This window comes from Streptopelia decaocto, assembly GCF_964273445.1.
Source record: "Streptopelia decaocto genome assembly, chromosome: 7".
NCBI classification, from domain to species: Eukaryota; Metazoa; Chordata; class Aves; order Columbiformes; family Columbidae; genus Streptopelia; species Streptopelia decaocto.
The window spans coordinates 6,685,371-6,972,251 of NC_138661.1; the positions used below are offsets into that span (position 1 = coordinate 6,685,371).

General features: G+C 45.0%; 3 protein-coding genes across 3 annotated transcripts; all 3 read left to right on the forward strand.

The window, feature by feature from the left end:
• Positions 1-1,497: 1,497 nt before the first annotated feature.
• On the forward strand, positions 1,498-123,117 carry PRKCH (protein kinase C eta). Its single transcript, XM_082059466.1, has 14 exons — positions 1,498-1,995; positions 28,101-28,164; positions 50,412-50,562; positions 51,378-51,412; positions 52,861-52,949; positions 54,625-54,754; positions 55,668-55,795; positions 57,965-58,108; positions 58,823-58,996; positions 73,766-73,920; positions 100,913-101,051; positions 101,991-102,179; positions 120,502-120,645; positions 122,119-123,117. The coding sequence occupies exons 1-14, from the start codon at positions 1,636-1,638 to the stop codon at positions 122,263-122,265; spliced, it is 2,049 nt and encodes a 682-aa protein (XP_081915592.1). The 5' UTR covers positions 1,498-1,635; the 3' UTR covers positions 122,266-123,117.
• Positions 123,118-170,830: 47,713 nt separating this feature from the next.
• HIF1A (hypoxia inducible factor 1 subunit alpha) lies at positions 170,831-204,863 on the forward strand. The gene is made up of 15 exons (XM_082059465.1): positions 170,831-171,066; positions 185,757-185,947; positions 186,898-187,043; positions 187,145-187,229; positions 189,910-190,022; positions 190,900-191,102; positions 192,476-192,582; positions 192,739-192,886; positions 193,763-193,983; positions 194,169-194,449; positions 194,979-195,101; positions 195,333-195,727; positions 196,560-196,668; positions 199,448-199,574; positions 199,737-204,863. The coding sequence occupies exons 1-15, from the start codon at positions 171,032-171,034 to the stop codon at positions 199,886-199,888; spliced, it is 2,436 nt and encodes an 811-aa protein (XP_081915591.1). The 5' UTR covers positions 170,831-171,031; the 3' UTR covers positions 199,889-204,863.
• Positions 204,864-208,503: 3,640 nt separating this feature from the next.
• On the forward strand, positions 208,504-219,936 carry SNAPC1 (small nuclear RNA activating complex polypeptide 1). Its single transcript, XM_082059125.1, has 10 exons — positions 208,504-208,673; positions 209,285-209,444; positions 210,902-211,042; positions 211,501-211,605; positions 212,606-212,764; positions 213,213-213,287; positions 213,949-214,011; positions 214,974-215,109; positions 217,477-217,560; positions 219,428-219,936. The coding sequence occupies exons 1-10, from the start codon at positions 208,510-208,512 to the stop codon at positions 219,460-219,462; spliced, it is 1,122 nt and encodes a 373-aa protein (XP_081915251.1). The 5' UTR covers positions 208,504-208,509; the 3' UTR covers positions 219,463-219,936.
• Positions 219,937-286,881: the final 66,945 nt, after the last annotated feature.

Genomic DNA, 286,881 nt, shown 5'->3' on the forward strand with positions numbered 1-286,881 from the left:
AAAGACCTGGAGCTGGTCGCTTCCGGAGACTCTGTGGTAGCTGGATTTCATGCAGTTTAGCGACTTCTGAGATTAAGCCTGTGTTCCTTCCCAGGACAAACTGTCCTAACCAAACTAAAAAAAGTTCTTAAACACTTGTTTTCTCCAGCTAATAGTGACAGATCAAGGAACTTAAAAGGCTTGCAAGGATACCTGTCTAAAGTTTGATTTAAGGGTCTAAGAGTTTTTCTGGCAGAACTGTTGCTTCCATGTGAGGAATGATCACATTATGGAACCTGTTCCACCGGCTCTCTCTGAGGAGGCAATAGGAGCCCTGCTCTGTCTGGCTTGGTGCTCCTGCAAAATGTGGAGTGCCCAGAAGGAGAAGAGGGTTTGGGGAGGAGGGCAAGGAGGAAAAAGGGTGGGAAACCAGAGGCAGTCTGCTAGGGAATGGGCAGAATGTGAACGATGAAGGGCTGAAGGGAGAGGAATAGGCTGGAAAAGTAAAAGAAAAGAAAAAAGATGAAAGGAACACACACACAAAAAAGAGGCCGCAGTCTCTCAGCCAGCCTTGGCACCATCCAGCTGTCGCTGGGACTTTCAAACAACTGCATCTTCTTCCGCTGCAGGGATTGCAAGCTAATTCAGGGAATGTAGGCCAAACAGCATCACCAGGAAAGCAGGATTTCATTGTTCCCCTGCCCAGTCCACACCAATTTGACGTGAAGTTTGGAAATCCATTAAAAGTATTTCAATTCTGACTTCATTAAGTGCAATGAAAACCCCAAAGAAATCCACCCCAAAACAAACCCCGCGCACAGAGTGCCAAGAATGTTAATCACATACAATTAATCCCAAGATGCAGAGTTGTAACATTAAGCTTTTCAACAGTAAAAACAACTTATCTTTCCATTATCTCTACAGGTTGCTACAGTTAAATGCGCTGCTTCGGTGCTGCACAAAACAAAGTCCAAAGCAGCTGAGATGACACCGGGCTGTGTCACCGCCCTCCCGGTGCAGCTGTGCCGGCGATTACACCGCAGGTGCGACCAGGGGCAGCCTCGGGAGGTGTGAACCGGGCCAGGAAGGGACTGCGGCAGCCGGGGGGTGTGCGGGAGACCCGGGGGGTCCGCGCCCCGTGTGTGCGGGGCAGGGAAATGTGTTTGCCCGGCAGGCTCCGCGCCCCGCACTGTCACTGTTCGCCCCGCCGCGCTTCTCCTGGCTCCCTCGGCGGGGCTCCCGGCCGCACCTGTGCTATCAGCGGGGGGAGCCGCCGAGGCCGGGCCGGACCGTGCCGTGCCGTAGGAGCGCCCGTCCCGCCCGCTCCCCACCCCGTGCCCGCCCTCGCAAGGCGGGTTGGCAGCTCCTCCCCGCCCGGCGCCGTCCCACGCCCCAGGTGTCCCGAGCCGCGCCGCTGCCCCACGGCAGGAGAGGCCCGGGCCGGGCACTGCGGCGGTGCTGGGCGGCGGAGCGGCTGCCCGGGGCCGCGGGAGGTGGGCGGTGCGCGGGGGGCGGCGGTTCCGGGGCCCCGGCATGGCCCGGGGGCGGGTGCGCCGCCGCCGCCCGGCCCCCTGAAGAGACGCGGCGGGGCTGGCGACCGGCCCGGCTCCGCGGGAGAGGGGTCTGGCTCTCCGCCGGGCTCCCGGCGGGGCGGCCATGTCCGGAGCTATGAAGTTCAACGGGTACCTGAAGGTGCGTATCGGGGAGGCGGTGGGTCTGCAGCCCACCCGCTGGTCCCTCCGGCACTCGCTGTTCCGCAAGGGCTACCAGCTCTTGGACCCCTATGTCACCATCAGCGTGGACCAGGTGCGCGTCGGGCAGACCAGCACCAAGCAGAAGACCAACAAGCCCACCTACAACGAGGAGTTCTCTGCCACGGTTACCGATGGCCATCAGATCGAGCTGTCCGTCTTCCACGACACCCCCATCGGCTACGACGACTTTGTGGCCAACTGCACCTTGCACTTCCAGGACCTCCTGCGCTCCGCGGGCCCCAGCGACAGCTTCGAAGGCTGGGTAAGTAGCCACCTCAAGGAGAAGCTGGAGTCAGGCTCCTCTCTGAATGAATGAAGGCGCTCGAAGGGTATTTGCAGAGCAGGGGCTTGTCCTTGCACGCCTGTACTGCAGATGCAGGCAGCTCAGTGTGCGTCTGCATTTACACAGGTGTACCTTCGTGCATGTCTTTGTGCCCTTGTGCTTTAGATTTGCTCATCAGTCTGCTCTTTCAGCTGATGCATTTGGAGCAAAAAGTCTCAGCTGTCATAGTTTGAGGGTCAAGACCCTGTAGCTGAGGGCTGTGAGCTCTCTCCTCTTGGTAGATATAGCAGAGAGGAGACTTGTATATCACTGTCACAGTCCACCTGCAGACTCTCACAGTCACATACCTTCCTTTTCCTGCTTAGCACACAGAGACAGGCTTGGGAACTTGCATACCTGGGGTTGGATGTATTTCTGCTCAGATCTACACATGCTTGCACAACTGTTTGATGTGTGCGTGCGAATTTCTTTGACTTCTTAACAGAATGGCAGGACTGGCCTTGTGTCTATGATGTACACCACTGCGCTGGGTGAACACAGTTTCACTTGCAGCTAATTCTAGGTTATTTCCAAGTAGATGTCACTTGCATCTGGCCCAGAGAACCTCAGTTATGTCTTAGTCCTAGTAGTAAGTGAAAGGAATAGTACAGGCTCTGAAGTTGTTGCTTTGCTTTCAGTACTGTATTGCTCCAGACAGTAGTTTGCTTTTAAGTGTTAGATTAAAAAAGAAGGTTAAAAAACAAAAGACATTTCTTCTCGGTGGAGACCGTGCAGAAGAGCTGAGAATTTCCGAGGTTAATACAGGTATTAACTTTTTGAGGCCAGGAAGTTCAGCACGTGTGGTCAGGTAACCACCACAATAAAATCAGACACGGAGGAAGGAGAGCTGACATGTAGAGAACAGATAGGCATCTCGATCGTATCGCTGGGGAGGAGGATGGTACTTTCTGTTCTCAGCTGGTGTCTGTGACTGAGGTGTGATGCTACACCTCTGGGGTGATTACAGGGGAATACCAGCCACAGAACTGGTTCATAGGTGTATATTGGTACTTTTTCTTTTTCTTAATTCTTATTGTGTACCCTATGGATAGTCTTGAGGTTTGTGCATTAAAGATAGTCACTCTTAGGCTAGTGGTGCCACTGGAGAGAAACTGCTCCAGGGACTTGTCCTAGAACACTTTTAAATACAGAGCAGACCTCTGTGGGCCAGGGCAAAGGAGTGAGCTCAGGACAGAGAAATGTGGTTTTGAGGGGTTTCTTTGTGTTTGATTTTTTGGGGTGTTTCCTCTTTGCTGTTGAGAGAGGCCCCATCCTCTTGAGAGGCCGTAGTCCTGGTCGCACTGGTTCTGGTTACATGTGGGATGGGGCTGGTCTGTTGGAAAGCTGGTGGCCTTATTCACATTACTAAAACATCTATAATAATATTGCCGCTGGTGTGGATGGATTTGTGTCCAGGGGCCCACTGATTCTTTCATTTCATCCATCCTGCAGTACAGATTTTTAGGGCAGATGTAGTCTGTGCCCTGAAATGCTTGTTTGGTCTTTGGTGATGGAAAAGTTTCTTATCCCTGCTGGATAGGCGCATGTTTTATAAACTCCTGTGAGTTGATGGGTGTGATGGGATGGGAAATCTGCAACATTTTTTAACCAGACTGATGTAAACTGATGTTATTTCTGGGCATGTAGACAGAGGCTGAGAGCTGCTACTCTCCTTTCTAGTTAATGGCTATAAATTACAGCTGGGGTGGATTTAGTGGGGAGTGAGCAAGTGTTCATCTTCTGTTCCCTTTCTCCTCTCTCCCTGCTTTTGACTTGCTTCGTTTCCATCTCACGTAGCGTGCAGCCAGGATCACATGATGACAGGGAACAGCATCTTGCTCTGATAATCTAATATGTCTTGATAAATCTAGCAAGGCTGTCACGGGGTTTTGTGTAATCAGAAGAGTAGGAAATGCTGGTTTGTACTAACGCCAGGTCCAGGAACTGCTGGCACGATACAAGACCTCACAAAGGATTTGTAGATGATTTGCATCACCTCCACTTCAAAATCCTTCATGCTGCCCTCTTTCCATCCCCAAAGCAAAAGCACATACAGGCAAGGAAGGAGTGAATGGAGTGAGGGGAAAATTGGTGAATCCTCAAAGTTTAACCTGGTTTACACTTAATTGTCTGCACACAATGTTTCGTTTTGATTTGAAATAGAATTTTCCCGTTCACTTACCAGGTAAACTCCACATGCTCCTTGGATTGCTAAGAGCCGGGCAGGGCAGCTGGCTGCCTCCGCGCCCTGAGCATTCCTCCGGATTGCCGGGGATTACCTGGGACGTTCCCTCAGCTCACGTGCTGGCCTGAAAGTTTTGGCCTGAGCTCTCGGGCTCATGCTGCCCTGTTTATAAATGTGGATTTTCTCCTGCTATTTAAGAAAAAAAAAAAAGGGGGGGGGGGGGATTAGTTGTAACATTGGTCACTACCTCTGGTGAGAACTGTAGAACTGTCAGCGAGAGGCAGGTAGGAGCAGTCAGTGTGGAAGCGTTGGTGCTTCCCGCATGACTTGCAGGTACATCACTGCAATTATGACCCCAAACACTTACGCACATGAGTAAGTGTATGGACGTGAGCTGTCTCATCAGTAATGCTTCTACACCTGAGTCATCCCACCGAGTACTGGGACAGAGTTCTCCATTCAAGGTTTGCATTAAAATCCATGTTCCAGAGGCTCTTCAAAACTGATCCTTTTCCTCCTAACTGTTTTGATTGTTGTCTGAAGTCTTTCTAGCAAACACGTTGGCACAGTCTGGATATTTTTTAATTTGCCTGTAAGTTGTTAAACACATTTGACCAATTTTACACAGATGAAATCTGTAAGAGCTCATTAACTTCAAGATCCTTCTGTTTCCCATTTCTTATATTTACTCATCAAGTTGCAAAGCACTAGTTTTTATTAATATTGTCAATTAAATGCCATCTTGCCTTCAGCATGCTTTAATGTAGTTAAAACCGGGAGCGATCTCTCCGGTACCTTGTTCTTTCTGGTAGGCATTTTCCTGTGTGGGTGTGAAATTGTGCAAACCTGAATGGCAGCATTTTACACAGGTGCGCATGACCCTGCCAGGTGCAGCGCAGCGGAGGATTAAGCTGGCTGCTGTCCGAAAGCTGCTATGTTATGATTTACGTCAGGGTTGAAACTTGTCTTTTTAAAGCGTTTAATTTTGCACTAGCATGTGCTAAACTCTTTTTACTCAGCATATGCATCTTTAAAAGGTACTATCCCCTCTTTAACTGTCTCTGAGTGCAGTATAAGAAGCAGTGATATGTCAGTGAAACAACACAAATAATTTGGAGTACTGTCTTGTAACTGAAAGGGGAGATGTTTACCATACACAGGATTATTCCTCTGAGTTTTATATAGTAGCCGAAGTAAATTTCAAGCTTGGGGAAGCACTATTTACAGATACTGAATTGCGTTGTTACTAAGGAATTATTTGATTACGATTGTAAAAATTGTTAGTCCCTGGGTAGAGATGTCATAATTTAACAAGGAGTTAAAATTAAACCTTGATCTTGAAGTAGCGAATTATCAGATTATACCAAAGGAAATTAGATAACAGATGGACTGTAAGATTAATGAGCCAATCGCAATTTCCTGATGAGTTTGTTACCATTTGCTCATGTGTGCAGGAAGAGATTAAGACAAATAATTCTAATGAATTCCTTAACTTGAGCTTTTTCGCCTGTATCCTTTTCTAGGAGTTTTTTCTTTCTGAAGGCAAAAAGAACTGTGTTTTACCCATGTTTATATGCAATTTTATTTATTGAACCTTCAACTGAAGAGTTAAAGGAGAATGCAACTTCTTCCCCAGAGCAACACGACCTTGGCAGAGAACAAGGGTGCTGCAGGTCAAATACGATACGGTTGCTTCTTGTTTTAACGCTCCTTTTGCTGCAGAGTGTTCTCCAGGTGGGCAAAGCTTGCATCAGGAAGCCAAAAATGCCTTATAACTGTTGACAGAGGACTTCGCGGTGCAGTATTTTGTGTCTGCATCAGCCTGTGCCCACCTATACAGGTGGGCTGCAGCTTGTAGAGCAGCAGTAAATGGAGTCTCCTTCCACAGGCAGTAGCAGGCTGAGGTGAAGAGCAATAACAATCTGTCCATATGACTTTGTTTCCATGCACATGACATGTACATGGAACTCTGATCTATGTCAAAGTCACGCTACGCATTAATTGCAAACTGGCCTTGAGTAAACTAAGCTGGTTCCCTGTTTCTTGATAAGTTTTAAGTTGTTTCTGTAATTATTATCACTGATGTGGAGTTATTATGTTGAATGGGAATAGTGGAGAGAAACACCTGCTGCAGGAGGTAAGAAAAAAGTTTTTGAAAGCTACCAGAATTTCAGCTTCTGTTTCTTTCCTTTAGCATACAGCTGTGCTTTGGCCCTGCGATCAAACCCTTCAAAATACAAGCGGAGTCCCGTGCACCGAGGCTACGCTGCAGCCTAAAATAAAGGCTGTAATAAACAGAGGAAAGAATGTTGCTCTTTGTCAGGTATTAAATAAACCTGGGGAGGGCTGAAGCTAATAACAGTTCTACTGATCAAGGTGGATAAGAGTAAAGCTGAGCGTGTCACGAGGAGCTGCACGCTTACTGCCTGGTTTCAGCATCAGAAGCTGAGCTGGATAGGAATCCTATTTCTCACTCATCCATGAACTCCTCGCCAATAAACGGCCTGTGTTTATTGCACAGGCAATAAATGCAACTGTGAGCATTCTTGGAGAACACGTGTTTTACCTGAAAGTGTGTTAGGCTGGACAGGTTTGATCTAAGTGTGAGAAGAGCCTGTTTGCGGTGGTCAGAGCCACTGGGATGCCAGTGGGGGTCTGTGGGATTGGAATTTGTGCCCTGGCTTTGAACTTGGGGTATGAGTCTGGCTTGCCTTGATACAGCTGAGTGCCCAGTCCTGTTGTGGTACCAGCTTTCTAGTGAGTTGCTTAGTCTGATTTTCCATAACTTTGTCTTGAAAAGACTTGCTTTGATGCTGTTGGAGTTGGGAAGGGCTCTGGGTACATCAGAGAGGTGTGCAGGAGAGGTGCACAGTTTCCTACACAGTGTAGTTTGGCTGGGACAGGCTGTGCGAGTGTCACCACATGACTTTCCCCAGTTGTGAGGAGCCACTGAGCCAAAACCTCAACTCAAACCCTACTGAAAGGTACCCAGGCTCTCTGGCTCGGCAGCATGGTGGGCACTCCAGTTTCCAGCCATAGCCCAGTGCCCCCCATCAGCTGGGAGAGTCCCCAGAGGGGACAGGCCAAGGGCTGACGCTTGGGTCTCCTCCAGCAGCATTGGTCATGGCAGAAGCAGCCCTGAGGGTGTCTGCAGCCCCGTGTCCCCAGCCTGGGGTTGCTCTTTTCAGAGAGGATGTGTGTGGAGGACGAGGAGGAGGAGGGGGCCGGGGCCAGCGGGGCGACCGCAGCACGAATGAGCCCAGCACCCCAGGAAGCTCCGTCCCCAGCCCGCTGTCTGCCACCGCCAGCCTCGCCTCGCTCTGTTCGTGTTTTATATTTAGCTTTCACCACTGGCCTTTCTGTAAAAAATGCATTTCATCCAGGCCATCTGAGGCTTTCTGTTTGGAGTATTTTCTGAGTAATGATTTGGTTTCTGGCCATTTTGAGCTTATAGGCAATAAACTCCGCAGAAAAGATTGTCAAGGGGACCATTTAAGCTATTGAAATGCCATTAGAAAGTCTACTGATTTACAGTGTAATTCAATATAAAAGCATATCCCTTACTGAAGTGAATAAGACTCCCACCCTTTCTTTGTAAACTATTAAAGCTCCTTTGATGTTTTAGGCTTGATTGTAACTATTGTGCTTTGCTAATACAATCAAGAAATCAGGGACCTTTTGAGTAACCATGGAGAAAAAGACACGGAGAAGAGTTATCAAGTGAAACGAGTTGCTGGCAGCTTTTGTAAAGGATTCTGGATCAGGCATCGTGCCTTCTTGCCTCCCAAATCTCAGCCTAGGTAGGCACGCAGTTAATATATGTCAAACCATGCTGCAGATTTAATTTATTCTGAATGCAGTGAGCAATCTTTGTTCTGATCGCTTATTCTGCCCCTGTGTTATTAGTGGGGCCGTGGAGTGAACCAGCCTGAGTCCCTGGCCACTGACCTGGCGCCGTGTCCTGATGGAGCTCACCAGGTGGCTGTTGCTCTCCCAAGCTGTGCCCTCAGTTGCGCTGGTACAAGAAGTTCTGGCTGGTTGCGAGGGAGAGACTTGCTTTATATAATTACATCAAAGATAGCAAATGTATGTCTAAAATAAAGTGCATCCTGAAGCTTCCAATTAAAGTTGCTAAGCCACTTAGGGTAGGCCAGACAAATGAGTTAAATTTCTGCAATGCCAATGACATTTTTTAATTCTTTGAGATCATGAGATGTTCTCGTTGCTCAGGGAAGTCAATCACTGAGGAAACCATCCTGTTTTATTTTGAAAGCCAGCGCCATGAACAGATGTAAGCTGGGCTTTGTTCTGTTAGCACGACGCTGTGTGAGAGCAAGCCTTCCTGAGCAATTCTGGTGCTACCGATATTCAGCGCTAAAATCTGGGCATCGGTGCTGGACCCAAGGTGATGGAAAAAATTGCTTTTTCACTGCCCCTGTGAGGCCTTGTGCGCCCTCGTTACACTAGACCAGAGGCATCTAATCGATGGCCAGATCTATCCCAGAGGCTGCCAGAGCAGTTTTACCGGCTGATGTCCCGCTGCCTGCTTTGCTTTGTCCTGGGGCTGCTCAGATGTGGGGCAGGTGGAAGAATTCATCTGGCAGCCTCCAGCTTGTTTTCAGCCACTATTTTCCTAACTGCATCTCCAGAAAGCCTCGTGCTCTCTAGCCCACCAGTGATCCATGTCCTGTTGGAGGGATTTAGCCTTCAAGACAAAGAGGTGCATCCACCACACATGGAGGATATCTGCATCTTGTCTGTGTGACAGATGGATGTCACATCCAGGGTCATCTCCTCTCAGTGTCACCTCGCAAAGCGATGAAGCCCAGCCTGGGAAGGCTAGCAGCTCTGCCGCTCTGGGTCTTCAGGTCTGGAATACGATTTCAGCTTGTCTGCTGGCTCTCCGTGACCCTGAGTGGGGATTTCTGCTCTCCATGATGCAGCGTGGACCTGCCCTTTGGGTCAACACAGCTCGTCAGAGCATCCTCAGTTCCAGAAGGACAGGGAACTGCTGGAGAGAGTCCAGTGCAGAGCCACGAAGATGATGGAGTAGAGCATCTCCTTTATGAGGCAAGGCTGAGGGAGCTGGGGCTCTGGAGCTTGGAGAAGAGGAGACTGAGGGGTGACCTCATTAATGTTTATAAATATATAAATAGTGAGTGTCAGGAGGAGGGAGCCAGGCTCTTCTTGGTGACAACCAGTGATAGGACAAGGGGCAATGGGTACAAACTGGAACACAAGAGGTTCCACTTAAATATGAGAAGAAACTTCTTCATGGTGAGGATAACAGAGCCTGGCCCAGGCTGCCCAGGGAGGTTGTGGAGTCTCCTTCTCTGCAGACATTCCAACCCGCCTGGACACCTTCCTGTGTAACCTCATCTGGGTTTTCCTGCTCCATGGGGGGATTGCACTGGATGAGCTTTCGAGGTCCCTTCCAGTCCCTGACATTCTGTGATTCTGATCCTGCTGTGACTGTTGTCACCCACGAGCTTCGCCAGCACAAAAAAATACGTCCACGCAAGACATACTTCTAAATGTGTGACTGAGTGTATGAGTATTGTATGTCTGCTGGGCATTAAACAAAATAAATTGATGAAGTAATTTGCAGTGTGAAATCACTTGACAGATCAGCAGAGCCCTGTAACCTCTCAGATGGGTGCAGGTGAGGAGGAGGATGTGAGGAACAGGCTGTGTATCTATGCTGTCTCAGGACATTACACCTAATAGTAAGAATTATAGTAACAATCTGACAATGTGCATCTAGGGCTGAGGAGAGGTTTGAGATGGTTGTTCCATATCCGAACACTAGAGATGTTTTTCCTGCCGTTGTCTCATACATTTAGCATCAGCCGTCCTCAGAGGGAGGATTTAAACGGGTCAGCTGGTCTGATTTGGTCTGAAAAAGCAGCTCATACCTCCCTACAGCACGTCTGGTTTCTAGCTCTCTCTGGCCTGCTCTGTGGTTTCTGCTTTTCCTTTAGTCGTTTCTTTTTTTTTTTTTTCTTACGTCTTTGTCATTAGTCTCCATTTTAGCATAGTACTGTATTTTATGTTTTTCATTTGAGTAAATTTAATTTTACTTTGTCATGTAAGCAAGATGTCACTGCAAATTAAGTTCTTCATACACATCTCCACTTGCTTTAGTATCTTAAACCTCCTAGAGTAGCAATGGAGTCTTAGTTTGGGTATCCTTTTATTACTTTTTGGATAGAAAATACACGTTCACAGTTTTATAGATGCTGTAGCAGATTCAGGCAGGGATCGGTCGTAACTGCGCCGAGTGCTGTGGGTGTGAGTCAGAGAGAGACACGTGCTGTCAGCGAGATCACTTGGGGTTGTGTCATTTCCCTGGGTCTGGATGGGAAAGAGGGGGACAGTTTTGCTGTGACGCTAAAAATCAGCATGGCATGTCTGTACTCCTAAGTGCCTTTATCTGACAAAACAGTTGCAAATAAATGCTGTCCCCGATAGCATTGGAGCTGGTCTGTCTACATGTGAGTTGGTCTCTAGAGTGTTTTTCTCCACCTAGGCTGGTCAGTGTGTTCATCTTGTACTAAATGTATTCAATTCTGGGCTAAGTTCCTTCAGAATAATGAAGGTGGTTTAGATCAAGAACAACTAATGAAAAACTAGCTTATCCTGTTTGAATTCCTGCTTTGTCCTGAATGTATTTTCCTTGGTAAACAAGACTATGTAACTTGTTTGTTTTTTTTCGCAGGAGTGAAGAGCAGAGGAAAAATATGTTGCTCTGAGTTGTGAAATCTGGGGATTGATTTACTGAATATTTTCTTCTATCTCATATTGTTCAATTCCTTTACATTTTAAATGCTTTAAATCTGAAGAAGAGAGGGAGAAACCCTTTCAGGCAGTAGGGCCCAATTCTTATCCTCCCCTCACATGTAAACTCTGGCACATTGCATGAGAAGATGCTCTCCCTACCTCACTTCTTTTTGGCGTATATTTTTAATAACATTAATGTGAAAGTCGTCTTTTTCCTTTCTTACTTGTTGTAAAATGTCACTCTATAAAAAGTTTGCTTGTGTCTTCTGTGAGATTTCAGCAAAATAGGAGCCCGGTGCTTGCCTCTGCTTTTGCTTGCAAGGTTTACATGGGTGGGTTCCCAAAGGCATCAATGGAGTTATGCTGCCAGCTTTGCACTGGTCTAATTCAGTGAAGAACTGGACATTTCTTTCTTCCTCCTTGTATGCAACAAGGGTTTATAATGATGTCTGGATTGTACATTATTTATTGAGGACAGTGAGTGCTCATGGAGCTCTGAGAAGGAGGAAGGAATTGGCTTCCGTGCAATGAGTTTATTTTCTGGGTCATTCACAGACTGAGGCATCTAACATTAATATATTCAATGCAAATTTATTCTGTAAGGCAGTTTGCTGCTTAGCCTGGAAGAAAATGTAACCATGTGAGGAAAATGTTCCTATGCAGCCCAAATCCATGGTGGGATTTTGTGTCAAAGCCACTCAGTTGGAACACACTAATGCAAAAGCTACACTGGTGTCAAACGTGTAGGGTGATCCTCCATCTCCTAATAGATCTTTGTGAGAGTATTGCTGCTGATAATCAGTTTGTGAGATGGAGCCCCACACCTAGCACTTTATTAGCTGTTTACTTAATAACGTGTAGGAGCTAAGCGAGGAGCTAAGCAAAGCTCCAGTGTAGGAGCTTTGGGTGCTCCTGCAAGAATGGCTCAGACTGGCTTGCGAGGGAGGGCGACTGAGCGGCGATGGTTGGAAATGACACGTGGTTTCCTTTCTTAATAGTTCAGCCTCTTGTCTCTGCAAGGGACTCATGAAGTGGTAGCTTACAGACCTACGCGAAGGGAAAAAAAAAAGCGAGTTTATTAATTATTCATTATTTATTATTATTGCTTAACATAGTGGGACATAATTGGGGTGGCTTATTAGCTACTATACAAACAACAAAGCTGTTCTTGGTTTGGTGTGTAGCAAAACTGGCTAGAAACCCTGCTGTGCCTAGCATGAGCCATCTTCCTTCCAAAAATTAGCCCCATCAGTACTTAGCAACTCATTTTGACCCCATTTTCAAATAATTAGCTCAAGTAATATTTTACCTGTTTTGCCAATAAAGATGATAAAATCTTTCCCCATCTTCTTGATTCTAGGAAGGAATATCTTTGACTTTACTTGGCAAAATCTTGCTAAGGGGTTTTGACATAAGAGTAGAATAACATCAAGTTCATTGTGCTCTTGTCCGAGAAAGGAGCAAGTTCTAGAGCTGCGCTAGTGAGCCCAGACAGCAGGGCCTTATTCTTTCCCTTTGAAGGCCAAAAGCGCTGTGATGCAGACCAAAGAAGTGGGCAATAATGTTAGAGAAGTAGAAATTATTTCTCTTGCATGTTCCAGATCTCTGTAGGTTGAGGCTAAGACTTCTAGCTCTACCTGAAGGATGGGGGGGACTGGGTTTACTGCTAAGGGGCTGTCTCTGCGGGCAAGGACTCACTGTACCCTAATCCTTAAGGCTTATTGGAGTGACAGTCTTGAAACAGAGAGTAAACTCTTGGATTCTGAAGCATCTGACTGGCTCAGGAATAAAGCATCAAAAATTCAGGCTATGCTGCACAACCTCACAGAATGGTTTTCAGTCCCTTGTAGTCAAAATATGTTCATGTGCTATTCCTTTAGGTGAATGCTTACAAAATCATCCAGACTAAGAATGGGGTTTGTGTTTAATCAGGAAGAAGCGCTTTTTCGGTAGAGTTGTGAGCTCTGGTGGTTGGTATGGGGCAGACCCAGGAGGACACCCAGCAGGTTTTTGTCCCCCCTCTGCCCCATGGGCAGTCTCAGTGTGGCGCTTCCTGCTCACATCTCTGCTTCTCGCCTACCCCGTTTCACAGCCGAGCTCGCTAAAGAAAATATCAGTCGAGGGCAGGATGAGTTAATGTGGTGGGCTGTGAGCTGTGGTTTCCGAGACATGCGAAAGCGGCGTCCATTCTGCTGCCTTTGCAGAGGAGTGGTGACGCCCAGAAGAAAAGGGGGGGGGGAAGATTTGGGGGGGACTGGGGGCAGTAATCTCCTTTTAATCAAAGTTTGATACTGAGATGGCATTTCCCTTTGCCTTGTGTCTACTGAAGAGCTTGATTAATGATTAATCAGTTCATCATCAACCCTATGTTCTTCCCAGCAGTTAAGCACAACTGCTGTTGGACGTGTACAAAACCACACTGGGATTTTCCCTGAGCCCCACCGGAGCTGGTGGAAGCCGTGTCTCAGAGCTTGTTGTGGATGAGCAGCTGCTGCGTGGGGCTGCACATCTGCAGGAGTGCAGATGTTCATGCTGGACGTGTAGAAATGCTCATAGAGATGTGCGTGTTGAGCGGCAGACGGGACACAACGCACACTCATTTCAGTCCTCGCTTAGCGCTGCGTGTAACGAGGTGAAATCCCTTTGACCGGTTGTGTTGCCTCTGGTTACCACTTTGTTGGGTAAAGCTCTTAGACATGAGAACTTCAAAACTCCAGGAATTGATAACTTTAGAATGAAGGACTAAAGCTAAATCCAAAATCAACAGGTGGTTCATTTAAGAATTGCATTCTTCTGATTTTTGTCAAGAACAAAATTGTAGGGTCTGGGTGGTTTTCTTCAAAGAGGAGGAATGATAATTGAGGTCATCACATGTTTTGGCTGATGTGGATGCGATCTCAGAAGGTTTCTGATGTGTCCTTGCAAGTTTTTAATTTCCCTTTGTCATAGAGAAAGGCGTGTTTGTGATTAATATGAGGTCAGTGGACTTATTTTTACATATAAATAAACTTAGTGCGAAGAGACTTGCCTCAGCAATGGATATGCAGTACTCATTGTTTTTAAGCAATGCTACTTCTTATTTTAGTAACATTTCAGAAGCGCCTGTTCCTGTTTTGAACATGAACATTAGGTGAGAAGAGAGTAACTGAGTCTTGCTGGTTTTAAACATCCTTCAGTGGCTCCCGAAAGATTGTTCTGAAAGAATCCTCCTGACCTCAAAAAAAACTCATCGACATTTTCTCAGTTTAAGTTTTGCGGTTCATTTCTGGGTTAACTAAACCATCTCCTTCTGTTAATAGTCCTGGGCATATGGAATTTTATTTGCAGAAAAATGTGGGTTTGTTGTGTGTGTTTTGGTTTTTTGTGTTTTGTTAATTACTTCAGCTGCACAAAAATACTTTTTATCTGTGCCTGATAATTGTTTTTAATATCAACAATAGGAATAGGACCTTTTTTTTAAAAAAAAAAATACACATATAGGCACTAAATGGGTAGCTGCAAAATTCTGTACACCTACAGTATTTATTCTCACTCCACGTCTAACAATATTAAGCAACTGTTTCCACAGGAACAGTGCTCTTTACAATAGAGGGTGTTGTGGCTTGCTTCAAAGCCGCAGTCAGAACGCACAGGGGTTTGAAGGGTACCAGATCTTTCCATCTATCGCTATAAATTTTCCAGTGGGTCATTACTTGTTCAGACTTTCTATCTCAGTATCCGAAACCACCCCAGTGCTTCGTATTACTGTGTGTGGTGATGTCCCAGAAGCCTTTCGAGGGCTGCTGGGCTGCAAGAGGAATCTTTAACATTCATAAAAAGCTGAAACTAAGGGTGCAGCAGTGGTGGGGATCTAGTCAGCAGCTCCAGCTCAGCTAGGTCCAGCTCATCACTTCTGTACTCTTATCTAGGGCTATTTCAATATCATGCACATTAGGAATTGTACAGCATTAGGTGTTTTAGTCCATTTCTTAAGGGATTGCATTTGTAACGGTTAGTGTCATTGGATATATGGCAGTTGTTAGGGTGACTGTATCTCTTTCATTTTCTACCCCCACAAGGTCGTTACTGGGCATCCTGCTTGTACAGAGGAACTGTTTGGCTGGCTTCTTCACTTTGTATTGCAGGGCTTGGTAAACCTTAAAGAAGGGAAGTTATTTGATTTTATTTTGAACGAAGATAAATGCTGTCCAAGAGATTTCTCCCCTGAGCTGGTGAAAGCTCTCTGGTTAAGGTTATAAGACTGAAATTGATGGGACTTGTCCTGCAGTGAATAAATTTTTGCTTTGGTTAATTCCCAAAGCAAAATTTTATTCACTCCAGGAAAAGGTAGCCTGTCCCCTCTCAGCAAGAGACGTTTGTCAACAGAAAGAGGAGCATAATGTCCACGTTAGCAGTGCCACCCAGGTAGGGAAGTACTTTTCTCCAGAAGGGAATTTATACTTTGAAACAAATTAGTTAGTGGGCTGGAGTTAAAGGCATGTTTGTTTGTAATATGAAGGACATGCAACACTGGCTGTAGCACAGATAACATGCCAGGCCTTCAGTGCACAAAGAAACTGAATATTTATTGGAGAGGGAACATGGCAGCAGTTGTCCCAAATATGATGGCTGTGTAATGGAGCTTGTCCTGCTCTTGGCTTACTCAGGATTGCCACGTGCTTGGACTTTCAGCGATCCCCAGCAAAAGCTCTGTTTGAAGAGAACATTATGTGCAGCTTTGCAGGTGATGTTCAGCTCTGGGTGGGAAATGTGGTCAGCATCAGGTTGTGTTCTTGATTAACATGAGCAAAACCACTCCAACCCTGTTCTGACCTTTCCCTGTACAAACCCTTTCTGGGTTCTCCCCCACCACTCCTTTCTTAATTTTCTTCTTTAATCCAAGGTACCTCTCTGTTGCGTTGTTTGAGAAGTGCTTCCTCATGTTGAAACCACGCTTTGGAAAGGGAAAAAGAAATATTAAAAAGGAGAAATACGTGACAATGTGCTGTTGGGAGATGCCAGCAAGCTGTCCATCAGCTTGCAGTCACACGAAAGCCCCAGAAGAGCCTCGTCCTTCCCATGGGGGCAGATGGCTGGGTCAGCTGAACAGCACATCCCAGTGACACAGCACCTCGTCACCCGTCCGGCAGCCTGGACGAGGCTGGAGGCCGATGCTTTTCAGTTCCTTCCCATTTCAGCTCAATTGCTGGAGTCACAGCTATGACTCTCTGGTCATAAGTGCGTGGTGAGATCATCTGTCTCATGAGGTAGATGAGGAAAACTGTAATCACAGACTTGATGGGACTAAAAATTGCTTGGTCTTGGACAGTCTGCCTGTTATTGCAGTGCTTGGCTTCAGGATTTCAGGACTTCTTTTTTTTTTCTTTCCCCTTTCTCATCATCCTTGCAGTACAAATGTACAATCCAGGGTCCTTTACTATGAAGAACCTCATCTATGTAGCCTTTTATTAACTGCTGTTAAGAAATGTTTATTGTACTCTTCTCCTCTTTTCTTCCCCAAAAGAAAACCAAGCAGAAAAACAAACCACAAACAAAAATCGCTATACAAATAGGATATGATCTAACTTGGCAAAGCAAATGCTGGCAATGGTGTGTCCTTTCTGGGTGTTGTCGGCCGTGTACTGGATCCCAACCTACATTCTTTTTGCTGCGTGAAGACTTGACTGTGACTCCCGGTGCTGAACCTCATGGGATTAGAGCGTAGACATGAGCAGGAACATCTGGAGAGCAGGAGCAACAGTCATACCTTCAGGAATGCCGGGGGAGTGTATGCCTTGGCACTCCTTTTTTTGTACCTTTAGAAACATCTAATTGGCTATGTGGCCAGAAACTGCTACTGCTTTCGCATGGTGTTCTGGGATGTGTGTACCAGGGATATTAAACAATCCCATAAACAGTTGGCAGGGAATGGGAGAGGCGTTAGTGTGTGGGCTGAAGTACTTTTAACCTTCCTCTCCATCTTTCCCTGTGTCTTAAGCAGATTCTCTCCTGTGAGACGCCACCTGTATCTGATAGTTTGTTTCATCCTTCCGTCTCAAATCACTGGACAGATCATCTCGCAAGATGGAGTGTGAAAGGAGATGTGGTGTATTGATACTAGCTGGATATAAATGTTAGTCCTTTATAGTTTCTGGGTTAAGAAACTGCCAGGTGAGGAAGTGAGAGGAGGAAGAAAGAAGTCGCTGTGATTAATTCAAGATCTGGAAAAAATGGTCAAAGCATAGGTGTTTAGGCTTCTCAATGGTGTTACAGTCCGTGCCAGGATCCAAGTTTCATAAGTTGCTGGAATTAATCCCTCCTTTTCATATCCTCACTGAGTAGTGCAGTTATGGCTCTAGATGGGGATATCTGTGATGGGAGCTGTAGTTCTGAAGACTGGCATGCTGCTGAGATGTGTCATTTGAAACCACACTTTTTATCACTAATATTGCTGATAATTTGATTTTGCACATAAATGAATTCATTGGTTTACTGACAGAGGTGGTGGTGGTGGTGTTGTCCCATACGCTCCCCCCATAATGCACTTAGACCAACACATTATAGTCACTGAGAAGAGCGACGGATTCTGGTGCCGTGGAGCAGTTGACTCTTGCTGACGTCTGGACTGGTGTGCAATCTGGGCACACCGTGCTTTCAGGGGTACTGCAGAGTCCTCCTTGCGCTTTTCACAGTGGTGTGTCTGCCCTGCAGTGTGGTTGGCCAGGCTTTTGAAGACCACAAGTACTGTTTCTAACGTTGCTCCTGCCATCCCCATATATTGCTTTGCTTATCTATAAAATTGGTGGTGTAAAGATTCCCCCAGCACTCCAAGGGGCTTTGCAGTCTTTGGTTGAAAAGGTGCAGATGTGTATGATTTCATGTATGCAGTTCCATGTATCACGTTGGCTTTAGGAGACAGCAACACTGCTGTAGGAATGTGGTACCCGGGTTGCCACAAGGAGATGGCAGCCTGTGGGGGAAGCTTCGCTGGGTGAAAGCAATCACTGTGGGCCTACCTGGTATGGAGGTTCCCTTAGCCCTACCATCCATGTTTTGGGGTTCCAGCTATCCCAGTGCAGTGCTACAGCATCTCTGGAAGTTGGGCTGAGGTAGGTGAGCCATGATCAGGGCAGATAGCTGTTGACCCCTCATACAGCACACAAAACATCTGCCAACCACACAGCATAGCGTGGGTGTTCCAAGGCCCTCTGTTAAGTACGGATCTCTTCGACACTTGGTGCCGAAGGGAAGAAGAGGGTATGTGCCTGCAAACCAAGCTCTGTGCAGAGTTTTTGGTTTGCATTTGCATCTCTGTATCGCGGAACCCCAGCTTCCTGCCATCAAGCTGCAGGCATCAAGATGCTTATCTCACTCTGGGATCCTTGTTTGATTTTACAGCACCCATTAGTAGTGATCAAGCACCATAAATAGCTGGACTGTTCCAGCAGATTGCCTTTTGCTATACCACCAGGACTTAACTTTTTAACTGTTGTTAATAATATGGGTCTTGGTCCTTCAAATGTGAGTCTGACAGAAATGGTTGGAGTAGCAGAAAGATGTGACCTTTCCCCTTTCTACCTGGGGTGTTGAGAAACTTGATGGATTATATCTAGAGGACTTATGGATTTTAATGGCTCATGATCTCATGAGCTGTGGCCTGGTTATGGAAAGAAGAAAAAGCTATTGGACAAAAATGGAAAAGCAGCAGTACACCAAATGAATTATATGTAGTAGGAAGATATTTTATGAACAGTGACACACCTAACAGAGACTTGAATGAGAAGAATTTCAGAGAAGTTTAAGATTATGTAATGAAACCAATGAGTAACAAAATATTTTCCAGCACTGAATACTGGAGAACAATACAAGATGTAAAGAAGCAAGGTGGTGGGGAGACAGCTGCAAAGGGGTACTTTGCAGAGTGTTGCAGCTGGTTTGGGGGACCACAATTCCTAGGGCTGGATCCACAAACAGGATATTGAGGCAGTGTCTGACACTGTACAATCCAGTGATTTCCCCCAAGTTACACAGCGCTCTCCTCCTGTAGCTGTGTGGTGACGTTCCTTGTGCAACCATCAAGAGTGCCTTGAACAGAGAACCTCAGACCGTGATGCAGACTTTGCTGCTTAATGTAAAGTCATAAATGATTCATAAGCCTGCCTAGATTTGTTAATAAGGTTAATTAAAACTGCAGGTGAATGCTGTGCCTTGGAAAATTTCCCCTTGAGACCAAGAGCCTTGTTATTGCTTCTTTGCTCAATCTTTTTGTTTACTCTCCTCTATTTCCATCTGGTTCTTGTTCTGTTTGCCCCTGGGCAAAACCCAGGTCTCTGGTATGCGCTGGCTGGTGTGTGGGCTACCTGGGCTCGCTCCATCACTAGCCCTCACCTACCCTTGCCTTCCTGGGGGCTGTTGTATCAGTGCTAAGCTCAGCTATGTCAGTGTTTTACTCTGAGGAAACTCCACTCACCAACTCATTGCTCTTGGCCCTTGGAGCATTTCCAAATGGGAAATGCCACCAACTCGTCTGCTCAGCACCCATCAGTGAATTATTTCTTTCTTACTGTAAATAGCAAAACTGGCACAACTTCCTGTTTTTTCTGCCAAGTTATACCAAGCTAACATATGTGGTGCAAAATACGTTTCTTGATCATCTCCAGAACCTGGAGACAGAAAATGGTATTTTCTACAAGGTGAGAGACCTAAAACGTGAGGTATGTCATCATCCCTTCGCAACTCCTGTCCAGAGCGTAATAGCTAAAGTGGTGTCCCAGTGGCTCTATAGGTGTTGAAAGATTTTTGTTTTGTTGGTAATAACTGATTGTTGAGGCTTATTGACCTGTTGTTAGTGTTTGTTGAATGGAAAGAGAAGATCGTGTGTGTGTTAGTTTTTCAAAGCTCTTAAGTCCTCTCAAGAGCAGAGACCCTGTCCCACTTTCAGCCTCTTTTACCTGCAATTGCATATATAGGCTTTTGCAGGCAGATTTCCATACATTGCTTATGCAAAGCCAATAGCTTGATAACAGCTACTGAATGTTTTATGGGTTTATTTGCTGTAATCAGGTGTTCAGACAACTGAAAATGAAGCCCTGCGTTTGCAATCCTTTAATTTAGTGGTCCTGCATTGATGTTGGTATCTGCCTGTTAGGAAATGAAAGTAATCTGTGATTCTGCTCCCCACTGCCCGCCTCCATTCCTTAAATAACTAAAAATAGCTGTAGGAGGAAGGCAGGAGGGGCTGGGAGGAAAAAATCCGGAGATGGACAGAAAATGGGCTGTGGCGTTACAAAGCAAAATCTGCGTTTAATAATTTGTGTGCAGTGGAGCTAAAGCTCTACTTGTACACGCAGGTGGTGGGGAAAGGCAGAACGTGTCCTGCCCACAGGACTGTGGTTTCACAGGGGCCGTGGCTGTGGGAGGGAGCCGGGGGAGGCGGCACGAAGGTGTTGAGAAGCGGTGACCTGCAGCCAGCGGGGGTGCAGAGGCTGTTTGGGGAGGCACAGAGCAGCCTCTGCTCCCTGCCTGACACCTTCCCAGGCCGCCGTGTCCAGCTGCTGGAGCAAACAAGATGCTGTTTGTTGGGCAGGTGGGAAAATGTAGCAGAGCCACCTGCCGCTTGCTGCCGCTTCGCTCCTCTCCGTTCCCCAAGGCTTCACCCAAAAGGGAAGACATCCTTCCAGGCTCTGTGTCTCAGGGGTGTTGCTCCACCAGCTCGCTGCACGGGAGCTCTGCGGCTGCTCGCTGCCGGAGCCATGGGGACGGGAGGCCCTGTGCTGCGGCCTGGCTGTGCCCGGCCATGGCAGAGCCACCCACGGTGATGTGAGGCTGCAGGAGGTGCTGATGGTGACCTGTCAGCGGTGTCTGAGACCACTGTCCTCCCTGCGCGTGGCTGGGCTGAGAACAAACCGCCCAGGTGAATTGAGAGAGGAAGGCTCCGAGACGGGAGTTTCAGCACCTGCTTTGCTGTCTGTGGGTGGTTTGCAGAGTCGTCCCAGGCTTGGCATGTTCTATGCCCTCAGAAATGAGACCCTCACTGCCAGGTTCTGGTTGTCTTTTGTGGTTTCTCAGCTTGTTTACCACCCAAGTAATTTCTGACCCTGTGGTTGTGGATCATAGAATCATAGAATGTCCTGAGTTGGAATGGACCCACAAGGCTCATCGAGTCCAGCTCCTGTCCCTGCACAGGACAACCCCACAGTTCACACCGTGTGTCTGAGGGTGTTGTCCAGTCTCTTCTTGAACACTGTCAGGCTTGGGGCCGTGACACCTCCCTGGGGAGCCTGTTCCAGTGCCCAGCACCCTCTGGGTGAAGAACCTTTTCCTAATGTCCAACCTGAACCTCCCCTGGCACATCTTCCTGCCATTCCCTTGGGTCCTGTCTCTGGTCACCAGAGAGGAGAGTTCAGGGCCTGCCCCCACTCCTCCCTTTGTGAGGAAACTGTGACCGCCATGAGGTCTCCTCTAAGCTGAACAAACCAAGTGAGATGAAAGTGGATGGAAGCCCTCCTCTGTGGTAGACTGCACTGTGTGCATGCAACTGTTAGACTCTCTCCATCCTCTATTTCATTTTGTGTTTGACTTAAAATTTGGAAGAAGTGGGTTCTTGCTCAGCAGTGGTACTGCTGGGATCAGTGCCTGGTCTTTGAGAAACTTCAGTACTGCAGGACTGATAAACAGGCAACTGGCTTCCTGCCCACCTCCACAAAACTCAAGAGAAACAGATCAGACATCCCTCCAGAGACTAGGTTGTTTTTTTTTGTGTTTGTTGGTTTTGTTTGTTTTGAATATAGGGAAAACAAAAACATAATAGCCCCTGAACTAGTTGTCTCTCTTTTCAACTTATAATGTTACTTTTTTTCAAATATACTAAAGATCAGCCACCTGCAACTATTACTCGTAAATCATTCATCATTTTAGAGGTGGGATTTTTCAAAAGCAACATAAGTTTGTGTAACTCCAGTGGGAGCAGGATTTGGGTCATGCTTTTGAAAGTTTACTTTTTTTTTTTTTTTTTAAGATTGGAAACCTCCTTTTTTATCCATATTTTATTTGTAGCCCATCAAGCAGGTTTTCTCAGGAGGAATTTTCATGGGACAGGATAAGTCTTGTTGCAGCCCTTGCTATTCCTACCTGAGCAAATCTCCCGTTGAGCTGGGTAATCTCTTAAATGAAACCAGACTAAAATTGATCAAAGAGTCCAGGATTGGCTAAGAGTCATTAGTTATGCATGGTTGTTCATGGCTGGCACACAGCTTATAATTATGCAACTTGACTGAAAACAAAAGTAATATTTTAAACAGCTGTCCTGGAACAAAAAATTAGAATGTCAATATTACAGTAATAGCTGGAATAACTGGTTATAGGAGTTACAAGAGAGACTAACTCTCCACCTATTTGTGGGTTTACCTCCAGAGTGTTAAACATATGGTGGTAGTAGTCATTGGAAAGGCTTATTTTTCCCAGTGAAACTTTGATATTTAACATCATTTGCAGGAGATGAAAGTTTTGAGTCTTCATCCCCTATGAGGGGGGAAAAATGCTTTAAATCTGCTGTTGTTCTGGAAATGCCCTATGGATTTCTCTAAGGTGCTTGACTTGATAGACAGGTGGCTGTCAGGCTCCAAACATTCAAGAGGGACTGATTAATCCAGACACCGTGTATTTGGCTGAGAAAGTTGCTACTTGACCTGTCCAACAAAGGCACGCTCAGGTGGAGGTGCTACCTTATTAAAATACAGAAAGATCTGACATTCCATAAGCATGATCTGTTAGGAGGTTAAACAAGAAAAATTAAAAGGAATAACTAGAGGCATGTGAAAAAAACAGCTTTAGACCAACCCAGACTTTCAGCTCTTTTGACTGAACAGAGCCTTGGGAATTGCCTCTACAAATGACTGATTATATATGCAGTTCTGTTAATTAAATTTTAAAATTGTGTAGGAAGTCAAAAGATATAGCTACTTGTTTAATTAAGCTAATTAAGTCCCCAGGTAGCTTTTATATTTGCTTTCTTCACTGCAAGTGTCTGACTTGTTCTATTTTTGAAGCCACGTCAGCATTGACATGGCTTAGGAAAAGGTTGTACTTCTAGGTTTCTTAATAATTGTGCCTGTGGGGAAGACAGGACGGAGCAGCAATGGGATAAAGCATGTTCTGGGCTCCAGGGTAAACACTGTCATTTCTTGTGTCTGATCCAAAGCCAATAAAAAGATTCCCACTGATTTCAGTGTAGTTCAGATCAGTCTTCCCAGACGGGGCTGTTTGTGGTGGGGAGAGGAAGAAAAATGTATTCTTAATCTTGTGTTTGCAAGAATTAATGTTCATGCCAGATGCAGTACTGAAGACGCCCCTTCATCCTGGCGGTCCACCTGGTCTCCATTTTGGAGGGCGAGCGACTCGCAAGTAGCAGCCACCCTTCAGATCTGCCTTTTCCCATCCGCAGCCAGTTTTACAGGCGAGCACGTCAGGCTCTCTCAGAGGCCGACTGACTATACCTGCTCTTCGAGTTCAGCGGATGCTTCAGCTGGGTGTTGATATGTTGCCTGAGCGATTACCCTCCTTCTGAATTTGTTTTCCAAACCTCTTCCATTGATGAATCATGCACGACCAGTTTTTATTATATGCATGAAAGCATGTGATTAAGGAGTCCTGTTTCAGTCTCCTTCCATCTGTTTGCTCCCAAACTAGCTTTATTTTTTTGTAATGCAGAGAAAAGGAGTAAATAACACCTGGATAGTTGTTGGGAATAACATTAGTACAACCCTTTTCTGGAGAAGGTGTGTGAGTTGGTTGACTGGGGCCCCTCCTTGTGGGAAACCGATCCCTTGCAGCTCCCTTTGAAGTCACGCGGAGCTGCAAGATCTCAGCAAGTTCAGGCATGGGGCACCGTGTGAGTGGTTTGAATTAGGAGTGAAGATCTCCTCAGTCCTGCATTCAACCTCAGTGCCAAGATGTTGTGTCTCACCATGGAAGCGTAATGAAACCGCGGCTGAACTCATCAGTCCTTACCTGCTCATTTCCAGCTCACTTGCCAAAATCCTCCAGTGTTTGTTTTTTATTAGGTATGGCTGTGAAGTTCAACAGAAGTTAAGTGTTTGCTTAGCTCTGGGCCAAAATTCTGTGGTGTTCTTATAGATACAAAGAATGTTCCTGAGCAACAACAGTCAATATTACCCACCCTCTGTGCTACGGAGGAAGGTGCTGTCTTCCAGTCCCTTGAACTAGAAGAGAGTGGCAATTGAAGACTTTGCTACACTGATAAGCACACTTTCCTCTCCTAGTTAGCCAAAACTTGGCCAAGTTACCTCTAAACCAGCCAGAAAGTCAATGTTTTTCCCCCTGTTGTTCTTGGGGTGACCAGGCTGAGGATGAAGGCACCAGAGAGGGGAGGGTGGTTACGGTTTACAGCTATGCGTGGCGATGGTGTGATGCTGCGCCGTGCGGGCTCTTCATCCCACTGCACGCCACCAGCTTAGTTTGATTTATTCCAAGATCAGTGTATCTCGTAGCATTCACAATATCATGCATGCATGAAAATTCAGATTTCTCCTTTGCTTGTCCCAATACAGCAGGACCTTCTCATTGCAGTGTATCTCCAGTGCTGATACTAAACCATCCAGGCAGTATTCTACTATTCCCTAAAAGAAGTTATCCTGTACCAAATAGATCTTGGCATTAGGAAACTTTTCTGTGTACTTCTTACTCTTTGAATGTTGTCAAATACCTACAGATGGTTACATTCCTGTATCACTTGTCTGCTATATTTTGATATGGGAGCCCCCCCTTAGCATCATCTCTGCTGCCTTCAGGCTGTTGAGTTTCTCTGAGCCTCTCCTGCTTCCTTTGAGAAAGAAGATCAGCATCAGCTGCATTGTTGACCCAAACTGATTGCATGGTCTGCTTCAGGCTTTAATAATTCTGTCAAGAATAATACTGTGGCCCCTGCTTCTCTTTAAAAACATAATTTTTGCCTTTAAGCACCGATGGTTAATGCTAGGAAGAAAAGAGATGAGAAGCAAAACTTGGCGTAAGTGTGGCACTTGGCGTTACACCCGCACTGCTGTTGTGAGGTTGTATCTCAAGGGTGTTTGCTGGTGCTGGGAGGTACCGATGTTGCCAGAGCTATGTCAGAGCTTGGGCCGCCAGCCAGCCGTGTCTAGGTAGGGTTATCCCTTCCGTGGCTGGAGGGCCAGGCCTTTGGCAGCTGCTTCCTTTTGAAGAGCTCAAATCTTATTAAATAACAGCATAGTGAGAAGTCCTCTCAGTCTGTGAAAGTAGGTGCTAGTGACAGACGTTCTTTAGTGCCTGAAGAGACTGAACAAGGGCTTATATAATATATAATGTAATAAAATATGTAATATTTGGGGGCAGAAGTCAGGGTACCACACTCCTCATTTGTGGGCATCTGGTTTCAGATGGTTACGAGCATGTTTCTGCGTGCCCAAACGCGGCTTGCTGGGTCGGTGAAGCTATCCCACAGCATGTGAGCTTCCTGTAGCTGCGATGGAAAGGGCGAAGGCAGAAATGAAAGTGTAGAGCAGGGGTGGGAACACGGGGAGTTGTGCTGCAAGCATGGCAGAGGTCAACCGCACAGCCTGGGCTCGGCTTGCTGTGAGCATCGCTGTGGCTGCACCGGCATCCCGGCTGTGGCCAGCAAGTGTGAGGAGCTCGCAGGACAAACCGCCACCAGCACGAGTCCCTCCGCGTTGTGTGGCCGTGGGACGGGGGGTCCATGTGATGGCGAAAGGAAGCACGTCCTGTCAGGCGGGTATTGCTGTCTGGGAGCTGCTCGGTCGTCTGATCTCGGGCAGGTCTGTGGTCAGACATTTTCCTTTCAGTTTTCTAGGTCAGAGATGATTTTCCATTTCAGGCACTTTCCGCATATCTGGGGGTTGATCTCAGATACTGCATTGGCTGCTATTTAGCTGGTCAAATTTCATCTTTAAAGGAGATCACAGCAGATCCAAAAGCCAGGTTTTTATCAGTGGTCTCTTAATTTTAGTTATTTAATTTCTTTGTATCTTATCTTTTATTGTTCCTATCAATTTAAAACCAGAGAGACTATTAAGACTGTCTGGGTTAATGTCTTGCATAACACGAGATTTTACCATCGGTCCTGCATCCAGCGAGATGCCAGTGTGCCAGAGATGTTCTGCTTCTTCAGCTTCTGGCATACTGGGACTTCAGCCCTTATTCTGGAGCCTTTCAGCTGTAGTATTTCATTACATCCTGCTAATGTGTGCCATTAAATGATCTTGAGTGTAGCTAGATCCTCTTTTTTGAGGCTGTTTGGCTCCTCCCTTAAATATATGGAGTTCAACTTTCTTTTTTACCTGTATCTTAATGATACTCCCTTGAAAGGAGTGGTTGGTGCATGGCAGGGTTTGGCATGCCGCGGGCAAACATTGTCTGGATTAGTGGTGGTCCCTACATCATTGTTCTGAGAGTTTAGATTTATGGTTAGAGGTTTGTTTGAATGCTGTGGTATGTGTTCACACTGGAGAGAAATCAACGTGCTGACAGGATACATCGTGTGTTAGCCAAGGCAAAAGAAGGAGCCAGGGCTCATCCTCCTTTCTTGCAGGACTGGGAAGATTTTTTCTACATACTGAGGTGTATTAAATTCTGACCATCTCCGTGATGAAACTTGGTGCTGCTGACGTAGAAGACTTTGCTTCTATTTCTGCCAGACCAAGGAGAGGTGGCTGTACGAGAGCAGAGAGGGTCTGAACGATCATGTTCAGTCATTCCTCCAGAGAGCTCTATTTTTAGAATTTCTGTTCTGCACAGATTATCGTTATCACGAGGTATGAAGCTCCTCTTTACTAATTCTAACCTTGCAATTCGGAGGTGTGTGGGGGTTTGCCTTTTTGGTTTTTCAAGTGAGATTTCTGTGTGACAGTCTGACTTGAACCTCAGGGATTCTTAGCTGTGATTTTTTGCTAAAAACTAGCTGATGAGCAAAAAGCCAAAAGCAAGACCTTAATTAAGAATGTAAATAAAAATGAAAAAGCTGCTCACCGAAAAATAAATACCTTATTTCAAGGATGGGTTGACAGACACTGGGGTTGAATCTCTGATCTGTAAAATGTTATTCTGTATCTCTAATTTGGAAAATGACAACAGGTCTTTACATAACAGCACTAACAGTTCCCTATTTTCTATGGTTTAAGGCCAAAAGGTGATTTATGTAAGAAATTAGAGTTTACCCCAGCACTGATGGTACTTTGAGAGACTGACATGATTTAGGGCAACGAAGATGCTGAAGGGAGTGGAGCATCTCCCCTGTGAGGAAAGGCTGAGGGAGCTGGGGCTCTGGAGCTTGGAGAAGAGGAGACTGAGGGGTGACCTCATTAATGTTTACAGATATATAAAGGGTGAGTGTCAGGAGGATGGAGCCAGGCTCTTCTCAGTGACAACCAATGATAAGACAAGGGGCAATGGGTGCAAACTGGAACACAAAAGGTTCCACTTAAATTTGAGAAGAAACTTCTCAGTGAGAGTGACAGAGCCTGGACCAGGCTGCCCAGGGGGGTTGTGGAGTCTCTTACTCTGGAGACATTCAAACCTGCCTGGACACCTTCCTGTGTAACCTCATCTGGGTGTTCCTGCTCCGGCAGGGGAATTGCACTGTATGAGCTTTCAAGGTCCCTTCGAATAATCCCTAACATTCTGTGATTCTGTGATTCAAGGGAATGACAAATAATAGGGAGAAAAATATGCATATAATTCACCAGAGAATTGTGCATGTTTAATGTTACTTTTGTGGGTTTTGTTGTTGTTGTTTTGTTTTTGGTTTTTAATTTTTACGTAGAATCTTTATTTCCTCTAGCAAATTTGAGATCGTTCAGCATTCAGGCTCCATAAAAAATAAGGAACTTGATCCATAAAAAATAAGTAGTGCGATTCCTTCCTTTTCCTAGGAGTAATGAACAATTAGAGCCATGAATGCTTGATTTTTAAAATTTTTTTCTTTTTGTAAAATTAAGGGCATGCATGCGAATATATATAGATCTTCAAATATTATCAAGCGTTGGCAGGATTTCTCCTGCAAAATCCTGCCTTGAAAAACAGTCTTCTAATATTTCCTTTACTTTTTCAGGTGGATCTGGAGCCAGAAGGCAAAGTGTTTGTCGTCATAACTCTTACAGGCAGCTTCACAGAAGGTAAGGGAATTATTTTGGCCTGTTTGTGTTAAGAGCTGGACTCTGGTATGTATTCTTGCCATCAGTTACCAAGTGAACGGCGTTATTTACACGGGCCACGTGCTGTTGTTCGTCGGAGATTTCTTGAGAGAGGTGGGAGTTCTGGAAAGGGCCGTTCATACCGGCTGGCGCTGTGTGTGCCCAGGGACCCGATTCCTGCTTTATCTCGTTTATTTATCTGAAATTGTCCTTCAAACGGATTGTTTTTGTCACTTGTACTTTTCACCTGGGTGCCTCTTGAAGGGCAAGCTGAGGACGGTGTTTAAAATAGAACATGTTTAAAACATCTGGAGGATTTTATTCCGTGTTTCCCATCTACTTCACGTGCGTTTGTTTCCTGAGTTCACTTTGCACAGGAAACTTAGAAGTTTTTAGTGTGACAGCTGCCCTGAAAAAGTATCTGGGCAGATTTTCTTTTTCTCTAACTATATTTTATAGCGTGATGTTTTTAATTTCCCTCTTTTTTGTTGTGATACCAGCTACAAGCATGGATGTGAGCTGTGCTGGAGGAACCCAGGAAACCTGGGATGGAGCTCAGAGAAAGGCTATTTTCTTCAAACCTACACCATGGTTCTTCCTTGTTTTAGCTGTGGTCTCAAACTGCATTTGTTGGGGGTGTTTTCTGTACAGAGACCAAGAATCGAGGCAGGATCTGCTCCACTATCGCTTATCTGCAGCCTGAGCTGGATTTTTAATGCTTTCTCTTATCCTGCCCTAAAAACTGGTTGCTTGGCACAAAGATTGTGCTGGGGGCTTCAGAGGTGACAGGGAGCTCTGCTCTCCCACCTCACAGCTCCCCTGGCTCCCACCTTGTGCCAGGTGCCCAGGCCTGTCAGTCCCCCTGCTTTTGTTTTTCAAGTGCAGGTTTAAATATGATACAAGCTTGTGTTTTACTTGGATGTTTTTGGGGAGCTGTCTCGCTGTTCCTGAGCCGGCAGCCTGGTGTGTGCTGGGCCCCAGGCAGATGCCGGATGGGGAGCTGCTGCTTCAGAGGAGCTGGCGATGCTTTTGGTTTCCTTTTGGGCGGTTTGCACCCCAAAGATCTTTGCTCCTGGTGGGATGGCTGTGGCCTTTTAATGCATTTGAGCCCAATCCAGTCTGTAATCAGCTGAGCCACACTTGAGGGTCCAGCAAGGGTTTGCAGGGAAACGGTGTCCGTGTTCTCCATCTTCTCCTTTTCCTCCTCCTCTTCCTCCTCTGCAGCATCCCCAGCCCTGTGGTGTGGAAGCAGTGGCAGGATTTGCAGACATCTTTCCCTGTATGCATCTAGGAACCACAGACAGGGCGTAATCCTGCTTGCGGGAAGGATGTTAGGAGGGAGACATGAACAGAAAGCCTGGCTGACTTTGACTTCTAAGGAAATGTGAGGTCTTGGAGTGATGGAGAAGATGCGGAGTGTCACACCCTGGCACTACAGCAAGGCAGAGAGAAGCAGAATTATCTTTTCCAGTGAAGTTCACTTTCCAAGTAAAGCTGAGCAGACCACAAAGCATCACTGCAACTTTTAGTTCTTTATCTGTCAAGTAGGAATGTGTGTTTTTCTCTGCCCAGGTGGTAACTCTGGGGTCTGGGAGCTACTCTCACATTTATCCATGTGTTAAAATGTTAACAGATCATTTACCCTTTCTTCTCTAGGGAGATGCTCCCTACAACTGTGCTTTGACAGGGAGACATAAGGATTACTTTTTCAAGCTATAATTTGGGAGGAGCTTTCTATTTGTAAGCAGAGAACAGGAAGAGTGCAAAAAAGTTCTAGGGAGGCATGGAGGACATTTTTGCAGGTCCAAAGCAATGGCTCTTAGGGAGCAATAGGTGTCAAAAGAACACTAGAAATTGGCTTTAGTTGCCTACGATACAGCTGATGATGGAAGAGAGTTCAAGAAACTAGAGAATCAAGCAGCTAGAGGGCTCTTACTGACCAGCGTGGCAGTTTGTATCCACATGCACTGTGTCACGCTTGGCTGTTTAAGGTAGGGCTGAGCAGGGATGATGGGCTTGAGCATAAATCCAAGGAGTGGTTCAAACTCATGCTGGTGTCCAAGCATTAAGGCACGTTGCTAACAAGGTCTCAGAGACAAGAGATGGAGAACTCAAATGTTTGTACTGCTACTGCTTTCTGAGGAAAATGGGAAATGTTGGAAATAGTTTACTTCTCTTTCCCTTGTCCTCTTTCTTCTGAAAAACAGTGAGGTCTCTTTCATAACATCATATTTTATTCTATGTTTCTGTCTCTCTTTTTTTTTGTTCTGGAAATGTGGATGCTCAGAATTGTATTTGAAATGGAGGTTTTTTTTGGAAAGAAGTCTGAGAATAACTCACAGCTTGAAAGCACAAGAAGTGGCTTTCTCACTTGTTTGCCCTAATCTGGGGGGCAACAGCTACCACGTCCTCCCTGTTAGTGACAGCTAACATGGCAGAGACCACTCGAAGGCTGCATGTGCCTATGGGTATGCAGAAAACCCAACTGTCTGGGTTAGTAGTTTGCGTTAGACCCCAACAGGATATCACGTAGACCCACGTGGAGTTTCAAGCAACATGATGTTTAGGACTTTTGATCATTTTTTTATGACTTATAAATGGTTAAGTGTGTAACCCCAGTGCATTTCCTGCTCTGAAAAGGTTCCAGCAATGGTGACGTGGTACTGCAAAAAAAGCCAGGCTCCAGCAGGTAAAAAGAGCAATGTGGCTGTGTCTGTAGACTGATTCTTTGAGACACCAACATGCTTTTTTTAGCAGCTCTTGCCTTGCTGCTTTCAGGAGATCAAGGGAATAGAAGGATAACGTAATGGAGTCAGTCTGAGCTGTGGGGAGCATCTTCCTCTGAAAAGCTTCTGACAGCTCCACTGAGCAAAGGTGGAGGGTCTGTGCCTGCTGCTGGTCCTCACGCCACGGACACATTATTCCTTTCAGAGAGGTTTTATGCCAAGCTTGTTGTTTTGTTTATGGAAACAGCCAAATTCACAGGGTCTCAACCACCATCATCTAACTCCAGCTAAGTAAAAGATCAAAAAGTGTCTGGAGAGAGGGAAGATAACAATTAAAAAAAAAAAAAAAAAAAAAAAAATTAAAAGGGCAAAAAACCCCCAACAAACAAACAAGCCTGAGGTGTTTGGTCCACCTGAGACTGAATAATTTTGTTGTCCTAGAAAGCTTACCTAAAATAGACAGTCCCAGTGGTGCTGGCAGCCTGTACTTTTTTTAGCTTCAGAAATAGTGGGTTTTTTTTGTTTGATCAAAAGTTTAATTTGGTTCTGCTTACTTATGGTGGGAATGGGGGATAGGGTGGCCCTTCAGCAAGGGATGCAGTGTGTTCGACATAAGCATTTGTGTACCATTGGGATGAGGGCAGTATAGAAAACATAGAGCTGGGAAGAGGTTAGTTCTTTGTACGTTCCCATAGGGCTCTTCTGTCCATCCGTGTTAACCTGCTGTTTTGAGGCAGGGAAATAAGCCTGTTTCACGTGTTAAAAATACGTGTAATTTTTCAGGAAGAGAAATGAAAGGAGCTATAGGAAGCAAGGAAGGTCTAGCAAAATTATCCCTGCCTATCTTTATTTTCTCTGCTGGATGTATTTGTTGCTGTGCTAAGCTATACCTGATTATATTAACTCCCCTTATTCAGCTGACATTTCCTGTGTAAAGCAACCAGTGCAAAATTAAATGAAAATCTCCTTACCTCGGGAGGAGGTGACCTCTCCAAGCGTGACCGTGTCTCTGCTGGTGGTGCTGGGTCTCGATGGCCCCGCTGGGGTGGAGGGAAGCACCCACTCCTCCTGCCATCTCCCACATTGCCCCAGGCGCTGTTCCACTCCAGGCTGCTTTCTGGAGAAGATGAGGACTGACTTCTGCCTGCCAGACTGCAGGTATTGCTAGGGGATTGATTTCCCCCCACTATCTCCCTCAGAGGATTTTTTTCAGTCTTTCTTAGATTTTACTTATTTAACCTTGCCTGCTAATGGGATTTTTTCTCCAAGTCATCAAAAATCATGATTTCTCTTTAAATTTCCTTATTCTTCTTAATCTGGATATTATCATGTTTTTGTTGGTGGCGGTGCCTTTAGCATTTCTTACCTCTCTCTCTTTCTTTGTGTCTCCTTGCCTCTTTCTCCTTTTAAGAAAACAAATGTGGCTCCTCTGAGAGATCTGTCTTTGTGGTGGATGTGCCTCATCTGAGAATGTGCTGGGGATGAGAGTGGGGTGCAGCGTGCTGTGTGTGGGACCAAGCAAAGCTGTAGCTGTCCGAAGGATGTTCAGCTCTGCCCATCCCTGGGGACCACAGACGCTGTGGTTTAACTGAAGTGCTAGTGTCCTCTCTCCCTCCCTGTGACGACCCCTGTGTGTACCAGGTTTTTTGAGATAATCCACAAGATCTCTGCCCTAATGAGGCTGCATCTGGAGTTCTGAGTCCAGTTCTGGGCTCCCCAGTTTAACAAGGACAAGGAGTTACTGGAAGGAGTCCAGTGGTGGGCTATGAAGATGACGAGGGGCCTGGAGCATCTTTCTGATGAGGAGAGACTGAGAGAGCTGGGTCTGTTCAGCCTGGAGAAGAGAAGCTGAGAGGGGATCTCATCAATATTTATAAGTATCTCAAGGGTGAGCGTCAAGAGGATGGACCAGACTCCTTTCAGTGGTGCCAAGTGACAGGATGAAGGGACAGACTGAAGCACAGTAGGTTCCATCTGAATATGAGGAGAAACTTCTTTACTTTGAGGGTGCCAGAGCCCTGGAACAGGCTGCTCAGAGAGGTTGCGGATTCTCCTTCTCTGGAGATATTCAAGCCTGCCTGGACACGATTGTGTGTGATCTGCTCTGGTGAACCTGCTTTCGCAGGTGGGTTGGACTAGATGATCTCCAGAGGTCCCTTCCAACCCAAATCATTCTGTGATTCTGTGTTCTCAACTTCATTTAAGGGAGAGTTTCTGTTTTACTGGTCTCTAGAATAGGTAGTGCTGCGTGGGGTGTCAAGTTTCCTAATGTTGTTCCTCTTCTCCTCACCTTGGCCATAACCATTTCCAGGTGGGCAGCTTCTGAGTAGGGTTGTCTTCCTCGCCACTCCTGGAAAGCACCTGGGAGCGTCCTCTCAGGAATACACCAGTGACCGGGAGCCATAGTGGTTCTCCAGCGTGGTGTGCCTGAGGGTGTCATCTAGGTTCTCCTGACTCCGGTTGAACGTGACCTGGTGCCTCTGAAGAGACTCTGTCTTTGGGGCTCGTGTTTCTAGCAAGTGACTCTGATGCTATCAGGGTGCTCCCTCACCTGGTTGCACAGCTGGTGATGGTGGCAGGAACTCAGACCTGCTCTACACAACTTGTCTTTCTTTGCTACTGAATACTAGTCTCATTTGCAAAAGGACAAGCCATGAATTACCTTCTTCTTGGGCAGGGGGTGATTGATTTGAAATAAAATGCCTTGCTATGAGTGTGGGTGAATTGCATGTCTTCTTGGTGCTTCTGGACACCTGTGAGAAGTTAGCAGAGATACTGAAGAGCGGGTCAAGGTGGATGGGTCAGGGTGTTTCATCACAGCAAAGCCAAACTGGGCACCAAGAGGCCCCAGGATGGCGTGAACCTCTGTCCATTGCAGTACAGGAGTCCTGGAGCAAGCAGAGTCCTCTCGCAGCTTGGCCTGCAGCGTGCGTTGCTGTGCCCTCAGTTTTGCTATTTGCCGTTCTTAATTTTGAGCACAGATAATTAAATTAATACAAAGAAATTATTTGACAGAATTAATGAATGAAGCAAGCCTTGTAGGAAGTAAAGCGCTTCTATTTTAGTGCTTTGAGCACTTGCAGTTTTCCTTTTTTTTAATGTTGTCACTCAAAGTGGTAATTCTGGCTTGAATTTCAGTTTTCATTTCATCGTTGTGAGGTAAGTAGTGGTTGTTTCTTTTCTTTCAATGTCAGGAAAGACAAAGACAAATTTGAGTTCTGGGCAAGAAATAGAACAATGAGAATATTGAAAAGCCAAGTGACATGCTAGAAGAGCAGATATAGAACCCTTTGCTAAATATTTAATGTCGGTAGGCTTTCCAGCAGCAAAGGAGCCTGAACCTGACTCTAGAGCAAGGAAATGCTCCTTTAGTTAGCCACTGTCACATCTGTGTTTGGGGTGGTTTGTTCTCAAGCATGAAGACTCTTAGTCTTTTGGTGTTGTTTTTCTTAGAATACATTTTTTAAGGTGAAGTGGTTTTTGTCTTGAGAAACAGCACATAATCACACAGGCACCAGTAAAGATCTGCAGCCTTGAAGTCTCAACGAGTACAAAAGATTTGTGCTAAGAAGGATTTTAGTTAAGGGAATAATTATTGGAAACTAGGAACCAGGAATGAAAAATGCCCTGTTTTCATCCCCTGGCTAGTTGGCCCACTCTGTTTTGGGTTACTAGCCCAAGCAAAATTTTGAGGCATGTAGGAGACACCATCCAGAGAACCTCCTGATCTAAATAGGCAACATCAGTGCAGAATAGGATAGAGAAAGTTTTGCTCTGCTTGGTTCGCAATCTGAGAACATGGAAATCTTCAATGTCTAGCCCATAGTCTTACGTGGCAGAGAGCAGCAGGAGACATGTTTTTCTACAACCTGTATTTTTTTCCAATGCTTACACCTTTTCCAGTGCTTTACACTTGTCACGTATGTGCACACCAGGCAGGGGATTTCCACATGCACTCCATGGTGGTTCAACTCTGCATTTCCAGATGGAAATGGGTCAGAACAATGTTTAGTCCCATGGGAGAGAAAATACACCGTAAATGCACCTTGGAGAAGACTCAGCCCTTGCAGAGACCAGGAATGTCGTCCATAGATGCTGTGAACTTCAGTGCATCCTCAGCCTTGCTGGAAGATGTCCATCAGGTTAAAAAGTAAAAGGCAATTCCAGAAGCTGATCGGGATGTCCTGAGCAGGTGCTGCTCTCCTGGGGGTCAGACCATGCAAACCTGCACCCCAAAGGACCTGTGTCAGCCAAGCCAGCGGGAGCAAGAGCGGCTCTATCCATGTCACGAAGCCCCCACAAGTTAAATACAAGGATGTTAAAGTTTCTCAGCAATGCTGAAGGTCTCAGGAGAGAGTTTTAAAGCCAGAGAGACCATGAAGAACCTCTTGGAGATATTTTTCAGAGGGAAGAGCCTTTAGACATTCTGAGAAACGTCCTGTGGGCTATGAGATGCCATTAGGAGAAGTGGCTGTAGTGCATTTTCCCAAGCACTGCCTTTCCGTTGCCCTGTTAAAGCTGACAGTAGCATGAGGAGAGGTCACTGTAATGAGACAGCCCAGCCTTGGAAGATAGACAAGATGGACAGATGTGGGGCTAATGAATTGTTATTACTGTTTGTGGTGGGAGGATAGTGTGAGTAATTTTTTCTAAGGCGAAGCCTTCAAAATTTACATTTGCATTTCACATTTAAATATTGCAGAGAGAAGCCAAGTATTTTTGGACCCTGGCACTCTTATATCTCACATATGCCTCTCCTCCTTTAAAAATAAGAAAAAAAGAGAGAGAGAAACAAGTTGGGTAAAGTCTGAATTTTCACAGGAAAAAAGTTTTTCAACTGGGAGAAAAACAACATCCCTGAACTGTTTATTTCTGATTGCTGAAAGATCTAGGTCCTGGTAAATAACGTGCTTTGCTTAGTGTTACAGAGGGACTCTAATGCAGAGCCAGGAGGTGAGCAGCACCCTGGCATGCTGCATATCCACAAGACCACCTTTATTTCTTGGAAAATGATCCATTTGAGCTCCACAGCTATTGCAACATGTCTAATGCTGAGAGGTTTTTGGCAGTAATTCAGGACTTGCCACGATCTGCCAACTGCTTAGATATCCAGAGGCTGTAAAAATGCAACAAACAGCAATATCAGGGTTAACTTCACTTCCTCAGTGGGCTGTGTTTTGTCTGGGCTCTGAAACCTAGATATAAATATGCAAGCTTGCAATCTGCTCTGGGATTTCAGTGTTTCTGGCTGTAAGGAGGAACAGGGATTTATTTATTTTGCTTTATTTTTAATGTGATTCCTGGAAAAGTGACACTGATTCCCAGAGGAGCTTAAATCTCTCTACTTGTCCTTGGAGGACAGTGCTGTGCTGGGGCGGGTGTTTGTGCTGCAGCAAAGCAGGATGGCAAATGTGGGCTGAAAGGATCAGACCATGAAGCTCTTGGAGGTCGGGACCATGATCCAGGGATGACGACAGGAGCCCTGTCCCCTGCTGCTGCACCCTGTGCTGGGGGATGCTGCTTCTTGGGCATCTCCCTCTGCACCCATTGTGCTCAAGGGCACCTGGATGGTGCTGTGGACTGGGGTCAAGTGCTGCACCTGAATTTCCCTAGACAACAATTTAGGAGGTACCTGACTGATTAAATAGGTGAATGGCCATTCAAAAGCCCCAGTATTTTACCTAGGAGTCACTGTGTAAATCTGTAGGAGAAGGTGAAGGAAAAAAAGAAAACAACAAAACCACACTTTTGTTTATTTTTTAACCTCACCTCAGCTGACTGCTAAATTAGGCTGTGTCCCATTTAATCCGTTTGATATCCAGGACTGTCAACTTTGGCTGCTGGAGGATAGCGTGAGCAATTTAGGTGGTAATTTAGGTGGTAGCACCACAGGCAAGTGTTTTCCTTCTGTCTGGGTGTCTGACAGCCCAGTCTGTCAGGTGTCCCAAAGTCCCTGTCACCTGGATGGGACAGCACTGGACTCAGTTCATGAGTGGATCTGCTGGGCCTGTCGGCACGAGAGGATGGGCAAGGTAACAAGATACTGTTGTGCCACACTGCTTGATTACCTCAGTTTACCTGGAAGGTATTAATGCATCATTTAATTGCTTGCGGGAGGACCAGCAGCATCAGTCGGCTGTGTGTTGAGGATGTTGTGGCAATTAATTCCCTCACCTCACTTAAGTGGGGTAAAATCTCAATAACAGCCAAGCAGAACAGGGTCTTCAGTCTTAGGTGAGCTGGCGTGGAGCTGTAGGAAGCAGAACTTGTCTTCTAGCGGTACTTCTGGAGGCAAATACTCATGCTTGCAAATTATACACCCTTGTTTTGGGTTCTTCCTGAGTGTGGCCAGCATAAAATGCTGAGGTTCCTGCTATTCAGTGCCAGCTGTTTTTTGTTTTCTGGAGCACTTCATTGTTTCCAAGAGAGATGCTGCATCAAAATAGAGCTTTGAGTGAAGAGATCCTGATGTTGTTTTGCCAGGGCAACCTCAAGCTTGGCAGAGGAGAGTGTGGGAGGGCTGAGAGCCTCTGCCATCCCCATCTGCCTTCTGCTGTCTTTGGGAAAAATCTACCCATTTGTGATCTTCTGGGAGAAACTGCATGAGATCAGCGTGGCTTCAAGGGCTGTGCACATCACCTGCATCGAGTAGGTTCCCACCTCAGTGATTGTTCCTTCTGGCAACGCTGACACTGCTGGTAGTTGCTGGTATGAGACTGAGGCGGTTTCATAATTGAGGGTAAATCTGTCTGTCTGAAAAGGATGCTCTTGGGTTTCCCTTGGGCTGGCCTTGCATGGGACCAGTTCTGCACTGGCTGGCTGGACTGGGAAGCTGAGCAAATATGGAGCAGGGTTGTGGGTTGGTTTTTGGGTCAGATCTGTCCTCTGGTTGTGTTCAGCGCTGGCCTGCAATGCTGCGGTGGGGCGGGAGGGGGGTACTTGGTGGTGCACAGAGGAGAGAGGAAGGCAGGAGGTCTGGATGAGCTGATGTTCTGCTCTCCATATCCTGTCTGCTGGGGTGTGAGGCAATGACAGTGAATGGTGGAAACAATGGGAAAAGTCACTTGGAGAACGAATAGAGGCATAAGAGTCTGGAGGAAGCACAGAGAAGAAATATAAGGAGACAGAGAAGGAAACAGGAGACTGTTCTATGGAATGGTGGTAGGTGGGTATGGGCAGGAGGTATAAGAAAGAAGAAGCTTAAAGAAGCTCAAAGGGTTAAAGAAGGTGGGAGGAGGAGAATATGGACAGATGGATGGTTGAGGAGCTGCAGAGGATGATGAAAGGCTGCAGGAGAAGGGTTGTGACCAGCAAAGCCTGTTTCTTGCTAGAATCTGGAATCAAGCTCTTAATCCCAGAATCTCAGCTCTTTTCTGCCGTCTAGCTGTCAGACTTGCTGAGCAGGTGTGTGTGTCCGTCGCTAGTGCTGGATCTGTGCAGCAGAGCACAAGCCTGTTGAGTGAAGTGTTCCCTGTTGGTGCTGTCCCCCCTTCCTGGAGCTGCGTGTTTGAGACACAACAGTGCTGGTGAACCACGACCATGGAAGGGAGACACTGCTCCAATTCCAATGGGCAAACTTATTTCCAATGGTAGTTTTTGTTACGAAAATTTAGGAAATAATCTTAAAACCTTCTTTTGTTACAGAATCAAACTCTCAGAAGTCAGGGACCACTGAATTTTTTTTGCCTAAAATTTGTCCTTTCTATGTGTTCACGGTACAGACTTGCAGATCAGCAGGAGCAACAGCAGAAAGATGTTTCTTCTCCAGCTTGCCCAGCTCAGAGTACTTAAGTGGTGGGTGAAGGAATCTGGGGTCTCAGTCTGGTCACACACATTTTTACCTGCATTGTCTCTGGTCTTGTATTTCACCTGTAAATGTGGGGTAAGGCACAAAAAGCCCTTCAGAGAGAAGCTCCAGTGTTGTTGTCCAAAAGGGCTCATGGCAACTTGCACATCAGGGCCATCGCTCACCTCAGCCACAGAGGTGTCCTGTGTTCCTGCAGCACAGATGGCTTTGGGCTGTGCTCTGAGGAGGAGCCCAGAACCTGGATGGCAGGGACACGCTGAAATCTCTGTAAGAGCTGTTGTGAGCATCAAACCGCAGGCTGGCTGTCACCTCCTGTCACTTCAGCCTAAACAAAGTCCCTCCCCATTGAGGGACTGGGGAAAAAGAAAAGATGAAAAGAGGTGCAAGCTTTAGGTGTTTTCACAAGCTGTAGGAGAAAGTGACTTTATTCCCACTCACCCACCTCTGCTTGCTTGTTAACTGGGAGGAGTGAGATGGGAGAGCCTGCGGGAAGGCAGAATATGTACCTATTACTGCTGCTCTTACACTGGGTGGAAAGGGCCACCCCTTTGCGAGACTAGAATTGGTTGGTGGTGCTGGTGGCCATTATGGAGCTGGTGAAACTGGTAGGGTCCTTTGCTCTCTCTAGGTATAAAGAGATCCTGAGCCAAGGCAAACAATGCCCTCTCCATGTGGCACTCAGCACTTTTAAAGCTGTATTTGTGTGGATTTGGGACATCTGCTTTTGAAGTCTCAGAAATGGAGAAATATGTATTGTAAGGTGAAAACCCTGTTGGGGAGGAGATGGGGAAGGGGGTGGATCAGGTCTGGCTGTGTTAGCTGCAGGGGAAGCTGTCGCGGACAGCTGTGTTTTCTGAACGTGCCGCTCCTCCTGGCCTGCAGCCCTTGGGAAATCCCTCTGGGACAATATAATAATAATAATAATAATAATAATAATAATAATAATAATAATAATAATAATAATAAATAACTTACCAGCACTAGGAGGGGTGCAGTGCATAGCAGAGCAGTGATGGCCCCTGCCATCGGTGCAAGTGTTTTAGGAGACGGGCTCTGCAATGAAGCCAAGTGCGATTGGTAGCCCGAGCACCAAGTATTTCCTTGTGGCATTACCAAGGTGGGGATTGTTCTGATGAGAAGAGGTGCTGCTTTTTTGGTGGATATCTTCACCATACAAGAGGCTGAATTTGGGTTTTTTTTTTGACAGATGCTTTGCTGCTGCAGCGTCTGGCGCAGCCCGTGGTGCGTGGGAAGGCGTGTGGGAGAGCAACATGATAAACAACCTGCTTTTTAAGGCTGTTGCAATTAGAGAACTTATTAGCAAGCTGCCACATGGAAATTTCAAGAGTACCAGGAATCGGCTGTGTAATCAGAGCTGAGTGTGCGGCTGGACGACTTGGGCTGGGTCTGGGCAACTGCTGGGTGACCAGTCGACCAGGAGAATCCAGGTGTTGCAAGGTGGTGATTCAGATGTTGGTCATCCTCCCAGGGGAGCACGGGGCCTGTGCACGACCAGGGAAGGGCTGGGGCATCGCTCAACAGCAGTCAGAGGCCCCGACAGCAGAAAAAGGGGAGTGCTTAGCTTGTCCTACTTCATTAGCTTTCTCAGTTAATTTGTTCTTGACTAGAGACCAGTTGTGCTTTGGGTTACAATTTGCTTTCCCACTGAGAGGTGCAGTTCCCCTGGTGAAGGAAGGCTTGAGGTTTTGTTGCTGCTCTGTTGAGGAATGTTCTTGCCGTTTGTAGAATTGCTACAAAACCTTGGATCCTTCTGGACGCAACTTTCTGGATGCTTGATACTCCCATTTCAACTGGCTTTGTGTTGATACTGTTTTCTTTGTGTGTTTTGTGTTACATAGAGAATGTTTTCCTGGTCATCCTTCTTTGAAACAGATGTTCAGCCCACATCTCTGGAAAACTGCAGTGCCTAAGCATAGTTAAACAGACTTCGTTGAGTGTAAAAAGCTTGTGTGGACACTCTTGTTCTAATACCAAAGTGGCCGATTTTGAAGCTGGCCACAGAGCCCGAAAGAAGGATGTCCCCAGAGCATCTACTTAAAAATAGCTTTAACCTGCATCTGGTTAAAAATAGGTTTAACTTGGAGCTTGTGCTCCCCTGTGTGGGTAGGGCCTTATAATGGCCATTGTGATACCACCTCCGAGCATGTGAGTTGCTGATGGTTACAACACGCACGAGCCCCAAGGCATCAGGAGCAGGGAAGGGTTCAGGTTCTCTCTGCTCTTTGCCCAACCTGCCATTTCTGCTTTTCTCCAGGATTTTGCATGAATGATGGTAACGTTGACCCATAAATGCTGTCACTCTGTTATTCCTACTTCTGTACTGTGGCCGGTGTAGTTTGAAGTCTTCTAAAACTTATGGTGCAGAGCGCATGAATTAATCATGGAAAAGATCAAAGTTACTTTGTTAGTTTTATTTTCCCTTTTTTAATGAATAATTTTTAAATAGTTTCCTTCCCTAACAAATCACATCTCAACATTTTTCTCTTGAGTTTAATAGTTGAGAAGGACTAACAGGAAGTTTTACAATGGAAATTCACTTGCCTAAGCACAAGGAAATAATAATGATTTTAGTTGGTGAGGGGAGGAGGAAGAGGAATAGATTTGTTAAGGTTTTAATGAGCAATGCAGTAAGAAGCACGAGTTATTAGTATTATTTGCACATCTTAAAGTAAGGATGAATATTGTCCCCATCTTATGATAAAATTGAGACTGCAAGCAGATGTGCCTTTCTGCCTAAAGCTGAGGAGGGAAGACAGTTGTTACTGCCAGTTTCACACTGTTTGTGTGAGTCAACTTTAAAATTTTAATAATATGGGTTTTCTTTTTTATTTGCTGCCCGCTCATACCCCAGATCAATGTGACAGGACTGGTGTATGGAGTGCTTGCAGATGGAGTCATGCTGGCAGGTCTGAGATGGTGAGGAGGGAGCAATAGGACGGGCATGTCCTTTTGGACCTCTACTGCTGCTGCAAGATGACCATGACTACAACCAGAGGGAAGCGTGTTATCTGTCATCCCACTGGATACAACCTGCCTAATTCATCTTGCTTTTCCAAGCCTCATGGGTACTGTGTGGCCTTCCAGTTATGGTGCCTATCTGGGACTCTGAAGGGCTCAGTTCAGTGTTTGGGTTTCTGCTGTTTCTCTCAAGTCCCTCCTCTAATTTAAAATAAAATCCTTCTCTCCTGGCATCTCCTCTTTGTGCAAGCCGAGGCAGTTCTTCTCCGCTATTATCACTCCAAGCCGATCTCTTCCACAAACAGAAGTATCATAAGGTTAACATCTCCAAATTAATGCAAAAAACTTGCAGAGATGGAATGATAAAATGAAGTGCAGGTAAAATGTTTCTTGCCTTTGGCACAGAAGCAATGGCAGGGTGAAAACCGGGGCTGTCCCCTTCCTTGTCTCACAGTGGTGTGGCTGTAAAGAAAAGTGGTTATCCCCTTCAAACATCCTCTGTGGCAGCCAGTGGCTTTTCTACAGCCTGTGCCCTGGAAAGCACCAATGATCTCTGAGAACCTCATCTCTTATGGTACGGGGTGGCTCATGTTCACCGAAATCTTTTATTAACCTTCAGCAGTCCCAATTGCTCGGTTCCCTGTTACTCACTGCAGAAATTAATGGAAAGGCTTTTCCATTCATATTTTTCAGCCTTGCACAATATGCTGCAGTGCCTTGCTTTCATACTCTGTTTCCCCAAAAATAAAACAGGGTCTTATATTATTTTTTGCTCCAAAACTTATTACTTGTTTACATGTGTAGCTGCCTGGACACTATGTAAATTGACTTTTTTTGTGAACTGTGACTATGGCTTATTTTTGGAGTAGGGCTTATATTTTAAGCATCCTGAAAAATCATGCTAGGGCTTATTTTTGAGGTAGGTCTTATTTTCGGTGAAATAGGGTACCTGTTAACACCTGTTAAGCAGACATCTAAAAAAATTTTCCCAGACATAACTTATAAGCACAGATGTGGAAAATAGTATTTTTGAGCTGCCCTGTGCATGTCTGAAAACCTGTGCAGCAATCACAATTAAAACTCTATGCAAAATAACCTGTATGGTATTCATAACTGGTTGGTAGACTTGAAGTGGCAGCAGAATACTTGTTTTAAGAGTTTCTCAAGCTGCCTCCTTCCTCCTCTATCATGTTCTCACAGACATTATGCAAACAGATATAAAGCAGTTATTCCTCCTTCAGCCCCAGCACCGGGCTCTGCCGACTGCTTTGCATCCCTGTCCTCTCCTGCCCATGTGGGTGGCTGCCTGACAGCCACGTCCCGGTCACTCCAGCTCTGCAGAGCTGTCCCATTGTCCCTGGCACTGCTGCAGCCAAGTGCAAGAGACTGTGAGTAAACCAAACTGAACCCCCCATAAAGGTCCTGGACCCTGTTTTTCACCAGTGACGGATGGAGCAAGGCTGTAGCTGGTAAGCCTGGGAAATGTGGAGACGTTTCCAATTGGCTTTGTGGTCTCTTCCTCACCAGAGCTTTGGCATCACCGTGTAATTCTAGCAATAAGCCTGCAATGGGCTTTTGTAGCAATAGCTGAGAACTGTCATGTTTGCTAAAATTGTTGGGTGAACTTCATTGATCCTGTTCTTACTGCTGCCACACTGAAATATCATCGTTAAGCCTCAGTACTCAAATGCTGCTAATTGCTGAGAGCTGAGATGAATTTATGTCCTAGACCTGGCTGGAAAACAAGATGGATCTGCTCCAAGTCAGCACTTGGATGAGAAACAGAGACCTTCCCTCAACTGCTAAGTTCTGTGTAATTCGATACAGGGATAATTACATGTTTTTGCATTGTCAAGACTACTGATAATGCTGTTTCTTACTCGTGAGTGGGAAAACTTTATTTTTTTGGATTCGGAGCATCATTGTTTCTTTTCATTCTTTCAGACAGTATTGATGGGTTGGGATCTTCAAAGATGAACAGCACATGGGTTTCCTGGAAAGTACTAGAAGACAACCTAGTGGTGCCAGCACTAGCTGGCTCTTTGTCTGGTCTTCATACAAAACTTTATCCAGTTTCAGAGGGGAAAACAGCAGCTGGATCAAACAGAAGTCCCAGCCTGTGCTTGGTGTGCCACATGTTCACTTTGCAATGAGCCTCTCCTGGGATTTGGACCGCCCTGGTTTCATGCACAGGCTGGCAAAAGCAGGAGGAGGACAGAATCTTCAACGGATGTGAAGTGGGAAGGAAACCCGGTGTGGTTAACGTGATCTCTGCGGATGTGGCTGTTTTCCAGTTGGCCGATTCGTGCATCCAGCTGACTTTTGAGAGGAACTGAAGAAAAAACTTTGCAGTAATTATGAAAGGCAAGGCTTTCACTTTGCAGCACTAATACCAGGGAGTCAGAACAGTCAGCAATGGAAATACCACTTTGGGTTGTAGCCTTTAAATCCTTTTCCCTTTTCAGATTCAGGCTGTCAGCCACTTCTTCAACAATGTGTTGTGTTCATAATGTTTTCATTATCAAGGCTTCCTGTGATTTTGACCATCCATGGGATTATGATGGTAGAACTCTTGGTTAAAAGATACCAAGCCTTTGTAAGGGTTTCTTGTCATAACATACATGTTTTCCAGCTTGGAAAATAAACATCTTGGTTTAGCCTCTGTTTATATTCAGTAGATGTGAGGAAGCTGGCTGTTAGGTAAATATTGAGAGAACACCTCCATACTGATGGCTGGAGGGGTAGGTGTGTGTATTCATTCCCCACCATTGACTTGATTTTGTTTTATATACTCTTTTCCTAAAACACCCACTACTACTCGCCATTAAGGCATAGGCTATATGTGCATTTAGCCTGATCTGAAATCATTGTTCAGTGCCGTGGTGCTTGCGAGAGGTCAGGGCTCTGTCAATCCGCTGTCTTGCTTTCTACAGTCTAATAAGTTCAGTGGTTGGTCTCTGCTTCCCACTTGTGTATCACTCAGTGCAATGGGATCTTGCTTGCAGTGCTCCCAGGGGAGCATTGGGAAACCTGTTTACTGTTACTACTGTAAGTAAAAAAAGGCTTAATTAAGCTTTGATCTATTAACATTATTGCTTTTTTGAATATCTTTCTTTCAAATTAAAAACTCATTGATGCATATGGCAATATAGCACTAGAAATTGTCATGTATGGGGATATATCCAAATGACCCTTGTACTCAGCAATGATGAGGCCACATCTCGAACACTCTGTTCAGTGTTGGATCCCTCACTACAAGAAAGATATTGAGGTGCTGGAGAGAGTTCAGAGAAGGGCAATGGAGCTGGTGAAGGGTTTGGAGCACAAGTCTGATCAGGAGTAGCTGAGGGACATGGGGGGTTCAGCCTGGAGAACAGGAGCTGAGGGGAGACCTTATCACTGTCTACAACTACCTGAAAGGAGGTTGGAGCGTGGAGGGTGTTGGTCTCTTGTCCCAAGGAACAAGGGACAGGATGAGAAGAAATGGCCTCAAGTTGCACCAGGGGAGGTTTAGATTGGATATTAGGACAAATTTCTTCACAGGAAGGGTTGTCAGGCATTGGAACAGGCTGCCCAGGGCAGTGGTGGAGTCACCATCCCTGGAGGGGTTTAAAAGGCAGGTAGATGTGGTGCTTAGGGACATGGTTTAGTGATGGACTTGGCAGTGTTAGGTTATGGTGGGACTCTATGATCTTAAAGGTCTTTTCCAACCTAAATGATTGTATGACCTTTGCCGTGCCAGCGTTTTAGCAGCAGTTGATAGTGCGACAGTGAGATTGATTTCCAATAGATGAGACCTTGACCGTCTTTAACTCAAATAGTTACACGCACAACACTTCATCCTGGAGCTCTCCCTCTTGTCTCACTGTTGTAGGTATATCACCACTGTAACAATTTACCTGAAATTACCCTGTGGATTAGAAAATGGGGTGAAGAGAAAGTGGGGATGTGTGGCTGGGAAGGGCAGGATCAGAGAAGCTCAGGGGCAGGTGGGGCGGTGCGATGAGGCTGCTGGGGGGTGAGCCATGTGCTAGTTTTATCAGATGTCCTCAGATGACTTGGTGGGTTATTTATTCTCCTCTCCGCCGCATGCATAATTTCCACTGCCATAAACATGTGTTAGGCATGAGAGGAGAGGAAGGAAGGGGGAAGAGGATTTTTAGTATTTAACTTTGTAGTTACTTTTACACAAAGCCAGGCACGGTAAATACCCCATAGTTACAGATGTCCAAATTTAACTGTGGATGTGGACAACTCCCTTCACTCAGCAATTACATGCTTGTTTTTATAGCAGTATTTGGACATTTGAACCATTCATAGTGGTCGTTGTTTTACCACAAATTAGAGGCTTTTTGAAGTCTGTGTCTCCTAAAGTGGTCTAGAGCTGCATTGTTTTGTAAAACACTCTCCTCATGCAGAGGAAAAGTATGTATTCTATAGGAAACTGTCCAGAACGCAGAATATGAGTGGAGAAAATGTCTGTGATGACTTTACATCCTCTGATACTAAAGGTGAGAGGCACAAGGGGCTGGAACATTGGCCACCCTGTCCACAAACAGACTGCAGTGCTGTGTGGGTGGTTTCTGCACCTAAGCCCTCGCCCAGTGGCAGATGTGAAGGATGTGAGATGAGGAATTGCCATCTAGGAGTCTGGGAGGAAGGTGGTTTTGGTAGTGATATGTCCCACCGTTTCAAAATCACTCGCACCTTGTTGGAGGGTTAAACTTGGCCTGTTTCATGGCATGGTGTGTGGGATGGGTAAGCGCCCAGGCCTTCTGAAAGAGCAGTTTATTCTGCAGGGTGTGGTTGCATGTGTAGATCCACTAGATCATGTGGCGGATGGTCTCCTGCAGCCCGAGGTGTGGCTGAAGTTGTGCTGTGCTCTCCCTCTCTTTTTCGCTAGAGATGGCATCAGGAAATAGGAAGAGCAGTACCTGAAAGAGCAGATTGCCAATGAAAAGTAATCCAGGCCTTGCTGAAGTCAGTCTCAAGCTTATTAATACTATAATTTAAGGAGAGATGAATATAAGCATGAACGAGGATCACCTGGAAGATGTGCAGCATCTGGAGAAATTAGTAGCCAAGTGGTGTGGGAAAATGTGAAATTTGAGGAACATTTAAAATCTGAATGGTGCTTTAAAAAGTAAAAAAAATGGACAAAAACTTTGTGGCATGTGTCTTAATGAAAGGTAGGTCTGTAAGATGGAAGCTCTTGCTCTGCATATGAGATATTGGTGGCTGGAGAACAGGAGATGGAGGCCAAGAGGGCTCAGAGAAGAAAGCTCAAGACTGGCTATGGATGTGATCCACCAGTGCAGGCAGCATGGAGACTGCCCCACCACCCAAGAAAAAGCAAGTGCTTGTCATTTTTTGGTCTTCCTGAACCACTTCAAGCTTACACTCTCTCCGAAGGCAGGCAAACCACAGGGACACACGGCAGTGTCCCTCTCGATGGTTATACAGGTCACCTTTGAGTGTCCCCTGCTCCTCTGCAAAGGGCTGGTCTGTTCCTGGCTGCGTGTGGGCTGCTCACTGCGTGGGAGACCGCCAGGGGACAATTACCCCGTGCTGATCCTCAAGGGGAGCCGCAACAAAGCCAGAAACCATGTGAGCTAAATTGGGAACATATTCTCTTAAACTCTGGCAGATGTGAGTGAGTGAACTTAAAGAGCGTCAGCTGCTGGGCTTCTAATGGAGCAGCTGGTGTAAAGCAACTGGATTGCTTCTTTAGGTGATTTACTTACGTGCTCAGCACCTACTCACAAGCCCTGCTCTTCCTTTTCCATGCCTTGGAAGTTTGGACTAGATGATCTTTCGAGGTCCCTTCCAATCCCTAGCATTCTATGAATCTATGATTCTCTTGTACGTACGCCAAGATAAGATACTTTGCCAATAGAGGCTTTTGGCCCTGATCCAGGAAAACACTTAAGCATATGCTTAAACCTAGATCAAGGAGATGTTCTCTTGAATTTAAAGGTGGGCAAATTCTGTAATACTGTAAGGATATATATTATTTATTTTTTTTAATTCTCACATGAAGCTGCAGGAAGCTTGGGCTCAGTGAAGGAACTGGCTCTTGATCTTTTTCTTTTGGGGAAGAGACACGAACTGGTTGACCTCTCCAAGTTCATCTCAGCCACGTTTCCTACACTGGATAATGAGGCTATTGAAATTGTGCAATGATGATTGAATGCTTGGAAGGGATATTAAACCACCGCACATCAGCTCTCACTTCTGGACATGGAAATGACATCTTGTGTGTGTGTAAGAGGCAAATTATCCTCCAGCTGCAGGGTTCCTCCATCTTGCTGTCATGTGCTTCTGGTTGCCCACTGACAGAGGCAGAATGCTAAACAAGATGGACCGATGTTCTCATTCAGCCTGGCAATTCCTGTGGTCCCTGGAGTTCTGTTGACTTCAGTGAGAATTAAACACATGTTCAAGCTCTTCCTTAGAAAGGCAGGCTTTTCTGCACCGGTCTCTGCCCAGCTGTTTGAAACTCTACAGTGAAGAACACAAGTTTCTCTTAAGTGCTTGGATCAGCCCTATCACATCCTTTTTTGTGTTTTAATGCAAAAATCTTAATTTATAGTGTGCAGTTCCATTTAAAAAATAAATGCAAGTTGTCTTAAAGTCAAGAGTGCTCCATGTTGCAGTTTTGCCATCAGGTGGGAGGTTTCTGTTAGTGCCTGTGGAGGGGGCACATACACAAATGGCTGGGGGAACACAACAGAAAGAAAAAAAGCCCTTGAGCTTTATGGCCAGCTTTGCTTCTAAACTTGTGTCGCAAGAGTACTGAGAGGAATACGTCGTGTGGCTTGCAGCCTTTTGAAGTGGCTGGGTTCAGTACTGACAGGATGGCTTCCCTTATCTGCACTCCTACAAAGAGGACCAGGAAATAGGCCTGTGATGTGGGACTCTTACGTTTCAAGCCTTGATCAGGTTGACAGCTTGTTCCTTTTTTGTTTTCCCCCAGCGGTTAATCAACAAAGCCAGTTGAAAGCAGGGAAATGCTCTGCCCCCTTTTGAGGGGTAGATGAAGTGGGAGGGTAGCAGCTGTGTTTGGGTACCGATGCACCGCTCCGGGATGATCAGATGGGTGGGAAGTTTAGACTGCCCGTCCCTTCCTGTGTCATTATATCGTACAGAGGGTTTGGCAATAGCTGGCATTTTATCTTGCATCCAGCCCATGCTCAAAACAAGAATCCTGAGTACAAACAGACATACATCGGTGCACAACCACCTCTAGCAGGCTGTATGTGTTCCCAAAATGCACTTGTTAGCAGGCCATTTCTTTGCAAAGCAACTAACTAGAAAACTGAATGTTTCACGTTTGTCTTCTGAGGCGAGTGTGCCCCAGATGAGGCTTTGATCTGGGAAGCTCAGCTGAGCCTGACCTGGGCTCGGTGAGGATCCTGGAGACCAGCTGGCTGTGATTTGCAAGTCAGATGGCTGCTGCTGCAGGGGAATGGCTTTCTTGATCTAGAGCTCAGTTCTGCCTTTTAAGAGTGACTTGTTTTGGGTAAATGGAGCTTTGCTAGGAAATTGTATATGGCTGAACTAAATTAAATTTTGGAACAATTCAGATTTGAGCCTCTGCAGTTCCTGGGTCCCTGCTTTCCAGAACTATAAAATATTATCTACCCTTTGGAAAACGAGCCCTTTAAAGAAAACAGAGTGGTGCATATCAAACAACTAACAGTCCTCCTTGAAAAATTAGGCTGTGCCTAAAAAAATGTGGACAGGCTGGAGAGGATCCAGAGAAGGGCCACAAAGATGATGAAAGGACTGGGAAGGCTGACGTAAGAGGCAAGGCTGAAAGAACGGGGCTTGTTCAGCCTTGAGAAAAGAAGGTTTAGGGGAGACCTCGTCACCATGTTCCAGTATTTAAAGGGTGGCTACAAAGATGGAAACTCCCTTTTTACAAGGAGTCCCATGGGAAAGACAAGGGGTAATGGGTACAAGTTACTCCTGGGGAGATTCTGGCTGGATACAATAGGGGAATTTTTCACCATGAGAACAATCAGCCATTGGAATAATCTCCCCAGGACAGTGGTGGATTCCCCAACGCTGGACACTTCTAAGATGCATCTGGACAGGGTGCTGGGCCGTCTTGTCTAGACTGTGCTTTTGCCAAGAAAGATTGGACCAGATGATCCTTGTGGCCCCTTCCAACCTGGTATTCTATGATTCTGTGATTGTTATACAATACAAATGATGATCCTGAAGCATAACATGAGAACAGCAGGTGTGGATAAATGCTGTTCACCAAGCAAGGCCCTGCTTTGGCTCAGCATGTGAGGTGCTGCCATCTGGGGCTGGTCAATCAGTTGTACACAGTCATGTTTTCAGGAGTTATTTCCCCAAAAGCTGTTTGTTATAATAACTCATTAGCCTTGAGCATCTGGTCTGTTTACAGCTTGTGAATGAATGCATTACTATATGTCTCAACATGGGGGAGGAGCAAGAGGAAGATGAGGAGAGCCAGTTATTTCTGGATGGAGAATGTAATTTTGAGCTAAAAGGGCCTTTGCAATTGGCTTCCTCTGTTGCCTTTCCCAGATGTTCTCCTTGTTCTATAGTGTGGTCCCCTGACTTCTAAACCAGCGATGTAATTGTGGCCTTTGAAAGTAGTTTGTGCCACAGCAAAAACAGGAGGAATAACTGTGCATGATCATGTAAATGGTTTGTGTTTTTTTTTTCTTTTGTCTTCACAGGGACCCTCCAGAGGGATCGAATTTTTAAGAACCTCACTCGGAAACGCCAGCGGGCGATGCGAAGGCGAGTGCATCAGGTGAACGGGCACAAATTCATGGCTACCTACCTGAGACAGCCAACGTACTGCTCACACTGCAGGGAGTTCATCTGGTAAGAATGGCTCCAACACGGTGGTGTGGAGCTTCCCATCCCTTTGTGTTTTGGGGACCAACATGCCACCCCTGATCCTGAATCTGTTACCCAGCACTTTACTAAGGGCCACCAATGTGACTTTCCCTGACCATCAGGTTTAGCAGGTTACGTATATGCTCCAAACCAGAGTCTACTGTGGAGAACCTGGAGGTCATGTTTATCTTAGATGCTGGAAACAAACTGAGAGAGTGTAGGGATAGGGAAATATTTTTCACTTGTGAACGTAGATATTATTTCAGGGTGTAAAAAAGTAACCCAAGCAATCTGAAGAAAGACCCAAGGTATTAACTTGAGTGGAGCTTTGAGATTACACTGAGAAAAACAGTTGCTTGAAAGACTAGAGAAAGTGCCTGAGAACAGAAAAGCGATCAGAGGTGTGAGGTGGGGTGATGCATATGGGGGAGTGGGTAGAGCAGGGAGAAAAACTTAGATATGTCTCAAAAGAGCATGGAGTGGGAGAGATAATAACAGGGTGTGGGCTGCTGGCATCAGTCGAATAAGTGTGGTGTGTGTTGTAATAAAGTGAGGTGTTTCAGAAACTAGAGTGAGGGGGAATAGGGGAATAAAAGGCATGTTGACAGCCTGCCTTGTAAGCTGTGGCCCTTGCAATGCGTTTTTACCCTTTCACACCCCTGTGCTGAATTACACCAGTAGTGCTGGGAATTTTTACCTTAGGGATCTGGTCATTTGGGGTCCTCTTGCATTTTGACTCTTGATCTGCAAGAAGACTGGCTTTCCGATGTTAGATTATGTTCACGTTTTGTTTTGAACAGGGGCGTGTTTGGGAAGCAGGGATACCAGTGCCAAGGTAAGGTGCTCTGCCCCTGCACAGGGTGTGTGTGTGTGGGTTGTGCTGTCCTGGGAGAGCTTCCCCGTCCTGCTGGGTCATCCTGCGGTTACAAGCTTCTATGAAGTCACCACTCCTCTTCCTCCCCAGCCAAAAATGTACATTTGAGCAGCTGTCAGGCTGACGCCTTGCACGCATGCAGCATCTACCACTTACTATTCTACATTCATGCAAAAACCCAGGGGTCCCTTTGCTGTTTCATCCTGTGCAGATCCACTGAGCTGTGGAGTACGTGCAGCACCCAGCTAAGCTTGAGACATCCATGGCCAGTGTTCAGCTGGTACTGGGACACAAAGTACCCTACTGGAATGGCCACCCTCTTCCTTTCTCTCCCTGTGAAGTTCAAAAAAACCAAAATCAGGAATGTGACTTCAAAGGGCAGCCTCGCGGGCTGGCACAGAACTTTAGTCTGAATGCATGCTTTGGCTAAATGGCTGTATAGTTGTATGTGGTGCTTATTGTTCTTCCTTTCCCTTTTTCTGTGGTAAGATGACAGAATTACTTGCTTCACAGGTGCTTGGTCATTCAGCACAGCCTTCTAACGCAGCCTGTTTCTTGTGCAATATAATAGGGCAGTGGTGTCCTCATATGAAAGGAAGCTGCACGTAAACAAAATGTGTCTGGAGTGCAAGTGAATGTTTTTATGGACGCTCATGGGTGCAAGCTTGAGCTGGCAACAACTGGAATAGTGTGGGACCCTGCAACACATCCCTGAGTTCAGTTTCCAGTACAAACATATTGCACAGGCAGTAGCTGTGGCCCCTAGTGGTGTTCAAAGTGCCCGCTGGGCTCTGGAGTAGAGGAATCCAAGTTCATTCCAGCCAAGCCAGCTTTAGACCTGGAGAGAGCCCACGTTTAGGGCTGATTAGCCCTCTTGATGGGGACTAGCTAATTAGCCTAGTCACAGCACGGTTCTGCTGCAGTTACCAGCTTCCCAGAGCCAAGCTTTGCAGTGAGCCTCAGGGACAGACTAGCCTGGGCAGGACTCACCGGGATATCCAGCGTAGGAAGCACTTTGTCACTGTAGATGTAGGGATGGCTTTGGGTATCTCAGACCTGTGTTCTCTAATGTTCTTTGTGTGAAATCCTCTCCACTGAATAATTATTTCAACGGCTTTTTTTTTTTAGTTCATTTAAGAAGTTGCACTGTCATTTCTGTGTTCGTATTTTATATAAGCAGCTGTTTTCTAGGCTGTGTGAATGTTCCATTGCAGAATTTCTCTTGCAGTGGGTTGGAGATGCATCTCCAGATCTGTTACGAGATTTTGAACGTTCCAAGCCACCTGATTATTTTTCACATTTTCACTGTGTCCTGATGAAACAGCTGGGCCTTAAAGAACCCAGATGGTGGTTGGATGTGTTCTGAGTCTTTCAAGAGCTCTTTTCAGCATGCCTCTTTTATTTCCTAGTATGCACCTGTGTTGTACACAAGCGCTGCCATCACCTAATTGTTACAGCTTGCACGTGCCAAAACAATACTAACAAGACCGATCTCAAGGTAAAGTCACGTTGGTTATTTCGGGTCATCATATTTTTTAAATATTCAGGGTTGCCTGGGTTGCTGGGGGTTGTCCTATAACAGAATTTACTCTGTGTTATCTTTATTTATGGATTTAAAAGTGGGAAAGAGTGATAGAGACATGCATAAAGGCCATGCGGTATCATATGGCTGTTCTGTTAATGCCAATAGCTGGCTGGACTAGCACACAGTTTAGGAAGGCAGGCTGTCTTCATTGGAAGACATCACAAAACAGCAAATGCACTGTTTACCTTCATTGTTTTCTTGCATGATTAACTGTATTGTCATCAAAATTTGGTGCCCAGTTCTTATTGTGGATTTCTCTGGCTTTAAAATCCAACCACTGGTCTTTGTTATGCCTCTTTTTTCTTTTCTGGCAAGTCAAAGAGCCCATTTAGTCATTGCTCCACACCTTTACTCCACGAAATTATTTATGTGGTAATAAAGAACCCTTGCATAACTTGTGCTTCTGAAGGTTTTCTTTCTTGCTAGTTTTGGCTGTATTTGACAGGAGTAGCATCCCCACCCAAAACTGCCCCTTGCTTGCATTGCATGTCTCATTTCTGTACCTGGAAATTGTTTAATAACTGTGCAAGGAAAATTCAATTGAAATATTTTTAATTGGGAGGTAGCTCTGTATGGTATTCCATGCAGAAACCTTTCCAGTGCAGATAAACCATTGCCTTTGCTCATTATTTCTTGCCTCTGAACTGCTGAGCTAGACTTCTTACAACGACCCCTTGCCAAACCAGATGAAAATAAGTTAAAACGCTTAAGGCTAGTTAAATGGTGAGTCTCCTCACCCCGCTTTTAGGATTGTGAAGGGTTTATAACACCTCCAAGCTACTCTTAAAAAAAAAATACAAAGGTGAGGAGCCACCACTTGCTTTGAAGTCATTGTTTTGGTCCCATCTCTGACTTTTCTTTGTGAAGTGGTGGGTCCCCCCTCAGTCTTCCAGGATCTGCAAGTTGAGACACAAAATGGAAAGTAATGAGTAGGCTCAATGGGGATGGGTTCCTTCAGCCGCTCTAATGTTTTTCAAAGGTGTCTTTGAGATCTGAATGACTCACATTTGGAAAAGAACAAGGTTAAAAAGGGGATAAGAGCAAGAGATAAAGCAAAATGTGGGCCTGAAATGAAAGACTATTAATAACAAGGAGGGTGAGAAGAGGAATGAGAATTTTAGGAGGAGCTGGGAAAATCAATCTATGTTGAATTTAATAAAATCAACAGTTTGACCTAAGGTTACATGTTTGCACATAGTCAATAATTTGAAAACTGCTTAGTTACAAAATACCATAGCTAACTTGATTTGTATGTGGCACTTCAGTGTGATAGGTTCGTGATGAGGTAATCCACACTTCTAATTCTACTTGCTTTTAAGAATTTAAAATTGGCTAGACAGCCCTTTTTTAAATCTGCTTTATTAGGTAGTTGAGCCTGGCCGGCACGGACACCAGAGCAGCTCTCAGCAGGTGAGGTTGGTCACTCAATGTCCACTCACAATAAACCTCAGTGAGGTGGTGGATTGGGTCATTTCCCGAGCTGGAATTGTTTTCATAGCTTTGCACTTAAATGCCCGTATGTAAATGAACATCAGCTTATATCTATGTGTTTGAATTTTAAGTCTGTGCTTTTCTTTTGGTGCCTCAGGTGACTGAACAAAGGTTTGGAATCAACATTCCTCATAAGTTCAGCATCCACAACTACAAAGTCCCAACTTTCTGTGACCACTGTGGTTCCTTGCTCTGGGGAATCATGCGACAGGGCCTACAGTGTAAAAGTGAGTGGCTTCTTACCACAGCCTTTTCACAAAAATACATATATTTTTAGACTCTTCATGTACAGCGTGGGCTTGATTTGTGCGACCTACAAGAGAAAGCCAAGCAATGAATATTAATCTTTGCAAGAGTTAAAAAAGCACTGATCTACTTTTTAATCTCTGGCTTCCAGAAGGACTCTGCTTTGCCCTCTCAGCACAGCTTTGTTTAACTGGTACTACTGAAAATATTATTGGGTATCACTGCTTCCTGCATTCATTTTTCCCTTTACATGAAAGTTTTTCTTCAACCAATGAGATAAGGCAATGAAAAGACATCTGAGGGGAAAAAAGGGTCATTAAGTTGACTGCCCTGTCTGTCACGCTGTTAATTGATGACAAAGCATGTCCTGATGTTACGTTTTTGTTTCGGTGATCCAGACTGTAAAAACTTAGCAGTCTCCATTTGCCTTCGTCTCCCACAAGAGGGGGTGTGTGTGTCTATGAGTGAGAGCAAGAAAGATTTTAGTTTCCCACTGAACAGTCTTTAAAATTAGATACCTGCAAATACTGGGGAAGGTTTTTGCAAATTCTGTGACATTATAAATACTAATTTTGTCTGCAGGCATAGATGCAATGGTATTTATATACCTGATGAACGTGTGCTTATGAATAGCTGCAGGCAATGTGGAATCCTACTTGGAGAGTTTGGGCTATATTCCTGATTTTCAGGAGTTTATTCTCTTATGAGAATCCTGGTTTTATTCCTGCTGAGATCAGTGGCAAAAATCCCTTTAGTTTAAAACCATGGAGTAGCTCCAGATGGGTGTATTTTCTGAGGCAGAATTGCTAGATAATTTCTCAGCAGTAAATCCCTCCAAGACATTTTAATTGTTCCTTTTCTTTTCCTTTCCATCCCTACCATCGCCCCTGTCAGTCTGTAAAATGAACGTCCACATCCGATGCCAAGCGAACGTTGCTCCGAACTGTGGGGTGAACTCAGCAGAGCTTGCGAAAACCTTGGCGTGCATGGGTCTGCAGCCAGGAAGCATCTCCCCAAATTCTGTGAGTCTTTTTATTTTATTTTATTTTTTTCCCCTCCTCTATTTAAAACATTTACAAGTGGGTCTTTATATGGGTGCAGGAGAAGTTGGAGACATCCGTTGTAGCAGATGGTGTTGGGCGCTGGACTGCATGAGGAGGTTGTTACTGTCTGTGGCTCGTGGCAAAGACTCCACCTGGGAAATGGGTTTCTTATATCCAGGTTTACCCTGACAGAGGCTTTAGTCTAGAGGTGTTGCTTTGTTGCCTGCTTATGCTTCACACTGGTGTGACTCCATTAACTCTTGTCCGTTTGGTATGAATGAGAGGAGAATAAGACCCAAAACTAATTAATAGTCAATGTAATTCATGCCATATCTTTTTAAACTTTCAGCCAGGCACAGATGCTCTGTCTGCTTATGTGGATTGGAGTAGAGCGTAAGAAGAGCTCAGCAGGAGGCCTAGGTTTTCTACTCTGGTTTTTCACTGTTTTTCTGAGTGATTTTGAAGAAACCATTTCACTTTTCATTACAGTTTCCCCAGCTAAAACCTGTGGTCCCTGGCAACACAACATCCTCCCTGGCCTTTTCTGTCTGAGACAAAGTCCCAGTGAGATTGCTGCCAGGGTTGGCACATACGTGTACCATTTCTCCTTGGCAGTACTTAAGGCATCCTAAAAATCCAGCTGTTGCATATCTGAATCTATTCAGAGAGTTTAAAACACACTGCGAGAACTTGAGTGAAGATGACAATATACAGTAATAGAAATCAGAGCTGTAATTTGATAACAAATCAGTTTTCATCATGCTTCCTTTGCGAGCAGTTTTGAAAAGTGAGTTTGCTTGAGACCACAATAACCCATAAAATGTTGGTCTATTTATTTTTATTTGACCAAAAAGAAAGTAGTAAAACCAAAACGTAATTGCCAAGTATGGTAAATCTTGTCATACAGTTAACCAGCGACATCGATCAACGACACGATGCTGTACCAACCCAGCCTGCTCCTTAGGCTGTGCTGCCTCTTTTGATTTCAGTTAGTTCATAGCAGACTGTCTTACCTTTGCTCTTCGTGCTGTGGCAGTTCAGGGGACAGTTATCCTGGGAGTTACAGGGAAACACAAGTCCCAGGCTCCCTGCTCAGTTCTGTAAAAATCAGCACTTGTGAGCATTTGTTATTTGCATAATCTACATATCAAAAGGAGATAAAACTAGGAAAATAAAAATCAGTGCTTGATGTTATAGCAGTCTTTTCTCATTATTTGTGGGCTAAAGGCTCTAGGTAAGTGTTCAGACTGTGCTGTAGGCTTAAATCTATAAGCAGTTTTGCTGGGTGCTGTCCTGAATGCTCTTGGTTCTTTCCCATTGGCTGGGGTTGCCGTGGAGCAGTTTTGCTTTACACTAAAATAGTCACAAGGTGGAGCTCAAGAAGTCTCGTGTGACTGTCCGGGCTAATAAACTGAATAGAAGTACCTGTGGTTTGTATGTGTACTCATACCTGAAACAGAGCTGTAAACAGAGGGCACTGGGGGTTGACTTGATCTTTGTATACCACAAAAACAGAAGCTCTAGAACTGTGTGCTAATACTGGTATAATTCCTGAAAATGCAGACATCTCACTGATTGTGTGGGACAGAACAACCTTTCTCCACTGCTGTAAATTCGATGGAAGCCAGCAGCCCAGCTGCGGGAAAGGAAAATGTTTTGAAGTTTGAGTCCCACTGAACTGGGCTTTGAGTAAGATTCTTAAAATCAGGTAGAAACCTAAGAGGTTCAGATGAAATCTGCTCAGGTTCTAGATCTCACCAGCACTTTGCATATTGCAGAAATTAAGCAGTTTTCCTCGCTCTGATATTAAAAAGGAGACTTGGATTTCCATACTCATTGTCTGATTTTTTCCTGGGGAGTGAGGATCGAGAGAGGCAGATTTGCCTCTTGGATCTTCTGGGCACTGGGTTTACAAATTAAAATGCCCAGGTTGACATGTGGGCCCAGCTCTGCGTGGTGCTGAGGTTGACCACTCAGATATAGGAGCTTTCTGGGGTGGTGATACCAGCATGCTTCTGTTCCAGTGGCCATTCAGTGCATCTGAACAGGTCCTCAATGCCCAGGTTGAGAGCTTGACTACCTGTGCACACCTCTGAGGCAGAAGTACAATTTCGATGCAGACTGATGCATATTTACTTTCTTTCACAGAAACTGGTTTCAAGATCTACTTTGAGACATCAGGGGAAAGGCAGCCCGAAAGATGGGAACAATGTTAATGAAAGTTCAGCGAGCAAACTCGGGATCAAAGACTTAACCTTCCTTCGTGTATTGGGAAAGGGCAGTTTTGGAAAGGTGAGAGTTATTCATGGCTTTTTTGGGGAAAACCACAAAGCTCCAAGGTAGATGAAATTCATTCATAATGTGACACATAAGCTGTCTAGTGGAGTATGCTTTGTGCAACAAAGTTGGTTACAGAGAGCAGGGAGAAAAGGGGAGAGAAAGAAATCTGACAGCAAAGTGAAGAACTGGAAATCACAAAAAAAGAGAAAAGTTAGCAACCAAAGGAACAGCTGCATGCCAGGGCCCATACCATAAATTGCAAGTGTGTATGTTAGCACTCGTTTGGGCAGCATTTCTTGGAGCATGTAAAGATTTTCCTTTAAAGGAAAAACGAGGCAATGGTTTCAAATGCAGTGAGACAAGGGTTTCACAAAGCCAACGTGAAATGGTGCATTTGAATTTGATAACTGAAGAGGGAAGTGGGGTGGATGACACTGCTCAGGGGCTTTGGCCTGGCACGGTGGATGAGCTTTGACCAGCTAGTCCAGTGCCAGACGTTGGAGCGACGTGTGTGGGTATTTCTATCTGGAGAAGCCTGCTGCAGACGGTAGCAGATGTGCCATTGATCGTACACCAATGCCCATGCTAACAGGCTGACTCACTCGCATCTACAAGCCTGATCATGACACAACTGACCTTTCTAGTGTGAGAAGGTATGAGAGGCTCCGTGTTGCTCATAGAGACCAAGGGCTCAGGGCTTGCAATTCACCCTCCCTTTTGGTTTAGGTGATGCTTGCCAAGATGAAAGAGAGTGGGCAGCTCTATGCAGTGAAGGTGTTGAAGAAAGATGTCATTCTGCAAGATGACGATGTTGAATGCACCATGACTGAGAAACGCATCCTTTCCTTAGCGAGGAACCACCCATTCCTCACCAAGCTCTACTGTTGCTTCCAGACTCCTGTAAGTATAACCCAGGCAGTTCTTCTGACACTGGCTGGCGTGTTCAGGACAGAGGCTGTCCCTTGTGTATTCATTCCCTGACCTGTTATAAATGTCCTACTTAGCCCCAGGAGAAACCTCTCTGCTCAAGGGTGAACAACACACTCTGCTATATTCCGCCTCTAACATCTGCTGGGCATTTGACAGACAAAATCCTGGCTTGTTCTAAGCTCCCTAACAAAATGGTGGGAACAGGGCAGCATTTCTCTGTGTCTTCCCAAGAAACATCTTTGTGCCATTGAATGTTTCCAAATGCATATGTGCAAATGTCTGCAGACCTGCAGTGTCCTCCGGTTCCTGTGGGATCTCAGACTCTGCTCTGAATTTTAACAGGGCTGCATTTGCATTGAATTATCTGCAAACTCAAGGAATTGTGCCTGGAAGCAGAGGGAGCGTCCCATCTCTCTGCCAGCCTTTGTAGAACCGCTCAGAACTGAATGAAAGATCTTTCTGGGGTTACTGGAAAGGATCTTACTGACATGAGTGGACACTGAATCAGATCCATATACAGCTGGTGTTTCCTCTGGTGTAGATAAGAAAAAATGCTAGCATTGCTGTCACTAGCGGTGTGTACACCTCAATGGAGGGATGCACACGTGCCTCCTGTCCAGCTTAGAGCATCATTTGGTGTGGGGGTGGAAGCTCATTGCCAATGTGGATGGTGGAGGGAGGAGAGGCTGTGATGGAGGCAGCAGCCACAGCCGTGTCCCAGCAAGGTACATTTGGGAGTCCCTGATCTAAGCTGTTACTAGGACCAAAAGCATTTTGCGCAGTTTACCTCTTCCAAACAGCCTGGGCTTCTTTCTGGTTGCTTTTTGTCCATTTCTAAATGCTACCAGAGCTTGTTTTCCTCTTAGAAGAGGCAGGAGAAACTTGCTCCTTTAATTTTGGCTTCACTCCTCCTATATAAACCCAAAATATTAAAAAAAAAAGAAGGGGAGAGACAAATGAATCCTGAACCCTGCCACCTACCCATTTGTCTTCTCACTGGGGTGATGCAGCAGCCAGCTATGGAGTTTAAGAGTTGTACTTGTTTAGGGTGGAGCCCTTGGGTAAACTCACGTAATAGAAATGAGGTGATATTTCTTTTTTTGTGTGTGTACAGCTTATGTGGTTCACAGAGCAGCTGTCCTGTATAGCAGAAACAAAACTTAAAGCTCTCTGTCGTCACTAGTAACCAAGGAAACTCCTCTTTTATTTCACAATATAAGGACACGGGGCCAAAATTTGAATTACTTTCCTGAAGTTCTCATGTAAAATATGGAAAAAGTCCAGTAGTGATGTGTGCTGTTTGAGGTCAGATGAGGCAGAGCCGTGGTTTTTGTCACTCACTAGTATGCTCTTTGCTATGGCTTTGCTTACTGAAGTGCGATGTAGATGTGAAAATAACAAGCGTGCTTCTGGGTTGTGTATTTTCCATGGGCTTAGGGAAGATTTAAGGTCACTGTGCTAGTACCATCCGTCATGTTCAAAAAATGAATGCAATTTGCTATGGGTGCAGACAAGGTCTTCTGGGCTGATGAAGTAATTGCAGAGTCTTCTGCAAAGGGGAAAAAAAAAAAAGGGAAGAACTCAGCCTGTTTAGACAAGCAAATTGAAAGCAAAAAGAGGATCTGATTGATGTCTGCAGATGTCGAACACTGAGGAGGGAAACAAATATGTCAGAGTGCTGGCTAAGATTAAATGAGTCTAGGCTGGCCATGGATACAGTTAGAGTAGAAATGAAAAGGAGGTTGCTCAACAGTAGAGCAGCCTGGAACAGGAATTTCTGGACCAGCTTGTCATCAGAGGAGTGAAGAACCCTCGGCCTTTGCTGCCCTGAACGCAGAGCTGGTCAGTCTCCGAAAGGCTGCCAAGGGAGTGGTGCCCGTCATAGCAGGACCCTGCTATTTCCAGTCTTTCCCAGGTTCCTCTTTTACTTCAGTCCCACTTTGCTTCATTATCTGGATAGTTAGTAACAGAAAACCACTTCTCTCCCAGTAATAAACAAACAAACAAACCACAACGGGAAGCATTTACAAATGAAAAAAGCAGATTTCAGACTGATGTTGTTTGTTGCGTCTTTTGCCCATGTTCTACACTGAGTGACGCCCACTTCAATCCAGAATAACCAGATTTAAATTGCATATAAAAGCATAATTAAATCCCTTTGCTATAATAGAGAAGTGATTGCAACAGCAGGGTATTCATTGGACAGAGTCCTTCCAGGAGGGTTTAACCAGACTGATTCAGTACTTAAGGCCTGTTCTTTACATGGCATTGAGTTATTCTCTCCATTAAGATGAACTTGTCAGAAAATAAATATATATATGAGTAACCCCTTATTCAAAATGTCGGCCTGCAGCCTTATTTAAAAATGTTACCTATGCTTGGAGTTGGGGGCAGGGTTACACAAAGCAATACTTAGTTTCACTTGCAATTACGTGGAAACCATACCACATATATCACACTTACAGTCCAAACTCTGAAAATGTGGTATTAACGGTTCACGGTACAAAAAACAAAGCATGAGTCCAGTCTGCTGTGGAGAGCCTGGATAAATAATGACCTACTGGGCCTGCCTTTAGGAATTTTTCAAGAACTAGCCATTTTGTGGCTTCTAACCATTTATCAGAGCGAAGTCAGAGCCTGATCCCATAAGATGCATCAAGACAGTCTTGGACTAACTGGCAGGGTAGTAGCGCAGCTGGAAGGTACCTGGTGCTCCTGGTAGGTGCCAAGTTTGGGATGAGCCAGCAGCACAGTCTCATTGCACATAAGTTAAATTATGTCCTGAGTTGCTTCAGGAGTTCAAGGGAAATCATTACCCCTTCTGCTTGGCACTGATGAGGCTGCACCTAGAATAGGGGTGTGCGCTTATGGCCCTCCCAGTTCAAGAGGAAATTGTGGAAACTGGAAAGGAAGGGCCTTGGAAGCACCTGAAATGCTGCAGCAGTTTGAGGACAGAGCGCTCAAAGGGTTTGAGGGTTTGGCTGGATTTTCAGCCATTTGAGTTCTGACTCTTGTGTAATATTTCACCCAAACCAGCAAACTCTTCTCGTGACTTACGCAGCCTAGGGCTGACTTAAACAGCCCGGGGCATGTCTGTGCTGCACGGTGCAATGTCATGTAGTGCCAGTAATTTAGCGTTAGCTCAGCTGGCACAAGTACCAGAAACAGCAATGTATTGCCTGAGTTCATTTATATTGCTGCTACTTTTGCTGGCCTGTTTTGAGCTCGCTGAGGTTTGTTTTTTTTCTGTGCTTACATTAGCTACTGATGTTTTTTTCAGAAAGGTTTTCTGTTCTCTTGTGCTGCCTCTGTGCTCAGCATGGTCTTAATCTAGTCTCAGCTGCAGCATAAGTGATACTCGCTAGCAAGGCCTGCTTTGTTTTGTTTTGTTTTGTTTTGTTTTTTTCTCAGCCAGGGTGTGCTGAGGCTGCCTGACCTCCAAAGAGCCTCCTTGCTCTGTCACAGAGATACTGCAGCCACTAGGTGGTAGGAGCTGCAAGGGGTGTCTCTGCCTGCTGTGGGTGACAGTTTTCAGAGCCTAAAGAGGAAATATCAGCGGCCCAGCAGGCTGGCAGTGCCCAGACCTGGCCCTCTTTGTGCCCAGCACTGGGCTGGGCAGTTTTGGACTTGCACCTCCAGATTCCTTTGCTGTGAAAGGCAAGGAAGGAGTCCTGCTGCTCGCTTGCAGGGGAGCAGTTTAGGTCCTGCTCCAGCTGCCTCTGTGTGAGGTCTTCCTTGCTCACCCCACCTCTGTTTTTTTTTAATTTATTTATTTTTTCCCTTGCCTTGGGAACTTTCCACCTTGCCTAAGCCATTTACCTCTGCTTTTTCTAGGGCCTTAGAATCATCCTTTAGTGTCAGAGAAGATTACGCTTCTGCTCCAGTAATCTGTGAGGTGCTGACAGGTGCTGGGGCCGACCTGCGGATAATCACGGATCCTGTGTTAGGGGTCACAAGCACCAAAAACTGCTTGTTTCCCTTTACCTGACACTGGTGTCATCCAACACCTCAACAATACTGTCCTAGAAAGGGTGAAAGAGGCTATATGTATAAATAGCTAAATCAGTAATTTAATCCTGAGGAATGTGGATCCTGGAATGTTTTAATTAAAATGAGTTTGCACTAAGTAGGTTCTGTCTTCTGTGGGGTTTGGGAACCATCCTTCCTGCGCAGGTGGTTTGCCTTTAAATCCTTTTGTCTCCACTCATATGCATGAGAATGAAAAGGGCTGGGGGGAGATCAGCTTCCCATGCAAATAGTGTCAAATAGCTCCTGGGGTTTATGTTTATTGCCCTTATCCCTTTTCTCCTGACCACGGGGTGCTTCCAGGGGACGGTCCCCCAGGCGATGCTGTTTCCAGCACTGTCCCTGCTTGCCTGATCATTATATGGATTTTCTTTCCGTGTTATGGCTCTGCTGACAGTTACTGAGGCAAAGAGCCTGCCCGTGTCCTTCCAAAAATAGTGAGACATGAGAACTTGGTAGAGGGATGTGATTTTCTGTAACAAGTGACCTTCCAAGATAACAGCTACCAAGGGTGCTACTGAAACTGGTAGGCACTGACCCAGGGACGCCAGGGCAGTTAATGATTCAACTGGTCCCATTTTACGAGGGCAGCCTGCTGTCCAGCACGCAGCTTTCTGCCCCCTTTACAAGCTCTGGGCTGATGTCATGCTCTTGACATGGAAGGGGAATGTTTTTCCACACCTCCGCTGCTTCCTTCGATGCTCAGACAGTTCTCCCAGGCTCAGCGTGGGCATCATGTCATGAATCACCCAGGTATGTAGGGAGGTGAGCCTGTATTTCACCTCCTAGAAGTGTTAGAGCTAACCTGGAGCATTTGACAGGGCCATAACTTTCAAGTGAGGGCCAACAAGCAGAAGTGGTGGGACTGAGCCATGGCAGCTGGCTGGTTGCTCACCCACCCGCTGGTCCCTGGGTACCACAAGAGAGGTCTAAGTGCCCTTTTATGTCCTTGGAATCACCCAGTCGTGGTCCCTCCAGGGGATCTCCAGCATCAGCCTGATTGTCCACCAGCTGCTCCACTGTCACCAAATGGGGAGAGCACAGGGCAGCCCTGGGGCAGAGCCTGCCATGGTGGAGGTGAGGAAGGCTGGAAAGGCAGCAGCAGCCTTTATGGGGCTCTGGTTAGATGAACAAGCATCCTGACACAGAGCTTGGAGCGTGCTGGTGGGTGGTAAGGAAGCAGTGAGGCCTCTACAATGTTCTCTTTGAAAGCCGCTGAGAGGGATCCCTTTGGGAGGTGAGAGAACAGCTTTGATCATCTCCCAGGCTCTAAACCCCCAGCCTGGCATGTCAGAGAGGCACGACTCCATACCCGCATACACCCAGCAGCCATGTGAACTTCTTGGATGCTTTTCTGCAAGCACTGAGGCTTTTTCCCCTGTCCCTGAGCATCAAGACCATTGCTAGCCCCAAGCCACTGTGCTGGAAGACCTGCGTGTGCTTCAGTTTTGTTGCTGCCAGTCAAAATCAAGTGTTGATGGGGACATCCTGTTTCCAGGCCTGGCATTTCCCAAAAGGCTTGGTACAGTCTACCATGCCTTCTGGCCACCAACACAGGCACCCTGCTGAGGGCTTGCTGCAGAGTCCTTCTGAAGTCAAGTTTGAAGGGGCTTGAGTTGTGGTTTACTTGAGGCCCTGAAAAGGTGAGTTGTTTTTTTGGGGGGCTGTTGGACAGAGAGGTACCGGGGAATTTCCTCTCTCTATCTTTGCTCTCCAGTGCAGCTTCTGCAGGTGTATGTGCCATGGTGCCCTCATGTTGGCTTTGTGACCACAGGAGAGGCAGTCAGTTTCTACCTTTCTCTGGTTCCTGTCCTGTCTATCACCAAATAAAGGCAGATTGGGCAGAACTTTGTGTTTCTGTGGTTTTACAGTGTTCACATCTACTAAAACCCCATGACATGTCTGCTGGCATGCTGGCCGAAGTTGCTGGTAAACCAGACATGTGAGGCCTCCAAAGCCCAGTCTGAAAGGCTGAGCTTTCTCTGACGTGCACAGTAACATCTTGTGGTGATCTCTTCATTGTGGCAACATACAGTGTTGGGCTTTTTTTTTGTAGACAGTGGTTTTGTTTGAAGAAGATGAAATAAGATCAGACCGACATTTCTGATTTTGTCTGTGAACTTTGCCAGTGTCCGCACTTCGGCTGCACATTGAGGTGATATAAGCTGAAGTGAAAATATGAACTGAAGGATTAGCTGCCATCGTTGTGTTGTAGCTCCTGAGTGCAACTTTCCCACCCCTGGTTCTTGAGGGACTTTGGATTTTCATGAAGCTGAGAAAACACCTGTGTCCATCTGCAGTGGCTTATGAGAGAGATTGTAACTGTTGGACAAAATTGTGAAGCTTAGTGCAAGTGTACCTGAAGGAGATGCTGTTGCTTATGGTTAGCCACAGTACCTGAAACTAGTATTTTTTTTCTTTGGACTCAAAATTGAGGAAGTTGTGGCATAAAAAGGGGTCGAACTGGAACTAAGTCAGAAACAGCCTGAGCGAGCAGGTGCCAGGCAGTGTTGAGGAGGAAGAGGAAGAAATAAAGGCAATTGCAGCTCAGAGAAGAGATAACTAGTTGAAGTGTGACCAAGCGGTGCTTTAAGTTTCCATCTTTTTCAATCTGTATTGCTTTGCAGGTGCTGTTTGAGGCAAGATGATGGATCCACAAAGCCCTCGTAGCAAGCCCGTTACAAGTGGCCTTGGGTGTTTCAGCACTATTAGTTTTCCTGAAGATCTGTGCCCTTCTGGCCAAGAAGGCCAATTGCACCCTGGGGTGTATTAGAAGGGGGTGGTTAGTAGGTTGAGAGAGGTTCTCCTGCCCCTCTACTCTGCCCTGGTGAGACCACATCTGGAATATTGTGTCCAGTTCTGGGCCCCTCAGTTCCAGAAGGACAGGGAACTGCTGGAGAGAGTCCAGTGCAGAGCCACGAAGATGCTGAAGGGAGTGGAGCATCTTCCGTGTGAGGAAAGGCTGAGGGAGCTGGGGCTCTGGAGCTTGGAGAAGAGGAGACTGAGGGGTAACCTCATTAATGTTTATAAATATGTAAAGGGTGAGTGTCAGGAGGATGGAGCCAGGCTCTTCTCGGTGACAACCAATGATAGGACAAGGGGCAGTGGGTACAAGCTGGAACACAAGAGGTTCCATTTAAATTTGAGAAGAAACTTCTTCACAGTGAGGGTGCCAGAGCCTGGCCCAGGCTGCCCAGGGAGGTTGTGGAGTCTCCTTCTCTGCAGACATTCCAACCCGCCTGGACACCTTCCTGTGTAACCTCATCTGGGTGTTCCTGCTCCGGCAGGGGGATTGGACTGGATGGTCTTTTGAGGTCCCTTCCAATCCCTGACATTCTGTGATTCTGTGATCTCTGGCCAAGCTTGTAGAGGTCTCTAACCTTCCCCAGCACAGTCTGGGGCCAGCAGATACTGCAGAGTCCAGTATATTTAAAAGCAGAACATAACTGTCTCAAGTTGGTCACCCCAAACTGGAAACAGCAATTCCTGCAGCTTTTTTTCTGAACTGAGAGCTGTAAAAAGAGCAGCTCTGTCCTGAGGCACCATGATAGAGCAGCCAGCTGAGGGGTGCAGCTGTCCTATAAATCTTTGATTAATGGGTGATGTCTTTAGCTTGATACATTCTAGTTCATTATCCCTCCATTTATTCCTTTGTTTTTTTGATCTTTCATGTAGGAAGGAGTGTTTATATAGTTTTCTGTGATACTTTAAAAAGTCTGGAGGGGGAGATGTAATTTAATCTCTTCTTTCAATTTTATAGTATTTTTTAATATTTTGTTATAACAGTGGCCAAGCTGTCTTTTTTTCAATTGGGAGTACACAGACATTTTCTGTATGTGATTTAATTGACCTAGTACCTGAGTTTGGTTTGTTTTTTTCCTAGGTGGGGTTTTTCATTTTGTTTCTAATGGAACAGAAATAAATGAACAAGAGTGAACAAGAGTCCTTTTGCATGCATGTCGAGTAACAGTTTCTAGTCATAAAATGAGCTAGCCATGTAATCCTGCTGTGAATTAGACCATTTTGAGGGGAGGGGATGAGGAGGAAGGATGCACGTACAGTTCAGTCGCGTATCCCAAAGGATGCATTGTTCCAGAGAAATGACTGAATTTATGTGTTGCAAAGCTCTCCGGCGTGGGAGCTTGACATTTCAGCCATGCAGTTAAGAAAACAGGGGCAGAAACTTGGAAGCCGCAGTTAGATTTGTGTTGATTTTGTTTTTCTTTAGAGCAGGTGGGAACCCGCAGCTTCCATCAGCTCACCCTGGGTTGTGGTTGTCGTTGTTGAGCTCTTCTGGAATGAGCTCGGCGTTCATACGGCGCACACACGCGTGCGGAAGGCAGCCTTTACCCCGAGGGACCCCGCAGAGTTGATTTATGCAAATGGCAAGAGCCAATTTATTATTCTCCAGGCGATGTTTATGTGCCTCGCTGCCACGGCGTAGGAAAGCCTGCGTTGTGCCCGCTATCAGCAGCCTCAGATAGCAGAGCGCGGTTGTGATAACTGGTGATAACTGCCCCGTTCCTGTAGCTGTGACAATGACACCGGTGGCTTTTTGTTGAAGGAGCTAAAACTGAGCTCAGCCCACTCACTGGCTGCCCAGCCTAGGGGAGATACCACACGTCTTACGCCCTTTCTGAGTTCGCTGAATATTCACTGCACCTCCATCTGGCTAAAAAAACCCACCCCAAAAACAGCAAAAGAAGGAGACCTTCCCTTTCTCAGCATTTCAGACGTGGCACAGCGATCTCCCCCATCTCAACAGCCCCAGGGCTGTGTGTGCCGGCACACTCGCTCGCCGGGCTTGATTTCTCCTTGGCAGTAGTGGTTCCCGAGGCTGGCATCTACTTCTGCAGTCACTGAAGCAGAGAGGTAAAACAGTGAGCAGAGCACCAAAATCAGCTGGCAGATGGCTGTAAAACCTGCTGCCTCGTTCGTCTGGGAGTCTTGGGCCGCGGTGGCAGGTGCCGTGGCAGTCGTGGCCGTGGCTGTGTTTGGGAAGCGGCACTAATACGCGCCAATAATTCTGGCTGAGCAAGCACAGTGCGCAGTAATTCTTCTCCTCTGTTTAATGTAGTTATTCTCATTTGAAATCAACGGACCAAATCTTCACCTAGCATAAGTTTTGCTCCATCGCAGTTGCCTGAGTGCGGCTGTTACCCTGTCCAGGAATTTGGGGCTGAGCTGGTTACATCTGCCTCAGCTCTTGTGCACATGTTTGTGCAGAGATTGTTAAGGCAACTCCCCCTTGGTGAGCTTGTTCTTATGACACCTGTGATGCTCTGGTTTTGAAACACTGCCACGCAGAACCCCTGAACAGCCTGTCCTCCCCTAAACCCCTTAGCTGGGGGCAGCAGGCAGCTGCTGAGGATGCAGCGCTGTCAAAGGGCCAGGTATGGAGGGAAATGGCATTTTGGCACAGAGCAGCGTCTGAGCATGGTTCATGGTTGTGTTACTCCTATAAAGATAAATATTGAGGCAAAAAACCTGTTTATTATTCTTCCTCTGGGTCCTGTGCTTTGGCGTGACTTGACCCAGATACGGACAGCCAGTGGCACAGCTGGGGAGATTGAACATGTGGCTTTCCTAAGCCTGGTACTGAGCACGGTTTATTTGTGTGCTCCCAGCAAGACCTGAGGCGGATTGCTTTGTGTGGGGGTTGTGGACCACGAAGGGCAAACGGGAACATTGTGAGGGCTGAGGGAGCCTGCCAGCTCTTGTAATTGTCTTGTAATAATTTGCTTGCAAGCTCCGTAAGCCCTGCTACTCTTTTTGGAAACAATGAACTTTCACTGGGAAGCAGTGACACAGCTGTCTCTGTTTGGAGTTAATGTTGAGAGCATTCTGCTCTGCAAAGCGTGAACTGCCAAAACAGTGAAAAATGCCTGTTTTCTTGGGGAAACCCTTTGGCTTCAGTGAACTCAGATTGAGCCCAAAGCTGATTTTGTAAGGAGTCGTGTACCGGAGTTATTTGCAAAAAGATGACATGCAAACTTAGCAGAGTTCCCAAGCCAGGCCGATCTTGTTTTGGGGGGGGAAACTGGACGATTGCTCTAAACAGCATTTAACAGGGTCTCCATATCTTCCAGATTCTGCCTTATATAGCAATTGTCAGCTAAAGAGGAGGCTTGGGTGGAACTACTGCTGGGACGTGTCCTTAGTGGGGCGGCTCAGCCCTGTGTCCTGCAGGGCAATCAGTGTCTGGGGGAGCTCTGCTGAGACAGGGACATGCAGAGCTTGGCCAACCTGTTCCTGGTGGCTCTGGAGGCTGGAGAGGCCCCGTTGGTGTTTTCCAGTGGTTCTCCTGAAGCTTCACTGATGACCGTCCAGTCCCCTCTGGCCTCCGTTCTGCCCTTGGCACAGCAGCTCTTGTAGGGTGGCAGACAGGGGAGGCAGCTTCGCTGTTATCTTTCTCCATGTCTGCAGGTAGGAACTGCTTCTCTTTACCCACCTGCTCCCCCCACACTGCCTGAACCAGGGTGGTGATGCTGCCCTGTCCCATTTATTGAGCATGAAAACCTGTGGTCTGAGATAAGGTCCTCACCCTTGTTGTCTTCAGAGCTCTTTGGTCTCGTGTGGGTTGTACACCGACGTCAGCTGTGACTCTTAACTGGAAGGCTGTGGAAGTCAGCCATCACACTGGCCTTTTTTGGGCATAGGGAGGGAAAGGATGCTCTTTTAGTAAAATCTGGATTTCTTTTTTCTTTGTTTGTTTCCCCTGTGATGATGAAGAGGAAAGGTCTGAGGGTTCAAAACAGCTTTCTAGTAGAGCTGGTGAGGACAAAGGGCTAAAGTGATGTTTGAGCTGGAGTTCAGCGGGTGCTTGTGTTTGCAAGGGGCAGTAACCAGTGTGTGGATTGTCCCACCCAGTGGGTTTCACAGCCAGGGACTCTATTCAAGCCTCACCAACACCCCACTAAGACAACAAACAAAGTGAGTACAGGTAATTGCTATCAAACACTGTCCTTAGGACATAGTATGTGCTTCCAGCACATACTTACCCTACTAATAGCGAACAAATACAGATGGCAAACTGAAATTTAAACAAGTTGAAAAAAAACATCTCTCTTGCACAGAAATTGGCAGGGCTAACCTCCAGATGTAAGCCAGGAACTTTGTTTCCTCCAAGTGTTTCTTTAATTTACAGTAACTATTGCTCTGAGGCTTTATTCATCTCGATCACAGTCCAGAAATGGTGCAATGCGAGTTCCTCGTGGCTGCCGTGAAGGCTTTCGCGTCACCGTTTCCTGTTGACTCAAATGCTCTTTTCTCACTTTTGCTGACGTCAAACAGAGATAGCGGATCAGGGAAAACTTCTGAGCAATGCAAAACAGAAACACAGAAATGCTACGATTTCAGTATTAAGGCCTGTCAAGAAACACTCCAGCTTTCAACTCCTCTTAATTCCCGCTGGTAGACCCCAAGAAAAGGAGGCACATAACACCAAGTCAGGTCAAATGTGCAAGTATCAGAACTACCTGCTGTTTTTGTATTTCCTTTTCCTGGCCCCTATTTAAGCTATTTATTCACTCTTACTCTGCCTGATGCAAATTGCCTTAAGGGAGTGGAGCATCTCCCTTATGAGGAAAGGCTGAGGGAGCTGGGGCTCTGGAGCTTGGAGAAGAGGAGACTGAGGAGTGACTTCATTAATGTTTACAGATATACAAAGGGTGAGTGTCAGGAGGATGGAGCCAGGCTCTTCTCCATGACAACCAATGATAGGACAAGGGGTAAGGGGTACAAACTGGAACACAAAAGGTTCCACTTAAATTTGAGAAGAAACGTCTTCTCAGTGAGGGTGACAGAGCCTGGAACAGGCTGCCCAGAGGGGTTGTGGAGTCTCCTTCTCTGCAGACATTCAAACCCACCTGGACACCTTCCTGTGTAACCTCATCTGGGTGTTCCTGCTCCATGGGGGGATTGCACTGGATGAGCTTTCGAGGTCCCTTCCAATCCCTGACATTCTGTGATTCTGTGATTCTTCTTCTTTCTTCATAAAACACCACTGTTTATTTCTCAGTGATTCCTGTGAGAGTGGTTGGTGTCTGCAGTTCGGGAAGCTGATGGCCTTGCTTAAGAATAAAAATGGAAGACCTTGCTTGGTCTGGTCCCCAAAGGGTGTTCATTTAGTGCTGATTTTTCTGGTATTGTTGCCAGGTGTGTAGCAAACCAATGCACAAATACTGTATTATAAATAAGTTGTAATACCCATCCTACTCTTTTCTTCAGGAATCTCATGGGATTTCTGAGTGTTAGGAAACTGGACAGGTAAATAGATGGGCCCCCTTAAAAAAAAAAATAAAAAATTGGCTAGTCCACAGTTTTTTTAGGCCTGAATGGGAGAGCTACAGTAATTAAATCATCCCTATATATGCTTCACATGTGAAATGAGACCATGGGTGAAGGTGAGGTGTTAACTGTTATACTTGTAACACACGCAATGATACTTGCTCAGGTTTGCAGTTAATCTGAAGCAAGAGCTCTTTGTAACAAAAAGATGCTAATTCCATGTCAATGGTGATGCGAGCTGTAAAACTGGCTGTTTCTGTGCTCACCTGAACATTCGAGAAAGGGGTAGTATCATCTTTTAAGCATCATAGTACAGACGAGTATGTCCAAATTTGCCGTGGAGTTTTGCCAGCACTGGAGAGAGAAGCAGGACGTGTGTTTTAAGATAGGAAGAGTTCACTTTGTTTCCCTGAAGCTCACCTTTAAGGAAAGAGTAGAGCATATACGGATGTTCACCTAACCGTATGCATGTTTATACAAGCACATATATTACGTAAATACACACACATCCCTCCTCAGGTTGCTGGTAAATTAAATTACTTCCCGTCGGAGATCTGGCAAGAGGGATTTCTTTTTTTAAGTACTGGCTTGAAGAGGTGCCTGGACTAGCTGGGCTGGATAAGTATGTGGGGAGATCAGCGAGGACGGAGGTGGGAAGGAGTAACAAGGAGCTGTAAAAGCTGCCCCGACTGGCAAGGCAGAGGCGATATCTGCGCCACAGCTGGGGGAAGGGTTACAGAACAGGTAGGCGCAGCATAGCCAGGCTCGGTTTAACCAACTACAGCAAAGATGCAGCATTAGAGATCTGATGTGGGCTGAAGAGCTGAGGTTGCTGGTGGGTTTGTGCTGCTCAGGCTTAGATTTCTGGTAGAGATGAGCCAGCTTTCAGCAGCCCTGTAATAAAGGCAGAGTGAAACAATGAAGTATTGTTGTTTATACAGGCTGGAGATAGCACTTAGAACGTAGCCTTGGTGCTACATACGGCAGTATTGTGAGATTGCTGGGAACACGTCTATTTCAGCTTCTGGAAGGAGTTGTTGAGCAGAGCCCAGGATGGTGACAAGAAGCAAATTATCCTCATCTGTCATGAGCCATTTGCTCTCCTGCTTGTGTCCAGAGAGGAATGAAAGGATTCTTGGTTGCTTTTCTTCTGCCCTATGCATCTCAAGATGTTAATACCAGTAGTCATTTCAAGCTGGCTGGCTGCCAGAAAGTGAAGCATAACAATGCTTATCCTCTTAAACTTAGAGAGGCTTTAAAACTAGCTTGTAGATGATTAACATCGGACCTGGGAAGGGGCTTGTGGGGAAAGAAGGGTAAATAGTACCATTAAAAGGCTGACTGGTCTCAACTGAATTGTATGCCTCTTTTTTCCAGTCTGTTTGTTCCCGATATTGAGAGTAAAACTGAAACAATCGGTACTGAATGTCCTGAAACAATTGCTTGGGGGGGTTTTTGAACCGGCCTGTACCAATTCTAGGGTTTAGTTTTGTGACAAGTCACTGTGTGTCCTTCTTCTCACAATTAAGCGAGCACCCCTTGTGTGTGCACTGAATCCACATCCAGGCTACTGAGCACTCAGCTTAAGCAGGTCCCTCCCTATTTGTAAACTCTTGCAAAAAACAGAAAAAAGCCCAAAAAAAGAAACCTCAGACACCAGCAGCTGTGGTTAATGAGCTGAACTTCATTGAACAGGTTGCTTTTCTGCCCAGCAGAAACTTTGGTTTATACTTTGTCCTTATCAGTTCCTTCATCACCCAGAGGCCTCTGCGGGTTAACCAGAGCTGTGAGGAAAGCTGAAATCTGGGGGCCCAAAAAGCAGTTACCAGGACATGTATGGCAAGAAACCGCATTCTAGAAAGCAACACACATTCCCCAGAAATAGCGTCGAGATACCCTCAAGACAATGTCGTCATTGCTGTTCCTGAGCCCTTGTGCTGTTGCGGCAAAGCTGCAGTGTGGTTTTGTATGTTATATTATGGAGCATCTTCCCCCGGAGATCTGAGGTGTTTAGTAGGGAGCATGTGATTTTTACAGGTTTCTCTTGTGCCCGCTCAGCTCAGAGGGTGCTGTGGAAGGGGTGTCATCCTCTGCTGATTCAGGCTAAGGACAGTCAAGGAAACCCAACAGAAGCTGGTTAGTAATGAGCACACACCTACTGATAAGCCTAATCCACACCTGAAAAGGAATTTACTTCATGACTGGGGGCAAAATTTTTGGGAGGAGAGCAGGACAAGGAGGTACTAACAGATCTTCCTGGTATTGACTTAATGTTTCCTGAAGAAATCACTTTTTTCCTCCCAGTGTCTCACGGGTGCTTAATCTGTGTTTGTTTGCAAGATAATAGATTTACTTGCAATTTTATAAGCCTCACAGAGGATACAATTAATGCTGTTCATATCTGTTGTGTTTGTGTGTGTGAAGGATCGCCTGTTCTTCGTCATGGAGTTCGTAAATGGCGGGGACTTGATGTTCCATATTCAGAAGTCGCGTCGCTTCGATGAAGATCGGGCCCGGTTCTATGCTGCAGAAATTATTTCAGCCCTTATGTTTCTCCATGAAAGAGGCATCATTTATCGGTGAGCTCTACATTCATTCATTCATTCATTCTCTTTGTCCGAACTCCATGGCTGAGTTGATAGCTTGAGTTTTCTGCTTGAATAAATAAACGTCAATTGCTGCCCACCAGGAACAAATTGTCAGCTGGGATGATGGTACCTCCGCTTTCCCCCTGCACGTTGTCCAAGTTGCACCAGCTTCCAGGAAGGAGCAAAATTTCTGGCTGCAGTATTGACTGTGGGGGCGTCTTCCTATGACATGTGTGTGAGCCGATAGAAAACCAGATTTTCCTTCCAAGGCAGAGGAGCTATAGTTTGTATTGCTGTCAGTTCACGTTACTCTGCAGACACCGCTGGTTTATATCAGCTCCAGAACTGCCCCTCGCCTGCCCCTGGGGTGTCTGCATGGCTGCTGGGCATTAGCTCTGACCCACAGACGCCTCCTCCGGGCTGCTCTGGGCCTGTCCTGCTGCCATACAGCACATGTCAAACTGGTGACAAAGGGGCAGGCATTAAATGAAACCTTCCTAGACTTTCTGGGAGGTAAATGCAAGGGGCTGTTCTTTTTGACACTGTGTGCATTGTTATTTAAAAGCTCATATGTGCTGGTTACGTGCAAGCCTCTTTTTTTCCCTGTACTAGCTATGGGCCTCTGTTTAAACCCTATCTATTTGACGTTCCTATCCAGTGCTTCTCTTCTCAACCACCATAAGTCGTTTCATTCCTGCCATGATCTTACAGCAGGAGTTTTTCCTTCCTGCCCATGTCTGGCATCTTTGTGTTTGCAACAGGACTGGAGTGTCATTGCCTCCCAGCTTCTCAAGTGTGTTCTTAGGAAGCTCTTTCCCATACACAGCACTCTTTTTTTGTCATTCCTCTGTACTTGGGGAGTAATTGTTTAAATTTATTCCCTTCTATAATGCCAAAGTGCACGATTGTTCGCTCAAGCATCAAGGCATGGATCAGGCAGACAGCTTTGCAGAGTCCTCCCTGACCAAGATGACCGTTTGACCAGCCTCCTCCTGCGTTAGCCAGGGGCAGAGCCAGACCTCTTCTGGGATGGAACAGGACAGCTAGAGCAGGGACGTGTCACCGCTGAGACAGTCTGGTTATACGGAAAGGTTTCTTTTTGACATGCTTGCAGAACACCTCTGCATCCTCTTGCCCATAGCACTGAAAAGGAGGAGCAGTCAGTTGTTTTATTTGGATGCTGTTACCTGGGTTCCAGCAGCAAAACATGAATATTTGGGTATGGTCTGCTCTAGTCCTGCTCAGTCTCACTTGCAGCATGCCAGCACTGCAAGGAATAACATAAACTCTATCTTTTTGATGCTTGGTTGCAGTTGCACAGCTGGAACCCACAACTGGCTCCAGGATGGGACCAGTGACTGTCTTGGTTAGGCTCTGTTAGTACCATTTCAGACTTTGGTTTGAGTCAAATGCTGTTTGGTTTGGGACTTTGCATTGTTTAACCTAGGCAAGGCAGTCCTGTATTGAGTAGTGTGTCCTCCTGCATCAGATAAACCCCAGTTTTAAGACACTAAAAGCAGAATAACTGAGGGCTAAAGTGGCCAAAGGGCTGGAGGCTGTGTGGGGAAAACTTTCCTATCTGATGGTAGAGATGATTGGATAAATCAAGTTAAAGCAACTTCTCTTCCTACCTTGAGCTCCAGTAAGAAACAGATGGTCAGGTGAGGACAGAGAATATTAAATTATATTTAAGTATGAAATCATATGATATATGTGGCACAGTGAAATAGAGAAGGAGTGTCATTTTAATATTCTCCAGGTCCTGAGAGTATGGAAATTACAAGCGATATATACCATGTGTATCAAGCTTCTAAAGCCCTGTGATTGTCTGCACAGAATAGCAAATCTACCTGCTCTACAAGTGGATTTCAGTCTAATTCTTCCCTTGTGAATAACGCCAGCTGCTCAAGAGAGACCCTGCCAGATAATTACGCAAATGACATTACGCTTAAAATAGCGACATCCAGTAGTTATTGTCAATCATTCAGCAGCAAAACTGTGTCTGTGCATAATGTAATGCCACTGGGCTCACAGCCTGTCCTGTCCCCCCAGCCTGCTGCCTGTCACAGGGCAGGAGTAATCAATCCCTCTGGGTTTTGGCACTCTTCAAGGGCTTCTGTAATTCATGATAGAAACTGGAGGAGTAATTGAAAAGCTCCTTGAACAACTGTACAGGCTTTGATCTTGTTACGAAACTAGTTGAGATGTGGAGTCAAGTAGCTTCGGCCGCATGGGACAGATTTGCAGGGGGATGACTTGTTTTTTTAAAATTAGTCGGGGTGACTCTGTTCAGGAAGATGTAAGAGGAGAGAGCTGCTGGCTGCAGTTGGCCTGAGCCGGGGCCACCAACGCCAGGCTGCAGGGTGGAAGGAGATCCTCACAAGGGAATCACTGCACTTGTGTAAGAGAGTTTGGAGATTTTATGATCAGCGTGTGAGTGCTTGCTTAGGAAGCTGGGAGCAGGGAGGAGACACACCAGGGAAATCCTGACTAGAAAGTGTTTTGCCACAAGCTGTTCCATGTGCCTCTTCTTTCTGGATTCCCACAGTCAACAGAGTAAGGGAGTTGCTGGCCTAGAAGACCCTGACCATTTGTTTTTCTTCTGGGCTTAACTAAAACATAATACTATATTTTGCATTTCCCCCTTCAAGATCAAGCCTGCATATACCAACACAATGAGCGTTCTCCTGGTAAGTCAAGTTGCTTTTGCCACAAGTGCTGCCAAAAGCTGGGTGTGCTCTCCTTTGAAATGCCAGAGAGGCTTGAGAGCCGGCACTGAAAGTTCATCGAGAAGTAGCTGAAATGTGTCACTTTGGCCTGGGGTGACAGTGCTGGTAACAGCTGAAGTCAGGTGTTGGTTGATTCCTTTTCTGGCCACAGACACACAATTTGAAATGACCGTAGTGTGGTATTTCTGTGGATTCTACTGTGACTCCATGAGAATGGGGTTCCTGAGGCAGATGGTGTATTTTGGCGATAGGTGATTATTTTAACATCAAATCCAGGCTTACTGCTGGATTGGTGCTCTCATAGGGTGCTTTTCACGACACAACTGAAGTTTTCGATAGTTTGCTTCTCTGAGGAAAGTCTGCTTTTTGTTATGTGTGTGTGTTTGGGGTTTTTGAAAAGAGAGATTTCAGTTTCACAGCTATTTTTTGTTTGTTTGTTTTTCATTTGCAGCACTGCAAGGCAGAGATGGCTTTTTGGCCTTATCAAGGAAACATCTTTGCCTTGCCTTAAGCTGAGGTTTAGCTGTCAACTCTGCAGTGTCTCCTTGTATTATAGTTGCTTCCTGAAAAGAATGTCGACAAGTACAGTGTGGTTCCTTATCCCATTGTACAGGGGGCAGGACTAGAATAAATACAGCCATGAAAACGAGCTTTTCAACATGTCAAATCATAGTCTATTGTGCACCCCACGGAGAAATAGAACAAGAACATATTTGGGCTCAGCTCCTGCTGTATGTTGCCAGGAAAAGGTTAGGTAATAATCAAAGCTATCATAGATAAAATCTTTGCTCACAGGGCAGTGTTCTTGCACTGCTGCTTTTCTTTTTAAGCTTACTTCTGAAGGAATTAGTGCGCTGGGTCATGCTGCAGGTAGGTAGGTTGGTTTGTGATTTTTATCAAAAGACGTTATGTGCTATTTTTCTTGAGGCAACTCTTCCTGACTTCCACTTTCCAGTTCAGCAGTTCCCAGGGTAGGGAAAGCATATTTTGGCTTCTGTGCATGCTGGAAACAAAACAAACCGGCATGCATATTTGAGCAGTATTAGATTGTACACTGGCTTGCTCAATGCAAGTGAGCTAGTCCACTCCAGTCTTCTAAAAAGTAAGGATAGAGTAAATAGTTATAAGGGTTTATTTTAAAAGCAGGACTCTTCCTTCAATGTAGCGTTATTGTAAGCATGGCTGGTCTGCCCTGCTGCCATCAAATTCAAACCTTTGCACAGGTTGATATAGAACTTTGCTAGTGGATGGGTCTACTTGCCAAGGTCACCTAAATGGTGTCCCTCAATAGAGGCATCTACCTGCATTATGAGGGCAAATGCTAATGTTTTTATATTTTGGTGGTTGTGTTGTGTTTGGTTTGGTTTTTGGTTGTTTGTTGTTTTGTTTTGTTTTTTTTGTCAGGGAAGGGGGCCTAGGGGTTTGCCCTGCAGACTTCTTATGTTTCAGAACGATAATGGCCCTTTTACAGGCAACATAGAGCAATCAACCCAACCTAATGGCATGGTCTTGATTTTTATTACAAACCTCCTTTCTCTCCCTCTACAAATATTTCTTACTGGTAGGATGCATGGACTGAGATGGTCACTTTTTAGAACATATCTTTGCTACGTGCAGAGGTGATACAGCATGCAGCACATAGAATCATGGAATCATTTCAGTTGGAAGAGACGCTTAAGATCATTGAGTCCAACCATAACCTAACTCCAGCACTGAACCACGTCCCTAAGAACCTCACCTACATGTCTTTGAAACCCCTCCAGGGATGGTGACTCCACCACTGCCCTGGACAGCCTGTTCCAATGCCTGACAGCCCTTTCCAGGAAGAAATTTTTCCTAGTGCCCAATCTAAATCTCCCCTGGCGCACCTTGAGGTGATGCACCTCAACTGGCCATGGCTGAGCTGTATGTGGAAGCACAGGCAGTGTCACCCTTGGCACACTGCACTTCAGTGCTGGTTTTGCCATCCGTGGGTATGGAGTTGGATAGTGGAGAGAGATACATGACTGAGCCCACTGCTTGGCACAACAGAATGGCAGATATATCATTAAGGGTATGGATAGTTTAGCATGTAGGTACCATAGCTAATCAAGAGCCAAACAAGCTAAAAGGCTGGGCTAGAGAGCCTGGGAGAAGGACTGGTGGCTTGTGCTAATTAGCTTATTCCACTGCCTTTGTGCCTAAATTGATATTTCTAATGCAACTGGCCCTTCTAGAGGTGCTTGGGGTCTGCTTGTGGTCCGTCACACCTCTCAATGTGGGGTGGTGTGCAGAGTCCCTATGCCCTGAGGTGGCACCAGCCACCAGGATGAAAGGCAGAAAACTTATTAAGTAGTTCCTGTAACCTGACTGTGTTTAACGGGATGAGTGGTCCCTTTAGAAGGCATAAGATAATTATGCAGTTATCCAGATGAGAACATGGGGCTAAACACTGGCTCTTGGGGAAAATATGATGGGTTCATTAACAGCAAGGGTTTACTTTTCTGTGTGTTATCCAAAAAACATCACCGTCATGTGTGTGATGCTCTGTACGACAGGGAAAAGCTCTGTCCCCTCTGAGATCTGGAAGGATTGCTGGATACTGGAAATCATCACCTTTTCTTAGTGTAGGAGACCCCTCAGATCTGCAGCTGTGTCTCATGACTGTGGCTTTTACACAGGATGAGGTTTTTTGCAACAGGTTAATTTTGTGCCAATTCAAACAATAAGCGTGTGACACTTGGAGGAAGGTTTGCATAAGCCTTTTACAGACATGAGTTTTACTGGCAAAACTTACTAATGAAACAACACTAAAGTTTCTTTCAGAAAAATCAATTAAAAGTTACATTCTGAAAACAGAAGCTGAATGCCTTTACTAATCACATGGAGCCACTGTTAACAGAGCAACTCTTATTAGTGTGCTGTTTGCTTATTCCATGGGTCAAGACATTGTGGACACGGGATCCCTTGTGTTCTCTGTTGTTTTGGGTTTTGGTTTTTTTTTGGCAACTGATGATTTTGTTTATTCTCATCTCATGCCCTGTTTCACATCTGGAGCCAGACCTTGTTTCCCCTAAAGCCAAGGGGCTTTCCCTGGGGAGGTAAATCAGCAGTTGAACTGGATCTGTGACTGACACCGGCAGTGCCCTGCAAGGCAAACGGGCTGGTTTGCAGCTATCCAGGGATTATCGTTGGTTTGCTTAGGTGCTATGGATACCTTTGTTTTCTTAGCAAATACAGATAAATGGTTTGTTTTAAAATGAGGTCGTTTTAAGCTTTTCTGAAAGTTCTGGCTCCAGCAGATTCTTCTGTAGGTAGTCTTTAATTTGATGGGTCCCTCTTCCCTCCCCTCATTTGGCTACATACAGGCAGGGCCATGTTGTTTGCATGCGAGAGGAAAGGGTGGGAAACAGCTCTGCCAGCACCACAGCAGGTGTGAGTCTTTGTTCTGTGGGGGACTGTAACCTCAGCTGTGGGATCTGGTCCCTGTCACTTCAAGACCTCGATTCAGGAGAGCTCCTAGACTTGGCGCTTGCCTGGGTTGGGGCTCCAAAAATGAGAGGAGATATATGTAAGCACGACAAAATGAAGGATGTATTATGAGAACAGTGGAAAGAATGATATATAAGCTGATTTACGGTGAAGAAGTGAAGTGAATCGGCTAAAAGCTGCAAATTGGCACAGAATAGCGTACCACCAGCCCTGTCCCTACAACAACTGCTTAGTGCAGGAGAGAAGTTTTTATGCTGGAGCCTCTGGGAGAGCTTCATTCAGCTGTAGAAAATATAAAGGGATTTCTCTTAGGGTCAGGAGTGTAGTAATGTCTGTGGCTATCTTATCTGACAGTCAACAGCTCGTGTGGACTGATTTGTGCTCCTAGACAGTGCATCTTCCTCATTGCTTTCCACTCAGATGTGGTTGTTGCAGGCTTGCGAGCTGGGCTCTTTTCCAGCCTCTGGCATGCAGTGTTTAAAGTGGTGTTTCTCTGCACTTGATCAGATGGAAAGTGCAGAGAAAAAAACCCCAGCCTCTCACGTTTCCATGTCATGTTTAATCAGTCACCGTGCAGGACAGTTTAGTCCCGATTTACAGTTATGCTTACGAAGAGCAGTCCTGTTTTGAGATCCACGTATCAGATCTCTGTGCCCCATTGACTCCACTGTATATAGTCTGCGAACTTTAATGCAACTTTCCACATGACTAAGGACTACTGAATAGCCTACAGAAGTTATTGGCTCTGCTAGTGTCTACTTGTCCTTTATGGCTATTTAAAGGGATTGATTTGAAACCTGCAAACCCTGCACATAATGAGTTTGTATAAATCATTAAAATCCAGAGCTCGAAGGGGCCTCAAGAGTCTGTCTTGTCCATTCACCTACCCCAAGGCTGGATAACATGTGCCAAAAAGCAAGTCCCTTGTACTTTCACTCTTCTTGTTTGGTGTAGTTGTTACATTTGCGTGTAATAACTTGTGTACTACGCTCTTACAGGCACAGACTCTAATTTACTGAATGTTTGAAATGAGAGCTTGGTGTTAGTTGGGAATTCTGGTACTGGTGCAATAAAAATAAGCAATACTGCTAATCCGTGGAGGGGATAAGTGATTAGACATGACTTGCGTTCTGACTAATACGTGCTTATGGAGGCATTTCACAATTAAAAAGCGTGCAGATGCAATTTTAGAAATAGGTACGTGCAACAATTACAGCCAAGTTCTTAAAGAAAGAAGCCCAGAATTAGGCGGTCTTTAAGTCCCAAAGCACCTGAGAATATTCAAGTTATAACTTCTGAAACTGAGAAACTTTTCTACAAAAAGACCATCTTTTCTGCCTTTACTGCCTTCCTCATTCTTTTTTGAAGGCATGAAGGCCATGAGAAGGAAAAAAAAATAAAAATGGAAATAAATTTTAGGACATTATAGAAGATTTATTTTTTAAAACTGCCCCTAAGTATTATTGCTACCTTTTTAGCCAGAACTGCTTATCTGACTTTTAATACATTCCTGATATCAGGGGCATTCAGGCCTGTGATTTTTAGGACCCAGTTTTGAAAGCTTTTCCTCTGAGATATCTAGAATTGCCCAGCATTAATCCAGTCATTTTGCTGATCTTTGTACCCACCTTGAATCGAGGAAGCTTTCAATGTTACTGTCAGAGAATATGATCCCCGAGTTAGCATTAGGGAGCCATATATATATATATATATATATATCTATCTCCAAGGAAAAGGTCTCAGTCAACTTTAATGAATGTTTTGTACAATTGTTTAAAACAAAGATTATGCCAACAAAATGCTGTTACCTCTGCTCCTTCCGACTTGCTGAAATGGAAGATTTCTTGCAACATGACATGTTGCAGTGGGTGAAGCTGCTATATATGTAAGGGAGACAATGAGAAAATCAGTATTGTTGACATACTTGGCCTGCAGCAACTGCTGTAGCTATCCAGGGAGAATTTGACTTATTCTTTTAACTGTAGCAGCATCAGCACCTGATGTTTCCTTGGTCAATAGTCCCAGTGTTTACATTTTGTTCTTTATGCCATTTTGTTCTTCTTGCAAACAGAGGGATTTTTTTTTTTAAGTTACCCAGCAACTTTTAATACGAATGGTGCAATTGAAACGCTTTTGTCTTCAGATTCTAGTTCAAAGTCATCAGCTCCCTGTTAATGATTGCAGAAAAATTTCAGCTCTGACATGGTAACCCTGCAGTAATAGTTGTGTGGTTTACAATTCAAAATTTCTGTGGGAGAAAATTCTATCTTCTGCCAGTGGTACCCGGGGCAGGACGGTGCTGGGGCTTGTATTCGGGTGCTGGTGCAGGGCAGGGTGCAGATTGCAAAGTCTGGAGCAAGGGGAAAGCATTACTCATCCTTTGGCCTCTGAGTCACAACACCTTTGCTGTTAATAGGATCAAGAACCTCCCATTTTATGAGGCTGTGCCTAAAGGCACAATTTAGTCTCGGAGTCATGTTACCTGATTGTTATTCCACTAAAGCAGATGGAAGTATTCCAGCTGACAACAATGGAAACGGGAGCAAGCCTTCAAGTCTCAACCATGTACAAGGTGGGATGTATTCAAAACCACAGAGATCCTCCACGCTCTGGGCTGATGTCTTCTGAATCAACTAGGTTTTCACAAGCACATTTTATTGTTAACATCTAGAGCCGCTTCCACAAATCTCTTGGCAGCATAACAGAGAACTGGTCCTGAATCAGGAAAATTACTTCCAACTAGGAGGGGTTACTTACTAGCCAAATCTCTGATCCAGGCATCCTGCCATGGCAAAATCCATCCAATAAAGATGTGTTTGCATATGAACCGTTTCTGATCTACGCCACTTTCAGGGAAGGCAGCAGTGTCGTGGTGCCCTGTTGAAGTGGGTCATGGCTTCTTTGTTGTGTTGGAAAAGGACAGGGATGCAGGAGGGGACAGAGGAGGGGGAAATTGGGAAAAGCAGGGTGCACTGGGTAAGACAGCAGGGGGAAATTGTTCCATGTGCAAACCTGTGTGGTAAAGGGGTGGTAGGAACTGATCCCTTCAAAACTGCTCATGGGTTTTTAAATAAGCCCGTGTGTGCTGCTGTATCAAGGCTGCAGCACATTTCGGCACACAGGCGCTGTGGTACCTGCGTTAGAGTCCGAGCTGCTGTGTGACATTTAACGTGCGGGCTTCGGGTTTTCTCCTCCCTTCTCTGGATCTGGTTACGTTCCTTTTGACATTTACCTGAGTTTGAAAATGTAGCAAGGTCCTGTGTCCTTATTGACTTTTGCCTAAAAGCTGAATTAGTGTGCTTCATATTTCTGTTTGTCAGTATGTCTTGACTGTAAGTTGAGGAATTGTATGCTCATCTATTTTTTAAGGATTTTAACACAATCTTAACAACTTTATTTAGCCCTTGCCATTGCATGCCCCTTCTTTTAAATTTTGCCTCTGGTTTTGTAACCATTTTTCCTATCGGGAGCTCCCCATTTCACTTCTTCTCAAATCAGTAGTTTGAAACCTGGTGGCCAAACAGCACCTTCACAGCCGGAATTTCTACCTTCAGCCACTGTTAAGCACAGAAGGGAGCAAAAATCTTGGCAGCTGGCTCCTGCTTCTTGCTTCTCTGCCCAGCTTTGATAAATGAGAAAGCCAAGGAGCTGCTCCTACTCTTGCCAGCTGGCCAAGCTCCCAAAGAGACAGCCCACCCACCGCAAAGGTCAGAGCACGGCGCTGCCGGGCTGCTCTGCCCTTTCATCAGCATGGGGCATGGAGCAAGAGCTGGTCCTGCTAGTCCTGCTCCCACTGGGGTCTCTTTGGGGCCAGGGCAACCCCATGGCCAGGTCAGGAGGGTTCTCCATCTCCTGTACACTGCTTGGGATGCAGCAAGTCAGCGAAGGTTCAGCTGGTCCAACTTATGCCTTGAACTGCAGAGCTGATGTCAAAGTCATGATGGCCAATTGATGGCAGCCAATCTGCTGGTGGTGGGTTTGAGATGGGACTAGTGTAACTCATACCTGAACTCATGATTTTTTTTCTCTATGCCTACACAAAGAGAAAATGCCCAAATAAGCCTTTACTGCACCATGTCTGTTAAATAGATAGCTTTTGTCTGTGACTGAGCTACTTGAAACATATTTTCCTATCTGCTTTCGGAAAGGCAATACTAATCGGTGCTTCTTGTTGGAAATCATGATGTTTTGGAAAGGAGTCAGAGCAAATTGAGATCAGCTTTCGAACGCTAAAGCCACAAGATGTCTGTGGCTTGAGTGGGCTGCAGTCTGATTTGTGAGTGGAGAGTCTCTATGTTGCACATCCCCCTACACTCTTTTGATCTAAAGAAATTGCCCTAGTCACTCAAATTAGTGGCTACCCTAACAGAGATAGCCCCAGGGAGAAAGACAGGTGTTTTCACTGATAAAATTAATGGAAAACTGTCTGGCCACTTGCTCCATTTACTGCACCTCATGGTCTTCAGTCAGAGCTGCCTTTGGGGTCCTTCAGGAGCGATAGCTTTCCCCAAGCCACAGCGCGGTCAGGAGAAGGTCCTACCAAAGCTGTTGGATGTTGCTTCCCAGCATCAGCCAGTGGCATCTCTGGAGACAGCAAATTCCAACTGTTGCCATGAACCAGTAAGCTGACATTGGACTGGGGATGTATGAAAGGGAGGGGATGTCGAATGATAGTTTTTGGAGGCCTAGTTACCTTGGCATTCCTTACCTAGTTAACTATGTATCAGGCATCTCCATGTTCTATCATGTCTAGGACAGGTTAATTGAAGTTGTTTGCCAGAGCCCTCCCTACATTCTCTTCACTTTCTTACAACCAGACTCGTGCTGAAATTCTCCAGCTCTTCTCCAGGGAAGTTCCTAATATTGCCAAGACTTTGCTGTGCTTGTGTCTTTGCTGAGGCTTTGCTGTGGTTTGGAGCAGTTTAGGCTGTTCTGTTGCCTGAGAGATGCATCCAGTTAGAAGATGGCTGTCCATCAGCAGAGTAGATGTGAGCACATAATTCCCTTAGGCTCCTGATCCCTAATTCCCTGAAGCTGACACCAATCTGTGAGGATCCCCGTAGGCACAGGGTATAACACAGGCATCGCTCATTTGCTCACAGGCTTTTCCTTGGCCTGTGTTGGCTGTTCGCATCATCGGCCAAGTGTTTGGCTCTGTCCCAGGCACTGTTATGTAAGGAAGAATTTCAACATTAATTACATGTCTTGGCTTTAGGTTTAATTCTATCTCTCCAGATACCAGAAATAGTCTCAGAAGTTTCAGTGTCACTTCTGCCAACAAAACAAGCAAACTTTATTTTACAGGCTGTGGGCTTTACTGCTTTTTCCTGGAGCATCTGCTCTTTTGGGACATTTTCCCTTTGTTTCCCTGCCACTGAGAAGGGATGGCCGTTTTTCTAGAGGCGCTGCCAAGCATAGCTAACATGCTAAAGTATTTGAGCTGTGGGAAGGCTGGCGCTTCCAGTCAGACAGATTAAAAAGGAAAATTTAACATTTCCCTTTGCTCTCAGCCACCCTTCTCATTCTGATGAGCTAGAGGAAGGAGAGATGGACAGATGGACATGATGCCCTCTTGCCAGCATGGCTGTAGAGGTGTCTGGGGCAGAAGTGTGTGCTGGGCAGAGATGTCTGTGCGGATTGTTGTCTCACCCTAATGCCTTTCCTTCCCTTATCCTCCTGCAACTGAAGTCATTAATGCTCGTTAAGCCAGGATGGAAACAAACCCAAACAACAACAGTCTACAAAATAATTCAGTCACTCCAGACTGTTTTGGTTTTTTGTTTTTTTTTCTTTCTCCAGTGAAGCAATTAGTCTCCTGTCATCCCATTTTTAGCCAGACTGGAAACAATTTGCCGGACAATAGCAGTTCCCCTCCTGGCAGGGCAGTCACCAGATCCGCTCCATGATGGGGAAGATGAGGCGCCTTCCCTCGCCTGTCTCTGGGGAAGAATCTCCCTGAAGAAATTCCTGTGGGCCTCACTGGCAGCCGTGTTTTTGTGCAGCCCCTCCTGGGCTGAGTCACAGCCTGCGGCTCCTCTGAGAGCCCTCTGTACCGGTTGCGTTTTTTCCCAGCCCGCTGCAGGGTTAACCCTTCTGTGGTTTTGCCTGGGCGCTCTCATGCGTATATGGCCCATCCCACTCACGGGCTGATGATGTGGATTGTGGGTGCCAGAAAGTCACAGAGTAATCTGTGGTTTATACCAACAACAGGCCAATACAGGGCTCACATAGAGGCGGGGAGGATTTTTCCATGCTTGCTCATCTGAGTGATATTAGATCTTAGGAACGGCTCAGCCTGGGTAAGGGGACAGTGCTGCAGAGCAGGGGGCTGCGTGATACAAGCAAATAAACTGGAGTTTGGCAAAAAGCATGGGGTGTGATAGGGAGGACATGGGCCAGCTGAAATCCTGGGCAGGCGGACAGGGCACAGCTGATAGCACCACAGAGAACCACCATGCAGCTTGGCCAGAGCGACCCTAGAGCCCTCAGCACAGGACAGACATGGACCTGTTGGAGGGAGTCCAGAGAAGCCACAGAAATGATTAGAGGGTTGGAACAGCTCTGCTGGGAGGACAGGCTGAGAGAGTTGGGGTGTTCAGCTGGAGAAGAGAAGGCTCCAGGAAGACCTTATTGCAGCTTTTCAGTGCTTAAAAGGGGCCGATAAGAAAGATGGAGAGAGACTTCTTAGCAGGGACTGGTGTGATAGGACAAAGGGTGGTGGTTTTAAATTAGGGGAGATTCAGGCTGGACACGAAGAAGAAATTTTTTTACACTGAAGGTGGTGAGAGCCTGGCCCAGGTTGGCCAGAGAGGTGGTGGATGAACCATCCCTGGAGACATCCCAGGCCAGGCTGGACGGGGCTCTGAGCAACCTGAGCTGGTGAAGATGTCCCTGCTCATGACCAGGGGTTTGGACTGGATGAGTTTTACAGGTTCCTTCCAAACCAAACTATTCTATGACCTAGGAAGTCTCTCTGTTCCTATAACTACTTGTAACATGAGTTAATGTGAAGTGCTGTCCTCTGCCGAGGGTTCAGGCTGCAGCTGTGCCATGCACAGGGCCTTCCTCTTGCTGCTGGGGTTGGTTGTAGCCCCTGGGGAAGTTCTGGATTCCCCCATCATCACTGTACCTCTCTGCAGGGCACTGAGCCGGCCCAACATGCAGCAACCTGGCTGCCCCAAAAAGCATGGATGGGACAGAGCATGGAAGGGCAGGTTCAGGTTGGAAAGCAATGTGGTCAAGCTGCTGGAGAAGAAGGTATAAATCACCAGAAAGAGGGATTTTGCTGTCTTAGCTTATATAAAACAGCCCTGCTGGCACCTTAGCAGCTAGCCAGTGCTAAATCTGAATCCTTTCCTTTAAAGATTCAGGAAGAAGCTAAGCTAAAATTCATGTTCTCTCTTGTTTCTGCACATGAGGTAAAAGCCATAGGGTTGCTCATCAGGTGCCAGAAAAAGCTCCAGCTGCCCAGGGCAGCCGAGGACAAAGGGGAGCTCTGCTTGCTCGGCTGCTGGGTTTAACAGCAAGTCACTGCCTGTTTGAGTAATGTGTCACCAGTGCCCGAGCTCTGACGTCTGTGGTATGAAGGTGTCATGTGGGCATCAGAGCAGTTGGGCTGAGGAGCATTTTTGCCTTGAGATACAAAGCTGGGGTGGAGAAGCACTTGGCAAAGAAATCTGCTGTACAGGCTCATGTGGGGATGAGCAGCGGAAAGTGTTTCAGCCTGGTCCCTGAAGCTCGGATGAGCTCTGGGGCAGAGCCGTGCTGGGAGTGTGTGGTGGTTGCTGGGGGGAATGAAAGGCTGTTGTGTTCTTGTTGGGTGTTTTCTGTTTGGAGTCATTCCAGCCATGGCAAACATTGCCGGCAGTGCCAGGAGTGGCAGCAAGCACTTGGTCTGGTGGCAGAAAACCATGCCCAAGGGTTGAGTTACAGGTAGCAGGGGTGGCTCTGGAGACAGTATCGTGTGCTATGGAAATGCAGAGATTCAAAACCGGTAGTACAAAATTAAGGAATTGGCTTGAGGAATCAAGCTGGGTTTGTATTCGTCTCACTGTAGTGCTGCCCAAGTCACCACAGGGACAATGTGGGGTGGGAAGTGAAAGTAACCCTGCATTTAAAAGTTGATTCCCAGTGCACATGGTTGTAATCTTGACGTGAAAGTTGCTGCTTTGTCATGGTGTGGTTGCTTTCCTATTACAGTCTAGCACAAAGTATGCTGCAGCACCCACACCACCATCCTCCACGCAGCATTCTCAGCTCTCACAACCCTCCTGTGAATTCATTTATCATGTAAAATCATAAAGAGGTTTGCAAACCATTTAGAAAGTGAAGCATTGTGAAGTCTGCTTGAGAACAGAAATGGGTGACAGATAAATCACATGTGTGTGGTGTCCCCAAAGTGCAGAGAGGACGCAAATCATCTACTGCATCTTGTCTGCATGGCCTCTCTAAAACAATTCCAGGAATTCGCTTGATATATCATTTGTGGGTGATGCTTTTCAGCATGTTAAAATTAAAATATTTCACTTTTTGTTCTTTTTTCTCAGGGTTGTAAAGAGTTGTTCTGCTTTCTCTGAGCCTCTGTGGTCTTCCATTAGTCCTTAATCAATTATTTATTCACGGGGAGAGTATCTGAAAACAGCAGCCTAGTCTGAGAGTGGCGGCACTTGACTGTGTACATGGGTTTGAAGTACTTGATGTCTGAACCCGCTGGAATTGTCAATAACATTAAGAACTGCTTTCCTGCCAGAAAATAAAAATATAGCCTTGTAGGTGGAGTGTGCTAAACTTTGATGAGGACAGGAGCTAAAAACCAATGTGCTTTAGATGTCACCTGGGTGTACCTTTAGGAAGCACAGACAAGGAGTCTTTTGAAAACCATCTTGTCTTCCAAGTTGACTAACTTTTGTATTGTGATAGAAAATGTCCATTGTTGTGCAATTCTGGCCTGTGTAAACATGGGAGGTTTAGATACAAAGTCTTTAATTCTGTGTTTTGATCTGGTGTGGTGCCATCACCCCTCTCAGCAAAGATTTCTGTCTGGTTTGCTTGTTGCTTCTTGTCTCCCTAGATTAGAAATAAGTTTCAGTGGGGGTTTGTGGTGTCTTTTTCCTGTAGAAAGGGATTTATAATCAAGAAAATCAAGCCTATTGTCAAGACCTGCATAAGTGGGAGGGACCTGAGAGCTTCAGATCTTCCCCAGTTAAAATAGTAAATCCTGGAGTCCTGTAGTCTGTGGTGTTGGCCTGAAAATGGGTGAGTTAAGAATAGCTGTTGCAGGAGGTGCCTTCCAGTAAGTGAAGCATCCTGGGCCTGGAAAGAAGAGCGAACACACAGAGTCAGAGCATGAACTGACTCTGACTCGGCCAACTGAAAGGCACATGCTACTCGTGGGTAACACCCCCAAATTTCCACCTTAGCTGCAGCTTGCCGTGCACCAGTGTTAGTCATTATTCCTATTCCTGTCCTGAAAATACCCCTTGTGCTTCCATTAAGCAAGCTTCCCGTTTGTCCCCCCTAGAGCTGGTACTCTGTGTATTGGGTGATGAAAGGAATGGGCGCTGATTCTTCATGTTGCAAGGATGTGACTGTAGGTGCCCATGGAGGGGCTGGCTTGTTTAGTGGAGGAAGGGCTGTAATATTTGGGCTGGAAAACAGTCTTTTAGCGTGGTGTTGCAGAAAGCTGAGTCGTGCCACGAGCTGCGTTCCCAAAGACACGTGGTGCCCCTGGGTGTCCTCCTGCATGGTCCGAAGGGCTCTGCTGCAGACTGGGGTGATGCCAGTTGGGTCACAATGCATCGCATGCAGGGACTTGACAGATCTGTGGGCAAGCAGTGTAAAGAAAGACCTTGCTCATTCAGGTCCCATTTTTGTCCTTTCTCTAGATGGGGTCAGTTAAGGCAAGGCTTGTTTTCATTTTTGGATTCGTTTGTTTCATATATTACAGGAACCAGGGAGCTGGCAGCTTTCTGTGCATGGTAGCCATGTCAGCTGAGCATTGATTGACTCCTGCTCTGAGTTGCTTCTGCATTTCTTGCAATTAGGCAAACAGCTACGGTGCCTAATTTGTGAATTTAAATGGCCTTTCCAGCTGGTGAGTCAAATTTTAGAGGGGCTGAACTTGGGAAAGCACCCATCTCCCTCTGCTAGCTGGAGAGGGAGCCCTGACCTAAGAGACCCATGGGTTAAATGCCAGATGTGACACAGGGACAAAAACAGCCAACATTGTTCATGGGCAGTTTGGGGTCTGTTTGCTGCCCGTGTGGTTTTTGGGGTGGAACACAGGGTCTAGTTTGTCCCTGTTGGCAGCTTGGGAAGAGACCCCGGAAGTGGGAGCGGGATTGCAGAGAGCTGGACATGCCCAGCCAGGAATTTCACCTGGCTCTGCCCTGCTTATCCAGGTTACTTGGGCTTCACACAGCCCTGGTGAATCACTGTAATGGATGAATAGCAACAGGAATCCACATGAAATGAGAAATTAAACCTTGGGATAATGACCCATTTGCTAGGCTCCTACAAATACCTCCTCCATCTGATTTTACTGCTGCTGTGTGAGTGCTGTGGTAGGAAACAGAGAGATCAGAGCAGTCAGGAAAGCACTTTGCGTGCCTGCAGGATCACCAGAGTCTTAGAAAAAAAGAGGATCAATGATATCAGTGATGGTATTGGTTTCTTAAGAAACAGTTCTCAAGACAGCATCTCCTAGGAAATATATTTAAATTTTGTTCCAAGTGGGGCTAGGCTGCCCACCCTCCTGCACAGTACTGGGATTCCTATGTGTTTTGTGCCCACATTGTGTCCCTAGCACTGCTCTTTTGCTGTGTGCTTAGAAATTCAGTGCAGATGGTGGGATTTTCAAAAGCCCCGGTGTTGCTCTTTGAAAAGTTGATGGTAAATTTGACAGTGGAAATCTACAGGCCAAAGAGAAGTGCTTTTAAAGATCCCGTCTGAAAGTACCAAATACTTTTGCCTTCAGCTTCGTTCATTCCCTTATAGAAAGGAGATGAGCACCTATAGCCACAGCTTTATAGATCTGGGTCTGTAACTCAGAGCTTTAATAAGGTTAAGTTGTTGTTTGTTTTTTTTTTTTTTAAGAACTTAATCCAAAATTGACTGAACCTGACAGGTCTTTTTCACCTGATCTCCTTGGGTTCAGGATCAGGCTCAGAGTAAAGTGAGCGCTATCCCTATGGGATGAGTATGGAGAAGTCTGCCTGACTAGACATACAGGTTTCAACACAGGAGTGTCTTCTTCACCACAAAGCCCTGCTGGCATTACCAGTGCTGGCACAGGTTGGTTCGCTGCCCAAGCTGTTCCCAGAGGCAGCCTGCACACGTGATCGTGATGGATACGGCAACTTTTAGTTTTACTTTTTGTTATTTCCAGGACTGAAACACTCCTCCTAAGACTCTGAGTGTGGGGAGGATGGATTTCACGGCAGCTGTGAGATGAGCAGTGAGAGCACAGGAGGTCGCTTTGGTGGGAGCTACTGTCTAATTCCCCCAGGGCAGGCTTAGTAGCACACGGTGGTGACATGAGGACATGTCACTCCATGCTGAGGGAAAGAACAACCTTTTCAGCAACACAGTCCTGCCCCAGTCCTACCAGGACAGCTCGGAGCTGGGACAGGGCCTTCGAGCAGCTGTATGGTGGGCTGCGGGCAGTCGGCGATGGTTAATCTTGGATAACTTTCACTCCACCTTGAAGCACGGAGACCATGTTGCACCACGGGCACAAGCCTGATTTCATTTTAATTTCTGTATCAGGTTTCGAATCAAAGTTGAGTCTATTTTTGTCAAGGTGACATAATAGGCTTACACTTTTTAACCTTTCTTGGCACTGTCAGTCCTAAGTCCACACCTGATTCTTGTCCGTGCATTTGGGTCTGGAGCCGGTTGTACGCCTTCTCGGAAGACTTCAGGCAAGGACACTCAGAAAAAGAAGCGTTGTGGTTTGTTTGTTGTTGTTTTTTTTCTCTTTCCCTCTATTTCTGGCAAGGGTAAAATAGAAGCTCTGTTGGGAGCAACTCAGCGAGTGATGTTTCAGGGCCAGCAAATTCCAGTGTCGCTGCCCAGTGGGACCGAGGAATCTATCACAGGACTGGGCTGGCTGCTCATCCAGAGAGGGAGTGCGTGGCGTGCATACCAAGAGTGGGACACGAAGCCTTTTTCTGTCCATCTCTCTCCTTCCTGCTGTAAATGGGAGGACATTTGCTCTGGGATTTGGGGAAATACCTGAAGTGTAACTCCTCCTTCTTGACCAGAATGCCACATAAAAGTACAGCAAATAACACATATATATACATATATATATAAAAAAATGTACGCACACAAATGTGGACATATAAATATATATGTGTTGCACCATCATTGGGATTATTCCAACGTGGCAATCTCCAGCGCGTCTGTGTTTCAGCAGTAATGGCTCAAGCTCTCAGCTGCCCCATTTCACAAGAATGTCTTTTTGCCCTTGTAAAGCTGCCTTTGAAAACTATCATTAGGGCTCTTACAGCTGACATGCATATAGTAAAGGGGAAGCTTATAGGTGTATCCAACTCTGACAGGACTCAAGGCACCCATGGGGTCCCACCGGATCTGTACCACTTGGGTTCAGACCCACTAACAAGGTGGAGATTTGGTCATTATCTGTTGTGGTATGCCAAGGGGTTTTTTGGTCTATGCTTGTATACTTTAACCTGCCACTCTAATTTAACTGGAGGATGAATCATGCCTGTTCATCTCAGTGAAATCATGTTGGTAAGTGTGTTAGCTTCCACAGACGCTTTTCTAAAGTGCCCAGAGGGAGGGGAGGCAGGACTGTTGGCACTTCAGACCTTCAAGAGAGGTCTTGGGTCCTGGCTGATGCCAGCTCCTTCACCGTAAGAGAAGTCAACGCCTTGGGCACCGCTTTATCTCCAGAGCAGCAGCCCTGGGAAGTTCTGGGAGGGGACTGGTGCTTTGATGTGGTCTGGGGAACCAGCTTCCAGAGAGGGGAAGGGGTCGGGCAGATGGGGAGCCAGCACCGCTGGGTTCCAGCCCATCTCCACCAAAAAACCCACGGTGCTGCCTTAACCTGGGTGGATGGCTTGCAGAAACTTGTCTTTAGGCTTGAAGGGCTGCTTGACTTTACAATTAAAATGGAATGGCAGAGTGCTTCTGGATATAAATGTTTGCCAACAGAGTTTAGTCTGAAGCCCAAGCAACAGAGCAAGAATGTATTTTAAAGCTTAATCAGACTTATCCACATGAGTGCATATGACTGATACAGACTGCCTTTGGCCATACTGAAGGGCACAGATACAGGTGGGTTGGAGGATCTCCCTCTCCCTTGCACAAACTCAAACAGCCTTCTATCCCTCCAGAGTGGTCCTTGGATGTGTTTTCTGGTGTCAGTTTTCAGAGAAGTTCAGCCATGTGTTCTGGCTTTGTGTCTGACCCTGGACACGAGTGCATGTTGCATCACTCCACCATCCTGGTGTCTGCAAGAGAGGTGGAGCCTGATTTGGAGGTGGCGTGGCTGTAATCTTTGCTGTCTTTATCTTAACCCATGGGCACAGAGGTTTGTACTCTGTGTGCCAGCTTGGGTAGGTTAGGTGAAGCAGAGGAAGGCTGTGAAGCTCTGTTATATTCTGCCACATTCCCCCTCCGCAGCTCTCTGTGGGGTCTGTAGGATGTGCTGTGGCAGGATGAGGCCATAAAGTCCCCAGGAATGCTACTGGGCTCCTGGATGGAGAACTGCTCAGGCACTGAGATGCCTGTGGGATTGACCTACCCCACGAGCCTCCTCTGCCTCCCATGGCTGCACAAAGCAGCCAGCAAGGACATTGCTATAGCAGTGAGTCTTAATTTGCAGTAGAGTTTCACTCGCTTATACCACTTATCCTGGGTCTGAGTTGGATTCTTGAATTGTTATGTCACATTTCTGTTTTTGCTTTGTTTCTGAGAAATGCAGTTCAGTCTAGCTGTGTTTATGGTCCCTAAATACTTAAGCATGGTCAGATTTTGAAAACAACTTCTGGCTGTTAAGACAGTGCAGAGGGCACCTTACTATATTTCTATATTTCTACTTTCTGGTAATTTTGAATTACAAATACCTGGAGAGATCTTCCTTTCGTTTCTGTCCAGTTACATTGCACTGCAAGTTGCGGTACACCTGGGTGTCTGTGTGCATGCCGGTGGTCTGGATGGGTTTGCACCTCAGAAGTTGATTGGAAACTAGAAAAAAAAAATTCCTTTACCTAGGAGAAAGTTTTTCAAGAAAACAAGGAGTTGAAGTTATGTTTTGACATTACTTTGTGCACTGCCTGGAAGGACAGAGCGTGTGGACTAAATCCCATGGGGTTTAGGAGTTGCATGATGAAGCTATGGGCACATAAAACTGGACTTTCCATCTCAGCTTGTCAGACCTAAGCAGTGATGTGAGTGGCTACACACTCGTTATGTGCTGTGTGACAACAGTGAGTCTTAATTCTGTTTTTTCACTTTGTTCTGCACCCAAGAGGCTGCCTTCTGTAAGCTCCAGCTATCCTGATTTTCCCTTTTAAAGTATGACAAGAGTCAAATTAAGGGAGGGGAGATTCAGGCTGGAAATGAGGAAGAAATTTTTTACACTGGTGGTGGTGAAACCCTGGCCCAGGTTGCCCAGAGAGGTGGTGGATGAACCATCCCTGGAGACATCCCAGGCCAGGCTGGACGGGGCTCTGAGCAACCTGAGCTGGTGAAGATGTCCCTGCTCATGGCAGGGGTGGCACTGGAAGAGCTTTGAAGGTCCCTTCCAACCCAGACCATTCTATGATTCTGTGATTAGAGGAAGCCTCCGAGGCTGGAAGGAAACAACAGCTTGTCCTATTATTTGGCAGCAAAACTCAGGATTTCAAACTGGTTTTCTCCAGCTCAGTGCAGCTCAATCTCTTCCTGATCTCTGCTTTGTGGCTTCCTGTTTCAAAGGCCAGTAACCTGTTTTTTCATTTGTGATTTCAATATTCCACCCTACCCTGAAGATGTGGTAGCAACTAGGCAAATATCAGCAGCTCAGCCTGGGTTTTTATGTCTGAGCTCTGGGACAATATATTGCAGGTGTCGTTTTTAGCCTGTATTTACTGCTGCCTGCTGACACTCAGCTTTACCACTGCTTAGGAAACTTGCTTAACTCTTCCTTGGTGCTGTGCGAATATGAGCTTTTGGTTATAAAAACTTACTTGACCATAAAAATAAATAATGTTGGGTTGCTATTAGGAAAAATGTGGGAGATGTGAACCATTTTCTATGAAGGAATTTTTAAGGATGTTGTCTGCAACCCAATGCACACAGAATTGGAAATAGCTTGTATTCTGAAAGTGCTATGAAATCTTGGGAACAAAACTTGGAGGTCCCTGATCTGAAGGTGGTGGGAATGGAATTGTGAAAGTAATTATTTGCTTTGAGTTTGGTAACTGAGTGTCCATAATGTGGTGTGGAAAGAAACACAGAAGATTGTTTCAGATTTTGTGGGCCCAAAATAATTGTTAGGGCTTCTGTAAAGCAACACTATTTTTTGGCAAGTCTAAGAGAGTGTTGTTTTCAAGTAACATAAAATACTCTGTATTGGGTGTTATTCGTGAATACAAAGGAAAATAGGACATGATATTAGCTTCACATGAGTATTTAGAGCTATACGTAGAACTGGGACTTCCATCTCTTCTCCTCCTTATTTAATCAAAATACTGGTTTAAACTTGTTGTCAACTGTATTTGGAACAAGGCCTCCAACTTGGAAAATCCAACCTCTTTGGTAAGTGTCTTACCAAGTGTGCTATTCTGCAGGTTGTACATCTTTCATTCTCCTCTGAAGTTGCTTTGTTTTGCAAAAAAATAGTTTAGAGTTTCACTGGAGCAGGAGTTGGAAATGTGTATTGCATTGCTACCAGAGCAGGCAGTAGAAACACATTTTTTCCCATCCTGATGGAGATTTCAGTGTTTCTGTGAAGTAAAATGACTTCAGCAGAAGAGGTGGAGAAAAATCAAGATCTACTCCCCACTTGCAAAAGGGGTTTGATTGCACATTTGCTCACCCCAAAGGTGTTTCCAAAAGAGTGTCCGAATGGCCTTGCATGCTGAATACTTGAAAAAGCAAGTATTTCCCTTTCACAAATGCCAAAATTATTCATTTAGCTAGTTCCAGGTTTGGGGATTTTATTTTTAATTGTGTGTATATATATTTTTTTTATTATTATATTATTATTTTTAACATTTGACTGGAGTATTGCATTAGTCGCTCCTACGTTTGTGGCCAGCTCCCACTGCTCTGTACCTACATCTTTCATGACTAAATGATTTGCATTGAGACGGGAACAGCAGGCCTTTATGAGCTTTAAACTGGACCTTTGAGATTACCAAAACCTGGGAGAACCTCAAACCAAGGCAGTTCAAACTGGAAACCAGTTTCTGCAAAGAAAAAGATCCTTACTTGCAAGTGCAGCCCTTCCAGGGTGGTAAAACCAAAGAGGGAAAAAAGAAAAACAAACCAAAAATAAAACCTCATCCTTTCAAATATAGTTTCTAGATCACGAGTGAGATGATCTAAGCAGAGCAAGTGGTGGGTACGTGTATAACACCTATTCGCTGGCAAAACTCCCTGGTGCAGGGAAATCGCATTTGACAGATGCTTCAGAAAGTGAGCAGATCATCTGCAATTGTAATGTATATGTATGTATTTATTTTTTTTTTTACAAATGTTAAACTCAAGTGGCAGATGTATAAAAAAAACTCCTAGCAAGTGACGCTGAAGCAGCTCGTTTTGTCATTTCTTCTGGGTCTAGACTAAACCGAGACCGTTAAGCCGATGTGCCGTGGCTGCCTGCGAGGACAAAGGCTGCCTTTCTGAGCCAGGCTGAAGCCCGTTTTCCAGGGGAGGTTTGCCAGTGAAAGGCAGAGCTTCAGCAGGACCTTAGAAACCCTCTCTGCCGTTATTGCTTCATCGAGCTGCTAAAAATATTGAATGGAAAATGCAAGTATTAAGGAAATGAGGTAGATTTGGGCATTCTGAGCTGGGTGGCTTCCAGTTTCATCAGCTTCCCGGAATCCTTACTGCAAAAATGAAGAGCTCCTTGTAAATCTCAGAAACCTGTCAGTGTTTTTCCTCTCATGTGGCTGTGCTGGTTCATGGGGTACGACACGTGGGGAGACCTGTCAACGTCGAGCATCTAGTACAGAGCTTACAGCTGCTGCGATCGCTTGAGACAAATGATTAAACACAAGATCAAACCACAGCTTTCCCAGAGATTTATCTTACGGGGCAGCTGGAAGGAGCAGGCTCCAGAGGAACCGCATGGCAGAGCCTGTCACTGTCCTGACCCACCAGACCTGCTCCAGGAGGGATGTGTGAGGCCATCTTCTGTGGCCTTGCCAAGCAAAGAGCATTGAGAAGTCTTTTTTGGTCATGGGAGGTCCTCTTCTAAAATGATCTGCATGTAGCCAGAGCACCTGAGCAAGTGAGAGCAGATTGATTTCCTGTTACAGGTTATGTGAAAATAGAAAACGCAAGTTTTGGATTTCATGTTGCTGGAAAGAAGTCAGGAGAAGGTGGTATCTCAACTGCAGGAGGAGACAACAGTCACTCTTAATGGGTTTAACGTGCAGTATAGAGAAGCCAAAGGGCTGGAGGTTTGCCTTGGGTAGTTAAAACTGTACTTGCTCAGCAAGAGGTTTAAAATTTAATGTCTATTACATACACAGAGGCTCTCTGGGAGGATGGAGCAAGCACAGAGTGCTCTTCATAAAATCATAGAATAGTTTGGGTGGGAAGGGACCTTCAAAGCTCACCCAGTGCCACCCCTGCCATGAGCAGGGACATCTTCACTCAGATCAGGTTGCTCAGAGCCCCATCCAGCCTGGCCTGGGATGTCTCCAGGGATGGTTCATCCACCACTTCTCTGGTCAACCTGGGCCAGTGTTTCACCACCCTCAATGTAAAAAATTTCTTCTTCATCTCCAGCCTGAATCTCCCCTCCTTCAGTTTAAAACCATCTCCCCTTGTCCTATCACAACAGGCCGTGCTAAAAACTCTGTCCCCATCTTTCTTTTTGGCCCGTTTTAAGTACCGAAAGGACTTGCACCTGCAGAATCTCCTGCCTTCCTGATGACGAACATTGCATGTGATACATCTGACAGGGATTTTGGGCTTTCTGCAGCTTGTCCTGTGGGGCAGAGGTTGAGAAATGGCCCGGTGCCTGGTGATCTAGTCTGCAGAGCTGGCCCTGCCTCGTAGCTGTGTCTTGCCTCTGCTCCTCAGGCCCTCCATGAGGGACTGTAACCTCCCCACTCAATGTACGTGACTCTGTTTCTGCTGGCTCGGGTATAAGGTGTATTTTGAGGTATTCCCAAAGCATGCCAGGACGTGGCGGATGTTTAGGGGAGTGAGGGGAAGTCTGAAGGGGTATCTCTAAACAGGTTCACTAAAATTCCCCTTCAACCCCACCTTTAGGGGCACCCTCCATCAGTCAGGCCTGCCCCGGGCTGAAAAGGTGTTTGGTGCATTTAAAACCGAGCCAAGATTAAACTGTGTGTTTCAAGCACATCATTGCAGATTCCTGGAAACAAGGCCTGCCTTCACGCTTGGAGGGCTTCCCCGCTCTGCCAGGAACCACAGGGAAGAGCAACAGGAGCTTTGGCTGTAAACTGCCGCTGAAGGTGTAGCGTCATGGGCGAGCACGTACAATGCCTCTCACTGTGCTCGTCTAAAGCCCTTCCAAGATGTGCCTTTGCCCAGATGCCTTAGCAGCCATTTTTGAATCTCAGAAAGGGAAAAAAGAAGTGTCTTCTGCTGAGCATCCCACCCAGAGCAAACTCTGGAGCGTAAGACAGGCATGGGCACTGTCCTCAGCACACAGATTTCACTGGCCACCGGTAGCTGGTGGGCCTGCTGGGAAGGGCAGCATCATTATAGAGGGGTTTCTGCTGGCTTGTGTTGCAATGCCATGTTAAAGTCAGAGAGAGGATGTAGGATCTTGTGATTAAAGATCCGGAGCTGGAACTCAGGAAGCTGCTGCTTAGTCTTGGCTCTGGGGAACACGGGCAAATCTCTTAACCTCTACCCCTTGCTTTCCCATCCATTCAGCAGGCTAATAATGCTTTGTCTTTTCTCTTCAGGACAGGATGTGGCTCTGATTGTCTAGCACAATGCGTCAGTGATCTTTCCACTGCAACAGGGAAGTTGAGGGAGAGCTGTCTCAAGCTCCAGAGAGGCTTCCAGGGGTGGTGTGGGCTGTAGAAATGCCAATGCAAAACACAGCAATTGACCACCTGAGTTTCTCTTTAAGGTCATAGGAGGCTGATGAACAGGATCAAGCTGAATACAGGTTTTGGCTCTCCCACAGGTTTTCATATTGATACGGTCATGCCACCAGCTATGTTACCACCCTCCCCATTACTCTCCCTTCCCAGGGCAATAAATGTCCAACCAGAAGGTAAAATGACTCTAAGTTCTAGCATGGAGGGCCCTGAGACCCGTAGGTGTATTTAGTTATTTGATCCTTAACTGGGCATCTGAATGATCTCAAAAGTGGTCTGTCTAGGCCTATAAGTTGTCATCCATTTCACTAAAATAGCAATAGCAACACTTCCCTGCCCCAGAGCTGCTGTGAGGGCTCTGTGCAACTCTAGAGCCAGTATCTGAGATGGTTCAAAAAAGGAACGTGACCTATTTGTATTGCACAGAGCTCCCATCGTAGCTCCTTTCCTCCATCTGTGAGGGTGCCCATAGCTTGTCTGGCAGCTGAAAAGCCAGATGTGCTGTGAGCTGGTCGGTATTTTCAGGAAGGCATTGCCCAAGTCTACAGATGACCCCGTGCTTTCTGGTCACGTTGCTGACAGCACTGCTGACTGAAGGCTGTTCCCTGGGGCAATCTCAAGGTCAGGCAAGCTGATAAGCTTTGTTAGGGCCCTGTCGTTGTGGCGGCTCTGCTTTTGATGAGGAGCTCCTGGGCTGTTAGAGGTCACGGACTGGAAAATGTGCCTTTCTGCAGCTTGTACAGAATGGCATTTGGCTGCGGGTCTCTTGTGATAGAGACAAGGAGGTGCCCACTGCCATGAGCAGTACAGGGGCCATACTCTTCTTACATTAGTGCAGTCCTGATACAATCCATACACCTGGGAGGACTTTTAAGACTTTGCCTTATGGTGGAGGCATGCCATGCTGGCTGAAGGTTCATCTTGGGCATGTGGTTTTGACAGGGAGTTTCTTTTCAGCTTGGATAACATTGCAGGTGGGGTTCGTCAGTCAGGCTTGCTCGGATCCAGGGAAGTCTGGGATTTTACCCCCCAAGCCTCAGGAGAAGAGGGGATCTGCTGCCCCTCTGAAGAGGCTTTTTACACCTCCTCAGCTTCATCGCGAGCTCCCAGCACGATGATTTGCTGAATCAGAGCACATCCCATGTGGTCTGTTCATTTTGCTGCATCATAACCTCCTTACGCAATTGGACACCAACCTCTGCCCCAGTGAGTCCCAGAGCTAAATGAGCAAGAGCTCTGCCAGCCAGGCTTGCGGTGTGTTTGGAAAGCCATGTGGGTAAACTCATGTAGCACCTGCCCATATTAAATGCAGTTCGGCAGAATGATGTTTGTTCTTCCCTCCCTTTTGTAAGAGATGAAGCAAAAGAAAACCCCTCCTGCATGACTTCTGTTTATTTTTTTATGATGATGAGGCTTGTCCAGTTTACAGATTAAGCTGCTGAGGTCTGGGATGCTGCCTCTACTTGTGCTGAGGCTGCTGCAAGCATGTAGAGACTTGATGAACAATTCTCGTTGCAGGGACTTGAAGCTGGACAACGTGCTGCTGGACTATGAGGGTCACTGCAAGCTGGCAGACTTTGGAATGTGCAAAGAAGGCATTCACGATGGCATTACCACAGCCACCTTCTGTGGTACACCAGACTACATCGCTCCAGAGGTATAGGAAACCTTTCTTTTGGCCAGGAAAACTTGGTTACCATATGAAAAGCGTACCTTAGCTTTGGAGTAGCAACTGTACTCTCTGGTGTCTTTAGCTACACCTTATTTGACTGTTAGGTACAAGGTTTACTCATAGGTGCATGCTTGTATTATCAGTCCCATGTGCAAGCAAAACATGACTAAATTTTCAGTCTGCTACAGGCACCAAGATAAGCCTATATTTTTCTTTAGGAAATGGAGGCACAGCTACAAAAATTTTGACAGACACATACTGGCCCAGTTTGATTTCAAAGGAGATTGAATTCTTCATCTTCCAGATCCTTTTTTGCTTCTTCTCCTTCCCTATCATTCCCCAATCTCACTACAAAATTAATAAACACCTCTTTAAGGAACAGATGCCCTCCAGATGCTGCCAGATGTTCTGACAAGGTTTCAGATCTGTCTTCAAGACCACTGAATTGTTGTCTGTAGTTGGTGTTTGTGCCCTTCGCACACACTCGTTCTCCTTCCTGACTCCAGCTGAAAGCCTTGTCTTTGGGGCTGGGTAAGTGTTTCCTTCCCAGAGACAAGGAAACAGTGGTACAAACTCCCACACGTGGCTGCTGTGCCACTTCTGAGCTCAGCTCATTTTGCTGAACTGTCCCTTCTCCTCCTGCTAAACCCCGGCATAATTTCTAAAGGTTTGTTTCCTGGGACACCCTGTGAGCAGCCAGGTTAGTTCAGCCCTTGTTTAATGCATCTGATGTACCTTTGTGTTGCTCTGGGGGTTCCCAGCTTGAGATCACCTCTATGTTCCTGGACATACAGCCAGCCTAGTGGAGAGAGTGCTGTTTGGACATAGCAAGAACTTCTGCGTTAATGTTTCCAAATCCTTTTTCTTCCCCTGCTCTATTTAAGAGGCTTCAGGGTTGATATGTCTTTCCCATGTCATCCTCAGATCCTGCAGGAGATGCTGTATGGCCCTGACGTGGACTGGTGGGCCATGGGCGTGCTGCTGTATGAGATGCTGTGTGGCCACGCGCCCTTTGAGGCGGAGAACGAGGACGACCTCTTTGAGGCCATTCTGAACGACGAAGTCGTCTACCCAACGTGGCTCCAGCAGGACGCAGTGGCAATCCTCAAAGCAGTGAGTTCTGTTGGCCATTTGCTTTTCTCTGTCCTGTCTTTCTTCAGCCTGGATCTAGCAAAAAAAAACCCAACAGGGCTGGTTTATGGGCACTCAGAAATCACAGTTACCCTGACCTTTTTCTTATCTTGGATTTAAGGGTAAACAGAAAAAAAGAAATCCCGCCACACTTAGGTGTGTTTGCATAGTTATGTCCTTTATACAGTTCAGCAGCCAACTTGGCAAGCAAAGTGTGTACATGTCTGCGTGTCTGGGTATTCCCCTTCTGACTTAATGATTTACAACTGTCGTGGTTTAACCCCAGCTAAGCACCACGCAGCCTCTCGCTCACTCCTCTCCAGTGGGATGAGGGAGACAATCAGAAGAGCGAAAGTGAGAAAACTTGTGGGTTGAGGTAGACAGTTTAATAAGCAAAGCAAAAGCTGCATGCACAAGCAAAGCAGAACAAAGGATTCATTCACTGCTTTCCACGAGCAGGCAGGTGTTCAGCCATCTCCAGGAAAGCAGGGCTCCATCACCTGTAATAGTTAGTTCAGAGCATCACTCTGAACATTCCCTCCCTTCCTTCTTCTTCCCCCACCTTTTATACTGAGCATGATATCATATGGTTGGAGTATCCCTTTGGTCACTTGGGGTCAGCTGTTTTGTCTGTGTCCCCTCCCAGCCTTTTGTGCACTCCCTACCTTCTCATTGGCAGGCTGGTATGAGAAGCTGAAAAGTCAAGCAACAACTAAAACATCAGTGTGTTGTCAACATTATTCTCATACTAAATCCAAAACACAGTGCTACACCAGCTACTGGGAAGAAACTTAACCCTATCCCAGCCGAAACCAGCACTATATATGGTAATCTTCCAGAACAGAAGCAGTATTTGATACACGGTATTTAATCAGTAGTGACCATATGATTTCCATGTGGCTGGAGTGGTGAAGAAGTCTTCATGGTAATACTTTGTTCTGACTGTTGATAATACCAGGCACACCCAGGGATTGTCGTCTGCCTGCATACGAAGACAGTTTTCTGATTTTTGTGTGTTTGGGAGAAAAAAAATGGGGCTGTACAGCAAATGGTTAGAGGAGAGCTGTTGCTGGCTATACCTAGTCCTTGTTCTACCGTGTATTCCTGAATTTTCCCAGGAGCTCTCTTATCCACGTGCCTCAGAACTTTCTTTGCCTGTGACATGAAAATGAAGCTTTTTAAGACATCAGGCTGTTCATGTACAAACAGTGCCTGGTGCACTGGAACTCCCTGGCTTTACTGTAATGAATGAAAAGGTGATTAAATGACAAGGGTGTTAACCCAGGAGTCAGAAGACCTAACTTGGCTGTTCTGCCACTGACTTACTATTGCCCCTGACCAAATGACTTAGTATCTTTAAGCACCCTTTGGAGAGAGGAGGAGTATTTCCTTTCCTTGCTAAAGCATTGTGAACAAAGATGCATTTAAGACTGGATACTACTGACTAGTGTGGTAATAGAGGGCCAAAGAAATAGTTGGATAAGATAGTAATTTATAAGAACTTGTGGAGCACTGACTCACAGAAATGGGTTAATGAATGATGAGACCATTTAAAACGAAAGAGGACAGTTTGTTTTCATCAGATCTTTAGTAGCAAGAATGTGGAAGTTTTCTGCTGAAAAGTTTCTGTTGGATATAGACTGAGCAATTACTTTTTGTAGCTGAAAATGCATCTAATAAATTCAGCAGAAATCAACTAAGAATAAACCCCACTTCTTGAGGAGCTAAAGGGTTGTGCTTTGAAACGGGTTGTGCTTTGAAACAGGTTGTGCTCGGGAGTTATCATTTGTCATGCTGACGGCACTCTTGGGTTTTGTAAATAACCTGCAGCATATTTAAAATAAGAAATATGAAATTCAAACTTACTGCAGCTCCTGCAGCAGCATTCGTGTCATTGGATGGGGACTCTTGAGTGCCTGAGCCAATTTATCTGCCGCAGTGACAAGTAATAACAGAGTGAATTTGTTGCAGGTATCTGACAGAAGTATGAGATGAAGGTAAAATGTGGTCAGATACACAATCAGCGTAACAGGAATTTTGGGGTATAATAAAATATTATTTATGTTTTAGGCTCTTATTGATGGAATGCTTATTTTCCTCATTCTGATAGGAACCTATAGAAACAGCCAGCACAAGCTGCATTCACCCCAGGTTGCTCTAGTCCATGTGCAGAGCCCAACTTTTAACAGTGGGTTCCTTCTGTGATTAACAAGCAGCAGCACTATGAGATGCGCTGAAGAAGAGGGTCAGAACCGAGAAGAGAGCTAAGAATTTAAATAGAGATTGACCGAGCGTCTCCAAAACTGCACAGTCAATTTAACAAGTGCCAATTACTTGCCTGGAAAAGGTCTCCTCTCCAGCCACTCTGCTTGTCTGCTATATCACGTGTTTCTGTTGAAACCCAAATGAGAACAAAACCGCCTCTCTGAAACGCACACATGCTGCTCAAGAGAGGCACTGTGCTATCAGATGTCTGTTTTGGGGAAAAGGCTGAAATTTCAGGCATCAACAGGAACTTTGTGATTAACTAGTGGGTAGTTGCAAATGAAATTTTTACTGGACCTTCAGTTCTTCAGTGTTTCTGTTCTCTGGGTGGCTGCTGCCTGGAGGTGACTTTTGCATCATTTTACAGCACTAGTGGTAGTTTGCTACAGCCTGAATTTCTGCAGCGTCATAGTAGCTACTTTGGGGTTCAAGAGTTCTTCACTAGAAATGCTCCTTGTTTCCTCTTCCCTTTCATATCCTGAGCTTGTAGATGCGTCAGAGCATGTTGGCTTTAACAGAAACATCCTGTCATGAGGTTGTCTGGGGCTCTAGGTTAAAATGGAAGAAACCCACACACTTTGATTTCCTTTGAATGATAACAAATGTGATCACTGCTGAGCTACTATATTTGCAATGTACTGAAAATGTTTAGTTGGTATTTTTGGGTGTTGGTATAACACAGGGTGGGGAACCTGGCTTTTTTATTTTCTTGTGTCTGTATTATGAAGGAAAACAGTTGATTTTCTAGCTGCTAAATATGCATCTTTTTTTTCCTCATGAAATTCTGATGCTAACAGTATTTCTCTCAGATACAGCATTAGTACCACATAAGCATCTTCTAATCACTGCCGTGTTTGCGTCCAACATTGAACTTGAACTCCCTGGTTTACAACTGTAGCAGTGCCTTCTAACCCATGATATCAAGAGCTCTGGAAAATCAGAGCACTAAGCTACTGCAGTGATATAAGTGATTATTAGTAATTACATGGTATGGGAAGCCTATGGAAGACCAGGGAATTAAACCTGGGGTCTCTTGTGTTGCAGGCTAAGGCTTTAATAGCCTTAATGACTGGATTATCCCCTCATTAAAAGTTCTGGCCCCTAACCTTGAATGGGACTAGTGAGGATTCGCTTAGTCTTGAGTGGTACAAAGCTCTAAAATGAAAAGCAAATTCTTCTGCCAGGAAGATGCAATTAGGTGTAGGTGCTTAGAGATGCTCTGTGAATGGATAGATCCAGGTTTAGAAAGCACTTGATCTGTTTGCCTTCAGGAAGAGCTTCATTGTAAACAAGGACAGTAGGTTTTAGGACCCATTTCACAGATGTTATTTTGTTCTGCTTTCACGTACCGTAATTGTGCTTCACCAATTTCCCCACCGTCAGAAACCACAGGATTTCTGAAGGTTGCAAGCTGTTAATCTTTACAGTTTCCTGATAATAACCAAAATACATCCTTAGGACCTCACTTAGGTCTCTGGGTGTTCCTGTCTTGTTTCTGAGCGCTGGTACCAAGGTAAACAAAAACTACCTCAGTGGCCTGGGACCTTGTTTAGAATTGAAAGCAGAACTATCTGCTCTAAAAAAAGAAGTTTTTATCTGTTTCCCTTTTTAATGTGTTTTTGTCCTTGATATTTTCCCTCAAGAGCTGGGGAAGGAGTAAGGCAGAGCTAAATCGGTGTCAATCAGCAGGATTTTGCTGGAGTCGATACTCCCAGAGGAGGGAAGTAGAAAACCTCACTTGTGTATCTGCCCCGGCTGAGTGTGTCACTGGGGAATTTGGGAATCGATGGTTCCAGTCAGGAGGAAAGGTCTCAAACTGAGGTCTCCCCTGCTTGTGTGAGCAAGTTAAACTGGGCATGGATTTGGAAGCGTAAAAAAAGTGCAGAAAAGGAGAATTGCTGCTGAACAGATTCAGACAACTTCAGCTCATTCTAAATGTAAGTTTTGCTTTGATTTTTCTTGCCCCTCCCAAAAAGTTTCTCCATAGCCCTACCTGAATGCAGTCACAAGGAGTTTATGCCAGAGGAGCTATTGGGTCTGTGTCTTTAAAAGAAATTCTTTCAAATACTCTTGGCCATCAGCTGACAGATTCACTGGTGTCTGATGATGAAGAAACTGTGAAAGAGAAACGTCGTGAGCATGCAGAGAGCAGAGGTTGCTGCATCAGATCTTTTATGATGTGAGTGCAGCAGGAAATTGCTTTGTCCGAGTTCTGAGTTTGTAAATTGTCGCTGGCAAAATGTGTTCGCGCAAAGAGGGTGGCTTTCCAGGCAGCCCGAGGCTTTGGGACTCAGCTGAGTGAACTGCGAAATGAAATACAATCCTCTCGTTTCCCGTAAGTGGGGTGGTATTTTGGCAGCGTGTTTCCCTCGCTTCATGTATGACTTTCTCAAATGCAATCCAATCACACTGTCTTGCTCACAGTCAGGCTTAGCCAAAGGGGAGAATGAAGAGAGACAGTGAAAATCGGATCTCAAAAGTCGATGGTGTAATGGGAAGCAAATTCACAGCGAAAGCTGCAGGGATTTTCTTTTCCAAGTCTGGTTTCAGATGAGGAGAGAAGGACTAAGCCTATTGAGTCGCTCCATGGACTGATGATCTGAAGTAGCAATGGTTGGCTCAGAGGCTTGGAAACTTGGATGTGCAATTGCAATTTAGCTGTTTTCACTCTCAGAGCCAGCTAACAGCAAGGGCTAGAAATCAGCATCTCCCAAGGAAGCCTTTAGCGTTACTCTGCCTTCTGCACCCTGCATTTCTGACCTCCTGGCACAGCTGATTCTGCTGAAGCCGAGGGTGTTCCTTGGCATTTGTGTGCCAACCTCCAGGCTTAATGTGAGCTCTGAAACACTTCTGGCCTCACCGAAATCCCCGTTCCAAAAGTGAAGCTTAGACAACCCCATTTGTAGCTGGATATTTTAGGGACACAAATGAGACTAAAACCTGTTCTCCCTGCAGCAGATTAAAAACATGTATTTTGAAGAAAATGTTACTGGAGTTGGGAGACCAGTTATGTCCCCCTCCAAGTGGTTTTCATGTGAAAAATAAACGCTGGGCAAGAAGAGAGGAAGGTGAGGAGGAGCTTGGCTGTGGTTTAAGCACCCTGCACTCCCACCCAGCCCAGGTGGAACAGCACAGGGAATCCAAACGCTGGTGGATTAGTGCAAAGGGGTTGAAAGGTGAGATTGCTCAGCTGAGAGCAAACATGACCCGTATTTTGGAGACAAATGATGTCAGCAACATGGTGCCAAACACGCAAAAGATAAACTTGATCTGTTTTTCTAGAGAATAATAGCCTGGAAGTGATGCTGACTCAAAAGGCCAATACTCTGGTTTAGTGAACTCTGCTGCTTCACTTCTCCCCTCCAGATACCCCAGTACCCTCTGCACCTCAACAACACCACTAAAATCTAACACATACACCCCACCACCTCCCCATCTTTAGACTTTGCTCTTGCTGACTTGCCTAAAATCCGCTTTGCTCTGCCCTGTTAACATCAAGGGGCTGTTGTGTCTGTGAATCAGTGCTTCAGACTTGGCCTCAGCGATAGTGATGCTCTGTGGGTCAGCAGGAGCCTGGTCCTGCTCTGATGACCTGTGATTTATGGACTCATTTTTGGCTGTTAGAGCACAAGGTGGGAAAACTGGGATTTCCTTCCCAACTTCCGCTAACAGCCAGGAAGGGGCTTCCATGGCTCTCGGGAGCAGCTGGAGGGGGAATGGCTAAATGTGCCATGGTTTAAATCCCCTTTGCCTCCAGACAGCCTTGAAGCCTCATCTAGAAGTCCTGATCTACAAAGGAGAATCCTCTTTTCCTGTTCCTGTCAGCCGACATCACAGACTGAAACCCAGAAACTTTTCTGGGTTTTCTACTTAGTTTCTTAGGTTTTTTGGCTTGTTTGTACAGCTAGCCCACATGGTGATATTCAATACCGATGGCTTTCCAGCAGTGTAACTTATCCCCCTTTGCCAGGAGGCAGCACACACAGGTTTTTCTGGAGAGCAAGAAAAGGTCTCAGGAATGTTGCAGTGCAGACAGCAACCAGGCACTTCATCTTCAGTGGGAGAAAGGTATGGGGGCCTTTCCACAACAGCTCAGCTAATTTTAATCTTGTTAATTAACAAAGCCACTCAAAACTCTCTACAGAAGTTTGTCATTCCTTGGCTGCCCAGAAGAGCACATATAAAGCCGCCTTAGGTCCCTCAGTCACTTGGGTAACCATCAGGCACAAGGGACTTCCCCAGAAGGTACTTACTATAATGAGTAGTGCTCCACCAGCAATTTCTCTTGAGTTGCTGGGTGGAAGCCTGTGGATATTACTTCAAAATGTGAGCCAATTCTACCTTAAAACAAGAGGGCACTGGTAGTGAATTGTAGAAATGCTTTATGTATCCATATGCATATGCAGAAAAAAGTTGGATAGCAGTGGGGAAAGTATGTGTATGTATGTCTGGGTTTTCTTCTTCCCTGCATTTGCAGGTGATACTTAATGAGAAAAAAATAAATCTACCACTGCTACTTCTGATGAAAGCAAGCCCATTGCTTCTCAGGAACCGAGAGTGATGGCTCCTAATGAGAGATAAATTTGATTATTATGTTTAAGTGTGGGTGTGTGAGTTAAATCCAGGGCTTCCTGGGAAGTACAGAGTTTGGGTGGTTGCTTCTTGCCATTCTGAAGACATTCTGAGGAATTTGTGATAACCCATGTGGTCAGAGCACAGGGCAGTCCAGTCTGGCTGGGTGCAGGATAACAGCTCCAGCAGAGCCCTTGGACACTCGGGCTGTGCTGCACGGATTTACTGTAACGGGTTGAGAAGAAACAAGATTGGAGTGATACAGAAAATAAATTTCCCTGAGTCACTCCAGCCAGGCCCAGCAGAAGGAGAGAAGGCAAAGTGAACACTGAGCTGCACTGTGGGAGGGGTGAACTACTCAACCTAAGGGGATTGAACCAAGGTTGCTCAAAGCCTTGGTCAGGACCCCTCTTGCATGTGCTGTGGCTTATTTTCAGAAAGACCACATCTGGAATATTGTGTCCAGTTCTGGGCCCCTCAGTTCCAGAAGGACAGGGAACTGCTGGAGAGAGTCCAGCGCAGAGCAACGAAGATGATGAAGGGAGTGGAGCATCTCCCCTGTGAGGAAAGGCTGAGGGAGCTGGGGCTCTGGAGCTGCAGAAGAGGAGACTGAGGGGTGACCTCATTACTGTTTATAAATATGTAAAGGGTGAGTGTCAGGAGGATGGAGCCAGGCTCTTCTATGTGACAACCAATGATAGGACAAGAGGAAATGGGTGCAAACTGGAACACAAGAGGTTCCACTTAAATATGAGAAGAAACTTCTTCACAGTGAGGGTGCCAGAGCCTGGACCAGGCTGCCCAGGGAGGTTGTGGAGTCTCCTTCTCTGCATTCAAACCCGCCTGGACACCTTCCTGTGTAACCTCATCTGGGTGTTCCTGCTCCAGCAGGGGGATTGGACTGGATGAGCTTTTGAGGTCTCTTCCAGTCCCTGACATTCTGTGATTCTGTGGAAGGCTTTCTGGATGGTGAGTGCTCTGGGCTGAACCAGACTGACTGCACTGCTGTAAGCAACTTGAAAATGCCATTAATGAGGAGAGGAGACAGAGGCTGCAGTTTTTACAGCAGATAGACTTAGAAGCAGATTTTTAGCGTAATCAAAGTGAAGTTTGCTGTGACAGAAGAGTGGAGGGGAAAGGGCTGGTTTTAGACTGCTGGTGGGGACGTCCAAGTTCAGGAGAGAGCTGGATGGTCCAAGCTGCCTCCTTGCTGCAGCTGCTCACCCCTGACATCAGCCTGAAGTTTGAGGTCTTCTGAACTTCAGAGAAGTTTGTTCTCTTCATACACTGCACTTGCTTGGGGTCAAACACCCCTGAATACTGGGAGGTCAGAACGGGCTGTCATCAGCTCCGATACCGCGGTGGGTGTCTGCAGCCTCCCTGCGTGCTGCAGCAAGCAGCACATGACTCAGAATACCTGGGCTGTGCTTTGCTTGGCACATCCAAGCGCAATCCACGTGTGCTTCCTGCTGCCTTTGTGCCTCACCTTCTCCCTAGATCCTGGGCGGTCAGTTTGGCCGCTGTGCGAGCCAGAACAAACCCCCCGTTTGTGCTCCCCCGTCCTCTCCTGAACACTTAAAGTGTGAAACGAGGCTGCCCGATGCTGATGGTGCAAGGTACCTACATCTTTATGTCACTCTGCCCAAGGCACGTGTCTCTCCTTTGCACTTGCATCCTACAGATCTGAGCCGGGTTCTTTCTTTCCAAGGGACAGAAAAAGATGGATAATCTGTTTCACATGCGGTGCTGGAATAGCCAGAATGAACGTGTTTCTGAATGAACTAGATGCTGTAAGTATTTTTTAGACAAAGATTAAAAGGAACACCACAATGGTGGACTTGCTGAAATCAAAGAGGGAAGTAGATGATCTCACTGCTTTATCTTCAGAGCTGAGGCACCTAACAAAGGCAGATATTAAAAATGCCCTCAAATTTGCCAATAAATTATTCTCCTTGGCATCTTTTCAGAGTTGGCAGGCTCCATAAATCCTCTTGCACATTTTGATTAAGCTTTGGCTGTCAGAGTGAGGCCAATATTTAAATCTCTCTATGAAGCTCTATGCTGGATCTGTGTACACATTTTTCCTTTATTTTGTTTTTTAGAAACGCTTTCATCTTGCATTTCCTCATTGGCTCCTCTGCAGCAAAAGCAGAACTCCGGAGCCTGTCATTTCCCAACTGGGTAGGAGTTCTGCTGTTTTAAATTATCTCTTCTCTAGACCCTTTTTGCCATAAACGCACACTGTGGTGAAGTGACAAGGCTGTTCTTTGCTGCAGGTTGCCTTGTTACCTCCTTTGCCTGAGCTTGCGTATCCATCTCTGTAACACGCTGCCTCCTACTCTTTGCCTCTTAATTCTCAAACAGCTTTCCCAGAGATTTTAATCTCTTCTGTCCATTGATCGCACTCATTCCTGAAGTGTTACTTTTCCCCACAGTAACATTCCCATGCTTCTGAATAATTCACTGTAAAAGAAAACTAAAGCCATCTCTATATACCTTGCCAAGGCTAAATTCATCACAGTCATTAGCTCTTTTACCTTTCTCTTTCAAACGGGTTGAAATTAGCTTCTTGTTTCAGTACGCAGCATGCAGGCTTGGATTTGCTTCATAACAAAAGCTCCTAACGCTGCCTGTTGTAATGTCAGGTGTGACTCATCCTCCTCTTTCCTGCCAGAGATGAAAAAAAGAAAGAAATGAAGAAGACAACTTTTTCTCCCCCGCTTCTTTTTCTGCTTGCTCCTATGAAGAAGCAATTCCCATGGCCAAACCTAAAACTTGTGACCTGGGCTCGCTTCTCTGCTCTGCCACACATAAACTGTGATTATAGACCCTCAAAGACATTTTGGTGAAGTACACTGAAATATAATCTTGGCGGATGGCCCAAGGATTCGCTTGAGAGCCGGGGTCTGACCTGGAGATGGGGGTGATGTCTGGATGATGGGACCAGCTCTTGCTGTGCCTCCGCAGCAGAGGGGTCCAGCCCGTCTGACTGGGTCTCAGCATCGCTACAGGGATAACAAATCTCTGGTTGTCCAAGCTGTTCAGGGCTGTAGGTCTTACTTGTCCTTCCAGCTTTGAGCTTTCTGACCTGCTGTATCTTTTCAGGAACATTAAAAGAATCTAAATACAACCAAGACCACAAAAAAGCTCCTTTGAAGTATTTTCTTGTGATTTTTTTTCCCCCTAATTGGCCTTTACAGGTTTGTCTGGGGCACTTTACTCTCCTTTATACTTGACCGTATGTAAATAGGCCACCCAGAGTTGTGTAATAGATTCCCTGTTCCTCTTGACAAGACAATCAGAAAAGGATTAATTGTTTTCCCGTGCAGCCCTAGGGAGATTTTGCCACTGCTTAAAATAATAGTGGGATCGTGCCCCCCGTCTGTTAATAAGTGTGGTGCTCATTCTCCCTCCCCATTTGTATTACTCTGATGTATTGATTTAGTAATTGACCTGCATATCCCCATGTTGTAGCTATAGTCCAACTGGGGTAATTTAAAAACAACAGCTGGAGTTTGAGACCGAGCAGTCAGTGACCCACATGGGAACTGGCATTGGCTCATCAGTTCTGAAAACACAGACTTCTGGAGTGACATCTTGACTGAAACCTTTGTTAAATATTCCATACATCTAATGACTAAAGTTAATTTCTGTTTATTATTATTTATTACAGGAATACCAAAGGCAGATACATCAAAAATCACTGGCTATCATCAGGGGCCGATATGCATTCAGTACTTGTGGCCTCTTCATTCTGGATTAGTGTTGATGAGTTATTGGTTGATGAGTGGGGAGAGGCAGGGATGCAGGTAGATTTTGGCACAGCAAGGAAGTTTGCATCTATTCAGACAACATTTAATTCCTGTATTTTGGGCCAAGTTCTCTCCTGGTGGTAGTCAGCGAAGTTACATCAGTTTACGCCTCCGGGAGATGTGGAGCCAGACGTGTCTATCCCACACGTGAGTTGCTCTGTCTACCTAGGTTTAGTTTGCTGGTCTCTTGCTTAGTACTATTTGCAATACAGTTAATCCTTCTTGTTCCCTTGAGCTTTGACTGGGCAGCATCCAGCAGCCATTTCTATACTAGGGGGAAATGAGATCAAATTCATCTGCTTAATATCCATTGCACTGACATTTTGTCCTTCTTGCCTATGGCTGGCACGTTAAACATGTGACTGCTGTCGTGCTTATTGTTACAGTCTTCTGGCTTTTGGGAACAGGGCTGAAGACTGGTTTTTACCTCCCTTCCCATTCCTTTTTTATCCGGAAAAGGAAATAAAGGAGATCTCACACTCTCTTCCTCCCCAACTCCTTAAAATACTTTCAGGGCAGTCTTGTACTTCTGAGCCATGGCACTGTGCTCACTGGACCTTCTCTGTACTGAAAGATCTCACCTCTTCACAGTTTTCTGTAGCCAGAACACCCTGTGCATGTGTGGGTCACACTCTGGCTCAGCAGCGTGATGAATTGCCCTGGTACAAATTAGGGCTTTTAGCAATCGATCCTGCTGTGTGCAGGGTAGGAAGCCGAAACACCACATGGCCTCTGATCATAGAAGAGTTTGGGTTTGAAGGAACCTGTAAAGCTCATCCAGTCCAACCCCTGCCATGAGCAGGGACATCTTCACCAGCTCAGGTTGCTCAGAGCCCCGTCCAGCCTGGCCTGGGATGTCTCCAGGGATGGTTCATCCACCACCTCTCTGGCCAACCTGGGCCAGGGTTTCACCACACTCAGTGTAAAAAAATTCTTCCTCATGTCCAGCCTGAATCTCCCCTCCTTTAGTTTAAAACCATCATCCCTTGTCCTATTGCAACAGATCCTGCTAAAAAGTCTGTCCCCATGTTTCTTATCGGCCCCTATTTAGTACAAAAAGGCCACAATAAGGTCTCCCCAGAGCCTTCTGTTCTCCAGGCTGAACAACCCCAACTCTTTCAGCCTGTCCTCACAGCAGAGCTGTTCCACCTCGGATCATTTTTGTGGCTCCTCTGGCCCCTCTCCAACAGGTTCACGTCTTTCCTGTGCTGAGGGTACCAGAGCTGATGCAATCAGAGCAAATCCCCAGTGTAAAACAGAGGCAGCACTCGAGAGAGACGTGGTGACCCCAAGTCCTACTCTCAGCAGCACAGTCCTCACTGAATGTCAGTAGGACTCGGGCTCCCAAGCGCCTGGCTCATACCTACGGCTGAATCGCTGCAGTTTAAGTTACCAGCTACCAGCTGAGCTGCCGTAAGTACGAGGACTTCCATGGGAGAGCTCTCCCACCACCCTGCTCCTAGCTGTGGACCTTCAGCTGAAAATGGGCTCCCTCGGTCGCTGTAACCCACTTGTGTGACTGAGCCCTGGATTGCTCTGGTATGGGGAGCGAGGCGTGTTTGTGAGCATTGCCCCGGCAGGACTGCGATGATAGGTGATGGGAGCCTTGCCCAAGAGAGCAAAAGACAAGACTGGCTCAAAAGAACAGCTTTTCTATTAAAAAAAAAAAGTCTCTCTGCTATGCTAATGCCTCCTGGCTTCCAGTCATTAAAAATCATACAGACGTTAACAGACGGAGCCATAGAGCCATCTTTCTTCTCTTTTGTTCAGGGGTGGATGGAGGCTGATGAATCCCCAGACTGCGGGTTTGTTTGCCTTACGTAATAGGCGGCCAAACTGTCTTCAGCAACTGCAGCATTCGTTTGAGAGATTCATGGAGGGAAGCCTTAATTAGAGTAATTGCTCTATTTATATAACGATTCCCTTTTGTCTGAGATCAAATAGATCTTTGAGAAATCTTATTTCCTTTCGAGTTAATTTCTGCCCTGTTAGTTTAGCTCATGAATCTTAATGAAGATGAGCCTGTTGGGTATCTCCCGATCTCCCTGCTCTCCCTCCTTACTGGAGGGGAGACTGTGGGGTGATAAATCTCCTGTGCTGCTGCTGATTTTCACTTTGGTAACAACACAGGAGAAACAGCAAGAGGCAGGAAATGTTAATACCACGAAGAAGGAAATTATGCCTTCCTTTGATGGTTTGAGCTTGACTGTTGTGTTGGCACAATCCTGAATAGGGGTTCTCTGAGGCAAGTGCCATGATGGAGAGGAGGTGAGACTTAGGGTCTGCCATTGTATCTGTGACAGGCAGCCCTTGTGCTCCTGGCAAAATAAAGGGATTAATTTCTCGGGGTCTCTGTTCCCTGCTTGTAAGACAGGGGAGAGGTTCCATCTCTGCCATGCACTTGCACTTGAAAGATGAGCTGCTTGGGGGCAAGGTAAATACAGCCTGCCCAGGGCATCGAGTTGTGATGGGAGCTGGTGCATCTAAGACTTTCTTTAATACAAGAAATAACTGTTTCTTCCTCATCCAGATGGCTGGCTGTGTGAAAGGAATAGCTGAGCAGGAAGTTGTATTCTTCTTCCTGAAGTGCATTACTTCTGAGAAGGGATCCGGGCTGTTGGTGTTTCTCTGGAATGTGACACAATTTCACGTAATCTAGTCACTGTAATATTTCTCATGAAGTTCATTATCCTGATGCAAATAGCACATATATGAGTTACGTAAAACCTATCAGGGATCCCAGTATTGAGAAAGGGAACTTGCAAATTCAATGAAATTAATGCTTAGAAACATCTGTTTTGTGCAAACATCCCTTCACTGACTTCCAGACTAATTTGCAGACTCAGCCTCTTGAGACCAAAGTTGCGATGCTGCATGTGAGCAGCACTGGAGGAGTCTGGAGACCTGGAGCCCTTCCCAGCGTGGTCCAAGGCACGTAGCGGGTGAAGGGGGGGACCGGTGCAGGTCCCCTGCTCTCCATCACCTGCTCACGGGCTGAGCTCCCAGGGCTGACGCAGATTTTTCCCAGCGGTTGGCACTTCTACGTCTGCGTTTTTCCCTTGTAACTTCACGGGCCTTCTGCGGACTAATCTCCAGCTTTTAATTTCTTGTCATGGCTTGCTACGTTTTCTTTCAGTAGATGTTTTCAAATGATTTTGTGAAGTCATGTTTTTGGCTCATTCCAGCTGCTGGTTTTGGCTGCGATGCTGCTGAGAGGGGTTAGCTGAGGTCGGTCAGAGCCTCACTCAAGTTTGCTGCTTGGCAAACTGTTGCAGCCCAAAGTGACCCCGTCTGTGGATGCTCCCAAGGGGCTCTTTACACCAGGAATGGAATAATTACTCACGGCTGGATGTGACCACAGGGCGAGGGCTTGACTGGCTCAAGTTTAGGATTGATAGTCTTGCTATTGGTTTTGCTGGGAGGCATCTTAGATTTGAGTGATTATGTGGAGTTTTTTGCTCAGGAACATCTCTAGTTTGGTGTCTTGTTACTGTTGAATTTTTTTTTCTCTGTGTTTCCTCACCGGGCTCTGTGTGCTAAAAGCTGAGATTCATGGTGAATTCTTAATTATCATACAAACTTAGAGATACTCAGTAAACACAAGGAGATGACATCTTGCCACAAAAAAATTTCTGCTGAACATCTTACCACCTGCAAAAACATTGTTGGGTTGTGCTTGGAAGGACATTTAGGGCTTTCCGACCTGGGAAGCAAGAGTCCATCCCACTGTGGCCTTACGGTGGATGCCAGGAGCAGCCAACACTTCGTAAGACATTTTCCAGCTGTTTCAGAATATTGCCGAAGGGATCTGGTGAAAGATCAGCTGCGTTTCCAAAATCCGTTCCCCTGCGCAGCCTGGTCGTGTGCAGAGGGCAGCATCTGGGTGCTCGGGGCACCCAGCTTCACCCTTCCTGCCGCAGAAATGCCTCTTACACGGTTGGAGACCTGAGTACGGGCTCCAGCTACTTACTTCAGAGATGAAGGCTGAGCTTGTAATTAAGTTGCTCAGAAATCCCAGGTCCTTTGTTTGCTTTGCTAGAAGTGCCATCAGATAGTGGAGGTGGCGTGAGACGGGCTGTCAGATGCTACCCTATAGCAGCTGAGAAATGTCAGTACGGCCTGAGGCAGAGAAAGAGAAGGATTCATGGGCTTTTGAGAGGTCAGTATAGTCTTTTGTTTTTTTCCTGGCAACATTTCATCCATTTCTTTGCCAGTGCAATAATTCCTGGTGAATTCCAACAGTGTTTGAGAGGGTTAGTTATTAATTTTGGTGGAAACTGTCTTAAAAAAAATGCCTTTTATCTTACATACCTCTTATAGTAAGGCAAGTAACTCTGTTCCAGTGCAAAGCATCAGTAGTGTCTCTGTTGGAGTCACTGCTTGCAGGTCTGCCTTTCAGCCTGATTGCCAAATAAAGACTGGAGCCCCTTCCCAGGGAAAACACCCCACCTTCACCAGCCTGTGATGGACCAACTGTTTCCAAAACTCACCAGGAGATTTTACATAAGGGAACAGCAGCCATGGCCAATCTCTCGTTTTCTGTCACAGCCCCTGGGTGCAGAGGAGTGTGAACATCCGCAGGCTGAGTAACCTGCAGGGATGCTGTGGCTGCCCAGAGCACAGGAACATATTTTATGTACTGCACGATGATGCTTAAATAAAACATTTTCAGTGCCTGTTCCCATGCACAGATGCAACTGAGAGGTCTCAACACAGCACACAATATGTTTATCAGGTATGTAAGTTAACGATAAGAGACGGACTATCCTTTGAAATAATATTCCACCCTTTTGTTGGAGCAGATTGGGGTGAGTTTGCCATGGAAAGGAGGCCTCTTCATGCTGCGTTGATGCTCTTTTTGGAATGCATGACTTATACTCACTTTTGAGGTCCTGCTAGCCTGCGTTAGGCACTTGCAGTGTCTGCAAAACCTTGTCCAGAGTGGTTTATAGTGCTGGTGGATCACTTAATCCCTTAGTACCCTTGTGCCTTCAAAGCCCTGTTTTTACAGAGCAAGAAAAGCAGCAGTGCTGAGCTCAGGCCTGACAGCTGGGGAAGGTGCTGCTTGGTGGGGTGTCCTGTGGGTCAGCTCACTCCTGTCAGAGGCAAGGATTAATTCAGAGGGGTTTCGTGGCAGCCCAGCATCGTTCTCAGCCGCCAACCAGGGGACGTGTCCCAGCAGTGGGTGAATTTGAAGCCTTCACTTTCTTCCTGCTTCCTTTGGACATCAAACATTGGGGTAGATGGTGCCTAGAGTTACCCAACTTAGGTTTCTCAATCTGCGGGTCCAATGCTGGTCGAACCCGAACAGTTGTTTTTTGAATGTTATGCTTTGCTTTTTCAGAGCTCAAAACAGCCCACCTCAAGGGATGACCCTTGGCTAATCCTCATTGTCCCAGCAAAAAGGGTGTTTTAAGCAGCCAGGAATGCATTTATGTTGGCTCTCGGCTTGTTGCATCGGATGCCTTCGCTTGGTGCAATTTTGGCATCTTGTGGACCAAAACAAGCGAACGGGAATGTAAACACACTTTTGTATCCCAGGACTCTGCTGGTCTGGGAATGGGCAGCCCAGTTTAGGTTTTGGTCTTATATGGTTGAGCATGAATGGGAACCCTAGCAGAGCATGTTACCAGCCCTTTTCAGAGATTTATCTGCTTTCATGATTGCTTTTTTTTTTCCCCCTCGTGATTTAGCAGAAGCTTCCTGGTCTAATGGAGGTGGTGGTAGGTCAAGAGCCAGGAGACATGGGATTTATTCCCAGCTCTCCTTCTCTGTATCTTGTGTTTTGGGACTGTTTTGGACTATACCACTCCCAGCAGCAGCAAGCTCTGATATTGTTTGATCTTTCTAGCTGTTCCAGCAATGCAAATAAGAGCTGGTGAGGTGCAGATACCTATCTGTGGGGACAAAGAAGCTGGGCAGGGATTTTCTGAAGAAAGATGGGGCTGCTAAGAGATTTCTGACCTGCTTTGCAAACCAAAGAAGTTTAGCTTGAGACTTGCAAAGGCTTGTCTGAAGCAGGTCTCTCCGAGATTTTGGCTTGACCCATTTCTGGTTTGGAAACCAAGCTGTTGTCTGGGGATCGTTATCCCACAGAAGTTTTGGGGCAGAGTCTCTTGGGAAACAAATTGTGTTTGGGTTCTCCTGGTAGAAAGGGAGAAAAACAGGTTGAAAGGGTTGGGGAGACAGAGAAGTTGTGCTTGTCCTTGGGCCTGACCCTGGAAATGCTGCATAACTGAGAGCTGAAGAGTCCTCAGAAGCAGCTGCCATGTTGGCTTTGCTCCTGTCCCGGTGACTGCTCTTAGAAATCTGGACGCGCTCAGCAGCTCTTTCCACTGACGTTTTGGGGTGGGATGGTGGAAAACAGTTCTGCCATAGGGAATCTGGCAGTCTTCTTTCTTCTCCTCATCATCTCTCTAGGTAGAGAATGACTAGATCTTTTATCCCTTCGTCCTAGGAGGATTTGTACCTTCTGAAAAGCTCCTGCAGTCAGAATGAAGTTGGTCTCTCACTGCACCTCCTCTTCTTTTCATTTCCCCATTGCTCAGATGCAGCAGACTTGGTCATTTCTGAAACAGTGACCGATTGTCTGGTTTGGCTGGTTCAGCTGTTTGCTAAACATAATGCTCTTTCATCTTCAAGGAAATCGTCTGGACACCTCCTTGTTTCAATAGGCAAATAAAAGCAGCTTTTTTCACAGTTCAAACATAACCTGATTTCTCCAATGAATTAGAAATACTTGAGGCGAGGGGTAAGATCAGTTTTTACTGAATTTTTAAGAACTAGATTCCTAAATTAACAAGCCAACTAGCACTTTTCCTGCCCCAGGAAGGGATTCCCCTCCTCCTTCAATATTTCCCTTCCCCCTAAGAAACATCCACAACACTCACACTTCATCATTCTTGTCGGGACGTAAAGGGCACCCGCCACGGCCCTCCCGCGCCGTGTGCATGATGTACAGCTTTGCTTATTGCTCCCTGGCAAATCAGAGCACTTTGACTGAGATTTGTTTTCACTGGTGGCAGAGTAAAAATGTTACAAAAAGAAAGCCTCTTTATAGGGTTTCACCAGCAAGAGAGGAGATGGTCACCTGTCTGCTCTCATCTGCCTGGGGCTTGGGGGGCTCAAAAAGCCCCAGCCTTGAAAAGCCAGCGCCTTGCTCATTTTCTTCTGTTTCCTGAGACGACAGGAAGGAAAGTGTAGGCTTCTGGCTGCGCTTCAGCAGGCTGAGGTTTAGGAAAAAGGCACAGCTCAGGACTGACTCCAGTCCAAAGCCTGGCTGGCTGGTGAGCAGCATTTGAGAGTGAGCTTGTATTCCTGAGAAATTAATATAGAAATGAATAACCACCAAAACCACTGTGCAACATCTCTAATATTGCAAACGATGCAACTCAGCTTTCTCATTTTGGTAACCAAGGATTTGACCAAAAGAAAAGGGACCAAGGAGAAATACACCCCAACTTCTTCCTCTAGAGAATGAGTCAAGTTCCTTGCATGCAGTTCCAGTACAATGAAATTGAGAAGTCTGGCCAGCAACTGGGTTCAACAGGAAAGCTGAGGACAAGCTTTTGTGCGATTGCTAATAGGTCCCTCTCCCGTGGCTCTGCCGGATGGGAGGAAACAAACAGTCTTTTTTTGTTGTTGTTATTTTGCAGTTCATGACAAAGAACCCCAACATGCGGCTGGGCAGCCCGGGGCTGGGCGGCGAGAGCGCGATTCTGCGGCACCCCTACTTCAAAGATCTGGACTGGGACCTGCTGAACCAGCGTCAGATGGAGCCACCGTTCAGGCCCCGAATTGTACGTGGGAAGGAGGGCGGGGGGGAAGGGATTCCTGTTTGTTTGGTTTTTTTTTTTTTCCTCTTCTGGGCTGTCTGAGCAGGTTTATTACCATGAGACAGGAAAGGAGGTGAAGGGGGCGCAACCTTGACACAAAAAACCCTGAGCCAGGAGGTGAGGTCTCTGGTCTTGGCTTGGCTGCTGGTTGGCTACCTGATGTTATACAGGTCACTTTTCCTCTCCATGCTGGGTTTTCAAAGGCAGCCCAGCCAAAAGGTGCAGGTTTGTAAAAGCAACTGCAGCACATTAGGCACTTAACAACCCTTCCCCTTGCCCCAAACATAAAACAGTGTAAGTAATCTTCATCCTGGCTGTTCCAGCCACCCCTTCACAACTGGGCTGTGTCTCTCGTATCGCTGTCTGTTCCACACCCAGCACAGTATTCCCTGCTCAGGACGTTGTCAGCTGAGTTGTTCACATGGCAGACAGGCTGCAAAGGACACTGCTGCTCCTTTTCCTAGTGGTCCTACACAGCCCTAAGGATGCTCTGTGATAGGAGAGTGCTGCTCTCCATGGAGAGCCTGCCCAAGGTTGTCTCTGTGGCTTCCTTGCCTCTGAAATTGTCACGTGGAGTGGCTTTGTCTCATGCTGTGGTCACTCTGCAAGCTCTTAGTCGCAACAATCAACCCAGTCCTGCCCTGTGGAGATCGCTGGGTGCAGGATCAGGCACTCGGGGAAGCTGTGGCAGCTCAAGATCAGGGTCTTGTGTTGTTTCTTGTCCTGACTCAAAGGCCACGGGAGCCTACTTACTCCAGCATGAGCCAGACAGGATCTGGGAACATTAGGCTTCAATGTCAACAAAACATCTTGTTCTGGGTGCAGGAAAAACACATGCCATGTCAAAATGTGCCACAAACCCAGTTTGTGTGTGTGCATTGTAAACAGTCCCACTTTATGGCATGAAGGAAGAAATCCAGCACCTGGAGCCAAGCCATTTGTCTTCCCACGGCCCAGTAATTCATTATTGTGCAAGTTTAATGGCTTGCGCATAGAGGAGTGTACACCCCCCCACACACCCTGCAAAAAACCCAGCAGATAAGGAGGGACTGTGTGGAGTCAGCTAAATGGAAGCACGGCTGATAACTGCTTTGAATGGCTTGGTCTGTGCTGCCACTTGAGGAAAGGAACTGATTTATGTGCCCTGCCCTGTCCAGAGAGGCAACTCATCAGAGGTGGTGTGAGTTAAATCAGAGGGGGGAGTTCCCTGTCAGAAGCCACAGAGGCTCCAAAAGGCTTTGCACTGATAGAGGCTCTGTGGGGGCACCCAGCTGCTCCCGGTCCAACCCCAGAAAAAGCTTTCAGTAAGCCCAGCCTGGGTTGTGGAGGTTGACAGCTCATTGTGCTCAAGACTAGACTAGACTAGATGCAGAGCGAGGATCAAGCAGATGATACATACGTTTAACATCTCTTTCCTTTGCCTTTTCTGTTTGACAGAAATCCAAAGATGACGTGAGCAACTTTGATCCAGATTTTATAAAAGAGGAGCCCATTCTGACTCCCATTGAAGAAGGAATTCTTCCGATGATAAACCAAGATGAATTTAGAAACTTTTCGTTCACAAGCCCAGAACTGCAGCAATAGCTACGGCTCTGGGGAAGGGCTGCTGAGACGACTGGGAGGAAATGAAAACCAAGTTTACCAGAAATTTCACTCTCAAAGAGTAACAGTGCACTGACTTTAGACGATTCAGCAGCACCACTGTCAACATTACCTTAATGTGAAATTGAAACTTTCCTGTGTTTATAGGATTTATGCAGCTCTCGGATCAAATATTGACAGGGGTGGAACAAACATGATATTGTAAATAGCTGATGCAGATAGAGAATTAAATGCTGAGCTAGTTGGCTCAGCCTGAATGTCGCTGCTTGCAGTGGATTCGAGGAGTCAGCATGAGCATGAAACAAGTGTCTTGCAGCCCTGAGCCAAACAGACTTGTTACAGTTCTGATTGTTTGCAAGACTATTTTGAGGAGTCCCAGCATTGTCCGGCATTTTGGAGCCATGATCCAGCATCCCATGGCCTGACTGAACCAGATGTTCCTACTGACTTTACCTGTTTCTGCAGTATTTATTTCTTTCCGAAGGACAAATGGCTCTCTTTGCCACTGTTTAGGTTTCCGTGTGAAATATTTCATTGTGCCAACTAGCAGAAGGAAAAAAAGCAAATGCTCTGTGCCCCACACAGATTCTTCCAAGTCAAAGGGAAGTCATGTGCTCATAGTGTTTTACTGTTTGTGCGATATGAAAAGTTTTAGTGTTTGCATTCTGTGAAATGCCTTTTTACATCATGCATCTTCAATGCTCCTTTCTTTGCCTCCCAGCTGTTTTCAACTATAATATAACTTGTAAAACCTTACTGTTTATTTAGGCCCATTCTATTTAATTATGCTATACAGAGCCCCTTTTGTGGCTTTAGTGCCCATTAAAATTTTGATCCAAAGTGGTAGTGCTTAAATTATTTGTAGCATTATTGTGATGGGAGCCACAGAGCTGGTAAACTGCTTGAAAGCAGAGTTGTCAACCAACAGGTAACACGAAAGGACAACTTTCTCCTAAGAGAGCAACAAACCTTATCTAAGAAATAGGGTGACTTGGTTTGGTTTGGATTTAAGGACTTATGACTCACAGGGCACTTCTTATCATTCGCAGCCTCAAGCCTCTGCCACAGACAGACTGAGACTAATTTTCAGTGCAGTTTGTAGAAACCAGACACTCCAGGAGGTGGTTCTGTGCCGTCCCCGCTCTTCTGGAAGCTGAATGATTTTTCTGTAGCTCCATGGCACCCCTTTGCACTCCTTGCTGAGCCTGAAGCTGTATGTCAGGATTATAGCCTTTTCCTTGGGCATAGAAGAATTACTGGAGAAGATGAAGGATTTCAAACCTCTTGCAAAACAGATCATGTTTGTATAGTGCTAATCACATGCTTTAGCTTGAGATAAGGGTGATATATACAGCAGAGGGACACTTCTGCACTGACCTTGCACTGCTGCAACTGTGGAGGTGACGCAGGGGAGCATAAGCCTTTGTCAAGGAAATTACGCAGGCTCAACCCCTGTTACAGCAGAGACCAACCAGTGAGTATGTGCTCACCTGCTGCGAGACCAAGTTGGAAATAAGAAATCAAAGCTGAGATCTACATACAGGTGACACCCGTTCCCACCCAAGCCCTCTCTACTTGACTGAGTCCCTTTTACCCCTAAACCATCTGCTGAACTGTTCGACAGGTGGGGCTCGGGTTCAGTTACCCCTGGACTCTTCTTGCCTTTGTGCTTGTGTGTTACACCAGTTTTCCCTCTTTCTTTCCTGTATCCTGTCTTTCATATAAGCACAGCTTCATCCTCTGGTCTCCTCTCTCTTCCCTTGGTATCTTCTGGCTGCAAGGCAACCAGCCAGCCTCTCATCTCTTTGTTAGTCTGTAGATACCCAGCTCCTTCTAAGCAGGGCAAGCAGGGAGGAAAGGTTGCATAGTACAAGTGGGAGAAGGAAGAACCGATATCCAGAAAAATGATCTAAGAAACAGTCCTGCAGGGTAGTTTGAACTGCTTTCCCTTATAGGAAGAAAAGGTACAGGGATGATGGCATTTGCATGAGGGAGCTACTGTGGCATCTTATTCACGTGTGAATTAAGCATAGTGTTCACCTGTCTGGTGCAGACATGGCCATAGGCAACTCCTGACTCCATTTCCCACTGGGTTTCCCAGTGTTATGACTGCAGCAGTGCTCGCCTGGCAAGGGCTAAGTGCAGCTCAACTGTCAGGAAAGAGTGGGAGCACCAAAACTTTCTATGAATTTTGTGTTGACAGCTTTTTGACTCTCCCACTGTTGAGGATTATGAGCAGCCTCTCCTCTGGAGATCAGTTCATGAGAACAGTAAGTGATACACATTTTTTTGCCAGCATGTTGGTATCATCCCAGGGTTTTGTTGGTTGTATTATTCCTCAGGCTCTGGAGACCTTCTGGACTGATTCCTGCTGGAGAAGCTAGTGCTGTAGTGTTGCCTTCAGCATCAAAATGTGATTGCATCTCCATGGCCCCAGAATCCGAGCAGCTTTGCTTACACCACTGACAGTATGAAGTGTGGAATATTCATCTTTGGAGACTTACTGGTATAGCGATACCCACCAATTCGTGTCCTGAAAGCTTGGGGAATGGAAACTAAGACTCCTATATAGATGCTCTGTTAGTATTTTCATGAATTGTAAATTAGAAAGCTTGTTTATCACTGGAAGATATAAAATGTTGTCTAAGGAAACCCTGGGGAGCAGAAAAAGCTCCTGCCTTGGCCAGCCAGTACCTGCTTTGGCTCAGGGATTGCTGGCTTGATGGGGCAGGGATTGAATCATAGAACACCAGGTTGGAAGTGCCCTCAAGGATCACCTGGTCCAACCTTTCTTAGCAAAAAAAGATGCTGAAGGGAGTGGAGTGGAGCATATCCCTTAGGAGGAAAGGCTGAGGGAGCTGGGGCTCTTGAGCTTGGAGGAGACGGAGGAGTGACCTCATTAATGTTCATAATACGTAAAGGGTGAGTGTCAGGAGGATGGAGCCAGGCTCTTCTCGGTGATAACCAGTGATAGGACAAGGGGAAATGGGTTCAAACTGGAACACAAGAGGTTCCACTTAAATATGAGAAGAAACTTCTTCTCAGTGAGGGTAACAGAGCCTGGAACAGGCTGCCCAGGGAGGTTGTGGAGTCTCCTTCTCTGCAGACATTCCAACCCGCCTGGACACCTTCCTGTGTAACCTCATCTGGGTGTTCCTGCTCCAGCAGGGGGTTTGGACTGGGTGATCTTTTGAGGTCCCTTCCAATCCCTGACATTCTGTGATTCTGTGAGAAGGCTGTGGGAAATGGTATCGAAAGCCTTGGAGAAATCCAGGTGAACAATGTTCACCAATTGCCCCACATCAACCGAGCAGGTTAGTTGGTTGTAGAAGGTGATCAGGTTTGTCAGATATCAAAGGGAGATTCTTCCCCAGCTTCAGTTTTCATTGATTTCAAGCGACACCAAGGTCATTCCACCCAACCATCACCCTCGCTGGAAAGCAACCATGTAGACTCATGTTTGGACTAGAAGCCTAATTTTTTGCTGTAATTTCCTTGATTTTCACAATTTCACCTGGATCTTGCTTCATAATTTAGGGCAGCTCTTCCCCTCCATTGCCTGCCCAGATCACACATGTCTACGTAATGTTTTCAGCCGCTCGAGTCAGCAGAACTTGAGTCAGACACATTTGGCCGAGATCCTTGAACTCTGCCGTCCTTTTTACAAGGCACTTCTAGTTCAATCAAGTTCCCTCCAGACTTTGTAGGCAGCACGGGCAAAGATCAGCTCTTTAAAAAGTATCTGTGCAATATCTTTGCTTTTGAAAAAGCTGAATTAGTGTTTACACTGCCGTTGAATATGTAAAGCAATATTGATTCTTTAACAAAAACAAAGGGATATAAAAAATACTTTTCCCATGAGCTAGCTTGCCAGCTCTTTTGGCTTCATTGCCTGCCTTAGTGCATGCAAGATGGTTTTAGTCTAGTAATTTCGGCCTGGCTTTAGGAGTATATTAAGCTGGCAGCCACAGGTTTGTAAGGTTTAAAGCCAAACAGGCTTGTGTTTTCTCCAGTGTGAAAACTGGCAATAGAGCAAATTATAATTAGTTCCCTTAGCACTGCTTTTGGTGCTTGCATGAAAAGGGAAGGTCCCTTTGATGTCTCTAAATTTGTGTTCTGTGCAATCCTTTCATTTTCAAAGAGGTTCATGAAATTTAGCTATAAAATTCAGTGGCCTACGTCTCATTTGAGGCTTTTGAAAGCTGAGGGTAAGAAGCAGATGGTCTAGAATGAATAGATGAAAATCATCTCGCATCAACTCAGGCTGGCTGTGCTGCCAAAGATATTGTTTTTAATACCACTGCTTGATAGGCAATGGAAGAAAAATCTCACAGACTCCAAGTGCCTAAGGGATTTTAATGTAAAAAATACAATTCTAACTGCTGGGTGAAGAATCTTTGAATGCATACTCAAAGCCTGGCACAGGTTCCTTAATCCTTGTGAAGTCCTAAATGGTTTGCAATGGTATTTTCCCTTGAAGCTGCATGTTCCTCCTGCAGAAGTTGTCCAGTTGGATATGAGAGAGGCTCCAGTAGCTGTGGTCTGAGGACTTGATTAGTGATGCCCAGAGCCAGGAGAAATGAAGAGGAAAATGTGTCAGGGAGCATCTGCTCTGTTGCTTGGCCAAAAAGGAAAGAGCCGTTCACTGCTGCCTGTTCTCTGTTGGTTTGTGCAGCTGTTGAGGTGCATGGTCAAGAGGATTCTGCTCCTCCTCAAGGAGAACATTTCACAGCTTTTGCAGCTCTTGCTGTTAAGTAAATTTCCTGATGTTTGGAAATGATGTGAATGAGATGAAAATCTGTTTTATCATGCCAGTAGGATTCTCATTGGAAGCTGCAAGACAGGGTTTGTGTTACTGAATATATACAGGGCTGCCAAACCGAAGCATTCAAAAATGGTGAGTCAGGTTGTCTGAAAATCATGGCTCACTCAGAAATCAAGAGCTTTCCAAAATAATAAATGTCAAAGTAATTTTTTAACATCTGGTTTATGAATATTTCAGATTCCGACTTGCAGTTCTTCTCCACATCAATAGTCAATGGAATTTTGTGCAATTATAATTTTTTTAGATGAAAGTTAGGGTCCATGAATTGATGTGAAGCCAGGCATTGGAGCTTGGAGGAAAATGCCAAACACCAAGAGATGCGTGATAAAACTGTAGGAACAGAAGGCATGGGTTTTAATGTATTTTTCCACCTCTTCCTATTCTTTATGTATAGTCACCACAGTGTGGTCCTTTGCCTCCCTGTCTCAAAACCCACATAACAGGGCCTGCAGTGTAGAGGAGGCCCAGGAGTGAAGAAGAGGAAGGCTGGGGAAGGCATTCACATGCTGCATAGTCACTGTGTGTAGGGTTTGTTCAGCAGGATTTCTGAACTTGTGCATCAGTCCTTGCACAAAGCCTGTCACCTTTTGCCTTCTGCGTCCCCTGCTGCCATTCCCCACCTGCCCCGCGGCCCCTCCTGCCCAGCCCTGGGCACGGCACTCTGCATCACCCCTCAGCCATTGTCAGCTGGAGCTGTCCTGCTGATGGAGCCAAGAACAGGATGTCAAAAAGCATGGCGGAATGATAAGATGTGTTGGCAGTTCACTACCTGGGTGTCTTCTGGTCCTGAACAAGATGTTGAGGACTCTGGTGCAGCTGGTGTCCCAGTGATGTCCATATATGACTGGATGCTGTGGGATAAGGCCAGGCTATCATCCCTCTCACACATGGAATCATAGAATAGAGTCATAGGATCATTTAGGTTGGAAGAGACACTCAAGATCATTGAGTCCAACTATAACCTAACTCTAGCACTAAACCATGTCCCTAAGAATCTTGTCTAAACACCTCCAGGGATGGTGACTCCCTGGGCAGCCTGTTCCAATGCCTGACAACCCTCTCTGTGAAGAATTTTTTCCTAATATCCAATCTGAACCTTCCCTAGCACAACTTGAGCCCATTTCTTCTCATCCTAACACTTGCTACTTGGGAGAAGAGACCAACCCCCTCCATGCTACAACCTCCTTTCAGGTAGTTGTAGACAGCGATAAGGTCTCCCCTCAGCCTCCTGTTCTCCAGGCTGAACGGACCCAGTTTCCTCAGCTGCTCCCCATCAGACTTGTGCTCCAGACCCCTCACCAGTTTTGTTGCCCTCCTCCGAACTCTCTCTATGACCTCAATGTATTTCTTATAATGAGGGGCCCAAAACTGAACACACCTTGTATTAGAAGCTAGGAAAGAGAGGAGACGGGAGGTTCTCCTCTGAAAAATGGGATCACAACTCTGGGCTGTGACCAAGAGGACAGAGCAGATTTTAGAAGTACCTAAGGACACTTGTAGTGAAGGACACAACTAGTGAAGATGTGAGAAAGTTGCCATTTCGTCTCTGCCCCATCCACAGTGGGGAAGACAGATGCCTTTGCCTCAGTGAGGGTGGTTTGATCGAGGAGACTTGGGGACCACAGGTCCCAGGGATGGTGGGAGTTAGAAGCCATTGTGGCAAAAGGCTGCTGGGCAGAATTACTGAGGAACATCCCCAGACCCTTTCATCCCATGAAGAAAGCTATAAACGAGCTTGGGTCAGACAGAGACAAAGGCTTCACTGTGTGGGAACCCACTGGTAACATGTCAGTGTGAAGGTTTTAACCCTGAAAGAGTTTTCATTTGCCTGTGGTGTCAGCTCTGAGCGTGGGAGCTGCTGTTGGCAACAGGTCTTATAAAAGTGGAGATGAGAGATTTTAGCAGTGAGTTCATGATTGCTCAAAACTAGTGACTCAGTTCCTCCAGTGCTTCCACCTTCCCCCTTCAAAAGACGAGGGTTTATTCATCACCTGGTTTCTCATTTCCAAACCTTTAACATAGACTGGGGTCAGAGCCTCAGTTTTTCTACAGCAGTGAGAACAAAAACTGTGTTTCTTCTTAAATGAAACTTGTTTCACCTTCATTTCGCTTGATCCCAGGCACAAGATAATGAGATTTTCAAACCACTGCAACAACAGCAACACCACCACCGTAGCCACCACATATGCCAAGATAGAAGAACGTTGCAGGAGTTGTCAATAAAGCCATTTTTGGAGACTAGCCAAGGTGTGCTGTGGTTGGACTGGGAGTGGAGGCAATTTTATGTATCTTCATCTTATCTGCCTCTAGACTCAGATGGGAAGCTGTTCCAGGCCTCCAAGTCATTACAGGCCTGTCTACTGTACAGAGATACCTTTTGCACAAAAGTCTTCCTTTTTTTTTCCCCAAATGCAGAGTCCAGAAGAAAGAAAGTGTTAAGAGCCTTTATTAGAGTTTGGCACTAACCACAGATTTCTTCTGAACTGAGACGGTGCCATGTTCACCCCAAGGAGTGGATCATTGGGTTTGCAAACGCCAGCAAGACTGGCTGATGTCTCCTCTAGCTTCTGGGATGTTGGTATCTCCCATACTTAGAGTGAAGGCAGCATCATCGGTAGCTCAAACCTTCTGACTTCAGGCAGGAGGACATTGCTACAGATGAGTAAAAGTATTTCACTTAAAGCTGAGAGTCACCATTATTTTTAAGCTCCATGAACAGACTCTGGGGCTTGGGCTTAAGCATTGTTATCTGATAGACATATCTGAACATGTTGCTCTCCTTGGGGAGAGCACTTGTTTGCCACTTTTTAGGCCCTTTATTGTCACTTATCACTAACCTTTCTCCAAGGGGAAGGCAGGGTGGTGGTTTTGTTCAGCTCGGTGCTTCTGCCACTTACCTGGACACCGAAGGAAAACCACCTCCAGCTGCCTAAGGAAACTGGTCAATTGAGCCATGTGTCACAGGATAATGTTCCCTTTCAAATGCTGACCTCATTAGCTTAAAACTCAATTTTAACTGGAGATAAAAAGCTAAGTGTGACCTTTAAATCTGCTCAGCTAAGCCTGGACTTTAGCAAAACCCTTCCACTTGTGGGAACCTTCATCACCGAGTTCCACCGGCAGACCCATGAAAATTGGTACGTATAGCCTGGATCTAAATTACACCCTGGCAATCGAAGGCTGTCTTTTGTTTTTCCTTCTAATGAGCAAGAATTTCCCCTGCCAGCTTGGGATGTCTTCTCTAATCTGTTGCCCTGACTCCTTTAATTTTCCTTGCACTGCAATAATTCACCATGGCCCCAAGTCTCCTGCCCACAGCAGGCTATTCCATCACTTACGCGGATGCCGGTGTCGATCTGGTGAAGATGTAACCAAAAATGGGGCTGTCTTTCAGCTATTTTGGTGAAGCCTGGTAATTTGTCTGAGATGGAAAAATCCCCAAACTGCAATCAGTGCCTGGGACACTTGAGTGGAAAATTACAGAATTATAACATGGCTCATGTCCTCGTGATGAATTACTCTGCGTCTACATATAGACCTATCGGCGTTGGTCTGGACCAGCCAGCGTGACTGTAAAGGTATCTAGGGCTTTGTTTTGACTCTGTAGCCTCTATATTGGGTTAAATATAGAGGAAGCAAAGCACCCGTAACCATCTTAACAACAGAGGGTTGTTAGACCTGGTTGATCCTCTGTTCCTCTGAAAGCATCTTGGGCAAAAAGCCACCAATGCTGCCTTCTCTCCCGTTTCAGCCAGGTGCAGGCAGAGGGGCTGGGATGGACAGATGGATGCTCTCTCCTCCCAGCAGGAAGGGACATGCCTCCTGGGCCAGAGGGAGGTCTCCAGGGGGCCTGGTGATGGTGGCCACATTCTGGGAGTGATCTCATGTAGGTGTCTCTTGGCTTTGGTGGAGTGTGAGTATATCCTGGGGACTCCTGAGCACTAACAAATGGCTTAGGAGCCCCCAGCAGCAACTGGAGTTCAACACTGGGCAGCCGGCCCACGGCATCCTGCTCTGGAGACTGGTTCCTAGGCAGAGCCAAGGCATGAGCCAGGAGGTGCCTGGAGCTACACAGACCTGGAGTGAAAGCCTAAATGCAGCAAGCTTATTAGTGCTCAGCTGGGCTGGAAGAGGCACATGAGGTCACTCAGGGACTTTGCCTTAGTCCTCCACCCACCTGTGTCCTCAGGCTGGGGCCATGGTGAGCAGCTCCGGGGGAGCAGAGCCTGCTTGGTGTGCAGGACCTTGCAGCTGGGCATGGTGACTGCAGAGGCACCCTGTATGGCTGGTTGCTGGAATCAGGAACAAGACAATACCTAAATGAGCGTCCTCGTTAAGAACTGGCAGTTGAAGCCTAAGCTGTTGTGGGTGCCAAGACCCACCCCTGCTTCTTGTTCCCAGCATTTTCCACTGGGCAACACTGCCTGTGAGCCAGTTGTTTATGGGATAATGACCACAGGCAGCAAGAGCCCCACGCAGATTTAGGGCCATCAGGCAAATGTCACACAGGCAACACCTACGTTTCTAAATCTTGGTGTTCACATAGAAGCAGGATTCTGCAGCTTACTTTTATTATCATCATAAAGTGAATATGAGAGCTTGCTGAGAGAAAGGTATGCCTGAAACAAATCTGAGTAGACAAGTAATTTACTTTTAATTGCTGTTGTAGGGCAGTAGAAATGAAAAAACGTGTGTCCAAGGGTCTACACACCCTCATCCCCTGATTAGATACATATAATGAGATGGAAAGCTAATCTATCATATTTAGAATCCGTCAATTAGAGGGTTAGGGCTATAGATGCATTTAGCTTTAGCATTAGGGAGATATTTAAACCACATGCTGTACTTAGTCATTACCATGCTAAGTGATAGTAGATGCAGGTCACCCTATATATGGGCCGTAGTAATCAGCTTGAAGTATTACTAATAAAGCCTTTTCACCTTTGGGCTCCCTTCCATGCCACCACACATGAAGTGGGCCATCAAGGTCACGGTGAGATGCTCTTTAAAACCCAACACCCACTGTTGATTTTGGAGTAGAAAGTGATTTGGCTTTCAAGTTCAGCCTCTGCTGCGTGGAGAGAACTGTAAACAAACAGCTCTGTTTATCAGATATTTTGCTTCTTAGTCAGCAGCAAAATCAGCTGTGGCACATGCCAGCCGGCACTGCTAGCCCTTTGCTTGCCCAGATGCCTGCCTGGCATTATTTGAAGCCCATGGACCATCCAGGTGAATAAACCACATCAAAGCCAGCGCAACTCTGGCATCTCCCTCCTGGCAATCCTTGCTCTCGTTTTTGGAGGAAGTCAATGAAAGCTGCAAATGCTGTAGTTACTCTGGAAAGCAGCTTATGTGATTAGGTGGAAAGTCAAAAATAGAAAAGCCCACAATGGAAAGCCGAAATAATGGTGGGTGCGATACAGCGATGCCCAGCGATGGCTTTCTTGCCTCCCTCCGCACCCCTTGAGACACAGCTGGGCACCCCAAGGTTCTCAGCAGCCTCTGGTACCAGCCCGGTCACCACAGGATTTCATGGACTCCCTCGGAACAAAAGCTCTTGACAACTTTATTTTTATAAGAAGGGGGTTTGCACCTGCTTTTAAAACTCTGCTGTGTCACGCTGGTGGCAGAGCCACAGACCACCCCGCTGCAATTAGAAGAGGGGAGATTCAGATTAGACACAAGGAAGACATTTTTTACACTGAGGGTGGTGAGAGCCTGGCCCAGGTTGCCCAGAGAGGTGGTGGATGAACCATCCCTGGAGACATCCCAGGCCAGGCTGGACGGGGCTCTGAGCAACCTGAGCTGGTGAAGATGTCCCTGCTCATGGCAGGGGTGGCACTGGATGAGCTTTGAAGGTCTCTTCCAACCCAAACTATTCTATGATTCTATGCAGATGGCCAGGAGAACAGGCAACTTTGCAATGCCTCCCAGCCTAGGAAAAAGGTGATGGGTGGCCCTGGAGAAGGAGGTACAGAGTCTCTGAGTGCTCTCCAGCCCAAGGGGAGCTGTTTTTCTGGACCAGTTTCTATCTCACAGTATTACCAAAGCATTCCTGGCAGCAGCTGGGCCCTGCTCTGCTGAGAAACAACTGCCCTGCCCTTAAACCTTCACCTCTCCATCTCTTCCTCAGAGGCTAATTGCTCCACTTCTGCTCTCATTTCTGGTCTCCCAGGAATCCAGGTAAAATAATCTTGCTTGTAATGGGTAAATCTGAATACGTGCCCAGAACAATCCTTTCCAGGCACTTGAAAACCCCATCCACCCCCTCCCTCTGGGGCAAGTCTTTGCAAGCAGGCAGGAGCTGGCACAGCAATCTCAGAGGAGGGTGCTCCCTCTCTGTCTCAGGAGAACACCAGGAACTGGTGCTGCTCACCAGGAACTGGGAAAAGTCTCCGCTTTGGCATGACCTGGCACCAGGAAACAATTTGAAACGTCAGGTAATTTCCAGGACATGGGGCAAGCCTTGCCCCAGCTCCTCTTGGCTGGCTGGGGCTGGCTAGAGAAGTTCTCCCAGGGGAAGCTGCCAGGTTTGGGGCTGATGGAGACCTGCCCCGGGGAGGTGGAGGGAGGATGATGCAATGGGCCGTGATTCTTGCACCGCTGGGGAGCCCAGGTGGCTGATTGGGGCCAGGACATGGGCAGGGAAAGTGGCCACAGTGGCCAGTGGAGGGACCGGGTGGTCTCGGGGCGATGCTCTTCACGGGGCTCCGGTGGGGCTGGCAGAGCTATTGGCTTTCTTGGCAGGTCCCTGGTGTTTCACTACCTGCTTTCCCATGAACTCTATAGATGAAGCATAAGATCTCAATGTAAAATCAATTTAGCAGCAAGCACCCATGACAAGTGTGTGATCAACATTGTTTTCCCCATGTGATGACCCGTGCATTGGTAACATGTCCCCAAACTCACACTGTGTCCCACTTATTGCTCCCCCTCTTTGCTGGTAAAGCCACTGAGGGTGGCTGGGCAGGTAAGGTGAGGTGGGAAGCGTGGGGCTGGAGCAGCAGTGGTGACCCCCCAGTCACAAAGCAACACCGTGCATCGCCAGCCACAGGAATTGCAGTCAGTGGTGGCTACCATAACCCAAATGATATTTCACTTATGCTGACAGGGAAGCTCAAACAGTCAGGCAACAGCAAGGATGTACATTTTTGTCCCATGAGCTGTGCTCTCCAGGGGGATAAAGTCCTCTACTTGATTCTTTTTTTTTTTCCCCTACCTCTTAGCCAGTGACTGCAGGTCTTGGAGAGACTTTCCATCTCCCACTAATCTGGTTAGCAGGTCAGGGTCAGCTGCATCCTGGCACTCACAGGTTGGTCAATCACTGAACAGGTCTTTACAAATCCACATTAAGTCATGCCAGCCCACAGATGTGACTTGCTCAGTACCTACATGATCTTCTTATTGTCTCGTTTATCCTCTTCTCTCTCTCCTTCGGTGTCATTTCAGGTCCCTGTTTGGGAGGAGCAGCATTGTACCAAGGAGAAAGTATGAATGTGATCTATGAAAAGTTGATTTGATAACTATTTATGCCTGTGTTTTGTTGGGTGGGGGTGGTGTTTGTTTCTTATTTACCCAGCTTGCCAAGCTACTCCTGTGCTTGGTCAGCACCTGAAACTAGTGTAAATAATCACAGCTCTGCCCATCTGGGTGGGGATGTGCCCGCTGCAGGTCCGTGTCCTGTGAGCAGAGTGTTGCTATGGCCATGAGATGACAGCTTTGGTGATGGGGTGGCCAGGATCCCCCTTTGCCACTGGTGGGGAAGCCCCTCGCTCAGTGCAGTGGTTGGATTGGGGCTGCTCCAGTTTTACTGTGAAAGGAGACAGGTGATCTCAGCACAGGGAGTTATTCCCACTCTTCCTCAGGTTCCCCTGGCAGAGCAGCTTTCAGCGCAGTTGCATGAGCAGCCTGGGCCCACCACAGCACCGCTCCATTGGGCTCTCCCAGCAGCCCGCACTGGCACGGTGGGTGGGAAGGGCAACTTGTGCAATCAAGGAACCTCCTTGACCTCCACCCTGTCATGGTGTGGGCATCCATGTGATCCACCACCATTTTTTGTTGGCTCTTTCCCCTCTCTGAACTTCACTGTTTTTTCCATAGGCACCAGAGGTGTCCTACCAGCCTTCCCACCGTGGCCCCTCTGCAATAGCCAAGAGCAAAGGAGAAGAAGGCGTGGGGGTCCTGCACATCAGAGACCCCCAGCTCACATCTGTCTCTGCTAGGAAAGATGATTTCTTTGCCAATTGTGTATTGTGAAACAACGGCTGTGCTGTGAGCGAGCGGGTGGAGCCAGCAGGAAGCATGTGTGTGATTTATATATGGGGTGAGAGCTTGGATTTTTGGAAGTAAACTTTGGGTCATGATTTTGGGAGGTGCTGGGATTGGGTTATTTCGTTTGTTTGTTTGTTTGTTTACTGTTTGCTTTCTTCCATTGCAGCTTTAAGTCTCTTTCAAGAGGTCTGAATTTCTGAAGGAGGGTGCTTAGCCTGGGCTCCAAGCCTGTATTCCTGGTGATGGAGACGGCAAGCCCACCTGTGACCTGAAACACCATCGGCTTTTCAAAGCCTAAGCCCAGCAAAGCGCTATGTGGAGCATTACAGTGAAGTGACCGAGCAAGCCCTCTCCTAACTACCTGCTGCCAGGATTTGAGGGGAAATAAAAGGCAATAGCCATGCCGGGCACTGACCCAGCTGCCGAGCCCAGAGCCGAGGTGGTGTGAGCATCACAGGCCCTGCACCGCGGCCTGTGAAATGATGTTTAGAGGCAGACCTGCCCGGTGTGAGCAAATAACACAGGCTGTCAGGACATTTAGTTGCCGCTTGGCCGTTTGCCCCTATTACAAGGCTTGGCTAGGAGGGGATTGCATTTCTTGCAACATCCCCCAGTGAGGTAACATGGGTTGCCAGAACTATTTGTCTACCAGGACACACAGCAAACAACTCGGCTGTTTGTCCTGGCCTCCTGCCCGGTCGCCAGTGCCAAGCGGTGCTGCCATCCCCGTGGGACGGAGACCCACACTTGCTGCAGGAGGAGGCGTCATTTTCAGCTGAAGAAAGCCCGCAGGCCGGTTTTTTGCTGTCCCCGCTGTGGAAGATGAGCAGATGCCACAGTGGTGTGGAAGCTGCCTGCTCTATGCACTTGCTGCTTCGCTTCGTCCAAGGCTGTTGTGCCATCACAGCCAGCAACTCAAACATTGCAAGAGGTATACTTTACTCCTTCCTTGATCAGCTGCTGCTGAATCACTCAATATTTGTTCTGACTATATGGTCCTTCTTATCAGAGCTTGTTACTACTTTGCCCTCCATTTCCCCCTTCCCAGCACACTGTGGTTCATCTGAGCCACCAAGCGTTTCCAAGCTCTGTTTGCAAACCACTGGGTTTTCCATCCCAGCCTTGTTAGCCAGGCAGGCTCGGCAACCCCACTGCCTTCCCAAGGCACGTGCCAGAGCTGACTGAGGGCTCTGCCTCAATGTACCAGCGGGTTTAACCACAGCACCCAGCGTGTTTTTGGCGCCTGCCCACCCCGCTGCGTGTTGGCATTACCACTCCTGTGGTGCTCTGCTCCTTCTTCCCCCTGGTTTGGAAATCCAGGTTATTAGTGCAAAAAGCTGCTGATCCCGATGGTGTTGCCTTGCCAATGGGACGGCCGGTGTCTGCCCACCCCATTTGCCACAGAGGCAGTGCTTTCGGCATCGTGGAGGCCAGGCAGCAAGGCAGCAAGGGCTGGGGTGAAATCCACCCTCTGGCATGAGTCACAGCGCTCTGCACCCGCTGACCCAGCCCGGCCTCTTCAACACCCCCAGCAGCCAATCAACCTCCATCGTTTTGGAACAGGAACAGGGCAAACCAAGCACCTGGAGTTGCCCAAGAAGCCAAGGATGGGTGCAAATGGGAGATGGCAGAATATACAGGTTTCCCCTGGGTAAATCCTGGGACATCTCTGCCCTGCACAGCACCCTGGATGCCCCACAGCTGTTCCCTGATAGCAAAATGTGCCTGGGGTGTGAGGTGGGAGTATCCCAGAGGCTCAACCCACCCAAATGTGGCCCCACACACCATGCACATGGACATGCCCAGTGTTTTGTTTTACTCCCTTTCATAGGGCGAGAGGGTTGGGGTGCTCAGGAGTGCAATTCATGGTTGCCCACCTTGGGATGCAGCTCGGCCAGCTCACAGGCCATCCTGGCAGAACATACCTGAATTTTGGATGTGGCCCTAACCCAGGTGAAACCGAGCATGGAGTTTCCAGCCACCCTTGGGGAGGGACGGTGAGTACGGCCCTTCTGTACACTGGCAAGACTGGTGTGTGAAGCAGATGTTTCAAGAGCTGTGGTCGCACTCCTGCAGCATCCAAGAGCTGCCATCAGGGCTTGGTCTGATGCAGGGGGCTTGCAACTCTTCCCCCCTGCCCCACACCATAGTGTTGGCACCCTACACATCCCCTTTTTCTCCTCCTCCATCAGCTAACCAAGCAAGGTGAGGCAGCCTCCCCACCAGCATCAATTTGCTGCACCCGCCTGTTTATGCTGTAGCTGATTAATGCTCCGAGCGAGGCCATTACAAGGTGCAGGGTGTATAAATAGGAGGTGCTGGGGTGTTGCAGGCTGGGGAGAGGATCTGCTTGACCTTGTTTGAGGGTGGCTGGGGGTGTCTTTGGGGCTCGCTTCTGCCTTTCTCACACCACCTCATATCCAGCCCAGGTTGCTGCATTTGCCTAATGGGATGGTGGTTTCCAGTAGTGCTCAGCACTGAACTTGAGGGAGTTTTTGTGTACCTGACCTAGCAGTGTCTTCCCTCCTTGGCAAGGATGCTTGAAGCCACTGGAGATCCTGGCCCTCCTCATGTAGCATCCAGGCAAAAGCAGACCCTGGAAAACCACAGCCAAGTGGGTTTCACTCTTATTCTGCAATTTCACTCCAATTTTATTTTCAAGGACTTTTTCTCAAATTGCAATACTGAACTAATAAAGATAATCTTGAGCAAGGAAAGGCAAACCCAGCCCAGTACCGGGGCACCGAGCATCCCTCTCACATCTCAGAGTTGGGTTTTTTGTTAGATCTTGGTTTCATTTTGATTTTTCTTCATTTTCTCCCCACAAGCCAGCTGTCTGTGTGCTGTGCTGGATTCCATCTGGATTAATCAAGCTTTTCTTACTGCTGTTCCACCTTCCTGTCTCCTGGAGCTAGAGAGAGGTTGAGACAGGCTATTCATGCGCATATACATGTTGTATATGGAGAGATTCCCTACTAATCTCAAACGCGCTTTGATCAGAAAAGTAATAACTTGCTGGCATGAATTACTTTACAAATTTTGCTTTTGTGGTGAGAAGCTTCTTGGCTTGAGCTTTTACTTCCTAACAGGAACAAGTTATATCAGACGAACTAACTTTGCTGCTTTCGCTCACAAAGCAGTAATTTACTCTTCAAGCGGCAGCGTAACAACTCGTCATCCCCGCAGCACCATTTATTCAGCAGCACAGCCAGCCGGGAGGATAACACAGCATGCAAGCTATGGGGCTACTATCTGCTCAGCACCGTCTGGCATGACTTTCCTCTTCTTGGTATATTTTAGGACACATAAACGGGAGGGGAAATGTTTTTCTTCGTATGAGGAAATTCAAGTCATCACAGGACCAACTTTATCCCACAGAGTAGCAGCTACAGCTCCCAGTAGATCCAGTGGAAAATAGTTGTAAGCCCAGCAAATTCCACTTTGGTCCCTACAGCTGCAGAGCTGTAAAACACTTGGATGTTTCCCTACACGAAGCTCCTGTGAAGGTTCCTGCAGCCTTGACTCCTCGCCAGCTCAGCCTCCATAGCTGCCTGAGCACAGCCAGGACTTTCCAAAGAAAACCCTGTCAAAACCTCCCCAGTTTCTCTGGTTTGTGTTTTGTGCAGCGCTCTGATGTGAAAATATTGATTCTGGATTTTATAGCAGCTCCTTTGTATATTCAACCAGTTCAAGGGTACCAAAGTTTGGCCTGAACTGTCCTTGTCTGCTTCCTTTTTTATCTTTCTAATGCAGCCTTAAAAGTGCAATAGTTATTGACATTAGGAAGAGCCAAATATAACAATGATGCAGCATAAATTCTATATCCAGACAATACTGTCCATCTCGGCTACATGCAGAAATTTTTTTCCTTTTGCCCTGCAGATTGTAATTAAAATGGAAAATTTTTAAAAGCCATTTCATGAGAATTTTAAGCATTTATGCAGGAACAGGGAAAAGTAAAGCTGAGCTCTTTGCTGATTGAAAAAATACAAAATCCCAAGAAGTGTTCGTGGTACCGTGGTGTTTCTACAGGCAGTCTGGGAGGTGCTGAGCTCTGCTCAAACTGGAGCTGCTCACACTCCCAGGTGCTGCAGGAGCTTTGCCCCAGGCCAGGATTGTGCCTTAGTGCCTCTGCTGCCAACGATGAGGGATTCAGTACAGCGACTTCAAATACACAGGGCCAAATTCGTATTAGTGAGTATGAATTAACGGGCTGTGAGTGTCAACCCCTCCCTAGCAAAGCAATAGCTGGAGCTGGCGCTGGAGATGGAGTTTCAGCCCCCTGCTTTGTTTTTATTCCAGGATCATTGCAAAGGGCATGTCCTAGTCTCCATTATCTCATAGGGACCAAGGGCTTGATGCTGCCCAGGACCATCAGGCTGTGGTTAATCTGTCCCTGGAGGACCCGAGCCAGTCGGGAGGTTGGGGAACTGCATCTCTGCTTTGCATCCCTGACAACAACCTTTCGCTGTTTAATTGTACTGTCTGCCTCCCTCCTTCCCAGCCTTGCAATCAGCAAATGAAGGCAAGTGAAAGGCATAATCAGCTTTAAAGTCTGCTCTGCCTTTCGGGCTGGCTGCAGCTTGGCAAACTTGCACAGGGGGACAAGAGCCTTCTCCTGCACCCCATCACCTCAGCCTTCCTCAGGGTCTGAGCCAGCCAGGGCACAGATTCACTCCCAAATCCGCCCCCCAGGACTGGGGTACTTTTAATATTATCATTACATCTGCTAATGACTTGAAGAAAAGAGACTCGAATCAGAGATGGACCTGCCCATGAATTTCTGTGCCTTGTTTTTTTCAGTGGTTTCTGCAAGGACAAAGCTTTCCGTGGGTTTGAAGCTGCAATGGTTTGTCACAAAATGCTGAAGTACATCCCTCACTCACCATTCACTATGCCTCAATTAAAACTATTTATTTTAGTTAGCACTGGCTCAACTGATGCCTGTGCCTTCTCCAACTGCGATGCAGGGGGAGCATCATTTGGAGGTGCTCTGGCCCCATCCTCTGTACCCTGCAATCCCCATCCTGGTGCTGCCTCCTGCCAAGCAGTCCTGAAAGGAACTCTGGTGACAAACTGTTTCAGCAAAGCTGCAAATGGTCCCACCTGCAGCTCCAAAGTCCTGTGGCAATGAGATCTGTGCACCAAAAAAACCACTTTGCCCTCATTCAGTGGTGTGAGTGCCACGCTGAGCCACGCTGAAAATGTAACCCTTGGATAAGGGTGCATCAATGATACATTTCCTTTAATTTGGAGTTGGTTTGGCATCTCCAAATCAAAACCTTTCCACATTGTGTAAATTTTCATAGCAACTGGCTGCCCATGCTGAACCATGGGCTTCTCCCACCATTGCACCTCCCACCACTGCTCTGCACTGGTAAGGGAGACACATGGCACAAGGGCAGATGAAAAGCCAGCATGTGTTTTCTCTTCCAGCTCCCTGCCTGCCATATTAGCACAAACCAGCCCATAATTTTGCAGCCAGCCTTGAGGACAAGGTGTTTGCAGTGCCTGCCGTGGGGACCAGCTGTGGACTGAACATCACCTCTCTCCGTGCAGGCTGGGAAGCCTGACCTGCCCCAATGGCTCTGTGCCCACTTGATTCTGGAGGAAAAAAGTATTGTCCCTTGCCACCTGCAGTCTGCTCTTATCTCCGCCTGCCAGCATCCTGTCCCCTTACTTGGTCCAAGTCTTTTTAAAAGGCCAAAAGGTAAAGCGGGAGGCTAAAGGGTGGGGGATTTCCTTCTGGGCATGGCTTGGTGACACCGTGTGTTGAGTGTCCAAGTGCAGCTATTTTGGACACAAAGTAGACAAAGTGAGCGGTAAAGGGATGGCTCCTTTTAGTGGTGTGGCCAAGTATATCTGGGCCCAGCAAGGGGAGCTGGGGACATCTCTGCTGCCATCGATGGAGGTCATGGGGATGCAGTGGAGCCAGAGCTGTCACAGGGGCTGTGCGCCCCCTTCACCAACTTTGGACTGGTGAAATGCAAAAACGTTCTGGATTGCCTCCTGGTGTCCAGCTCTGCAGGACAGCAGGACTGAAGAGGTGCTGAAGATCACAGTATCACAGTATGTTTGGGATTGGAAGGGACCTCAAAAGATCATCTAGTCCAATCCCCCTGCTGGAGCAGGAACACCTAGGTGAGGTCACACAGGAACATGTCCAGGCGGGTTTTGAATGTCTCCAGAGAAGGAGACTCCACAACCCCCCTGGGCAGCCTGTTCCAATGTTCTGTCACCCTTACTGAGAAGAAGTTTTTTCTCAAAGATGGATCCCAGGCTTCCCACTGAGCCCAGCGGCAGCTTCATGGAAAAGCCAGTGGGTCTCACGAGGTTGCAGCCCACCTCTGCATTTGGGACAGAGGGAAGGAAAACCACCCAGCTTTCTGTTTCTAGCCTCTGTGTCTTTCTCACAGAGCTGGCAAACACTGAAAAGAAAGTGTGGGGAGAAATAAGGAAAATTTTGTGTAAGTGAGAAACACAGCATGACGTCCAAATTTGGAAGCTGTTGTCTTGGTCTTGTGGGAAGCTGCTGCTGCAGCGGGGCTGGGTCTGATGCACACCAGGCAGCTTTGCAAAAGTGTCTTCAGGAGTGTCACAGGACATCTTCACTATCTCCAGCTCATTTTAAATGTCAAGGAGCTGATAGGAACCTGCCTAGCATGACTCTTCACAAGCAACAGCAGCTGCTTTAGTAGGTGGGTTGGACTAGATGATCTCCAGAGGTCCCTTCCAACCCCAGCCATTCTGTGAGTCTGTAACAAGACCGTGTGCTGTGGGCAGCCCCGCACGGCTGCATTTCAGGATGGGTATCACACTACATTCAGGTGACGTGGGGCGTGGGGGAAGAGCTGCATTTCAGATAACCTGGTAAGACTAAAGCAAGATCAGCTGAGAAAGCCAGCCTGCTTTTCCACCACTGCCAGACCAGCAAAAGCCGGAGACGGAGCAGTCCCGGCTCAGACAAAGCATCTCTCTGGGCTTTGTTGCTCGCCTTTGTCTGCCCGCAGGCGGTTTTCCACAAGGCTGGTTCCCCAGCTCCCTGTAAAGCTGTGCAAAACTTTCATATCATGGAAAGACATGAAGGACTAAGCTAAGAACAAGAGCTTACAGGTCACTTGAACTCAGCTTAAAGCAAAGGTGAGGGTTCCTCCTGTCCCTGCAGGGGGATTTACCCTCCCAAGAGCTACATAAACTACCTTAAAGTGATGAGAAGGAGAGAAAATCTTCAATTTGAAGAGTTTCTAGAGAAATCCCAGAGGATCCAGGCTACTTGCTCAGGACAGAGCAGCAGGAGAGGGCTAGAGGGGACTCACATTCAGAAGAGAGGCAAGAAATGAACCTCTTCTGAGTATTTGAAGTTTTGTGCCCTGAGTTAGAGCTCTTGATGAGCGTCTTCCTTACGGCATTTGGTGAAAGAAAGTCTGACGCTTGTTTAGGCTGCCAGTCTATTCCGGCAGTTTATTTTTAGCTGAGATGGCTTGTGACAGCGCAGTGGTGTTGCAACACTATAGTTCTTGTTTGTGGTTCCCCTGTACTTTGGTACTGGAGTAAGTCAAGGCTCCTGACAGGGCTCGTTGTGCTCAAAAGTGCAGAGATGTTGCAAGAGATGGTTCCCTCCCAAGAAGGCAGCGTCTGAGAGAAAAGACCTGCAAAAGCAGAAAGAATAAAGTGGAGCTGGCCTCATGTGACGCCTGCTGCAAAGCGATGCTGCCCTGGATCTGAGTCCCTGTTCCAGCCCCACAGACCCACTGTGGCATGAGCCATCAGTATGGGAAAGACATGGACTTGCTGGAGAGGGTCCAGAGGAGCCACAGAAATGATCCGAGGCTGGAACAGCTCTGCTGGGAGGACAGGCTGAGAGAGTTGGGGTGTTCAGCTGGAGAAGAGAAGGCTCTGGGGAGACCTTATTGCAGCCTTTCCGTACTTAAAAGGGGCCAATAAAAAGGATGGGGACAGACTTTTTAGCAGAGCCTGTTACCATAGGACAAGGAGTGATGGTTTTAAACTAAAGGAGGGAGATTCAGGCTGGACATGAGGAAGAAATTTTTTACATTGAGGGTGGTGAGAGACTGTCCCAGGTTGCCCAGAGAGGTGGTGGATGAACCATCCCTGGAGACATCCCAGGCCAGGCTGGACGGGGCTCTGAGCAACCTGAGCTGGGTGAAGATGTCCCTGCTCATGGCAGGGGTGGCACTGGATGAGCTTTACAGGTCTCTTCCAACCCAAACTATTCTGTGATTCTATGAGATTATCTACTCCAGCCCCACATGCCCCACCACCGCCACGTACCATCTAAGTGACCCACGGACCTTCTCCTTTGAGGCGATGATGATGAGAGGCTCCTGCCATGGGCTATGCTACCTTGCAGCTCTCCTTCCAACCTCCCTGTCTCTTGCAACCACTGGGGGCTTGCACAACTGCTTAGCTTTCCCTGCCCACTCCTCCATGAGCATGAACCACACCTCTAAAATAGTTTTCTAAGTCCAGTAGTGTTGCCATGACTTAAGTGACAATGAGGGGAGCCAACACAGGACAGGGAGGAGACAATGATGGACACTGAAGGCTGAAAGGAAATGTAAACCTACAACTCATCTCTGTAACTAAACCTGTCTGCAAAAAGACTTCACAGTCCAGCTTCTTACCTGGTGTAAGAGATGAAATGTCAAAGGAATAAATATCTGGCCTCCTTGGTTAATCCCCCTTCACTTGTGTGTGCTTTATGCCTAATCTAAATACACTAACTTCTGCCCAGGGTAACACAGAGCAGACCGAGGTACCTGATCTGCCTCTTCTCAGGGAACCCAACCCGAGATTAGAGCTGCGCTGGCTCTGTACGCCGTGCTGTAAATCCCTGCGTGTTGCTTCCCTGTTTCCTCCTCGAGTTTTACAGGATGCCGACAGCTTGCTGCTTGCTTTATGATTTCATGGCAGTTGCTCGACACATCAATATGAGAATTAATTAATCTTGGCTACAGGGTAGGCAGCAGCTCGGGCAGCCCAAGAGCAAACAAGGTCAGGATTTCAGCAACAGCCCATTTAGAGAACTTGCTGGGGCTCAAGCGGAGCAGCCTCGTCTCTCTGATTTTTATTTGGATCGCTGCACTCTTGCCTTGTTTGCAAGTTCTGTCCTGTTTGTGAGGCTGATGTAAAGCCAAACCCAGGAGACTACAGCAGATGACTCTGCTCCACACGGGGAGCAAGGATTAGGGCAGGGGCAGCGTTTGGCTCACAGACATTCAGCCACTACAAAACAATTATTGACTTAAAATTCCTTTGCTGATGTCCCAACTCCCATTTGATTATGTTACAAGGTCAGAAGGAAAATTAGAGCTTATTTTGCCCTAATCCCTTTAAGTGCTAAATTCATGGAAAGCAATCGAACCAACAATTTAGATTAAGGCAACAGCTTCAGATGACGGAGAACCTCTGATCCTCAAAGGATGCTTGAATGAAATGCAGCTTTTCAGAATGAGATTGGAAATGCCCTTGGCTTCCTGTTACAAAGATCCTCCCGGTTGGCTCAGTAAGGGAATAATCTGAGACTACCATTCTTATTGCAGCGCTCAGCTCTGCAACATGCCCTTAGATTACAGCGAAAGACTCCGAGCGGTAACAATAAATACAGGGGAAAAGAAGGATCTCTGTCTGACTGGCTTCAAATTAATCTGTTTCCCAAACGAATCATTACTGCTACTGGTGAATAGCATTTATCAAGTTGCTGCTGCTCCTTGCGGTCCTTGGTAGACCTGAAGTACCCTTTTATTTCTTTGTTTGTTTGTGGGGTTTTTTTCTTTATTTTTCCCCTCCCTGTCTAGCTTTTTTCCAAATTTTCTCTGGATTTTCAGGGTGCAGAGTGAGGATGCCCTGATGGGAAGGAGGAATGTCCTCTGTCCACAAAGGGAAACCGGTGCGTACCAAGCACAGCAAGACAGCAGATGCAAAGGCCATCCTAGAAGAGGCCTCAAGCGATGTGGCTTCTTTCTCCCCCGACCTCTGATCCCAGACCCAGCTCCAGCTGAATGCCCTCGGCACAGGCAGGCAATAATCCAACAGGCTGTGAGATGATAGATATGATCTTTTACAGTTTAGCTGGTTTTCAGCCAGCTCGTTTCCTTGGTGCCTCTGTTGATAGAAGGGCTTTTGCTGCACATACAAGCCTTAGCAGAGACAAAACTCTTGTCTCCTCTATTAATAGGAGAATTGACAGATATGACGCTGTCAGCAAAATGTATTTTCCATGTATGGCTCAGGGTAGGAAAAAGCCCATCCCTGCTGCTGTGCTTAGCAAGTGAAGGGGTGTCCTGGGGACAGGAGCCGGGGGTTGTGCCCCCAGCCAGCCTGCATGGGACTGGATGTGGAGGGAGATGCCTGGCTGTACCCCTAAAAACAGAGCACCCCTGAGGGCTAAGCTGATCACATGTCCCGTCAGCTTTCAGAGAGGTGCCTGTACCACTGGCCTGCTGGTGGGGCCACCTCTGGCCACCACCTCAGGTTAGACATGAGGAAGTGATTTTTTACAATGAGGGTGGTAAAATACTGCAACTGGTTGGCCAGAGAGGTGGTGGATGAACCATCCCTGGAGACATCCCAGACCAGGCTGGACGGGGCTCTGAGCAACCTGAGCTGGTGAAGATGTCCCTGCTCATGGCAGGGGTGGCACTGGATGAGGTTTGAAGGTCCCTTCCAAACCAAACTATTGATTCTATGTTTGTATTATTCTCCTTCTCCAAAGGCCTGCTCAGGGTTGGAGAGGACGCCATGCAAAGAGAAAGTCATCCTGGGCTTTCACACCAAGCCCAAGGGGTGATAAATAGGAGTGCATGGATTTCTACGGCACATCCCCGATAAACTGATAGTTTTGCTGCTGTTATTCCCATGTGAGGTGGCTCTTTGTAATCTAAAGCACAACAGTTAGCCATCCTGGCGAGGGAGGAAAAACCTTTTATTAGCAGCGGCAACAGCTCAAATTCCCATGTACCACTCAGGTGTGGCAGGTCCAGCTCTATCCCAAGCCTCTTGGTTTCAATCTTTCCTTTCGGTTTTTTTTGAGTTTTAGATTTTCCTAGTAAAAACATAAGGAACATGTTTTCCATGACGGGTTTCTTCAGAAATATTATTACTGGTCTGGGGTAATTCTTATACAATAAGATTAGATTTCTCTTGCTGGAAAATTCAGACACTACAAATTTTTAATATCAAAACCAAACAAGTAACAACAAGTAATTTCCTAAGAGCTTACACAATCTGACACTGGTAGTCTTTCATGGGAAAATGCTTCATTCCAGTGTGTGTGTGTCTATTTTTAAGGAAACTTATGGTAAACGGGGTAAAAGGAAAAACACACAGGATAATTACAAACCCTCACTTATCAACCTGCTTCTAACCGTTCTTTGGAGTGGTAGGTAAACATGCAAAACACGGAACCGCTCTGTATTTTTGTGCTGCTTTGAAGTGTCAGTTCCAAATAAATTTTAACTCGCATCACTTCAGCATTTCCATAACTGTCTAGTGCCAGTGTCTTTGGATGGCAGCCACCATTTGGCTTTCCAGAAAGAAGTCCAGAAGAGATGTCCTGGTTGGAGGTACCATGTCCTTAACCAAGAGAAGAGATGGGCAAAGGAGGGAGATGTCAAAGTCTCGCCGACCGAATCCCACCTTGGTCCTTGTACACTGCGGGATGTCACCAGCATGCAACCCCCTGTGATCCAGGGTGGCATCTTTGAAGCACAAACATGTTCTCAGTTTGCGGAACAGGAACCAAAGTCCTTGGAAGTTTTTCAGAGGTGACTTTTCAGGGATGCTTTAGTTGGGGTTCTCTCCCTGCTCCAGCCAAGCACGTGCACTTCAAGGTCCCCTTTTTCTTATGGCAGCAGCAGATAATGCTCTACAAAAATCTTGTATAAATCTCCAGTGAGGTGTGGCATCCAGAGGTGCTGGGTGTCGGCACTCGGGAGCCTCTGCCATCAGCAGATGCAGGTGTTGGCAAGTGCAGGCGGGCTTCTAAAAATATCCTGCGTGCTTTATTCTTGTTTCAAAGGCCATTAAGTATTTCTGTGAGAGCCTTTTTCATCTTCAGTGTGGAGAACTGCCTAATACTCCCACACATCCTTTATAATCCCCCGAATCTCAAGTTCTTCCAAATGTGAATATCTGGGTTGCAAATCTGTCCAACAAAACCTTTAGTGCTGTGCAGCAGCGCCAAGTACTATGGGTAATGAACCTGAATTTCTTCTCATTTCAGCTGTCCTTACAACATTGTAATTCTACCGAGTGCCGGCTGTGGGTTTACTTCCCATATCTGTAAAGAGCACAATCAAATTAAATTACTTTTCACACGAGCATAATCCGTTCACCTGACTTTTTAATGCAGAATATTTAGGTCTGCTTCTTAAATAGCACTGAAGTGTCATGAGGAACTATCGCCTAACCCATAAACATCTCACCAAACCTATTTTACAACCGTGCAAAGGCAGGAGAGACCAAAGGCCAGCCTTAAAAACAAAAGCACATTGCTTTTCTCTTGCTCTGGGTCTGCCACTGCGTTTCCAGCTTGTGTGCTCTGTGATTCTTTGCAGCCTGGGTGTTTTAGTCATCCTAATGTGTTTGCTTAGGCACCAACATTAGTGTCAAAAGCACTTAACGCACAGGAAACTTCCCAGGAGTGCACCGGTGGCTGCCAGAGCAATCACTCTTGTGCTGGGCGCGTATACAACGTGCGGTATTTACTACTGCAGCCTGGAGAATGAATTGGCCACAAATTCTGAGCGTAACGTGGAGGTCTGCTTCCCACCCGGCCGTCTGTGGAACAGCTGGTCTGTCTCGTATCAGGTGTCCGTGGGTCCTGCCGTGCTCGCATCAGCCTCCGATGACAATAAATCTGAGCCGAGGATAGAAATATTTATTCTTGGCGGATGCTGCTATCATGTTTCCAGCTGATGATTCAAACAGGTATCAGTGGAGCTGTAGTATGCGACACCCCCCCACCCTGGGCTCTGTTCATGGAAAGTCATGTTTGCCATTAGCCTAATTAGTGTAATTGCAGGTGATGTTCGGCTACTGGGAGCCCCTGGTGAGGTGTCTGACCCCTTTCCCAGCCCTGGCAAATGCTCTGCGCGGCTGCCTCCAGGGCTGGATGGCGTTTCTCCTGTGCCCCCAGCTCTTTTTCAGTGTAAGCTGCTCTGTTTGGAAGCACAGTTTTAAACCAGGCTCACCTGAGCCTAGCTCTGCATGTTGAGGTGGAGGATTTAGCCAAGAGCCTTCCCGTGTGACCCCATATTTTAGTAAGCAACTGCAAGGCTCTGTCTTTGGGTTCTCCTTAAGCAAATGAAGGGAGACCTGGCTCCCTTGCTGCTTCAAGAAGCCTTTTTTGCTTCATGATTTGTTTGCCGCTTTGATTATTATTTTTATTTCAAGTTTCTGTGTCTTTGATGTAAAGGAAACAGTTATGAGGAATTTGAGCTGAGCTGTGGAGGTGAAGAAGTAACTAGAGAATACATTTAAATCTGCTGCCGGAGTTTTGAAGGCAACTCTTACAGTGATTTTAGTTTTCTAATCTCTTCTTTCCCCTTTGGTAGCAGAAAATGAGCTTTCTGGGGTTTCCTGGGCACTGCATCTTGCCAGAGATGGGTGAACCCTCTTTGTGTCCATCTGGTGTCTATTGGGAGGTGCCACTTTGCTGCCGCACACCCTTTGCAGATCAGCCCTTCCTCTGGTGCCCACAGCCTCCCTTCCCCAGGGACAGATACTCATTAGCTGTAAAAAGGAAAACACAATAATAACATGAATATATTAAAAAGAAAAAAAAAAAAAGATGACGACAACAACAAAAACCAACACATTGATGTAGCTCAAGTATGTTTTTTTTCTGCTGATTCTAGTGCCAAACCCTTACTCCTGGAAATAGCCAGAGCTAATTCCTCTCTATAGATGCCAGAGTCACCTCAAGAGCAGCTGAATCAAAAATATGCTTCCCTGATCCTGCTTTGTACCTACACATGGTACCTTCAGATCCTGGCAATGACCAACTGTGACTCACAGGGCACGGTCCCAGTTTCCCCATTTCCCAGTTTCCCCGTTTCCCTGCAGACGGGGGGCAGAGGATCCCACGCCTGCACAGGAGCTTTCCGGAGGGAAGCGGCGAGGCTGGTTTGCCCTTCCCACACAGCAATATACTGCAACGCAAGGCAAGTCACCTCATACTCTATCATCAAAGTGGTGGTGGTTATTCCAGGGGATTTTTGGGGTGGATTTGCCCAAGGCTGGTGCCTGAGCTGTAGAGGCCATTAATTACAACAAACAATATTGACTTTCAGCCTCTTTTGAGAAACTCAGAAGCCTTTTTAAAGAGACAGCTCCTTCCAAAACCCTTGTGCCAATCTCTTCGCCTTGCCAGAAGGGTCCGAGCCTGCCTGGCTCATCCCATCCAGGGCTGCACCTCCTGCTGTAACGAGGATTTCACATCCCCACTATAAATCCATAGTTTCAGGACTAGGGGAACTGATTTTCCATATACAGAGGAAGAGGGAGATTACTATGAACAATTACTTGCGATGTGAATATTGCAAATAATATTTAAATCCCAAACCCCAGAATCCTGCATCCTGCGGAGAAGGGGTGCGAGCTCCCTGGGTTGAAGCCAGTGGTTTTATGCAGCCCAGGAGCAGAATTTCAAGTATTGGCGTGCAGAGATTTCTGCAACAACTCCATCTCTGTCACCATAAGCTTCAGCAGCTGAAACACGGAGCTCCTCAAAGAGCACACCGTCAGATTTCCTGGCATGGTGCAATTCCCCGGAACCTTGGCATTTTGCAGCCCTTAGAAAAGGTTTCTTGCTCAGGGCTTTGTTAGTGTTTGATGTTTTTAAAACACTAAGCAGACACTACTCTCCTAATCCCGCCAGACTTGGCAATGAAGCAGATATGTAATCCTTCACAGGTATTAAATTTAATAGCAATAAAGGATATATAAGAATTACACTGTTAAATGCCTGCCTAAGCAGAGGAAAATATTCTTAATTCAAACTTCTTCAGAAATCTATTTCCAGTTGTTGTTGCCTGTGAAAGCCTCCCCTGCATGTGTGGGAGTGAAGATGAGAAAAAACAGCAACAGGCGGCCCCAGATCGCTCTTTTCTCAACATTTATAGCAGAAACATTTCCCTGTGATGTATGACTAGATTCACATGTGTGCACCTACTTCTACAGGACTTCTATGCATAACAGCAGAGGTAGATGAATTCAGGGGCACCCCTGTGCATAAGGAAAAGCCCCAAGCAGCGTGGTACATATTCATGCCAAATGAAGGATTTTGGGGGTGGGTGGGAGGTGAGCTGGGGGCTATGAGAGGGAGGATGTGGGAGCCCCATTGCAGGCAGGACCAGCCAGCCCTGGGAGCCACCCCTACAGAGATGTGAGCAAGAGATAGAGGAATCTGAATAAGGAATGGGGGGCACACCCCTGAGGAGGGGAGCAGCAAGGAAAAGTCTTTGAGCCACTGATTTTGGATCCTCTTCTAATTCAGGAACTGTAGCTTGGATTTGTTGGATCAAACATGGGGGCAAGCAGCTCGGTTTCCCAGCTGAAAAGCAGGTTTCTCAGCTGAGTAAACAGCTGAGTTAACTACCTAATTTAACAATAATTTTAGCAGGTGATTAAAAGCTTTAACTCAGCCTTGACTATTGGCATCAAATGAATGAAAGGTTCTTCCCCAGTGCTGTGGCTGGGAGCCCCAATACAGGCAGGTAGAGCTGCTGCGGTGGTGGAACCCAAGGTATGGCTCATGGTGGGGGGGGTTGGCCTACAACAAAAGGCTTTTGTGAGACATCAGGTTGGAAAAAGAAGAGGAAAACCCCATCTACCCTGGCCATGAGCTATGTGGCGGGTAAAACACAGAATGGTTGTTTCAGATGCTGAGTGACTTTTCTCCAAGCAACAATTTCCATCTTCTTCTCAGCAGCCACAGCACAAGGCACTGGGAGTCAGGACTGGAGAGGCGCTTCAGAGGTGAGAACTGCCTGAAATCCAGCTCATCTAGGGCTTGTCGCTTCCTATCAGGGCACTGCACAAACAAATCCTATCTGATGTGACTGACCCCTCTCACCTCCGCTCGCTGCCACTCCAGCCTACCCGGTGGTCAGGCACAGTTTTTCTGTGGTTTGCAAGAAAACTTTTTCCATCTGACAAAAATGAGCCCTGTGGTATTGTTCAGACGCATCTAGCAGTCAGCACAGGAACTGCCTGAGACCACAGGCTAATTAAGGAGCCTTTAAATAGTTTCCGCCACTGATATGATAAAGCGCTGACTCTTGAGATGAGGAAACCTGGAGAAAGGTGACAGTGTTTTCCATGCCACCACCCTCTCCTGTCCTACAACCAGCTATAGGTGACTGCCTTCCCAGGAAAGCCGCTTAATGCTGAGGCATTGCTGGAATATGCTCCTTCCCTATTCTAGAATCATAGAATGGTTTGGGTTGGAAGGGACCTTCAAACCCCATCCAGTGCCACCCCTGCCATGAGCAGGGACATCTTCACCAGCTCAGGTTGCTCAGAGCCCCGTCCAGCCTGGCCTGGGATGTCTCCAGGGATGGTTCATCCACCACCTCTCTGGGCAACCTGGGCCAGGCTCTCACCACCCTCAGTGTAAAAATTTCTTCCTCATGTCTGGCCTGAATCTCCCTGCTTTAGTTTAAAACCATCACCTCTTGTCCTATGGTAACAGGCCCTGCTAAAAGTCTGTCCCCATCTTTCTTATCACCTTGTCCTTTGGTAACAGGCCCTGCTAAAAGTCTGTCCCCATCTTTCTTATCAGCCCCTTTTAAGTACAGAAAGGGCACAATAAGGTCTCCCTGGAGCCTTCTCCAGGCTGAACAACCCCTACTCTCTCAGCTTGTTCCCGTAGGAGAACTGTCCTATTGCTCTGATCATTTTTGTGGCCTCCTCTGGCTCCTCTCCAGCAGGTCCATGTTTTTCCTCGTGTTTTTCTCAACAGGGTTTGTTCACATCTGACCTATGCCCGGCCAGCACAGACATCTCCAGGCTGCTCCCCTCCCTCCTGCCAGGTCTCAGCAGGCTGAGCCAGCTCGGACACCAACTCACTCTGCACAGAAAGCCGAGGAAAGAGCTGGAGTTTGCAGATATCCTTAAAAACCCAGACCCTCCCTGGGCCGCAGCAGGGGGCCCAGCACTGAAATCGGTTTCGGTTTGATCCTGATTAGAAGAAGGCGGGAGCCTGAGCCAGCGTGGCCCCCGTTGCTCTTAACCTCAGATGACCCCGTGTAAACGCTGAGCACTAAAGCTCTGCCAGCCGCAGGGACTGGCGGCTGCTGGCAGCGTTCCACTGTACCGACCCGTATAAAACTCCTCTGCAAAAGAATCTGGGGTCCCAGTGAGTAATTTTCACTCCTGAGGATGGGAGTTTTTTTAAATAGGTCTTTTGCTGTAAAGTGAGACTTCATCTTTGCAGGTCCCTCGTCATCGTTCAGGCATCTGCTGAAAAACCACCACCTAGATACCAATGCTGGGTCCTTTTGAAAGCAACACAGGTGTTGTATTTCGTACATAAAGTACATAGCCCTTAGAAAGCATTTAGTCTATACAGTTTTACATTAGCTAAAACCTGTGAGATAAGTGTCTTTTGAATGGAGAACTTGAGCTGAATTCCAACATGAAATAAGCAGACTGAAATCCCCAAAACTTGTTTTTTACACAGTTTGAAATGTGTGATAAAAGGCGCATATTTCTGTGGCTGAGTCACCTCTTCAAACAGAGTGTCACATTAATGTTTGCCTAGAAACACCTTCCCTCAGAGTGGCCAGCCTTGACCCTTTCAGACAGCACAAAAACTTATATATATATATATATAACTTCAGTAGCTTCTCATACTGTCTGACCAGCTGCCAGAAGCCGCTTAGGAGCTGCCTTCCTCTCGAGGCAAGGACACAAACAGGAATTTGAATTATGTCCTCAATTTCCTCTTAAAAGGTAAAATTGACTTTTTAACAAATTAGAGAGGTTGGCTGAACATGGCCTGTTCTGTGATGGATGCTGTGTACCTGCTGACTGATGAAGGCTGTAAATCTGTGGTTCACCCGATGGAGTAACGTCGATTTACATGGGCTGGGGATTGGGACCGTAGGATTTATGTTAGACAGCGTGACTTTTGACTCCTGGTTGTGTCCTGGGGAGTGAGGAAAAGGAAAAACTCACCTGAGCGAAGGCAGCCACTTGCCTCCACGTCTGGGGAAGCACAATATTGGCCTCTTAATTTCCTACTGATTAAACTGTAGGAAAACAAAATCTGCTTTGCCTGGAGCAATTTGGCCTCCGCTCAAAAGCTTTCTCATCAAAATGAAATATCATTTGCTGTGAAACCGTTAGCAGGAGCATAAATGTAGTTGTAAAAGCTGCTGTTTGTAAAAAAACAAATGGGGAGAAGCAAAATGCTGTGATTTAGGGGGAAATCTCTGCAGGAGCTCTGGATGGCAAAACTTCTTACAAAGCCCGTGTCTCATCAGAATTTTCTGTTTACTGGTTTATTCAGATGCTGGTGTCTGTATACGGACCATACAGGTACAGAAATCTTTTCTTTGCCAACATCTCTTGTCTAAGGGATGAGCTGGTTTGCCTGGGGCTGGTGGGACCCTCCAGTTTGACACTGGTGTCCCCAAGCCCCGAGGTGAGGTTGGTGGCATCTCGTTGGGAAGCACAAGGCAAGAAAAGGTGGTGTAGCCTCTCCAACACCCACAAACTGTCAGCAGCAGGACTTCAGGCTGGAAAACAAAGTGCTTCCGAAAGAAGCAACCTAAATAATCCTTTATAATGACGAGTAAATAGCAGGTTGTTTTAGTCCTGGGAAGTAGCCACAAGAGGGAGATGTGATTGGATACACCCAATCTGTGTCTTTAATGGGCAGAAATATCGAGCAATTTAGTAATAATTCAGAGATCACTAGAAGCTCAGGAAGGAATTTCGTCACAGGACTCTGCAGTTTTGCAGTGACCAAGTAGCTGCGCTGAATTTAGGAAGTACTTTTACAATGGCAAAACTACAGTGATTTTTCTTCCCCTAAAATCTCCTTAGTCCTCATGAAAAATAGTGTTTTCTCGAATATTGCCTGAATTACATGAATCATTTTGAGTGAAAACAGGGGAAGAAGTTGACTTCCCCAAAACCCTACGAAAATGAGGAGTGGAATTTTCATTTCAAGTTGATTTAAAATAAGTGTTTGATCAGTGAACCAAAAAAATCCCTCATTGAGACAGCACAGCATAATTATCTCAGCCTCAAGGGCAGACTGACCAAGTGATGTTGAGGCATTTGGAGCGTGTTATGGAGATGACTTGAATCTGCTTCCTGCATTCTGTGCTTTATGTTTAAACAAAATGTTTCCCGAAAGCTATCAGTCTATCACCTTTCCCCTGTCTGAGAGTCACTCCTACTAAAAAAAAATGTCCTTATTTCTCCTCTGTCTCTTTTTTTCCTCTCTATCCCCGACAAACCAAGAATCTAATATCAGGAGCTTTGCAGGGCTGACGATTTAGGAAGGGACTTGTAAGCACAGCCAGTGCTGTGGATTCTCCCTTTAAAATCATCGCCATGTCCTTTAGATCATCCGGCTCTGGACTCCTTGTAACAATGGGGAAAAAACAGCATTTTTTTTCCTCCTCTTAGTGCTGCTTCTGTTACGTAACTGCTAATACAGTATCTGGCTCATCCAGCCCATCGGTCCTTGGGGCTTTTAGACCTATTTACACACAAACAGACTAACATCCATCTGAGAGTCATCTCAGGCACAGAGAAGCGATCCTTTTGCCTCCCTGAAATAACAATCCTTTTTCCTTTTTTGCAGGGCACTGAATAACTGTTGGGCAAAGCAAGTGCCATGTTGGTGCTTAGATTAATCTGCTTAGATCGACTAACACAGTTGTGCAAGAGTAGAAAATACCCAGTCAAGTAAATTACATCATCCAGGGAAAAGCTATTCTAAAGAAAGAACATTTTATAAGCCTGAGCAAAATCCTGCTCCGTTAAACATTTACATATATTTACAAGCAAGAGCAGAAGCTCATTCTTTTTCTTGTGGGAAAAAAAGAAAATTAAAAAGATCTTTGAAGTTTTGGCTAATGGAAAAGCATCTGACTAAATAAATCACTGGACAAGATCCAGAATGAATTAAAACCCCATTATATTTTTTCTCACATGAGCAGTACCAAGGTGTTACATAGCGCCCTGTGTAAGAAATGGCAATTCCCTGGCTAAAATTGGGGCTGTCTTTGAAATGTCACGTTCTTCCTCCTGTCAGGTCATCTTGATGTTTCATTAAATTCTGTTGTTCTCTTTGCACTCTTAAATATAAGAGGAAAATAAAATGAACTTTGAGGGGATGAGGGACTTTAGAGGCCATGACCACGTCTGGATTCAAATGCTTAACTCCTGCTGACTTGGTTTTTACCGTCCCACACAGAAATGTTTTTAGTGGAAGATCTGCTGTCGATGGTGAGACCTGAAAAAGGCTGATGCTGCAGCGCCTGGCTGCGAGCAGCTCTCTGCTTCAGCTTTCTAGGCTGGTCCCTGAAAACATTTGCTAGAGGAACTCTTTAGGTTTTAGCAAAAAAAGAAAGATGGGATCAAAACTTAAAGTCTTTTCTTGCGATGGGGCCTGGGCTGTTGCCATCATCCCCAGGTGCAGGACAGACGTGAGCTCTCGGTCACATCATCCCACTCTGGTGTGCCCTCAGGAATTACAACCACAATTACAAGCACCTCAATGATCTCCAAAAAAAAGAGGAAAAAATGCCACCATGAATGTGTTGGAAGGGTGGCAGAGGGCACAGACCAGATCTTGGGGTCTCTGTTATATTCCCTGGACCAGAGTCCGTTCCAGCCACCTTACACCCCTTGCTGGCAAAACCCCATCAAAATAAAACATTGTGCTGGAATGAAGCGGCGGTTGTGCAAAACCAGCTGAACACGACACAGCCGGGTCCACAGGGGTCACACTCGGTGCACAGGCCCCCGAACCCAGCCTTGGGTCGCACTGTGCCTCTGTTCTGGTTTTGCTTTTGCAGAAAGCTCTGTGTCGTACCAGGAGCTCTGCTTCAGCTTTCTGAGGTTTTCCTGAAAGTTCTCCTCTAGCAAAGCTCCTTGCCATGGTTTGAGCCTAAGATAACACTTTGGGCCCAAATATGTAACTGTATCACATAGGAAATGCCCACAGAAGGGAATAGATGTGTATAATGTGGTTGGACTAAGACCATATTTCAACTGTGTTGGGTTTTTTTTCGAGCCCTGGTTGAACTTTGGCTTGATAGAAAATAAGATATGAGTTCAAATTATTTTTTTTCTCTTCTTCCTCCCAAATTCATCTTATCAGGCCCCCTTCAATTTTAAGACCTACATATTCAATTTATATTCATTTTATTTCGGAATGACCTTTGCTTGCTACCTTTCCCTCCCATCTCTTTTCATCTGCTTTTTCCTGTGCTTTTGATTCACTTTTGCTTAAACTCATATGAAATAAGAATAGCCATATTAGTAACAAAAAGGGATCAAATCTCTGCAAGTGTAATTTAGCCTTGTAGGATTTTTTCTGCCCAATCATGTTAGCAGACGGACTATTCAGCTAATGTGAATTTTAAAACCAGCTATTGTATATTATATATTAGTGTCTACAGTGTGTGCACGTGATCAGCTGGGAGCTGGGTGATTCATCACTATAAGACTGAATATTGCTCAAGAGTTGGACTGAGCAGCATTAATCAGGTTCTTTGTCCTGATCGCCTTGCCCTGGCCTGTGTCTCTCCAGCTTTCCTCCATCTCCTCCTTTCACCAGGTCGATCCCGCAGGTACTCTCAGTTGTAATTTCACACCAGCACTGCAGATAACCACATGTATGCAACGTGTAAATACAACCATACATACAGGTCTTTGCAGCGTGAGAGTCATAATATCACATGCATTTTTATTATATGTATTACACAGAGTCCTTCTGTTCATAAGAATGAGGAAAGTCCTTAATAAGCATTATTACTATTATCAGTATTTAGCGACGGTCTTGCCGCTGGCATAAGTGTTCCTATGTAAGCGTATATTAAATGCATACGTAAAATCCCCAGTCTATTTTTTTTAATGCTGCAAATGAGCTGATAAATGATTGCAGCCTGTTGGGATTATAATATGAATTGACATTCAAAAGAAAAAAAATCCGACTCCATCTGTTTGGGTTACATAATTCGTGATCTCAAGCAATCTCAGAGGCAGGATTTTCTGCATAAATAGTACAATTTCCAGTAAGGAGATTAAAGCAGCTTTGCTGGAAAAGGAAAAAATTACCAGAAAAGCTGACGTTTCAATGAACACAAATCATGTTCCAAAATACACAGGAAGACAAATTCATGTCATTGAGTCCCTCTCCCCCAGATGCTCCTTCCCCACCTGTCACAGAGAGCAGTATTTTGCCACAAAATGCCATTCATCCTCCAAACAGTCATGAAATGGGGTCAGCTGTATTTTCTACGTACGTCGACTCTTTTAAAAACTAGCGCTGCTATTAATATTGTGCATTTATTACAGTTTTAATCCCAGTGCCTTTTTTTTTCTTAATATCCGGTGGCTTTCTGGAAGTGCCAGACTTCAGTAAATCCACGTATATTCCACGAATGTAAGCAGAGCCACTCATAGCAGCCTGGCAGCAGAACCCACTGCAAGTGATGGAGGGAAACTCTCTCCCCCAGCAGCTGACGGCGCCGTGTCCACGCTCTGCAAAACCACGTGAGTTTTTAAGTTAAAATACACCTTTTCTTTTTTTTTTTTCTTTTTTGGTGTGTGAATGAGGAGAAAACTCCATGTTTGGCCTGTTTCTGCAGACAGACGGGCAAGTGTTTCTGCAGACAGACTGTTACCACACGTCACATCCTCCAGAGGCAAAAGATCCCATTAAAAGGCTGCTGGCAGAAAGCGTTTATTAAAGCAACCCACACCGCCGGCTCTCCTGATGGCAGCGCTGCTCCAAACCCAGCAGCGCACAGAGCGGCTCCCGATACCTGCCCCGATGTAAATTCTCGTTCCTAGAGAGGAAAAACAAGTGCAGCCCACCTGGGAAAGCCCCAGGTCAGGCTCAGGCTCTGAGCAGGATTGGCCCCCAGCGCTGCCTGAACCTCTACCATTTATATTTTATTGCCTACTGCAGGTCTCGTGTGTACCCACGGGAGTTTCTCCTCTTTTGCATCTAGAGTAATGTTTTGGCATGGACTGAGCCATGGCTCCTCAGCAGATGCTTCCTTCCTCTCTCTGGTGTCTTCTCCTCGGAAAGCCAAGCGAGTCTGGTATGTGGTTAGCAAGAAATGTTGTGCTGTTAGCTCCCATTTTATTGCTTGTGCATGACCAGCCCTCTGCTGAAACCACTTCATGCCTGAGTCATGTCTTTACTATCCCTGTGCTCTCCAACCACCTCCATCCTTTTACCCATCCCCTGTGTGGTTTAGGGGCTCAGGGACCTCCAAGCGCAGCTCAGCAGGATGCCCTGGGAAAGCCTCCTTCCCAGGATCACCTCTTTGCTTTTCTGCCTAAACAGTGTGTAAACCAGCGAGGAGGCCCTCACTCTGCTCGCACAGGAGTCTCCAGGACTTTAAAATAACTCTTTATCTCCTCATTTCACCACAGGGGAAATGAACTTGGCCATGCTGATATGCAGAAGAAATGGCTCAGCCAAGGGGAACAGCTGCCCTGGAAGTGTGCACTCAGCAGCATCGGCGAACAGAGTCAAACTCAACGTGCTTTGGAGAAGTGTCCCATTTGGTACCTGGGAAACTGCTGTTTATGACAGTAAAACGTCACAGAGATGACCTGAGAGAGTGGAATTTATTTGTGGACGGGAGGGATTACAGAGTCGGCGTCTTCTCGCTGCCCATCCTCCCCTCTTCCATGTGCATCCCTGCACCTTGGCAGTCCTTGCTATTTGTGGGATATCACACCTGGTATGTCCCTCCTGGGCACCACAGTCAATGCTTTCTCATCAAAACCCCTGTGTCTCGGCTTCACAAAAATCCCACTCCAACATGCTGCCCACAGAGGTAAACACAGGTTTCCACAGCTAGGGATCTGTATTCCTGGAAATAAGCTGAATATTCAAGGGGAAAACCCTGGGTTTCCCTGCCTCGCCAGGTTCTGCAGGCAGCATATTTAGAGTCTGCATGGGTGCCACAGCGAGCGCTAACCCGAGAATTGCGATATGTCATCACACATATGATGGACTACAAATGCTTCTTCTCATCTGAAAGGAGAAAGGACAACTTCTGGCCTGGCCAAGCAGAGAAGCAGGGGGTAGCTGGGGCTGGAGGAATTGGGGACAGTCCCCTGAAGCCAGGCCCATGTAACACCACATGCCCCAAGAGTCTGCAGTCACTTTGTAAAGGTCAAAATCACATTATAACGGGACATGAACTCTGATGTCGTTTTGGAGTGACCGATCAATATTCCTGGCATGGGAGAGCGGCCAGCGATGAGGCAGAGTCCCACTGTCACGGCCAGGCTCGGCAGCACCGTGTGGCTTGCCAGCGAGTTTATAATACAGAGTTGTTAATGTATTTACGCTTTAATTGCTATTTAGCAACGAGGCACTTGGGAGGAGTCACCTAGGCAGGAGAGATTACAGAGGGCCAACAGAAGAAGAGATATTAATCAGTAGATTGACTTTCTCTGGTCAGATGTGTTAGCTAACTCCAGGAAATTATACTTTCCTCATACCCCTCCTATGAGCCTGCAAGAGCTTGGCCTGATTTCACTGACACCCAGGACTTCAAAGCTGGCCACATCCAGTCTCAGGAAGGACGCCTGGGTCTGACACAGGCCATAACCCTGTGACCAGCAGCTGCCTCTGCCTAGCAGCATTTTTAGGTGAGCGTGCATATGCACCAATTAAGTACTTGCACCGAGATGTGCAGTTCTATAATATATTTTAAAAAATAAACTGTTTTTTCTGTCTCAGACATGATAGATGGAACTTCACTACTCTTTCCGCAGGGCTGCAGTTGCAGTTTCTTTGCCATCGAATGCGGCAGAGGCTGCAGGACACTCACACATTCTACAGAAACTCTGAGGTCATACGGAAACTTTTCAAATTAATGAGGTCTCCTGGACATGAGATAACTGTTTTGCAAAATAAACATTGCTCCTGAGTAGTTTTCAGCTCGTTTAAGTCATTTTCAGCCCATTTTTTAAGACAGGTTTGCTTTGCAGGGAAAAATAATAAAAGTTGTATGATGCAAGCTACTTGTCTTCTCTTGATGGGGTAAAAATATGTGAGGGACTTTTTGTCTGTAAAAAAGTCCCTGCCAGGAGGATTGGTGGTTACCGTGCAGGTCTGTGAATTTGGAAAGTTGGGATGTGTCCCTGAGGAGCTCACTGGCTGCCTACGTGATCTTGAAGAAGCCAGTGGACTGGCAATGAGCTGACCTTTGTGTTGAGCCAAGCCTGCGTGTCTGCACTTTGAGAGAGGAGAGGGTGTTTTCTCTTGGGTTTTATTATTGTGGCTACGTTTCTACGTTTCCACTTTTCCACCGAGGAGCCGCACAGTCGGAGCGGCCTGTCTGTCCCTGCCTGTCCCTGCGGCCTGGGGCGCCTGGCACGGGCTCTCCTCTGCCCCCTCCTCTGCACACACCTGCGGGGAAGCAAGATCACGCCAAGATGACACGTAAGAGCCATTGCTGGGTCAGCGAGGCTGGTTGTGGAGGAGCCTGAGATGTCATGGAGGTGTTTCTTTCCTAACTCTACCACTAGCAGGCCTTTTTTTTTTGTCTGAGCCTTAGGGATGGTTGGCAGATGGGTGAGGGTGTGGTGCTCCGGACATGTCAGACTCTGCGTTCCTGCCCAGTAAATCAGTTATAGTGATACATATGCCTCTAACAAGCTACTGAGACTCTTTAGCTCGTGAATTCCTGGCCCACTTCACCTCGATGACTCCTCCTATGGATCTTGGCGCCTAATGGGTTGATTTTTGTCTGTTCGCTTTCAAGCTTAGATCGATTTTAAACCCTGCAAAAGCACTTCGGTTACACCAGAATGGATTCTTCCTTCTCCAGAAACCATGCTCTACTCTACCAACTAGATTTAATTTGCTGCTGCTTTAGGAGAAGATGGTTTAATGTTCAGCTGCTAGTCCTATCAATAATCCACAAGCTGCTGTACTCAGGCCTATGCTTGTTTTTCCCTGGGGGAGATTGTGGGCAGTACTGTCTTCTCTATTTTGTGTAACCATTCTAGTAATATAAATGAGTAGTAGAGATGCTATTGTTATACTCCTCTTGCATTATTCTTTTTTATTTTTTTTTAACAAAGGCAACAGCCATGAAATAGTGATGAAATTAAACCAGTTTCTGACCTTGCTGTCTACTCTTTTGATGAGGTATGTTGTTCATGATGAACTGAAGGCTTCTCAACTGCCCAAAACCAAAAATCACATCCATGAACTAACTTTTTTTTCTCCTTTCCAAGACAATAGCAAAAAGAAAACTTGATTAGCTTGTGTGTGTATCTTGGTCTGTTGAATGCATGAATACATATATGCACTAAAGGCTTGCACTGAGCAAAAGCTGTCAGCATAAACACATTTTCATTTGGTTCTGAAAGTGGTGAGGTCTGTGGCCATTCTTATCTAGATCCAGTTCCTATGAGATCTTTGTTTCCCACGCTCATGAGTTGCCTCTTATTGATAAACAGTTTCGTCACTTAACGTGATCTCAGATAGCAAAGAGAGGTTTGATGCACCAACTTTGTCATTATGGTTCTGAATTGTGCTTACTCAGTTCCTTGGCAAATTCCTTCCATCCTGTGTGGACATCTTTTGACATACAAACCCCTGGTTTTCCTGGTGTCTGAAATGCTGTGCTCTTACCACAACCTGCCAGGACTACTGAATTCTTCATTAAAAATATAAGAATGCCCTCAGCCCATTCTATGCTCAACTAGGTGTTGATTTTGTTTTGTTGTGCCTTTTGTTCGGGTTTTGTCTGTGTGTGTGTTGTGTTTTGTTTTTTAATTTTCTCACCTCCCAAAGGGCCCTGACAACCCAGCACTGATGGTCCTTGTTTCACTGCCCCATACTTCACCCCTCCTGCATTCCACGGTGTCTCCAGCTAAAGTCCTTGTGGATAAAGAATTTGAACGAAGAAACAGCTGGAAGACGATCACAGGGATGTTGGTCTCTGCTGCTGCTGGTCGAGTTGGGCAGCACTAAGGAGGAGACATGGGACAGAGGGCTCAGATGTTGCTTTGGAGTCAAATACCTGGAGCTGTTCAGTCACTGCTCTTCCTTGGCCTTTTTTTGTCTTCCATAACAGGAGTTGTTGCAGTTCTGCTGGAAAGTACCTGTTATCCCACTCTTAAGTGGAGAACTCAGTCTCTCTTCCAAAGGACCAGATCCACAAACTAGTTATGTATTTAAGTTCAACTGATTTCTGTCTCAGTTGCCTGAGTATCTTTGCGTATCTGGACCTAAGTGTTTCATCTGTGGTCATGCAGGAAGTCTATGGTAAGCAGAGAAGTGAAAATACATCCCAAGCTAAAGCTCTAACTACCGTGCCACTCTTCACTGGGATTTTTTGGGGCAGGAGGAGATCTCAATTCGCTGTGAATAACAGCAGTATTTTGCATCTGCATTTTCATATCTGGATTTAAAATAAAAACCTGTATCATTGCTGCAAATGGATTGATTAGCCTTTCATAAACCAGAGAACTCACTTCATCTGGCATTGCCATGGCTGAAAGCCAATACTGCAATTGATCATCTAATTAACTGGAAGAAAATTAAAGGAACTGTAATCTGTGTCTCAGCTCTGTTGTTATCAAGCTGGCAAAGTCCTTATTTCTGCCTAGAGCAACAATTGGTTCCTTGACCCTGCAATTTAGAAATGCTGGTTTAGGCAGCCCCCCCTCACCTACCCACCTGGCTTTCTGCAAAGCAGGAAGCAACGCGACCTGATCCTTCCTTCATCAGCTTGTGGATCCCAGACTTTGGGGTACCTGATACCTCTCACAGCTGGCTGGATCAGCTAAATTCGCATCTCCTCACCACATCTGGGAAGGCTGTGGTTCTAGCTTAATAAAACTGAACCCGGAAGAGAAATGGATATACTATAAAAGTCATTTTTTAGAGGCTGAAATGAGAACATGGGAGCTTTTTAGTTTATTTGAACACCAACGTCTCCTTAAAGGGATTGCAATACTGATTTTCATATTGCTATTTCAAATACATAAGAGAGAATGATGTGTTTGAGAGAGAAATTACCAGTCCTGAAAACTTGGTGAGCCCTTAAAGCTTTAACTTAAACAAGCAACTTGAGTGGTCTGTGAACAGAGAGAGAGGAAAAAAAAAAAAAAAGAGGTAAGAAGCCATTGTTTTAATGATAGTGTTGCCATATCAAGAGAAGAAAGACAGCTGCTTCTAACTTGTCTTTGCATGCCTAAGTAATTTATTAATTACCTCATTCCCCCATAAATGCCTACAGTCCTCCAAAAGGCATGCTAAAACAGACACAGTCATTAAAGCTTGCACTGCATTTTCTGATGTGTTGTGGGAAAACAAACAAACAAATAAAACCTCAAGCCCTTTGTGTTTTAGCTAGATCCAAGTTGGGGAAATGTTAAATAGAAACACTTAAGAAACTGTACCATCATTGAAAAGAAAGTGTGTTTTAATGCCAAAACAGGAAAAAAGACTGAATGTTAAACAGTTCCCAGTTTTGGATAATATGAAATAGTTTGGTCCCCTTTACATTTTAATTACAATTGAAGCCCGTTTAACTTCATTTTTCGATTTATTTCCAAATCTTTTTTGCTCTGTGTGAGAAACTTGTGGTCCAGGCTGTAAAGTAACAAAGGGCTTTGTAGAAGGGATGAAAAGGATCAAAAAAAAAGGAAAAAGAGACCTCTTTCAGAACGTTCCTGTGGATGATAACTAGCTGTAGGAGTCAGAAATCTGCATGAAATTGAAACCACGTCTCCTGAGAAATGCATTTTCCCTCTGCTCTACGTTGGAACTTATGCAAAGACTGTCGCACAGTTCTCGTTGCATCTGCTGACTGCTCATCTGGTTTCCCTTGTGCATCCTCAAAGCATTTCACTTGTGTTTATGGTACCTTCAAAAGGGAAGCTGGGCAAAGAAGAAAGTAAAACTTGCCTGGTAGGTATGAGGTGTTACAGGCTTATTGGCATATTGGGAGTGTCTTCCTGGCTCTGGAGATGTAGGTTAAGAACATTTTGTTGGTCACGAGGAAAACCAGCCGGTGCTCTGCTCACCAGTGTGATGACAGACCGGGCTGTGCTGGTCACCGCAGCCTCGCGAGAAAGTTGTGCTGGGAATGTCGTGTGAGCAGAGGTGAGGGGACAATCTTACATAGTAAGACCGATGGCCATGAAAATGTGCTCCAGAGTACCCAGGACCGAGCTGAGGAACACCAAACCCGCTGTCTAAGCACACCAGCACCCTTCAAATACCAGCTGGGTGAACTTGTGCTCAAATCTCTATTTTGCCTGGTTTGGAGCAAAGATTTAAACCCAGCTCCACATGTCTCCAAGTGCCTCTCTGTAAAAAATCAGTTTAGGGGCCAAAGTGAAACAGGTCCCAGAGAGGAGAAGAAGTGAGGCTTTACCCATGTGGGTACCAAACCCTGTGTGAGCTGAACAGGACGGAGATTGAATCACATAATCACACAGAATCACAGAATGTCAGGGATTGGAAGGGACCTCGAAAGCTCATCCAGTCCAATCCCCCTGCTGGAGCAGGAACACCCAGATGAGGTTGCACAGGAAGGTGTCCAGGTGGGTTTGAATGTCTACAGAGAAGAAGACTCTACAACCTCCCTGGGCAGCCTGGTCCAGTGTTCTGTTGCCCGCACTGAGAAGACATTTCTTCTCATATTTAAGTGGAACTTCTTGTATTCCAGTTTGAACCCATTACCCCTTGTCTTACCATTGGTTGTCACTGAGAAGAGCCTGGCTCCATCCTCATGACACTCACCTTTTATATATTTATAAACATTAATAAGGTCACCCCTCAGTCTCCTCCAGGCTCAAGAGACCCAACTCCCTCAGCCTTTCCTCACACGGGAGATGCTCCACTCCATCATCTTCGTTGCCCTGTGCTGGACTCTCTCCAGCAGTTCCCTGTCTTTCTTGAACTGAGGGGCCCAGAACTGGACACAATATTCCAGGTGTGGTCTCACCAGGGCAGAGTAGAGGGGAAGGAGAACCTCTCTCGACCTAGCAAGCATCTCTGACCCCCAAGAGAGTGCTTTACCTCCCAGACTTTGGTTAATCTTTCCAAGTCACATTGCTGTGCCCAGCTGCAGGGCAGAGTTACCAGCTGAGGATGTGGAGCAGGCAGAAGTATCTTGAAGGCCAAAAACTGGACCTGGCCTTGGCAAGGCCGTAGGTGCAAGCAGCACTCCTTTTTACAATGTTCCCATTGTGGATTCCTCAGTCGTTCCCTCCTCAGCTGGTTTCTGAAGCTCCTGCTCAGGTCCCCATGTCTGCTGGTGTACCTGGCATGCAGGGAACTTGCTGCCCAGCACTGTACCAAAGGACTGCGGCACTGAAATCCAAAATCCTTTCTCTAAGTGATTTGTGTAACATCCCACAGGAAGCCTGGAACCAAACCTTGGCTCCCTGAGTCTTTGTTTGGGGCTTCGACCACAAACCCATCTTTTCTGTAAGGATGATTTTAAAATTCCATCTTGCTTTTTGTCCACATCAGGAAAACCACCGTACAATTGGCAATATCTGCTCATGGTGGCCTGGGGTTGGCAGGGTCCAGCCAACTAGTAAAGCTGTATGGCATTGCCTGCTGAGTGCCTGCTTGCCTTATGCTTTCATCTGGTAAATTCCTTTCATGGGTAGAAAAACTTTCCCCTAAGCTAATTACACTGAATTGGACATAGAACTTCTGTTATACTGCAGAATTTTTAAACCACATTGGTGTACGTCTCTGTGCAGGAATCGCAATCAAGAAAGTATTTCCAAATGCCTAAATGTGCGCTGAGTCAAGCAGGCTTTAAGAGGTGGTCATAGTTTAAAAAATGTGGATTGTGAAAATGCAAAAAGAAAAATAAATAAGGTCCTGGCACAAGAAGGAGAAGAGAAGCACTGAGGTTAGAAAAGACCAGTGGAAATTACAGTTGCCAAATAGAGATTGTGTCTCCCGTCACGTACTCTTGTTTTAGACAATATTTCGTATTTGAGAAACAGCAGCATTAGGCTTCCACTAACAATGGTTTGACTTGGATTTGATTTGAATTTCAATTCACTTTTCTACTGTGGAATGAGTTGACCACGAGAGATCTCAGGTTCTTGCACTGTTAGGCACAGTAAGTCATAGTAAGAAGCATCAGATTGTTGGCAGCCTGTGTAGCAGAGCCACAGGGCTGCACAGCCTCAGAGACCTTGTGGCACTTCTGGAAACACTTGCAGAGCAGTGCTGTGGATAACGGAAGTTTTCTAGTCACATATCCATAGACTAGTATGTGCCATTCCTTATAGGATGGTGCCTATTAATACCATTAGTATTAATTCCCTATGCCATTAATATTAATATTAATTCCCTATATGTAGGGGACTGTACTACAAAGCAAAAGCCCAGGAAAGCCAGTGTTGCAGGCAGGTTGTTACAGTGAAAGCCCATGTGATGTGAGTTATCAACTCAAGTGAGATAAATACAGTCCTTACTTCTCTTTACCACCACCTAGTAAGTCCATGCTCAGGAATTATAAGTGTTCTTCGGAGAGAACCCTGTTCTTCTTCTCACTGAAGTCAATGTAGGTTTTGCCAATCATTATCAACAGGGATGCGTTAATGCAGAGCCCACTGACTGAGATTTGAGCCATCAGCAGACAGACCTGAAGCCACAGACAGGAGCGTATCTCCCATCTTCACGTTGATTTGTGCTGCTGCTGAATCCTTGCTGCTGTCCTCACCACGCCGTTTGCTGACTCATCAGCTTGTGCATTTGCCCTAATTAGTCATATGCAAACACTGTTTTATTCAGGAAGTTCTCTTAACGTAAGTCGGAGTATGAACTTAGCACAGCAACAAAGGTCAAGAAAAGTGACTGAGGCATTATGTACTGTAACAAGTTTCTCTTATCAGCCACTGGCAAAGTGGGAAAGAACATGTATATGCAGAATTTTAGTGGAGTGACACAAAAGTTTAATAAAGGGGAGGATGTGAAGGGGAGAGCATTTGCTTAACATCTCTCTAGAGCTGCTACAGTATGAAATGCTTAATTGTTGAACAAGTTTCCACTAACATCCTCCTGAAACACAGTCGGTTTTTGATGCAGTATTCTTTATTATGAGCTTGGGGTAAGCATGTTTGGCATGAGAGAAATGTGTCTGGTAAAGAGACCACAGCACTTACTCACAGTTCCTCAGCCAGTTCATGCTGGGAAGTCTGACATCTTTCAACAATTAACTTGAGCAGTGGTAGTAATTTGTATACTGAGATTTTTCTACGGTGTCTTTTACTCAGGGATTTCTAACACATCTCGAGCTCTTGTGCCTGAATGATTTAAAAAGATCAGAATGTAGCAAGAGAACTCTCAATGAGGAACCATTTTAATGTGTTGCACAGTATGTGAATTTGGATAATGGTAATAAAGGTGCCCAAGTGGCTCCTAAGGTTTCAAAGCTTATGGGCACCAAAACTGTCATTGAAAGGACTGACAGCTGTAGGATGGAAAATAAGAGCCTGCTGGGAAGGGTAAGGTGGGTTCTGTAACATTACAGCTAGGCAGTACCTGGTCTTGAACACATTGGTGCTACTTGGTCTTTAAAGGGGGTGTGAGCACCAAAATTGCAGTTGAAATGAGGCTTTCAGTTCTGAGTGTGGCAAGCTCACCAGGAACCACTTCATCCCCACACTCAGATTAGAGAAGCTGCAATGGCTGCTTCGAGTGCACCCGCCTCCTCCAAGGCACGGGAAATACCTCTGGTAGCACCACTTCGCTATCGAAACTCCCCTGACGCATTCCCTGTGGTGGGAGCTCTGATGGAGAAGGTGGCACTGAGCTCCGTATGTCATTTCTGCACCTGCCAGGAGATCCCCCCATTTCACTGGGGAAATTCCTTAGAGGCTGTTAGACTGAACCTGTGACTTTATTGAAATAGTGCATGGCTGCCACACATGAGTGAATTTGTTCCTATGTTTAAACTGCCTGTACCTCATTTTGAAAGACGAAGTTGTCCGCAAGCTCTTGTGTGGGGTTTCTTGGGACTTATGCAAGAGACTTGAGTTTGAGTCTTGCTTTGATTATTTCTTTTCTTGAGGCTCCAGTGAGCACAGAACAACTGAAATATCAGTAATCCACAGCCATGGGCTATCGTGTTGTCACATCTCATAAGCTAAGTAAAGCTGGGCTTTGTCAGCATTTGGATGAGAAACCTTAAAGGAATAAAAGGAGTCTACAGCACCTCTGCCTCCTCTGCATATCTGACTGTTGTGAGCAGACGCAGTTCATGTCATACAGAAACTCCTCGTGGTTTCTATTGAATGTCATGGTCACTGATTTTCTTCAAAATTTAAAAACACAACACCCACCGTTGTATGCAAAAATGACTGTTGATACTTGGAAGTTCTGAACCCACCGCAGAAGTGTCAGGAAGGTGCAGTACTGAAACGACATCCATTTGCCCCGCAGGTGTTTCTTACAACATCACGTGCACACAGCAGCACAAGGATGTTACTTCTGCCTGTCAAAGATGCTTTTTTTTTTAAGGGTATCATTACCTCTGAGCTGTGAATCGAGTAGTCTCGTGAGGTTCAGCTCCATATGATCACTTCAAGTCCTTGCTGGATGAAGCCTAAAAGACGTAAAGGAACCTCTGAGGTCTGTGGGGTCCCACCACCTGGAGCTGTATCCTTCCTCGTCCCACAGCACTCAGACATGTGTGACTAAGGGTACATAGATAGGCCACTGTGGAGCCTTTAATTTTAAATGCGTGGGCTTTGCACCCAATTTTCCTTCCTCTCTGACTCCACAGCTGTGGCCTGACTCCTGATAAGGAAGACCTTATTGCGGCCTTTCCGTACTTAAAAGTGGCCAATAAGAAAGACGGGGACAGACTTTTTAGCAGGGCCTGTTACAATAGGACAAGAGGTGATGGTTTTAAACTAAAGGAGGGGAGATTCAGGCTGGACATGAGGAAGAAATTTTTGCCCCTGAGGGTGGCGAGAGCCTGGCCCAGGTTGCCCAGAGAGGTGGTGGATGAACCATCCCTGGAGACATCCCAGGCCAGGCTGGACGGGGCTCTGAGCAACCTGAGCTGGTGAAGATGTCCCTGCTCATGGCAAGGGTGGCACTGGATGAGCTTTACAGGTCCCTTCCAACCCAAACCATTCTGTGATCCAAGGGACCACTCGTGAGCATCTGCATGACCATGCCTATGCCAGGCCTGCCGGTTAGGCCTGGGCCAGCACAGGTCTTGTCATCTGTACAGCTGTTCATGATGAACCCCCCAGGGCCAGCCGAGGTTTGTAGGAGACCCCGGGACCTCCAGGTGACTCCGGTCACGCTGGGAGAAGATCGGCCCCCCCCGCCCCCGGGGCGGCTGCTCTATGGCGCCCCCTGGCTGCGGCGGGTGGCGATGGGGCAGCGCGGGGCAACACCGCCGCGGGGCCGCGCCGGTCCTAGCGCCGCCCGCCGCCCCCCGAGCACGGCAAGAGACCGGGACGTGGCCCCCCCTGCGCCCCGGTGGAGACCGCAGGGCTGCGGGTAGAGACCCCGCGTTCCGCCGGCCCGAACAGGGGCTGGGCAGGCGAGGTTCGGGCCTGCCCGGATGGGAGGGAAGGCAGCGGGGGAGAGGTGCCTCCGCGCAGCCCCCATCCAGCCTCCCGGCTCTGCCTTTAGGCGTTGGGGTTTTCGAAGTTGTAAGACTTGCTCGAAATGTGCTTAATTATCTGTGCGTTATCCTTCTGGCCCGCCCGGCGATGCAGTTGCCTGTTTCCTTTAATTAATGTGAGGTTTTGAACTCTTTAACTGGAAATGTCCTGGCTTTAGGACTACGAAACCTTTGGGAAAGAGGAGTCGAGAATCGGGGAAAAAAAAAAAGTTCCTTAGGAAAAAAATAGTAATAAAAATACGCGATATGTTCATAAATGGAGGGCTCTGGGGAGCGGCGGTCTCATTTTTGGCGACTTTTTAACTATCAGCCCCGGCGCTGCTTGGCGTGATACCAGCGCAACCCGGCTCCGGCGAGCCCCCCGCCGCTGCCCGCTGCCCGGGGTGGCCGGTTCGGGGCCCGGTGCCGGCGGTCCCGCCCCGCACACAGCGCCACACGTGAGGCGCCGGCCCCCTCCCAGCTGAGCGCTCAGCTGACCCCGCCGGCCCAGGGGCTGGGCCGCGCCGCCGCTCCTCACTGGCGCAGCGCGGGGCCCGGGCCGGCCGCGCCCGCCCCCGCCTCCTCCTCCGCGCCCAGCCCCGCGCCGCCCACCGCCGCCGCTGCGCCCTTCGCCGCCCGCACCTCCCCGCAGCCTGCCCCGATGCTCTGAGCCCGCGCGGCCCCAGACCCGGCCCCTTCCCGGCCGCGCCGCCATCTCCCCGCGCCGGCCATTGGAACCGCCCGCCTCGCATCCAGGGAGCCGGCGGGAGGAGTGAGCCAGCCCGCCGCCATGGAGAGCCCCGGCGGCGTCACCGACAAGAAGAGGTACCGCCGGCCGACACCGCGCCCTCCCGAGCTGCCCGCCCGCGGCACGGGGGCTCGGCCCGCGCCGGCAGCGCGCTGCCCGCCCCCCCGCTCCCCGCCCGGCCCGGGGGCCGCCTCCCCACAGCGCCGGGGCTGCCGTCCCCCGGGCACCCCCCGCGCTTTGTTACCGCCGCCCTCTCCCTGTCCTCCGTGTCCCCGCTTCCCTCCCCGCGCTCCCCCAGCCCGCGGAGCGCTTCGCTCTTTCATTCCGCCTCCTCCTCCCCGCCGTCCACGTCGCCATTTTGTCGGTGGGGGGAGCGGGCGGGCGCTCCGCCGCTGGGGGCCTCCGTGTGGCGCGGCGCCTCTCTCTGCCGCGGCGGGAGCTGTCCCGCCGGGCCGGCGCGGCTCTCGGGGCCGCGGGTGCGAGCTCCCAGCGTGTTTTCCCCCCTTGGGGTCTGTGTGGGCCCCGCTCCCTCAGCCGGGGCGCCCGGGCGGCCTGCGCGCCGAAAGCGAGACAAGCGGGGCGGGCCGCGGGGTGTCCGTGAGGGGAGCCGGGCCGGGGGGAAGCGGTGCTGGGGGGAGCCCTGCGCGGCCGCGGGCGGGGAGCGACCTGGGGGCTGCCTTTTGCTTCTGAAAATGAGCGGGTAGGAATTCATTGTGCGTTATTCCAGGCGGCCACCGAGCCTGTGGTGTTCAGGGTTTTTTTTTGTGCTGAAAAGGGCCGTTTTGGAACCCAAACAAACACCAAACCTACGCGAGATGGGGTGCGGTGGGGGGGCGGCTGGACAATGTGAGTTAAGGAGTATGAATAATTCACTCAGGGATTGTTAGCTCAAATTAAGAGGGGGAAATAAAAGCCTTAAAAGCCTTTGTTACCCGTTGAAGTTAGGGAATTTGAGTATTTGGGTGACCAGATTTCTGCGTTTGTGCCCCACCGGCGCGCGTTGTGGAGGGATTAATTGCCGTAATCGCCATCTGCAGAAGACGCCGTTTGTTTATATTGATATCGATACCTTTTTCTTTTTCTTCTTCTTCTTTTTTTTTTTTTTTTTTTAAGATGGGTTTTCTCCGCTCTCGTATCAAAGGGTTATCTGAGTAGGTTAAACGCAATAAGTATTAAAGCTCGTAAGTCGTGTTGGAAAGGAGACTGGCCCGCTTTTAAAATGGATGGTGAGCTTTGTGCTGAGCTGGGAGCGCACAGTGCTGGGCTTGTGAACGGGGAGCCCTTCACCTCTAGGACAGTCTCACCTCGGGGATGATTTGGCGTTGTTATGGGGCAGGAGGTGAGGTGGGAGAGAAGCAGCTCTTAGTCTAATGAAATCCGCACAGTGGGGGCACCTGAGGGTGGCACTGATTCCCTCACCTTTGTTTTTTCTCCTCAAAGCTAAGAGCTATTGAGAAGCCTGGGAGAAAATGTTGCAGCAGAAATGATTGTTCTGAGCTTTGCTCTGCTGCTTTAATTTAGTAGCAGGTCTAGAAAGGGGTTTTGAGACTTGAGTTGTTCTCTTGCTTTTTTTTTTTTGTTTGTTTGTTTTAAATTTGTATTACCCTTTGTTATTTTTTACTTACCATTCTGTCCCACTTGGGTACTTTATTTTTTTGCAATTTCCTTATCCTGGATGTAATCTACTTTCTTCAGAATGTAAGAATCAGTATGCAAAGCTTATCCTTCCTTCCTAAAGGCAGGGCTTAAGAAAGAGAATTTGTTGTTTTTTTGTTTCCTGTAGACAGAGTTCAAAGGTAGGAATGTTTCCTATAAAAACAGTGAGGAATATTCACATTACTTCTGTTGTAGGGCACATTTTAATGGAAAACATAAAGCTGTATCTGGGGGCTGTCAATGTGCAGTTGAGTAAAGATGGCTAAGCAAAAAGGGAAGGATATGAACACACCGGAGAACTTATTGAAAATCTCAAGTGTTTCTCAAGAGCCTGCGTTGTTTTAGAAACGTTTAGGTTTGATGGTGTCCATATTCAGAATAACTTTAAGGGAGAAGACTTTCCAGTCCTGTTCTTTGATGATAAAAGTTTGGCTGATTGTATAAATAGTGCACCTCAATTTTGGCATGTGTTAAGATCCTTTTATTCCTTGTCCCTCCCTGTGCTTGAATTTGGGTAATGCTTAGCTCTTGGTAGTTAAAGTGAAGCTTGTTTTGCTTAATTATGTGCTGTGAGATGCAGAAATGATGGAATTTGACTGTGTATCTCAGTCTTACATAAGTGAAATTAAGTTGTAATAGTAACTGGAAGTGTGGATTTATTTACTGGTTTGTTGAATCCATTATTTGAATTAGTCCTGAGCTGCTCCTACACATAGAGGGGTCACGATTCTGTATGAAACCAAGTACCAGCAACATGATGAGGTGTGGAGTTATTTGGGTTTTACCTGTTCCTTGGTAGTTGTACCATTTTCATGTGCTCCTGGGTTTTCCCTCCTGTGGTACAAGGAGCAAGTTTATCTCAGTGCATCCAGTAGGTAAAGCACTATTTTGGGGAGCTTTGTCTGCTTATTGACTTAAACTGCATTCAAATTTAAGGTTTTTGTTGAGAAGTACGCTGATTTTTATCCATATTCGTTTAACAGCAGATGTCTGATGCTGTGAAAACTTTACCTTGGCCTGTGGTGTGACACTTCACTATTAGCAGAGTTATTCTTGCACCATTTTAAGTAAATGAGCCATTTAGGGTTACTGGTTATTTTAGGAGTGGCTTGCAGCTGGTAGAAGCACTAAAAAAATGAATCTTGCATTGTTTTAAGACATTACTTGTAGCATAAAATATGTGTATTTTAATGGTATGGGTGCCGAAAAAAAAAAAAAAGTGGAAGGATTTTAAAAAAGTGATTTCTCAAGTTGTCAGTCTGAGTCTTAAGATGGTATAACCGGTGGAATTTAACATCCTGACTTGCGTGCCTTGGAGAAAAACTGAAGCTTTTCAGTTTTTCAGAGTTGGGACTTGAAACTTAACATCTAGTGTCTAAGGGGATGATCTGAAAGATCCGGGTTTTGCTCCTGGTTCTCAGCCACTGAGATCCAGCCTCAAAACCTGTTGGAGAAGCCCAGGTCCTGTGTGAGGTCTTTAGGACTGTATGTGCCATCGCTTTTTGTCTGTGAATTTCTTTCAACGCTGGTGGAACTGAGCCACCATTACCAGAGTTGAAAGTGAGTACAAAACCCTTTTGTATATGCTCGAACTGTACTTCCCTGCATGTTGTAAGATGAGGAGGAATCTTTCAGTAAATCTCTGTAGAGTCTCCCCACAGGTGTGGGGAGGGCAGAGTGGTTTCTGGCTTACAGAAAAGTGGTTTTATTGCTTTCTGGATTTTTCTGGATTGTTTGCTTTGCCATAGGGCTTACCTTCTGGTAGCGCCTGTGTTGTCTGTTCTTTGCTATTTCCTCAAACATGAACCAGTTTTGAATTCCTTCAGTAAAAGTGATCAGAAACTACTTGCCAGTGCCCACAAAAGATGAAGGCAACAGCATCGTGCTACCACCCTTCCTCGTTGTTATCAAGGCCCTGAAAATAAGAGAAGAATAGCTGTGGAGGATTTGCCTACTGCAGATATTTTGCATAATTTTGCTCTGCTGGTGCTTTGGTTTCCTTTTATCGGTGAAGGGCTGAGTGTTTGGCAGTATGTTGACAGAAGCAGCAGGAGAGTTTTCTGGTTTACGTTTACAGTCATGTTTGTTTTGCCCTTTTAAAACAGTGTCTTTCTTCACTCTGCAGTCAGGGTCTCTTGGTTGGTGTGCTTGGAATGCCAGCAACTGGCCCACACTTAGTGGGGAGAGGTCTAGTGTAGATGTGATCAGATGGTCCAGGTTGTCAGGTGGTCTATAAGTTTTTCTTTCAAGCACTTTCGAGCTTTTCTAGCAACTGTGCCTTCTGAATGCTTCTCCTTTCTGAGGTCTCTGGAGGCACATCCTGGACCATTTTTGTGAGGAGGAAAATGAATGTAGCTTCATACAGTTTTCGGCAACTTAAATGTGGCGATTAGGTCAACTGTTGGTTTAAAGGGGGAGGTGTGGATAATCCATTTTATTCCCTCTTTTAATTGCCAGCCCCGTTTTCTGGTTAGTTTCTCTTTTCTCAGAAATGTCCATCGAGGGCTTATTTAGGTTCATCTAAGGTCACACTAAAGTATGTCTGTGTAAGCCTGGAGAAGCCGAGCAGCATGGTTGTGTGCTGTGTTTTTACTGCCACTAGAAGAGAGGCCAGAGAAGACCATCCTGCTATCACATGTAAGGCTTCAATCAGCGATGCAACAGCAAGTATTTACGTATAGGCACTTGCTTTCCCCTCTGCACATCGTGAAAGCAACGTAGACCTTTGTTCCTCCGTATCATTGAACTATAATGCATGGAGTTTATAAGACTGTTTCCAGGACTCTGATCGCTGATGGTGAAGGGAGGAAAGAAAGAAAAAAAATCAATAAATGTTAATAACACTAGCAAATGCCAGCAGTGTTGTGGTATAAGCCCAAACTCTTCTGAGGTTCTGAAGAGTGCACATGTTTGCTTTGGTGGCTTCTGACCTGAAAGCCTTGAAGACTCTTGCTGAGCCTATGTAACACAATGGATTCTTGTCTGTATTCATGCTGTTCAACAGTAGCATTGCACCAATTTGTGTTAGAAGGCTGGATTTCAAGTAGGATTGTGTGAAATTTTTGGTATCAAATGACAGAAACCGCTGAGTTTTTGAGATTTTTTTTTTTTTTTTTGGTACTGCAAGAAGAGAATTTGGCAGTATTTCTCCACTTATTCTTGAAAAGCTTGGTGTTACAATATGCCAACAGAATAATTCTTGTGTGATTGTAGAGTACACATTGTTAAGTAAACCCAGGGGGAAGTCCCATGGTGGTTTATGAGAGAATCTAGATTTTCCTGATGATACTGCTCTTTCAAGGAGATGCAAATACTGATCCGATTACAATATGTGTTCTTTAAGAAAACAAACAGCTTCAAAACAAAAACAAATCTCAAAAGAACCCTAGCAAGGAGGTGCAGTAACCCATTTCTAGCAAGGTGATGTCCAAAAGGAAGGAATGTTCCAGATTACAAGTCATCAGCTCAAATGCTGCTTTTATCTTCACATACACAGTTATACAGGCAGGTGTTTACATGTCTCAAAAAAACCACCTCGGTAATGCATGTAAAGAACTTGGACCTTAATCATCTTTTCATGTTATAACAGCCCTTTCTCTTTTGAATTCGAGAAAGCTTGAGCGTTTTCATCCTCTCTTGAGAAACCTCCTTTGTATTAGAGCAAGTGGAAGAGTATGCAGGAGAATCTGAGTTTTCCACTGAGAACTGCCCCAAAATGGGAGATGCTTGGGGTTTTTATGGCATTGGGAACTACAGAAATGACCCAGGAGGGAAGGTGAGCCTTTTTACTTTAGCTAATGACTGAAAATTCAGGAAGATACAGGTTTCCAAATTACCATTGGATATGATGGCTGCTAAGGTCTTCCTCTGTTGAGATTTCTGTTTAGCTCAGAATAGAAGTCTCTGAAAATTAAGTTCCTAAATTATTAGAAACATGAAATCAGGTGAATACCTGCCAGCATATATATATTTTTTTTTAAATACAGTTTATGTAGGTGACGAACACTTCAGGGTTCTTTGATGTGGAGCCATAGCCTCAGTTGATGTAAATTAGCACAGGTTCATTGAAGCTGCGCCTGTTCATACCAGCCGGGGGGTTTGGTCTGGGGTCTCAAGAGTAATTGCATCAATAAAGAGGAGCTTCATCATATGCATAATCTGTCATTTCGTTCTGCTGAAGCCCGATAATAGTGGGACTTGTACAAAAATGTAGCCTTTTAAAACGCTGATATATTTTAGTGGCAAGACGTTTGAAATGGCTCTGCTGGCCCTGAAGAACTGGTGCTTCAAGAAGATCCATTAGCAGTTCCTTAAAGATATTCAATACATAATAAACTTTGTGTGTGTTAGGAGAGACACTGTGCAGCTTCTGTTTAATTTGGTGTGGTGTGAATGAATGCTTGTTAAGCATTTCGAGGAAAAATGTTACAGCATTGAGGAAACTGAATCGGCAACACTGAACTGTGGTATCATATTTACAACAGTGAAAGGTTTTACCAAGTAACTTACTTAATATCCTTTTCAACTCAATTTGTAATAATTCTTGGAAGTGTTACCTGGAAAAGATGACCGATTTTGTTTACCAGAATGAGTCGTTTCACCGTCGTCAATTCTAAACCAAAACCAGATTGGTGTTACTTTGTGAAAATTCCTGCATTTCAAGAAGCAAAAGAATTTTATGCTAGTGCTCCCATGTTTGTGAAGTTATTTCACGCTGTTCAGAAGTGAGAATAATAAATGTTACACTAGAGAGTTACTAGAGGTTTCCCTCATGTTTGCCTTGTGCTCAAACCCATTGGAAGAGATGGGAATACGCTCCAAGGAACAGAAAACTTGAAGTAATACACATCAGATATAAAAACTGCATCTTCTACTAGCTAAGCTGAAGAAATGAGAGTATTTTTGTGATTTAGCTGGTGGTGGGAGTCTTCAGTGCTCAGTCCTTTAGAAAGGACTTTGTCCTTGCATCCTATTGAATCTACTGGATGTTGAGCTGACATTGGTGGAGGCTTTTTGTCTATTATAAGCATTTTTCTTGGCTCCAGTCGGGGAATGTGAGGTGAAGGGAAGAGAACTTGAATGGCAGCAGTGAGGGCAAAATGCCCCGTCTCCAGTCTGGAAAACCTGAATGCAATGACATAAAATAAATGGCATATTTTAAAGCCATGTTTTAGACTAAAATTAGTTACGTTATGAAGAGTCTGCATCTGTTTGAAGATAGACCAGTTAATAGCTAAAATGTTAACTGAGAGACTGACGTTTTGGCATCTTTTTGTGAGCCTGGTAGAAGCAAAAGCAGGAGGGCTGAAGGGAGGGGAGCACTTAGTGGCTAGTTCTGTCAAACCCATGTCCAGATATCTCTTGAATAGCTGTGTTTTTTCAGTAATAATAAACACAATTTAACTACCATGTCTCTTTCATCCTGAAGGGCACAGCACAGCTAATTAAAAGGAAAAAAAAAAATAGCTGTTTTCTAGGAAAAAATCCAAATAACCAATTTGAAAAAAAAAAAATACAGTTTTTGTTACAACCAACCACTGTATGCCATGGGGTTATTTTGAAACAGTAAATTACTATGTAAAGGTAAAATATCAGTGGGTTGAGTTGTAGTGAGACACAGCAAGATCACTTCACTGTGTTCTGAATTAGAAATACTAATTTTGGAAGCTTTTACCTTCTTACTCACACTTTCTAAGTGGGGAGGTAGATGGGGTTTCAGGTCAGCTCAAGGCCGAATCTGGGTGACAGATAATCTCGGTGGTGTGGTCCTGTGCTGGCTTCAGGAGTTTCAGGCTTGGCTGCTGGGTCTTTACGTGCCATAATTTGCTTGTTTGTAAAATACCTGTTTATATAGACTTCATGGTCTTGAAAGTAAGACTTTGTAAGTTAAGGCACAGCCCAGCACGGCGGCTCTTCTCACTACTTCTCCCCACTATCGTTTTGCAAACAGCAATGGGTTTTGGTTTTTTGCTCCGAATGTTTGCGCTGCTGTAGGTGATTCAGTCTGAACTGCTTGTTTGCTCTCTTAATCTGTGAGGTTTTTTTTTCAGTTAGGGGTTATTTTTGTTGTTGATCAAGTTTCGGTAAATGTCAGTAACTACTCTCACGTGAAGAAAATAGTTTTAAATTGCTTTGTCAGAAGGTAAATGTACAAAGGAATGAATTTTCATAGTTTACATACAGAGGTATTTTCTTTGTGCTTGTTTATTATGCTAGTTTCACCAGTTAAATCTCTCTTTAAATCTTTGTTACTGTAAAGAATTTCTGATTTCTTTTCCTGCGTTGAATTACTGGGCTGTAATGTTCATTAATTCATAATGAGCAAGACTTTCTTCTAGCAGATCACATGCTTGTGATTACACATGAGATTCTTGTGTGTAGGTTTTTTGTTTGGTTGGGTTTTTCCTCACAAAATCTTTCTACACAGACTGTAAAATAAGGATAATTGGTAAATAAAATTGGCCATAATGGTAAAAGCAATATTACTTAAAAGGAAAATCATGTCAAAGGAAGAAGAGGGAAAGCTGTAGCCCAGAGCTCGTTGTGAATTGGTAGCTAAGATAGATTGCACTAATTCTGTCATGCAGTGATAGGAGGAAGATACACCCCCTTCATGGATTTGGAAAAAGTAAAATTTGTGGAGAATTTGCAGATAACTGCAGTTCCCAGAAGGCCTGCCTGCTGAACTGAGAATTGAGGCTTTGCAGTAAGTGTTCGAGTGCAGTCTGAAGCGCTTTTTTCCTTCCATCAGGACCGCCTGGTCACCTCCAATGCGTAGCCTGGGAAGCTGGCACATGAGGTGAAGCTGCTCCTCTGGCCCCTTTCCTCCTCACCATATTGCCTGCCTTTTCGGGTGTTTAAACAGCAAAGATTGGGGCTCCCTCGCAAGACCAGCTGTAATGCACCCAGGTGCCCCTGCCCTTCGCTCACAACCTGCTTTATCGTTTGCCTGCTGAGGGATGAACAGCCTGAGCTGCCGCGTCTCGGCTGCTGCTCAGACGAGATCAGCAGGTTACTGCTGGGCTGGGAGGCGAGAGGGAATGGGGCTTTTGGCGCTGTCTGCAGCGCTGGGTGATGTCTTGTGCTGATCTGTCCCAGGGCTTCGTAGCGTTAACACTGTGGCTCTGTGACTCCCAGCTGAAGTTGATCAACTCAAATTAAAAAGTATTTTTGAAGACATAAGTGAACTAATTGGCATATTCTCTGTCTATGCCAGGTGGACAACGAGGAGATTCTGATTTTGCAGCGTTTCTTTTTTTTAAGAATACTTGCATCATTAACTCACCATATATTTAAATAACTGGATTATAATTATAAACTCATTTTTTGTATAAAGTAGTCTTTAGGGAGTTGAGCTATACTGTTTTAGTTTCTCTGTGGTAAGGGCTGGGCTCGCCTGGGACTTCTTTCCATGGAAGAATAATTTAGTAAGTATTGCGGCTAGCAGCTCTGGATAAAATAAAGATCTAACGAGCAGTGGAGAAAATTGACCGGCTGCGTATTCAGCACAGTAGAGCTGTTGTAATATGCTCTTTGGCATCTGCATCTTTTAAGTGAGTTTGTGTCTAGTTGGTGATTTACTGGCTGGGATGTGCTGTTGTGTCGTAGGCGAGAGCGGTCGGCACGGACCTGCCCGGGGTTGAGCTTTTGAGATGGTCTCCGTGAACACAACTGGTTGCACTGGTGTAGCGATACCTGCCTTGGGCTGTTCTGCTGGGCTACGGCTGCAAAGCGTAGGAAGGGATTGCGTCTCTATCCTGTCCAGCTGTGCTGGCAGAGGCAGCTGATTTAGCTGTGCAGGAAGAGATGACCAAGTTTTGTACCAGCTGCAAGAATTAATTCAAACTTAAAAGCTAAATATGAGGCCACTTGCAGGTCTACTTTTCAAGTTTTAGTACCATCATGATGACATATACTGCTAGTGTATTATTTTGTTGTAACAGATGGATCTTGTCCTTTTGGTTTTGCGTATTGAAGAAAAACTGAAGCTGTGTTTTAGCAGATACAGTCTGTGTGACTCCATTTCCAAGCCAGGTATTTCCAGTACTAGTTTTACAGTCTCGAGAGAGGTTATATCTAACATGGAGGTATTGTGTATGCAGTCTTGTACTGGCAAATGATGGGAACTGGTGTCCAAGATAAACTATTTAAAGTTCAATAATGAGATGTTATCAGATTTGAGGCTCGGTATTCATTTGGATAGTATTGTTTACACATGGTGCGCTTCTGTGAAACTGTTTAAGAACAGATACTGTGATAAATACAAAGCAAATTGATTGTAGGAAACAATTATAAAGAGAAAAATGTGAATTGCTATAAGAAGATGCTTATTTTCTTAAAATTTGCTCAAAACCTGGATCAAGAAAGATAAGCTTCGATTAGTGAATACATGCACAATAGCTATTTTTCATGGGAATTGGAAACATGTCAAGGGAGAAATCTACCTGATTAGAGAAGCAGTAAGTTAGAATGCGAGTAAGGCTAGAAAATAGATAACAGCAGTAAAGCAACATACAGGAGAAAACCCACCCTGATTACTTGTGTTAATATAATACTGTGTACACAATGTAAAATTTTCCTCGACACTGGGTGGTGATTTAAGAAACAAAGAGGTGAAGTTGAAATGCTACATATCTTAAGATCTGTCCATTGACCATTTTTAATCTAGTTCGTAATTTTTAATTGAAATGTATCAGTTACAGATGGCATTTTCCGGGGTTCTTTTTGGTCTTGTTTTTGCTTATTTACTACCAGTAACTAAGTCGGGTTTACATGTGACCACTGGTCAGTGTTACACTTGAGGAGATGAAAACTGTGGGCTGAATGTTGGATGGAGAATCACTTGTAGAAATGTTCTGTGGCGAACGGAGGGGTCTCTGGGGTGGCAGGGGGAACACTTCCTTGTCTGGGAGACGTTCTGACCCATAATGACAGGAATTGCACCTTCCAGTACAGAGGCCATGTTAACATCTGTAACTGGTGCACATGGGACTGCTGGTGGGGTGTTCTGGTCTGTTGGGCCAATTTTTGCTGTAAAACTTTGCTTATATTTACCTTTCAATATTTTAAAGGCCTTTTTGCTTTGAGGCAGTGAGTGAGAGCCTGGGTAATATCCTCCAGCTGAGCTCTTGGTTCAGCTGCAGTGAATCCTGGTTGTAAAATGTCTCTTTTCTCTGGGTTTCTAGCTCAGATGTCTTTTGGAACTCAGATGTTTATTGAGCTATTGTGTGTGAACCTCTTTTAGATATAAAATGTGCTAGGTGTTGGGCTTAAAACTCATTTAAGCACTGCTTTCTGTGAGCTGCGGTGTGTAACCTCCTTTGGATTGCTCTTTGCTTCTGTATTCCGATGGCAGAAATACAAAATGGAAATGAATGTCTGGGACTGAAGTTATTCAGGAAACACCAGACCTGAAAACACATGCAATTTCCCGTCCTGCACCGGCATTTCTGATATTTTCATTGCACATGTAATCCCCTCTTCAGCTGAGATATTCTTCGGGGTCTTCAGGTGTTTTTCTTTCGTGCAAGACTGAGAGCAGAAGGTTGCAATACAGCTCTTGAGTCTGGTGGTTATTTTAAATGGAGCTCAGGTTCCTCTTGTCTCTGCAGAATAGGTATTTCTGTTGTGAAGACCATGACTTTTACACATGGAAACTTCTGAAAATCCCTCTTAAATTATATGGCTTATTTAAACTGATTTTGTGCCAGTTGCCATTTCAGTGTTTAAAGTCCTCTTCCTTGAGCTCACCTTTTTTTTTTTTTCCCTATCCTGTTTCCCTGAAAATAAGACCTACCCTGAAAATAAGCCCTAGCATGATTTTTCAGGAATTTTAAGGATGCTCAAAATATAAGCCCTACTCCAAAAATAAGCCCTAGTTACAGTTAATTAAAAAAAAAACAATGTAGAGGTACGTGTAAAAAGTTAAGCTGCTTTTGGAGAAAAAAATTGTCTTACTTTGGGGAACCGGGGTAGTTGAGAGCTCACTTAAGAAATACATTTTCTTTATAGGAGTTGAACATCCTTTAATTGACTACAAATAAACTTGTGGGCACGCAGTGATTGTGTCCTTTTCCATTTACTGTGTGCACCTGAAGTAACAAAGCTTAGACTAGTTGCAACAGCAAAGGATTTTTTGTTTTTCCTTTTTTTTTTTTTTTTGATTATTTGGTGACATCCCTTGTTGAGGCAACTCTGACTTCATAATTAAACCTCATTCGTGAAAGACGTTTTCCCTATTAATTTGATCTATTAAAGAAACACTCTTTGAAGCTGGTGGTTAATCTTCCTATTTAAATGGCTGGGTTTTACTCAGATTGGTTACAGCTTAGTTTTAAACAGCTCCTAAAAATAGCAAACTGTTGTGCTGTACAGTTTAAATATCTATCTATAGTAGGAACCTCTCTAGAAAGGAAACTCATAGTAAGAGGCAGAGGAGACTTAGCCGCTGGTACTGTTGGTACCACCGTTGCACTTGAGTTTTGCCCATCACAAAGCCAGGCAGCACTTGCTTCTCTTACTCCAGGATTAATTTTTAACAGAAGCTCTATGAGCTTGATTTGAGCAGCGTTTCAGTCAGTAATTAATAATTCAGTGGTTGTGAGGAGGTTTGGCTGTGTTGAAGTCTGCTGCTAAGCATGCTAAAACCAGGCAAAAATCTAGAAAGTGGCTGGAATATTTTCATGAACATTAAAAGCTTTCAGAAAGGAAATACAGGGGAGAGGGCTGAAATAGCAACTTGTGTGGTTAGTGTCTGTTTTAATCTCTTGCTTGAAGACTTGAAGGGCACAGCATTATTGCCAAAGCTTGGGGTTTTTAACTGGAGTGTCTGTAGTTGAAAAGGAATATGTGACAAAACTGCAGGCATCTGGGCAAATGGAAAACAATTACTTCCAGTAATCGCCCCTTTGAGTTTCTGTAAGAGCAAATTTCTGCAAGTGAAGGGATCTTGAATGGGTAGCTAACAAAGAAAAATTAAAGGTATAAAGGTGAATATGTCTAAGGCAACGTAATTCCTTGGTTTACCTTTGTCAGTGGAATCTGTGGTCCAAGGGAGACAAAGGGAATCCAGATGGTTTTTCACCTCCACCCTTAGTTTTCCACCAAGAGAAAAGGTACTTGAGGCCTGTCTTCAGCAAGAAATGTTTAATCAATCAGATTATATAGCTAAAGGTTGTTGTTAAAGGTCAGACTTGTCGTAATGGCTATTTTGGATATACCTGGATGTCAGGAGCCCCACACTTCCTGCACCAAGTTATCCATGACTAGATCAGGAACATCTGTTGTCACAGGGAAATTATCAGATATTTTAGGCTACACTCGTAATGAACACGAGCTTATATTCACAGAAACCAATAGAACTATTGCACGCGCAGAAATTTTTACTACTATAATACCCATACGTTAGTTTTCAGAATATCTCTGTTATTATTATGTTGATTTATTAATGTTTCTCATTACATAGAAGTAGTATTTCTGTCATCTAGTAGCCTGATTTTGCCACCAAAGGAGAAAATGTAATCCTATTCTTAGCTCTTATAAAATGATTCTGATAATCAAGCTTCTAGTGCTTCCTTCTGCGGGCAGTGGCAGAGGGTGGGAGGGGGATGGATGGGGATGCTGCAGTTTCATTAAGTTGGAAAAACTGAAGGTGGTCACTGAAGGAGTTCTGATGGCTTACCTCATCTTTATCAGAGCTTATTAAACATATTTTGGTGCTTCAAGGCTTCCAAGAGTCAGTCATAATAGTATTGTTGCTTGCATGTTTCTGCACAAACTAGGTGTTTGGCTATTGTGGGTAGGACATTGGGTAAAGAACTGAAAAATGCGTTCCTTTGGGTCTGTGCTTGTCTGTGTACTTTCAATCTGATTCGTTATTTCCAGGCAATATCAGCTTGTGAATAGCTTTCCTCTGTTATTTGTGATACTTCTCACAAGATGTGTGCTCATTAAAAAGTGGTTTTGCACAGATCCACAGACTTAGCAATGTGAATTTGGCAGGGGTAGTACTTAACTTTTAAGTCGAGTGAGGTTTGAAAAAAATAATTCTTAAACAGGTGGTGGTAAATAATGCAGTAGTTTACTTTCTGTCTTTTTCAACTAGTGACACTAAACATCTTTATGATAACATTAAAAGGCATGGAACTTTGAATTACAAAAAGTGCTTATAGGCAGATGCTTATCTTGCAATTTTCCTGAAAGTCAATGGAAGGGGATCTTACAGATTATGCAGCTGCTTTTTTACCTCAGGTGTATGCAAAATGAAGATAGGGTGCCTTTAGGAGACCTAAATGTATATAAAGAAAAATGGACAGTAATACTTCGGTATTGTGTGTTTAAAAATAAAACCAGATTTAACTGCAATGGCATAATTTCCTCGGGGACCACAGCAACACTGAGTTCTTGTTCAAATGTAAGATTGACTTGGAGCTCCCACCTCAAAATACGTAGTTTACAACTCATGTGACAGATGCATGAGACAAACGTGAACTGCTGTGGGTACTGTCAAAGGGAGAATTATCTGCGTTGCTGACTGGCGGAGAGTTTCGGTTGTTTCGGTGTTTGCTTTTTGTGAGCTGACCTTTAATTCGTGTGTCCTGTGGGGGGAGAGTCTGACAGAGGTGACGGAAGGAGAATGAGGCAACTTCTTTACAGCTGGAGTTTTCCATTATTGGGGAGGCTACACTGGAGAAAGAGCTGGGAAAAGGGACTTTTTGGATCGCTTGAAAAGCAGGATGCCTCATACTATATCGATAGCCTTGCTTATCTGACCTATTAAGTGGGCTCTGAAAGGACGGTAAAAGGGAAGAACATGGAGAGTGTATATGATACTACTGGATTGAACATTGAGATGGACTGAAGGGGTTAGGAAAGAGGAGGGAAACAGGATTTGGAGGCTAGAGAGGCAGCAGTCAAGGTATGAGATAAGGATATCAGGAGCGATTCTGAGTACGTAGATGTCTGTTTGAAGAAATGATCTTGTTGGAAGACTTTGTGGGTTTGAATTTATGTAGTCCTGACAGAGCCCAACCACAGCAGAACTCTATAACAGAATTTCATTTACACTTTCAATTTCCTATTTCCTATATTAACCCAAACTTTGTTTGTATAGGATTAGCTCGGAACGTAGAAAAGAGAAGTCAAGAGATGCAGCGCGGTGCCGCCGGAGCAAGGAATCGGAAGTGTTCTACGAGCTTGCTCATCAGCTGCCCCTGCCCCACACTGTGAGCGCACACCTGGACAAGGCGTCCATCATGAGACTGACCATCAGCTATTTGCGCATGAGGAAGCTCCTAGATGCTGGTAAGGGAATAACGTAGCAGACTCTGGAAAAGGGGCTGGAGGTGTACTGAGGAAGAAGCTATCTCACGAACCTATCAGCAGTTAAAAATAAATACATTCATAATTGCATCCTTTCTGTGGAAAGGCCTTACGGTAGAAATAGGCTGTTCCCAATGGCACGGGGAAAATGGTCACTGTTCAATAGACTTGTTTTTCCCTTTCTGTTCTGATGATCCTGATTGGTTTATCCCAGCCATGCTGCCATTTTCAGTCTCAATTATTTGATACTTGTCCCAAAGTTAATTTCTGTCATTCAACCCTCTTTTTTTCCCCCTAGAGTTGGTTGCTCCAGCTGTACTTTGCTAAACTGTAGGTGGTTGGTGTAAGGCTGGCTTACCTAAATATAGGTGTTTCTCCTTAATAAACTGCAAGAAATTGTTTTGTAGTTGTACTCCATGGAACATGAAGTTAGCTGAGGATATATCCATTTCTCTGCAGCTACAACTACACATAAAATTACAGGAGTATCTGACTTAGCTTATGAACCAGTATGTGTATAGCATGACATAGGTGCTGTACTGGTTGTCTGTACTCATGCATGCCTGCCTAGGCTGTATGGAGGAGTAACTTTGATAGCCATACTCTGAAATGTTCCCTAGGAAGCCCCTGAGAAAAGCTTATAATGCCTTTTTGAGATAAATGGTAATATTTTTGCTATGTAGACTTTTTCCTGAAGGTGGAAAGTCTGTTTATGCATAAAGCACAGAGGTTTAACCCCACTCTGATTTTCTGTGGTTTGTAATACCATTGCTTGAGCTTGAAGAATTCAATTGATTACTTACCTCAGTGCATTACACTGGTTTTGAACAGTCCTGCAAGATTGGCTCCTGTCAGACTGGTGCCAGAATTCATTCCTGATGGTGAAGTGAAGAATGGTGTTTCCTTGAACTAAAATGTGTGGCTGCTTGTAGGTGAGCTGGAGACAGAAGCCAAAATGGAGAAGGAACTGAACTGTTTCTACTTGAAAGCTCTTGATGGATTTGTCATGGTTCTGTCTGAAGATGGTGACATGATTTACATGTCTGAAAACGTGAACAAGTGTATGGGACTCACTCAGGTGAAATACTGACGTTTCCTAAGACTGTTTAAAATCTGTAAAATTTGTTACGTTTTTCTATATGTAAGGTTAGACACCTATATGCCCCTTATTTTTTGCAGTTTGAGCTGACGGGGCACAGCGTATTTGATTTCACTCATCCATGTGACCATGAGGAGCTGAGAGAAATGCTTACACACAGAAATGGTGAGAAGAAATTAAAAATTGATTTAATTTACTGATGGATAATTCCTGTTGGCATTAGTACAGTTGGCTGTCTGCCAGAAAAAGAGAACAAACTAATACGTTTTTCTGCTTAAATCTCAAAATAAACCTTGTTCAGAGATACTAACAACAGAAATAACCAGAATGTTTTGGCAATAGCCAAATAGGAGAGATTCATTAGTACTTCATTAGTACTCTTTTATCTGAAACAAAATTAATGACTAAAACGGAGTTATTGAGGGTGGAAAGAATTAGCGTGCCTACAGGAATAAAATTAGAGGTAGGCTGAATGAGAATGATCTTAAGCAATTGCCGTAGAAGGATACAGAGAAGTTAAATTGGTGCATTTGTCTTGGTCTGGGCTTGCCTTTAAGCAACAACATAAAAGCAAATGCTTTCTTCAGAAATCTGCAGTGGTATACTTAAGACAAAAAAGATACTATATTTAGGACGGCGTAAAACTTAATCAGGGAGTACTTGGACAGTCCCAAAAAGTGCTTTAGGATGGATGCTTCTCTGCACCTTTTAACTGGTGCATGAAATTGGTATCTTTTCCAATTTCTGACTGTTCTTCGTCCGAGGGAGTAGAACACTGTGTTAACCTATTCTCTATGCTTTCAAATTTAACAAATGCCCATGAATTACTGCTTTTATGCCTTCTAAAGTTTTGCTAATGACTATAAAGACTTGGCAGTCTTTGTGCCTCAAAACAAATCTGCTTTACTCAGCTGTTAGAAGTCTAAAATCCAGCCTCTCTTAATTCCTGTTCCAGCAAACAAGGGTTATATGGACTCTGAATCTAGATAGTGATAAATTACCAAGCCTGACCTCGGCTTTTCTGTAGCACTGTAAATCAGAAGTCTAATGTGGTTCTACTTAATTCAGTGGAAGAGACCTGATAAAATATCTTAGTGCTAAGGGCCCGACTTTGATTTTGTAAGCGTTTTCTAGACTTGTCTGCCCTTAGTATTGATGTATGTTTCCAAGGCTCGATTAGACCCCCCTGGCTTTGGAATAAAGCATCATGGGGGGTGTGGGGAAACAACTGCAATAATGCAGTGTAAAAAATGGTCTTGTTGCAAAAGCTTATTCTTAAAAATGTCATATTTACTGAGTTTCATGCAGACCAACTCTGGTGTGTCTAAATTGACCAGACTGGAGGGAGATGTCTGAAAAGCATTATTACAAAATCTGTTTCGCAAATGAAGTTGGCAGACAAAACTCTAAATTATAGTAATAATAGCACTTTTTTGTATTTATTAGGATTCCCAGGTTGCATTCTACTGCAGTTCTTACATCAGTGGAATTATTTTGCTTTTGAATTGAGTGTTAAGCACTCCCCTTTGGGATTATACAGGTGCAAACAAATACAAATGTGACTGGCAGAAGCTGAACTGCGTTCTGTCTTTACGAAGTTGCTTTTTAAGCTTTGAAAGCTGGCAATTTTAAAAATAATATCCAGTGCTGAATCAGCCTTGAGAAAGTTGCTCCATCTCTTACGGTTGCTTCTCAAGGCAGAGCCTTAAGCATCAGGAGTTGGTACCAATAATGCTGTGTGATCTTCAACTATGAATTTCTAGACTGGCTGCTTCTCTGAACCCTGCTGTGTTTTTTATTTTGCTTTTTATTTTTCCCACCCCCCTCCTTTATTGAGGATATTTTGATGTGACATAAAGCAGGCTTGTCCCTGTTAGTCTGTGCCTCTTCTAGAAGCGCTAGACAAGGTGGCATAGGGGCCATAACATTTTTCTAATGAATTTTGTCAAGCTAATAGCTGCAGCGCAAGCCATTTTGTAGCTGTGATTTGGTCCTCGCTCCTTTGTGTGTCCTGGCAAACTGGCTCTTCCAGTGCTCCTTGTCCGAGGTGCTTTTATTTCCTCCCTCCGTGCCCAGCGAGCCGTTCACAGCTCTCCTGATAGGATCAGTTTGCACCTTCTCTGCCCAGAATAGCCTCGCTAGTAATCGACTCGGAAAGTTCTCCCCTCTAAAGGCAAAACTTAACTAAAAGCTTGTGGTTAGCAAATAAGGCTAAAAAATTAGTGCTGTTAATATCAATTTGTATTAGGATTTCTTGAATTTTTTTTCCAAGAATGCTAATAATATGTTTAAACGCTTGGTCCCTGGTTGCTCTAAGAAAACAAGTCGCTGTGGGAATATTTGGATGCATGTAAACAGCAGAGCTGTTAATTCTGAATTTAAAACCTGAAAATATTGCTGTCCTGAAGAGCTACAAGCCCCAAATGTATGTGATTTGAACCTCTCTGCAGTGAGTTACCGATGCATTTCGGTGGAAACCAACTCAACAGTGATTCTCACTCAGCATAGGCTTTTGTTGTCCTCTGACACAATATTTATATATATTAAATTTTCAATCAGTGTTTTTCTCCCCACCCCTTTTTCCTGAAATTCGTGAGTGTAGAGTTGGCTGCAAATACAATACTGATTGTAAGACACTGAAATATCATTTTTTGCCTACCTCACAGTAAAACTCATTCTGAAAAGTGTTACTGTTGAAAGCACTGTTAGCTTTATCAATCTTTTTAACTTATTTTGGGGGTTTTTCCCTAGTCGTAAGAGTTCCGTAAGGTGTTGGGTTTTTTTAAATGCCTTTGGAAGATGATCCAAGAGCTTAAGAATTGGTTTTACTATTTGCTTTTGCTAGGTCCTGTGAAAAAGGGCAAAGAGCAAAACACGGAGCGCAGCTTTTTTCTCAGAATGAAGTGTACGCTGACTAGCAGGGGACGAACAGTGAATATAAAGTCTGCTACGTGGAAGGTAACTAATGCCAAGGAATATTTATGTAGGTTGGCAGCTGCTTCTTCAGATGTCATAACTCACCATATTTCAACATTTTTACTTCATGTAACGAGCTTGATTTTTCATTAAGTACTTAGCTAATTTAATGATTGTGCTTCAATATGCTGAATTTAATGCTGAACACATCACAGGGGTAACTGAAACAATGTTTTTAAATTAGCTTTTCAAAAGTCTTTTAATGAATTCTCCATTTTAAATTAGAGGTCATTTACATATTGGAAATGAAAATTACTGAAGATGTTTGCGTAAAGCCGCCTCCTCTGGGAAAAAAATACTCGACACCACTTATGCTGATACCTGATTCCTTTTGATTTGACCCTGTAAATGTGACAGTCGAGGTCTCCCCGAAGGACTTCAATACTGTTCTTTCTGCAGCCGCTGGCTGTCCCTTTTGTAACAGTTGGAACAAAAAGAGCCCACTAACTTTCTGCAGCGAATGCATTTTCTCCTCTGGACAATAAGTAACCTTTTACTGTAGCAAGTGGTGTTCCAGCTCACAGTTCTCTTTTATAACTTAAATTTAGTTACGCTGGATCAAACGACTTTTCTTCTTTGCTGCTGCCTGTGAACAATTTCTACTTCAGAATGGTTAAAAAAAACCAAAACAACAAAAGGAAACCACAAAATGCAAAACTTGTGTTTTGAAGAATACATTTGATCTCTAAGATCACTTCTGCAGCAGATCTGAAATGGAGGTTGCTGCTGTTACCATAACTTTGAAATTGAAATAGTAAGATACCTCCTGCTGAGGAAATGGAATATGGAAATGGAAATACAGTTGTGTTGTCTGACAGGCAAGACCCTGGTCTCTCTTTAAAATATACCTTTCCCATAGGTACTCCACTGCACTGGACATATTCGCGTATACGACACGTGCGGTAATCAAACTCACTGTGGCTACAAAAAGCCTCCCATGACGTGTCTGGTGTTGATCTGTGAACCTATTCCTCATCCGTCAAACATTGAGGTCCCCTTGGACAGTAAAACGTTCCTCAGTCGTCACAGTCTTGATATGAAATTTTCATATTGTGATGAAAGGTAATATATATATTCATATATATATATATATATATAAATGATTAATTCACTTGAAGGATTTGCAGGGATTGTACACCTTGGCTAATGTTGGCCTTGTACATTTACAGAGTCGTACTTGTTAACTTGATTATTGCCTGGATGCTTTGGCTTTTACGAACTGATCAGCATATCTTATTTGAAAGACAGATTTTTGAATCTGAGGAGGCTGCAGGGTTCTTACTTTGGAATAAATCCTTTGCCTACAGTTAACTACCTGCTCAAACTGGTCTTTAGTGTAGTGGCAGTGGTTAAATTGAAATGAGAAGATTCTTTTAGACACTGAAAAAACAGGAAGGATTTTAGTTTTGTCAAAGCTGGTGGCGCATTTTGGGGACTGCAGAGTGGGTGTGTAATACTTGTCACATGCATTTTATTGCTACCACTTCCCCCCTCTCCCTTCCTCAGTAGATCAGTGTTTGCTTTCTCCAGTCCAAAATAACCTCCAAAACTTCAGCTGTATTTTTGATGCGACCCATCTGCTGTTCCAAATGAAATGTTGTGTTCTGGTACAAATCATGCATATAGTCAAATACATAAGATTGCTCTTGCTATGCTTCAGAACCTTAGCTTGACAAATTTGAAAAACAAGTGAAGGAAATTATTGACCTGAGGTTTTTGGTTTGTGTTCTTTTGTTCAAGTGGGTATTATGTGTTCCTGCCCTCTCAGAGTTTAGTTTTCCTTATCACAAAAATGAACCTCTAATTACTTGCTGCGGTTTAGATGCAAAGAGATGTTAATGCAGGTCACTTTCTGTCCTCTGCAGTAACGTCATATTTCTAGGACTGATGTTGTCCCATAAAAAGTACTTATTTGGTCACATTCTGCAGGTAGAATAGGGCAAAATGAAGGCATTCCGCTGGTTAGCATTGCCCTCTAGGGGCTGAAGAAAATACTGTTGTCTTTAAAAGTTGGCTGTGATTGACAGTGGGAAGAATAAATCTGATTCCTAATTTATTTCAGGTGCAGGTTTAAAACCGTTGAAGCATGTCTCTGTTATTTTATTGAATTCTCATATTTGCCTAAGCTGGATTTTCTAGTCTGTAAGTAGCTGGTCTACCTTTCAGGGAAAAAAAATAACGACTCTGGAAAGCAGGGATTTACATAATCCTGTCCACCACAGGACATGATTTATACATATTCAATGAGAAGTAAAATCCTCTGCCTGCTGATATTTCTCTCTTAAAGAAGCATAAAAAAATAGTAATTTATTTTTAAATGAAAACTGCTAATGTGTGTGGAAGTGAGACCTGGGATGTCCAAGCATCCCAATGCTCTGGTATTTGTGCTACTCCTTGCCTGCTTTTACTTAACAATTTTTTCCCTTGTTTTAAAGAATTACAGAGTTGATGGGGTATGAGCCAGAGGAACTCCTGGGTCGCTCTATCTACGAGTATTATCATGCGTTGGACTCTGATCATCTGACCAAAACACACCATGACAGTAAGTGAAAAACCCTCTGACTACAAGAGATGAGATACAGCAGCAGCACCAGGGCTTGCTTTAAATTGCAGATAGGAATCTGAAGTGAATATTTCTCTTAAATGGTTTCATTTTGTTTCTGCCTGGAATTAAAGCTGGTGTCCTTTCTGCTTTCAGTGTTCACAAAAGGGCAGGTGACAACAGGGCAGTACAGAATGCTTGCGAAACAAGGTGGCTACGTTTGGGTTGAAACTCAAGCAACTGTTATCTACAACACTAAGAATTCTCAGCCGCAGTGCATAGTGTGTGTAAATTATGTGTTGAGGTGAGTTGAGTGGACATCACTATTCTTTGTGATAGTTTTTATTGAATACTAATTCAGATACTGATGGAGCTATCTATGTCTCTTCAACTGAGAATGTGGTCCTGTGTTGAATACGTTATGTTACTATTTTTCCTACCAGGGAAATTTTTGCTGCCAGTTCTAGGATTAGGAATTGTACTTGAAAACAAACCATTTTTTTGATCTAGTGATGTCAGCGGGAAGGTCTCTTATTGCAAATGAGTGTAGGGCCAACCTCTTCTGGACTGTTGTGATGCAAGCACTTGAGAATTTGTGTGTGTTTTGGACAACTCCTTAACCTTTGTCTGCAGTCTGGAGCAGTTAATTTCACTAATAACTTTTAGTCATGGAGTCAAAGCAGCCGTAATGGTGCCTTTCTTAAGCCCATTTATCTTTTTCTTCCTTAGAATTCCTCCTTTAATTGAAAGCTTCAACTGAAGGCAGACTTTGACTGTTTTTCTGTAGAATAGTCTTGCAGTTTTTTCAGAACTTTGACAAATGTACCATTGTCAATCTATCAACATATTGTACATTTGTTTAAAATGAAGAAAAGTGTTTTAGGAAATATCTAACATTTTATCTTTACCTTTGGAAAAGCATGTGTGTTTTTGTTGCTTTTTTGATGGCACCACAGTTAGTGCTTGCTTTATCTGTTACATTTGAGGAAAGAATGAGGGGGGAGAAAAAGCTTAAAGCTCCTATCTTGGTAATTTTGTGGTATGTGTGGTGGTTGTGGTGGGGGTTTTTGTGTGTTGTGGGGTGCGTGTGTGTGTGTTTCTTCCAACTTAGAAGACCATTAAGCCTGAATTTATTCCTTTTAGCTGTTCTTTAACAGTCATCTCCATCTCTGTCTGACAGTGGAATTGTTCAGAAGGACTTAATTTTTTCCCTGGGACAAACTGAGTGTATGCTGAAACCAGTGGAGTCTCCTGATATGAAAATGACCAAAATATTCAGCAAAGATGACCTGGATGATACCAACAGCCTTTTTGAAAAACTTAAGCAGGAACCAGATGCTTTAACTGTGCTGGCCCCAGCTGCTGGAGACACAATTATCTCTCTAGATTTCAGCAGTAATGGTGGGTGTGTGTTTAATTTGGAGAGCATGCTAATTAGTAAAGTTAGTATTTTACATTAAACTTTGAAACATCACCTCCCAATATCACTTGCCTGGTGGTATTTCAGGTGCAGTTTAAATGTAGTGAGGTCCGTAGACACGCTCAGTATTGTTACTTAGGTTGATGGTTTCTTTTAATTTTTGTAGAGTCTGATGAACAACAATGTGATGAAGTTCCTTTGTATAATGATGTAATGCTCCCCTCATCCAGTGAGAAATTGCAGAATATAAATATGGCAATGTCCCCACTACCTGCCTCTGAAACTACGAAGCCACTTCGTAGCAACGCTGATCCTGCACTCAATAGAGAAGTTGTATCAAAGCTGGAGCCAAACACAGAGCCGCTCGAACTTTCTTTTACCATACCGCAGGCGCAAGAGCGACCGACCAGCCCTTCTGATGCGAGTACCAGCCAAAGTTCACCCGAGGTTAGTTCCGACATTTGGATGTGCTCTTATTAAAATGGATGTGCTGTTGGGGCTTGTGGAGCAAATCTGGTTAAGGATGCAGCCACGACAGGAATTGAAAATTATTTCCAAGCTGTGACTTAGTCAAGTCACGCCACGTTGAGGAGAAAGATAAATTTTCATACTGAGAATTATCTTTTCTTTAAAGTGAGTCTTGCAAATGCACACGATACCACCTGATAGAAATAAGAAGAGCTTGGGATTGGTCATTCTATAAAAGAACGGTTGAGAGACAACTTCTGTAAACAGCAAATTAGTTGTAATAAATTACTGCAAAGGCTCCTTCCAGGTTCCAACTAATCATGTGCTTCCCAGGTGCGGTAAATTTGAATGTATACTGATAAATGTTTTCCTTCCCCATTTTAATTCTGTGAAGCTATAGCTTGGAATTGGATTTTACATTAGAACAGTTTTTTCAGAGAATCTGTAGATTCAATGTGAAATGATGTAATGACAGAAACTTAAAACTGTGCTCAAAATGTTTTCACAGCCCAGTAGTCCCAACGACTACTGCTTTGATGTGGATAATGAGATGGCTAATGAGTTCAAACTGGAATTAGTGGAGAAACTCTTTGCAATAGATACAGAGGCAAAAAATCCATTCTCTACTCAGGTAATGTACATTAACTGAAAATTCTGTATCATCTTGATACCTAGTGTGCTTCTCTTTCTCTTAGAATATCTTCAGGAACCTCTTTGCTCTTTTATGTAACTTTGTTACTAGAATTAATTGCAAAAAAAAGTATTGTAAGAATTTGGTAAAAAGAAGAGCCTTAGTGAAGCCATGAAGTCATAGCTGAGATGTTCTTACATATTTATAATTTTTACCTCTCGGCTTTCCCAGGAAACTGATTTAGACTTGGAGATGTTGGCTCCTTACATCCCAATGGATGATGACTTCCAGTTGCGCTCCTTTGATCAGCTGTCTCCGCTGGAAAGCAGTTCTTCTGGCTCTCAAAACACTGCCACCATTACCATATTCCAGCAGACTCAAACACCATCAAGTACAGCTGATGAAATAAAACCAGTGACAGAACGTGTGGATGATGTGAAGACGCTAATTGTTCCTTCATCTCCTGTCCACATAATCAGCGAAACGAGTAGTGCCCCAGCATCACCGTACAGTGGGAACAGGAGTCGAACCGCGTCTCCGATCCGAGCGGGAAAGGGAACAGTGGATCAGACGGAAAAATCGTGTCCGGGAGCGCCCAGCTTGCTAACAGTCACGCTGAATAAAAGGTATTTTAAAAGCAAAGCTTGAGCACTAGTATCTGTTCAAGAAATTAGATGAATCAATTTTTAGATACTGCCAACTGTTGTATGTTGTCTTCGGCATTCTACGTGAAAGTAGAAATTGATACATTTAAATCTGGACATTTAAAACAAGTTTCTTTTTTGTTTGTGTAGCAAGCTTCCCTAAAGCTAATTTGACAGTAGCTTTTACATAAACATCTTATGTCACACGCAGCTACTATATGCAAACTCTGTTCATAATTTTATTCTACTCTTGTATCTGATGTGTAGCCTTTTTAAAAGAATGCAGTAGGCAACATACAAGTAGTTGTACCCACACAGTATTTCTGGTCCACTTTGTTATGAGGTAAGAGGTGACAGCAGTTTGTGTGCTGCATTTATTGCTTTTAAAGCGAGACCTATTTCATAATGATGGACTGTGGCATTTGTAGTAGATATTTATCATAATAGAAAATCCTGTGAACATCAGACCTTCGATACATAGAAGTTTTATCTGTACATAGAAATATTCAGAATAGACTTTTTCTCATCCTTCCCTCCCTTCTTTCTGTTGAAAGTAAATTGCTGAACTTTTATGCTTTGTTTTTTTTCTGCAAAGAATTAAAATTTTGCTATAACTCATTCTGAACTTCAGAGCAAGATTAAAAGCTAACATTTGCTATGCTCGTAGACAATGATTGTTGAAAATAGTCAATTATGAAACAAAGTAGTATAGTTCATGAATTCAGTTCTGTGATATTGTGTATAAGTGACCACAAAAGAAGAATGGCTTGAGGATAGTAGAAACGTCTTAACAGCCTGAATCAATTTTTCTTAGATCTACTGCAATGGATGAAGAACTAAATCCAAAGATGCTAGCTTTGCATAATGCTCAGAGAAAACGAAAAATGGAACATGATGGTTCACTTTTTCAGGCAGTTGGAATTGTGAGTTTTATTTTACCATTTTAAAATATTCACTTTTAACCTTGCAATTTCTGAAATGAGGCATCAGTGCAGACTCCTGAGTTTAGCTGTTGGTGTGCAGTGGAATCTTGGGACCAGAGATAATTGTTTTATAGCGAAATGCCCAACATATGCAGATACTCTGATTTCAGTTCTTTTACTGTCAGCCGTTTCGAAAGTGTCCTCTATACCCAAATGCATTTCTTGATTAGAGAGAAGATATTAGATATTCTGTGAAAATACATGTTCGTCAGTAGAATAGGCACAAATGTGTAAGACATCACGTGTAAATTTACAATTGCCATATTTATTTCACTTTTAAATTCAAACTCAATTTTCAGATATGTCGGTGCTGGAGATAGTGTTCTTATGCTGCTTTCTACACTTTCATTTTTCCATTGAGTTTGAGATATTTGATCAGATAACAAGACCGTCTGAACCATAAAGGAATAGAATTCATATAACATAGCAAACGTATATCACTGCCACTTTCATTTCATGCACCCTCTCTCTAGTATTAGTGTGTGCGGTTGTGTGTAGCTCATCATCTGTTTTCACTATTTAAAAGAATCTTTTTAGGTATTCTTAGATTTGTGTCACTTAAATGGGGCTATCTAGCTTGTTATTTTCTGCAAGAGTGTTTCGTTTCCATGATCTTTGTCTCTTGCTGTCAGTTCTTAATATTTTGAAATCTTGAACTTTGCTATATTACCTAGTTATCTCTCTTCTTGCCTTCATTGCAAGTTCTCACTTCTCTCAAGTGTTTGCACAGTTAATTCTTGGTTCCTCTACTGCACGGTAACAATTGAGATTCTTTCTCTAGTGGTCCATCTCCTGGGTGCAGTCATCCATCATGTCTCACAGTGCAGGATTATTTTTCTGCTGAACTGGGAATTATTCCTGTATTACCATTCTGGTTTGGGCACGAGACAAATCACTATATACTGTCTTTATCATTCCTTTCTTCTAGAAGAGCAGAGAAAGCTGTTACATCCTTTTTTTTTTTTCCTTTCTCTGTGAGGCAAGCAGACTTTATTACAAAAATAATCATACTTATGCCATTGTTTTCACTTGGTAAATGCTTTGCACTTTCATGCATGTTGTTCCGTTGCTTCCAGTAGCTCTGTAAGTATTCACAGCTCTGCAAGAAACTTTATTGCCTTTCGTTGCCCCTTTCTCATGTGATGGTGCTGCCGCTGTCATACGGTGTTGCTGGTAAAACATTCAAAATAGCATGGGCTGGCACTAAATACACAGAACACAGCGGTTCTGTATTAACTGCTGTAATAGTGTTCAGGCTTCTTTTTAATGCTTATAGGCTCAAACTTCATCCTTTGCTAAACTTTTTTCTGTATCTGACAAAAATGTTCTAAATATTTTGATAGTTTCTGTACAGACAGAAGCTGAATTTTCCATGTAGCTGGGTCTCACTGACATTATTTCAAGCAAGTGCTTCTGATTTTCAGCTTCTTTCTCCACAATGGATTTCTGAGTGGATGAACTAGGCCTTGCACACACACAGAAGAAAACTTATGATAAATCCAGGCTTATAATACATGGTATTCTAGGATTATGCAAAAACTTGCCACAACTTCTTAGCTGTAAGGAAGTGGGACTTTGCAAAGACTGGAAATACGTGAAGACAAAAGTGAAATACTACTTTAGTTTTCTAGAAGATGGGAGAATGAGGCAAGAGCAAGATGTGTTACAGTAAGGTTATGAAACTGATGATCCGAATCATTATGCTTGAAAGGATGAGCTGTATCGTTTTTAATATGAAGGGCTGTATTGCATTCATAATAAAAGCAAAAACACCCACCAAATAAACAAAGAAAAATGAGTAACAGTGTAGGTGACTGACCTTACTATGAAATGCAGCTTATAAGTCTGAGTTGTTTAGCTGTAACTTCTATTATACAACTGTCTTTTTGACTTGCATGGGTGTTCCAGAACCTGAAAACATATGGTTTTTACAATTTTAAGTGTTCAGGATAATGGCAGCGTTCTGAAATACCTTTTCCTCTCTGTGCAGCAGTCAGTACTACTAACAAGACAAAACTTCGCAGATGCAACTACTTTTGCCATCAGACTTGATACTAGGACAGTGTTTTTTCCTTCCATCCCATCTGTTTCAGTGGCAGCTTCTTCTTACCTATCCTAATTATATGGAGCCCTTAAAAGCTTTCTGATCTCGGTATCTTTTGTACTGCTGTCAATATGCTAAGAGCTGTATCTGCAATGAGTGGCTTAGGACTGCGTTCCCTACAATGGGTCAGGTGGCTGGGTGGCAATAACTGGAATGCCAGCAGAATTTACATCTTAAATTTAGATAGAATCGACCTACCAAGGTTCCTGAATCTCCTGTCTACACTATTAATTCCAGTGCAGAAAACCATTAGGGACTGGAGTGAAAACCTGATGCTTACTCACACAAGAGCAGTGGTAATTAAATGTGGGGGGGTGTGTACGTATACACGCTAATCTTGAGCATGGTAACTGAAGATAACCAGCATTTAGTAATTGTTTGCTGTAGGGGAAATAAGGTCTTGAAATCTGATTAGGTTTTCTTGTAAATAATTTTCAAAGCCAGTGTATTTGGAAATATATTCCCCCTGCCCTGAGTTCTGCCTGAAGTGCCCTTTCAATTGTAACAATGCCTACATTAGTAATTAGTGACAGGAGCTGTTAGTTTGGAAGAGGGATGTGGAGGCCTAGAAAGATGCAGTATTCAATAAAGAAGATTTATTGTATTTCTTTCTAGGGGTCTTTATTCCAGCAGACAGGTGACCGTGGAGGAAATGCAACACTTGCTTGGAAACGTGTAAAGGGATGTAAAACAAACGGTCATAACGGAGTGGAGCAAAAGACAATCATTCTATTATCAACTGGTTAGTATTGGCTTTTTTTCATGTGTAGAGGAGGGTGGATGGCGGCTGTGTGTGAACTGAGTGACAAAAGCATCCAAACTCGCCTCCTTTGTAAGCAATTTTGGAGGAAAGGTTAAGCCTGGCGAATAAAGTGCACTGTTTTTCCTTCCCCTCCCTCTATAGACATAGCAAGTAAACTTCTAGGGCAGTCGATGGATGAGAGTGGACTCCCCCAACTCACGAGTTACGACTGCGAAGTAAATGCTCCCATACAAGGCAACAGAAACCTGCTACAGGGGGAAGAACTGCTCAAAGCTCTGGATCAAGTTAATTGAGCTTTCACAATACTTGTTCCTTTTTTGGACACTGGTGAATCATCACCTAAAGCAGTCTATTTATATTTTCTATATCTGATTTTAGAAGCCTGGCTACAGTACTGCACTAATTCAGTTAGTTCAGTTTTGATCCCCTTTCTACTTATTTTGACAGTCTTTTTAATATGTTCTTTATGTAACAATAACTCAAAACTATAGTGCATTTTTATAATTCTTTGGTACATACACTTTTATGTCCATTACATTTAAAACACACTTGTAATAGCAGCTTTGAAATATGCACCTGATTTAAAAAAAAAAACTATTTATTTTTTGGCTGGGGAGTTGGTCACCAAAACTTATCATTAGTGAAACGTCAACACAGGTAAAACTGGCAATACTTCCATCCTGCTCTTCACAGGTGGTTGGAAGACTTGTGCTCTCTTACTCTTTATGTTCAAGTAAGTTTTTTTTATTTTAATAGTTTTTATAAGAAACAACAACGCTTTGCAGCAGTGCATTGTAGCCACAATCGCACAATATATTTTCTTAAAAAATACCAGCAGTTCCTCATGCAATATATTCTGCATTTATAAAAACTAGTTTTTAAGAAGAATCTTTTTTTGTTTGCCTACGAAATCATGTTTAAACCAGGATTATGTCATTATTTTAGTCACGTTGTAATATAAATTGTTCTTAAATGCTGTCTGATGCTTTTGACTTAAGTGAGTGTGGTTAGGCAAAGGAAAGGCTTTATCTGGAAAGGGCTAGCAGCATTTTATTTGGATACGTTCTCAATTTAGAGAGAGTTTGATGTTCTTAAAGTAGTCACTTTGCCAGCTTAAAAAAAATCCCTGCCTGTAGTTGTTGAAGTTAATGCTAATATTGTGTATGATCTTAAATCTAAATGTTCAGCTTACCCTGTGTGGCATAGGTGATATTTCAAGCAGATTGTAAAACATCTTGCATTGTTAGCCAAGTTTTATCTAGTACTTCATTGAGTTGCTCAATATTTTGATGTTTTGGTTTTACGCACCTTGTTGCTATTAACATCCATATGTTTTCATGTAGATTTCAATAACTTGAATATATTTAGAAGCCTTTTTATTTAGAAATATATAGTTGTCACAAACATCTTATTTTCCTATATGTACTGTACAAAACCTTCATTCATTCACTCGTTCTTTTGCTCTTTGTGGTTGGATCTAACACTAACTGTATTATTTTCTTACATCAATAAACTATATGTGGACCAGGCCCCCTTGGGGAGTGTGTTATCTGAGAGAAATGAGATAATTTATATTTTTGTTAGTGGTTATTGTTCATCAATGTTCCCCTTTTAAAACTTAGAGCCGATTGGGAATCACTGCTTCCTTATTTTGATTGTAACATCTCCGCGTTAATTATTGAGCCTATTGAGTACTGAAGTCTCCTAGACAGTGTTGTACTACCGCTCGCCAAAGATGTTAAATTTTTAAATCTGTTATCACACCAGTTAGCAAACTTGGAAGCCAGGAGATGGCATATTTGTGTTGTGTTACAGTGGGAAGATTTTTCCTAAGGAACAGCTTAAAGGCTTGGCTCTGGAAGATGTATCAAGGTAACACTGGAAAGCAGGACAAAGTAAAAATTATGGGAGTGATCAATTAAAGATGGATTTTTATCACAAAACTGCATGATTAAATAGTGAAGCTGGCACTTAATGATAAAGCTCGTTCTGCATTCTTGTGCTGTTCACTCAGTAACTTTGACCAGGTGACTTTTCTCCTTTCCCTGTCTTAAAACACGATGCTACTGCTACAACCTTGTAATGTGTAAATAGGGTGAAAACAGTCTGTGTGTTCTTCAAACTATTTTAATGAAACTTAGCTCAGTGTAAGATGTGAAGCGTCATGAGAATTGTTTTGGCAACTTTGATTTCATTGGACTCTTTTGAAACCAATATAATACTAGATTATATTGAGGGTGCTGAGGCATTGGAACAGGTTGCCCAGAGAGGTGGTGGATGCCCCATCCCTGGAGACATCCCAGGCCAGGCTGGACGGGGCTCTGAGCAACCTGAGCTGGTGAAGATGTCCCTGCTCATGGCAGGGGTGGCACTGGATGAGCTTTGAAGGTCCTTCCAACACAAACTGTATTCTATGATTCTATAATAAGCTTAAGCCGTTTTCTAAAATTACTGTTTCACTGAAACGAGCGCTTCTCAATCTGACACAATTGTATTAATTAAACTTAATTGGTAGCTAATAGTCTCCATTAAAAAAAGAAGATAAGGCACTAGTAGTGGAGGATAATTGCACACTTCTTACGGTTTGAGTAGAAGTTGCACAAAGAAGTACAGTACCAGCTGTTTAGTCATCCCTTGTGCTCAGCTCTGCATGGAGTGACCTGATGCTTCTGTGAGATGGTGAGGAGAGTCCTGTAGACATGGGGAAGGTACCTGAGGGTTCTGCTTTGCTTCCTGCCCTGGCAAGCTTTGAGCTGCCTGGTGGGTTGTCCTTCTCTCCCAAGAGAAACTCCACACCTTCCTGCTTGGTGGTGGTTTGCTACTCTCTTGACTTCATTTTGGAGGAGCCTGACCTATTTGGATCTGTTGGTTCCTCTTCAGTATACTTAAATTTAAGAGGGCTGCACTTTTTTTTGTAGAGGAAAAACCCATTTTAAAAAGAGGAGGAAAATTTAAGTGACCTGTGTGATCTATGACCCTGGTGTTAATGACAGCAGCTGTGGATTTCAATGAGCCACATTTCATGTAAGAATCTTCCCAATTCTCACGTTTTATTATATGTAATAACACAGAGTGGCATTTTGTTAACTGTCCTGGTAAAAGTGACTGAAAGCAGCGTTTAATGGAATGAACTGCAGTAGCTGTATTTGTTTAGGAAAAAAAGAAAATTAACGCAACACCAAACTAAAAAGAAGTGAATCTCCTAGAGACACTGAAGAAAAAATGGAAAATAGTAATTGCTCTGGCATTGTAAGAGCTTTGCTAAATGCAGATGTGAGCTCACAAAATCTGGAAGTGCACCTTTTAGCTGCTTTTTTTGTGTTGGCCTTTTTTTGTTGTTTCGTTTTTTTGTGGGTGTTTTTAGACTCTAGGAATGCACAGCCTGATTCTAAACCTACTTTGGAGTACAAACTTCTAGAATACATTCATTTCTAAATGTTTTTTTTAGCGATTTTGAATACTTTTTGCTGGCTTGCTACCTTTTTAAAATGTTGAGGTGCTAAATTCTTGTGTTTATTCTTTACCAGTAGTAAAGAAGAAACTATAGGTAAATACAGTGTTTCCTTCTGCATAGGAAACATGGTGCATTATGTGGAAATTGATAAACTGGGGAGAATAACAAAGTTACCTCCCAGAAAGTTATTGTGACCACAGCAGTCATCAAGCCATGCTTTCTTCATGGCATAGCACAATTATTTTTACAAATGGATTCTAATTTGTTTTTATCATTAAAAATGCTTGTTAAAAGGTAAAGGAATTTTTAAACTAGTATTGATGATGATGTCGTATGTTCCTTTACCTGAAAAGGAAGTCTGAGAAGTCACTTCAATCTGCTGTCCAGTAACTTAGAATCATAGAATTGTGGAATGTCCTGAGTTGGAAGGGACCCACAAGGATCATTGAGTCCAACTCCTGTCCCTGCATGGGACAACCCCACAGTTCACACCATGTGTCTGAGGGTGTTGTCCAGTCTCTTCTCGAACACTGTCAGGCTTGGGGCCGTGACACCTCCCTGGGGAGCCTGTTCCAGTGTCCAGCACCCTCTGGGTGAAGAACCTTTTCCTCATGTCCAACCTAAACCTCCCCTGGCACATCTTCCTGCTATTCCCTCAGGTTCTGTTGGTGGTCACTAAAGAGAAGAGATTGGCACCTGCCCCTGCTCCTCTTCTTGTGAGGAAGCTGTAACCATGATGAGCTCTCCCCTCAGTCTCCTCCAGGCTCAACAAACCAACTTGCTCTCAGGTGTAACATACTGAGTAAATTAAGATAGCCTGGAGTCCAAAGTACACCTTCCTAACATACCTTCCTGCCCTCGATGGAGACAGACTTGGACTGTGTGTTGATCTTTGAAAACCTTGGGCTGAAATGGAAGCATTTAGCTATTAAATTTCCTCTGCTGTTGTGTCTGTGTACACACATTAAACTCACCCCAGGTAATTACGAGTTACAGATTAAGGCCAGAAAGAACAATTAAAACTTTATATATAGCATTGGTTGCAATTTCAAGACTTTAAAGCTTATTTTGAATGAATTAGTCAACTTGGCTTCCACTGAAATAAAAGTGTAGACATTGATAATATCTGATGATTACAGGTTAAAGTGTTCCATATTTAAACAGCTCAACAGTGTAGCTAAAGGCAGAAATGTTGGCTGTGTCACCAATATTCTCCACTGTCACAGTGCTGAATGAACCGTTGTGTGGAAATTGTGAGTAAATGACCCTGGTGAACCAGGGCTGGATGCACATACGTTATGCTCAAATCTCACTGTGCTTACGTGCATTATTCAGTCTGTAATTGCCCAGCATGAAAACCAACATTTTGCAGACCAGGAGGACTTTCTAGAAAGACCATTTTCATAGAAATTCATGTGAGTTGCCTATCCAGCTTTCATTAAAAATGCCATTAGCAATTAGGCACTTGACTCCCTAGAAAGCTCCACTCTGGGGAACTGTGAGTTTTGATCCAAATTCTAAAAATGAGTTGTCATTTTCCTTCTGCTTCCCTGTTTACCTTGAGCAAGGCTTCCCAAGTTACCAAAAAGTTAAAGAGTTTGCTACTGGATTTATACAGTATGGTAGATTTTGTGAATAATAGCAGTATTCTCTCATGAAGAAGTGGTATATTTTAATGGAATTCTTTTTTTGGAACCAAGTACAACGTCTTGCAATTGATATTTCTCTTGAGACATTTTGACATCCTTGTGACTGTATTTCTTTTTGATTGTGTAACAGTATAAAATTCAATAAAATAGAGGGTTTGTTTCTAATTTGTGACCTCTGTGATCTTTCTGTTCATCCGTTATCCCTGTTCTAAAAGATGGAGATGGCAAAACTGCTTTTTAAAGTGAACTAATTAACCATTATGCAGCGTAACTAAAACTCCTTTTGCATGCTGAAGTCAGAAGTTTGACACCAGGCATGCATGCAGTCTGTTTTCCCATAGCATCTATAAATTGTCTTGCCCTTACAGCTGAATACTGTTCACCTTCAACACAGTTATCCCACCTGTATTAAGACAACTACATGCATGGACAAAAGAGGTTAAGCACACAACTTACCAAGTTGGACATTAGGGATGGTGTAAGCTTCCCTATGGGAAGATGGAGATGGGAGAAACAACTACAGAGGCAGAGGGACAGAAATTTGATGAAATCTCTCAGTAAAATCTCTCAGTAATCACATCAAGAATAGTCTTAGTAACGAAACAGAAACCAGCTTGAAGCCCACATGGCACCTCCAGGTGATTTCAGTTGCTCTCGGTACACACAAGTAACTTGACAAGAACTTGTGACTCTTGCTGTCTTGTTAAATCGATACCATTTCCTGCTGCACAGATTAAGAATTTCTTGCAATGTTCTTGCTTTGTTGGGAAGTCTGAAAGCAGAAGGCTTGTGCTGCCACAGTAGAATATGAGCTGCTTGTTTGGTATCAGTGATACATTTGTACATACAGAAGTTTTAATACACTATTTAATAAAATATATCCATCATTTAATTCCATACAAATCCTTGAAAAGATGATTTATGGATTTATGTTCATATCTTCAATTTGAAAGTGTGTTCTAATACAATTGCACACGGTTTAAAAAAAAAAAGTTATGCCATATGCAGCTGGAAAAAGACCCTGATATTAATATCTGTGCAGGATAAATGGCTTTCCAACTTGCAATTTGTAAGCTAGAAATTAATAGGGTAAACAGGACTTCATCCTTTTGTTTAAGAGTTAAGAATACAAAGAAGATACAGTAACCAGCACACTCCTCCTTTTTTCTTTTTTAGTTTGGAAGGCCATCTAATGAAAAATCTGAAGGAACACTAGATGAAAACACACCATTTATCAAGAAAAGTAGAGTATAATTAGCCTAAGAATTGACACTATTTCATTGTATATACCACAGAAGGGGGATTCTACAAAGACACCTTGTTGCTTTGTTTTATTCGTCTGCATTTTTGTTATTTACACTGTAGCCAAACTTTCTGCAAGGAAAAACTTAACACATGAACACAACAGTCTCATCCTCACTGCATCTTAGGTCATCTTAAAGTGTCCTGATATGCAGCCCCATTTGCCTTATAAAAAAAAAAATCCATGTAGCATTTCTTGAAACACCATGTTTGAGAAATCACAGCACTCGCCACTTAAAATATAAAAATCATAAAACACACTTAAGCTCTACAAATTCGGCATCACTCCAGAACCAAACTCCTCCATCCCTTTTAAATGAAGGGGTAACTCCTGTAACTCAGGAGGGCTTGGCTTGACCTGTAAGTAATAACGAGCTAGCTCCACGATGTGTCAATCATTAACTTGCTTGTGCTTTGAATGCTTCAGCCCATTATGGGGAAGTACGTTATAACTGGTTTCCCAGTATCGTTGGCATTCTGTTTCAAAATCAGTACAATGTGTTGAAGGCAGGAGATGAACGGGGTCGCTGCCCTATATCTCTAAACGTGGCTAAAATTACAGATGAAAATGTCTTCTCAAAATCGAAGAAGAAAAAAAAAAAAAGGCAAACCAAACCCAGCAGGTGCAGCTCTTGCCCTGCAGCTGCTAAAACCTGTCCAGTTCACATGCAATAGCTCCGCTAATGGTTCTGTTCTACAATCAATGGAAGCGGCAATCGGTGGTGCTTAAAGCCAACAGCTGTTTGATGGCCATTCATTTCCTGCTCATCTACAAAGGCGGCTGAAGGTTAGATTCCAGCAACCTTAGGAAATATAATAAAAGATGAAAGATGCTTTTGTGCCTAAAGCAGTGTGCAAGCGATTGTGATTGTAGAAGCTGATAGCCTGACGTGCCTGGCTGTAAGGAGCGACCTTCGGATCAATTAGTTGATGCTAGTGGTGAGCTGGAAAACATCACAGCGCCAGAGCCAGCAAATTTAAAATTCATTTTCCAGCACATGATTATTTAACAACGCGAAACGCGAATCTTTAATCTGATCAGCGTGCGAGACTCCCTCAGGTTTAAATATCCTCCTAAAGAATATTTAAAAGGCACGTAGAGAAAGTAGCGAATACACACGGGATGGTAGGTTTAAATATCCTCTTAAAGGACCCATCCCGTGTGTATTCGCTACTTTCTCTACGTGCCTTTTTTCACCCGTTAAGGTTCCCCTCAGAGCAAGGTCAATCTCCCACAAGCCGAGCCCACAACCCACGGGTGCAGCAGCATCCCAGCGCTGTCCTGCCCGGCCCGGGACCTGCCTCCTGCCCAGCGCAGGTGCCTCTGCCCAGCCCCGCTCCCACACACCGCAGCCTGCCCGCAGCCCGGCCCTGGCCACAGAGGCGATTCGAACGACGCCCTGACACCTGAACCCTCCTGGGAGCTACGGAGAGCTGCGCAGCTCCCCGTGGAAGACAGAACCAAACCCGACCCTCCACCAGAAAACACCTAGCGACCGCCCCGAGCCGGCGCTCGCTGCTCGCCCGCCTTCCCCCGCGCCGCGGCTCCGTACTCACTGGGGGCACAGGGACTCTCCGGCGCCAGCGCTTCTCTCCACAGCTGCCTCGGGAGCCGCTCGCCCCTACGTGCGCGGCGGAGCGCGGGGCAGAGGAGCCCCCGCCGCCCGGCGAGGCCGCGCCCACCCACCCTACGTGCGGCTCGGCAGCCGCGGCCCCCTCCCCGCCCGCCCGGCTCGCCCCGGCCGCCTACGTGTGGCCGTGCATGCGGGGAGCGGGCGGCACACGCCGCGCCTGGGCTCACAGGGGGTGGCCGCCGGGGAAACCCCTGTCCGCCGCGCTCGCTCAGGCGGAAACGGCGCTTCCCGCAGCCGCCGAGCCCCGCGGGCCGGCTCGCTCCGCGCCGCTGGGAGGGGAGCAGCCGCCGAAGCGCAACCCAGAGCTGCGGGAAGGCTGGCGGGAGCCCTTCGCGGGGCACAGGCGGCCGGCAGCGTGGCGGCGCGGCACGTCCGCACGGCCGCGGAGCGCGGGCGCAGCCGCGGTGCTGCCGGGTCCCCCTTCCCGCGGCAGACCCCGCCGCTCCGGGGCATGGCAGGTCGGCGGGCTCGCTGTGGGGGCTTCTGCGAGGACAGTGGTGGGGAACGCCGAAGCCCTACGGGCATCCCAGACTCCCTGGGGCTCTCGTACGGAGGGGACTCTCTGGCAGAACCTGCTCCTTCCCGCCCAAACCCCGTCCTCCCTCGGGCTGCGCCCCAGGGCTGTTCAAGGGGCGCGTTGGACGAAGTGGCCTCTGTGCCTGCGGACCGGGCTCGCCCGTCACGGCGTGGGGCAGCAGGGAGAGCCGCTCCCCCGGTAGGCAGAACGACAACTAGCCATCGCCTAGGCCGTTCTCCGGCAGGGAGACCAGGTCTACCCCGCTCCCGAACGGAGGAACCCGGGCTGCACCTCCCGGCAGCGCGCATGCGCGGGGAGCCGCGCAGACGCCCCTCGGGCTGTTGCGGGGCAGCTGCGCATGCGCGCAGCGGAGCCGGACGGGCATGGCGGCGGGATGACCGCGGTGCCGGGGCTGCAGGCGGACTGCGAGGAGCTGCTCGGCGCGTTCCGGGAGGCCGACACCGTCCGCTTCGAGCGCTTCGCCGAGCTGTGGCGGGAGCGCCGCTTCCACACCGTCTTCTAGTGAGTGACGGGTCCCCGGCCCGCCCGCCTCCGGGCCGCCTCTTCAGCGGCACCGGGTCCGGCCGGCCCTGCGCGCCCCTTCCCCCGCTCGCCGCCTCAGGGAGCCCATCTTCCCCCTTCCAAAGTCCGCAGGTCCCCGCTGCTGAGCTCGCACCGTGGTGGCACAGGGGACCTCGAAGGGGGTGTCGGTGTGAGCCGGCCTGTGCAGGCACAGGCTTGGGGAACGAAAGGTTCGCCTGGCTGGCCGGTAGGTAAATGGCAGTGAAGCATCAGCCCCCGTGTAATGCTGGGAAATAGTGATTCTGTTTAGTTTGTGCATTAGTAACGGATTTGAACACTGACGCCTCAGGGAGCTTGATACAATCCCAGTGAAATAAAAACCATGATTTGTAGGACGTTGCATTTTTCACTTTAGATCTGGTTTAATACAAATAATTTAATGCAGTACTGTGAGAACTGAAGGTCTGGCTGTCATTGAAGCCTTCTAAGGACTTGGGCCCTATGATAACATGTTTTAAAATACCTAAAGCTGGTTTCTGCATTACAGATTTTCTAAAGCCTGCATTTTTGTATTTACTTGCTTTAATGTTCTTCCTTTCTGTTTACTCTAGTGGTAGAATAAGAGCTTTGGAGAGGAATAAGCTCACAAAGAAGACTTTAGAAGTGGCACAGCAGTACTTCTTGCCCCCGTACACTTTCCAGATTCGAGTTGGTGCTCTGTACCTTTTGTATGGGCTTTATAGTACACAGCTTTGCCAGCCAAAACAAAAGGTAATTCTTCTTGAGGTTTAATTCTCAGGAGATACTAGACGTTAGATTTATTTTATACGTCTGTCTATTTTGTCATCATAAATGGGTAGAGCATATCTTCTCACATTTATAATATCAAAATATTTACAACCAGAGGGTTCCTTTGGAAAAGGCATCCTTCCAAACACCTTTGGGTTTGAGAACTTATGCAGTGGTGATGAAAATATTGCTTATGCCTCCTAAAATATTGCTGTGGCCTCAGAAATCTTGTTTGCCAGATAGGAAGCTCTTCTCTGGTCAGAGATGAAGCAGACTAGCTTTCAAAATGTGATCAGGGAACGTGCTCAGCCGCTGTGTGGAGAACTGCATTACAGCCCCCTATTAAGCAGAAGTGAAGATGGAAACTGTAAGTAGGTTGAGAGGCTGAATGCCTACGTGATGTACCTCCTTGCTGCTTTTGGGACAGGAAACCAGTATATAAAGGAGTTGGAAACTCAGTGTAAGAAGTGGATTACTTGGAAACCGTGTGTTGCTTGCATATATGTGCAAAGAGTCCAAATTCTTTAAATAAGAACCTGAAGTTTAAGTAGTCTACAATGATGCTGTTGCATCTCAACTTTGGAGAAGTCCGTACCTTTTTATGGAGAAGAATTTAGGCAGTTTAAAACCACTGCTCTATAGCAGCTGTTGGAGAGTACAGGAGTTATCAAAGAAGCTAGCTCAGGTAGAGAAAATGAAATGGACAAAGTAAATGTGAGAATAGGGAAAGCAAGAAATAAGGGAGAGATACTTTTTATGAGCATTTTGCTGGCAGCAAATCCTGATACAAGTATTGTTTAACTAATCACTTAGTGAATGAGAGTCTCCTAGTGCATATTGTTTTTCAGACATTTCAGAATGTGAAGAATTAACTTTTTCAAATGTCAAAGAGGACTTGTGTTCCTTCTTACTGTCAAAGAAAGCTGCAGTGAGAATATTAGTAGCATGGAGGGTGTTGATCTCTTCTCCCAAGTAGGAAGTGAGGAAATGGCCTCAAGTTGTGCCAGGGGAGGTTTAGATTGGATATTAGGAAAAAATTCTTCCTGGAAAGGGTTGTCAGGCATTGGAACAGGCTGCCCAGGGAAGCGGTGGAGTCACCATCCCTGGAGGGGTTTAAAAGGCTTTTAGACGAGGTTCTTAGGGACATGGTTTAGTGCTAAAGATAAGTTGTGGTTGGACTCCATGATCCTGAGGGTCTCTTGCAACTGAAATGATTCTATGATTTAACAGTATAATAAACTTATCTGCATACAATTTTGATAGTAATAACAAATGTTACAGTAGGAACCCTTCTGTAGTTCCGTGATTGTATGATATGTTACATCCTAGATATCCAAGTATTGTGTATAGTGTAACATGACCCCAGTAGTCAGCTGAATTAATTTTTATTTGTTGAAATATGCAGATTGGTGTAGCAATATGTAACTGTTTTTTTGCAGATCAGAATTGCACTCAAGGATTGGCCTGAAATCCATAAATTTCAACAGGATCTGATAGACTCTCAGCATTATGATGCAGCGTACATCTTTAGGACACTGCGGCTTGCCAGAGCATTCCATTTCACAGCAATGCCAAAGCTTGTGAGTTATTACATTAATGACTTACTGTTTTTAGTAAAATACCTTCAGCTTTCAGTGACTTTCAGTTCAGCAGCCCTCGTGTTTACATTTCAACACTGCCTCAAAGCTAAACTAATGTCTTGCTTTCTGTAGCTAGGTATGCGACGTAAAGCTCAGAGGATGTTTGCATGTAGCATGCTTCTCACCTGAAAGTATTTTTTTTTCAGTATCTAATGTTCTTATTAGATTTGAGCTGTGTCTTAATTTGTGGAAGTGTCAAACTCTTGAGTCAGGGTGCTGGATTAAATTATTGATTAAGCAATAATTTTTTAAAAGTCCTGACTCTGAACATTTAACAATAAAGCTGCATGCTATCGGTGATGAGGTGGTTTTATGCATCTCTTGATTGTTGGATATGCAGCAAGAATTTTCAAAAGGGAGGTGCTGTTTAAGTTACAAAACGTTATCTCTTGCTTTAGTTGAACTACAGAACTAAGAAGAAGTTTCAGGAAAGTGAATGCAAAGAAGAATTTAAGGACCCCAGTAACAGAGTAAGCAGCCTCATCACCAACGATGTTTTGGAGGTACAGTAATTTTTAAACTACAAATTGATCGCTAAAGGTTTTTTTTGTTTTGTGTTCTTTTTCTTCCTCTGTTGTCCAAGAGCTATAACTTATCTAATTAGCACAAGCTTGTAGTTTGTAAGTTTTCTTATGGAATGCAGACTAGGGTAATAATTGGTAATTTTATTGAACTCAGGAACGCAGAATTTACTTCGGAAGAACTGTTAGTACTTTTTTCAATGCTGAAATATGCTTTAATATTTTGTGGGTTTGTCTCAGTAAGATGTAAAAGGAGAAGAGTATAAATGGCTGTCACTTAGGCAGGGAAAAATGGAAAATATGGGTGAGGGGAAGCATGTTTGTTTTGATGGGTCTGCAGAGTACAGCTGGAGGCTTGATACTTGTGATACTATGAAATTACTTGTCTGCAAACTTATAGCCTTCTCTAAGCTTTATTTCTCCTTTTAAAACTCTGTTTTTTTAATATGTAGTATGCTTTATAGAAAATGGAGTAATTTAAGCTGGGTATAGGTCCGTATATTGCTCATTATGACTCAGTAGTAGATCTTCATTTAGAGGTTTTTCCATTTGCTGCTAGCAAATATATGTTGTCAGTAAGGTTGACTACAGTGGTACAAAAATTGGTCATCTATGAAACGACAGGGTGAGAAGACTTGCTACCTAAGAAGGAAGAAGTAAAATGCTTCCTCCAAAGAGGTGAAAATAGGCCACTAAATCAGAATGAAACCTCCGTGAACACTGATCCTCAGTGTCACTGAGATTTTCTTCTTAGTTTAATGTGAGATGCTCTTTCTACTTTTGTTGATTTGGTGGGCTGATGGGACAGTGCTGGGTAGCAGTACTGCTAGGCTTCCCGAAACTGAACTGATCTAAACAGATTCTGTTTCTAACACTCCTCCTAGTTCCATAGTCTCCTTAGAATGGCTTGTATAACCCTGGTTTGTTCGTTAAGGACTAAAATTGCTTTACTGCTGGATTTTTTCTTTTCCTTTTATTTTAGGAACTAATGAATATTCATGACCACTATCAGAAAATGAAGTGTGTCATTTCGGCTGACAAATCCCAGCCAGACAAGGCGCTAAGCTTGATAAAAGATGATTTTGTAGTTACTCTCAAAGACATAACTTTGGAACATCAGGAATGGCAACAGAAGAGAATGGTAGGTAATATCAACCTTTGTGCTGTGTGAACATGCAAGAACTGTCTTTCTTCTTGTGATTAGCTCCAAACTTTGTAAATCTCAGACTGAAGTAAAAGGGTCTGTAACACTAAAGACATGGAATGAGTAAAACCTCAGGCAGATTTATAGTGTGAGGAGAAGGACATGGACTTGTGTGTGGTGGTGCCTCTCTGATAACAGAAGTGACTGCTGAGTGGTGGGCCCTGGAGGGTGTGACTTAAAGGCAGTATCAGAATGACCATAAGAAATACATCTGTAACACTTATTTGTGGGTCAAGGAAAGGCCATAGTGTAAAATTGATGGAGAAAATGTGTATATGTGTAAATGTTTGGTTTGTTTTTCACAATTCTTGGATTTTAGCTGCCTTGTATATGGCAGACACTTGAAAAAATCATTTTAAGTGGATTTTTTTTTTTTTTTTTTCAGAAATTGTTCATAAATGCTAAAGAAACTGATGAAATAACAAACAAAAAGGAAGAAAGGACTTTCTTAGAATCAGAGGTAAGAAAAATGAACTAGTTTTCTATGTTGCACCAGCCAAATCCCATTAGTTTATTGACTTCAGATCACAGGCTAAGCAGCATCGGTCAAGGCTTGGTGGCGTCAAAGTAAGTTCCAGGAATAGCTAGTGGGGCTGGTTTGCTTTGTTTGTTTTAGTTTGCTTTGTTTTGGTTTTAAATCACATTGTTTTCTGTTAAGCTCAGAGCATTCACTGCTGTGATAGCTCTTCGATGCTTGTAATAAAAAGTCTCTTTCAGGTAAGGAGGGGAAACAGCTGTATTTTCTTGGCCAAACATTTATGGTTCCTCTTTGAGTTCCAACTAAATACAATATTCTTTTTTATACTACAAAACTATTTCATCTTGTACTTATCTGCTTGTTTCAACTTTGAATTTGAGTAAGATGTAAGGTTTCCAATTTGATTTTCTCCTCCTGGGCTTTGTGAGAGTGAAGGCAACCAAAATTATGGTCTGACTTTTAAATGAAATTTTCACATTTTTTCTTTATGTAACAGTTTGGCGGCATTATAATTACAGAACTAATTATAATTATAGAATTACAGCTGTGTGATATTGCTCAGATGGTTGATGTGATATATCATTTCAGTACTGCTATAATAGGATATGAAAACTGTTTCTGACTGATCTCTGTTTCTTTGCAGGGTTCTGAAAGAGCCAATGCACTGGCTAGAATCAAATACAGGTCTTACTCTGCAGTTGTTGAGGTAGGTATAAAATACGGTGATAGGGATGCATTTATTTTTAAAGAATACTTTTAAGTACTATTTTAATGTAAATGCCGGATCAGAAAGGAATGAGTTAAAATTGCGCTCTATAATTCAACCTTTGCATGGTCTGTGTTTTCTGACACATTGGGGAAACCTGAAGCTCTTATTTTCTTGTTAGATATATGGAAACAGCATACATATGGTCTGTGCTTGCGGGGTTTTAATTTACAAGGTATTTTTGAATGTCTGTGCTCCATTTAAGTAGATGGAATTTTAAGTAGATGGAATAAAAATACTTGTGAGGTTAATTGCTCAAATTTCTTGAAGCTTAGGGATTGGAATCTCTGAAGATGCTTGCAAAAATGGAACTGAGGGGTTTAAAGTTACTTGGAAGATCTCGGAAACATTGTTTCAATAAGTACTACTTTAAAAATAGTGTTCATTTATGGCAAGCCTGTGAGAAACATCACAACTTTCCTTGTTTATTAAAATCTCCTGTTTGAAAAATGCATTGTTAAATGAAACAGAGCCCTGGAATGTCCAACAGTCCAGACTTGTGAACATGCAGTGATATAATTTTCTAGGCACAGAAGCAAAATATGACAGTGAGAAGGCTTTATGGTGCAGCAGTTTTCATAAGTGTTCCTTTTGCTTATGTACCTCAGTGTGCAACACAGTGTAGGTTGATGCCAGCAGAGAATGGTTTGAAAATAAATGAATGTTTCATTACCAGATTTTTATGTGGAACACTTCTTAAATCATACAAGCGCATTGTCCTGTTAAAACTGAAGAGCAGTAACCAGTGGGAATCCTCCTTCCCTTCCATCCCCTTTCAACTCTGACGTGGAAGTTGATGCCTTGGTCTTTGCTCATTTGTGAAGTGCAGGGTGACATGCAGTAATATCTGGCTGTAGAAGTTTAGCTTTTTTGTATCTTTTGTACGTATGTTTGGGTTCTAGGCTTCCAAATCCAGAAGACATCGTCAAGTAAAATTAGAATCATCTGAATCAGGATCCAGTTATGGGAAATCTCCAAGTAAAAAAAACAGTAGGAGACCACAGCCAGCAAGGAGAAGAGGTTCTTTGGAAATGAAAGGTATTTCTCCATTGCATTCATGAACCTGGAGATACTGTAAAAGTTTATCCATTGCTTTGCTAGATGAGGCAGCTGGGTTAAGTTTTACTGTTGATCAGTGGAGGTAGAAGATTAAATAAATGTGTCATAATTTAACCTTTCTGTCTGTTTTCCACTGTCTGGTCAGGTAGAAAGACAACATGAGTGCATACAGTTTATAATAATCTGAAGTCTCATACACAGTCCTGCTTTTTTCTCTGGAAAGGTGTGACCTTGGAAAAGCAGCTTCTGTTGGCAGTGTCTTAATTTTTCCTATCGTCATATAGCAAACATACTGGAGATTAAGATATGAGTCTATTTCTTCTTCTGACAGATAGATTCTACTTTTGAAGCTGTATCTTTTTGATGAAATTCAGCCTGATAATTTTATTAGTTCGTACTATCTTAATGAAATCCAAAGTAAACCTTGCCTGCTTCTATTCTGGTCCTGAGCTCTTGAAGGAATATCCTCCAGTATTTCTGAAGTGAAAATGCTATGGATATCTTATTGACAATGATTGCTCCATAAGACATAGTACCTGCACTATCACATCAGTCACTCTCCTTCCATCTGATATTTGTTATTTATTTTGTGCTTTTGTTACTGAAATTTTTAGTACTTCCGTGTGAATACAAATACGTTGTCAACAACTCAGTTTCAAAACTCTCTTCAAATTGTTTCCTTAATCTCGGTATTGCTATTATTACATTGTAACAGTTCTAGATTTGTTTAGTTTATAGCTAGACTTTTCCTGTCTTAACAGAAGGGGTTTTTTATACAATTGTGACTTGTTTTTTTGTGGTTCTGTTCTGTAATTCTGATTTATTTCTCCTGAGCATTATAAATTCAGTTAGGAATAAAAACTATTTTAAGGAGCAAACTTTTTTAAAGCAGGTACAGAGCACTTATGCCCAGACTTTGGGACCTTTTTTTCGTACTTTGTAATGCACCCTGGAAGGAAATACCTTTAACTGCTTGTAATTGATATAGTTCTGCTTTATCTACACTGATATAAGAAGCGTTGGGATGTCCCTATATGTGCTTTGTGAAGGCCATTGCTTAATGTGGTCAGAAAGAGACTTCAAACTTTTAACAAGCAATATCATGGAATATTATATCTCCCTTTGAATGCTGTGGAGAGGATAGAATTTTGTGGGTGATAAAAACAGCTGCCTATAGAGCAAAAATGCATATAGAGAAAACAAACACAAACAGAACATAACGGAGTGAGGAGATGGTAAATGTTTTTTAAAAGTAAGAAAATGGAACTGAGAACTCCTTTCTCCCTCAGACCACAAGTTTTTCCGAAAAATTGACTTACCTGATCCAAAGCTGCTTTTTCACTTCTTTTATTTGTAAAGTTTGCTGAAAGCATGATGCTGAGACCAAGAACTTGAAGGATTAGCCTTTTCTATGGATTCTTGTTGTATGGTGTTATCACTTCTGTTAATATATTCTGAAGGAGATCAAGTCTCAGAACTTGAGGACTGACTCGTTTCAGTGTGGGGTAAGTGTGAGACCTGGTGTGAGATCAAAAGCGGAGGTGAGGAAGGTGAGGGAGATCAGGCGTTTCATGGCTCTGGAGAGATCCTGTCTGGTCTTGCTGATCTTTGGCATAGTTACTTGGCATAGTTAATTATTTTACTGTCATAGCATTTATGTTGTCTGGCTTGGTGCAGTTTTACTTTCTAGGTATTTGCACATCCCTGCTCATGCATCTTTTTTTTTTGTCTTCCAAGACTTTCTTTAGATCTCTTTGTTTCCCAGTTCTGAAAACATGGGAAATTACTTTGCTGAAGGACATTGTCTTTCTGATATTCAGCTTTTAAACTGATAGGAGTTGCTCTGCCATTTAAGTTTTTTATTTACTAATTATTTACTAAAGGTTAAATGAAATTGATCAGGAAAATAGTTTTGAATGAACTTTGTTTTGAAGACAAGAATTTGTTTCAAAGTTCCAAACTCTGTTTTCTGATTTACTCAGCTTCTGCTGGAAAAAAACTTACTGAGAAAATTCCTCCCTCTCGAGAGGTGACCGTGGGGCAATGTTGCTTTTGCTTCACTTAAAAATAGTAGATGAAGTGTTGAAGAAGAATAAGGACATTTTGAATTATCTCTGGACTGAGTTGCTGATTAGTGCGCTTTAAACTTGTAGTGTTAATTGCTTGTGATTTGAAGGTATCTTTAGTGAGCCGTATGAAGGCACTGTGAAACAGGTGTTTCTACACAGCTTTTGACTAGAAAATCAAGAGCAGGAGATGAATAATCTTTTAACTGATGGACCTGAGATGTAGAAGCAAAAAGAAAAAAAGCTGACATTTTTTCCTAAAAAAAACATCTATCTGCAGATGAAGTGCAAGTGGCAAAGGAAACTGTTACTCGGCACATCGGTATGCCTGTAATCATGGAAGAAGATAACTCCAATGAAGAAGGTACAATGTTTGACATTCTAACAAACCAGTGAATTGTTGTTCTACTATGCTGTGTTTTCTGAAACTAAAACTGGTATTTTGGACCATATGTTGCTGCCTTGCAAAAGCTGGGTTACTTTGTAGCCTGTGAATCCTTGCATGAAAATTGAAGCTTTGCTCTGAGACTTTGTTATGAGCACACACGTGGTGGCAGAATCCTGCGAGTCATGTTTTTTCTGCATAGATTTGATTATAGTGTGTTCAGAGTTAAAACTGGCCTAGTGAAAAGGAGACTTAACTCTTCTGTAATGCAAATGTGGCTTGAAGAGCTTCAATGTATAGGGAAAAGTGATTTTTCAGTTATTCTTCTGCTTACAGAAGCTTGTAGCTCTGAGAAATTAATGTAACCTGTGCTTGGACAGCCCTTGCTGCCTTCACCTTTGTGGAAGTGAGGGGACACAGAGGTTTCCCTCCAGCCTTAGTTTCAACTGGGCGGTGCTTCAAGGACTAATTTCCAGTAGATATGGACAGTCATAGTGTCCTCTGCTGTATTAGAAGTTGTCTGGTATAGTTGGGGTAGGATTCTGGGATCCACAGCAGAAGAGTGGATGACTTTGCTATCGCTTATTACTGGAAATAATGTAATTTTAATTTGGAAACAACGGTGAAGCAGGTTTCTCAAGTGGAATTGTTCTACAGCAGCATCAAATGTATGAATATATATATAGTATGAATACCTATATATATAGTTGGAATTGAGATGTTAGATGATATTGAACTGCTCTGCAACTCAGAAGCTCCAAGGTCTGTTCTCAGTATTGCTTGAGGAGAACGTAAGCACCATGGAACAGGCATTATACAAAGAAAATTGCATCATCTTTGTCTTGAACCTTATTTAGCTGTGCTCTGAGAGGACCTGCTTTGCTGCCATGTCCCGAACACAGGAGAGTAGTTGGCCAGGTGAAGGTGTGATTGCCACCAGCAGTTCCTAGCTGGTCTAATTCCAACAGGTCTGACTTAAGTAGTGGAAGGCAGACTTGATAAACCAGAGGTCCTGGTTTTTAGCCTGAAAATCAGGATTTAATTAGGTTGCTTAAAAGGGGGAGCAAAGGGTTAAGTGCAACTTCTGCAAAGCTTTAATGACATAGATGTGTGTGAGGAATTTATATATATCTCGGAGTTAATTTACTATCCAAAACTGTATGTAATGGAAGTATATTTCATACAAAGGAGCATAATAACTACTAAAATACACTTGTAGTGAGGTAGCATATATGTATTTGCTCTCTTTAAAAGCGAAAGTGCACCTTGTAGTACTGAAATGACATTACATTCTCTGATCACCTTAGTTGTAGACAATGGGAATTCATTCAATTTTAAATAGTTAGATTGAAGCCACAATGGTGCATTTAATATTGTACTTTATTTACTCACTTCAAGCTGTTGTGGACAGAAAAAATTCTTTCTAAATTGGGAACATTCTCCACTTCTCAGAATTTACCAGCAAATTCTGAAGCATTAAAGATACTCCTAAGCAATCTGTTCTTGTATTTTTTTGCTTAATTTTGTGAGCATTCCATTTATCAAATTCACAATATAATCTTAGAGGTGTTCATGAGAAGCGGAAAGCTCTCAAGATTTACTAAGTTTTGAAGCACAGTATTTTGTTCACCAATGGAATTGTAATTAATATTTTGAATTATAGTGTCTTATAGAATCTAGAAAGGTTTTTTCATATTTTAAACCATGTGGAGCGGGATTGGGAGGGGATCTCAAGAGCTCATCTGATTCATTTCCTTTGCTGGCAGAATTAATTCTACTTTGATCATTCCCATGAGGGAAGACAGATTGAAAAGCTTGTCAGAAAAATCTCTTTATTTCCTTTCAGGAGTATCTCTCCCCAAGAGAAAAAGAAGATGTTAGTGGCTCCAGTTGGAGAAGCACTAATGTGAATTTTAAGGACAAAATGTACATGACAGATGTGACACAAAGTGCTTGTTCTGGATGCCTTTGAACGTACAACAAGAAGTGGCTGGGAGCAGAACTACAGGTGACACTGGGATACTGGTAGTGACTGGTTACCTGACCTGTCCCATGGTGCAGCACCTGCTGCCTTTATTCACCTGGTGGATGCTTCCTGTGGGACACACAGTTGCTGTGCCCTCTCTGAGATGGAAAGAAGATGGTTGCTTGTTGTGTTTAGTTTGCACGGTGTGAGTTATCACTTGCAACTCATGCTGGTCAGCAACAATGCTTTTAACTGAGACTCTTAAAAGAACAGCTCACAGAATATTTGCCTGTATGAGACACATTTGGAATCTTTTACCTCTGAACGTAAAGTAAGGGTTACTAACTGTTTAAAATTAGTACAATAAATTATTTTTCACAGTTTACGTACTCCATTTTCTAGTGTGCAATGTCAGCGATGTTTATCATGGTTTCATCCCACAGGTGTGGGAAATGAATGTGGTGACAAGCCTCTTATTGTACTGTCGCCAGCAGGTCTGGTATCATTGTATATTCAAATGAAGACATATAATGTGCATTAAATTCTCCAGATCACCCTAAGCTGTTCATGGACAAGACTAGAATTCAAAATGATCATTATAAACTGGGGAGGTGATGTGGAAGAAGTGGGTGTGGAAATAAACGTGAAGCTCAGCCCTAAGTCCAGGTACAAAATGCAGAAATCATTGCTAGGCAACAGTGCTGCAGGAAAAGCAAACAGAGCGAGAATGTAAGCTGGACTATTTTCTGTAAACAATAACAAGCACCAGAATTGATGTCATTGCTCAGCCTTGTGAGACTGTAGCCTTAAACAGCTCCTTCTGATCACAACTCCTCAATAAAACTGTGGGTAGTTATTCTCCTGGGTGTTTTCTCCAGTTGATTGTAGCTGTACTACCACGAAAGGCCAAAGGAGTGGAGAAGTTTTCTCCTACAAACTAGAAATTTGAAAGTTTTTTGAATCCAAAAGGGACCTAAAGTGAGTGAATTAGTTTGGTAGTGTGACTTCAAAGGCCAAATTGAAGTGCCCTTACCTAAAGAAGAAACACTAAGTGGAAATATAAATTATTTGAATATAAAATAGGCCTGTATTAAGCATGTTAGTTGTTAAGTAGGAATGGGTCCAAATGAGAAACAGGTAAGTTGTCATTGCAAAAATTAATAAGCACCAGCATTTCACTCAAAACCTTGTTAACGGGAAAAGAGGAAACACTATAACGAAGCGTAAACATCATTGTATAGTAGATTGAACAACTGAATATTGTTACCAGCACAAACTCATTCTGCACATTTCTGCTCCTTGTTTTTTGATAAGCTGATACAAGAGACAGAGAGACTGCATAACGAAAACTTAACCAGAATTTTGGTCAGTATTGTCTGCTCATTTTAATACAGGGAGGATCCTGTTGGTGATACTGCACTTGCCAGTGCTGTCAGTCCCGCTGCTGCTGTGGGTCTGCAGGCTGGCACAGCAGCTGTCCCGTGTGGTGGACAGCAGTGCAGGTGCAATAGGGAGCGATTTGGGGTGCAGTGGAGTACTTCAGTCTCTTCTTGGGAAAGCCCTGGATGGCGAAGAAAGAGATGGAGAGTTCTTTCTAGCAGATATTGGGAATACAGCTTCAAATTCATCATTTCTTATGTGTGTCTGCACTTCAGAATTTGCTTAAGGATGAACTTCACAGCCCCATCCTCTTCTGCTGTTTCCAGGCACCGAGGTTAAGCTACATCTTCCAGTTACATGGTATTGGGTTCTTCTCTTGAAGAGCAACTTGAAAGAGATTTCTCTGTTTCTGTTTCTCTCTGACTTGCAGGTATGTTTCTCAAGGAAGTGGAAGATTTAACCCAGCTACAAAAGCTCATTTTTCACCTCTTTGACAGGCTGTTTTCAACTAAACTATTATTCCATATGTATGGCATAAATTTAACGTATTTAAGGAGTATGTTTAATACTGTTCCCTGCAGTGGCACTTTTTCATAACGTGATGGTTTTGTTTGCCTCTCCTTGCATCTTGGAACCATCCCAAGAGCCGAGTAGGAGAACTTTTCAGAATTTTCAGTATTCAGTGACATGTTGTTTCCTGCACACGCTTCTGAAAATTATTTGCAAATTAACATCAGAAGCATGCAAAGGCTTGACTAGGGACAAAGGTGGGTGCATTCAACTAGCAGCTATTTTAGTATTTTAATTATGAAAGCAACTGTTCTTTGTTTATAAAATTGCATAGACGTGAAATGAAATTTATGCTTAAGGGTAGACTTAGAACTGCTGACTACGTCCAGTGGTAACATTTCAAAGTGGTAATCCTGAGAATTTAGAGGCAGCTGTAAGCAAAGTTTCACAATGCTGGTATAATCTTTATATGTTTTTTCAATCTCTTGCTGCAGTCTGATAGGCAATTACAGGCTTTGAAACACAGGACAGCGACTTCCTGAAATGCTTCATTGAAGCAAGCAGCTGTCATAAAACAAAACAAAACCAAACAACAAAATCCAAACCCACCAAAAACCAAAACATACAACCCACCACCCCAACAACGGTAAATTTAAACTTCCAATAATATTGTTTTCTAGTATCTGACTGGTTATAGCCTCTAATACAGTAGTCAAAGGCTACAAGAAAACTTCATCTCTGTAACTTCCAGCTGGCTGAGGAGTGAGGCAACATGACAATGTGTATCTGGATGTTGTCACAGTTTCTGCAGATAAATTAGAGAAACAGAGTTTGGCTGAACTTCTCCAAGACTGGTGTACGACTGACTGAAGAGCGACATTCATCCAATAGTCCTCACCATTTCTTTGGCAAAGCTAAACTTCAAAGCGGGCTTTGAACGAGTGCAACGCGATGTTTACAAGTACAACGTGGGTGATGAGAACCAGAATAAGCTTTAAACACTTAGAGGTGACATCAGTTTAGAAACTGTTTAAGTGGAAGACATTTTCCAGTATAATTTTTATTCTAATAATGGGAGAAATCAACAAGGTGTAATTAAGTGAAGGTAGGTGCAAAAGGCTGTACTTGGAAGAATGAATTAAATGCAAATAGCAGCTCGGAGATGCTGGTCTAAGCAGCTGTTGTCCATCTGGAGGGATGGAATCAGAGGTGGATCAGCAATGGGGGGGTGACGTGAAAAGATCTCAGTGTCATGGGTGGCAGTGGTGATCTGTGTTGTGTACAAGATGTAGACATCACTAGAATAATTAAAGAATCCTAAAAAAATGGGCAACAAAAAGACTGCAGGAGAGTTTAGTTTGGAAAAGAAAGGGTTTGATAATGGTCTTGATGGCTTTGTAATCATGTGTTTACGGAAATGGTGATTAATTGCTCTCCATTGTGACAGAGCTATACAATTTACAGCAACACGGATTTACTTGGTAAGATTTTGGTTTTCTGTTAAATAAACAGTTTGGCCTTAAACAGCAGAGTCAGTTTCACTGTAGGAGTTCAAAACAGTGTTGGAAAAACATTATCATAGTTTCCTGAGGTGGACCTAATCCTGCTTTGGAGACAGGAGATGGACTAGAGGACACCTTGAGGTTTCTTCTAGTCCCATATGTATCAGGACCCTATGCACAAAGCTTATATTCTCTCATCACCTATGCTCAGCAAGTTCTTCAAATGACACAAATATTTGATCCCTTCTTTTCTGGAATGTTTTTATTTTCAAGTTCATTCTACTTCTGGAGTTGCCTGTTCATATTTTACAAAGCTTGCTGCGGGGACCACATTTTCATCTTCGTCCTCAAATCTGGGCATCTGATTAAGCCTGGTGATTTCAATACTTCTTCATCTGTATGCAACCCAACACTTGGAAAGCGACTGCAAGAACATCATGAGCTACAAGGGGTTGAGAAATGTGCTAAACCCGTGTCTTGCTCCTGGCACTGCAGTGCTTGAGCGAGTCTTCTCTGTGCTGTGCTGTAGTTTGGCTGCAACAGAAACATCCAAACATAATTATATTGCAACGGCTTGATAGCGTTGATATTGCAACAGCAAATACCAAACTGCTTCCTCTGTGTTTAAAAGGCATTTAGATGAGGTTCTTAGGGACATGGTTTAGTGCTGGAGTTAGGTTATGGTCGGACTTGATGATCCTGAGGGTCTCTTCCAACTGAACTGATTCTATGATTCTCTTCAGTCATAGAAACGAACACCTGGATGTGGAAAATAATGGAGGACGCAAGGGTTATCAGAGACGGGGAGTAACTTGTTTCTTTAGAAGAGTTTTGTATGTGTGATGAAAAGTGAAGTAGCATTTAAATCTTGGGGATCAGCTCAGTGCAACCCGCTGTGTCTCCAGATCAGTTTTGCCCAAGGGCTGCACGTTGGCAATGTCCATCCAAGTGAGGGTGGAGTTGGCCGTTCCATTTTATGCATGCTACTAACAGGCCAATGCGGTCCTGAGGACCCGTGAAAAGACACGGCACAAAATTTTGGCAGGTGAGGTGAAGCTGCCTACACTCCCAAGTTGGCTTTTTCTGCAAAAATCCCACGGAGTCCCGCCCGTGCTGTGCACAAACGCGGCTGATGCGGCTGCGAGCCGGGATGTGCCGCCTCGCCCGCTCTCCCCCCGCAGCCTCCGTGCGGCCGGTGCTGCCCCGGGGGGCGGCAGCGCTGCTCGTTCCCGCAGCCCCGGCGGTCCCGCCGCCGCGCCCGGCTCCCCCTTCTCTCCCGCCCTCTCCGCGCCGAGGCGGCGCCGTGCGGGTCAGCGCGCCCCCTCCCCGCTGCCGGCGGCGGCCCGGGCCGCCTCCCCCCGCCCGCCGGGCTCCGCCGCCATCGGGCAGCCAGCGCGGGAGGCCGGGCCGGCGCCACGGCCATGGAGACGGACGGTGAGTGCGGGCGGCGCCCGGGGCGGGGGCGGCCTCCCCGGGGAGGCGGCTCAGGCACCTGCCGCGGGGAGCGGGCACGGCGGGGTGAAACCGGGCCCCGCTGCGGCGGCCCTGCCCATGGGACCGGCGGGGAGGATCCGCAGCGGGGCCCGGGGCTGCGGTGACCGGCTGGGCGGGAGAAGGGGGTTTGGGGGCTGTGTGTCCCCTCCCGAAGGAAGCCCGGCGGTGCCCGCTGCTCCCGCCGCCGGGTTCTCCCAGGGATTGATGGTGGTGATGAAGATGGTGATGATGGTGTGTGTGTCTGTGCCTTCCACACGGGAAGCGATGGCAGGTGGATGCACATGGACCGGAATTTTAGTGGGAATAAAGGAACAGGAAAACCTGCTTTTAAGATACTAATGAAGAACAGGTGTTCTTGTAATTACGGGAGACTTGCCTGTGCCTGAGAGACTGATTTTTGGGGTTTTCTGACCACACTGTAATATGAGTATTTTTAGGGATATTCACCTTCTGTTTTTTGATTGATCAGGCTGTTGCTTGATGACATGTATCACCCTGGCTTAGGTCTTGGCTTCAGCATTGATGCTGCTGCACGGAGGGCAGGTATTTCTCTTAATATTTCAGGTCACAGCACCAGCGAGTTAAAACCTGAATTGCTACTGTTAGCCACAGCCCTGGCAGTCTTCTTATTTACTGTAGAAACACCAACACCAACGCTTACTGAAAACTGCTAGGTGGATTTCGCTGTATCTTTTGCCAGGTTGGGGGAAAATAATTATGTGAGCCATTAAGAGATGTCAGGATGGCTTGTGGCAGTTTATAAGCTCTCAGGAACAAAACCTTAGGCTTGAGTTTTTCCAAAAGATTTGATTTAATGAAGAGTCTAATTTCTCCCTTCCTTTTTGTCATTTGGTGATGTTCACTCATGTTTGCTGTTCCTTCTTTTCTTTTGAGGCTGTGTTGCTAAGGAAGGGTCATCTTGGGCAAGGCCCAGGCTGATGTGATGTGGAGTTGTTCAGTGCTTCAAGATGGTCTTAGGAGAACTAGAAACTGACCTGGTTTGTTCAGAGTAATAATACACTTTAACCTAGCAGAATCTGTTGTTTTATTAGTTAGATCCTCAAAGCGGAGATCCAAAGGCATTGATAGTGCTCAGTACATAATTATAGTTACTTTATATGTTATAGCATTTTACAAACTAATAAAAATATCGTGGGATGGTTTTTCAGGTCTGTTCCTGCTGCACAAATACAAAGTGGATAATTGTACAGTATTAGACGTCCTTCTGACCCAAAAGTCAGGAGAACTATTGCTTTGTTCCTTAAACAAGAGCAACTCTGTCTCCTCCAAATACTTACAAGAGGCATCATTTAGTTAATTAAGGTCTTCTTCTGGTAGTGAGCTCAGTCTTTGGGCTGAGGTGGTTGGTGGGTGACTGGTTAAGGTGTGGGAACAGCTGAGCTCCTGCGTCCTGGGCTGTCGGTCTCAGGTGTTCAGGATCAGCCATGACGACAGGCTCTCCCAGCCTGGCATTGTAACAGGGGCGAGAAGAACACCAAGTGAGATTTCCTTTTGTAGGTTGTAGACCTGAGCACCTAGAAGGTCAGTGTTCTTTCTAGTGAGGGGAAATTAGAGTATTTTTTTTTTCTAGAATTTTAACTTCATCACATTATGCTCTTGTTTTCTCTTATTGTGTGAGAAGATTGAACGGAGAAAGCAGCAAACAGAACATTAAGCAGTTTTATGATGCTGTAAGGTAACTTCTCATAAGCCCAACAAACGCAAGGGATGGGATTCACCATGATCCGTGCATTGATCACTGTGATGGTGAAGAGCTGATACAGTGATTTTAAGTGTAAGAAGGCAGCTTCGAGATGTATGCATCATCTCATGGTTCAGGTGTTGAAGCTCTGGTGTGGATCGTCATTTCCCAGTGTGTTTTTAGCTGAGCTTTACTTGAGAAAATTGGAAATGTTGGTGCTCTGTTACTTGCTGTTCCTTGAGATTCCTTCCATGTGTTGCTGTCCTGGGGCCGCCACCTCCTCTTGCTGGTGCCGCAGCAAGTCCCAAGCCCTACTAAACCCGTCTGACTTGGTCCAGAGCCACTCAAGTATCTTCCACTGCCCAACGTTTTGTGTGCCACTCCAGACCTGGTAAATTTAATTTTTTTCCACCCTGGTCTTAGTCGTCCTTTAAACTTGAGATACTTGCTCTGGGGTGTCCTGCTTTCAAGGCTACTCATGTGCTTTGCATTCATTAAGTTACTTGGTGGCTTGCAATGTCTTATCTTGGTAAGCATATCTAACACTTAATTACTCAACTGTTTGAAAATCATTAAATGTTTTGATTGAGAAAGAATAATCTGAAGTAAAAAAGACAGGAGGGAATCCTAGTTTTAACATGAATAATCCGGCATTCCTTGGACTTGGTGTACTTGTATTAAATTCCACTCAGATATAAACTATGATTTTTATTAAAGTGGGCAAATTTATATCTAACAGATGCCAACCCTGCCTGTTCTTGCCTGCAGCAGTGGCATCATCAGCAGAACTGGGGGTTTTCTTTGGGAGGATCCTGATAGCTCAGGTAGTGTTGACTTCTGTTCTTGTATCGGAGCTGGTCCTCAGAGAAGGGAATAACAGCCAGAGGGTCTCTATTCTTCTGTGATTCTGGGCTGCCAGAAGAGGTGGTAGTGATGACAACTTGAGGTGATCAGAGATATGTGTTACAGCAGTCTGCTCAGATTTTGATTGTTAAATAATTCATTGTTCCTACTGGCTGAAGGATCAGAAGTGAGGAAGGTTTGTTCTCCAGTAACTTTGGCTGCAACTCAATTTGAGATGAGTATAGCTTGGACACAGTTCAGATCAGTGCTAGAAAGGAATCTGGACAGGCTGGATCTTTGGGCTGAGGCCAACTGCATGAAGTTCAACAAGGCCAAGTGCTGGGTTCCGCACTTGGGTCACAACAACCCCAGGCAGCGCCACAGGCTCGGGGAAGAGTGGCTGGAAAGTGCCTGGCAGAGAGGGATCTGGGGATGTTGATTGACAGCAGCTGAATATAAGCCAGCAGTGTGCCCAGGTGGCCAAAAAGGCCAACAGCATCCTGGCTTGTATCAGGAATAGTGTGGCCAGCTGGACCAGGGCAGTGACTATTCCACTGTACTTGGCACTGGTGAGGGTGCACCTCGAACATTGTGCTCAGTTTTGGGCCCCTCACTATAGGGAAGACATTGAGGTGCTGGAGTGTGTCCACAGAAGGGTGAAGGGTCTGGAAGACAAGTCTGTTGAGGAGCAGCTGAGGGCTGTTCAGCCTGGAGAAGAGGAGGATGAGGAGAGACCTTATCACCGTCTACAACTACCTGAAAGGAGGTTGTAGCATGGAGGGTGCTGGTCTCTTCTCCCAAGTAGCAAGTGATAGGATGAGACAAAATGGCCTCAAGTTGCACCAGGGAAGGCTCAGATTGGACATTAAGAAGAATTTCTTCACAGAAAGGGTTGTGAAGCACTGGAACAAGCTGCCCAGGGCAGTGGTGGAGTTACCATCCCTGGAGGTATTTAAAAGACATGTAGATATGGTGCTTAGGTTTAGTTGTGGGCTTGGCAGTGCTACATTAATGGTTGGACTTAATGATCTTAAAGGTCATTTCCAACCTAAATGATTCTATGGTTCTATGGTATCCTCACAGTATTAAGTACATTCTGTACATTTTTAAATTAAAAACAACTTAAGAGAATATATTTAAAAGAAGGGATATACATGTGACTGTTCAGAGTAGTTTTTAAATACTGGCAATATATTTGCTTTCATTTGAAAGTTCATGTCATTGGATCTGGGTTTTCTTTTTCCTGGCTTAGGATGTGTGGAGAAACCAGCAGCGTTATGGGGACGCCCAAGTTCTGTACCACAGGTTTGTGACATTGGGGCTTAACCACATTTCACATTCGCAGCCCTGTTTGTGGTGTGGATGAGTGTGCTGGCTCTGTTTCACCCAAAGGACACTTCACTCTGCTAAAGATCTGTTGGTCATTTGAACAAGCTCTTAATTAAACAATCTATACCTATGTATTTGTATCATTTCACGTACATGGGTATCACGGTGACATAATGTGGCACTAATTCTTATTAGTGCAGTCGTAAGATCCCAGGCACAGTAACTGAATCCTGAGTGAATTATTCCCCTTAAAGAAGATGCCAGGAAGGGGGTGCAGGTCTGGTATTGCATCCCAAGGAGGATACTCTTATTCTCTTGGCTCTTAAAATCTTTGTTAATATGAAAATACAGGCAAGACTGGTAGATGCTTCTCAAAAAACCAAAAATTGCAATCCAGAGTCTTATTGATTAGCTTCTTGTGTCTTTCTGGATGGCATGAAGATGTGGGTCTTGTGAGTTGGTTGCCCTAAGAAATGATAAAACCTCTTGCACCTGTATGCCTGATGCCTGACTGTAAAATCACACGTAAGTGTGGAAGGCTTTCTTGAGTACTGCCACACCGGTGCAAATGAAAAACCTGATCCTGGAAATGAATAAATAATCAGAGCTGCTAGATTAGTTTTCGTGGTGGTGGTTTTTTGTGTGTGTGGTGGCTTTTTTTGTTTTTGTTGTTGTGTTACCTCTTTTATTTCATTTTGATGTAGAGTTGCTTAAATTCCTGCTAATCACAACCTACGTCACATCTGGCTGTGTTGAAAGCAAATCTTGCAAAATGCCTGCTTTGTGGAAAATATTGATTGCAATTGTATGTTCTTTTCTGAATACAGGAAACACAGTTACTTTTATAAAGAGCTTGTATTTGTGCTTATGCACCTGTCCCCATGAGAAAACATTCAAAACCATACCCAGATTTCGAAACAGCTTGCAGAATAAATTGGACAACATTTCAAATCTCTTCCCTTCCTGTTTTGATTCAAGTGGGGTGTGTTCTCCAGGGATGCTGCCTCTGACAAGAGTTTGTTTTGGGCATTATTATTTGCAAAGATAAGCAACTTTATATGCCTAGGAGGAGAGAATGGGGAGTGCTGCAGCTGCAGAACTGGAATGCAGTTGCAAAATAAAAGCTTAAGGGCCGCTGTGCTTGTGGACCCTAGCGCCAGGCTTTTAAAAAATATTTTTAGAGGTTTGAAGACACAAGTGAGCTACCAAACCGAACATTTTTGAGCATGTGGGACACCTTAAACCAAATCTGGCCCCAGAGCCTTGCTGAGAATGGTTGTTGCACTGATTTACTCTGCGTAGGTCACCGTGAGATGGGTCCCATTCAGTGCAGACAAGCAATTCGGGAGGAATTCTTGCGAGCATGGTGGTGCGGCCGTGGGTGCCCTGGGAGGTGGCACAGGAAGCTCTGTGGCAGTGGGAGCGCCGTGAGCTGTGCCAGGGCTTGCAAAACAACGCGCCGTGGCTCGTCTTTGCTCTAAGTAATGATGCCAGCGCTTCCCCACAGACCCATCTGTAGTAGTCTGAATCATTTATTGCCTGTTACTTTCTCAAAGTGTTGTTTTGGTTACCATGCACGTGGAAAACAAGTGTGTACCATCTGGGTTGGTGGAGTCCTTCCATGGTGCTGCTCAGCTCTGGAGATGACTCTTATGTAAATAGGAGTAGTCATAACTATCAGGGGAAGTTATCCAAATGCATCAGACGGCTTTACTTTGAAGAACAGCTTCTTATGTGCCTTAGGTTGTCATCATGATTGGTGGGGTTAAGTAGTTATTAAGGAGACCTCGTGTTCGCTTTCCATTTGTATGATCTATTGCTGATTGTTCTGATGGTGCAGTGAGAAAGTTTGATCAATTATTCAGCCAGGGCTCAAGTTTAGTCTGTCCTGGGACTGGGAAGACACCAACTCTACAAACTGGGATTGTTACTTGCTATCTAGGCACTCAGACTTTGCAGTGCCTGCATGTGCTTTTGGGAGATGAATTCCCACTCACAGGAGGATGTAGTTATCAACCATTTATCTGATGTGCATGTCTTCAACCTGTTACAGTGACTGTAAACATAAAATCAGACATACTTTAATGAGTCATGGATGCTATGGACGTGGATCTGTAAGTCAGACTGGTTTTGTGTCGACGCATTAAATGAGCGGGTAAACAGTCGGTTAAAACTGCCAACAGCAATGTTGTGTATCAGCAGTGTGACCAGCTGCAGGACGTGGTTAATGCAATGAAAAGTGACCTTTGTGGCAGCCTTCTCAGTGGGTATGAGGAAGACAAGATGCCATTTGTGAAGTCCCAAGAAGATCATCTCACAGGAATGAAAATGGAAAAGACTAGGGAGGTGAAAGACTATGGTTAGATTGCAAAGAGCATATCCATAAATTGTATACAAACTAGGATGCTTCCTCTGTGTGAAACCCCAGAGCAAGTTCTGAGACAAGAAAATGTCCTAATTTTAGGCCAAACAAAATTAGGACTGAGGCTTTTAGCTATATTGAAGTGTCAGCTGATTCCCAAGATGTGCAGCAAGAGCACTGAAAGGGCATGCCAAGATCTAGTGTGGACAAAAGGTAAACCTGGAGTGCAGGCAGAGCTGTGGGTGATGAGCAAAAAATAGAGACTGAGACTGGAAGGTGAAAAGGAGCAAAAGAAAGAACAGGTCTCCTAGGAAGCTCAGGGAGATGAGGAAGGTGTAGATGATGGGAAGATGCCACAAAGGAAGAGCTTGAGCTGTGAAAGGAGGGATGCGTGAGCCAAGAGAAGACATGATTTGAAGAACTGACAGGTTGAGGAGGATATAGAGTTGGCCAAAGTAAGGGTGTTGGAAGGGCATCACAGAGCCCCTCTTCATATACAAACAAATTACACTTACTCCTTTCTCTGCTTGTGGCATCACAGCTGCATTGCATGTGTGGAACAGCTGCATGGGATATTTTCATTAACACAGTCCTGATTTCTGGCTTGAAATCAATTGCATGATGCTCTCTGAAAGCTCCTAGTGAAAGGAGTGCAGGGGGAAAGGCAAAGATGCAATGGGACTGGTTTATTTTCTTTTGTAGGGTACTCTCACCATTCTGGCCCCTCCATTGGTACCTTTCATATCTCCTTTGCCCCCAGGCAAGAGGTTTGGCTGGGACTTGTGTTGAGCATCAGTCCTTGTTCTGCTGCTGACTTCTTCAGAGATGGTGACATTTTGCTTCCCCTCCCTGTACCTGTTTCCATTTGCCGTTTCTGTAGTGTTCTGTAATGAAGTGTGTTATATATAAGCGAGGCATTATTATTACCTGTATTATTATTACTGAGGTTTTGTGACTCAAATGTACAAGATACTGGGTGCCTCCAAGGAGTGGGGGTCAGCCTTAATTAGCCTTCATTGGCTTTGGTAGGGTTTGAGAGCATCTGGGAACTTGCAGATAGTGCTTATCCTTCAGCTGGCAGACATGTTTTCAGATGGCTGTTATGTTAAAAAAAATACAGTTTTGCAGGTACACAAACTACTTATTTTGGTCAAAAAGAAAAATTTGAAACACTTACGCATTTCTTGTGAAAATGTGGATGCTGTCCAGAGAACCGGGTGCTTGCACAGCTGAAACAAAAATCTTTGGTGGCTGAACTAAAACCCAGTAGCTTTTAGACAGATCTACTCAGCCCTTTGTGTTCTCTCACTCTGATTGAAGGAAAAGAGCTTTCTAAAACAATTTAATGCTCTTCGGTGTGGTACTTTATTTCTAAGCATTAGCTCTTCAAGCGGAGGGAAGATTCTGCAGACAGAGGGCACCTGCACACTGCAGATTCCTGCTGGTATTGTGAAATTGGTCTGAAGATAAGCATTTGAGCCACTTTTAAAAGGTAATTCTCAGGATCCTGCAGTTGTTATCCGCAGCAAGCAATTTGTAATAGATTTTTCTCTTTTTCAGCATTTAATTTTGCTCTGAAGGAGACAAGGAAGTCAGACTTGCAGCAAAGGGTAAATCTCAGGAGCGGCTGATGGAGGCCACAAGCCCTGCCAACAAACACGGACCTGCGAGGAGGTGGCATCACCCTGGCCTGGTACACAAAGCTCTGTGGCTGCCTTCAGGGCGCTCCCTTTCTGCAGCTTTTACCTGGTTTGCTTATCGCAGCCTGTTCCAGTAGTTTGCGCTGTTTAAACTGCTAAGGGGAATTATAAATTAACTAATTAACCCACAGCCCTGTTTCATAGACAGTCACATGCTAAGATACGGCTATCCTTCCTTTTTAATGGACTATTTAAGGATCAAAAGCATGATTAAGATACCTTGTTGTCTGCTGTGTTGGTGTGTTGGCTGCAGATACAATCTACCTGCTTCCTTAGTCCTGTGTCTTGAAGACTTTAGTGGTGCTTTAGTGGTTTTAGACCAGGTGTTTTAGTGGTTTTGCAGCCAGTTGACACTGAAGTTATTTGGTCAGTGTTGCATTCCCCACCTCTTGAGAGTCAACAGTGAACTACACATGGTCTCTCTCAGTTGTCAGTATAAATTGGTGCTTGTGCATGGGATGTTCAGATGAGGTGTGCTTGGCAGTGTGGATGAAAGTCAGATATTGATGTTGCTGGCCTGATGGGCAAAGATGAAAGGTTTTTTTTGCAATAGATTAACAAAATATCAGTAACTAAGAGCCAGGATGGTCATTGATAGAAGACTCTGGCTAGTCACGCTCAGGAAACACAGGTTTTAATAAAATTACATGTGGGCAGAGATTTCCTCTCTAGGACAGAATTGTAATGGATTTCTCAAGTTCAGCGGTTATAAATTGGAGAAAAGCATGGGAAGGAGTGTGTGAAGAAAAGATGACAGACACCAAGATTAAGAGAGGCCTTTGGACAAGACAGGTACTTGCTTCTGCTAGCAAAGATCTCCTTCAGTGAAATTAGGGTGAGGGTCCTGCCTATAGGCTGGAGTAAGATATAGGTGGTTATAAAAGTGGTTTTCCACAATATGTTTACATGCATCTCCAAACCAAGTAACTGTGTCGTTTAATGTTTGAGTTGTAGTAGGTGAAAAAATTCACTTGGCCCAGTTTCAGAGAATTATTTCAGATGACTCGCAGTCCTGAGATGTTCTATCCACAAGGACAGGGCAAGCCTTAAAATTGAGGAGTTGGATTCTCTGGCAACATGAAACACCCCAGGAGAATTCAGAAATACCCACATAGTAGCAAAGCCACTGCTTGAGTCAGTGGGAGAGATGTCAATGCAGGACTTCTGTTTGAAGAAGGCTTGTCTTTCTATGAGAAATGCTAGTGGGAGTGTTTTTGGCACTTTTCAGAACTGTGGGTTAGAGTATCTGGATCTCAGGAGTTTCCAACGACTTTCTGAGATGTAGTGGTTTTCCTGTGTTGAGGTTTGTCGTTGTTTGGTTGGGTTTGGATGGGTTTGTTTTGGTGCTCTTTTGTACTGGACAAAATGCCTAAAACATATTATCAGACAATGGCAGAGGGGAATGAAACACTGTCTGTTCTAGAGTGGGTATTTCCTTTCTCTTGTTTCCTAGTGATTGTTTGGAACCAACATTTCCTATCAATAACTTTTGTTGAAAATAAGCAGCTTTGCTGTTAGAAGCCAGTTTTGCATAACGTGCTATGGTTATGCTTTATGCTTAAAAACTTTGAGTCAACGCCGAAGCACAACACAATCACCATAAAAATCACACACAAAATGTTTGATGTGTGGGAGGCTTTTGTCCTCTTACTTGTTTTGAGGGAGTTGAAATCCTCTGAGTTTCTTTCCAGAGGAGCAGATGAAAGGAAAGAAGGCAATTTTTCATTGCCACAAGGACTAGGAAGTTATTTGTAATAGCAGCTGAGATTCTCACCTCATCATTTGCTTCAGGATCCACACATTTAGATAAAATACCTATTGATGTTTGATGAAAGCTTAGAGTTTAGGTAGTGAAGTTGTGATAGTGGCATATAAACAGTCCTTTAAAAAACCGTGTGTGCTCTATGAAGCATGGGTATAGTTACCAAGTTATTTTATTTTCCAGTTTCAAAAATGACTTCAGACGTTCTGTAACTTTGACCCTGCAATTATATTCATTAGTCCGCATGTGGGTGATACAGCGGGGCGGGAAGCCCTGCTGAGAAATGAGTCCAAGCAGTTCTGTCGCTGCACTTCAAAGTAAATGCTTGTTAAGGCTTTATTGAAGCTGTAATAGATGAGATGTACAAATGCTCACAGCATTTTGGAGCAATGCTTTGGGTTTTGTTCTGCAGTTTGAGTTACTTGATTTGTTACCTGCGTTTCAGTATAAAAATAATAAGCATTCTCCCCCTTAACTGGGATTTTATATGCTTGTATCATAGGCTTTTAAATAGAAGCAGAGTGCATTTCATGATGCAGAAGCCTGTAAACAAATTAAGGTGTATTTCTATTGCTGTAATTTATGTTGGGAAGTTCTGCCATGTTTTTAAGGCAGTCCACACTGAGGGATCAGACAGCCTGAAGGCTTTTTTGTCTGTGTTATTCATGATGCTGTGTATCAAGAGTGGTCAACCTACCTGGCTGCAAGAGCCACATGCCAACACTTTCATGCAGCTGAGAACCATATGATGTGCACCTAATATCATGGAGAACCATAGTAAATGATGCTTCATAGGTGGGAAAATGCAGTGATTCCACTGCTCATTTACAGCGTCTTGACTGTATCTGGTGATCCTCTCATTTTAGCCTAAATACTGGCAACCTCCCACCTTTTCGATTAACCAGGAACCTTATGGCTGGCCACATGACCTTGTCTATCCAAATTGACAAAGTGCTCCAAAATGATCAAAGAGTTGTAATATAGTAAAGACAAATGGAAAGTGCCACCCTGAAGGAGGAGTCCTCAAACTGATGGTTGTACTGTCTGCGCTGGCACAACTCGACATGTCCCAGTTTGGTGCTGCTTATGGGTTTCGTCTTCATTACTGGGACATGCTGTAGTGTGTGCTGCCATGGTCAAGAGGGACAGAGGAGGCAGGAGATGTGCTGTTCACTACCACTCTGAACATCAGTTTAGGTGTGTCTCAACAAAATCCCTCAGGACCTGTGAGGAGGTCAAGGTGGGAGTATTGCCGCGTGCTCCAAAATCGTGACCCAGGGCTCTCCAGCCTCCTAGCTAATATTGAAAAATCAGTAGTTTCAAGTCTCAAAAAGAACACACATTCTGTATGACTCTTTGACCTTTAGTCTGCCTACCTCTGGTTTTCAGATATTTTTTCTGCAAACATAGAATCATAGAATCATTTTGGTTGGAAGAGTCCCTTAAGATCATTGAGTCCAACCATAACCTAACTCTAGCATTAAACCATGTCCCTAAGAACCTCATCTATATGTCTCTTTACCACCTCCAGGGATGGTGAACATGTGAACTAGAAAAAAAAATATAAACCAAAGCTGAATTTCTCTTTTGTAATGACACGATTCCAAGAATTACAGATTTAAGAAAAACAACAGATAACTTAAATTTGATATCAACTCTGCCAACAGAGCTGCAGGTCCCCCTTTTAGGGAAAAAGGAGTGGATTAAAGATCTGCCAATAAGCAGTATCGTACAAGGGGTGACGGATTCTTGCAAGAACATCTGTTCTCAGTGCTTCCTCAGCAAGAACCGAGCAGGACATAGTCATATATTTGTGTGCTGAAGGCACAAGGACAGACCTCCAGAGCTATTCTTCTTCTCATTTGCTTTCCTATTGCGTTTTTGCCTCTTCCCGGTTCAGTTCTTTCCTCTGAACTTTTCCCGTCTCCTGCCTGGCAGAGGGACACCGTCAGAGCTTCTGCTGTTGCCTTGGCTTGTGTTTTGTTCTCCCTCGAGACCAGGGGAAGGAGAGTCGAGTAGAGCTGGCCCCTTGGGATGGAGAAGGAGCACTTGCTCACATGGTGTTGCTCAGCAGCCCTTGTCTGCTGAGAGTCACTGAGCACCATTCCTAAGTGTCCCTTGCTGGAACCAGTAGATAAGTCATGGGCAGTCTGGGACTTCTCAAATTTATTTGGAATGTTAAGTCCATGATTAGATGGTTCCAGAGTCGGGGCAATGGAAGATTAGGAGCTGTGCTTGGTGTACATAAATTGGAAACACTGGAGGAATGTTTGCTTCCTAGGCACTGCAGTAAGATCCATGATGAGCTTTTGTGAGGCCAGAAGCAGAATCGTCACACAGATCCAGTGGTCAGCCAGGTGTCTCCATGGGAAACCCTACAGGCAGGAGCCCGAGTGCGATCACTTCCAGTCAGTCAATATGAGACACGGAGCAGCACACTGTGGAGACGTGTCCCTTTCTGAGACTGGAAAGAGGAGCCTTCAGGCTCCTGAGCTGTTGCCCATGTTCTCAGTGGTTAACACCAGCAACCACTGGAGCGGAAACAAGAAGTCAGGAGTGCCTTGTGCCAGGTAACCCTCTCACTAGTGCACGATGGAGTCACGTTCCTTTGGCATCTCTCTCTTGGGTCCATTGAGCTTTTAAATAGAGCAGCCCCAGCAGGTTTACTGAGAGATCCTGTGCTCCAGGAGGGCTCCACAGGCCAGGGCAGTGTGGCTGCCGGGCTTCAGACCCTTCTAGGCAAACCCAGAACTTCCATGCAGGGCTGTCCTGTGTTCTGACTGTAGACACGCAGCTGCTGGAGAGAAGGTGCTGCCATTTGATTTCGTACAGTGCTTCATCTCTTTGGTAATAGATGAGCTTATTGGGAAACGTAGGCAGAAGTTTCTGTGTTATGGGTTCAGGGAAGGATTAGGTTCTGCTGATTTGGTTGGTGCTGTCACAGTTTCTGTGAGCAGGTGAGTGCCTGGGGAATTGTAATGCAAAACATGTCAGATCCCCTAGGATTAGGTGTCAACTGATGATTTTGAGTACTGCAGTTTCGAATTTGGCATCTAAAAATAGCGATTGTGTGGGACTTTGCCACTGATTTCCTTCAAGAATAAACCCTTTTCTGAGAACTTTGGGATTTGGCATTCAATTCTAGTATGTAAATATTCATTCACCCGATCTCACTCATTTGCACTCTAACCCCGACGCCTCCCTGTAGCATATAACTGTGTAGCTTCAGCTCATGTGATGACAATAGGTTGCATGATGTGTAGCAGGGTGAGGAGTGTATGGTCTAAACTCTGCTTGGTTAGCAACATGTTTGTACTGTGATCATCACAAGGCAGCAGCTGTCTTGCCCTTTTTCTTCTTCGCTTCCCCTTTCCCCTTTCCCCATTCCCCTTTCCCCATTCCCCTTTCCTTTTTCCTTCCTACAGCACTTATTTTGTAATTACTTGGGCTCATCATGAAGGTAAAAATAGCTTCTCTATTTAAAGAAGACAGATGGTTTTTCTATTTTTTTTTTTTTTTAGCATTGAATGAATTATGGTTGAGTCAGAAAATGCCAGGCCAGAAACGTATGTTTTCATTAGAGAAATACTTGATTAGGTTAATTGAGTGTGATTCAATGTGATGTACATTTGGCCAGCCTAAAAGCTTTCCAACTTTCTCTTGGACAGAGATAACAGTATCTCAGTGTTTGCAGTTTGCTCAGCAGTTTCCAAAACCATTCCCTAAGGAGTAACAAAACATTGAGCGGACACTACTGAATTAACAGAGGGAATACAAACTTTTATTGAAAAAAAAAAAAAAAGCAAGGTGTTTGTCTTCCCAACATATGTGTGTCATTGTGATGGGTCTGAGAACAGCGGTGAGATTCGGTGTGAGATTAAAGCACTGTGAAGGTGTGTGGTGGGCATCTGAGCTCCTGTTATCGTTAATGGAGATCTCTGAGCTCCCGAGCTGTGCTGGGTGATGATCCAGTGACAGTGGTGGGAGCTGGGATGCCCAGTGCACACCTGCCTTCAGGGCTCTGGGTTTTGGTGTCTTCATTTTGAACTGAGGCTCACCCTCGTTGTTACATCCATATGGCAGCTGCATGCATGTAGCTCCTCATCTGCTGGAAATAAAAGATTGAGAATGTCTAAATATCCCTGAGGACAGAGGATCAGGAGATAGTGCAAGTGAAGATGGAAGAAAGAGAATATAACACTTTCAGAAGGATTGGGAAGCATTTTAAACACCAGGACCTGTTTGTCCATTCACATCTTGTTCCTGACAGTGGGGTCTTTGCCATCATTACTGAACAGCAAGTTGCTTCCCTTTTCCGCCTGAGACGCTTCAGAAGAATGAGCTGAGATCAAACCCAAACCAAGAGAGAGCCAAAGTCAGTCATGGGGACCCAGCCTGGAGGGAAGGGACAGATTAATTATAGAGTGAATTAATTACAAAGTAAATTACAGATTAATTATAGAGTAAGTTATAGAGTAAGTTTGCCTTTGGGAAGTCCCTGTGTCATAAGATGGAGCAGGAATTTGGTTACGCTGAGCCTTGCTAAGCTAAAGACTTCAAGGTTGTGATATCCTGGATACTGTGTCTTGTATCAGACAAGTCATATTTTCTGTTGCCTTTTCTATTGAAGTCTGAAGATCCCCTGGGCAGCCCCAGTTGTCATACAAGATTCCATGGCGTGAGTTTAACATGCTGTTGTTTCAATGCAATCTCAAGCCTCATGGGAGCAATGATTTGTAGCTTGGAAAACAGGCAAAAACCTTAAAACCCCAACCTCTTTGTGATGTTTGCTGCAGACTAAAGGATCTTGATATCTCCTGGAGACCTCAGTCCTCCTCCAGACTCTGGCATATAGCCAGAGAAACTCTAAGAGCTGTGTTCTGTGCCCCTATCCTCTGTGCCTAGAAATGGCATGCACAATACAGAACCCTCGATGTTCCCACTGCCATCTAGCAGTTGGTCTGGGCAGTGTCCAGGACCAACTTCTAGTGATGCTTCATTTCCCATGGCTGCATAAGTCTTAATATAAACTCCAAGTTCTTTGAGAGGAGTCCTCACAGTCCTGGTTTTGTAATTTGCAGCGTGCCTTTTAGCAACTGGACAGCCTTTCTTTTCTTTTTTCCTAGTGATCCTTACTGGTGCTCCCTTTCTCCAATCTGGTTTCTGAGGCTGAGACCTTCTTCTCCAGAGCTGAGTTTGCTGTTACTGCTGTGATGCTGAGAAGGTCAGCTGATAATGGACAGCAGGAGGCTGGCTTGGCCGTGTCACTGTGTTCTTTCAAGGGTACTTTGTGTCTGTGTGACTTCAGGTGTGTATCTGTTACATATTTGAAATGAATAATCTCCCACAGCATTTGTGCAATTTGATACAGACAAATAGAAATCAAACAGAATGAGTTCTGTCCTTATTTCATCCCCTTTTGTTCCTTCATTAGGCTCCAAATGATTTTTACGGTGCAAGATAACTCTTTCTGGGAGCTTATTGAAGAATCCTGAAATAATAGAACCATTTTGGTGGGAAGGGACCCTTAAGATCATCGACTCCAACCATAACCTAAATCTAGCACTAAACCATGTCCTTAAGAGCCTCATCTATACGTCTTTTAAACACCTCCAGGGATGGTAACTCCATCAATGCCCTGGGCAGCCTGTTCCAGTGCTTCACAACCCTTTCTGTGAATACATGCTTCTTAATGTCCAATCTGAACCTTCCCTGGTGCAACCTGAGGCCATTTCCTCTCATCCTATCACTTGTTACTTGGGAGAAGAGACCAACACCCTCCATGCTACAGCCTCCTTTCAGGTAGTTGTTGAGAGCAAGGTCTCCCCTCGCCCTCCTTTTCTTCGGGCTAATCAGCTAAAGCCTGTGAGCACCATTCAAGTACAAGGAATATATTTGTGTATTTGAAATTAGGAAGGCAGATGTCACCTGTTTGGACAGTATTTGGGCTGCTCAGATGCAGAACTAGTAGGGGTGAAGCAAGAGGTCTGAAATGATGTGTAGAAGATGCTCTGCCAGTCCCAGTGCAGAAGGATGAAATGTCTGTAGACCCCCTCTTGCTCCAGGGGTGATGCGAATGTGCGCATGTGGTTGTTAGGAGGTTGTATCAGTGGAGGATACTTGATGTAGGTTTGATATGCCAGGATTAAGGTATATTTTGTTCTCTCCTTGCCAGCTTATGAATGGAAAAAATGGATGGTGGTTAGCTGCAGGCAGGTGGGTATGCATGTATAGTAGTGAGCTGTGTTGGGGAATCTTTCGCTACAAATTTGAGGGAAAGGAACTAAAACTAATTTAAAATCAAAACACAGCTCTCATGGGAGCAATATTGATCTTTCTGTAGCACTGCACAGAGTTTGAATGCAGCAGGTCTGGGTGTAGCAGTTTTCTATCCTGGAAGAAGTCTGGTAGATGCTTTGTCCTGTGATCTGAGTTAGTGGAACAGTTGTGGCTTCTGGGAAGCGAGCAAGTAAGAAAAAAACACAGTATTTGTTTTTACATTTGTTAGCAGCTTCATTTCTGTAGCATATAGCGATATTGAAAGTGCTTCCTAAAATAATGCCTTAATTTATAGATACGCCTTTCTGAATTGAGGTGGGGGCAGGAAGGGGTGGCAGGGGGGGAGTTATTGTCCAAAATAACACTGAGAATCATTTGGAAGAGTCTCAATCTGAACTTTTGTCTTCATTATTGGCCATGCTTCATATCTGGTAGAAAGCACTCCCCCCTGTGATGTCTTTAGAGCAATTTTTTATAGAAACTGCATCCAGATGCTGGAATGAGAAAGTGATGGAGACTCTAGAGGGCAGTGCAGCCTCCCTGTGATGTGAGTATGGCCAGGGTTTTTCATAACAATCTTACTCTGCAGGATGGTTGCTTAAAATAGTTAAAAATTATATAGAATTAAATAAAAGTTTTTGTTATTATTACTTCATAGAAAATTTTGATTCGTGAAAATTTTTCTACCAAGAAGACATGACCCTTTTTTTAGAGGAACTTTGAGCATTAGGCGGGCTGTACTAATTTTTAAAAGGTTTTAATTGCTTTAAAGAAATTGTAGGATATTCGTGTATGATTTAGGGAGACAAACAAATCAAAACTCATCCTTCCTGTGCATCTAGCAGAGTCCACAGAAGAACTACTTGTTTTCACATTGCTTTCCCCCTCCTCCAGGAGAGCCTCATAATGTAGCATATCCTTTGACTGGAAGTGCTCTCTGTTTTCCTTGTAGACAGATAAATCAATAAATCATCATGTCAGCAGAGCGCAGCTTGAAGTGAAATTTCCCTCTGCTGGAAGGTTTCGAATTAATTTTAGGTGGGAGCTCAGATGTGCCATACACACATGACTACAGATAATATTACAGGGCTGCGTCCAGAATGACAGGGTGTTGATTCAGTATGTCAAGCTGCTCTACAGGATGTTGAGCCACAACCTAGAGGCTGCTGATGCTGTCAGAAGGGGTCGGTAGCTCCTTGCTACCCATTAAGCAGTTTGTGTGCAGCTGGCTGATTATCTAGTGAGCTTTTGGCATGGATTTTTGCTTCATGAGAGAGTTCACATCTCCAGCCTGTGACCTTATATGTCTCTGCAAAGTGAACCAAAATCGTGATCTCGCAGCACACGAGAGCTGCGGAGCCTGTTGTCCCCTGAGCAGCTGCTGCGAGTTAAATCATACTCAGATGCCTCCGCTTCTCTTTGCAAAGGTGCACGTGCAGGTGCATCTGTGCACACGTGCGCACACCTCGAAGGATGTTTTGGAGAGCACGCTTGGCTTGCATGACCCTCTTCTGCTGATAGCTCTGAAGCAAAGAACAGGCGCATACAACAACATCTGCTGCTTTTTAAACCAGCAGCCAGGGTTGTTGCTTTGTCTTTGCTGTATTTCCAGAGGTGCTGCAAGCTGCCTTTTGTTGCAGGGCTGTACAGCACCTGCACACTGCTCACACATGCACGGGGCAGTGCACAGGGTCAGGGCTCATTCACGTTGCAGGTACCTCCAGTGATGAGCATTGAGGAATCAGGGCTGAAATCCAAAAGGCAGGTGCTTGAGCACGGATTGTGCTACGAGTGTCGCTCTGTAAGTCAGTGGATGATAGATTTTTATTAACTTTCACAGTAGCAATGCTTCTTCCACATTAAAACTGCCTGCCTTTCACAGCAGAAAAGAGAAGAGTATCCCATATAGTTGCTCTGGGTGCGCACAAAAATCTGTACGTGGACTCAGCATTAAACAACTGACTTTCCTTTGCATATGTTGTTTCTGTTTAGGGACTCTTTCTTCCAATAATGTAATGAAATACAGCTGCTATCTTATATATGTTGTGGAAATTACGTAGTGCCTTTCCCTGTGCAAAGTGTTTTTAACTCTCTTTGATACTTTTGAAATACGTGTTTGTTTGTTTTCTAAGTAGAGTGCACCTTGTCCATCTGTGCAAATCAGAGATTGTTATAGGAAAAGGAGAGCTGTGGATAACAGAGACAGGACTTTACATGACTGAGCTGAAAAATAAGATACAATATGCTCTCATTTCAACCTGAGTAAATGAAAATTGCTTATACATACTTCCAGAATAATAATTTTGAAAAGTAGTATTTTTCCTCTCACTTCTATCTGCTTTCTTTATTTTCTTTAGTTCTGCCTTTAAAGAAAAGGTCTATGAGACCTACAAATGCCACGCTTCTGCCATGTCTTATTTTTCTTGTTGCAGCAATAATTATTCACCTTCTTTCCAGTCTTTGGAAACCACTAGTGTCCTAAAGCTGGAGACAATGTCTTGTTGCAGAAGGGGCCTGTTAGAGTGGAGGGATCACAGACTATTTAAGGGGACCGTCCTGCTCATCTGCCCTCCCCAGGGCCATGCAGTGACAACAGCGAGTGGTCAGAGCAGAAGACTCAGCTCCAGCCACTGTGGGCAAGGAATTACTGAGGAGAATCATGCAAAGGGCTACGAAGATGTTGAGGGGTCTGGAGCATCTTTCTTATGAGGAGAGACTGAGAGAGCTGGGGCTGTTCAGCCCGGAGAAGAAAAGCTGAGAGGGGATCTTATTGATGTTTATAAATATCTCAAGGGTGTGTGTGAAGAGGATGGACCAGACTCTTTACAGTGGTGCCAAACAACAGGATGAGGGGCAACAGGCACAGACTGAAGCACAGGAGGTTCCATCTGAACATGAGGAGAAACTTCTTTACTTGGAGGGTGCCAGAGCCCTGGACCAGGCTGCTCAGAGAGGCTGTGGAGTCTCCTTCTCTGGAGACATTGAAACCCACCTGGACATGATCCTGTGCAATCTACTCCAGATGAACCTTCTTTAGCAGGTGGGTTGGACTGGATCATCTCCAGAGGTCCTTTCTAACCCAACCACTCTGTGATTCTGTGATTCAGTCAGTGATTTTTCTTCCCCTGAGATGTTGACCTTGGCCTTCTCTGAGCCCAGCGGACTTTCCCTGTTAGGTTTCCTTCCTTCAGGTTCCAGGTCTGGCTGAGCCTGAACCAGGGGCAGGTGTTGCAACAGAGTAGTTATTGTGGCAGAGCGTGTATGCATCACTCTGATTGATTTTCCCCTTAGGAAGTGCGGAGCATTTTTCAGGGCTGGCGGTGGGGTGGGTTTGTTCAGCTGGCCAGGTGCATTGAACAAGCTGCCTGTCGGACCACCCTGTTTTTCAGATGCTGAAATGTAGCATTGTCAAGTAGGAGACCTCCTGGTAAGAGTCTTTTTGGATCTGATTGACTATTGCCTGATGAATGTTACATAGGTATTACACAGAGATCACTGTTAATTTATGTTCGTACCCATTAATATCGCTATGTGTTTTCTAATTAGCTAAGGTGTGAGTGTAAAGTGGATTAACAGACTAATGCCAAATCCCTGTCTACTCAGTCTCCTTCTAAATGAAGGTTGTTATTTCCTCTGTGGTTTAAAACTGAGCCATGTGTGCTGTCTTACTTGATTTAGGTTAAAGAGTATGAAATCAGCTTAATTTTATACTGTTATTGTTTAAGACTGCTTTGATTTTTGAAGAAGAGAGATATCCAAAGGGCTTAATGCCATTGAACTGTTATGCTGCAAGTTCTTGTCTTTAGCATTTCTTTTGTGTGCATGTCTCTGCCAACTCCTTTAATAAAAGGGATCTCTTCTCTGCTCCCGCTTCTACCCTCAGTATCTGCTTGGCATTCTCACACCGTTCCTTTGACTGCCTGATGCTCCACGTGTTCAGAAGTGGATCAATAATGGGGGGGAGGGAAAATAATTTAAATATTTTTTTCTTAAAATTTGAGATTCAAAGTGCAGTTGTCAGTTTTTAAACACAATAGGGCTTTTTATTGTCCTCCCCCCTTTTTTTTTTTCCTGAGTGATTTGGTCTCCTGCTAATGGGGGTGATCTGCAGTGAACTTTGCTGAGTTCTGCCTGTTTTGACAACAGGAGATAAAAACCCCAACTCCCTCTAAGGAAAAGTTAAAAAACTTAAAGTAGGTTCAGTATAAACAGTTTGGCTATAAATGAATAAGTCTACAATGCGGTGCCTGGAACTTGTATCTACCAGATACATAAGAAGTTAATTGCTCTACTAACAAGAGATACTTCTGCCTCCCTCGGCTGGGTCAGTTGGGATCTGAGAATCAAGCATGGTGACTCTGGGCCCTAAAGCTTCTGCTGGTGTCACTGCTTTTGTAATTCTTGCTCTTGCAACCAGCAGAGAGAATGATGACTGTTGAGCTTTTGATATTCTTTGTCTTTATATGCTTTTATTAAAGGTGTGCTCGTGGTTTACAGGCTCAATCTGATGTAATCAACGTAGCTCCCTGACTTCACTGGAATTAGCCTTCTACACTGGAAGATACCAAGGTTTTAAGATGTAGTTGTAAAGGCTGTTTCTCACCTGTTGGTGCTATAGATGTGTTTCAGCTTTAAGTAAAATCTGGACAGACACCTGAAATGTCAAGGCTAAGCTGACAGCAGTGCTGGGGAAAGTACAGCACTCTTCTGCTTGGTCTTGTTCAACACACTTTTTCCTCAAATACTGCTCCCTGTTTTAGTGCCGAGTGAAACACTTTCCTGCCTAGTGTCAAGTCGTGTGATGGTGGGACACATCCATGTGTCATAGCATGGCAGGAAACCTCCTTTTCATTGCTGAGCTGGTGACATGGGAAAGAGAATATGTGATGCTGAGTCTGGGGAGACAGCACCTCCTGGGAGGTCCTTTAGTGGTGGGTTCTTTCCAGGGAGCACAGATTCATTGGTGCTTTGCTGGGAAGGTGTGAATTGCTGCTGCAAGAAGAAGAAAGTGCAAGACAGGGACTGGTGGGCGTCATGAACATAAACCTCTCAGAGACTTGACAAGTCTGTGGCAGTTTTGCCAAGATAAAAAGGCTGGTTCCTGGCTCATCCCATGAACCTGTCTTGCCAGTAGCATGGAACGGGGGAGCCCTCCAAGCATGCTCTGTATTTTTGTATCCCATGTCCTAGTTGCATCCAGGAAGGATGCAGCATTATTCAAGAGAAGGAAACAAGGGTAGCCAAGCGAAAAGGGATCATGGTGTGCTCTACACAATTACTGTAACAGGAGCTTGCAGCTGCTTCAGTCTGTGTCTGCCCTGGAGTTTAAATATAGTTGTTGCTATAATATAGGAGTGGGAAGAGACAGAAGGACCAGCCTGGCACACTGGCAGAGGATGGATGCCAGGGCTCATCCTTGAAGCACTGGCAAACACAGAGAGGTAATAAAGTTTTCCAGCCCACCCCTGGGGCTGTGGAGAGAAGCATGACTGCACTGGTTAGAAGAAAGATCCATCTAGCCAGCATCTTGTGTCTGACAGCGAGCAACGTCTGTTAGAAGCACAGGAGCGGAACTGACATGAGAGCTGCTTCTGCTTTCATGATTTCCCTCAGCTTTCACGGTTTGCAGGTCAGGTACTCCCTGAGCGAGGGACGGTTCTCTCTGCTGCAAAGCTCCTGCCGTGTTGCTTCACCGGGTTGCAGAGATGCAAACTCCAGGCAGGCAAGGTCAGGCTGCTTTCCTGTAAATGGCAGGCATGTGCAAAGTGTAATGGATAATTCCATGATGTCAACGACCAAAAGCAAACGTCTCGCAGGGTGTAATTGGTTTTTCTATAGTGTCAAGAGCTTTTATGTGTTCAGCATAAATATCTTTGCATTGATTGGGAGAAGGAGATAAAAATCGATGATTTACAATGCAGAAGTGCTTAGAACATGACATTAAAATGACTCTGGAAGACTTAGTTCATAGGAGACATAGTAAATACTCAAGTAATACAGGAAATGAAGAGACACTTCCCAAGTCCTGAAACCAAGCAATAAATTTAATAGAGTCTGTGTTTCTCTGACTAATGGATTTTAATACTGACTTTCCTTTTGTAGAATTACTCTCTTTTTCATTGCTGAGTTTTGGTTATTTTTAGCTCTCTTCTGTTTGGATGTTATGCTGGTTTTGGTGGGATTGAGTTAATTTTCTTCTTAGTAATTAGAATCTTTTTAGGAGCTAGCACAGTCTTTTTTGAGTTTAGTATGGGAATAATGTGATAACATGAACTTTCCATGGGAAAGAGTTAATCTTCCCTGGGGAAGAGTTAATTTTTTTCTTTCCAGTAGCCAAGCTGTGTTTTGGAGTTGGTATGAAAAGACTGTGAGAACTCACTGATGTTTGGCTGTTGCCAGAGAGACCAAGGACTTTTTCAACTTTCCAGCTACAGGTGCACATAGAAGCTGGGAGGGCGCACAGACAGGACAGCACCTAGATTGACATCCAGTCTGGCCAATGAGATACTCCCTAACATTAGCGTCATGTTCCATATGTAGCTGCAGCCAGCTTTTCTGGCTTGTTAGTTTTTGCCTTTTACCTTTTTCCTCTCTTTTCATCTGTGATTGGCTGTTTGGCATAATCAATTGTGTTTGAGCATGAGCTGCTGTCTGGATCTTCATTTTTCTGGGATCAGCTGTATGGGACCAGAGTTTGTGTTTGCTGCTCAGGGACAGGCTGGTTATTGCTCACCAGTTGGCGAGAACAGTTGCATTGAGTATCACTTATTTTGTATACATATATGTATATATTTTTCTCTTCCTTTGCTGTCTTATTAAACTGTTCTTAGTTTTTCCCTTTCAAGTCTCTCCCCCATCCCACTTGTGTGGGGAGGATGCGTGGTCCTAGTTGCCCACTGTGGTTAAGCTACAACATACATTTAGGACCTGAGGCTAAACAGAGACATTGTTTTGTGAGGAAATTCTCTAGCTTGAACAAAATGGAAACCAATTTCTATTTCGGCTGGCTTTGTACACTAATCGGCAGGAGGTTGTCTTAACCCATGAGTACTGAGGAACACAGATAATCATAGAAAATAAAGCTGAAAAGGACCACAGGTCTGTTACCTTACCCCACAACCAGATGAACCGTATCTAACTCCTAACAGGTTTTCTTGCTGCAATTTAAGCATTGTATCTAACAAATACAGAGATCACATGATCCCACTTGTATCCATAGTGATTTTTTATTTATGCCCTTCCTCTTTTCAGCCTAAATGGTCCCCCTTTCTTTTTATCTCTTTATGTGTCATGTTTTCCAGAACCTTTCCAGAACCTTCATTTTTGTATATTATTAATTCCCAGTATACTACTATACTACCAGACACTAGATGCAGTATGCAGCAGTAGTGAGAAAAGAGGAAGACCTGCTTCTTGTGCCTCATGCAGGAATGGTCACAGCTCCATACTGCCAAAGACAAAGGCAACTAGCCATGTGGGATGCCCCCATGTTAAATTTCACCTCAGTGGAAAAGCAAGAATATGCAGCCCGGTGGTGTCAGCTGGACGTGTTGCTGGTATCTCTTGGCTGTAAATGCACCATAGTTGTAGGGGACCCTTTACAGATGAAAGGTCTAGATCCCAGAGAAGCTCACAGGCTTTTCTGTGTCTATCCTGCAAACTAATCCTTGGCAAGATTAATTAGCTGTGCATTTCTGCCAGGGCTAGATTGTCTCCACTACTTGTGCAAACTAGCTTGAAGCCAGCTGAGATCTCTGCTGCATCACCTAATGTAATGCCTTGTATGAAGCAGACAGACAGCAAGCCAATCTCTTGGTCATCTTTCGCAGAGGTTGTTCCATGTCAGGCCAGAGGTGCCTTGCTAGAGCTCTGCCACAGCTGAAGGCTTTTACTGAGAACAGCATTTGATTCTTCATCTATCTTCTCCATATCCTGGGTAAATGGGAGACCTGGTTACCCTGGGATGTGGAGAAAGCTGAGATAATAAATGACTTTTTTTGCCTTAGCTCTCACCAGCAAGTGCTTTAGCCACTCTGCCAAAGTCACAGAAGACAAAGACAGGGACTGGGAGAATGAGGAACCACCCACTTGTAGGAGAAGATCAAGTTCGAGACCAGCTAAGGCACCTGAAGGCACACGAGTCTATGGGACCTGATGAGATGCATCTGTGGATCCTGAGGGAACTGCTGGACGAAGTTGCTAAGCGAGCACCCATCGTATCTGAGAAGCCATGGCAGTCGGGTGAAGTTCTTATTGACTGGAAAAGGGCAAACATAATCCCCATTTTTAAAAAGGGAAAAAAGGAAGACTCAGGGAACCACAGACCCGTCAGTCTCACCTCTGTGCCTGGCAAGATCATGGAGCAGGTCCTCTTGGAAACTACGCTAGGGAATGCAGGAAATAAGGAGGTGACTGATGACAGCCAACATGGCTTCACTAAGGGCATGTTGTACCTGACAAATCTGGTGGCCTTCTATGATGAGGTTACAGCATTGGTGGATAAGGGAAGAGCAACTGACGTCATCTACCTGGGATTGTGCAAAGCATTTGACACTATCCCGCATGACGTCCTTGTCTCTACATTGGAGAGACATGGATTTGACAGATGGACCACTTCCTGGATAAGGGACTGTCTGGATGGTCACATTCAAAGAGTTTCAGTCAAAGTCTTGATGTCCAAGTGGAGACTAGTGACGAGTGACATTCCTCAGGGTTCAGCATTGGGACCGGCACTGTTTAACTTCTTTTTTGGTGACATGGACACTGAGATCAAGTGCATCCACAGAGAGTTTGCAAATGACACCATGCTGTGTGTTGTGGTTGACACGCTGGAGGGAAGGGATGCCATCCAGAGGGACTTTGACAGGCTGGAGAGGTGGGCCCATATGAACCTCATAAAGTTCAACACGGCAGACTTTTATACTGATCAGGAAAATCCGAACTGCCTTTCATTGCCGGCAGCAACTTGTGTGATGAGCTGTTCCCTGGAGACGATAAATGCTCTGAGCTTCCTGAGGACTTGCAACCTCTGGTCTGAGAATCTCAACTTGAGTTTGGGCTTTAAAGTAGAATAAAAATTGAAAACTCAGGGATGAAGGATCCTGGAATTGACTGATGCAGGAGCTCATGTGATGAAGTATGTAAGTGGGTTGCTGGTCTGTTTAGCTGAAAGTCAGATGGTGTGCACTTGCATTTATGTGAGGGCTACAAAGCAGAATGTCCCTGAAGTACTGTGCTGGCGTTGTGCATCAATATTAGCAAAAGACAGCATAAAGCTTTACTCTGTTCTTGAAATATCTGGAAATAACAAGGGCAGGAAATCATCTGAAGAGATTTGTCAATGCAATTTTCACAAGTTTGCACTATGATTCTATGCGGCTACCTGCAGACACAAGGTAAAACATCACCTAGATCTAGTGTCTCTTTTTGTCTTCCTCAAATCTACACTGGGGAAGGAAAAACTGTTTGCTCAGGACTTTTTACCTCTTCACTGCACAGCTCTAGTTTGACTTTGGCTGCCTGCTTTAATTGGTGTTTAATGAAAAAGCTGTAAAAAACCCTTGGAGCAACCAATAAATCATTAATACACACAGAAAAATAAGAAAGCATGTGTGTTCCCAAAGAGACGCGAGAACAACAGGGGATGTGATCTTCTGAGATCTTCTGACCTTTTTTTCCCCAAAAAACGCTGCAGGAGCTCTGTTTTTTCCACCTGGCTGTTGTCAGAACTGATGATTTGTGTCTCACCGTCTCCCCAGCCGCGAGCTGCCTTTGAATCCAGTCCAGCCCAGCTCCTCTGCCAGGCAGACTGGTGTGGGTGGTGCTGACTGTACGCTCTATCTAGCGCTGCCAGGAAACTGCTGCCCTAGGGTGAGGCCAGGAATACTTTTATTGTTGAGTTTTTAAGGAACAAGTCGAGGCTACTGCTGAACTGAGATTAGAAACGTGCTGTGAGCTGAAATAATTAACGCTGCTTTGATCACAGAAATATGGATTGCTTTGTGTACGGCTATGTAAGTATTACAGAGTTTACAGGGAAGAGTCCCAGTCTTGGTTGATATCTTGAAAGTGCTAACGCAATGCAAGTTATCATTTTATCACAGTTGCGTTTATTAAAGTATTTATATTAATTTGTCACAGGACTCCAGATAAATGAAGTGAGTCTGTCCATGAGAAGGGAGACTGGCTGCTCTGTTCCTGCTCTTTGACTACCTGCTTCTCACCACGGGCTGGCTGTACTGCTGTGGGAGCTCTGGTTTCTCGATTACTCCTGCAGACAAGATGAGTGGATTAGCTATGTTGACTTGTTTATACCTGCAAAACCATGAAAGGTGCAATGTTTCCTTCTATTTAGTTCTTCATCAAAAGCAATTCTGAACAAAGAGTTGATGATGCCTTTTGTTAAGTGATTAAATCTATTTTTCTCCCTCCTTAGTGCTGCTCCTTTTCCTGTGTCTTTCCCATTGCTCTCGCTACCTGTGGTTTGATGAACTGGGTGGAATAAATGTATGGCAGTTTGAAGCACAGTTTAGGTGGTCCGACCATTTGGTTGCCGCTGGTGGAGTAAAATCAGGCAGTAGTGCCCTCGTGCTGCATGAACATTTGGCGTGCCGCGTGTTATCCCAGCCTGCTCTGTCTACTCATTGCTTGTTTTCCTCTTGGATTGCCAAATGCCAGCCCAGCTCATGAATCTCTGTGCTGAGTCCACATACTAATTATCATGCCAAGGGATGATCAGACAAGTCTATGGAGGGAATAGGGTTGCAGGTATTATCTGAAAGCAGCCAAACCCCCCATCCTAGCCAGTTCAAGACTGTGAAGGTGACGGCTGTGCACACAGCTGGAAGGTCACACCGGCTGTTGGAAAGATGTAGATGTGTGATGCTGACGAGGGATGAGCAGACCTTGTACCTACTGTCCAGGCACAGATGCTCAGCAGAAGGAGCGTGGTCTCAGCAGTGCTCCAGGCTGGAGCAGGCTGCTCTGGGAAGGTGCAGGGCTGCTGGTCCTTGTGCAGGGGCTGCTGGTGTTACCAGAGCTGCTGTGTGTGTCACCCTGTCCCCTTGGGAAGCCTCCCCTCCTGGGGAGCAGTTCATGCCTGATCAGAGCAGTAACCTGGGCTGTGGCTGCTGCAGCAGCTCCTGGGTGCCAGTGGGGAATTGTGTTTTGGACATAATGGTTCCCCCTTTTCTGCCCCTGAAGTGAGCTGGAAGGCCTATTCCTGGTGGATGCTTTGGCCATTTTTTGGAGTGGTACATTGTGTGCGTTGGGTTGTCTTGTGTGTATTTGATTTCCTTTGTAGAGAAGAAGAAATCCTTGTTTATTCTGTACTCCGGTTTTATTCTTGCTTGGCCATTATCGCCTGCTGCCCACTCCTGCCTGTTGGAAGCTGTGCGTGGCCAGGCTAGGACAAACTGCAAGCCCTGTGGTGCTTTCCATTCTCCCTCTCCTGTGTGTCCTTGGAAGAGCCCTAGAGAGGGCAGATTGTTCTGCGAGCACACAGCAGTGACTGAGAACATGTGTTCAAGCCACAGAATACGCAGAAGTAGTAATTTTTGCAAAGCTGGGTGTCACTGCCCTGGGCAGAGCAGCTCCAGCAGGCAGGACAGGCAGTGGTCCCTGCCAGGGCAGCTCTCCTGGCTCTCCTTGCAGACCTGTCAGTGGCGAATGGGAGAGGGAAAACAGAATCGGCATCTGTCCCAGTTACCTGCCAGCACAGACATCATAGAATCATAGAATAGTTTGGTTTGGAAGGGACCTTCAAAGCTCATCCAGTCCAACCCCTGCCATGAGCAGGGACATCTTCACCCAGCTCAGGTTGCTCAGAGCCCCATACAGCCTGGCCTGGGATGTCTCCAGGGATGGGGCATCCACCACATCTCTGGGCAACCTGGACCAGTGCTTCAGCACCCTCAGTGTAAGAAATTTCTTCCTCATGTCTAACCTAAATCTCCCCTCTTCTAGTTTAAAACCATTACCCCTTGTCCTATCATAACACACCATTCCAAAAAGTCTGTCCCCATCCTTCTCATGGGCCCCTTTTAAGTCCTGAAAGGCCATGATAAGGTCTCTCCCAAGCTTTCTTTTCTCCAAGCTGAAGATCCTGCTGGTCCATGGCATCTGCCTTGGAAGGGCGCAGAGATCCTGTGCAGGGAGCCAGCATCCACTGAGCCTGTCTGGAAGGCTTGGCTGCTTGAGGTTAGCAGAAGCAGAAGTTTCTACAGCATGCCTACCAAGTGGCAGCTCAAGTTGGCCCAGGATGCTGGAAACCGCTTTGTAGCCTGGGTATGTCTCCATCTCTATCCAATCTGTGCAGCAGCCAGCCACGATAAAGAGCAGGGATCTGACTCTGCCGGGGCCTGTCTCCTGCAAGATAAAGCACCATATGGAAGCCGATGGCTCAGCCTGTGTCAGGTATCTAAAGAGGGAGAGGAAACCCAGGGCTCACACCTTTAAAGATAAAGATGGTTGTGTGGGTGCCATTCCTCAGCAAATTAAACCCTTGCAGTGTCTGATCTATCTGTGGTTTAAATCTGTCTTCAATAGCACTTCTGCTAAGGGGACAGTTGGGAAGAACTTTTGCTCCATAATAAACTTTAAGGGGAGATCAGTTTTGAGATCAGAATATGATTTTTCTTGTTTAGTTCATAATTTCTCAGCAAATTGTGGCTTTTTTGGATTTGATACTTTTGTGTATGTCCACGAGATTTCTGCTTTGAACTCTGATGACAGTGTATTTCTGATATATCCTTGTTGGGTTTTGTTTGTTTGGTTGCTTTTTTGTTTGTTTGTTTATTTGTAATTTTCATCACTCTCTCTTATTTTCTGCCTATTGTTGTTTCACAATCCCCCTTCCTATTTTATGTCCCCTCCTTATTCTCTCAGAAGTTAAGCACTGGAATTTTTCACTGCTGAACCCAAGCATCATTTCTGCTACAGTGCCTTTTAAAAATACCCCGGTAGTTGCTTAGTCCCAGATTTCTACACATCTGTCCTATTTACAGTACCTACTTTTGATGCTCTTTAGACTCAGGTGCTTTACAGGTAGAAACTCTTGGAAAGTGTGGGCACTTAAGAGATGGAATACCTTGTGTCTCAGGGTGGACAAACAGAAATTAAAGTGCTTGCAAGTCTGGAGAACTTTTGGAAAATGTTTCCTCCCTCCCTAACTACTTCTTATTTACAAGATTGTGGTAATTCTGCTGTGGGAGGTAGCTGTGAACATAGTGAATTAGTTGGCCGGTTCATAGGGTGGTCCTTTTTTGTACTCTTGCAATTCAGAATGACAATCCGCATCATTAAAACTCAGTGCATGTGTACTTGATATTAAACAAATTGGATAGCTCTGAGATTGCTTATTTCTTCCAGAGATACAAGGATGAATTGAACCAAGGCGGTTTGCAGCCTGGCGTGTTTCAGCTCAAGGCTGCTAATGACGCATCCTAGAAACACAGAGCATCAGCAAGTCCTTTGTACTTTGCTAATATTTTTCCTGCAGTAACATGAGAGCAATTACAGCTTGGAAGGATGGGAGCTGAAAGACTGGAGGAGATGAAAAAATTCAAAGAGTAAACCAGGATTTGATGAAGCGAAGGCAGGGGCTGTGTGTGGGTGGGTGAGGGAGCAAGCATCTGTAAATAGTTGGCACTGACAGCTGCTTTTGAAATATATGGGAATTTGGAAAGAGACGTAGAACAGCTGCATGTGTGTGTGTTTTAGGGAAAAAGGAGGAGAGCAATGTGCTTGTGAGGGAAGGACCAAAACAGAAGAGCTAGGCAGGAATCCAAAGAAGGGGTGAGAGTAAGTGGAACACTGACAGAGTGAAGTAGGGGAAGAGATTAATTCAGTGAGATTTTCAGGAATGGGTATAAACTACAGTGCAGCCAACATAAAATTCACTGTCATGCTAGTGGCTGCCAGGGAGGGGAATATTACTGTTGCCGCCTGCTTGCTGTTCCAGTCTGTCCTCCTTCCCCCTGTTTTATCTTTTGATTTATAGTAATAAGAAATTGGCCTTCCGAAGAGCAGGTCATGGGACTCGGCTGAGGGATTAAAGCAGAGTCTGTGACCTCTGAGCGTACTGTAATGCTTGTGACTCATTGACTCATCCTCTGTATTGGCAGGTTGATGGATTCCTAACGAGGTTGTTAGTGGCATCTCAGCATTGCTGCCCAAGAGGTGCCTTTTGTGTTTCAACTCCAACTTGGAGAAACAAGTTCATTTCAGGCTCTTTGTGTTTCTTTCCTCCTCCTTTCCTCTGCTTTTACTTCTTTAAATGTAGACTTCTTTTGACGGATCATCTCCATGGTAACTAACAGGACCGGGCTGCCTACAGAAATTGTAGTAATAAAGTGGCTGGTTTTTACACATGATGAAAAGATGATGAAGCACAATGATAGGTGATAAAGACACAGGTAATTGCTCTAGAATAATATTGCTGCCAAGAAGATGACTGAACTCCCACACAGAAGATGAACAGATGGTATATTTATTGAAATTCATAGGCTGAGAGAAGAAAAATGTAATTGATGGCTGTGTAGGTTTTGTTTCAGTTTACTATATACTGAGCAGAGCCGGGAGAGCAGCGTGCCGGCAGATGGAGCCCGTATGCAGAGCCACCGTATTTCCTCACTGGAGAACTGGCTTTTTGCTTGAGATCAGAATTCTAATCAGGGTCATAAAAGCAGCAGAACCACTAATTGCTCTGATGCATTTTGCCATTTTAGATCTGTCACGTAGCTCTGTTTTATTTTAGAAAGGGTGTAACGCTTTTGTAAGAGCAGTGGTGGTAAATTATACTAGCAAAGCGGGAATGCCGAAGTAGAAAGTGGAAAAGCGAACACTTGCAAAACTTGTGCTCGATACAGGTTTTCCAAGACCAGGTGTGTGTTTGTGTCAGTAAATGGCAGCTGTAGTTTGTTTGCTAACCTGGTTGCTGGAGAGACTTCTCTGGCAGGGCAGCCTGTTGTGCAGAACCCCCGGGAAGGCAAAGGCAGAGTGTTTTCCTCTGGATGCTCTCCCTGCATTTACAAGTATAAGATAAAACCCATCACTTTGATGTTGAGGCTCTTGTCAAAATGTTGTCTGCATGTGTGTGGCAGTGCTATGGATCTGGCTGGAATGGCCACATTGCTGCTTTGTGTTGTGGTGCACTGGTCCTAAGAGTGCAGTGCTGGGGCATCCTCTGCCACAGGGCTTGGTGCCTTCAGGTTCCCAAAAAGATTACTTCAGCGCAGCCAGAAGAAGATAAAGTCTGCGGGAATCATTATCTGAAGAGCCTTTCTTTGAGAGGTGCAACTAACCTTACTTAGGACAGGAGTGCCAGCTCTGGAGTGTAAAGATTTTTTCCCACGTGTAGCAAATACTAACTATTGGGAGAAATACCGTGGGAGGAATGGATTGAGCTGAAGTACTATGGCAGACTGCTGCCTTCCCTGGGGTGCTTGTGGCTCCTCTGTTCTCAGCAGCTTTAGCACCCCTGTTGTGCCTCTGCTAACTCCCATAATATCATGATTTATTGGTGATAATGTTGGGTGCTGTTTAGTATATGGTTCTCTCTTCCTCTACAGTCTGGTGCTATTTTATTGATTGTATAACTCATTTTCTCATCGCGTTCAGTAAGGAAACCACTTCCCACTTGCGTTTACATCCAGCTGCACCTACTCACATATTGACTACATTTGTAGGACTTGCATGCAAGGGGCTTTGAGAAGCATATAAATAAAAGAAGAAACAGGTTAGTTGTCTTACAATGATAGCGTCAATGAGAATGAAAATAAATGCGTAGGTAGTACGGAAGAGACTCTCTCCAGGACCCTTTGCCCTAGGGAAGAAATGAGAAGTTGTGGGTTAGTCACTTGCAATGTTTGTGTCAAATTCACTCTTCTTATTATTTCTTCCCTCCAGATTGGCAGAGCCCCCACATCTTCTGTGGCACCTGAAAAATCTGATTTCCATGCAAATTGCTCCCGTTTAGGTTGAAACGTTGCTGTCATTTGTTCAAACTTCTTCCCTTTTTCCTGCAGAAAAGGAGGGGGAGAAAAAGTTACTTAAGTGATACACCTTCTCCATACAAGATTAAACAGAATTGTACTGGCAGTGGAAAGATGTGGGTTTTTTGAGACCTGTCAGCCAGCCAACAAGTGGAGCGTTAAGTTAGAGATGCCAGAGAGATGTACTATATTAATAAAGGAAGGGAGACGAGAGGAAAGGAAAGGAAAGGAGAAGGAGAAGGAGGAGAAGGGACTGTGAATCTGAACATCACAAGGAGACTGGCCTACCAGCTGTACCTGAGCAGCTATTCAAGTTCATGAAGCATGATTGGAGTCATGTTAATCCAGCTTGATGACTGTCTCATTGTGGTGATCAGTTCCTAATGAGCCTCCTGATGTATTTTCAGCACCAGCCATTCCCCTTGCCAGATCCAGGCACCCGAGGGGCCCTGCGGACCTTACTGGGGGAGCTGGAAGGGTCTGAGGGACCTGGGCAGCCTGGGGGGGGTTCTCTGGAGAAGATGGTACAAGGCATCCTGTAAAGGGTGAGCCTTGCTTGAGATAAAGAGTTGTATGTGTCAGCTTGACTGCAGATTAATCAGGTGCTTGGTGGTGTGGGTGCTGCCAGCTTCTCTCCATCAGGCTGGCTTTGTTTGCTGCCCAGCTAATGGCCTCTTTTCTTCTCCCACCCTATTCCTGCTCTGCCCTTCACCACTAATTGAGTGTTTCAGGCAAAGCTGGGCAAAACATCTTTATTCAAAACTTATTTTCCTGGCAGCCAAGCTTGGCAGCATCAAAGAAACAGGTGAATAAAAAGATACTGTCATTTTTTTCTGGGAGAGCTTCTCATTTTCAAAGTTGGAAGCTGAACCATTTTCATGCAGTTGGGTGGGGACCCTTCCTATTGCTTTTTCCTTTTCCGTTTTACTTTCTCTCTCTTCTTCCTTCCCTCTCTGTTCCCCCATCCCCATCTCTTTTTTTTTTTTTTTTTTTTTTTCTACTTGGCTGTATAAAAACTGCCAGAAAGGTCAAGGGAATCTAACTCGATGTGAAGATTTCCTCTCCAAGCTGAGTATTTTTTATTCAAAAAATAACTGGATGTTTTTCAATCTCCCTTCCCCAAAAAAAGGAAGTTATTCTTGGATATGTTTCTGCCTCAGATGGGCTAAGGCTTCTCTGGTTTCCTTGCTCATCGGGGCAGAGCTGGGCTGATGCTCTGTGCAATGGTTCCTGGACCTCTCCATTAGGCAGCAAAGCTCATCTGTGAAACCATCTGTGTCTCTTGAGCATCCCACTGATGCACGTGGCTGAGGCTGAAAGAAGAACATTTTGCCATCGCTGGGATGACATTACCTGACCAAGACAGCTACAGCTTCTAAGTCTTTATCCTTGTGGCAGAGGAGACTCCAGGCTGGCGGACATCATGGCTTGGTAGAAGATTCGTTACCAGAGCAGTCACCTTTCCCTGTGCTGCTTGGCATGAATTGAGATCACCTTAGGCAAAACGAACATGAATAAAGATAAGGCTGCAGATTAATGCCTTGCCCTAGTTTAGGGGAGATCTTGGATTATGCAATATCTGCAATACTTTTGTGCAATTGGGCTGCAGGACTAGGGGACTGGTATTGACTGGTGTGCCCATAGCACACCAGTTGGGCTGGTGGGGTGTGCTGTTAGTTGCTGGGTGATTAGCAGTGTGAACTGCTTTCAGATACCATTTCTGGTGGGATTGCTGCCCCTGACCTTAAAGCATATGATCAGAAAGGTTTATTTGACAGGTAAAGCTACTGGAGCAGGTTATTTGTTTGATCTACTGAGTGAAAGCTGCAAACCAAGCACTTAATTTTTCATCTTCTGTTAACAGCTTGCAATCTTATGGGTTCAGATTGTTTTTAAATTTAAACATAATTTAAAAAGTTAAACAAAAAAAGCAAGCTGTGGTGCACTGCCAGAAGAATAGTTGTGCTGTCTCAAAGCAAAGATCCCTCAGGCTGGCTGGCTGGAAGTACCTGAGGAGAGCGTTTAAGAACAGAGTTTGGCTTGTGTTCCCAGGTCCTGGCAATAAGCAGTTTGGGACTTTCTAACCCAAGTTTGATAGCCCATGATGAACCCATACTCTAATTATCTGTTTGCTTTTTGAAACCATTTATGCTTCCAGCCGCTGCAACGTCCTGCAGCCCTGAGTTCCATAGTCTTGTACTGCATTGAGCGTTATTTTTGTGCATTGTGTTTTGTACCTGATACCTACTCATTTTGTTGTGTGCCCTCTAGTGGTTTTCTAGAAAGGAGTAGTTACCATTTACTCCTCATTTGCCACCTCCATACCACTTACCATTTTATTACCCCTCCACCCCTGCCCTGATCCCATAATTACCTTTTTCTCTCTTTGAAAAAGTCAAGCTTTGACTTGAGAAGCTATCTCAGACCCCTCATTATCCAAGTTGCCTGTCTCACTGTCTCACCTTTTCAAGACTTCTGCACTGTACTGAAGAAAGGGGGTGCAGTATGGATTTGTAGTGGCAATACTGGTTTTGTGGTCTTATTCACTAGTTTTCATAATATTTCTTTATTTGCCTTGTAAATGAACACTGAGCTATTTTCAAAGAACTATTTGGACAGCCACTGAGATCCCTTTCTGAGGAAAATAGCTGAATTACATCCTTTAGCTTCTCTGCAGGTAACACTGGTGCAAAATTTGGCTTTCCCACTCCAGCCCTGTCATCATGAGGGTTCCTTGTACACCTTCACCATCTCTGACCAACCAGCTCTCAGGAAGGCATCCTATTTCTGCAACACTTGAAAAAGAGTTGTAATTAAATTTTTATGCTGCTAGGAAGTTGCTTACCACAGTTATTTTTTTTGGTCTGCCCTTATGTAATTCCACATTTAACTTGCCAGATGTTCACGATCTTTTTTGCTTTTCCTCCTTCTGAATGCGATATTCACATTCTGAGGACTATTATTTTTCCCCTGTTTACTGCCAGTAATTGCCTTATTCTGCTGTTCAGCCCCAAACAACAAATTTATTTTTCTAGTCCTTTTAAAGTATTTTGAATTGATGATACATGTATCCTGATGCTTTCCTGTAGTACCTGTACATAGTCTCCTGGAAGTATTTCTACCTTTCTGGCTATTTCTTTTTACTGTTACACTAATTTTATGTAGCTCTCCTTTTTCAAATCCAAGTTTATTGCTTAAATTTCTTTGTGCTTTTATTTTTTTTCTTAATAGGGTATTGAAGAATAGCCATTCTCATATGTTGCTGGAGACTAGCTGCTTTTCTATTACAGGTTTCTAACTAGTTATTTGTAATGTCTAAAAATGTAGTGTTTTCATCACCCTGTCAAGATAGTTTCCCAGTCTGTGTGGGGTAGCTGTAATTTCAAATCATTCCTGCCTGCATACCCAGTCTTCTGTAGCCCTGTGGACAGTGTCACAATCTGGTTGGTTTTAATATAATCTTAATCTGTGCTTTTTTAACACATCACACCATTTCCCCACTGGCCTCGCTTACTCTGATGCTTTCCTGCTTCTCGTATTGGGAGAATTACAGCTTCCCACTGGGTTTTGTGTACTCCCTGGAGCGCCTTATCTTGCTGTGTCGCTCATGGGGCTTGGTCATTGGGAGGTGGGACCATGGTGGATGCAGCCCACCCCTCTGCGATCCTTGGCACAGTGCTTCTTGTCTCTGAAGATGGGGAACTGCATCTTGTAAGCAAGCTGTTGTGTAAACCTAGCGTTTACCTTGAGGGCTATGTGAAGTTTTGTCCCCCTTGTTTCCAAGAAGATAGAGCAGAAGTGGAAGAGGTCCTGCACGGGCAGCTGGGTCAACAGTGGGGACATGTCTGGTACTGGGCGTGACTGATGGACCAAGACTCATAAGCTGGGAAAAGAGATTGGGGGGATCATCAGAAAGGATAGAGTAGTTTGGGTTAGAATGGACCTTCAAAGCTCATCCAAGTCCAACCCCTGCCATGAGCAGGGACATCTTCACCCAGCTCAGGTTGCTCAGAGCCCCATCCAGCCTGGCCTGGGATGTCTCCAGGGATGAGGCATCCACCACCTCTCTGGGCAACCTGGGACAGTGTTTCACCACCCTTGGTGTAAAAAATTTCTTCCTCATGTCCAGCCTGAATCTCCCCTCCTTTAGTTTAAAACCATCGCCCTTTGTCCTACGGTAACAGGACCTGCTAAAAGTCTGTCCCCATCTTTCCCATAGCGTCTAGGTGTTCCTGCTCCGTCAGGGGGATCAGACTAGATGATCTTTTAAGTTTCTGTCCTTTTAAGTACTGAGTACAGACTTATGTGAGTAGTAATGGAGAGGTGCTCAGAAGGTGCTTGTTCACTGCCTCACAAGACCTGAGGGGCGTCAAAGGGAGCTGGCTTCAGGAGGAGCAGAAGGAGCTGGACCTTCACGCAGTGGGTGGTAGATCTTCAGAGATCTCTGCTTAAGGGTGCGTTGGGTGCAGAAAGTTCACCTGGCTTCAATATCTGGAAGAAAACAAGACATGCCAGGCTCAAACCATCCTTAGAAATGAACCTGGTTGGAGGTGGGACAGCTACTTAGGAGAAGGCACACATGGGTGTCCTGCTCTTGTTCTTTGCTCGGCATCCACTTGTGGCTGTGTTTGGAGAGCAGATTGTCCCACCGGAGAGAGGTCCTTGCAGGGAAGGAAGGCTGCTGGTATGTTCTCATCTTGAGCTGAAGCTTTTGGTACAGGTTTTGATTTACATCTCTGATCTCCACCAGACCTTCACCTAATTGAGTAGATTGACCCTGGCTCTTACACAGCAGGCAATTAATCAAAGACTGACTAATCAGCTCTCTCCATGGCTGGCACCATGCAGAAAGGCTGGGAATCACTTGTGTGCTACCTCTGCAAACCAGTTTTATGCTGAGATTTAAAACCAGTTAATTCTATTGAATTTTGTGGATTTACTGTAAACTTTAATTATTATAAGCTCTGAAACATAATAAAAATTACTTGACTTAGCTACCTTAAGTGGGAATTTAAAAACTAAGCTCTGTAGATGCTGTAACTAATTATACTCAGTAGTTTAACCACACTATTAAAATTTAGCTGAAATCTGTCATCTCTCCCTGAAAGAAAATAACTTGAAAACTGGCTGAGAAATGGAGTCTGAACTTATTATTTAGGGTTTAAAAGCAGTTTTACTCAAAAGTCTTAATTTTCATCTAGATAACTTCCAAAGTTAGCGTTTGACATTACTGACATCTAGAACTTGACTTTTGAGCTAAGGTTCTCATTTACCAAGCTGCAGTACTTAATAATCACTCAGTGATGTTAACTGCCATCTATTAGGAGTTTTAAATTGAAGACGCTCTGTGAAATAAAATAAAATTAAATAAGGCAGAATAAATGTGTACAAACAAGCTCAGCACGGCCAAAATCATTTATGTTAGTGCAGTCTGTGCCGGGGCTAAAGCAAAGGACTGCGAAAGGATCCAGTTCGAGGCTGTGGCACCATCCGAGGGGAACAAACCACTGTTGACATCCTTGTTATTGTTTTTGTTGCTGTTTTTTGTTTGTTTGTTTTGGGGTTTTTCTTGAGCCAGGCCTACGAACCAGCTTCTGTGTTGTCCTCTGAGCCCCCTTCTGACTTGATTTTTCGGCTGCAAGGCGGTAAGCATACTGTATCTTGCTTGTTCTGTCAATGCGAGTTTTGCTATCATGGTCCAGAAAATCACATCTATTCTCTTTCTGGTAACAAATGTTCAAATCTCTGATTTATCAGCATTAATACACTTAACTAAATAAACTGAATTGTAATGAACAATTATATAGGCTGTCTCTTAATGTACCACAACTTTTTTGGTTCATCACCCTGAACCATGGAGGTCCTACGTTGACTTTTTCCATTGCTTTCCACAACGGATTGACAAGTGGAGCCCAGACACCCTCATCTCTGCCATGTCATTTATGGTCCTTGGTGCCAGTGCTGGAGAAACGGTCTGCTTCACTTGGCTTTCTCGTGATGACTTTTGTGTCCTTTTTTGTCACTTCTGTGACCTAAAGTATGTTGCTATCACTGAGAGCACAATCTTTTTGTTTTGCCTGGCTGGACTACCCTTGCAAGCGTGTCTTTACTGATAGCGAATCCCCCCTGCATATTTTGCCTGCACTGTTACTCTCGTGGTTGTCTTCACTGTTTGATTTTCTTTTCATTGCTGTTAGGTAACTATATTGCGTTCAAAGGGAGTTGCACAGACTCTGGAAGCAATAGTTGTTCTGTTTAAATTATGGATTCCCTGTGCATTCCGAGGCATGGGCATTTCCCCAATGCATTTGAATTTCCCTTCACAGTTACTGGAAGTTTTTAAGGACCATTGTTTTGATATCTGTTGTTAAAGTATTGTTTTTTTCCCTGGTCCTATCTGCATTCAGACAAATCTTTGTGTCAGAGCATGGGTGGGTTGGTGTCCTTTCTCCCATGTGTGATGGAGCACTCCAGGCAGGTCCCTGCCTGTCATTCACATCCGCTGAGTATGGACAGATGACAGTGCTTCTCTGTGTCAAGTACTGTGAAGATTTTGTGATAACATTCCTGGTGCTTTGGGCTCCTTTTTGGCCGCCTGCATTTGCTCATGCATCTCCAGATGGTTTCACTGTGTGTCACGAGCAGCTGGTCCTTTTCCTTTCGTCTGATACTGCTGCTTGTCAGTGTCACTGGGATTAGATTGTTGTGTTTGTACATGGCAAGTGTTTGAATTAGCTAAAGCCTCTCTGGAGGCATCTTCCTCTTCTTTGCTAATGTTCTCCATCAGTGCATGTGTTGCTGTTTTTTTTCTTTTTTCTTCTTTTTCCTTCTAGGGTATTCAGTTCTGTCTCCTCCATCCCTGTCAAGATCGCTCACAGAGTCAAGCACTGGAACAGGCTGCCCAGGGAAGTGGTTGAGTCACCAGCCCTGGAGCGGTTTAAAAGATGTGTGGATGAGGTTCTTAAGGAAATGGTTTAGTGCCAGAGTCAGGGTATGGTTGGACTTTATCTGGAAGGTCCCTTCAAACCAAAATGATTCTGTGATTCTATATGTTCCTCTCTGCCTCCCATATCTTTTTCCATGGTAGACTGGTTCCTATTGCTTGTTATTCCAGGTCTGTTTGGCTTGTCTGTCCAGCTGCATTGCTGTAGTAGGAGCCTATGTGCTGACTTGGCATTTAAGTTCTTTTTTTGGTTCCTTCCCTGGACAGAGCTGCTTTTGTGGCTCTTTGCTCATATTTTTTGAGCTTTAGATCCACTCTTCTCCATGCTCTTCCTTGCAAGCTGTACTCATGTAATCTACAAGCTCTACAATTAGTTTGATGTTTCCAAAGTAGTATGTGGACTCAGTAGCAAGGTGAAGAACCCTGATCATCTGTTTCTTGATATCTGATAAAAACTGCCATTTTTCTGGGGAATTCCATCCTCCCTTTATCTCGCCTGCAACTGTAATGTTTTTGGTTTAATTTCTGGCAATGCTGGAATAGTATTTAAAAGAACCCTCACCTTTAATTAGAAAAAGAAGATTCTTGCCGTTGACTTTCAGGTCTCTAAATAGACTTGAAACATCTTTGTGTACATGAGCTGCCTCTTTGGAAATCTACTTCTTGTGGAGGTTGAGTTGTCCTGTCTGCTTGCTTTGTTTCTAGGTGCTGATTTGTCTGCCAGCTTGTCTTTGCTGGACATCCCACTAGACTGAGTGCTGCTCCTGGCTTTCCTTCCTCCCACCTTCACTGTCACAGTAGAATAGACGTAGGTTCCAACAGAGAACAGAGACTCTTCAGTTCCCTGGAAACTTCGGCAAATTTCTGTAAATTGGACCACTCAGATCCACTTCATATTCCACTTAAATTAATGGGAAGTTTTTTCACTGGAATAAGTGAGCCCTGGACTCCAAGTTTGGGATAGAAGTCAGGATTGGATCTGAAAACCCATCTGTGCATTGTGCAGGTAGGCAGGATTGTAGCCAACCCAGCCATCAGGCAGCACGTGCTTGCACAGCCGCAGGGAAACTGTTTGATCAAATTACTGCTGATTTAATAATCTAAACAGACACATTTCTCTCTTTGCATACTTCTGCAAACCACGTCAGGTTTCTTTACTACAGGCTTAGTGAGCACGTGGATTTTGTTGCTATTTCGGACTATTGGTGAAGCTAACCTTCTTGTTTGTGGGCAATGGCTTATAGTTTCATTTCAGTTAGTTTTCAAGTGTGGTTTCAGGTGAACAAGGTCGTGCATTCGGTCTGTGCCACTTCACAGAGATTTTGTGAGGAAATGCCGTGGAGCCAGACTCATGTTTAATTGAACTACTTGTTCTGCTGAGACAGTTTCTTCCTCTTAAGTCTGGGATCTTGTCATCTATACCTGTTAGCTAACAGGGGTTAACATGACCTAGGCAGAAATATGTTGTGTAAATATTTCTGATTTCACACTTATCTAGCCCAGGCACCTTCCTCCCAGTATACCCAGCTGCTGTACTCTGTTAGCCCAGAGGAGTGGTGTACTGGGTGCTACTGGGTGAGCACAGCAGGATGTGCCAGAGATGTTTTACTCATATATTCATACTTTAATGAGAGGAGTGAGAACTGCACCAACCTGAAGTCCCTTTCATAGGGTTTTCTAGTATGGGGGCTCTTGACTCAGAGGCCTGGCTCTGTTGTACACAGTTCTCTCTTTTGTGTTATATTTATTTTGAATAAGGCTTGGGGCAGAGGGGGAAGAGTAATTTTGCTTTGAGCCCAAGAAGTGGGAGATGTATTTGTTTTTGTAAGCCTAGAGCATGCTGAGGAAGGCTTAATGTAGTGAACAAAGTGAAAGTGTGAGTCACTGCTTGTGTGCAGTTTTACTGCTATCCTGCTTTTCCTGCAGATTAATGGCTTGGTTCAGCCAAGTTTACCTCTAGCAAATACTGTGTTCATTGATAATGGTTTTGCAAAGGAATTAAAGAGACAGCGGTGCATGTTGCTGCTATGTTAAATAGTGGTGGAGTGTCATGGCAAGTATCCCATGGCTGCTGCTCTGTCAAGGAATGAACCAGCCACATCAGAGTAAAACCTCCTTTTCTTGGCATTGGTCTGTGCCAGGGTTGATCCCTCACCCAGGCTTGGGGCATTCATGCTTTTGGGGTCACCCTTAGTCCTCTGCTCTCCAGCAAGGTGTGCAGGGATGTGGGAGCTCAGGGATGGATGAGGGGCCCTGGTGTGGTGGGGGCAGCAGAAGTTGCCCACTAGGTTCCCCCATGACCCCCTCCTCTTCCTCCCAGCCTTTGCAGAGCCTCATCTCTCCCCTTCTCCCACCACTTGATAACGGGTCTGGGTCAGTGCAGGTGTAGCCCTGTGGGGTGGATTTGGCCCAGGTGGGCCTCATTCATTAATTAAAGAGAGAGATAACATTCCCTGCTGGGGGGGTGACTGTAGGGAATGTGCTGGTCTAATTTTGCTGTAGCTTCATTACAGGGTGATGTGCCTGATTATCCACATCAGGGGAGGTCTAGACCACACTCAGTTCAGCTCAGGGTAGGGAGGAAGAGTGCGGTGTGTGAAGGCGTCAGGGACTTTAAACTAAAAAGGCGAATTCAGATCAATGAAAAAGCTCAGGTAAAATACCCTCTCTGGTGCACCCTGAAAAAGAAGAATTAGAAATCAATTTATGAGGGGTTTCCTCAGAGGTGTCTGGGCAAATGGCTTTCGGTGGAGGAGCCAGTTTGGTGGCAGATGCCTGAAAAGGATCTCGCTGAGCAGCTGAGCTGGAAGCATGTTGTGTTGCTGGGGGAACCAGCCACGCTGTGGCTACCAGGTGAAAGGATGGTTGATCTTTAAAATAATGGTGTAAAGGTTTACGTGAAATACATTGTCCGGGTTTTAAAAATACCAGCTTGACATTTAGCGGGACATCAAAGGGAGTATTTCTAGAGTTCAGATGGTAGTTGACAAATAATAAGAGAAACTGGCTACATCTGAAAATGTATTTGAATTTCTGCTGATTGTTCTCTAGCTCTTTTTTCACAGTGGTTCTGAAAAACAACAGCAACAAAAACCAAATAAAAACACAGAAAAAGGTCATTGTTGAGTTGACAAGGGTGAGAGTTTATTCTCTTAACATTATCGCAGTATTATTTCTGGATTACTTTTTCCATTGCAACTTTACAAATGATGGATTCAAGAGTAAAGTTTAGAGTAAGAACTTAAAATGTGGGAGAGCAAGGAAAGCAACTGAGTGCATGGGAGTCAGAGTGGAAGACTTAAATGGGCCCCCATTGAGTTCTGGATGAGTTCTGATGAGTTCTGGAGAAATTTGAATAGAAGTGAATAAACATCACATTGACATAGAAGAGGTGTCAGGGGCTACAGTGCAAGTCACAGATTTCAAAAGTAAGGGAATGACAGAATAGTCAATGGGAAGAAGTTTGGAGTAAGTGACTTGTTTGGTGCAGCATTAGCTCTGTGGCAGCATGGCTGTCCTGGGTAAGCTGTGTTGAAGCTGAGACCTTCTTCTCTTCTTTTGGTGACCTCATTTCACTGCCTCCCTCTGGAGCTGCTACTCGGACGTTTATTTTTCAATCATGCAACCTTGGAGCTAAGCGTGTGTACAGGGAATGTGGCCACCACAGACCTCCATGCTGAACTGGCCTGGCCTGTTCTTGGTAGCCCATCTCTCCAAGTCTCCAAGGGGTTGGTACTTGCTTCTAAATGAGCAGGAAAATTTCCCACCAGTTTGGCAGATGAGGCAAGTCTCCTTGGCAATGGATAGAATTTGCTCAATCAGTTGGCTTTAGTGACTAGTCTGGAATAACCGGACTTTGTTTCCCTTGTTGCTCTGCTGCGCTCTTGTGTATTTTTAGCACAGTGCCACAACTGTCACCTCCTGCTTTGAGACCTCATATGGCTGATCAGCCTGGTCACCCAGCTGTGCCTGATGTTGGCATCGTGGAGACAGGGGAGAGGCTGGAAAAAGCCTCTGCCCATCCTGTGTGCCTGCAGCCATCACCCAGCCCAGGGACCCAGATGCCCGCTTCAGTTCCTGATCCATGGGGAATCTGGTGCGGCAAGACTCATGTAAGTCAAGGGTCTTGGTGTCTGCTTAATGAGGACTTTTCTTCCCCCTCTTGAGCTCTTTCTGAGCAGCCTTTATTTTGAAGATGCCAGTCTGGACTTCAGGGATCTGCCAGGCAGCAGCTTTTATAAACAAGATCGTCAGAATGTCTTTTTGGGAGGGGAAAAAGCAGTTGCATTAGGAGACCCTTCCATGTGTGCAGGTCTCTGCAACCATTTGCCAATCATGTAGAATCATAGAATAGCTTGGGTTGGAACGGACATTCAAAGCTCATCTAGTCCAAACCCCCTGCAATGAGCAGGGACATCTTCACCCTGCTCAGGTTGCTCAGAGCCTTCCCCACGCTCTCTCATGTTTTGAGTCTTCTGAGTTCAGATATGTCATTTTATTTTGCAGCCTTTCCATGCTGTTTTGGGGGACCACCAAACATTCTAGAAGTCGGAAACAAAGTTTTGCACTAATTAGTAAGTTGCTGGGAAGAGTTCCAGTTTCACTGCAGAGAGACCTTTTGCAGGCAGAGACAGTGGGGATGGATTTACACTGAATCCTGGGGAAAAATAACCCTTCTTCTACTGGGAATCAAGTCTGCATTCAAAACACATATTCAAAGCAGCAGTTGTGTGGATAGAGAAAATAGGATGTGATCTCACAGTAAGTCTCACCAAGCCTTCCTTAAAACAGACAATAAACAACAGGAGTTGAAGTCCATTCTCTACCTTTTTTTTTTTTTTTTGGCAGTGAATTGTGACTTTGTAAGAGAGTCTTCAAGATGAAATCTCCAACTACTCATGGGTGTGTAGTAGGTGTATGACCTGGTGTATGTTAGAATCGGTGCTGAGCTTCGACCTTTTGCTCTAAGAGCAGTTTTTATCTCTGTGTGTACAAACCCCATCAGCAAGTGCAGAGTTGCTGGTGTGGCTTTGCTCTTCCAACTGGGGAGCCCCCAAGGATGGAACTGGGTTGGACAGAGGGTGGGCAGGGAAATAATGACAGTCTGAGGGCTGGCAAGTGCAAGGGGTAGGTTGCTCCCTGGGGAGGAAACACTTTGTTTTAGACTGAATACCTGCTGTGATCCTCACTTTACTTCTTTTCAGTGCGAATCTGTGGGAATCCAGGCTCTAAAAAGTACATTTCTAAAGTGGGTCCAAAATATTTGTTTAAGCTGAGTAATAAATTACATCTCTGTACAGGAGAGAAAAATCACTCACAGTTTCACGATAAATGAATGGCTTTTTTTTTTTTTTTAAGGCATATTTGTCAGCAATTGTTTGAATAAAGACCTCTTAAGAGTAGTAGGAAAGCTACAGGTGAGCCGGTAGTTTTTAAACAAACCCTGTTGGAAAGCTGCATAGGCTGCTTTATCTCTTGTTTTTCCGGCGAGCATTCCTTTGGTACCTGTCACATGTTTACCAACCAGCAGCCTTCCTTCTTCCTTGGGACATTAAATCAACAAGCGCATGCAGAGAAAAGAGCACGGGCACCAGTCCTGGTTTTGAAACTCAGGACTGTGCTTCTCTTCAGCTTTGCCCAGCGTGTGTGAACTCCGCAGGCCTCAAGGATTTAGCAGCCTGTCCCAGGAAGAGCGCTTTGAAATGTGTTATTTGTGAGAAAATTGTTCTTGGGAGGCTTCATTTCTGGTTTGACTTGTTTTGCCGCTTTATGTAAGTGTGATGAGGTAAGTCTCATGTTTTGAATGATTTGTGGCTCTTTCTTGGTGAGAAGATAGCTTTCCTAGTTTGTTACTTTGGTGACAATTACAGTTTGAAAAGCAAATCCTGTGTTACCAACACTTGTTACTTTGGATTTGCATGCATCTTTGGTTTTCATGAAATACAAAGGTCTTGGAAATTGCAAGTAATGAAATAGCGTTTAGCCTTTTCTTCTGTTTTGTGCTTTGACATTTTGCTGTTTCCCGCTGTCATTTCAGATTTTACTGTAAAGCAGTGGTAACACCATGATTTTAGATCCATAATGAGTAACACAAGTGCCGAGTATTTGCATTCCTGATAAGCAGAGGGCACATGCGATCACTTTGCAAGGGAGGCCATGGATACTTGCAAGTATTTGTGACTGAGGTAGGCTAAAAAAGGACCTAAATGTAGCATGATGGCTGTGAGATAATATAGCTGAAGAGATCCAGATGAAGTTGTAAGCAGACCCCATAGCTTGGCTCAGTGTGTCTGAAAACATCCAAGGAACATGCTGCACTTTATTCTTGTGGTCCTTATGTCAAGTGTTTTGCAAAATGTGTGCGTGGATGTTTGCTCTCGAGGGCTCGACTGGAGCATCAGAACTGCAGAAGCCCTTGAAGTACGTGCAATCTATTTTAGTCTGTCTCCATTGCATCTGTTTTGGCTAACAGTCGCCTCTATCTGCCTCCCCCCTTCTCACTATTCTCCTGGCTCTGAAGTGGCGTGGCTCTCCATTTATCCCTGAGAACAGTCCAACGTCACAGCTTTTGCTTGAAAGAAACTCCAGGCAGATGCTTTGAAACTTGTTAACGCAAATGAATCCTCCGAGGCAGCGTTGTGGTCGCTTTCATCTGGAGTGGGCCATTCTCACAGGTTTTTGTAGTGCTGGGATCCTGCTCTGCACGTTGCTTTTACAAAGGAAGTACTGGGGGTGTCTTGCATCATCAACATTTGTTTTCTCTGAGATCATTCCTGCTCCCCATTAGATCGATGACAACTCTGCTTTTGATTTGCATGCTTTTGATTTTCCATGCCCTGTAGAGACAGATATTTTGGGCATGAGTCCCTGGGTCCATCCTTGATTCATTTTGGCTGAACTGAGATTAAGCGAGGCTGAAGAGTGCCTGGAACAGAAACAAGGCATGATACAGGAAAGAAGGTGGTGGTAAAGCACATGTGGAGAGCCAGCTGTTCTCCTGGCCATTAAAACCAACTCTGGTTCCCTCTTCCTTATGCCTGCAGGACTTCATTGCCTTTCCCATACCACAGAGCATTTGGTTAGCTGAGCGATGACTTCAGTTCACTCTCTGTGCAGCCCTAGTAACAGGTTACCTGGTTTGTTAAACTAAGGTGGATAGAGAAGTGTTCACAGTGACATGGTAGAAGGCGGCAGTGCTTGCTAAGCTCTTCCCTCTATTAAACACCTTATTCTAGAAACCACTGGCATTTTTTCCCCAAGCATTTGTTTTAATGGCTTTTGTTATTGTTAGAACATATTTTCCCAAGGCGTAGGTCACTTGGTCGATACCAGAGGCCTAGAAATCTTCCACAATACACTCTTTCTTTGAAACCACACCCTGCTTTATGAGTAGCCTTCTTCCGCTTCGGGGCTGCCTTTTAAATACCAACAATTCTTTCACCCTGTTCCTCAAGAGCTAGAGCCTGATCTTGGTAGCCAGCCCAGGTCCCAGGGAGCTACATGGTGGGGCAGCATCTCCTGTGCAGATGTCCTTCATATCGAGACAAAAAAGACATCTAAGGGTTCCCCACACCAATTGTGGCGATACCATGAGTTAATCTGGCAGCAAACAGCGTGTGTGAAATGAAACTCAGTGTAGGGCCTGTGGCTTTTAAGTTCCGAGAGTGGTGGATTAGTGTCCTTTGAGGTGCAGTAAAGAATGACCCAGGAGCAGAAGGAGAGTCTGAGGGCCAGGGTTGAGTCTGCTATTCCAAAACTCTGATTCCCTTTGGCAGTTGTGTGGAAAGGTCATAGTCAGGTCCACCTTAAGTGATGTAGAGCTGAGGATTGTTAGGTGGTAACTGGTGGCTTTTCATGGATGTGAATGCATCATCACTAAACAGAATTTCTTGTCTCAGCAGCAGCACGAGTGTAAAAAATGTCTCTCCTGTCTGCTGTCTATGCCTCTTTTTGTGACCCCTTGGTTGTGCTAAATGTCACACTGATCATCTCTCTTTGTGGCTGGGCTTAAATGCTGGGGCTGGAAACCTTTAGTGAAGCTGTAGGAAGGTTGGTCTTGTTTCTACTATAAAAAAGAAAATCAATTACTGGTTGTGCTTTCAAGGCAAAATTACCCACCAAAGCTGCCCTTTTAGCATTGCCAATTGGAAGTTTTAGAATAAAGCAGGTGTTCTGTGCTGCAGTTTGATAGTAATCCCTGGTCTAGGAAAGCAGAGAGATACGTGGTTGTCCCACTTTTTTCTTTTTGGTCAGCAGCTTGCCACAGCTCTTGCCTGGATGTGTTTAAAGGAAGTTGAAAAAGGGACAGAATGTATTGGCGCTACATGTTTTCACCCTTCTCAGGCTCGTAGGGAGTGTAGTCTACCAATACTGGAAAGTTTCTTTTTCTTTCAGAGGTCAGGGGCTGAGACATGGACCCTGTGAGGGTTCTGCTGTCTGTGGGCAGCTGGACCCCTCACCACCTGCCCCCTTTACAGCTTGCTATGTGTGTGCTGAGGGCAGGGATGGAGCTGCCGTGCAGATAGCAAGTGTGTTGTGGCCTCTTGCCACCCCTCATCTCCTTCAGTAGCTGTCGGGAGATGTCCATGTCCTACAAGAAGCCAATAAATAACGGGCCAAAGAGGAGCCAGGGCTGTGTTCAGAGGGTGCCCTGCTTTTGGCGGGCGCATGGCTTGCTCTCCGCAGATGGGGAAATTGTCTAAGTATTAAGAGATTTGGTTTGATTAGCTGAAATCTCCTGTTGGCAGCACATTTCCAGTCCCTGGAGCAATGGAGATCAGCGGGGTTGCCAAGGCAACGCACAGCCCTCAGCGAGACGTTTACTGCTGCATCGTCCTTGGTCAATTGATGCAGTAGGGTTTATTTAGGTCTTTGAAAAAAAAAAAAAGCGGCCGTCCGGCTTTTTGCTGTGGTGAGTCATTCTGCCTTGGGTCAAATTGGTGGAACTCAGAACAAGGTTTTGTGGATTAGAAAAATAAATACATGAGAGCATAAAGATCCGAATGAGACGAGAGCACTTCAGTTCTGAGTGGAGACAACTTATTCCTTGTTATCCCCCCATGTAAGAAAGAAGCAGCCAGTGAGATCCACTTTTCTCTTCCCTCTCCTCCTCTTTCTTCTTTCTCTCCCAAATGTAAAATACTTATTTTGTTTGCTAGAGGACTGTGTGCTCACTGTTACATTCTTGACCTATTCTAGGGATCTTTCGCTACTTTGCATGTTGCTCTCTGGTCCCTCCTCTGTTGCAGAAGCCTTGAGGTAGTCAACTTATGTAAGTTTTAATTTCATTCCATTATTCCTCCTTTTGCACCACCTGGGAGATGAAAAGCTTATCACGTCACTGCTCTGAATGCTGTTGCAGCAGTGGTGGCAAGTTGAAAGTCATCAAGTCTGTTGTTGCGTGTTCTTTCATCTGGACTCAAAGTTGGGGAGTGTGCTGGGACATGGGCATCTCTCTCAGTTCCTTGGTTTTACTGAGATAATGGGGTTGTGCCAGCAGTGTGCAGAGCTTTCTCTGAAATTTTGGAAGGGATGCGATCTCCTCGTATGCACAGTCAAGGAGGGAAGTGCCATTGTGTTGAGTGCAAAGCCTTGATTTGGTAAGTTAGTAAAGGTTTCTTTAAAGTAATTCTGGCAGTGATAGGAAAGATGTGCTACAAGGCTAACAAGAGCACCTGGTGTGCTGAAGGTGGTATATGGAAGACACCATCAGAGTGCCCTTTTTAGTTTCTCTCACCGTTGAGATAAATGTGAGTTGTGCTCAGCAGTAGATACCTTGTTAATTCAGGAAGAAATCATTGCACAAGCATGAATTACGAAGCAGTCACCGCATGGTTTAATATGGGGAGCCAGACTGGCATTTTCTGAACGTGCAGGTGCTTCTGTTCTCTTGTGAGTTTGTACCTCAGCTGGTGTCGGGTAGCATGGGGAGAAGAGACGGAATTAATAAATAAACTGAGACAATGCTTGCTGAGAGACAAATTCTGACCTTCTCTGCCATAAACCCAAGGCTAGACCTTTGTGGAAAACAACCTGTATGCGAGAGGGAGAAATTAAAAAGTGTGGAGGAGCCTTTAAAAGTCTACATTGGCATCCTTACTTATTTACCCTTTTTGAGAGGATGTCAGTTGAAAGATGTGTCACTGTGATGATGCCCAGTTATCTTCTTTCCCTTTCTCAAAATACTGCATTAGTGATACCATGGCAACAAAGAACTTGTCTTTAAGGAAAAGGGAAAAAAAAAAGCGTGACTTCAGTGTTCAAGAAAGGTGGCAGACTGACAGCCCTCGTCTTCCCTTTCTCCCAGTAAGGCAGTGGTGGTGTCAGCTGTGATGAAATGCATCTGATTATGAACACTGTGTTGTCCTGTGACTGAAAACAAGCCTGGGACATGATCAAAGACAAACCTACTACCGTAAGAGCGGGTTCAGAATCTTCTGAGAAAGTGTGCTCTTGTCTGACAATTAAATTATGTTTAAAATATAACTTTTTCAAAGAAATACATCATCTTGAAAAAACTTTGCTAGACTCAAGTCGTGTCCTTATTCAGGATGGAATTCCTCTCTGAGCAGACTGTGGTGATGATGAGAGAAACCAGCTGTCCCTTGCCACTATGGTAGGTTTTCGGGAGGTCAGACAGTCAAAGGACACGTAGACAGGGCAAGTTCAAGTGTCTGTCCTGCTTGATTCAGACTTGCATTTGAGTACTGGTCTCATCCCCAAGCAGCAGGAGATTGACTTTTAGGGACTAGCATCTTTCGTTCACTTGATCTAATCCAGATTGCATAGGTAGTTATCACTGCAGCCTTTTTCTTGCTTTCCTCCATTTTAGGTGAAAGCTTTGACCACCAAGTTAGTCCCCTCATTGCTTTGTGTGATTACTGTTTTGACAAAGGAAAATAGTTCCAGCATGCGAAGCTGAGAATTTGAGCACAGCTCAGAGATTAGAGTCAATATTGAGACAGAGAAGAAATGACAGAGCAAAGACTTGAGTGTAAGGGTTTCTCATAGGTTGTAGACTAGCAAAGTAATTTTCTACTCAGTTAAATTTTAGTTCAGTGATCTGGAGAAGGACTGACACAAACAGTTGTGAAGGCTGTGCTTTTCACTTTGATTATCTCAGCTGTTGGCCTAACTCTGAGAACAGTCCTGGCAGGGACTGGTGGTGGTACAGGAGGACCAAAGCCTGTGTGGGTTCCTCGTGCTGTCCCCATTAAACCTCTTCAGCCCTGAGACAGGGGCAACCAGCTTTCAGTTTGTGAATGGCAATTCAAGTGCTGTGCTGCTCAAATTCTCAGTCTCCCTGGCCCTGTTAACATCAACGGCTTTTAAATACCTTGCTGAATTGGAGCCTTTTCTAAGATTATTAATAAGATCAACAATTAGTCTCTGAATCACCCTTTAGAGGCCTCGGCTGTTACTTGAGTCACCTTCATTAGAAAGTGTCAATGTTTCCCTGTCTTTTAGGACACATTTCTGTTCCCTTGTTTCATCCGTATTTGTGATGTGTGTGCTTACAGACAGAGGAATGGGGTGAGAGCCAGGACTCTTCTGGATGCAGAACATCAGGCATCATCATTTGCAAACACCGTGTACTTGCTGTTGACTTGAACTCGTGCTCACAGTCATTTGAAACACATCCAGCAAAACTAATACCTCGTCTTCTCTAATTGGAGAATGCCTTTTGTTGGAGGTAGAATATTTCACAGAATTGTATCTGCTTGCTTGCAAACGTCACCAAGAACATTGCTCAAGGCCAGAGTGGGATTTCTGCTGCTGGGAAAACAGTGCTGTCACAGGCTAATGTATAGCAAGATGTATAGCAGCCTTTGTAAGGTGGAAAATCTGGCCTGAGGGAAGCTGCCTTGCCCTTGGGCCTCCTCATTGCTGGCTTATGGCTCTCACAGGTGAGCTGCTGGGTACTCTGAGGTCTGCCCTCCCAGTGCTTATGGTCATTGATCTATAGCAGGTTCTCAGTGAAGTCCAGCGTGCATCCTGAAAACTCATGTCTCGCTTTGCCCTTTTTGAACCTCAGTGAGCAGGTTTAAAAAAAACTAAACAGGTGTACCAGTTCTGGTCCCAAAACGGGCTGCACACTGAGCCAAGCTAAAGGGTGGAGGGTGCCCTCCTCTAGTTGTGCACCTGGGACATGGTGCTGGGAAAAGGAAAATGTGGGTTTAAGGAAGAACTTATTTCAGGCCTTCCATTTCTTAGGTGAGTGCCCTTGCTTAATGCCACTGCCTCTGTGTCCCCTGTTGTGTCTGATGTACCTTCCCTTGAACTCAGTGTTGCCAGGAGATGTCAGGCACCTCTTCTGGATTGTGTCCCTAAGAAGAATCAGGCTTTGGGAGAAGAAATGACAGTCTTGTGGCTTTCAGGTGACCTGAGGAGATGCCTAGAGGCCTGTGGCTGTCGCTGTGATGTCACCTCTAGGAAGGTGCTGTAGATATTCTATTTGGGAGCCTCACTCAGCCTTGGGGTGAAAAGTGAGGTATTTCTAGACACTTAAGTATCTGCATAGATGGGATTTTTCTTGATTCTTTTGGGTCTAACTTCCACCATTTTGGAGTTGTGTCTGTGCCATGGCTCCCCTTCTGTGGAGCAGCTGTGTTGGCGTTGCCCTGCATCACATTGTTGCTGAGGGGATAAACACATTGAAACCTGAAGGTTGTTTAGGTGCTGCGGTTATGTGGGTCATAGCAGAAAGGGAGATGAAGTTGCTGTACTGTCTCTGAGAACTTCGAAATTGCCTACCTATGTCATAGGCCATAAGGCAGCTTAAATCTTTAAAGGTGACCTCATCATCAGCTACAAATGGGCCCATTCTTCCACGCTTTGATCAGTCAAATTTTGCAGTTGAAGTTAGTAGAAGTATAGACAGGTCAGAAGTACATTTCAGTCCTTCATTTTTCTTATATAAAGGACTGCCAAACATCCTCATTCTTGCTATCTGTAAATCAGCACATAAAAATAAAGTGTGTGAAACTGAGCCTTGATGCAGGGCAAGTCCTCCTGCCTTGGGTGGGAATTTCACCCTTCTGCTGTAGTGTTGAATGTGGTCTGATTGCACTTCTGATAATGTATTTGTGGATCACCTTGAGGAGAAGAGGAGGAGTTATACAACTGTTCCCTCACAGTGCTGTTAGGAAGGGTCGGGCTTTGTCTCCTTTGAAATAGATATCAGGAGAGACCTGCAATCCTGTGAAACACACAGTTATTTCTGGAGTGGTTGTGTATTGTGTGTGTGGTGCACATGAATAGAATTGCCACCTGTCCGAGGCTGATAACGATGATCTGGGGAGAAGTGGTCATGCACTCCTTATTCTAGCAGTTTGTGGTATGAAGAATGGGCTCCTACAGCTGAATTGGTCTGAATTTATGAAATGCTACATGCAATGAGTTGCTTTACCCTTTGTGGCACTTTCTGAGCTTACATAGATATTGCATAGATAGCTCATTAGAGCTTGTGCTATAATGGAAGCAGTGTTAGCTATGGCTTGTGAAAACCCGTTACCTTTTTTCTGTCTTGCTCTTTCAGAAAGATCCCATTAGTTATCCTGTTCCTTTAGTAATCCACATGTGGCACTATTTTCCTTTACAACCTTGACCTCAGCTTTGATTGGGCAAGGTGATGACATTCTGATGCCCACGTGCTTTGGGCACCAAGCAGAGGAAGCAACTGAGAAACCTTCTTGCTGTTTCCATTGCACGCAAACAGAGAGCTTGTCCTTGCAGTGGGGCTGCTGCCATTGTTTCACCCCACACAAGTCTCCTTCAGTAGCTGCTGAGCCTTGCTAAGCATGAGGCTTGTTACAGACAGATCCCTGTGCCTCATTGTGCTGTGACCCTGCTGATATGGATGAGCATATGTAGGTATGCAAGTAGGTGGAAACTTTCTAATACATCATAATAGTAATAATAATAACGTGTACTTCAACTGCCTTGCAGCTTTCACTAGAACTTCTGCCCACGCGTCAGCCTACTTGGTTCACAATGCAGTGTGCATGCTAGACAATTAGTGGTTGATAATGAAAAATGTCATGGGAACCAGCAGGAAAATCATAGCTTACTCCAGATATATAATGAAATGTAATTAGCACAGACAGTAAAACAGACAATTTATGGCTTTTTTCGTAATTAAAAAGTACCAGTAAACATTCCTTTTGCAGGAAGCTTGGTATCAAATGGTATTAAAGAGCTATTGTCTGGAATAGGATTTTATGCAAAATTTAACCCTTGCAAAGCTGAAGGGATTAAGGTTTTGTTAATTGCAGACTCTTTTGTAGCACTTCATCCATTCATTCTCCTGGTCTTTCTAGAGAGGTCAAGTCTTCTAGTAGAATTGCTGTGAAACCTTCTATAATCTGAAAACCTAGCCATATTCAATGCGTATAATGTTGTGGCCAATACTTCCCTTCTGCTCTTCCAGACAGACTCTCCCTTGAAGTCATCTTGTAGTGTGGAGGTAGCTGTTGGAGCAGGAACAGCATTGTAGTGTCTTGTGCAACCTGTGTCCTCTGCCAGGTCTCCCTTCCATCTCTGATGTGTTTATTCCTAGCTCAGGCGACTCACGCTGTACCTCTTGTTTGTTCTTCAGCAGCATGTGCAGTTATTCATGCTCTCAACTCGCCAGGAGCACAGACAGCGTTTCTTGGCTTGTGCTCTCACCTGGGACAACAGGATGTGTGGATCACTGTGGCATTGCCAAAGGCGTCTATGGCATTAATTTCTTAGCCAAAAAATAGGTGAGAGAGAGTGAGTCCTGGCTGAATGGACTGCTCATGTCCCAAAGCACGTGGTGGACAGCTCCTTCCCTGGACTTGAGTGCCCAGGGTTTGAATGAACAGTTGAATGCCTCGCTAAAACTCCTCTTCTTGCCCTCAGGTACAGTCTGTCATCTATTGCTGTAAGGCTGGACATTTTACTTGTGTGAGAAAGTCTGACACGCTCCAGCAGTGCTGTAACATAAGTGACGTGCATGCATTTCTGCTGCTCATCCTCCTCAACACCCTTCCAGGCCCAGACATCCCACCACAAGCAAGAACACAGCTCTACTCCAAATCATTTTTACAATAATTTCTCAGGCATAGTCTTAGCCTGGAGTTTCATGTCTGCATAGAAAGCTCTTCAGCTGAGGGTTGAGAGCAGCGCTGGGCCAACGTGCTCAGGACCGTATGCAGGTGCAGTGTTTTCCTCTCCGTGCGGGAGGAGTAGAGAAGCAGCATGCCTCCCATTGCAGGGGGATATGAGCTTCCAGCTGGAGCCAGGTGCACAGACTGTAACGCTTCTACCCACGTATGTGAGACAGTGCTCAGGTGCAAAATCACAGCCCTCCCTCAGAGATGCTGTGGCACAAACCTCTAGTATCTGGCACAGATAACGTGGGAGAGACAAGAGGAAACTTCTGCTCAGAGCTGTGGGACAGGCTGCACGAACTCCTTTGTCTTGTGCTGCAGAAGTCCCAGCCACCTTCTTGCAGTTGGACAGACTCTCTCTAGGACAGGGGCTCTGTGCTTTGCTGCAGGAGGGGTCAGCTCCTGCCAGAGTTGTGGGGGTCCTTCTGGAGAACTTTTCCTCTTTGCTTGGTGTCTACAGTGGTGCAGGCATCTCAGCCCTTGTTGGTAGCTGGATGATGGTCTTTGCTGTTCAGGATGGATGGGGAGGGGTCTGTGCAGTTCCCTTCTTACCCCTGTTCTCCAAACCTCTGCGTGGATATAGTTGTTAGTGTTTGGCTTTGAAACTTCTTCCTAGAAGTTGCAGCTGGACCTTTTGTGAGCTATGACAGGAGGTGTCTTTTTCATCTGTGCCCCAAGGAGTAGGGGAAGCCTGAAGGATTGTCCCAAGACCTACACCACTGAGTTACTACTTCCTTGTTCCTCTGTAGCTGACCAGAGAACAAGAATAGATGGGCAATAATGCTGTTGTGCCAGCCTGAGATCCTGTAGAGCAAGTGGAAAGCAGCTGATAATTTGTCTCCAAACTTTCTTTCTGTATGCCTGGTCTAATCAAGGATCTGCTTGTTCCTCTGGTTTTTTTTGCAAGGTACCACGCAGGTCCGCTGGAGAAAGGGGCACTTTGAGGATTTCTGCATCTGCAAGTCATGTGGCATATTGGAACATACGCTGGACAATTTGGGTTTAAAAATATTGTTGGCTTGCTTGTGCCCTCTCTGAAAAGGGAAAACATCTCCTTGGGCTTGAGGCTGAGATTTTATAAAAGGGCTGAATAAATAGTAACAGGGGTGCCCTTGCCACCCCTCTACATTGCACCCTCTGCAATGAAATCACTCACATAGAGCCTTCAAAACGTGATTGTCAGTTTGCTACATACCTGCTCCAACTTCATACAGACACGTGCATGTGAGCTTGTGCACACATACACACACACTTGCGTACCAAGATGTGGTGATCCCAAGTGTTTTATATGTAAGGTAGACTGTAATCCTTTTTCCTGCCTGTGCTGTGCTCAGGAAAAGGAGTCATCAGTGATGGGACCCAGCAAGGCTATCATCTATATTCTGGGGTTGTGGCTACTTTGATTTATACTCAGCTCCTTTGATTTATACTTGGCTCCAGCAGCCACTTAATGGTGACTTCAGCAGCTGAAAATAGCCAGAGTGGATGTGTCGCTCAGCCACTGTCACGTCCCCAGCCCTGCTCCCTGGCTTGAGGTGTGAGGGGAAGATAGGGCTGGTGTGCGCCTGCCAAATTATCCAGGCAAACTGTGGCACCACATTTCAGTGCTGGCAAGGAGACCCACTATCCTCACAGATTCTGCTTAGTGCTGGTGTGGCACAAGGGAGACACAGAAGTAATCGCCAGGGAAGTGACTGTGCCTGTGCAGAAGAGAGCAATGGAAATATAGACTTGATCTTTTTGTCATTTAAGCTGCCGTAATTCAGTGCATATTTCTGTTCCGTCCTTAGGCTGGTCAGAGACACCTCCAGAGGTTGTGTAACCTCTGGGTTCAGACACAAACACTGCCCTGTTTTGCATTTGGGCTGCTGCTATGCATTGCAGATTTTTTTCCCAATTGAGGCATATTGGCTTGTATTAATTTAGGTTTTTAAATCCCCTAGGTCGTACCCCTGCTGTGCACTATCAAGGCTGTAACTGGAGACAGGGTAGCTCTTCTAGCCTAAGTCTTTTGCTGAGTCAAGTCTCGCAGACTCCCAGTGGGATGTTTTGCAGGCAGGGCTGGCTCTGTTTACATCCTTTCCTCCTGCTCGTCTCATCTGTGAGCTGCAGCTTTGCAATCACAGGCATCCCTGGTGTGTCACTGATGCTGCTGATGTTTCATTTTTGTGGGGCCTTTGACTTGAACATCCGAACTTCACCCCTTCCTGGTGAAGTAATTATCAGAATAACAAGCCTTTTATTTTTTTCTTTTTCTTTTTTTTTTTTTTTTTTAGGTGGCACTTACAGTTTTTGACATGTGTGCCCTTGCCATCCACATTGGATGATATATGTAGTATTTGTCCCTTGTTTTGGCATTTTGATATGTGCGAGAGAGGTGAAATGGCTTTAAAAGCTTTTTGCTGGCGCCTGTGGTTTGTTGCAGACCCAGTGGTACAGGCAGAACATGATAAATGGAAATAAGACTTTTTCTCTACAGTTTGACATAGGGATGTTGACATACAGGACTAGATCGTCAGCTGATGCACCATCACTGTGCTCATTACATGTGGCCAAACCTGACACCAAGGGAGCTAAACTGAATTACCTGAGCTGGAGGCTGGTCTTCTGCAGCAAAGAGTGGTAATTATGTAGTACAGTAATATCCATCTTACTTAAGAGTAAAGTGACAGTTGAACAAGGATCATAGGCTATATGTTAACCTGGCTCTTAGTAAATGCAATTAAGTTAGTGAGTACTATTATGGTGTAATCTCATGGTTTCAGAGAAAATACACAAATTGCAGAGGAGGTGTTGGGTCCTTTCGCCCCCTGAGCTAATCCTTCCCACAGCCTCCCCTGAGAATTTACCGCAAACTGTGCGGAAATGGTTTATGACTAATTGCCCTTTCTTGGCTGGATCCTTGTTGCAATACAGATCGAGAGTGTCTGTCTTGAAGCTGGAGGAATTCTGCATTGATACAAAAGTCTATTAAAACCAGTTAGAGTATTTTCTTTGTTGGAGTTCACCATATACAGAAATGAAGACCTTAATCGGAACCAAGGCAAGTGTGTAATGTTCCCTGTTGTCGATATCTTCAGTAGACAGGCTCAACGTGGATGTTGTATCCATTCAACACAAGCCCAAGTTCTGCTGAATTTCATTGCTATTTCTTCTGGGGAGAGGATGGTGAAGCAGAGGCATGGATACAGATGTGGTTAAACCACATCTTGGCAGTTTTTCACACTGGCACTGACCTTTTCTTTCTGACTTTCTGTTCCTAGTTACTCCTGAGGCTGCTGGGTTTTTGTCTGCAGCTGGAGTCTTCATTATCCTTCCTGCAGTCCTCTTCCACTTCATCAACAAGAAGCTCTGCTTTGAAAAGAGAGGTGGACCCCCATGTGTGGAACAACAAGGGAGAAGAAAGCACTACAGAGAAACGTCCAGAGATCACGAGAGTCTTGGTAAATACCACAGTATTATACCACCTTTGATGTACAGAATCTTCTCAAGGCTTTCATTGCTGGGAGGACAGAGATAGATGCATTTGCTGTGTCTTGGGTTATTTGTGTGGAAAACAGGACGTTTTTGGATAGACTATAGTAACCTTCAAAACTTGATCAAATGGATGTGCAGTTGCTGCCAGGCTCCCATTAGCATTGTTTGGAGTAATCTCTTGAAAAATGGAGGGCAACACTGGGGAAAAAGCATACTCCCCACTCTGTGTGTTGTGGGAGTGTTTTGTTAATCTAGTGAAGAGCAAAATATGAGCAATTCTGAGTAACGACACTGCCTTTCTGCTCTCAAAGGATATGCCTGTCCTGGTTTTCTTGTAGTAGCTATTACACGCTCTTTCATGCGTTTGTTCTTGTCTGGAAACATTATGTCTTGGGTAAACCCATGAGTCCTGGAGTCAAAATAACTGGTAATTTTACTGTGTTACAAAAATAACATTTTAATGTTTCTCAGCCATCAAAAATAATTCCATTCTGATAATGGTGGTAACTGAGAATCTGGTAAATTCATCATACATTTGTTTGTAAATTTTCATGTCATAAGTAGATAATAATTGAAATAATCAGCCAAGAAGAGGCTACAGAAGCCTCCCAATTAAAAGGTTTGCTTCTCAGTGGTTCAGTCTTAATGCTAATTGTAGAAAGGCACAATTGCAGAGTGTGGAGCACCTGGAGGTTTTTCTTTTGGTGCACATTTTGCCTTGTACATGGAGTTCAGCATGGCTATTGCAAAGGACATGATCTGGTCATACCTTGAGAGTCTGTGATTAATGGACAATTGAAGGCTTGGATGCCACATGTGATAGGAAGGCAGTGCCACTGACTGCTTCTTGCTGAATGCATTAGTGAACCAGGAACAGGCACCAAAAAGTTAAAAGTACAAATTTTATTCCCACCTACCCCCCTCTCCATTGAAAGTCCTAACTTTAATGCTTCTAAACAAGGACTATTGTTTTTTAATAAGTTTCCTTCATCTATATTGTTTTTAAGTCTTTCTTCCCTTCTCTTTGCTTCCCATCAAGTGGTGTAAAAATGTGGCTTTTATTTCGGATTTTGAGATGACACATCTCCCAGGAGTGTGTGGGCGTTGACATTCTACGGAGCTGTCACAGGCTATCATGTAAACATGTATTTGCAATGCTTTTTAAAATGTGAATTATTAATAAACAGGGTGGCTTGCTTTTTTGTGTTTTGTTCCTTCCAAATTTTGAAGGACAAAAAATTGCTTCCCAGCTGACACACTCAATGGCAATTTTCATTTCAGAATAAATCTTATGTGTCTGAGTAATAAACCTTTGAAAACATGGGTTTATAATGGAAACACTAATTCAACTTTAACTACAGCTGTGCCATACAAGCAAAATACCACACACATTAATGAGGTGCTAAATCTGATACGGCAGAGGAATGTGTTGTAATCATTAATTACAATGGAAGCTTAAAGTTGGAGCCTGCTCTTTCTGTTCAAACAAAATCAGCTTGGTGAGCTGGAGCTAAGAGCTATTTAAAAATATCACCTCTATATTTAGTTTAAATTTCACCATAGCATTTTGCTACTTGTAAGGCCAATATGGAATATGTGTGTAGGAAATGCTAATGCTTTTAAAGGACAGCAGCATGAAAGAATAAATTAAACCCTGGGCTAACATAGCGTGTCATATGGTGAATGTAGAAACCTGGAGCCTGAGCCTGGGCTGGGAAGCCAGGACAGGTTGTTCCTTGCACGGCAGTTGCCTGGTGAGGAGCTCTCCCAAGAGGAGTGTTGACAAGCAGGAGTTGGTTTCAAATTCAGAATCTGACTTTGCTGGGTAGAAAGGAGCAGGATGGGAGTGTTTGTAACATGTAACGTATTGCTTAGAATTCACTTTTCCTCTTCTCACCTTCTTCTAGTGAACTATGTTTGTTACGAGGAGATCCTGATTCTAAAGGCTCTGCTGTTCTTTAACATGAAATACATTAATGATTGTTCTTCCCGTTCTAAGCTCACAAATTGGGGAAAATTTGTTTCTTCTTCATATCTGGAATTAAGGGTGATCAGTACGTATCTGTCTGCTTTGACTCTCAGCTTTATAGCTCTCTAAATAGGAGACATTTTGCATTTTGATCCTTCTGGCATGACTCTAAAATTTGCAGTAGGATAACCCCCAATCTGCAACAGCATAGGTAAATGAAGGCTGCAGCCTGAGAAGGTGTGGGTGGGTTCAGTGCATGAGATGTTTCTCTTGTCCTTGGACGTAGTTGAGTTTTGAGTTATTTACCGATAAAAAAAAAAGAGAGTTAATATTGAAACATAAGAAATCCATCTGCTTTACACTTTACAGGTGCACAGGCTGACATTCAGAAAATGTACTGTAAAGTGTCAAAGTTGTTGGATTTTTTTGCGTATTTTTTGGTTGTTTGTTTGTTTTCTGGGTTTTTTTTGTGTGATTTTTTTGCTGTAGTATTCATGGTGGTATTTTTGTTTGTTTATTTGTTATTTTTGCTTTTCTATAAAGAGCCTGACCTCAGAATGAGGCAAGTGACAGAATTAAATAGGTGTTTCCATCGTCATGTCTCTAGGATACATCTGGCCAGATTGTTCCTAATTTAATTTTAATTGCACAGTTTGTGTCCTTATGAAAGGAGCAAGATAAGGGAAAGATCTTAATGAAAATGAAGAATTAATTGAAAACCTTTCGGGAGACTAAAGGACTAAGCCGCTTAATTACTGGGACACAATGGATAACGTTTTTGATACTTGAGGCTTTTGTGGTTCCTGTTCTTGACTTCTTCATTGACCTTAGTGATGAGCCCACCTCTTGAGCAAGGACGTGCTGCCCCGATTGCCTCTTCCTCAACTGCAAGGTCCATTCACTGCGGGGCTGGAGCTCATCTGGACACAGCCAGCCTGTGTTTAGGATGGACTTGGGACTGCAAGGAAGAGCTCAGAGCAGGCTGCAAAGCTTGATAGGGAAGCTGGTAGACATGTAACTGATGGGAGGGTAGCACGGAGTTAACTTCGTGTGTGTCAAGCTTGCTAGGCCATGCCCAAGCATGTGCAGAAGGAAGCAGTGGTGGCATGAAGCAGTTCTGAGCTGACTGGAGTGATGTAGAGCCTTGATGTAGGTCATGTGCAGAATTCCTTAGTGAGGGAAGGGTTAAGCATCAGAGCTTTGGCCTTAATGGAGTCAGCTGGAGTGGTTCCTCACAGCATTGGTGATACTGCAGGTGGTGGGGGTGTGTGTGGGGGTGAAATTTCCCCTTGGAGCATACCCCACGCAAGAAAGGAGGTTCTTCCCTCCAACAGAGGCCTGACAGGTGTCAGTGGGGTCTCAGCCGAGACTTTTCGGTGTTGTGATGTTTCAGTGTCCCTTCCTGTAGTGTGAATTTCTGGACCAAGAGGTGGTGATGGTGTTCTTACGTATGGTGTTTATAGTGTTGCTGAGCCCTTGGCTTCAAAAGTTCATGACTGAAATGAACTTCACAGAAACACGTGACAGTGCTGGGCAAGCCCTTGTGTAAAGAGTTGTATATAACCATGTGCTTCAGTGCTGTGGCTCAGAAAGGGCCCTCTTTATTCTGTACAATAATCTTTCTATAATTATGTGATCTGAGACAGGGAAAGAAATTGTAGACTGTGCTTTATGCAAAAATATTCCAGTCGTGCCTTGCCTTGAGCACTTGTCCTGATGGTAAGCGTGTACTCCTGATATGTGAAATCAGCTTAAACATCATGAGGTTTGAAGAAACATTTTTTTCCATTTTTCCCTTCTGTCTTATCAGCCTCAAGAGTGCTTTCAGTTCATGTTCTCGAGCTGTTCTGCACAGCCGTGGCTCTAGCCTCTGGGGCTAGCAGCACACTTAAAAGAAATAAACGGAGATGCAGTTCTTATATAAACAACTCATCTCCTGTAGCTGAGGCTGCAAGGAAAGCATCAAGGCCTATAACGCTCAGCAAAGGCAGAAATGTTTGCAGCACTGCCTGGATATAGACCCTGCTTTGTTAGTGGAGCCCTGGGCCCAGCCAGGCACTTGGGACCCATCGTGTGCAACGTGTGGGACCATCATTTGCCAGCAGAGGTTTAACTTCATGTTTAGAAACAAGTCATGTGGGTGAGCATGACAGCACCAGACTGGGTTCCTTCAACAGCATGGTAAATCATGGGAAACCTGGAACTGTCCTCCAAAGAAATACAATTGTGGTTGGTCTTTGCAACCCTGGTGCTGTATACCCAGTAGTTCCCTTGTCCTTGTCAAGGTGCAGATTGAAAATGAGTCCAGTGTTATTCATGTCACCTAATTGAGGTATGTAGCTCAGACACGGTGTTGGGTTACTTGACCAAGCAGTGCAGGAGGGAGAGGAGCTCTTGAAGTTTCTCCATGCCCAAGTGAAGCCTCTTCTAAATTGCTTTCTCAGTTGCCTTTGTAGAAGCTCAGAGGATGAGTGGTTGGACATGGGACAGCATTAGTGTTGCCACTGTTGCCAGCCCTAGATATCAGAGAGCCTGGTTCATAACGAGAGGGAATTAAATTGAAGGGTAAGTGTAGATGAAGGAGCAGTTCCTCAGTTGGTAGGGCCAGCTGCCTGCTCAGATCTATGGCTCTCAAGTCTTGTAATTAATTTGAAACTAGGTCTGGTTTTCCCAGTGACCCCTTGGCCTCCTCAGCATACCGGCTGGACTGGCAGTTGACTTGGCCGAAGAGAAAGGAGATGGGAGCTCCAGACTTAGCCATGTGCTCACACAAAGATGAATAACCAGGAATGGATGATCATCTGCTGCAGTTACCATTCGGGACTATGGTTCCCCAAAAACACTGTCTGCGCTGCCTGATGGTCCATACAGAGCAATTTCCATAGGCTCTGTAATGATGGAACCTGCGTGGGGAAGAAGGAGTAACAGTATCTGGGTGACTCCTCAAAATGTTTCT

What these genes read in the sequence shown, in the direction of transcription:
- PRKCH (XM_082059466.1), top strand. Translation starts at nt 1,636, where the DNA reads ATGTCCGGAGCTATGAAGTTCAACGGGTACCTGAAGGTGCGTATCGGG. An exon ending in GAAGCATCTCCCCAAATTCT is followed by an intron (nt 55,796 to 57,964) that starts GTGAGTCTTTTT and finishes TTTCTTTCACAG; the next exon opens with AAACTGGTTTCAAGATCTAC. An exon ending in CACCGTTCAGGCCCCGAATT is followed by an intron (nt 120,646 to 122,118) that starts GTACGTGGGAAG and finishes TCTGTTTGACAG; the next exon opens with AAATCCAAAGATGACGTGAG.
- HIF1A (XM_082059465.1), top strand. Translation starts at nt 171,032, where the DNA reads ATGGAGAGCCCCGGCGGCGTCACCGACAAGAAGAG. An exon ending in CCAGCCAAAGTTCACCCGAG is followed by an intron (nt 194,450 to 194,978) that starts GTTAGTTCCGAC and finishes ATGTTTTCACAG; the next exon opens with CCCAGTAGTCCCAACGACTA. An exon ending in AATCATTCTATTATCAACTG is followed by an intron (nt 199,575 to 199,736) that starts GTTAGTATTGGC and finishes CTCCCTCTATAG; the next exon opens with ACATAGCAAGTAAACTTCTA.
- SNAPC1 (XM_082059125.1), top strand. Translation starts at nt 208,510, where the DNA reads ATGCGCGCAGCGGAGCCGGACGGGCATGGCGGCGGGATGACCGCGGTG. An exon ending in TCACAGCAATGCCAAAGCTT is followed by an intron (nt 211,043 to 211,500) that starts GTGAGTTATTAC and finishes CTCTTGCTTTAG; the next exon opens with TTGAACTACAGAACTAAGAA. An exon ending in AGATAACTCCAATGAAGAAG is followed by an intron (nt 217,561 to 219,427) that starts GTACAATGTTTG and finishes ATTTCCTTTCAG; the next exon opens with GAGTATCTCTCCCCAAGAGA.